Below are 203,883 nucleotides of genomic sequence, written 5' to 3' on the forward strand. Positions count from 1 at the left end.
AAACAACAGAAAGAGATATCAAAAATCAATCCCATTCACAATTGCACCAAGAACCATAAAATACCTAGGAATAAACCTAACCAAAGAGGTAAAAGGTCTGTATGCTGGGGCGCCTGGGTGGCTCAGTCGGTTAAGCATCTGACTTCAGCTCAGGTCATGATCTCATGGTTTACAAGTTCAAGCCCCACGTCGGGCTCTGTGCTGACAGTGCAGAGCCTGGAACCTGCTTTGGATTCTGTGTCTCCCTCTCTCCCTGCCCCTCCCCATTTGTGCTCTGTCTCTGTCTCTCTCTGTCTCTCAAAATTAAATAAACATTAAAAATTTTAAAAAAGATTTGTATGCTGAAAACTATAAAAAATTTATGAAAGAAATTGAAGAAGACACAAGGAAATGGAAAAATATCCCATGCATATGGATTGGAAGAATAAATATTGTTAAAATGCCAATACCACCCAAAGTAAACTACACATTCAATACAATCCCTATCAAAATTGCACCAGCATTCTTCTCAGAGCTAGAACAAACAATCCTGAAATTTGTATGGAACCACAAGACCCTGAATAGCCAAAGTAATGCTGAAAAAGAAAACCAAAGCAGGAGGCGTCACAATCCCAGACTTTAGCCTCTACTACAAAGCTGTCATCATCAAGACAGCATGGTATTGGCACAAAAACAGACACATAGACCAATGGAATAGAGAACCCAGAATTAGACCCACAAATGAATGGCCAACTAATCTTTGACAAAGCAGGAAAGAGTATCCAATGGAAAAAAGACAGTCAATTTAGCAAAGGGTACTGGGAGAACTGGACAGCAACATGCAGAAGAATGAACCTGGACCACTTTCTTACACCATTCACAAAAATAAACTCAAAATGGATGAAAGACCTAAATGACAGGAAACCATCAAAACCCTAAAGGAGAAAAGAAGCAACAACCTCTGACCTCAGCCACAGCAACTTCTTGCTTGACACGTCTCTGAAGGCAAGAGAAATAAAAGCAAAAATGACCTACTAGGACCTCATCAAGAGAAAAAGCTTCTGCACAGCGAAGGAAACAATCAACAAAACTAAAAAGCAACTGACAGAACGGGAGAAGATATTTGCAAGTGACATATCAGGTAAAGGATTAGTATCCAAAATCGATAACCTCAACACCTGAAATACAAATAGTCCAGTGAAGAAATGGGCAGAAGGCATGAATAGACACTTTTCTAAAGAAGACATCCAGATGGCCAACAGGCACATAAACAGATGCTCAACATCAGTCCTCATCAGGGAAATACAAATCAAAACCACACTGAGATACCACCTCACGCCGGTCAGAGTGGCTAAAATGAACAAATCAGGAGATTAGATGCTGGCGAGGATGTGGAGAAACGGGAACCCTCTTGCCCTGTTGGTGGGAATGCAAACGGTGCAGCCACTCTGGAAAACAGTGTGAAGATTCCTCAAAAAATTAAAAATTGAATTACCCTGTGACCCAGCAATAGCACTACTAGGAATTTATCTAAAGGTTACTGGAGTGCTGATTCATAGGGACACATGTACCCCAATGTTTATAGCAGTGCTTTTGACAACAGCCAAATTATGGAAAGAGCCTAAATGTACACCAACTGATGAATGGATAAAGAAGATGTGGTTTATATATACAGTCTTTTGATAAAATTTGTGCCACAGTTTAATGTATCCAATTTTATCAATATTTTTCCTTTTGGCTAATGGCTTTTGCATCTTTCTCTGCAAATTTTCCCTGTGCCCCAGGTCATAAAGATTCTCTCTTAAGACTGTCTCCCAAATGTCTTTGTTTGCTTTTTACATTTAGGTCTTTAACGTATCCAGGATTGATTTTTGTGTGTAATGTAAGGTCCATTTGAATATCTAATTGTCCCAGTGTCATTTACTAAAAAGCCTTTCCTCACTGCTCTGTAGTACTTTCTTGTATATCATGTCAACATGTGCCTTGGTCTCTTTTTAGAGCTCTCTGTTATGAATTTTTAGTCTAAGTCTCCTCTACACCAGCATCTCTCTGATTACTTTACCTTTATAATGTCCTCATACCTGGTAGGACTAGTAATCCCATCTCCTCTGATTCTCTGAGGGTGTCTTGGTTGTTCTTGGTCTTTTGCATTTCCATATAAATCTTAGAATCATCCTCTCAGGATTTTTTAATGTTCTGTTATATTTTGTTAGAATTATACAGGCTCAGGGGCACCTGGGTGGCTGGGTCGGCTAAGCATCCGACTTCGGCTCAGGTCATGATCTCACAGTTCGTAGGTGCAAGCCTCGCGTCGGGCTCTGTGCTGATGGCTCAGAGTCTGGAGCCTGGAGTCTGTGTCTCCCTCTCTCTCTGCCCCTCCCCTGTTCACGCTCTGTCTCTGTCTCAAGAATAAATAAACAGTTTAAAAAGTTTAGAATTATACAAGCTCAATATATCAATATTTTCTAATCCTTTGCTATAGCATGTCTCTCCATTGATTTAAGTCAATGCAAATCATATTATGGAGTCTTCTGCATAGAGGTGTCCCATCATTTGCTATTTTGATTCCTAGATTCTTCACACTCTTTTGATGCCTTTGATTTTTCTAATTCTTTAATTTGGTATAAAGAAAAACAATTGGGGGGCGCCTGGGTGGCTCAGTCGGTTAAGGGTCCGACTTCAGCTCAGGTCACGATCTCGCAGTCCATGAGTTTGAGCCCTGCGTCGGGCTCTGGGCTGATGGCTCAGAGCCTGGAGCCTGCTTCCGATTCTGTGTCTCCCTCTCTCTCTGCCCCTCCCCCGTTCATGCTCTGTCTCTCTCTGTCTCAAAAATAAATAAACATTTAAAAAATTTTTAAAAAAAGAAAAACAATTGGTTTTTGTAAGTTGATTTAATGCACCAGGAAACCTCAGAACCCCTTTTTTTATTTTAATGCCTTATTAAGTAAAATTATTTCTTATTAAAAAATCCTAGATTTCAACAAATGTGTATGAATGGCTATATGTGTAATTTGTTGTTAATACTGATGGGATGGGATAGTTATAACTAATAAATAGCCTAATGGTCTCACTGTATGTGAGGGTTAATATGCTACAATGAGAAGTATTTTCACAAAATGTCAGGTGAGTTACACAAACATATTACATACCATACAAATTAATTTTTACTTACAAGAATGTTGCCTGCAGTCATAGACTCTGGGTCTGGAGTTCCCTCTTGTCCAGCAAGAGAGCGGACGCAGAATTAAAATGTGAGAGCAGCTGATGTCCGGGAGGAGACAAGAGCCCTGGGTAAGGGTCCTTGCTCCGTTTTTATTAGGATCAGGAGGCTTACAAGTGTGATGGAAGTGCACAAAGAGACAACGAAACCGTGAACATTAAGTCATGTGTGTGAGAGAAAAGGGGGTTTCAAAGATATGCGGTGTTAGGGGTTTGGATCAATACAAAACAAAATCCCAGTGCCGGGCAGATGGTTGTTTACGGCAGGCACGAGGCCCACGTCTGTCTATCTTGCTTGCCTAGAGGATAAGACAGACGGAGCATGCTACCTCAGGGTCAACAAGACACCCTTTTTTTGCTAATCACCTTGTTCCTGGCAACTTGGCCCCATTGCGGTCTATAGCCCTGTTTACCTGTTCACCTATTCTGGTCCTTCCCTCCTGTGAAAGCAGCTTTCTGCTATTGTACTAAGTTGGGGAGCACTCCCGCCCTAAATACCTAATCTCGGAGGCTTTTATCCTGTGGCTTCCTATTCCTTTATGCCTTTGTTCTACACTGGGGGCCCTTTTGCCTTATTTACCTAATCTTGGATGTTTTTATCCTAAGCCATGTTAACCCATTGGTGCAAGCTCAGGGAATTCCTAAACTTATTCCCCGCGGTCTGCTCATCAGCTTTCTATAATTTTACAACATTTCACTCTTTCCCCTGGAGACCACGGTTCATCCTGGGGATCCGCGGAACAAGCATGGATTGAAATCCTATCGTGTAGCAGGAACATTGCACGCCTCCCTTCATTTAATTTTTATAATAACCTGAGGAAGCAATTATCTGCATTTATAGGTGAAGAAATGAAAGCTGTAGGTTAGTACATAATTTGCCTGAGATCCCATAACTAATGAGTGACCAAGTTGGGATTTCAGTCCTTAGAGTCCCCTCCACTGCCTGTGCCTTGGAGGAGAGGGTCACCCACCAGCTGCTCAGCAGACCTGGGAGAACCCCGAGGTCCAGACCCACTGCCCACCCCTCTGCATACCCCACCACATGCGACTGGTCTTTGGCCTGTGGCCTTTAAGGGCTTGCGAGCTTTGAATACTATTTCACCATTCTACCCCTTGTTATGGTTGAAAGATGATATAGAAAGACATATACATGTCGATATGTAGGGACATATAGAGGCAGAGACAGAGATCACGTTGGCCCTTGTCCAGTAAACAGTGAAGGCCTGACTGCTGCCCTTTGAAAGCCAAACTTACGAGGCTCAAGACCCTCAACTGCTTCCTGGGAACTTGTATTTCAGGAGTGTTCCCATCACCCCAATGATAAGGGTGGCTCATTGCGCCTAAACCGTTTGTACCGTAATGTGGTTTATGCGGAACACCCGCTCTCCTCCGTAGGGGCTGGAATTTGGACACTCGCGAGGCAGTCCCCCGTAAATCTCTGGCTTTGCACCTCTAATGAACTTTCCCTCCAGACGTTTTGTATGTGCGGTCACATCTCCCTCCTGCAGGAATTAAGTGCGCGCTGCGGGACTCCACAAGGAAAGGGTCCTCGCACCTGGTTCCTCTGGACTTTGCCCCATGAGCCTTTCCTTTTGTCGATCTTGCTTTGTATCCTTTCACTGTAATAAATCTCAGCCATGAGTATCACTGTGGATCCCGTGGTTCTTTCTTCCCAGTGAATCCGTGAAACCGGGGGTGGTCTTCAAGACCCCAACACAGCTCACCCCTCCATCCAGTGAATGTTAAGCCTCAATACATTTGTTGGTCCTTTGTTTCTCAACAATAGGGTTTTTTTTTTAAGTTTATTTAATTATTTTTGAAAGAGAGAGCGCACACACAAGCAGGGAAGGGGCACAGAGAGGGAGAGAGAACCCCAAGCAGGGTCTGTACCATCAGCACAGAGCGCCATGCAGGGCTTGAACCCAAGAAGTGTGAGATCATGACCGGAGGCAAAATCAAGAGTCTGACGCTTAACCAACTGAGCCACCCAGGCAGCACCCCTAAACAATAGGGCTTTTTATTTATTTTTTTTAATATGAAATGTATTGGCGAAATGGTTTCCATACAACACCCAGTGCTTCTCCCAACAGGTGCCCTCCTCAATGCCCATCACCCACCCACCCCCCCTCCCATTCCCCATCAACCCTCAGTTTGTTCTCAGTCTTTAAGAGTCTCTTATGGGTTGACTCGCTCCCTCTCTAACTTTTTTTTCCCCTTCCTCTCCCCCATGGTCTTCTGTTAAGTTTCTCAGGATCCACATGAGAGTGAAAACATATGGTATCTGTCTTTCTCTGTATGACTAATTTCACTTAGCATCACACTCTCCAGTTCCATCCACGTTGCTATAAAAGGCCAGATTTCATTCTTTCTCATTGCCACGTAGTATTCCATCGTGTATATAAACCACAATTTCTTTATCCATTTATCAGTTGATGGACATTTAGGCTCTTTCCATAATTTGGCTATTGTTGAGAGTGCTGCTATAAACATTGGGGTACAAGTGCCCAACAATCGGGCTTTTTAAAACAACATTAGGCAGATTCAAGTTTTTGACACACTGAATAAAAATTACTCTGCCAATGGGCTTAACCTGGGGTTCTGACAGGCTTTTTCCTGGTCAAGTTATTCCCCAGATCTCTGAAGACCTACCTTTGATCCTCTGTTCAGCAATAAGGATGTTTCCTCTATGCCTTCCCCTCATGGTTCCTTTCTCCTCCCAACATCTTTTTTAGAGAATATGTTTGTACACGGTTTTAAGAGATAACACAGCAGTGCCCCTGTAACCTTTATCCAGCTTCCTCTGTCATAACATTTTACAAGGCTACAGTACAATATCACAACCAATATCTTCACACTGATGGAATCTACTGATCTCATTCAGATTTCCCCAGTCGTATTTACACATTGTGTGTGCCTTAAGTTGTATACAGTTGTAACATCAGTTTAGGTTAATGTACCCACAACGACAGTCACGCTACGGCAAAAGTTCTCACTGCACAAGGACCCCTCATGATGTCCTTTATAACCACATCCAATTTCCTCTTCCCCTGATGACCACTAACCTGTTCTCCACTTCTAAAATTCTAAATATGCTGTATAAATGTACTCATACAGTATGTAACTTTTGGGGCCACAATTCCGTGGAGATTCATCCAGGCGGTGCATATCTCTACTTTGCTCTTTTTCATTGCTGAGTAGTATTCTGTGATAGGACTGTATCGCAGTTTTTTTTTTTTTATCCATTCACCTGTTGAAGGATACCCAGGCTGGATCCAGTTGGGGCACTTAAAAGGCAGCTATAAACATTTGTGTACAGGCTGTTGAGTAAAAATAAGTTTTCACTTCTCTAGAATAAAAGCCCAGGTGTGCAACGGCTGGATCAAATGGGTAGCTGCATGCTTAGTTTGTCAAGAAGCTGGCAAATCGTTTTCCAGAATGCTGTATGATCTTCCATTCCCACCAGCGATGTGTGAGCGACCCAGATTCTCCTGCCATTGATTTATTCTTACCCCAGATTCCCATTTTGACCATAGATGTAGTTACAAGACACTTATAAACCATGTTACACATCTTGAAAACCTGCCTAAGTAGTTAGAAGTCTGCCTTTAAATGAATTAAAATATATAAAGAAAATATATAGGGAATACAATACACCACTGCTCCTCCCTTACCCAGTGCAAATCCCATCTGTCCATTTCCTTATCTGTCCATTTTCCATTACCCCCACAAAGCTTCAACCATTGCTTCCAACAGGGAGATATCCACAAACACACGCCCACCCCTGACTGGGTGGAATGCTTCGACTGTAGCTGCACCTGTCCTCCCATAACATTTCTACCTCTATTAGAATTGCTAGATTAAGTGTCCTCCTTGCTTGGCTATCAATTCTCAGACGGCAAGAACTGGGACGGTCTCGTTCACCATCCCATCCCTCATATCGACCACTGCCTGCACCTAATAGGTGCTCAACTCAGTTTTTGGTGGTTGAATGGGCAGTCCCAACTTCAAAAGCCCAAAGCCCGTTCAGTAAAGTATTCCAGGCAGTCTTCACCAACCAACGAAAGGCAACACGGGAATTAAAAATCTCTACCGCCAGGCAATTGGTAAACCTAAATTAATGAGAAGGCAACACTCACCCACTGTGTTTCGACGTGAATTTTGTGTCTTATAAGTATTTCCAAATAATATATGTGCTGATGAATTAACAGTTCCTTCCAGAAGAGCAATGGCTTATTGTCCACCTCATTTTCTTGCCATGAGGACACCAACTCTTTATTAGAGTTAGGGATGCAGGGACAATGTAAATATAGTCACAGGTTCACCTGCAAAAGTTAGATCTCCACACACACATTAACAACTTAATAATAGTCCCTAGAGTTAGTGATTTCTTTCTGTTTTTAATTTTGTTTAATGTTTATTTATTTTTGAGAGAAAGAGAGACAGAGTGCGAGCCGGGGAGGGGCAGAGAGAGAGGGGGAGACAGAGAATCTGAAGCAGGCTCCAGGCTCTGAACTGTCAACAGAGAGCCCGACATGGGGCTCCAACCCACAGACTGCGAGCTCATGACCTGAGCCGAAGTCGGACGCCCAACCGACTGAGCCACCCAGGCACCCCGAGTTAGTGATTTCTGACACAATTGTTGCCTGGACTTCCAAATCGTCTTTTATGTTATTAAACTTCTTTTCATGTTAGGAGACATTTTCATATTTCCAAAGGGAAGAATTCACTATCACCCTAGAAATGGAGAGATGTACACTTTAAAATGGTTAAAATGGTAAATTTTATATTACATGTCTTTGCCACAAGAAAAGAAAAGTAGGGGCCACCTGGACGGCTCAGTCAGTTAAGCGTCTTGATTTTGGCTCAGATCATGATCTCACAGTTCATGGGTTCGAGCCCCACATCTGGCTCTGTGCTCATAGCACGGAGCCTGCTTGAGATTCTCTCCCTCTCTCTGTCCCTTCCCTGCTCATGCTCTTTCTCTCTCAAAATACATAAATAATCTTTAAAAAAAAAAAAAAAAGGAAAGAAAAGTAGAAGCATGGCGGGAAAGATGTGTGCAAAGGGTGGTTAAGTCTATCTTTTGCCTAAACCAGAATTTATCCATGTTAAAACTTTGAGCCTTGGTTTCTTTATGCATAAACTGTTAATCATAGTGACAGATTCCCAGTTGTTTGGGGGCTGGGGGGGGGGGGCGGGAGATGTATATCATTCGATGCACAATCTAATTCCTGCCCAGGGCCTTGGAGACTTCTAATCAATCTGAGGGCCTAAACATATAAGGCCAGAATCAGACCAAAATGCTGCTAGCTCCTTCCAAGGAGGCCTGTGTCCTCTGTCACCCCTGATTCCAGAAGGTTTCATATCCTTAGGAAAGAAAGATGAGTTAACAGATGAAAAGCACTTAGAAAAATGACTGGAAAATAGTAAGCATGTGTATTAGGGTTTTCCAGAGAAACAGAACCAACAGGGGGCAGGGGGGGCAGGGAAGAGGTTTTAAAGAATTGTCTCAGACAATCATGGAGTCTAAGTCTGAAATCTGCAGGATTGATCAGCAAGCTGGAAACCAGAGAGGAATTGACGTTGCACCTTGAGTCCAAAGGCAGCCTGGGGACAGAATTCCCACTTCCTTGGGAACCTTGGTCTTTCTACCTAAGGCCTTCCACTGCTTGGATGACACCCACCCACATTATGGAGGGCAATCTGCTATACACAAAATCTACTGGTTTAAATGTCAATTTATCCAGGGGCCCCTGGGTGGCTCAGTCGGTTGGGCGTCCAACTTCAGCTCAGGTCACGATCTCACGGTTCGTGAGCTTGAGCCCCGTGTCTGGCTCTATCCTGACAGCTCGGAGCCTGGAGCCTGCTTTGGATTCTGTGTCTCCCTCTTTCTCTGCCCCTCCCCTGCTCACGCTCTGTCTCTCTCTGTCTCAAAAACGAATAAAACATTAAACGTTAATTTATCCAAAAAGGACGTTCACAGTAACATCTAAGCTGATGTTTGACCAGAACTGGGTGCCATAGCCTAGCTAAGCTAACATAAAATTCACCACCACCACATGATATAGGTGGGATTTACTGAGCATAGGATTTGCCACAGGTCTCAGAATTCCTGACTTTTATACTCTTAATTCAAACTCCCCCCGCTCCCCTTCTCCAAGATCTTTTAACTGAGCCCCTGCTCCAGGCAAACAAACTCCAATAAATCTGTCCTCCAAATTCTCCTATCCACTCCTGATCCCTATGGAGACTCAATCTTCCTAAGCTTCACGCCCGCTAGAAGCTTCTTGAATCATTCCTGCTACTACTCCGCTGTCCCATGAGCCTCCGGTCAGGGGCATGCCTGGCTCCTTCCTGCCCCCAGTCCTATTCCAGTTCTACCTCCCCAGCCTCAAGTGAAAGGCCTCATTCCTTTCAGGTTCCTGCCGTTAATCTACACCACCTTCTGGTCCCACCGACCTCCACCCAACGAGCTGGCTTCTCGGTACCCTGGTTCCCTACTTCCATGCCCTTTGCCCTTTCCCTCTTTCCTCATCGTGTCCATGAAGATGCCTAACAACTGTCACCACGTAGGACTGTTCCACCTTGAGGCCGTAAGTTGGCACATACCTCCCTCTGACCGGGTCGACTTCACCTGCGGTGTTTTCTCCATTATTTCCACTACACCTGCTTTATTACTCATTACAACTTCCAGGCTGCGAGCCCTTTGACCTAATCCAGGCTATGAAACCCTGCCCAACTCTGCCTCCTTCTTTGCCCAGCAATGTCCATATCCCAACCCTTCTGCTAGAATGCATCCCACTCCCTCCCTCCTAGTCCTTTCCTTACCACTTTTTGATAAAACCACTGCTGCCTGCCTGCCCTTACCCGCATAGATGAGGCCACCACAGCGGCACCCCCTCACCTCACCGGACCCAAAATGCCGGTAGGGCTGTTCTACTACTGTCCCTGTTTTCAGAGTGACAGACCCAAATGGTTTCCTCTGGGCCCATTACCCATTTGCAAAGATTCCTTGCTGAGATATTGTCTTTAAGTGCTATTTTTCTCATTTGTCAAAGTTTGATTTATCTGGCCATCACCGTTTATTTTTTTCGTGAGACATAGTGTGTCCAACAGAAACAACCTATATTCTTCTTAGGCCAATATCAGTTCTGAGTTCAGGGTCAACATGTTTTCATTTAAATGCATTACTATTGAGTGTACCATCATGTAGGCTTGGACATCTGGCACTTTCTGTCACTGGTGCCTTCACAGGTGAAAAATAAAGTCTTCTGCAGAAAATGGGGGAGGGGGGGAATCAGGTAAAATGTTTTTGCAAAGCTACACGCAAATAAACACAAAGAGCAGAGTCATTGAAAGCATTACAATTATTCTTTGCCTCCCATTGTCCTCTCTGTGGCATCTGAAGAAAGAATCAACCTTGCAAACTCCAATAAACTCACAAAAGATGGAAAAGGTCATAGTGCATCAGGGCCACCTGAGTATTTGAAGATCAGGAGAAAGCATAATCTTCTTTGCCTCAAGGGCAATGAAAATACCCAGTTAACCTATTTTAAAGGAGTTCTCTCTCTCACTGGATTCTTCAGCCCAAAATGGCATTTGTGTTGGGCAGGTGCCATATGCTGGAATTTCCTTTTCCCTCTTCCTGCTGAAATGGGTGCAAAGCTTATACTCAGTGTAGGAGGCAGTCTGTCCCGAATCAAGAGGACATATAATTTTCATGTGTTAGGCTAAGCACAGATTAGACCCCGCCTTTATATTTCACTCATAAATCAGTCCTCATTGCCTGGGCTCTCTGCCCCATGGTGTCATTCAGCCCCTCTGCACAGCTCCCCCCAGCTGCACCTCCATCAGTCCACCCTTGTTCTGTCTCTATGTACACGTTCTTGCCCCACCCCAGAGATGCCTCCCTTTTCTGGTGCCTCGGATTCCCAAAGAAGCAAGTTCCATACATCATGAACAATTGTCAGGCTCACTGTCTTATGACCTCCTGAATGAGTTGGAAATGATAGAAATGAACTTTGACTAATATGGAAGGAATTTAACGAATGATATGAGTGGTTCAAAGTATCTCTTGGGGGCTAGAGAACCAGTGGCTGAAGTGACACAGCCAAGCAAACAGCCCAAAAGTTATACCACAAACTGTCCCTGTGGAGACCTCCCCACTGCCACTGCCTTCCCAGTTGCCATCCCCAACACCAGGCTCTGGACCTCTGCTGGATTTCCCACTGCCATTCTCGGGAGTGGGCATTTCCCATGTTGCTGTCCTCACCAAGAAAAAACCCCAATGGCCCCTGCTTCTTTGGGTCACCAGATCTTGAGCCAAACCCACTTGTGATAGAAAGCACCAAGGTCATTGTGATGGTTAATTGGATGTGTCAACTTGGCCAGGCTAGAGTGCCCAGCTGTTTTGTCAAATACCAACCTAGCTGTTGCTCTAAAGGTGATTAACATTTAAATCAGTAGATGTTAAGTAAAGCAGATTACCCTCCATAATGTGAGTGGGTCTTATCTAATCAGTTGAAGGTTTTAAGAGAAAAGACTGGGATTCCCCAAGGAAAAGAAACTTCTATCTCCAGACTTCAGCATAGAAATTCCATCTGAGTTTCTAGCCTTTGGACTCACCACTGTAACAGTGACTCTTACCTGAATCTCTAGCCAGCCTATGGATTTTGAACTTGCCAGCCCCCACAGTCATATGAGCCAATTCCTTAAAATAGTAACTGCCTCCCACTTTTCCTCTCTCTTTCTGTGTGTGTGTGTGTGTGTGTGTGTGTGTGTGTGTGTGTGTGTATTCTTCCTCAAGGATTCTAAGAACATGCTAAGTGGCCAGAGAAAGTAGCAAATTATACTACTTTTATTCTCATGTAAATTTTATATGCAAAAAAAACCACCCACTAACAATCTTCCACTTTACAAGGTTTGTAGCTGTAACTACTAACACAATTTCTTGTGTATCCAAAAACATAGAATTGTCATCTTTCTTGAAGCATGGATTTACATTGCCATGAGGCAGTAGGATTCACTCCGCGGGTGGGGAGCGTGGACTGGACCGATAAGTACACCTCAATGTTGGCCCATTTGTCTTCGCAACCACAGATTTAGCAACTTTTGTGATGAGAGATTTGGTTTCCTTAAGAAATAGCCTCTGGGGCGCCTGGGTGGCTCAGTCGGTTAAGCATCCAACTCTCGATTTAAGGGTTCATGGGTTCGAGCCCTGCGTTCCTGCTTCAGATTCTGTGTCTCCCTCTCTCTCTGCCCCTCCCCCACTCTCACTCTGTCTGTGTGTGTGTGTGTGTGTCTCTCTCTCTTAAAAATAAATAAAGATTTTTAAAAAAAGAAGAAGAAAAGAAAAGAAATAGCCTCCAAAAGAAAGTCAACTTTCTTATGAGGTCTAGTAGTGAGATGATTCATAGTTTAAAGCAAGAAAATAGAGGCTTTAGATAAACAGATAAAATAGGATTGGCATTGACCTTGGCTTACATTCCTCCCCTAAACAAAGTCACCACGTGTCCCGTAAAGACAAGGAAACAGAATTATTGAAAGTGGCTCAAGAAGTCATCAAGTCAAGGAAAAACTCGCTTATCAAATGAAAGATTAACACTTTGGTTAAATTTGCAAAGCTTTGGTGATATAAAGAAGCACATGGCTTTCAACTGAAATGTATTCCCAAAGGAATTCAAGGACCAGATGTTCCGAAATGTGGGATTAACAAGTCTCCAGATGCATTATGATAAGAGCTACATACCAGGTGCTGTGCTATAGGCTTTCCTTAGACGATCTCATTTCAGCCGCCCAACAGACATGAGACAGATATTGTCGTCGTCATCATCATCATCATCATTTTCTGATGAAGGATCTGAAGTTCAGAGAAATTAAATCAATTTTCCAAACTTGTGAAGTTAATCAGTGGTAGAGTCTGGATTTAAACCCAGCCACTCTACGCTCTTACCACCACATATTAAAATAATAACATGTGAAGTGTTTCTAATGAATGTCAACTGTACCTGGCTTTCTGATCCATATCTTGTGTGTTTGTTGTAATTGTTAAATCATTACTACCCTACACCTGAAATTGATATAATATTTTATGCCCATTACAGCGCAATTTAAAAAAATCTAAAACATTAAGAAAAAAAATCTGTTTTCTCCATCTCGACTCTGAGCTGAGCTCATGACTTTGGGGCAATAGAAGGAGTGACATTGTGTCAGTTCTGGCCTAAGTTTTAAGAGTCCTTGAATGTTTCCACCTCCTCTCTGGGGAGCCTGCCCAGCCATCAGGTGAACAAACCCAGGTTGGTGAGCTAAGTGATAGGACATATCCCCCACCCTGCCAACTGACAGCCTGACAATGTCAGACCTGTAAGTGGGGCCATCCCAAGTCATCCAAGATTGGCCATGATCCCAACCCACTGGCTGATGCAGGTACATGAGTAGGCACAACTGAGATCGGCCAGGCCTGGGCCAGATCAGCAGAACTTCCAAACTAACCCACAGACCCACGAGCAATATGTGGTTGTTGTTTTCAGCCACTTCATTTTGGAGTGATTTGTCACACAGCAATGGGTAATATGATATAAAAATATAATCAGAACTATTGAAACTGGCTCAAGAATAAGAATTCTGCTGGCGCTACCTCCTTCCTTCCTCCCTTTCCATTTTTGGTTTTTCCCCCCGGGGGTGTGGGTAGAGACTTCCAGCCACCTTCAACCATAAGACAACACAATTGGGAATGCATGAGAAGGCGTTGGGGGCAGGAGACCAAGGGGAGTTTGAGTCCTCTCACCTGCCCTGGACTGCACCTCTGAACTTTATGTGAGACAAATAAAACCTTTTATTTATTCCAAAAAAAAAAAAAAAATGAATGGATAAAGAAGATGTGATGTCCATAGATACAATGGAATGTTACTCTGCCATAAAAGAGAATCAGAACCTGCCACTTGTGAAAATGTGGATAGACCTGGAGGGCATTATGCTCAGACAGAGAAGGACAAATACCATATGATGTACTTATATGTGGAATCTAAAACCAAAGACAAAATAGAAATAGATCAATAAATAGAACTAACTGTTGGTTGCCAGAGGGAAGACTGTTGGAGGGACGGACACAATGGGTGAAGGGGAGTGAGAGGGACAGGCTTCCAGTTATGGAATTAATCATGGGGATGAAAGGTTCAGCACAGGGAATAGAGTCAATGGCGTTAAAATAATGATGTATGTTTGGGGCACCTGCGGGGCTCAGCAAGTTAAGTGATTGACTTCGGCCCAGGTCATGATCTCATGGTTCGTAAGTTCAACCCCACATCAGGCTCTGGGCCGGTAGCACGGAGCCTGCTTGGGCTTCTCTCTCTCTCTCCCTCTCTCTCTCTCTGCCCCACCCCTGCTTGCACTTTCTCTCTCTCAAAATAAATAAGTGAACATTAAAAAAAAATTGTTTTTTAAATAGTGATGTATCGTGTAGACGGTGAGCATACCATCACACATAGAGATGTCGAATCGTTATGTTGTACACCTGAAACTAACGTAACATAGTGCCTCGTTTATGCTTCAATTAAAAAAATCAAATCATATCAAAATCATTACTGTAGCAGGATTCTCATACAGAGTCGTGACACCGAGGCTTTTTATCCAGGAAGCAACTTTATTTGTGCTGCCACAGCTCAGTTGTGTTTGTACTGGAAGAACTGAGCACCAAACGTCCCGTGGCATAGCTTTTTTATACATTTTCTATTTCTTTGTCTCCCATAACACATGTAACACACACAAACATGTAGTCTGATTAAGTGGTCTTAGTTTACAAGGTCATGAGGGTCGTTGTCATGTAGGAGCATAGCCAGGTTACCCTGACGTTTTTTGTTGTTTTCTCTTTTTTCTCTCCTTAGGGAGAGGACCCTACCACATTCTCCCCCCTTTGATGCTCGCACCCCTCTATTTTGGGTCAAAGAGCACCATCTCGGTTTAGAGGTTTATATTTTTATAACATTATTATGTGAGTGGCCATCCTTTTTTTTTTAATTTTTAATGTTTATTTATTTTTTGACAGAGAGAGACAGAGCATGAGGGGGGAGGGACAGAGAGAGAGGGAGAGACACAGAATCTGAAACAGGCTCTGGGCTCTGAGCTATCAGCACAGAGCCTGACGCGGGGCTCGAACTCACAAACCACGAGATCATGACCTGAGCCATGACACTCAACCAACTGAGCCACCCAGACACCCCCGTCCTTTTTAACTCATGGCCTCAGTGAGACTAGAGACAAACCGTATAACCAAGGGAGCAAAGCAGGGTAAGATTAAGCACCCTCCCAAAATCAGGAGAATACTTCCCTTGAGGGTTTTTTTTTTAAATATGAAATTTATTGTCAAATTGGTTTCCATAAAGCACCCAGTGCTCATCCGAACAGGTGCCCTCCTCAATGCCCATCACCCACCCCCCATAAACCATCAGTTTGTTCTCAGTTTTTAGGAGTCTCTTATGTTTTGGCTCCCTCCCTCTCTAGCCTTTTCTTTTTTTCTTTCCCTCCCACATGGTCTTCTGTTAAGTTTCTCAGGATCCGCATAGGAGTGAAAACATATGGAATCTGTCTTTCTCTGTATGACTTATTTCACTTAGCATCACACTCTCCAGTTCCATCCACGTTGCTACAAAAGGCCAGATTTCATTCTTTCTCATTACCACGTAGTATTCCATTGTGTATATAAACCACAATTTCTTTATCCATTTGTCAGTTGATGGACATTTAGGCTCTTTCCATAATTTAGCTATTGTTGAGAGTGCTGCTATAAACATTGGGGTACAAGTGCCCCCATGCATCAGTATTCCTGTATCCCTTGGGTAAATTCCTAGGAGTGCTACTGCTGGGTCATAGGGTAGGTCTATTTTTAATTTTCTGAGGAACCTCCACACTGTTTTCCAGAGCGGCTGCACCAATTTGCATTCCCACCAACAGTGCAAGAGGGTTCCCGTCTCTCCACATCCCCTCCAGCATCTATAGTCTCCTGATTTCTTCATTTTGGCCACTCTGACTGGCGTGAGGTGGTATCTGAGTGTGGTTTTGATTTGTATTTCCCTGATGAGGAGCGACGTTGAACATCTTTTCATGTGCCTGTTGGCCATCCGGATGTCTTCTTTAGAGAAGTGTCTATTCATGTTTTCTGCCCATTTCTTCACTGGATTATTTGTTTTTCAGGTGTGGAGTTTAGTGAGTTCTTTCTAGATTTTGGATACTAGCCCTTTGTCTGATATGTCATTTGCAAATATCTTTTCCCATTCCATTCGTTGCCTTTTAGTTTTGTTGATTGTTTCCTTTGCAGTGCAGAAGCTTTTTATCTTCATAAGGTCCCAGTAGTTCATTTTTGCTTTTAATTCCCTTGCCTTTGGGGATGTGTCAAGTAAGAAATTGCTGTGGCTGAGGTCAGAGAGGTTTTTCCCTGCTTTTTCCCTTAGGGTTTTGATGGTTTCTTGTCTCACATTCAGGTCCTTTATCCATTTTGAGTTTATTTTCGTGAATGGTGTGAGAAAGTGGTCTAGTTTCAACCTTCTGCATGTTGCTGTCCAGTTCTCCCAGCACCATTTGTTAAAGAGACTGTCTTTTTTCCATTGGATGTTCTTTCCTGCTTTGTTAAAGATTAGTTGGCCATACATTTGTGGGTCTAGTTCTGGGGTTTCTATTCTATTCCATTGGTCTATGTGTCTGTTTTTGTGCCAATACCATGCTGTCTTGATGATGACAGATTTGTAGTAGAGGCTAAAGTCTGGGATTGTGATACCTCCTGCTTTGGTCTTCTTCTTCAAAATTACTTTGGCTATTCGGGGTCTTTTGTGGTTCCATAGAAATTTTAGGATTGCTTGTTCTAGCTTCGAGAAAAATGCTGGTGCAATTTTGATTGGGATTGCATTGAATGTGTAGATAGCTTTGGGCATTTTAACTATATTTATTCTTCCAACCCATGAGCACGGAATGTTGCTCCATTTCTTTATATCTTCTTCAATTTCCTTCATAAGCTTTCTATAGTTTTCAGCATACAGATCTTTTACATCTTTGGTTAGGTTTATTCCTAGGTATTTTATGCTTCTTGGTGCAGTCGTGAATGGTGTCAGTTTCTTTATTTGTCTTTCTGTTGCTTCATTGTTAGTGTATAAGAATGCAACTGATTTCTGTACATTGATTTTGTATCCTGCGACTTTGCTGAATTCATGTATCACCTCTAGCAGATTTTTGGTGGAGCTATTGGGTTTTCCATGTATAATATCATGTCATCTGCAAACAGTGAAAGCTTAACTTCATCTTTGCCAATTTTGATGCCTTTGATTTCATTTTGTTGTCTGATTGCTGATGCTAGAACTTCCAACACTGTGTTAAACAACAGCGGTGAGAGTGGACATCCCTGTCGTGTTCCTGATCTCAGGGAGAAAGCTCTCAGTTTTTCCCCATTGAGGATGATATTAACTGTGGGCTTTTCATAAATGGCTTTTATGATGTTTAACTATGTTCCTTCTATCCCGACTTTCTCGAGGGTTTTTATTAAGAAACGTTGATGGATTTTGTCAAATGCCTTTTCTGCATCGATTGACAGGATCATATGGTTCTTATCTTTTCTTTTATTAATGTGATGTATCACGTTGATTGATTTGCGAATGTTGAACCAGCCCTGCAGCCCAGGAATGAATCCCACTTGATCATAGTGAATAATTCTTTTTATACGCTGTTGAATTCAATTTGCTAGTATCTTATTGAGAATTTTTGCATCCATATTCATCAGGGATATTGGCCTGTAGTTCTCTTTTTTTACTGGGTCTCTGTCTAGTTTAAGAATCAAAGTAATGCTGGCTTCATAGAATGAGTCTGGAAGTTTTCCTTCCCTTTCTATTTTTTGGAATAGCTTGAGAAGGATAAGTATTATCTCTGCTTTAAATGTCTGGTAGAATTCCCCAGGGAAGCCATCTGGTCCTGGACTCTTATTTGTTGGGAGATTTTTGATGACTGATTCAATTTCTGTTCAAGCTTTCTATTTCTTCCTGTTTGAGTTCTGGAAGTGTGTGGGTGTTTAGGAATTTGTCCATTTCTTCCAGGTTGTCCAGTTTTTGGCATATAATTTTTCATAGTATTCCCTGAGAATTGCTTGTATCTCTGAGGGATTGGTTGTAATAATTCCATTTTCATTCATGATTTTATCTATTTGGGTCATCTCCCTTTTCTTTTTGAGAAGCCTGGCTAGAGGTTTATCAATTTTGTTTATTTTTTCAAAAAACCAACTCTTGGTTTCATTGATCTGTTCTACAGTTTTTTTTAATTCTATATTGTTTATTTCTGCTCTGATCTTTATTATTTCTCTTCTTCTGCTGGGTTTGGGGTGTCTTTGCTGCTCTGCTTCTCTTTCCTTTAGGTGTGCTGTTAGATTTTGTATTTGGGGTTTTTCTTGTTTCTTGAGGTAGGCCTGGACTGCAACGTATTTTCCTCTCAGGACTGCCTTCGCTGCATCCCAAAGCGTTTGGATTGTTGTATTTTCATTTTCATTTGTTTCCATGTATTTTTTAATTTCTTCTCTAATTGCCTGGTTGACCCATTCATGCTTTAGTAGGGTGTTCTTTAACCTCCATGCTTTTGGAGGTTTTCCAGACTTTTTCCTGTGGTTATTTTCAAGCTTCATAGGATTGTGGTCTGAAAGTATGCATGGTATGATCTCAATTCTTGTATACTTATGAAGGGCTGTTTTGTGACCCAGTATGTGGTCTATCTTGGAGAAGGTTCCATGTGCACTCGAGAAGAAATTATACTCTGTTGCTTTGAGATGCAGAGTTCTAAATATATCTGTCAAGTCCCTCTGATCCAGTGTATCATTCAGGGCCCTTGTTTCTTTATTGATCCTGTGTCTAGATGATCTATCCAATGTTGTAAGTGGAGTATTAAAGTCCCCTGCAATTACCACATTCTTATCAATAAGGTTGCTTATGTTTATGAGTAATTGTTTTATATATTTGGGGGCTCCGGTATTCGGCGCATAGACATTTATAATTGTTAGCTCTTCCTGATGGATAGACCCTGTGATTATTATATAATGCCCTTCTTCATCTCTTGTTACAGCCTTTAATTTAAAGTCTAGTTTGTCTGATATAAGTATGGCTACTCCAGCTTTCTTTTGACTTCTAGTAGCATGATAGATAGTTCTCCATCCCCTCACTTTCAATCTGAAGTGTCCTCAGGTCTAAGATGAGTCTCTTGTAGACAGCAAATAGATGGGTCTTGTTTTTTTGTCCATTCTGATACCCTATGTCTTTTGGTTGGCGCATTTAGTCCATTTGCATTCAGTGTTATTATAGAAAGATATGGGTTTAGAGTCATTGTGATGTCCGTAGGTTTCATGCTTGTAGCGATGTCTCTGGTACTTTGTCTCACAGGATCCCCCTTGGATCTCTTGTAGGGCTGGTTTAGTGGTGATGAATTCCTTCAGGTTTTGTTTATTTGGGAAGACCCTTATCTCTCCTTCTATTCTAAATGACAGACTTGCTGGATAAAGGATTCTCAGTTGCAATTTTTTTTTCTGTTCATCACATTGAAGATTTCCTGCCATTCTTTTCTGGCCTGCCAAGTTTCAGTAGACAGATTCGTCATGAGTCTTATCATCGGTCTCCCTTTATATGTTAGAGTATGTTTATCCCTAGCTGCTTTCAGAATTCTCTCTTTATCCTTGTATTTTGCCAGTTTCACTATGATATGTCGTGCAGAAGATCGATTCAAGTTACGTCTGAAGGGAGTTCTCTGTGCCTCTTGGATTTCAATGCCCTTTTCCTTCCCCAGTTCAGGGAAGTTCTCAGTTATGATTTCTTCAAGTACGTCTTCATCACCTTTCCCTCTCTCTTCCTCCTCTGGAATCCCAATTATGCGTATATAATTTCGTTTAATTATGTCACTTAGTTCTCTCAGTCTCCCCTCATACTCCTGGATTTTTTAATCTCTCTTTTTCTCAGCTTCTTCTTTTTCCATAATTTTATCTTCTAATTCACCTATTCTCTCCTCTGCCTCTTCAATCCAAACTGTGGTCGCCTCCATTTAATTTTGCAGCTCATTTATAGCCTTTTTTAGCTCCTCCTGACTGTTTCTTAGTCCCTTGATCTCTGTAGTAATAGATTCTCTACTGTCCTCTATACTTTTTTCAAGCTCAGCGATTAATTTTATGACTATTATTTTAAATTCATTTTCTGCTATATTGCTTAAATCGTTTTTGATCAGTTTGTTAGCTGTCGCTACTTCCTGGAGTTTCTTTTGAGGAGAATTCTTCCGTTTTGTCATTTTGGATAGTCCCTGGAGAGGCGCGGGACTGCGGGGCACTTACTCCGTGCTGTCTGGAGTAACTTGGGTTGGTGGGCGGGGCCGCAGTCAGACCCGATGTCTGCCCCCAGCCCACCACTGGGGCCACAGTCAGACTGGTGTGTGCCTTCTCTTCCCCTCTCCCAGGGGCAGGACTCACTGTGGTGTGGCCCCTGTCTGGGCTACTAGCACACTGCCAGGCTTGTGGTGCTGCTTCGATGGGATCTGGCGTATTAGCCGGGGTGGATCCGCAAGGTGCACAGGGGCGGGAGGGGCAGCCTCAGCTCGCTTTGCCTTCTGTGATCCCCTTCGGGAGGGGCCCTGCGGCACCAGGAAGAGGCAGACCCGTCGGAGGGATGGATCCGCAGAAGCACAGCGTTGGGTGTTTGCACGGTGCAAGCAAGTTCCGTGAGGGGGACTGGTTCCCTTTGGGATTTCCACTGGGGGATGGGCAAGGGAGATGGCCCTTCCCAGCGCCTTTGTTCCCTGCCAAGCTGAGCTCTGTCCTCCAGGGCTCAACAACTCTCCCTCCCTCTGGCCCTCTTGCTTTCTGAACAGAGCTGTTGACTTATAACCTTCCAGATGTTCAGTCCCGCTGGCTGTCAGGACACACTCCGTCTGGCCCCTCCACTTTTGCAAGCCAGACTCGGGGGCTCTGCCTTGTCAGGTGGGCTGGCCGCCCCTCCACCGCCCTGGGTCCCTCCCGCCAGTCCGTGGAGCGCGCACCGCCTCTCCGCCCTTCCTACCCTCTTCCGTGGGCCTCTCATCTGCGTCTGGCTCCCGAGAGTCCATTCTGCTAGTCTTCTGGCGGTTTTCTGTGTAAATTAGGCAAATGTGGGTGGAATCTAAGCGACCGTCAGGACGCGGTGAGCCCAGCGTCCTCCTACGTCGCCACCTTCCTCCAGGAATTCTCCCTTGAGGGTTTTGAATCCCCCGAGAGCTGAAAACCATCCTTCAAATAACTCCCCAGGGTTCCAACCGGCCCAGGTCTGGACGGGGACACAAGCAACCTTCCTCATTCCATCTGTCATCTCCTCTACGGCTTTCCCCTCATCATCTGTCTGTGGGCACCAGTTTCTCAGGTTAAATTTTCCACAAACACCTCCCTCAGAAGCAAGCAGGTAATCTAAGTCCAAGCCATTTTGATAGATGGCATTGTGCACATTGGTTTGTCCCTTGGCTAGTAAGTTAAGAACTCTGGCAGTTTTATTGGTTGTAATGTTTACAACTGCTTGTGGTCTGATGATGCACTTTAGCATGTAAATGGGGGTGCGGTGACCCCAGGACCTGTCCTCTGCCCGGGTGGCAGGGCCATAATATTGGATTATATGCTCGGGGGCCATTTATCATCTTTTTAATTGCCAATTTGTAAGGCATGCTGCTTTCTTTGCATCTCCCTCTCCCCATATACTTGGACTTCCAAATGTTTCCCTCTGGCAAGTGGGAGCAGGAAGAAAGATGGACGAAGAGTTCCCAGCACACATGACCGTGACCAGACCAAGGAAAGTACTGTAGACCTGTCCTTCCACATATCTAGTACAGTCCACATGGCGGGCCTGCCATTTGATGGCTGTGTTGACACTGTCCCAGGCCTCTCAGAGATGAGAAAAGTTAGAAAATGGATGGGGATCTGGCTCAAGGTGATCTGGGGTCCCCCACCATTGGGTTTTCCTGGCACTTGAGTTATAGAATCTTTGGCCTAGGTATGCTAAGTTTTTAGCAGAGACAACGATGAACTTTTCCCCCACTAGGTAAGAAAGTTCTTCCCAATTATTTGAGCTTTTGAGAAGCCAAACCCCGGTAGTAGGACTGGGGTAGTTTGTTTTACTCTAAGGTTTGTGGGGATCTAATTTTCTAGTCTCCTATGGCCGTTGTTTTCCCACGTTGGCACCAACGAAGTATCCTGTCCACAAGAGGAAGGTGCGTGTTCACAGAAACATCTCCCCACATTTGCAGCCGGCCGGGGTGGCCTAGGCCAATCCTGTGACAAAGAGTAGAGCAAGAATCACAGTGATAGTGAGAAACAAGGGTGACAGTGCATCACAAGTAAGGAAACATATAGAAAATAAGACGGTCATCTGCCTCACCAGACTGTCGGTTCCTCAACCTTCTGCCGTGCGTAGATCAGTCAGCTTCCGGAGTGACTAAAGCAGGGCTGCAGTCTCCCGGAGCCTCTGGAGTTGCAGAATCTTCCGTGTGATCAGCTTACACAGCGTCAACGAGTCAGGAATGCACTCCCAGTGTCGAGATGCCGGCTTCACTCTGCAGTGGTGAATTCAGGGACCCACTTTGGCTACCTTTACGGCAGGAGGGGTGGACAAAATGACAGTGAACGGGCCCCTCCAAAGGGGTTTTAGAGGTTGGACATTTCACTCCTTTAGCCCAGGGCCCGCATCTGTTGTCTTAGGGTTAGGTTGTCTATTGCATTTAGATCCCCCCGCCTTATGCCCTTGACAATGGGGAGAGGGTGCCCATCAAGGATCCTGTAAGGGGACAAGCCCATCTGCTTCTTCAGCCTCCTGCCTGCAGCTGCGGTCAGCCTTCCAGAAGGTCCCTTATCTCTCCCTGCCTCATGTTAACCCTTTCCCTGTTTATTCCTCCCCAGGAACAGGGCCTATAACTGCCGTCAGGGAACAGGGACGATGACCGTTGTGGCTTCTTCAAGCTGACAAGGGGCGGTGTAGGGGTACGGCAGTTAGAGTCTACCCACGGGTCGGTCGAGTGGCCCGCAGCATGTTTCTACAGGAAGGCTGGCAGCAGGCAGGAGGTGGCATAAACATCAGCAGACACACAGAGAAAAACACAAAGTAAAGATTATACTGACCAACAAGATGGCATCTTAAGATAATATCCACAGTTTTCAAACCTGTCAAACAATCTAGGAGAGACGTTGACTTTTTTTTTTTTTAATTTTTTTTTTAATGTTTATTTTTGAGACAGAGAGAGACAGAGCATGAACAGAGGAGGGGCAGAGAGAGAGGGAGACACAGAATCGGAAGCAGGCTCCAGGCTCTGAGCCATCAGCCCGGAGCCCGACGCGGGGCTCGAACTCACGGACCGCGAGATTGTGACCTGAGCTGAAGTCGGCCGCTCAACCGACTGAGCCACCCAGGCGCCTCGAGAGACGTTGACTTTGTAAACAACACGTGTCAGGGAATCTCTCATAACCCAGGTGATGGAGAAGCAGGAGAGCAGTAAGTAATCAATGGTGGCTCTATTTCCAAGAGTTTGGCCCTAAATTAATTTTTAAAAAAAAGTCTTAGGCATCTAATGCTTGTGCGGTGTTATTTGGAGTTTTGCCAAGTATAAGCAGACAATCTGCTTTATTTGGAGGTGTAAAACTTTTCCAAGAGCCATGCACCATTATTCATTTGCAACTTTTTAGGTAAGCCAAATCTGGGCATTATTTTATAAAGCAGACTTTTTATTACTTTTTGTGCCTCTTCTGTTTTGTAGGGGAAGGCTTTCCCCCAATTAGTACAAGTACTGACTCATACCAATAGACGCTGGAATTTCTTTGACCTTGGCATATGAGTGACACCTAGTTGTCAGTCTTTCTGGGACAGCCTCCAGTTCCCTGATGGCCTGGGAGAGCAAGTCTGTGGTTGAAAGGATTGTTTCTAAGACGTGCTTCACAGGCTGACACTACTCGCAGAACCGTCCTTGACAAAATCTTTGTCTCGTAAACATCCTTCGGGCCATTTGGTAAGTTTTGTCGCTCCCTAAATGAGAAAGGCCTGATGCTGTGTTTTAATGATCTTTTAGCTCTGTGAGCTTGGTAATAGTAACTGCCCTGCTCTGTTTGTAACCATTCCAAGGGCTGAAGACAGTGTTTAAAAGCCCGATTATTTTGGGGGGGTAGGGGCGTAGGGGGTAGTAAGTGGGATTGAGTCTCCTTTAACAACCGATATAGCAGGCAAACTATTTTCCTGAACGCTGGTACCTACAGCCTACAATATCTAGGAATTTTTAAAAACTCACATAATTGTTTATCTGTCCTGGAGTTAGCAGCACCATGGCCTCCAATTTAGTTACTATGTCCCTTTCTAGCAAGGGAGTAGGGCTCTCTGGCATTATCAGGAAAGAATGAGAAAAAATTAGGTTTCCTTATATACAGCCCAGGGGCTGAGAGAAAACTTTAGTTAGTTTTCCGGAGATGCCTCTGATCATCATGCTGTGTTTGGATACTTGGCCTGGAGTGGAAAGGAGGACAGAAAAGGTAGCTCTGGTCTCAAGAGAAAACCTTATCTCCTACGCTATGCGACTGGCAGTCAAAAGCCCTGTCAGTCTCTCGAGGTGCTGGGAGTAGTCATTCTCACCCAAGCTTGACCCGACCTCTGAGAGCTGGCCTGGTCTTTCCTGTTTTTTCCTACTCCTCCGTTTCCCACCTTGAGGACCTTGGGGGAATGGACTATGACCAAGCAAGATCCCCCTGGGTGTCATAGAACACACTAATTTTATTTTGGCCCAACAGTAACTTACATATTGATCATTGGCCATTGAGGGAGGGGGATAAAGGGCCAAAGTCAAGGTCTATTCCCCTGCCTTTTTCAACAAGGCCCACATAAATATGTCCCGGCCATGTAGACATCCATGTTCGGCACATAGTGGGCTAAGTTTAGTAAAATGGCTCCCATGTATCTTAGTAAAAGCCCTTCATATATCCTCCCTCCCTCAGTGGCAGAGGCATTCGTTCCTCTGCTGAACAGGAACAACGCAGGAGGATTTGGCGGCCGGCACCAAGGGTATTGCCATCATGTTCCCAGGCTTTGGATCAAAGGAGGAGGAATTCAGTGTACTTTTAAAATCCATTTATTTTAACCTTAACCCGTCTTGACCACACGTAAAATTTCTTTTTAAACATTTTCCTGGGGCGCCTGGGTGGCGCAGTCAGTTAAGCGTCTGACTTCAGCCAGGTCACGATCTCGAGGTCCGTGAGTTCGAGCCCCGCGTCAGGCTCTGGGCTGATGGCTCGGAGCCTGGAGCCTGTTTCCGATTCTGTGTCTCCCTCTCTCTCTGCCCCTCCCCCATTCATGCTCTGTCTCTCTCTGTCCCAAAAATAAATAAAAAACGTTGAAAAAAAAATTTTTAAACATTTTCCTTCACAAACCTTCTACAACTTTTCTTTGCATTTAGATTTTTGTCCCAGGCCCTTTCTTTCCAAATAACCGGTCTCATTTAGGACAAAATTACTTTCTTTTACCTTCAGAAAAAAAAAAATCCATTTCTTATGTATTTTTTTAGATCTCCTACTTTTCTACATACAGAGTTGCTTTTCTTATTTTTATCCGTCTGAGCTACATTTAGCCGAATTTTAACTCTTAGAAACATTGGTCTCCAGTGAAAAGTAAGTAGTAACCAATGTTACATCAGAATTTTTTTTCTCTCGTCTTGCATGATATCCAATACATTCCATCTCAATTTATCATGCAAGCAAAACTTTAACGTTTTAGGTTACCGAGGACTTTGAAAGCTATCTTAACAACTACCCAGGAAAACTATGAGACAAAGTTAACCATCACTTTAAGTCATCTTTTTGTTAACAAATTGGAACAGAGATGACATGAACTTATTTGACGTTCAGCAAATCTAGGTAGAATTTTTTTTTTTTTTTAATGTTGATAAACATTGCCTGTCTCAAACCAGCAAACTTAAATTAGCTTAAACACCGAATACGTTTTACTTGGGTCCACGGAAGACACTTTGCTCCCCGTGGTTAATTTTTACCTGGAACGTTGGTGGGGAAATCTGACATCGGGGGTCTTCGCTCCTCGACATCTAGGGTGGGAGGAGGAGCTGACGGTGCCTGAGGCATTGGGAAGCCAGTTGTGTAGGCCGCCCCCCAAGTGGGGCAGAAACAGGATACGGGGAAGGGCAGGCAGAAAAGGCGAGGTGCCAGCAGAAGGCAGAGAAAGAGAATTCCTTGTTTTAAATCTTACCAGGTCAGATAGAGGAGCAGACTCCAGGTTTCCTTTGTTCTGTTTTGTTTTGTACCCCGCCCCCCCCCCCCCCCCCCGCCTCCAGTCCGTGTCAGTCCGGAGAAGACAGGGAGCTTCCCCGAAACGAAAGGAGTTTCAGCAGCTGCTTGGGAATACTCCTTAAAGTCCCCATTCTGAGGTAGACCAACCAGAGACAGTTGGCGCTAATGATCATAGTCATTGACCCAGGAAATGAACAAGAGACAAGTCCCCACACACAGTCACACGGCGACTCCAACCCGCGGCCCAGCACCCAGCGCCTTAGAGTTGCGGCTTCGTTCCTCGTCCCTAGTGGACCTATTAGGGCAACTCTGGGAGGTGATCAGGCTTCCCTCTGCCTCTTAGGGGCAGGTCGGCCAAAACAAACCCGGGTTCTTACCAGTCTGACAGGGCGCTCCCTGAGCCAGCCGGTTCCTGGGCCTCATGGGTTCCATTGGCACACAAGGGTTCCTCACCCTGGCTCCAGGAGGGCTGGTCTCCTGCGGATCAAGGGGTCCACTGGTGCCAGGTGAGCCACCTCTCCTGGCGGTTCACAGCCCCAGTGGCAAAGGAGGTGGAAACGCACCGTCCCCGCATCCCAGACGTGAGCCCCCAAATAACGTAGCAGGATTCTCCCACGGAGTAGTCACACCGAGGCTTTTTGTTCCAGAAAACAATTTTATTCCTGCTGGCACTGCTCAGTGGGTTCCTACTGGAAGAACGGAGCCCCGAACGTCCCATGATGTAGTTTTTTTAGACGTTCTATTTCTTTGTCTCCCGTATATGGTAACATGCACAAACATGTAGTCTAATTAAGTGGTCTTAGTTTACAAGGTCATGAGGGATGTTGTCACGTGGGCCCATAGCCAGGTTACCTTGAAGGGGTTTTTTTTTCCCCCTCTTTTTCTTCTCTCCTTAAGGAGGGGACCCTACCACATTACTATCCGAGTTAACTTCAGTGTTAACTATTTATCCTTTGATAAATGTGTGCCGTTTTCAAAACTCCAGTCATTCATGCATTCAGGCCAATAGCTGAAATCTATCCATCGGAAGACTTTATCTTTATCCTTGGAGGGACTACTTTTACGATCAATTTTGCTGGTACAGGTATAAGCGAATCTTAAAGTTTGGCGAAGTAATCCAAAAGCACCCGCTTCCAATTATGTTCATTAAATATGGAAGAAGTTAAATCTGCTTAAATATGGGAAGAAGTTAAATCTGCTTAAATATGGAAGAAGTTAACCTCTCTCGTGGAGGAATTCATCTCTGTAGGGATGAATGGTGGGGTTCCCACTGACAGGTGTTATCAGGTAGCTGGCCTCCCCATGTTCTGTGGGGAGGGAAGGCATGATTAGGAAACACACTACCCTGAGGAGGCATTTGAGGGGGCAATGGCGGAGGGATAGGGAAGGATTCTGAGGGTGTGGGCCATGACTACGAGGACAGAGAGTTATAAACCATCTCCCGCTCTGGATTGAACTCCCGCTGTGCCAACTCTCAGCTTCCACACCAGCCTGGTTCTCACTCGCTCTGTTTTGTGGACTAAGGGGGATGGGACCAGTTCAGCACTTGGAGCGAGGATTAAATGGATGGAGAGAGTCACAGAGATAGTGACATCGTGTGTGGCCAGATATGGACGGCAAGCAGCTAGAAGTCACTGGAAATAAGAGAGAAGAGGTAACAACCGGGGAAAAACCCTCACCACAACGCGGGACCTTCAGAGACACTCTTCAGGATGGGACCAAACTTGCTGTAGTCATAGAAGATAAAGACTCAATTATTTTGTTTAGAAATTAAAGACAAAAGTGACTCCCAAGGGCTGTGGAGTTCAGGGACGGAAACACCAAAGTATATATGTAGCACAAGTATATCAAGAAGGCTAGTGACGGTAATAATTAAAAGTTGATAGCCAAATTTGAGAATAAAAGTAATAAGTCTAAACATATTTTCAGATGTGTGAATGGGAAATAAGATTGAATTTTCTCTGAAGCAATAATGCTATGCCAAAATTCACTGCAGCAACAAAATTCTCCTACGTTATTGCTTTATTAAAGTGTAATGTATATCCCTGAGGAACTCTGCAATGGCATTATGGCTAATATCTCCATTTAGTCTCATTTTCACTTGGCATTAATGACTACAGCTGAGAGACATATAATTTATATCTCAAAAATATTATGATTAGTCATTCTGGATTGTTTTATTAATGCGTCAAGACACTACGTGAAAATAAGAAATTGACGTTTTGTCTTATTTCCTCCGAAAATGGAATCACTGAAGGCACGGGACTTTGCCATGGAAAGGATGATTTAAATAATGGGCAGTTTGGGGCGCCTGGGTGGCGCAGTCGGTTAAGCGTCCGACTTCAGCCAGGTCACTATCTCGCGGTCCGTGAGTTTGAGCCCCGCGTCAGGCTCTGGGCTGATGGCTCGGAGCCTGGAGCCTGTTTCCGATTCTGTTCTCCCTCTCTCTCTGCCCCTCCCCCGTTCCTGCTCTGTCTCTCTCTGTCCCAAAAATAAATAAAAAATGTTGAAAAAAAAAATTTTAAATAATGGGCAGTTCACCAGATGTCTTTTTTTTTTTTTTTTTTTAAATTTATTTATTTATTTTTGGGACAGAGAGAGACAGAGCATGAACAGGGGAGGGGCAGAGAGAGAGGGAGACACAGACTCGGAAACAGGCTCCAGGCTCTGAGCCGTCAGCCCAGAGCCTGACGCGGGGCTCGAACTCACGGACCGCGAGATCGTGACCTGGCTGAAGTCGGACGCTTAACCGACTGCGCCACCCAGGCGCCCCCACCAGATGTCTTTTTAAAGTGGGAGGCTGAGAGTGTGAAAGCACACCAAAAAAAAAAAAAAAAAAAAAAAGGAGAGAAAAAGAGAAACAGTTAGAAACAAAACCGTTGGTTTTCAAACAGCAACATGAAGGACCGCGTAACTAGACAAATGTCCACTTCACTGTTCCTGCACCATGGCTTGGAACACTTCACATGGCTTTTAGACCCTGACAAATCTTCCTCTGGAAAGGTCTTGGAAATGAGAACAGGACAGGGGATTGGAGGATGTGATCTCAAGTTTCAAATGTAAGAAGACGACTATACAATTTTTCCCATTTGCTGTTGAACACGTTTCCATGTCTCTGAGGCTCCCTCGTTTCTCTGGTTCCGTGTCTGCCCCATTTAAGGCAAACATGGGCAGGACCCCTCCTTGCTTAAAGCAGTCCCGCAAGTCAATATTTCCTGATATTCCGCTTCCTCGACGGGACAGCCAAGATTTGCGATGAGGGAAGAGGGGCTCTTGGACGATGTCGGGTCTCAGGAGCATGTAGACGGTTTCCATTAGGGACCATTTGATCCGCCCTGGGACACATTCATTGACTGGGCACACAGGTGATGATTTAACTTCCGCTCCTACTCACTTGCTGGGAGCTCTCAAGGGGACTGAAGGCACAAGCTCTAAGCTACAAGTGGTGAAAATGGTGTCTTCACTCTGGACAGGCTTTTTTCTTTATTGAAGCATAATTGACACGTAATATATTAGTTTCATGTGTTCAACACAGTGCTTCAAGCTTTGTACACTTTGCGATCACCTCAATAAGTGTAGTTACTATACAGAATTAATACCATATTGTTCACTACGAACAGGCGTTTTGTACAAGAGGGTTTATGTAGCTTTCATATGATTTCTTTAAGTCTTAGGAAACAAAAAAGCCTTACAGCTGGATATCATCTATGAGGTCAGCTTAATGAGTATATTGTGAGCTTCTGAAGCCTATAATTCCTTTAATGAACATAAACATGCACTTCTCCCTTGTCCTTTTTTTTTTTTTTAACGTTTATTTATCATTGAGAGACAGAGCATGAGAGGGGCAGAGAGAGGGGGAGACACAGAATCGGAAGCAGGCTCCAGGCTCTGAGCCATCAGCCCAGAGCCCGACGCGGGGCTCGAACTCACGGACCACGAGATCGTGACCTGAGCTGAAGTCGGACGCTTAACTGACTGAGCCACCCAGGCGCCCCTCCCCTGTCCTTTCTTAAGGAATCACTGTAAGTAATCGGGACAAGGTAGCCCTGAAATTTCAAAGCCAGGCTGAAAGCATCCAAATGGCTGGTCTACCACCAGCTCTGTCCTGGACCACTGCATTCTTTCACATCACGAGACCTTGAGCAAGTGTCTTCACTTCACTAAGCTTCAGTTCTTGGCTATGAAATGGAAGCAAAGGTAGTAACTACCTCATAAAATTGTTGAGAAGATTAAATAATAGAATTTGCATAAACTTCTGACCCTTCCAGCAGGCGTTATTCCTACACAAGAACGCAAGTAGGCAATCAACATGTTACCTCCATTAGCCGAAGGCTTCTTTAACACATTTCAATCAAGTTTTAACATGTTATCACTACACAGTAAATCCATACAAATTTATTCCTCAGTATAGACTCACTAGAATGGCACAAATTCAAGAAGAGAAATCTATGACTGTATCAAGTTTAGGGAGGGATTAAACAAACCAGGATTCGGACGCCGCTGGTGAAAGCTTACACTGCCACATCCGTTCTGGAAAACAATTTGGCTCTGGTTCTGAAGTTGAGCGTAAACACACCATACAGTCCAGCGATTCCAATTCTGTTTGTGCCTAGAGCTGTGGTTCTCCAAGTGCGCTCTGGCAGACGCTGGGGTCCCTAAAGACACGTTCAAGGGGTCCTCCGGGTCAGAATTATTTTTGTAATCATTTTAAGACATGGATTTGCCTTTTTCACTGCGTTGACATTTGCACTGAGGCAACGGCGGGGTAAAGACCGGTGCTTAGCCCAAGTCAAGGTGATGGCCCCAACCACACTCGTGGTCATTGCGCCCTTGCTCATCATCACCGAGTGCTTGCCCCTAACAAGTCACGAGTCTGTTTCACAAGCGTTTCGCCTCACTGACGGAGGGGTAAAAGCTACTCATTTTACTACCTCTAAGCCTTGCAGTGCATGTCTTTGTAATAGTCTGTGTGACTAACCGGGAAGCATAAACCACTTGTGCTGCGTGTGATGGTTTCATTAAGGAAAATTCTTTTTTTTTAATTCTTTTTTCCTTTTAAAAAAAAGGAAAATTCTTTGAAGAATGAGCTTTGTTTTTCAGGGGATACCAATTTTACTTAAAAGCACGTTGGCATCTTTTTGAAAATCACCCGGTGAGCCTGTCACTTAAAAAATAAAAGGAACTGACAATATTTTTTACAAATAATCAAATTTGAGCTTTCAAGCAAAAATTAGAACTGTAGAAATTTGTTTCTGCTACCATGAGCCCCAATATTTGAAGACTTTTCTAATGAGGTTAGGAGTGATATAAATTAATTTTTTTGGTATTGTTAATGAAATGTGTCAACATTCGAAGATCTGCATAACTCGGTGAACTAATATTTTCCAAATGACCAATTCATGAAAATCATGGGTATAAGATCCACATAAATACAATGTACTTTGATGTAACAGAATGCAAAAGGTTCCTTTTAAAAACGACCTCTTACGGGGCGCCTGGGTGGCTCAGTCAGTTGAGCGTCAGACTCAATTTTGGCTCAGGTCATGATCTCATGGTTCGTGGGATGGAACCCCACATTGGGCTCAGAGCTGGGCAGGGAGCCTGCTTGGGATTCTCTCTCTCTCCCTCTCTCTCTGCCCCTCCCTTGCTTGTGCTCTGTTTCTCTCTCTCTCAAAAATAAATAAACATTAAAATTAAAAAAAATTTTTTTAAGAAAGATGTGGGGTGCCTGGGTGGCTTGGTCGGTTAAGAAACTGTCTCTTGATTTCAGCTCAGGACATGATCTCAGGGTTATGAGATCAAGTCCTGCATTGGGCTCTGCATTGACAGCACAGAGCCTGCTTGGGATTCTCTCTGTCTCTCTCTCTCTCTCTCTCTCTGCCCCTCCCCCACTCACACTCTGTTTCCCTCTGTCTCAAAAATAAACATTAAAAAATTTTTTTAATAAAATAAATAGTAACCTGGGGTCCCAAGACACCACTTTTCACCAGAGGGCTACCTGATCGGCCCCCGAAAAAAGCATGCAGTTACTCTTACCTTGCATGGAGTATGCCTAGATCAAGTCTATAGGTTCCTAAGTGGATAAAGTCTAAATAAAAGATTTCTCAATGCAAAAAAAAAAAAAAAAAAAAAAAAAAGCATAAAGTGGTCCTGGCACAGAAAGAGTTGAAGAACTGGCACCCTAGAGAAACCATTCTCTGTGCCCAGGAGTTCCGGAAGTGTGTCCATGGTCACACTGGAGGCAGACAAGAAAATGGAGCCAAACTCAATAACCATCCACCAGAAAAAAGTTCAGTAAATTACCTGTCCAGTGGCTCATCACATGGTAGAGGTTAAGAAAAAAGGAACTCAGCGAAAATCGTCAGTGTGGCTGGATCTTTGGAAAATAATCTTGATATTTGAAATATATGTTGCCGATGAATGCTTACGATGTGATTCCACTTATAGAAACTGTAAAAGCATGCCCAACTGAATATATTGATTAGGGAAGCATCTGGAGGAAACCATAAAGAAAAGCAAGGTCTGCTAAACACAAAATTCAAGGTGGTGGCTACCTCGAAGGCTAGGGAGGAGGCGGGGTTACAGAGAGGCCCAGGGATCTCTGAAGGGCTTGGTAATGAACTTTTCCTTAAGCTGATGGATGGGGCGGGGAGGAGGTAGGTAGCCATGTGTTCTTCTTATTATTATTATTTATGTTTTTAAAATATATATAAATATATGTTTGTGGATATCCAGTTTTGAAAAACAAAAGCATTTATGGTTCAAAAACAGAGAGACACAGGACCGCATGCAGGTAAGGGGTTGTGTTGGTTCCCAGCACGGTAGCTACATTATTAGGAAGGCTGAAAACGCCAGTGCCTTCTGCTTGGCTGCCTTGACAGTGGACTCCTCAAGGTCTCTTGTTTCACAGGCGAGTGAGGTAGGTCAGGTGATCCTCCAGGAACAAGGTTAGCAAACCCACCTGACCAATTACCGAAAACACGTTGAGGGAGCACCTCTTGGTGGTTCCTGATATCGGCCTCCTCTATGCTTTCGAGAAAATAAATATTAGAACAGTTATGACCTCAAAGCAGCATCTCTCCACAGAGAAAGCGGTCCCATCGATGCTCTGGAAGGAGGTGCTGTGCCAAGGCGAGCCCGACTTGGCCCACCTGCCGGCTGGAGTACTGCACAGCGAGCACAGCCTTCCGGTGGCTCCCTCGGAGTCTGGACGGAACCAAAGTAAAATAAAATGATTGCCTTGACCTTGCAGCATTTGTCCGAGGTGAGGCCACAACCGTTCCTGGGCTGAAAAGCTTTTCTACAAACTCATCAAATGACCTTTACCTCACATTCTACCAGGCAAATTCCAGAGACTTCCAGGCTAGGAGCCTCACCAACAAGGTGCCAGCCCTCCCCATCCCTCCTCCTCACATCAAGGCGGGGGACGGGAGAGGAGACGTGCCGAGATGGGGTGAGAGGCTAAGGCAGTCCTCAGCGTGGCCAAAGTGACAGTATGGCACATCATGGGCTGGGCCTGCACGTCGGGGCACCTGCCAAGCCTCCTCTCTGCAGAAACAACACTGCCGTCCAGATCCTCACTCAGCAGGCTCCACTTGGACCCTCAGGGCTTCCCAAAGTGAAGGGGGGGGACCATTTCACCTCTCGGCCACTCGCTCATGCACTTCTGTCATGTGCCTTTGTGAACTGCCCTGCCTGGTCCCAAAGGGGCTCCTTGAACTGAGCCGGATAGGAAGAAGAACAAAAAAGGGCGAGAAAGTTCAGTGCTACCGAGCAGAGCAGTGGGGAATCCAAACAAGCCAGCGTGATTAGAATAAACTATCCCAGGAGGGATCCCTCCTGGAGATCATGGAGACCAATTCCCAATTCCAGATGGCTTAGCAGCAGACAGGCTTGGAAGCAGGGGCTGGAATCAAACGGCTGATGGAAATTCTGGGTGAACAAAGGGCAAAACTTCATCTCCTGGTGAAAGTCCTCAGAGTTTCAGCAGGGGACTCTGACGCACCCTGCGAGCCGGCGGTCTCCGCTGTTACTGATGTTGTGTGTGTTTGGTTACAAAGAATCCCAAACACCCTGCAGGGCTTTCAAGCACTGACGGCCGGGGATTATTGAACACTTCTACAAGCTCTGTCTGAAGGTCACGTAAATATTATCGCATGTATTCCTCACGACAGCCCTGGGAGGTGGGGTACTCGTTATCACCGTTTTATGGAAGCGGAAACCGCAGCACAGAGACGTTAAGCCATTTGCCCTGGGTCACAGAGCTAGGAATGACAGAGCCAGGCTTGTGCCCCCGCTGACCGGCTCCACCACCCAGGCTCCTACCGCACCACTTGGGCAAAGGACAGGAAGTGTGAGGATGTCCCGTGAGGGTGCGGGTGGGGGGAAGCGGTTCCCGGATGCGAAGTCGGATGCTAGCCACCGCAGGGCCATGAGTCACTGGGTGTCGGGGCACCTGGTTGGTGCCCACAAATGCTCCTGAATGTGCCCCCCCCCCCAGATGGTAAACGGTGAGGAAATTGTAGCACAAAGCAACAGGAGCATATCTACTCAGCTGGACACAAAGACCTGAATCCTGAGCATGTGGACATTTTGCCTTCCAGCTACCGTGACCTGGAAGGACCCTTGACCTCCACCCTGGCCTTTTGAGCACAGTCATCCCACTTACCCGCCCCTGCCGGGGGCCCATAGCAAACCCCAGAGGTGATGCCTGACCCGAGTACCCTGTCTCCTTCCTGATTCTCTCTTTGGGCTCCCAAAGCTGAATTTTCTATACATGTTTCCCTGGTTTTTTTGAAGGTCCATTTAGACTCCATTGCCTGCCCCCCTATCTCATCATCCACGCACCCCAACTTTACCTAGCCTGTTAATTACAGTGACACCTGCAGAACACCTCCAACCTTCTCCCCTGTTGGCCCGGGGTCTCCAAGCACCTTTACGGGAGCAGGTGAGATGGCTGTAATGTTCCTGGGGACGCCCCAGGTGCCAAGCCTGGGCACAGTATGCTCTATTTTACGTTCATGCTAGAAATTATCACTAAAATGTAATGCATATTCACTGACTCATCTTAATTTATCTCTATCATTTACCAGCATAAATAATTGGTCTTTCTGAGCTGGTTGCTTATTTGCGAAACTGACGAACAAGGAGCTGTCAGAGCATTTCCAAGAATCTCAAGCCAGAGCCAAAGGCTTCGGCCAAGACCCTGTCGTCTTCTCCCCCTACTTTCACCTGTCCTTGGGTCTCTCCCCTGAAAATCAGAAGGAGGCAGGGACACGACCCAGCCACCCCACACTCTTCTGTTTGCCGCCCTTTTCCTTCTGTGCTGCTCCCAGGTTTCTTCCTACATCGTGACGACTGGCTTGACAATTCAGATGATGTCAATCATCGATGCGCCTTTGACAGTCCAAGGAGGTGCCGCTTTCCGCTCTGCTTTCAATTTGTCCAGCTGTGCACATGAACGCCAGCAAGAGTACAAACTGTCACTTTCATTGTCTCCTTCCCTGAAAGGAAGAGCAAGGACTCCGCTTGAGGGTCGAAAGTTCTAGAAAAAAACAAACCTGCTACTGGAAATGACATTTCATGACGTCCACCCGCAAATCAGTGACCAAACCAAGGCCATGACCTTCAACTCCAGAAACCCGTTTGCACCGATGGAAATTTTTAAGAGAATCCATCTGTGTTTTACTCACCTAAATTAGCGAGGCGACAGGAATTGCTGAGTGGCGTTGAAAAAGCGGACGTTGGCAGGTGACTGGAAAACAAGCGCTCAGCTTGAAAACTTAGGTCATGAGAAAGTCTAGCATAGACAATCACAGACCAGTGAGTGCTTCCAGACAATGGCCCCCAAATGTGATTCGAAACCGAATTATGCTTGATAGTGGCAGAGGGCCGTCCAATCTCGAAATCCTCTCTCTTGTGAGGCACTGACCCCACCCACTTGTTGCCCAATTACTGAAGTAAGCAATTGGGCACAAACCATGTGTCAGGACCTGTTGCGTTAAGCCCTTGACTCAAATGCATGATCTCATTTTGTCTTCATAGCAAGGTCATCAAATAGGCATTCATTCACACCGTCTTCTGCATGGAAAACTCAGCTGGAGAAAGGGTTTTGCCCCACGAACCACAACGTAAATCATCATCCTTTATAGGAGGCATCCTACTAACCCAGCTCACGCCTGCCGGACCACCTGCCTGAAGAAGGAAGAAAGTAACTCATTCCCTCCCTCTTGACTACTTAAAAAAGAGGCCGATTCAACCCCAGAGTGTCCCGTCTTTTCCACGGCTCGCCTGTCTGCCTCCCATTCTGTGGGTGAGCACCGCCTGTCCTGTTCAAGCCCAAGGGTCCTCGGGGCCATAGCAGCATCCCGGCGCGGCGCCCCCCTTCCATGCCTCACGGACACCCTGAAGCACCCCCCTGCTTCAGGGACCCCCCCCCGCTAAGATTTTCCCGAGGTTCAGCAGGGATTGGGGCCCCGGAATCCCTCTCCCTTCTACTGACACTTCAGCGGTGGATGCCCTTTCTTGGTTGGCTTTCCTTTTTTTAATTACAAGAGTGATTAATTCTCATTACAGAAAAATTGGATAGGACATCGATATTTACACAGGAAATGAAAACCACCCATAATCCAACCTGTCAGAGATAAAGGCTGCTGAACCATACTATCATCTCTTCCTTGATAGGCTTCTTCCTACGGTGCATTATTCCATTTGTCGTATAGATGGTTCACGCACAAACTAAGCAACTACTGTTTACCAAGTGCTGTGTGGGGGCTGGGTGCAGGGCAGTGAGCTCCCAGCCTTGGGGAGAGGCAAGCAAAATGCCCAAAACAAAAACATGGTTATAAATTGTCGTCAAGTCACGGAGGGAAAGTGGAGACAGCTGCGAGCGAGAACAGAGGGGAATGTGTTCCCCTATTTAGACTGGGGACCGGGAAGGCACCTCTGAGGAAATCAGTCGGCTCTGAGGAATCTAATACCAAGACCAGGATAATGAGCAGTTGTCAACAGGAGAGGAACAAGAGGCCCCGGGAGGAAGCTCTGGGGGCTGGGCTGGGAGAGGAGGCCGATCTCCAGCCACATCAGCTTCGGGACTGGACCCCAGTGGAGCGGGGGCCCCAGGAGAGCCTAAGCCAGGACTGGCATGCCCAGAACCACCCTCTGGAAACTAAACTGGAGAAGGAGCCAAGCAGGGCGGAGGGATAGGCGTGGATTCGAGAGAAGTCCCTGATCCAGAAAATTGGGAGGAAATGTAGAAACACATAAAGAGCAGATGGTGTGGCATTCTTGTTCAGCCTTAGTTAAAATCATCATTAAAACCTGTTCAAATGGGGGGAGGGGCGCCTGGGTGGCTCAGTCGTTTAAGCGACCGACTCCGGCTCAGGTCACGATCTCGCAGTTTGTGAGTTCGAGCCCCGCGTCGGGCTCTGTGCTGACCGCTCGGAGCCTGGAGCCCGCTTCGGATTCTGTGTCTCCCCCTCTCTCTACCCCTCCCCTGCTCACGCTCCGTGTCTCTCTGTCTCTCAATAATAAATAAATGTTAAAAAACAAAACAAAACAAAGCAAAAAAACCCTGTTCAAATGGTTAAACCAGGAGGCCCTTAGGCTGAGGTGGTTCTCCAGAACCTAAGCCTGTAAATGCTTCCAGGTTACAAAGTCAAAACCCCAGGACGGCCGGTCACAACCAGCTAGGCTTTCAGCGGCAGCCAGTCAATAACATCCTTTCTTTGCTCCTTCTCTACAGAAGTCTTTCCCCTGCACCTGTTGATGGAGCCCTCCTAACCACTCCTGGCTTGGTTCTGCCTGATGCCAGTAGATTTTTGCTCAAATAAACACTTTTTTTTTTTTAGTGTTTTATTTATTTTTGAGAGAGCCCAAGCAGGGGAGGGGCGGAGAGGGGGGGCGGACAGAGGATCCAAAGAAAACTCTCGTGCTGTTAGTGGCGAGCCCCGTGAGGGGCTTGAACTCACGGACCGTGACATCGTGACCTGAGCTGAAGTCTAGCCTTCAGCTGACTGAGCCACCCAGGCGCCCCTCAAATAAATTTGTATTATGTCTGATATGACTCAGTTTACCTTTTAACAAACCAAAGGCCACAAGTTCCAAAAACAATTAAGGTGGAGGTTCTATAACCTTGAGGATGCCCTGACCTCAGAGACCATACACCTGTTGTACTTGTTTGTGAGAAATTGTATTTATCTACAGGCGTTATGAACACGGACAGCTACTTATCCGACATGTGGTAGCTAATTCAACTTTGACATTATTGGCCTTGTTTTAATTGGCCCAAATAACTGGATAATAATTGGACAGAATGGATAGATTTTCTTAGAGTTATGAAAAAAATGTATAGATCTTCTTAGAGTTAGACAAAAATTTGGAAGGTGTCTTTCTCCCTCCTTTTCGGTTGTAGAAGTAAAAGTACATTGTGATCACAGCAGCTCCAAATTTCAAATCTGGACCTTTTTTTTCTATAAATCCATGTATATAGGCATATATAAATAAATTCACACACTTGACATTATAATGTGTATATTTCAATGTGAAATTACAGGGTCTGTATATACTTATATGTGTATATATTTATATATTACATACATATATGTATATACATATACATGTATGTATACAATATATATGTATTTCTTTTTTTCCCCTTAAAGTGTCATCAAACGTTGCTTTATATCATTAAGAATTCTTCAGCAAATTCCCAGTGACTGTGTAGTATCCTGGCATAGAGATGTCTCTTAAACGACATATTAATTTTCCTATTATTTGATTTTTTTCAATATATGCGAAGAGCTAGTCCATGAATAGCTATGATGAATCTCTGTGAGCATCACTTTTGATTTCCTTAAAATAGACTATAAACGGAATGACAGTCAAAGGGCGTAAGTATTTTTCAGGATCTGGAAACTTACTGCTGTGTTGCCCTTCTGAGACAGGATCACTAATTACCGCCCCCCCCCCCCCCCCCGCCTGAGTCGTGAGTGTCGGTCCCCTCTTCTCTTGCCTTCTCCTCCTTCCTGCACGGGGCCTGTACCTCCCGTAGAAGAAGTACATTCCTGAGAAGGCAGAGGCAGGTTCTTCATCCTGTGTTGTATGACCTCGTTTTAATCAGACTGAACCCCGAACGGCATCGTCTCTTCCTGAAATGGCCAGTCTGCCCTGGTCACCCGTCTTCAGGGGCTCCCCACTGATAGCCGCCCTCAAACACATAAAGTCTAGCCACCACTTTTTCCTACCTCCTCCAGCTTCTTTCCTGAGGTGACAGCCACCATCTCACCTTCTCCGGAACAACTTATTATGTGTCCTGAGGCAGGAATCAGGGATGGTTTCTGAGGCTGTTGAGGGCGCCCACCGTGTGGTCCAAGCACACCCCTCCAAGATGGCAGCCGTTTTGAGGAGGCCGGAGTAACTTAACCCAAGACAGAGACTGCTTGCTGGAATTAGCACATGACATCGCCACCCCCTGGGGACCAGGTCAGGTCCCACAACCACCCTGACTACGACAGAAGCCGGGGCCTTCCCCACCCCATTCCTTTTGTAATTTTCCACACGGAACTGGGTAGGAGAGGTTTCTGATGCTGACTGGTCTGTGGGCCTTGACTTGTCCTCAGATGGTCCAGAGATTCTGACACCAAACCCCTTCGGGCGCCCCACCTCACAGCTCAGCGGCAAATATGAGGAGATTGGCCAACTTCTACAAAGAAATGCTTGTTCCCTGGGGGCAGTGGCTGATCCTGGGCCCTGGAGGGACCCAAGCTCTCCCCACAGACATGTTCCAACGTCTCTTGCCTGGCTGTGACTACAACGGCCAGGGAAAGCACCCCAAGCCTGGGAAGGACCGTGTCCCCCAGGGAAGCCTCTGGACCATGTACCCAGGCCCACAGCTGAGGCCTGGCGGCCCCTGAGTGCAGGGAGCACCTAGGACGCGTAACAGAGGAGGAAGGCGAGCACTGGCAACCGTGCTCCAAGGCCACCCGCAGCCATAGGGGCTCTCGTCTGTCCGACTCATTTACCTCTTCGGTTTCCCCTCAGCAAGAGAGGCCTCTGGGGTTGTGGTACCCAAGGCCCAGGCCTCTGGGGCGCTGCTCACTCCGGCCGCCCGGTGGGGAGGCAGGACTGTGAGGGGCCTTCACAGCTCACCTTCCGTCACCGCCCAGGCGGCCTCCCCCCCCTTCCTTTCAGAGCTGCGGCTCCGTGACAACTGTCTTTCACCCCAAATTCGGTCTCAGGGACTGCTCCTGGACGGTCTCACCGACAACGGTGGGAAATGGCCCCAAACCCGGAATTACATTCCGCTTATGGAGAACTAACTGAACGAAGGAAAGAAAGAAAAAGGAAAGCAGGAAAGCGAGAGAGAAAGAGGCAACGAAAGGGAGAGAAACCGAAAGGAATCAAGAAAACAAAAAAGCAAGCAAGAAAAAGAAAGGGAAGGAAGGAAAGGGGAGGGAAGGAGGAGGGGAGAGGAAACAGAAAGAAAACAGAAAAAGAGAAAGACAGAAAGAAGGGAGGAGGGGAGGGAGGGAGGAAAAGAAAGAGTTCTGGTCCTAAAACCAATGACTTAAGCAGGTGAGTCTGAGCGACCTAGTTTGTGACAGGGAGCGCCAGGCCTTCCAGCCCGGACAGTGCTGTGCCGCCCAAATGGCACCTTCGGCACATGGGACTCATAACAGGAGCTGGAGCACAGCGTCCTTCCCCTGCACCTCACTGACGTCCCCGGAAAGTCTTCTATTCGCTTTGGGTCTCGGTTTCTTTACCACTGAAAAATAGGCGTCTGGGGGCGCCTGGGTGGCTCCGTCAGGTAAGCATCTGACTCTTGACTTCAACTCAGATCACGATCTCACGGTTTGTGGGTTCGAGCCCCACATCAGGCTCTGTGCTGACCGTGTGAAGCCTGCTTGGGATTCTGTTCCCCTCTCTCTCTGCCCCTCCCCTGCTTGTGTGTGCGCTCTCTCTCTCTCTCTCTCTCTCTCAAAATAAATTAAAAAAAAAAAAAAAGAAATGAAGGCATCTAGAAGTCTTTCCTGTTACTTTCTGCTCAGTGATTCTAATGTATTGCAGTTTTTAGTACATTCTATTTTTAAAATAATTTTTTATTAACCTTTATTTTTTGAGAGTCAGAGAGAGACAGAGCACAAGCAGGGGAGGCGCAGAGAGAGGGAGACGCAGGATCGGAAGCAGGCTCCAGGCTCTGAGCTGTCGGCGCCGAGCCCGACACGGGGCTCGAACCCATGAACTGTGAGATCATGAACCAAGCCGAAGTCGGTCGCTTCACCGACTGAGCCACGCAGGTGCTCGGAAATTCATGATACTCTTAACGGGGTCTATGAAACCACAAAACACTGAGGATCCCTGATTCAGATCCACAAATTCTACATCTCCACCACATGGGGTGAATTGCCTTAAAAAGATGGGGCCCAGGAACAGACGTGGGCTGCACAGACTTACTGAAGCTCCCACGAGGTGAGAGTGAAGAATCGGAGAGGAACGGAACAGCGGAGGCCAGAGAGGTCCCTATCCTCACGGCCAAGGTCCCAGAGTGACGGGAAATCACCCAAGCTTCTCACGAACCCCTCTCTGACGCCCTAGAGGGAAGGTTCATTTATCCAACAGGTACTTCTCGACGCGTGCTGTGTGCCAAGCGATGAAGAAAAAAAATGAACACCAGAAATGAGACTCCATCACAGTGACTTAGCGAGGGTGGCTGCCAAGGCGGCCCTCTCATCAGGACAAAGGGGACACGGAGTGACTGGGTGAGGTGTGCAGGCTCGTTTTAGCAGACGGCAGCACAGGTAGGAAGAGACGTCTAAGTGCCAGCAGCTCCAGGAGGAGAGGAAACCCTGAACTGACCCAGAAAAGCGTCAAGCTACTGGTTCGACCCGAATTCAACTTTCTGCCGTCAGTAGGTCTCGAAACAGAACAGAGTCAAGTCCTTCTATTATTGTTATTTTCTAAAGTTTATTTATTTATTCTAAGAGGGGGGGGAGGGGCAGAGAGAGAAGGAGAGAGAGAATCCCAAGCAGGCTCCACCGTCGGCTCAGACCCTGATGTGGGGCTCGAGCTCACGCGCCGCGAGGCCGTGACCTGAGCCAGAATCAGGAGTCAGATGCTCAACCGACTGAGCCACCCAGGCGCCCCCAGAATCAAGTTCTTTTAAAAATGCAGAATCTAGGGGCGCGTGGGTGGCTCAGTCGGTTAAGTGTCCGACTTCAGCTCAGGTCACGATCTCGCGTCTGTGAGTTTGAGCCCCGTGTCGGGCTCTGGGCTGATGGCTCAGAGCCTGGAGCCTGTTTCCGATTCTGTGTCTCCCTCTCTCTCTGCCCCTCCCCCGTTCATGCTCTGTCTCTCTCTGTCTCAAAAATAAATAAACATTAAAAAAAAAAATGCAGAATCTGCACCCTGCATTTGTGGCAAATGGCCGAAATGGTGCAGACCTTCACCCTGCTCCCCGTTCTGTCCTCACAGAGCTCAACTGTCAGCAACGCAAATCTAAACCAAAGATTCTCGTTGGAGAAAGGTGAGTCCTGGGAATGTCAAATGATTTGCCCAGGGTACTTCTAATGACACAGCAAGAACCCTTCAGTCCAAGAAGGACTGTCTAATGCATGGTATCGGCAAGACAACTCATACCTTCCCCCGGAGCACACCCAACGTATCCTACCTCCTAATTCAGAGATGTACCTCGTACTGGGCTTCCCTCAGCGTGGTTAAACAAGACCGAACCGTAACAACAGAGTTCCCTCTTCAGATTGTGATTCGATCGTCTCTCCAAGTCTGACATGTTAGCGGGCGTTCAATAACTGTGTTCATGAATGAGTGAATGAATGTCATACAATAGTATTGCAAATGTTCCCTCTTTTCAGACCTTTAGTCCATCCACAGCACTGATATCTGAGTGTCAGTCTACACTACAAGCTGACTGATTTCCAAATCAGCTGATTTTTCTGCCTCGCTTTGCGATATATCCGCGTTCAGAGCGTCCCAGTTTTGACCAAGGTACTGTTTCTGATGTCACCTGCACTCCTAACGGAAACGTATGTAAGGCAGGGAACGCCAGAAAACCCCCACGTGAGTTTACGGAACTCTGATGAGAAGAGCTTGGCCACCACCACCATTTCAGATTGTTCCTATGACGGGGGAGAGGGGCAGTGAGAAAGAACAATCAATGGCTCCCGCGCTGTGGCCCACGTGAAGGGAGCTGTGTACAGCTGCAAATGGAGGCTGAGACCACAGTTTGCTAACTCGTCACCACGCACTGATGATGGCCTCCCCTCTGTTGTTGTGCCGGCCCTGTCTGGAGTGTCTTCTGTGGGCTCCAGGGGGCCCCAGCCCAGTAAGTCAGGCCTACTCTTCTCTGGAATGCCCATCTCTAAGTGATGCATTTTGTGGAGGTGCCATTTTTAACAGTTGTGTCCCAAGATGATCCCAAGAGTGGTTGTACAAGGTGACGATGCTAGCTTCTGCACCCGAGCACAGTGGCTCCCTCTCTCCTGAGCAGGTGGGCACGGTCTCATCCTGCTGGGATGAGAGTTAAAACTGAAAATGGGGGCACCTGGCTGGCTCAGTCAATTAAGCGTCGGACTCTTGACTTTGGCTCGGGTCATGATCTCACGGTTCGTGGGATTGAGCCCCATTCTGGGCTCTGTGCTGACAGCATAGAACCTGCTTGGGATTCTCTCTCTCTCCCTCTCTCTCTACCCCTTCCTTGCTCACTCTCTCTCTCTCTCTCAAAATAAGTAAGTAAACTTAAAAAAATAAAATAAAATCATTTTTTTTAAAGCTGAAAATGGATCATCTTCAAAGAAAGCAGGGAAGGTAAGAACCACAAGTGGTGTGAATTTTGTTTACATAAGGACAAGTACCTGTTCCATTTAGCAACAAGGGTGTCATTGGTAAAGTCATTGCGAGCAGTTACGTTTGGAGGAGTGCAGTAGGAAACCGGGTGACAATGAGCTGAGGTCTTAGAAAAAGTCTACAGACTTCAAATCTCATCATTCTCTCTGTAATGCTTTTCCCAGCTTCTTCAAACCAACGTAGTATATCATTTCTGGCACCCACATGAAACAGTTTCAATTTTTCTTATAGTATTCATCACATTTGCCTTAGATTAAAGCATGGCTCCTCTCTCTTTCTATATCATAAGCTCTTTGAAGACAGAAAGTAGCATCTCTCACACATTCTTTTATTCACCCCCTAACACACACACACACACACACACACACACACACACATCCCTATGCACAACAACTGCTTAGGCAGTCTTGCCCATAGTAGTTTTTAATAATTGTTAGTGAGGAGGAGTTCCGGAAGATGGCGGCGTAGGAGGACGCTGGGCTCACCGCGCGTCCTGCTGATCACTTAGATTCCACCTACACCTGCCTAAAGAACCCAGAAAACCGCCAGAGGATTAGCAGAACGGAGTCTCCGGAGCCAAGCGCAGACGAGAGGCCCACGGAAGAGGGTAGGAAGGGCGGCGAGGCGGTGCGCGCTCCACGGACTGGCGGGAGGGAGCCGGGGCGGAGGGGCGGCTCGCCGGCCAAGCAGAGCCCCCGAGTCGGGCTGGCAAAAGCGGAGGGGCCGGACGGACTGTGTTCCGACAGCAAGCGCGACTTAGCGTCTGGGAGGTCAGAAGTTAACAGCTCTGCTCAGAAAGCGGGAAGGCTGGAGGACAAAGGGAGGGAGAGCTGCTGAGCCCCCGGACGGCAGAGCTCAGCTTGGCGGGGAACAAAGGCGCTCGCCAGCGCCATCTCCCCCGCCCATCCCCCAGCCAAAATCCCAAAGAGAACCAGTTCCTGCCAGGGAACTTGCTCGCTCCGCGCAAACACCCAACTCTGTGCTTCTGCGGAGCCAAACCTCCGGCAGCGGATCTGACTCCCTCCCACTGCCACAGGGCCCCTCCTGAAGTGGATCACCTAAGGAGAAGCGAGCTAAGCCTGCCCCTCCCGCCCCCGTGCACCTTGCCTACCCACCCCAGCTAATACGCCAGCTCCCCAGCACCACAAGGCTGGCAGTGTGCAAGTAGACCAGACGGGCCACACCACCCCACAGTGAATCCCGCCCCTAGGAGAGGGGAAGAGAAGGCACACACCAGTCTGACTGTGGCCCCAGCGGTGGGCTGGGGGCAGACATCAGGTCGGACTGCGGCCCCGCCCACCAACTCCAGTTATACACCACAGCACGGGGGAAGTGCCCTGCGGGTCCTCACCACTCCAGGGACTGTCCAAAATGACCAAACGGAAGAATTCCCCTCAGAAGAATCTCCAGGAAATAACAACAGCTAATGAACTGATCAAAAAGGATTTAAATAATATAACAGAAAGTGAATTTAGAATAATAGTCATAAAATTAATCGCTGGGCTTGAAAACGGTATACAGGACAGCAGAGAATCTCTTGCTACAGAGATCAAGGGACTAAGGAACAGTCACGAGGACCTGAAAAACGCTTTAAACGAAATGCAAAACAAAATGGAAACCACGACGGCTCGGATTGAAGAGGCAGAGGAGAGAATAGGTGAACTAGAAGATAAAGTTATGGAGAAAGAGGAAGCTGAAAGAAAGAGAGATAAAAAAATCCAGGAGTATGAGGGGAAAATTAGAGAACTAAGTGATACACTAAAAAGAAATAATATACGCATAATTGGTATCCCAGAGGAGGAAGAGAGAGGGAAAGGTGCTGAAGGGGTACTTGAAGAAATTATAGCTGAGAACTTCCCTGAACTGGGGAAGGAAAAAGGCATTGAAATCCAAGAGGCACAGAGAACTCCCTTCAGACGTAACTTGAATCGATCTTCTGCACGACATATCATAGTGAAACTGGCAAAATACAAGGATAAAGAGAAAATTCTGAAAGCAGCAAGGGATAAACGTGCCCTCACATATAAAGGGAGACCTATAAGACTCGTGACTGATCTCTCCTTTGAAACTTGGCAGGCCAGAAAGGCTTGGCACGATATCTTCAGTGTGCTAAACAGAAAAAATATGCAGCCGAGAATCCTTTATCCAGCAAGTCTGTCATTTAGAATAGAAGGAGAGATAAAGGTCTTCCCAAACAAACAAAAACTGAAGGAATTTGTCACCACGAAACCAGCCCTACAAGAGATCCTAAGGGGGATCCTGTGAGACAAAGTACCAGAGACATCACTACAAGCATAAAACATACAGACATCACAATGACTCTAAACCCGTATCTTTCTATAATAACACTGAATGTAAATGGATTAAATGCGCCAACCAAAAGACATAGGGTATCAGAATGGATAAAAAAACAAGACCCATCTATTTGCTGTCTACAAGAGACTCATTTTAGATCTGAGGACACCTTTAGATTGAGAGTGAGGGGATGGAGAACTATTTATCATGCTACTGGAAGCCAAAAGAAAGCTGGAGTAGCCATACTTATATCAGACAAACTAGACTTTAAATTAAAGGCTGTAACAAGAGATGAAGAAGGGCATTATATAATAATTACAGGGTCTATCCATCAGGAAGAGCTAACAATTATAAATGTCTATGCGCCAAATACCGGAGCCCCCAGATATATAAAACAGTTACTCATAAACATAAGCAACCTTATTGATAAGAATGTGGTCATTGCAGGGGACTTTAACACCCCACTTACAGAAATGGATAGATCATCTAGACACACAGTCAATAAAGAAACAAGGGCCCTGAATGATACATTGGATCAGATGGACTTGACAGATATATTTAGAACTCTGCATCCCAAAGCAACAGAATATACTTTCTTCTCGAGTGCACATGGAACATTCTCCAAGATAGATCATATACTGGGTCACAAAACAGCCCTTCATAAGTTTACAAGAATTGAAATTATACCATGCATACTTTCAGACCACAATGCTATGAAGCTTGAAATCAACCACAGGAAAAAGTCTGGAAAACCTCCAAAAGCATGGAGGTTAAAGAACACCCTACTAACGAATGAGTGGGTCAACCAGGCAATTAGAGAAGAAATTAAAAAATATATGGAAACAAACGAAAACGAAAATACAACAATCCAAACTCTTTGGGACGCAGCGAAGGCAGTCCTGAGAGGAAAATACATTGCAATCCAGGCCTATCTCAAGAAACAAGAAAAATCCCAAATACAAAATCTAACAGCACACCTAAAGGAAATAGAAGCAGAACAGCAAAGGCAGCCTAAACCCAGCAGAAGAAGAGAAATCATAAAGATCAGAGCAGAAATAAACAATATAGAATCTAAAAAAACTGTAGAGCAGATCAACGAAACCAAGAGTTGGTTTTTTGAAAAAATAAACAAAATTGACAAACCTCTAGCCAGGCTTCTCAAAAAGAAAAGGGAGATGACCCAAATAGATAAAATCATGAATGAAAATGGAATGATTACAACCAATCCCTCAGAGATACAAACAATTATCAGGGAATACTATGAAAAATTATATGCCAACAAATTGGACAACCTTGAAGAAATGGACAAATTCCTAAACACCCATACTCTTCCAAAACTCAATCAGGAGGAAATAGAAAGCTTGAACAGACCCATAACCAGCGAAGAAATTGAATCGGTTATCAAAAATCTCCCAACAAATAAGAGTCCAGGACCAGATGGCTTCCCAGGGGAGTTCTACCAGACGTTTAAAGCAGAGATAATACCTATCCTTCTCAAGCTATTCCAAGAAATAGAAAGGGAAGGAAAACTTCCAGACTCATTCTATGAAGCCAGTATTACTTTGATTCCTAAACCAGACAGAGACCCAGTAAAAAAAGAGAACTACAGGCCAATATCCCTGATGAATATGGATGCAAAAATTCTCAATAAGATACTAGCAAATCGAATTCAACAGCATATAAAAAGAATTATTCACCATGATCAAGTGGGATTCATTCCTGGGATGCAGGGCTGGTTCAACATTCGCAAATCGATCAATGTGATACATCACATTAACAAAAAAAAAGAGAAGAACCATATGATCCTGTCAATCGATGCAGAAAAGGCCTTTGACAAAATCCAGCACCCTTTCTTAATAAAAACCCTTGAGAAAGTCGGGATAGAAGGAACATACTTAAAGATCATAAAAGCCATTTATGAAAAGCCCACAGCTAACATCATCCTCAATGGGGAAAAACTGAGAGCTTTTTCCCTGAGATCAGGAACACGACAGGGATGCCCACTCTCACCGCTGCTGTTTAATATAGTGCTGGAAGTTCTAGCATCAGCAATCAGACAACAAAAGGAAATCAAAGGCATCCAAATTGGCAAAGATGAAGTCAAGCTTTCGCTTTTTGCAGATGACATGATATTATACATGGAAAATCCGATAGACTCCACCAAAAGTCTGCTAGAACTGATACATGAATTCAGCAAAGTTGCAGGATACAAAATCAATGTACAGAAATCAGTTGCATTCTTATACACTAACAATGAAGCAACAGAAAGACAAATAAAGAAGCTGATCCCATTCACAATTGCACCAAGAAGCATAAAATACCTAGGAATAAATCTAACCAAAGATGTAAAAGATCTGTATGCTGAAAACTATAGAAAGCTTATGCAGGTAATTGAAGAAGATATAAAGAAATGGAAAGACATTCCCTGCTCATGGATTGGAAGAATAAATATTGTCAAAATGTCAATACTACCCAAAGCTATCTACACATTCAATGCAATCCCAATCAAAATTGCACCAGCATTCTTCTCGAAACTAGAACAAGCAATCCTAAAATTCATATGGAACCACAAAAGGCCCCGAATAGCCAAAGTAATTTTGAAGAAGAAGACCAAAGCAGGAGGCATCACAATCCCAGACTTTAGCCTCTACTACAAAGCTGTCATCATCAAGACAGCATGGTATTGGCATAAAAACAGACACATAGACCAATGGAATAGAATAGAAACCCCAGAACTAGACCCACAAACGTATGGCCAACTCATTTTTGACAAAGCAGGAAAGAACATCCAATGGAAAAAAGACAGTCTCTTTAACAAATGGTGCTGGGAGAAATGGACAGCAACATGCAGAAGGTTGAAACTAGACCACTTTCTCACACCATTCACAAAAATAAACTCAAAATGGATAAAGGACCTGAATGTGAGACAGGAAACCATCAAAACCTTAGAGGAGAAAGCAGGAAAAGACCTCTCTGACCTCAGCCGTAGCAATCTCTTACTCGGCACATCCCCAAAGGCAAGGGAATTAAAAGCAAAAGTGAATTACTGGGACCTTATGAAGATAAAAAGCTTCTGCACAGCAAAGGAAACAACCAACAAAACTAAAAGGCAACCAACGGAATGGGAAAAGATATTTGCAAATGACACATCGGACAAAGGGCTAGTATCCAAAATCTATAAAGAGCTCATCAAACTCCACACCCGAAAAACAAATAACCCAGTGAAGAAATGGGCAGAAAACATGAATAGACACTTCTCTAAAGAAGACATCCGGATGGCCAACAGGCACATGAAAAGATGTTCAACGTCGCTCCTCATCAGGGAAATACAAATCAAAACCACACTCAGATACCACCTCACGCCAGTCAGAGTGGCCAAAATGAAGAAATCAGGAGACTATAGATGCTGGAGAGGATGTGGAGAGACGGGAACCCTCTTGCACTGTTGGTGGGAATGCAAATTGGTGCAGCCGCTCTGGAAAGCAGTGTGGAGGTTCCTCAGAAAATTAAAAATAGACCTACCCTATGACCCAGCAATAGCACTGCTAGGAATTTATCCAAGGGATACAGGAGTACTGATGCATAGGGGCACTTGTACCCCAATGTTTATAGCAGCACTCTCAACAATCGCCAAATTATGGAAAGAGCCTAAATGTCCATCAACTGATGAATGGATAAAGAAATTGTGGTTTATATACACAATGGAATACTACGTGGCAATGAGAAAGAATGAAATATGGCCTTTTGTAGCAACGTGGATGGAACTGGAGAGTGTGATGCTAAGTGAAATAAGCCATACAGAGAAAGACAGATACCATATGGTTTCACTCTTATGTGGATCCTGAGAAACGTAACAGAAACCCATGGGGGAGGGGAAGGGAAAAAAAAAAAAAAAAGAGGTTAGAGTGGGAGAGAGCCAAAGCATAAGAGACTGTTAAAAACTGAGAACAAACTGAGGGTTGATGGGGGGTGGGAGGGAGGGCAGGGTGGGTGATGGGTATTGAGGAGGGCACCTTTTGGGATGAGCACTGGGTGTTGTATGGAAACCAATTTGACAGTAAATTTCATATATTAAAAAATAAATAAATAAATAAATAAATAAAAATAAAAATCAAAAAAAAAAAAATAAAAAAAAAAAAAAAAAAAAAAAAAAATAATTGTTAGTGAATGCGAATTGAATTAATATATAACACCTCAAAAATCTGACTCACATTTTTTCCTCAACGTTTTTTTTTTTTTTTTTTTTTTTAATTTATTCTTGGGACAGAGAGAGACAGAGCATGAACGGGGGAGGGGCAGAGAGAGAGGGAGACACAGAATCGGAAACAGGCTCCCGGCTCCGAGCCATCAGCCCAGAGCCTGACGCGGGGCTCGAACTCACAGACCGCGAGATTGTGACCTGGCTGAAGTCGGACGCTCAACCGACTGCGCCACCCAGGCGCCCCTTAAAAAAATTTTTTTAATGTTTATTTTTTGGGAGGGAGAGAGACAGAGTATGAGTGGGGGAGGGGCAGAGAGAGAAGGAGATACAGAATCCGAAGCAGGTTCCAGGCTCTGAGCCGTCAGCACAGAGCCCGATGCGGGGCTCGAACTCACGGACCGCGAGAACATGACCTGGCTGAAGTCGGACGCTTAACCGACTGCGCCACCCAGGCGCCCCTGACTCACATTTTTTCAAATAAATATTCTGTTCCACTGATTTATTGCCAGATTATGTGGTGATAACAGCAACTCTGTTCTTAATTATTTGATTTATTTCCATCTCAGTGTCATGTTTTCACCTCAAAATAAAACTTAACTTGAGTAAATCTTCACCAGACATTAATCATATGCCTATTAAATATACCTCTGAGGCTTAGCTATGCCTGACATGTCTCTCAGAGCTCAATGCTTGGGTTAGTTTGCACTTGGAATGTCAAGTGAATTTTAATATGCTTGGAAATAAGGGCTACGGATATAATGTGAAGGTTTATCACACCTGTCTCAGCTTTACGTGATGCTTATCAAGGCAGATGGGGCTCTCATAGGTGCACCTCTCTTGGGTACCAATGTTCCAAGATCCACTCCTCAACTTTTCAGACCATGATTTTACCAAAATACTGAAAGCCAATCAGTCTTTGGATGCTTGGCTTAACAGAGAGTAGCGTGTAAGCAAAATGGCAAGTCACCAATTTAGAAAGCTGAGTATCCAGGACTCAGACATCCAAGATACTGAACTAGCACGCTTTCTTCTCTACACTGTAGTATAACTCAATAATTTTTCCATGACCTGCGCAGAATTTATCATCCTGGCATGGAACTGGGAGGGAGTGAGGAAAACCTAGCAGCAAGCGCTCCCTGAGATTGGAATGTGCAGTATTTCCGTCGGCAGACTGAAAACACGGGCTGGTGTCTGGTCAGCTGGTGGAGCCACTCTCCGCTGGACGGTGTTGAGTGAGGCATCCTGCTCCCGTTCGTAAAGTCTGCTCGTTTGTTCTCTCTGGAGATGCGTTCAGACCAGTGCGATGCAGAGAACAACCTCAATGTCGGCCAAGACTACACCTTGAACTCTTGAGTGTAGGACCCCGTTATGTGTTATTTTCAAAATGTGAGGCTCTTTGTTTCTCTTCTTGTTCCCTATAGGAGTTAAAAAAATTCGTAAAAGAATAATTAGAAATTACATATTAATTAGCACATAATATATAAAGATATAATTGGTGATAACCTAAAGGTGAGGCAGATGAAGCCGTAGAAGGGAAGATTCTTTTTTTTACTATTAAAGATAAGTTGGTATCAATGCAAACGAGATTGCTATAAATTGAAGATATTACTTGTAATCCCCAGAGCAACTACTGAAAACAAACTTAAGATATACAATCAAGCAAACGAGGAGGGAATCAAAAGGGTATGGTATTAAAAAATTAATTCAACACAAAAGGCCATATGGAGAAATTGAAGAACATAAAAGATATAAGACATACAGGGCGCCTGGGTGGCTCAGTCGGTTGAGCGTCCGACTTCGGCTCAGGTCACGATCTCACGGTCCGTGAGTTCGAGCCCCGCGTCGGGCTCTGTGCTGACGGCTCAGAGCCTGGAGCCTGTTTCAGATTCTGTGTCTCCCTCTCTCTCTGCCCCTCCCCTGTTCATGCTCTGTCTCTCTCTGTCTCAAAAAAATAAATAAACATTTTAAAAAAAATTTAAAAAAAAGATATAAGACACACAGGAAACAAACCACATGGGCGCCTGGGCGGTTCAGTCAGTTAAGCATCCTACTCTTGATTTCAGTTCAGGTCATGATCTCACTATTTGTGGGATTGAGCCCCATATCAGGCTCTGTGCTGACAGCATGGAGCCTGCTTGGGATTCTCTCTCTCCCTCTCTCTCTCTGCCCCTCACCCACGCTCTCTCTCTCTCTCTACCTCTCTCTCAAAATAAATAAATAAACTTAAAAAAGAAAAAGAAAACAAACCACACAATGTCAGAATTAAGTCCTTCCTTATCAATAACTCCTTTAAATGTAAATGATTTGAACTCTGCAGTTAGAAGAAAGATATTGGCAGGATGGATAAAAAATCATAATCCATATTTATGCCATCTAATAGAGATTTACTTTAGATCCAAAGACACAAACAGGTTGAAAGTCAAAAGATGGGGAACTTTTTCCCATGCAAATAGTACTATTTTTTACCATGTAAACAGAAACCAAAAGGCAGCTGAGGTAGCTGTACGTAATATCAGACAAAATAGACTTTTAATCAAAAACTGTGGGGAAAAGTGACAAAGAACATTATATATTGATAATGTTAAATATATACACCTCAATCGGCATGGCCCCAAAATACATGAAGGAAACATTGACAGAATTGATAGGAGAAATAGATAACTCTAAAATAACTGTGGAAGACTTTAATACCCCACGTCAATAAATGTATAGAACATCTAAATAGAAGGTCAATAAGGCTATTGAGTACTTAAACAACACTATAAATCAATAAGATGTAACAGACAGTTTTAAAACGGCCCATCAGCAGGATAAACATTCTTTTCCAGTGCACATGGAACGTTCTCCAGGATAAACCATATACTAACCCACAAAACAAATCTCAATAAGTTTTTAAAGATTGCAGTCATACAAAGTATGTTCTCCAACCACAATGGAATAAGCCTAGAAATCAATAACTATAGGAAAACTGGAAATTTCACAAATATGTAGATATTTAACAACACACTCCTAATCAATAGCTCAAAGACGAAATCACAACGGAAATAAGAAAATAGTTAGAGATGATTGACAATGAAAACACTACATAAACACCATGGGATGCAGAAAAAGAAATGCTCACAGGCAAAATTATAGCTGTAAACCTACACATTAAAAGGAAGAAAGATCAGGACACCTGGGTGGCTCAGTCAGTTAAGTGTCCGACTTCAGCTTCAGGTCATGATCTCACGGTTTGTGGGTTCAAGCTCTGCATTGGGCTCTGTGCAGACAGCTCAGAGCCTGGAGCCTGCTTCAGATTCTCTGAAGTGTCTCCCTCTCTCTCTGCCCCTCTCCTTCTCACACTCTGTCTCTCTAAAATAAATGTTAAAAAATACTTTTTAATTAAAGAAGAAGAAGAAGAAAGATCTTGGACTATAACCTAACTTTACACCTTAAGGTACCTAGGCAAACAGAGAAAACTAAAAGCAGAGCCAGAAGAAAGAAACAAATCATGAAGATGAGAGCAGTAATCAATGACATACAGTATTGATGAAACCAAGAGTTGGTTCATCGAGAGGACCAACAAACTGACAAACCTTTAGCTAAACTGACTAAGAAAAAAGAGAAGACACATATTACTAAAATCAGAAATTAAAGGCATTATTGCTGACATTACAGGTATAAAAAGGATTATTAAAGAATACTATGAACAATAGTACATAGTACTGTGTACTATGGTACATCAACAAATGGAATAACCAGATGAAAGGAACAAATTCCTAGAAATACATAAATTACCAAAACTGACACAAGAAGAAATAAAAACTCTTAGTAGACCTACAACAAGTAAAGAGGATGAATTAGTCAAAAACTTCTCAACAAAGTATAGGATCAAATGGCTTCACTTGTAAATTCTACAAAACCTTTAAAGGAGAATTCTCACTAATCCCCAAACTCTTCTAAAAAACAGAATAGGAAGGAACATGTCTTCACCTACTCTATGAAGCCAGTACCACTTTTATATCAAAGGCAAAGACACCACAAGAAAACTCAAGACCAATTCCTCCTACGAATATGGATGTAACAATCCACAATGCAACACTAGCAAACTAAATCCAGCACTGTATTTAAAGGATTATACAACATGACTAAGTGAGATTTATCCCCAGAATGCAAGGGTGGTTCAACACATGAAAATCAGTAAATGTAATATACCACATTAATGGAATGAAGGGGAAGAAAACACATGATCAGAGAAAAGAATCTGATTAATTCAACAGCCTTTGCTAATAATAAAAGCTCTAGAAAACTAGCAATAGGAAAGATGATTTAAGTCAAATCCACAGTTAACATCATATTCAATGGTGAAGACTGAAAGCTTTCCTCTTAAGGTCAGGAACAGGACAAGGATGTTCCCTTTCACCACTTCTATTCAACATTGTAGTAGAAGTTCTAGCCAGAGCAATTAGGCAAGAAAAAGAAATGTAAGGTATCCAGAGTGGAAAGAAAGAAGTAAAACCATCTTTATTCATAGATGAAATGATCTTGTATATAAAAAATACTTTAGAATACATAAAAAATTATTAGAGCTAATAAATGAATTCAGTGAAGTTATGGATTACAAAATCAACACATGAAAATAAGTTGTCTTTCTACATATGTGCAGTGAACAATCCAAAAGGAAAATTAAGAAAGTAATTGTATTTATAGTATCATCAAAAAGAAGAAAATACCTAGGAATAAATTTAACAAAAAAAAAAATGCAAAACTCATACACTGAAAAACTACTGAAAGAAATTGAAGAAAATCTAAATAAATGGAAAGACAGCTCATGTTCATGAGTTGAAAGAATAAATATTGTTAAAATGGCAATATTCCCCAAAATAGATCTGCAGATTCAATACAATCTCTATTAAAACCCCAAAGACATTTTTTTTGTAAAAATGGAAAAGCTGATCCTAAAATTCATACAAGATTATGAAGAACCCAAATAATCAAAAGAATCTTGAGAAAAGAACACTGGACTTCTCACACTTCCCGTTTTCAAAATTTATTACATACCAATAAAAATCAAAACAGTGTGGAATTGACATATGAATAAACATATAGATCCGTGGGATAGAATTGAGAGTCCAAAAATAAAAACATACATCTATGATCAACTGATTTTAAACAAGAGTGCAAAGACCATTCAATGGGAAAAGAATAGTCTTTTCCACAAATAGTGATGAGACAACTGGATATCCACATACCAAAGAATAAAATGGGACCTAGGTCGCATCATGTATAAAAATTAACTCAAAATGGACCAAAGATCTAAATATAAGAGTTAAAATCATGACAGTCTTAGGAGAAAGCCTCAAGGTAACTCTTCACAACCTTGGATTTGGCAATGGTTTTTTAGATAGAATACCAAAAGTGCAAGCAATGAATGACAAAATAGATAAATTGGACTTCACTAAAATTAAAAACTGTTTTGTATCAAATGATTCTTTGAAAAATTATCAGAGAAGATGAGGCTCCCGGTGGCTCAGTCAGTTGAGCATCCAACTCTCGGTTTTGGCTCACATCATGATCCCAGAGTCATGGGATCGAGCCCCACATGGAGCTCCATGCTGAGCATGGAACCTGCTTAAGATTCCCTCTCTCCCTCTCTCTCTCTTTCTCTCTCTCTCTCTCCCTCCTTCTGACCCTCTCCCCCGCTCATGTGTTCTCTCCCTACCTCAAAAAGTAAAATAAACAAAAATAAAATAAAATAATTTTTTAAAATTTATCAAAGAAAACAATTTAGGTGACACAAAAAACTGTAACACTTCATGAAGTGAACTAAGATTCTCCCTCTCCTTCTCTTTCTCTCTCTCTCTCCCTCCTTCTGCCCCTTTCCCCCACTCATGTGCTCTTTATCTCAAAAAAATAAAATAAGATAAAATATTTTTTAAAATTTATCAAAGAAGACAATTTAGGTGACGCAAAAAACTGTAACGCTTCACGAAAGTTAACAGTCTCCTTTTGGAGAACTGTAAACGGGGTGGAAGGCAGAAAGCTTTTATAGGATAAAGATTAAAGAACAAGAAAGAAGACAATAGAAAAATTCGATTAGCTGGGGCCACAGAGTCAACTTTGTTTGGGGTGAGAAGTAACAAGGAAATGAGTATAAAGTCCAGAGTTGGCTTGGTGTTTGGGGATTGACTGACTGGATGTACAGAAAATTGTGGTGAGTGGAAAAAGCCAAGTTTGACAGATTACCTACTATATGATTCCATTTATACAACATTCTTGAAATGCAAAATAATAGGAATGGAGGGCAGATTCATGGCTGCCAGGAATTAAGGAGGGAGTGGATAGAAATGGGTATGGGTATTAAAGGAGATTAAAGATTAATGGAGATTCTTTCATGACAGAAATGTTCTTGATCAATGTCAATCTCCTGGTTTTGATTTTTAACTGCAAATTTGCAAGACGTTGCCCGTGGAGAGAATTGGGCAAAAGATACATAGGGTCTCTCTATAGTCTTTCTTACAATTGCATATGAATTCACAATTACCTAAAAGCCAAATTTTTGATTTAAAACAGCAGCCTTCCCCAGCATGAGCTATTGGGTCTGACCGAGGCACCTGCTTTCCAGCTTTATTATGCCTGAGCCCCACCACACTACTTGTCATCCCCTGACCACAGGATCATTCAAAATCATCTCATCCAAAAGCTTTTCAATCTGCCTATGGAGTCCCAAGAAATTTTGAAGTTGCAGGAGATTCAGCCAGCTTGGGTGGTCCAGGGAAGAAGTTGTACCGATACATCTCTACTTTAATACAGAGCAAATCCACTTTTGTCTGTGATAAATACTGGGATTCCACTCATTTCATTATTTTTTAACTTTTATTTTAGAGGGGTGGGGAGAGAGATAGAGAGAGAGAGAGAGAGAGAGAGAGAGAGAGAGAGAGAGAACCTCAAGCAGACTCCATGCTCAGTGTGGAGCCCTATACCAGGCTCGATCCCAGAACCCTGGGATCATGACCTGAGCCTAAATCTAGAGTCTGACACTCAACGAACTGAGCCACCCAAGTACCCCTCCACTCATTTTAGATAGGGTTCTACTGCATTATAATATTGGAAAGTTGCTCATCTGATAAAATCAGAGGCTTGTTTTGACTTCAGAACATCTTTGAGATGTGGCCAGCCCTGATTTTCTTGGCTTCAACCAAGCCATTGTTAAAGCTGAGTTCAAATCCCATTAGTTTTGGGAAGTCACTTAACTGCACTCAGTGCCACTTCCTCATCCCTGAAAGGAAGGTGACAATCATATCGTCACAATAGGGCTGTTCTAAGCTTTAAATGAGATGAAGCATTTAAAGCACTTAGCCCAGTGCCTCCTGCAAAGTAGGACTCATTGCATAATAGCTAATTTTAGAATTTCTACCTCTCAACAACCTTTTATTCTCTACAATTCTAATAGGAAGTTCCTGCTTGATAAGGAGACAAAAATCCATCACTTGACAACACAGGATGGGGCCAACTTACCCGTCTCCTTGATGTCTTTTCACATGACCTACTTTTAGGTGCTGCTCACACATCACTAGATGTTCTCTGCTTTTCCATTGTTTCTCGATATGACCATGCCAATATCACACGGGCTGGCTACATCACCTTTCTCATTGTGCAGCCTCTCAGCACTAATGTAACTCAGACAGCCCTATAGTTACAGCCACATGGCCTGTTGACTGAGGGTGGGAATGTTTGTGACAGTCCTCAAGCCTGTTTCACACATCTTACTGTCAACACATATCTATCCAGTTATTTAAGCCATTGGGATTTGGGAGACCGTGAGTCTCAAATGGTGGCAACAGTTGCATTGGAAAACAAATCCCACTCCACGTCATGTGGCCTCAGTCACACGTCTCCCTGTCCCACCCCACTCTCTAGAGACCTTGCATTGTTTGTTTGTCACACAAACAATGCTGCTTCTTGACCCCAGGCTTCTACCCAATAACGCCGTCTCAGACCACGGTCTTCACACACTCTCCTTTCTTGTTGGCCAATGAACTAACTATTCAACAGTTTGCTGGGCCACTTCCTTCTCAAAGTCTTCCCCAGACCCCCAGGCTAGGTTAGGGGCCTCATCTCTGTACACCCATTCGATCTGTTCTTACTGTAAATTATCTTTGAGGACTCTGATGAATGATGCCTCTTGTTCCCTACTTGATCCTGAACCCACTGAGAATAAGGCCAAGTGACATTTTTATCACTAATACAGCTGCTGTTGGAGGGCAAAGCAAGTCAGTTTCACAACACCAAACCCCAAATCTTGGTAAACTCACTCACCATCCGTGGCGCTGATGGGCACCCAACAGAGGCAGACTTTCCTGCAGGTAGCTTAAATGGGGAGGAAGGATCTGAGATCCACCGGCTAGGTTTCTCCTCTTAAATTCACCATTAGCTAAATCACTACCTCTCCTGGACGAAGTGAGTGAGGGATCTGGGACAGATGCTTTACACTGCTAAGGCTCTCTTTACACACATGGGCACATCAGGAAATGTGGACACATCAGGAGAAGTGTGAGGGAAGGCCCCTCTCCGCTCTCCTCCAGCACTTAGCAAAATGGGTAAGCTTCACCTAATGCCCATTCTCATCTCACTGAACTCTAAGCTACTTAAAGATGGTGTACCCATTGTCTAGAGTGGTACACACACAGGGAAGTTGCTCTCTAAAGATATCTTGAGCTTACCAAAGCTGGATTCACTCCCTTGAGATCAGTCTCCATCCCTCGACTCAACAGATACCAACTGACTGGGGCTCCTCTGGGCAAACCCACCCAAGGATAGAAGGCTCTTCGGCTTAATAGATCCCCTCTTGGAGGGGCTTGTGCCCACTGTTTCTCTGGGAAAAAAAAGAAAAAAGAAAAAAATATATATATATATATGAATTAAAATATCTGGTGATAAATGACATTAATCATGATTGTAGGGTCAACAAATAATGTCAAAATGGGATTCTATATGCATGAAAATGCCAATGGCCATTGAGATATTACTTATTTTAATCCACTCAGACAGAAAAATAAACATCATTTAATCCAATGTCTATAAATGTGTTCATTGTTCTCCATATCAATGGGAAAAATAATCAGATTTCCTCTTACAGTTACAATAAGATAAAACATCTATGTGAAAGATAGAACCACAAGTTCAAGAAAAGCTTAATGTTAAATGTTAAAGCTCAAATACACCATAAAGGAAAAGATAAAACAGTATTTGTAGAAATGGGAAAAATTAATTTTTGGCAAATTAGATTACATTAAATTAGCACAGAATTTTAGAATCATGAATTGACCTCAATATTTAATGATGACATTAATAAATTTCCTTTGCAATATTCTGCATTCGAGGATGGAAAAAATATTGATTACGACACTATGTGGGGCCAAGACCACATCGAGACCATACGTATCAGTGTGCTTCTCAGCCATGTCTCCTTCTCATGCCAAGATTCTGGATGTTAAGGGTCCTTCTTTTTCTACTCATTAACCACCTTCTAAGGCTCCAGGGGGAAAGCTAGGAACCAATTCAGATACTTGGGCTCTGGGTCTAGCTCCCTTTGAACTACTGTGAGAAGCAGCAAGGAATACAAATGAGGAACCCACAGTGTCCACTGTCAGAGAAAACCCAGATTTTAAATATTCATTTAGAAATTTGTTGGTTTTAGGTTTTCTTCTTTAGTTATATGATCCAGTGTGGGTTCATACTTTTTCATAGTACAAGGTAGAAATGGAAGTTTATTTATTTGCATATGGATATTCAGTTGCTCTGGTAACATTTGTTGGAAAGTCTATCCTTTCTCCACTGAAGTGCCTTGGCACTTTGACAAGACAACTGTTCTATATTTGGGGTCTATTTCTGGGCTTTCGCTAAGAAGAGAGATTTCTAATCCCATTGATTTTTATGTTTATGCTTATGCCACTCCCACCCTGACTTGGTCGCTCTACAGTTAAGTCTTTAACTCAGGTACTGTAAGTCTCCAAATTTGTGTTCCTTCACAAAATTATTTTGGCCGCTCTTTGCATTTCCATGTAAGTTTTAGAATCAGATAGTCATGAGTTTAGTCTGATTTTTTCTCCTAACTCAACTTATTTTGTTTCCGAGCCCTTCCTTCTGTATGCAGTTTCATTGAGGGCTAAGATGTTCATTGAGGGCTAAGACATCAATCATGTGATTGATGTCAAGGAGATGATGAACTCTGAGGCCATGTGTCACCATCCAAGATGCCGTGAGCACAGTATTTCTCTTTTAAATGCCCCGTATTAAAAATCCAATTCACCCAGCACGTATTGAGTATCTATTCTATGCCGGGCGTTTTGCATCTTCTATTTTCTCTGATCCTCAGAACCACCTTGAGCAGCTAGCACGCTTCATTGCTCGCTCAAAGGTCATGCTACAAACCCACCCGCAGTACGTCTGTGTGGGTACAGAGCTGGCCCCGTTAGCAGACTTTATATACACAATGGAATACTACTCAGCGATGAAAAAGAATGAAATCTTGCCATTTGCAACAACATGGATGGAACCGGAGGGTATTATACTAAGTGAAATAAATCAGTCAGGAAAAGACATCACACGTTTTCACTCATATGTGGAATTTGAGAAACTTAACAGAAGACCATGGGGGAAGGGAAGGGGAAAAACAAAACAAAACAGTGACAAACAGAGAGGGAGGGAGGCAAACCATAAGAGACTCTTAAATACAGAGAACAAACTGAGAGTTGATCGGGGTAGGTATTGGGGGTGGTGGTGATGGGCATCGAGGAGGGCACTCGTTGGGATGAGCACTGGGTGTTGTACAGAAGTGAGGAATCACAGGAATCTACTCCCAAAGCCAAGACTGCACTGCATACACTGTATGTTAACTAACTTGACAATAAATTATTTAAAAAAAAAAAAAAAGTGGAAGTGAATTTGTTCAGAGCCAGTGATTGGCTGTCGGTTGCGATCCTCATGCCCCACAGCGAGAGTCAGGCTTCCCTCTGTGGTTGTGTTCTAGAGCCTGCTGGCAGGTCATACTCACCTAGGAACCCCAAAAAACAACTACAAAACAAAAACAAAACAAACAAACAAACAAGCCTCACAGTTTCCTGGGCTCGAAACCAAATCTATTAACTCTTGCGTTTCGGAGGATAGTGTCTAGGACCCTATATTTTAAAGTCCATCAAGCCCTTTAGAAACGACTGTTCTGACCACCAGAGGGAACAACTCTCCTCAGCGTTTCTCCATCACCTACAAACTTGTTTCCTTGTATTCCAATCCTTTCTTATGCCAAGACAGCAAATTTTAGACACAACTCTCTGCCCCAAATCTCTGAGGATCATGGATTCAACTTTCAAATCAAAAAAAAAAAAAAAAAAAAAAAAGTAGTCATCCAGTTCTCGCCATAGTTGTTGTTGTTGTTGTTGTTGTTGTTGTGTGTTTTTTATTACAAATTGACATGACCATGAAATTCAATTTCTGACTCTAATCAAGATCTGGGACTAAAGGGAAAAAGCTATTATAAAGGACATTAAGTCAACCAAAACTGCTGAAATATGGATGGTAAATCAGATAAAAGTAAATGCACACTTAGCTGATAATTGTACTGTGGTTATATAAGAAAAAAAACCCTCTTCTTAGAAAATATGCATTTTCATATTTACAGCAAATGAGTCATGTCTGTAACTTGCCATTAAATGGTTCAGAAAAATAAATGTGTAAGCTCGTGTTTGTGTGTGTGTGTGTGTGTGTGTGTGTGCATTTGCAAATAGAGACAAAGCACAAGCAAATAATGATAAAGCAAATGGGATAAAATATTAGCTAAAGGTGAAGCTATCTATAAAGTTGTTTACATCAGTTTTGTTCCTGCGACTTTTTGTAAACATGAAATTATTTCCCAACAAAACTTAAAGAAAACAAGGTTTCATTATATGTTGATTTTTAAACAATCTTGTGCATCACTCAGGCTCTTCACTGAATAAACTCAGAATCCCAGCGACTTTTCTGCATCCTAAAGGCACTGTAGGTCCCACATGGTCCCTGTGCCGTGTGCTGTATACATAGAACGGTGTGAGGTGACTAGGCAACTCAAGGCACCTCGCACCGCCTCTATTTAAAGACTAGTCAGATTTTCCTTTTTAAAACCTATTTAAATAGAAACCAACTGCCTGGTGCACCTCACTTTTGTTTTCTTCTTCTTTTCAAATCCTTGAAAATCCTGAGAGAGGATTGATTTACAGAGAAGCACAGCCCGCGGTATTTATCAAGCCACTACCACGTGGAGGAGACATTTAGGCGCTGGGAATGGAACGTAGCAATGCTACTACTTCATGGGGAACGGGTGCAGTTTGGGGCCTGCCAGATGCGACAGACCCACCGGAGGAACAGGAAAGCGAGCGCATGTCACACACACACACACACACACACACACACACACACACACCCTGCGACAGTAACCTCCACAAGGCTGGGAGAACCAGCGCGCTGATTTCATCTACCAAAGAATCCCGAGCACCCTGGTAACTCAGAAAGCAGCTTTGGGCCTGTGTAGAGAGATCTCCAGCTAAAACCAGGAAACTGGCTGGAGGACCATCATTTCCTGGGCACTGAGCGTGAGCCAGGTTCTGGGCTGAACCCTCCCCACTGGTTGGTCTCACTGAGCCCCTTCCACGATGCGATGGGCATCATGACACGCGTGGACACTAAGTCACAAAACTTCTGCGTGGCGGAGGCGGGGTTTCAGCTTATTTCCCTCTCACCTCTACAGCCATGGCTTGGGTTTATTTTTAAGAGTTCCCCTAATATTTCACCAGGAATATTTAACTTCTAAAACCCAAAAGCTAAGCAGTATCCTTCTCCTCCTCCCAAGTGAAGCAAGGACCTTAGAAGGCAAATTCACCTCACGATTCTCGCATACCATGTTCTATCACACGCGATATTTTTTGTCGCATCTTGTTTTTGTTTTAAACCTCCCCAGTTAGGCCTCATTTGTTCGGCTTATCTTAAAAATAAAACCGTCTGGGGCGCCTGGGTGGCTTGGTCGGTTAAGCATCTGACTTCGGCTCAGGTCATGATCTCACAGTCTGTGAGTTCGAGCCCCGCGTCGGGCTCTGTGCTGACAGCTCAGAGCCTGGAGCCTGTTTCAGATTCTGTGTCTCCCTCTCTCTCTGACCCTCCCCTGTTCATGCTCTGTCTCTCTCTGTCTCAAAAATAAATAAACGTTAAAAAAAATTTTTAAAAAAATAATAAATAAATAAATAAAACCGTCTGTTATTTCACCAACAAAAATGAGTTTAATCAAGAACAGCAGAGAATCGCAATCTGGAACCCGCAAGCTACAGCAAAACCAGGGGCAAGTCCAACAAAGGAGAGGGACATTATTTTAACAGAGAAGGAGAGGGTTGGGAAGGCTTGTTCTGAAAGAAAATCCCTTAGGGTGATGACCGTTTCTCATTGGCTGAGTTACTGGGGTAGTTGATTCGTTGTAGGAGTTGCGGTGTGCATGTTCCCCTGTTGGGACCTATAATTGGCGATTCTTTCCCGTTGACTATTCTCTTGGAGTCTGTAACTGACCATTCTTCCCATCGTTGATATTAGGTGATATGGCTCCCCCTTCTAGGCTCCTCCTTTTGGCCTCCCAGCTCCATTTTAGAGAGGGTTCCGTTTATTGTGCCCAAAGTCGTATTTAGTCAGGCTCTATTTCTGGACTTTATTCCGTCCTACCGGTTTGGATGGTGATTTTCATGCCCATACAACACTGACTCGGTTACTGTGTTTAAATCAATTACTGTCAAGTCTTCCAACTTGGTTCTTTCTTTCAAAACTGTTCCAGCTCTTCCAGGTCCTTTACATGCGCATGTTAAAGTCAGCTTGCCAATGTCTACAACAAAGCTTGATGGCACTTCTGTTGGGATTGTATTGAAATTTCACATCAGTTAGGGAGAACTGATCTCCGTCTCCCTCTCCATGATCATGGTGACTCATTAATTTCATTAATTTTGTCTTCTTTCATTTGTCTTTGCAGTGTTTTTTAATTTCCAGCATACAATATTACACACATTTTGTTGAGTTTTTAATGTATTTTTATACTATTTTCAATTTCAATTTTCTGTTGTTGGTTGCTAGCATAGAAAAATGCATTTCTACATTGACCTTGCATTCTGCAATTTTACCTGTCTATTGATTAATTCTAGGGTTTTTTTATACATTTCTTCACATTTTCTACACAATGATGATGTCATCTGTGAATAAATAAGGTTTTACATTGTGCTTTCCAATCTACATACTTTCTTTTTCCTTGTCATATTGTGTGGACGGGGACTGTTACAATGTTGAATAGAACAGACATCGTTACCTTCTTCGGAATCTTAAGGGAAAAGCACTCAGTTTGTCATCATTTAGTATAATGGCCATGGTGTTTAACAAGTACTTCTTACCAAATTGAGGAAGTTTCCATTTATGCCTAGTTCACCAGGAATTTTTATGTGTATGGGCACTGAATTTTGTCAAATTCTTTCTTGGCATATATTGAAATGGGGTTTTTTTGCATACAATGAAAATATGGTTTTTAAAAAAATTTTTTTTAACATTTATTTATTTTTGAGACAGAGAGAGACAGAGCATGAACAGGGGAGGGTCAGAGAGAGAGGGAGACACAGAATCTGAAACAGGCTCCAGGCTCCGAGCTGTCAGCACAGAGCCCGACACGGGGCTCGAACTCACAGACCGCGAGATCATGACCTGAGCCGAAGTCGGCCCGTTAACCGACTGAGCCACCCAGGCGCCCTGAAAATAGGGTTTTTCATTCATGTATTTCCTCTTTTAATCTTTTAGGCTATAAATTGGATGAAATCCACTGATTGATTTTTGAATGTTAAATCCACTTTGAATTTCTGCAATAAACCCCACTTGAATGTGACATAATATCCTTTTTATATACTGTTGGATTCACTTTGCTAAAATTTTGTTAAGATTTTTACATCCATGTATATGAAGGATATTAGGCTATAGGTATCTTTTCTTTTTCCTTGTAATTTCTTTTCTGGTTGTGGTATCATGGTCATTCTGGCCTCTGAAAATGAGTTGGCAAATATTCCCTCCTCTTGTTTTGTCTGGAGGAATTGGTATGAAGATGATTTTTTTTCCCCCTTAAATGTTGGTATATTTCACCAGTGAAGGCAGCTGAAGGTGCCTTCACTGGAGTGGAGTTTTCTGTTCTCTGTTGGAATGTTTTCACCTACAAATTCAATTTCTGTAGTAGATTTACGGCGATTTGTGTTTTTAAATATTTTTTTCTGTCGAGGACCATTGAGCTTCTTAGGTCTATGGTTTATGGTTTTCATCAAGTGTGGAAAACGCGTAGCCATTATTTCTTATCTGATGGTCCTTCTCCTATTTTAACTGCATGTATGTTGGAACACTTGATATTATCCCACAACTCCCCCAGACTTTTTTCCGTTTTTTCTCTCTGTGTGTTTCATTTTGGAGAGTTTCCATTGCTGTGTACTCAGGACCCTTGTGATTTTCTTCTGAGGTGTCTAGCATGTTGTTAATCCAATCAAGTGTGTCTTCTATTTCTGATATTATCTTTTTTTCTCCAGAAGTTCCTTTTGTGTCTTTCTTTTTTTTCCCCCCAATGTTTATTTATTTTTGTGTGAGAGAGAGACAGAGCATGAGCAGGGGAGGGGCAGAGGGAGAAGGAGACACAGAATCCAAAGCAGGCTCCCGACTCCGAGCCGTCAGCACAGAGCCCGACGCGGGGCTCGAACCCACGAACTGCGAGATCATGACTTGAGCCAAAGTTGGATGCTCAGCCGACCGAGTCACCCAGGAGCCCCTTTTAGGTCTTTCTTAACACCTTTGATTTCTCTCCTCGTCACATTCATGTCTTCGTCTACATTCTTGAGCCTTAGAACATATTGCAATCGCTGTTTTCACATCCTTATCTGCTAATACTCTCATTTTATCATTTCTGGGTTTGTTTCCATTGAATGGGTTTTTTTTCCCCTTGATTGTGGGTCATAGTTTTTGTCTTTGCAGGTTTTGTGATTTTTTTAATCGGATGCCAGATGTTGTGACTTTCATGTTGCTGTATGCTGAATTTCACTGCATTCTTTTAAAAGAAGTTGGCACACAGGTTCCTGAGGAAGTTTGAAAGCTTGCTTTTAAGCCTTGTTAGGGCTAGCTAGAGCAGCCTTTAGTCTAGAGCTAATTTATCCCCACAGCTAATTTGTCACACTGCTGAAGATCCTGATTGTTCATGTATCAGAGCTCTCTCCCCCCTGCAAGAGGGAACACGGACTCTCCCTGCGTGAGCTCTGGGAACTGCTGGACTTCTTGTTTTTCAGCCCTATGGAGAGGGACCCTGTGCCCGTACAAACCAGTATCCACCAAAGACTCGAAGGAATCCCTCTTTAGATCCTCAGAGTTTGCTCTATGTAAGTCCCTCCTCTCCAGCAGTTTGCCCACAAATCCTAGCCGCTTTGGTCCCTGCAGATGCTGACCTTTGCCTTCAGCTGAGCAGAATCACTAGTCTACCTGCTGGGTCCCGGCAACAGCCTCCAGGCAGTACCTTGTTTCTTTATCCCAGGGATCATACGCCTGCACTGGGTGTCGCCCACCGCCTGAAAGAGCCGTTTCTTATGTTTTGTCCGCTTTTTTAGTTGCCTGTGGTGGGAAAGCAAGGCTCCAGGGTGGCCTCCCTGACTCCCACGTCCTGGTGGTGCTCATACTCTTGAGTGTAGATAGCACCTGTGACTTCCTTCTAACCAACAGAATGTGGCAAAGGTGACAGGGTGTGTATGATTACATGTATGTGATTGTGTTACGTAGGATTGTAATGCTCATCTCCAGAAGAAACCTTGATGGCTTTGCAGAAACAAGCTGTCCTATTGTGTACGATCAGTTGGAGAGGGCCCCCTGTCAAGGAGCTGAGGGTGGCCTCCGGCCAAAAGGCAGTGAAAAACTGAAGCACTCAAGCCAGCAGCATGCAAGGAACTGGACTTTTCCCAAAACCATGTGAGTTTGAAAGTGGATACTGCCCCAGACTTCAGACGAGACCACCACCCTGACCAACACCTAACTGCAGCTTTGTAAAACTCTAAAGCAGAAGTCCCAGCTAAGCCGTGCCCAGACTCCTGACCCACAGAAACTGTCATGTAATAAATGTGTTATTTCAGCCTGCTGCCTTCGCGGTAATATTGCTGCAGCAAGAGGTAATTAATATGAAAGTTAATTCCCACGGCAGTTAGCATTTCAGGGGAAGAAGTAGAAATCTTACTCTACTTTTAAGAGGAAAAGGAGTATATTTGATTTTCTACTTCATCTAAAATAATCCAAAAGTCTGTAAACATAAAAATGTTTTCCACGGAAAACGTAATGAGTCTGATTAAAATAAAAACAACACGTATGAGAAAGTGATTGATATATACTCCAGATGCAAAGATCCTTTACAGGGTAAGTGTTAAGAACCCACTGACTGGAGTTTAAATTGTGGCTTTGTCCTTGTGACTTGCTACATCCTTACCTCTCTTAGCTATGGTTTTCTTGTCTGTAAAGTAAGATTAACACTTGCCTCGGCATTCTTGTGGGATACAGGCAGACCACTTCACATAAAACACCTATCGCAGTGCCCAGCACAGGGGAGTGCGATACGTTTTAGTTTCCATTTTTGTTATTTCCAGCGAGGTTAGCAAAACTACTTACCTATTTTCACAGTTTGTAGTAATCAAAAGTAGGGACAGGAAAGATCCAGAGGAGAATTCCGTAACATTTATACAGCAAATATTTATCAAGTTTCACCTAGTACAGGTACCGGCTGAGATTTAGATATATTGTAGTGAATAAAACAGACTTGGTCTTTAATCTCAGGATGCTTACAGTCTAGTGTGGAGAACAGTGGATAGATAGGTGGGATGGATGGATGGATGGATGGATAGATAGATAGATAAAACAAGTAACTGGTTTGATGAACGAATCCCACCAAAATGCATATATAGATGACATTTTTCCAGAAACTATTCTTCTATTAATTTGTTCCATCAAATTCCCCCTGTCTCTCTAATCAGCTCCTTTACTGGGATTTCAGTATGATTCTTTGCTTTTCCGTCATTTTTAACTATTGAAACAAGCTGGTCAACACGTCAGTCTCAGAGTCCATTAAAACGGCCCTCTCTGCCCCCTCTCCCCCGCCCCCCCACCCGCGCTGCCCTGCTGAACACACAGCTGTGGATGCTGGAGGGGCAGGGAGGCAGTTTCTGCTGCATCACACACACTCACCCCTGCATGAGGAGGTGAATGAGGAGGACGAGCATGAAAAATGACGTCTCCTTACATGACTCTGCTCATGTTGAGTGTGCCGAGTTCGTTCTAACAGCTGATCCGTTATATAAGCAAGAACATGGTGAGGAAGAGACACCTGCTGTGTTTTTATGGATTACAATTGCCTGAAATTAGCTCATTTTCCATAGACGTGATAAGGATGGGTCCCCAACAAGATCTACTGACAGCTGAATCCTGAGCAGCTCCCATATGTATAAAGTGGTCGCTGGCGAGAGATGATGTGTCTTTCAGCTGTCCCTGCCTGGTGGCACCACGCAAAAAAAGTTCCACCTACTTTTTGATCTACCTACTTTTCCAACGCTGAGGCAATCACCAACAAACCTGCGATTTCTATCTCACCTGCCTCCCTTACCTCTTCCTACCGAGCTAAACTGTCCCCCCATCTCTCATGGAGCCCTCTTCTCAGGTCCAGTAGCAAAGGGGCAAATCAGTAAGTGCAGCAGTTCAGGGAGTATCCAAACGGGAAATAAAATGGTTCTCCCAGCACACACAACTTTTGGAACTTCATCTAACTTGGCTTTAAGAAAGGGAACCAGTTGAGGGACCCTCTCACTGGCCCTATGGGACAGCGTCTTTTCATACACATGGCAATCTCCCTGAGGGTCACCTGTCCCCCTGTGTCCTTTTCCAGACTCCTATTTTTCTCTCTTATTTCTAAAGGCTGGAACATGTGGCCTTCTTGGTTGCCAAGATAAGGGAAGCCAGACTAGAGAATCCACTAGGGGCTTTGTATAGCCTCAGCCTGCCCTCAGCCCATTTCACTTATTCTCTTCAAACGAGGAAGGGGTTGGAAGAATAGTGTCTACCTCTGAAAGGAACAGAAGGTGAGATTTTCATGTTAAAGGCCCTGGGTCAGTCTTTCTGATTTAGGTTAACACTGACTGATATCCCTAAACGCTAACAACTGATTTCTGACCTTTTAGAATATATTTCCAGACCTCTTCCTGGGATTCCAGAAATAGATACTTACATACTTTACTTTCCCAGAGTTCAATCCTCTTCAGAGGGACAGATGGCTGACTTTTCTCTGTGGGTAATTTCCCCTGATATATACAGGTTCACAACATCCTAACAGCTAAGCCTCATCCATCCACTGTTAGGGAAGATGCCCAGGTGTCCATCAGCACTGGGACTCAGCATGATGGGCAGGCCCTAAGATACAAAAAAGTCCAGAATGTGAGATGCAGAGAAATGGGTGGGAAAAGGTGAGCTTGACATACGCAAAGGGCTCTTAGTGTCAAAGAGGTAGGTCTCCAAAGGTCTCCTGAGACAATGATCCAGGTTTTTTAAAAGCTCTGGTCCATAACCTTTTATTTTCTTTAACCCATGGCTTTTCCACACTACCAGTTCTGGAAAACCACGGATTTGAAGTGCACGCACACTCTCATTGCTTCCCAAGCACCTCACAGCTTTGAAATGGAGTTGGGCATAAGCCTTCTGACGACGCCCTAGACTCTGGTCCGGCCATCTACATATCACGCCTAGACTTCTCAGCTGCCTCCCCACTGTTCTCTTCAGCAACAAGGTGCCAGACAAAAACCTGTAATTCTGGGCCACAGTCCCCGCTACGGGGCCACATTTGAAATGCATCCCATTTCCCCATGTGCCGCTTCCCCCTCCCACCCTCACACCACTGATTTTTCCAAGGATCCCAACCCTCTGCCAGCCGATTCTACACAATCTCGTGCGTTTCTAGCAGCACCCGCAGCCCTGGGCGAGAGCCACACCCTCCGCTACCACCATCCTGCCGGAATGGCCTAACAATTCTGCCCTGACGGGTCTTCCGGGTGGGTCCCAGCACAGATGTAACCCCTACAGAGGTGCGGGTTTCCTCTTCCTTACAGTTTAAACGCTTTTACAGGTTTTCTATTGCTGCTCCCTTCAATGTCACTGAAACTCTACATCCCCTGAAAATGTGCCCCCCCCCCCACTCATTAAGGAGATGACCTCACTGAGGAAGCTGCAACTTTTTACCCCAGATCCTGATGGGTTGCTTTCATCTCAAATGTCTATGGAGCCCCAAAGGAGCCCACTCTGTAGATGCTTTCGTGGCTGTCTGTCCACATTCGGGGGAAATGCTTGAAAGGAGAAACTTGGAGGAGAGCAATGACAGTGGCAATGGTTGGAGAGGGAAGGAGAAAAATGAGTGCACAGCTGTGATCAATGACAACTGAAACAGGTAGGATTGCGGCTTGTAGAATGGTGAGGACATAGAGGAGAAAAGGGATATGCCCTGTCAGTGAGGGCTGCGGAATAGCTCCCAAGTTAAGTGGAAGAAAACCCATGGCCTGGGATGAGAACAGGAAGTACCCTCTGGGACGAGAACAGGAAGTACACTCCGGGACGAGAACAGGAAGTACACTCTGAGATGTGAACAGGAAGTACACCCTGGGACGAGAATAGGAAGTACACTGAGATGCGAACAGGAAGTACACTCTGGAACAGGAACAGGAAGTACACTCCGGGATGAGAACAGGAAGTACACTCTGAAACAGGAAGAGGAAGTACACTCTGGGATGCAAAGGAGGCAGAAGCCCAGCCAGCAAGCCAGTGGGCCAGCTCGCAGGGAGGGCCTGGCCGGCGCAGCGCCGCGGGTCCCCAGGACGCCGGTTTTCTACCGGGATGACGACTGGCCCCGTCCTCCTCCCTGCTGCTCCCACCCAGCTGTCACCCAACTCACCTGTCTGCTCTTCTTCTCCTTTCTATCTCTAGCTGACTCTTCTGTCCGAATCATCTCGCTGCCTGTTACTTCTATCCATCCTGCAGCCCATCGTCTCAAAAGACAGGTCTGGGTCAGCCAGGACGGTCCTGCTGGACCCCAGGACTGGGCTGCCCACCCCCCACCGCCATCTCCCTATTTGCTGCCTGTGGGTTCAGTCAGTCAGCTGTGCCTGTGCAGAGGGTCCCGGAGCATCACCAAGGCAACATCCCTGCAGAGCCCCAGTCAAGACCATCCCATATGCAGTGACTAAGGGCACGACCGCTCTCTCTGTAAGGCAGGCCCTCGGAGGGCCAGCTCTAACACCTGCAAATGCCTTGTTTTCAAGTGGTTCTGTGACACTTCCTTCTGCAACCTTTCTCCAGGCAGCTCCTCCTGATGAGGAGGCTGCCTGGGGGGAGGGTCAGACGACACGACGCGTTTGCTTCACCTTTCTAGGTCAGAATGGGATCTAAAATGTTTAGTATTCGAACAGAACTGTTTTTTAGATGACAAGGAATTACTGTTTTAGAATAAATGTTTTTAAAAGTAAGTTGAACCCAAAGGACCAACTCCTGTTATCCCAAATACTTGGCTCAAATGTTGAAAATTACTACAAACTGATACTGGCTCAGAGGGAGAAAACATTCTAACTGGAGCGTCTTCCAATAAAGCAGGTTGCCGGCCACTGGTGTTAATCAAGAAGAGGCAGGATATCCATCTGCCTATGGTGCCAGCCAAAATAATCCCATATAATGATTACAGTCTGTTTTCAATCCTTTACACTAATACAAATTTGAATTCTCACCACTTCAGATGGGAAGTGTTGTTGTAACAGACTCTTAAATCCTTCCAGCTCTGAGTCCATACACCCCAGCATATCTGCTCTTACTCCCCAGTTTAATCTCAGCCTAAGATGCACTTTTTTTTTTTTTTAACATTTTTTTTTTAATTTTTATTTTTGGGACAGAGAGAGACAGAGCATGAACGGGGGAGGGGCAGAGAGAGAGGGAGACACAGAATCGGAAACAGGCTCCAGGCCCCGAGCCATCAGCCCAGAGCCTGACGCGGGGCTCGAACTCACGGACCGCGAGATCGTGACCTGGCTGAAGTCGGACGCTTAACCGACTGCGCCACCCAGGCGCCCCTAAGATGCTCTTTACATGTCAACTTTGATTAAAAATACCACCTTTGGGGGGCACCTGGGTGGCTCAGTAAGTTAAGCATCAGACTTCGGCTCAGGTCATAATCTCATGGTTCATGGGTTGGAGCCCCACGACGGGCTCTGTGCTGACAGCTCAGGGCCTGGAGCCTGCTTCGGATTCTATGTCCCCCTCTCTCTCTCTCTGCGCCTTCCCCGCTTATGCTGTCCCTCTCTCAAAAACAAATGAACATTAAAAGAATTTTTAAATAAAACATTGAAAACAAGTGCCACCTTTGGGACTTTAGGTTGAACATAGTGAATATCTTAAACACACACATTTAGCTCTGCTTCCCTCCCAAGCTTACACTCGAAAGGCTACAAAGAATTTAAAAAGGAATAAAACAAAAAAAACAAAAGGAATAAACCCACAAAGAGAACAAAAGAGATCATAGCCAACACTTTCAAGAAAATTTCGGAAGCTGGACAAATAGTAATTGACTTCAATTTCTGCTTTCCTACTCCAGTAACAGCCTGCAAAGGGGTAGATGAGAGGAGGGGATAGAATTCAACCCCTGGCAAGAACGCTCCTTCTTCCCAAATCTTGGCAACTGGAAGCAATGGGTTTCCTGATAGCACTGAACAGTTAAAATTCTAGATGTATATAGAAGTGGGGGGGGGGGGGGGGGGTGGCCCAGAATGGGAGAACAGTCCAGACCCCTTGTGTGAATGTAGCTATTGTTACTGTTAAGACTATTCTCTTGCTATTTACTTTCTGTGCCCCCTTGTTGTTCCTCTTCTCCCGCCCTCTTTTGGGTTAATCAAGTATTTTGAGTATTTCATTTTATCTTCACTAATGGCTCTCCAGTTATACCTCTTAGCTTATGGTTTTCGTGGTTGCTCTAGAGAATTATATATGCACCCTTAATTCATCAGAGCCTGTGTTAATGTTACACCACCTCACGTATAATGTAAGAACCTTCCAAGAGTGTAATTCCATGTCCACCCCCTTAGACCTTTGTGCTATTCTTGAAAATATTTTTCTACCTGCTACACTGTTATTCCTTAATCTTTGTACATTGTTTCTTTCAACCAAGTTCCCCGATACTTTCTTCCTTTGGGAGGGGTTAAAGACAACAGCTTAGACCATTACTGGAAGGTAACTTTTATTCTATTTTTGGAAGAGCAGCCAACACCCTCTTTTAAAAACAGAAAGAGAATGTGCACTCGGCCTCAGATTTGCATAAATGAAGTAACATATTATTAGTTCATTCGTCTTTCGTTAGAACCTTGTTCAGAAAGTTGAAATGACTTTTCCATTGGAACCTTGTTCAGAAAGTTGAAGGAGCCACATCTGTGAATCAGAACAGAACATTTTGTACAGCAAAATAAGAGAGAAATTTCAAACTAAAAAGTGATTTCATCATAAGGTTCAGATTTAGAAAATAACTTTGACACCTACTTACTATCTTTGAGTAGTTTCAAAATTTAGTCTCAAAAATTCTCTATTCTCAAAGACAAAGAATGAGAACAGAGAACCTTTTAAGTAACCATCAAATAAATCAAAAACATCAAAACTTGGCTCTGAGCTTTCCAAGATCTGAGAGGTTACAAAATTATTTAAATTTTAATAATATGAAAATTAACCTCAATTACTCTGATGTCCCTTAATAGGAAGGGAAGGAGATTTTTTTTTTAATTGGATATATTCTATTAAATCTGATATTTGTGACTGGCCTGGTGTAATGTGTGGGAACAAGCTTCACCTGCCAACATATTTCCCACACATCTTTTAAAATATGAGGGTCAACGAGATCCCCAAAAGGAGTTTTCCAAACAAGCAAGCTATTATTGCACTCCCCCCCACCTTTTTTTTTTTAATTTTTAAACATTTATTTATTTTTGAGAGACAGAGAGAGACAGAGACGAGCAGGGGAGGGGCAGAGAGAGAGAGAGGGAGACACAGAATTTGAGGCAGCCTCCAGGCCTTGAGTTGTCAGCACAGAGCCCGACATGGGGCTTGAACCCATGAACTGGGAGATCATGACCTGAGCCAAAGTCGGACGCTCGACCGATGCAGCCACCCAGGCACCCCAATTTCATTCTCCCTTTAATGTGAATATCTGTGTGCCTCTCAAGATCTGAAAATCAGAAGGTTTTTCTGGTGGTTGTTTTTTGGTTTGTTTTTGATAAAATACCGTGCATATCTACTCAGGTTAATTTTATTACAAATGATTAATGGATGATATTTTAGAAATTGGTTTATTTAGTTGAGTTTCCCATCAAATATTGTAGAACCTACTGTGCCCTCAACATGAAATCCAGTAATAGCTGGGGGCACCTGGGTGACTCAGTCGGTTAAGTGTCCGACTTCAGCTCAGGTCATGATCTCACGGTTCGTGAGTTCAAGCCCCGCGTCAGGCTCTGTGCTGACAGCTCGGAGCCTGGAGCCAGCTTTAGATTCTGTGTCTCCTCTGCCCCTCCCCCACTCACACTCTGTCTCTCTCTCTCTCAAAAATAAACATTAAAAAAAGTTTTTAAAAAATCCAATACCTGAATTCTACACCAATTTTTTTCTAAAATATTCAACTTTTAGTGAAATTATTTCTCACAAATTGAGAACAGACTAATAGTCAATGAGACACGAAAGTATTTTAAAAGATTAATACGTAAAAATAAGTACAAAGAAAATGATGAAATGATTCAATCCTGTAACTGACATTGTGTAAATAGTGTTTATTTAGATGCAGTAACAAATTTTGTAGTCACTGTGCTCTTTGTTTAGGCTATTTTTAAAGATGTTTAAAAATTCTTAACAAAACTTGCTCCACTAAATGTACGCCTGGTTAGACTTATAAGCATTAACTACTAAGATTTATTTGTCAGATATGTAAGTCTAGTCTGTCAGGTGCTGGCAGTGTAGTTGAACACACACATGGTATTAAATTTTTAGGCAGATTTAATCATCGGATATTAATCAAAATCATTAAGCAAAAAGAAAGTGATTGTTTTCACAATTCTTAGAAATAACTTCTATGAGCTGAATGTAAAAATTTGAAGGAGAAAAAGATGCTTAGAGATCATCTTAACATACGGGATAATAATTCAAACACAAGGACATGTGAGTAATGCCTCCCATGTCCAAAAGCATTTCTTGGGAATTAAAGCATTAACAATTTCCATCTGAATGACTGTCACTGAATCTACTTTAGAACCACAGACCTATGCAAAATGAAGCTAAAATCCGAATGTATGACATCAATCAATGTATTCTTTAAAAAATTTTTTTTTACATTTATTCATTTTTAAGAGACAGAGAAAGAGCACAAGCAGGGGAGGGGCAGAGAGAGAGGGAGACACAGAATCCGAAGCAGGCTCCAGGCTCCGAGCTGTCAGCACAGAGCCTGACGTGGGGCTTGAACTCACAAACCGTGAGATCACGACCTGAGCCGAAGTCAGACGCTTAACCGACTGAGCCACCCAGGCGGCCCACAATCAACGTATTCTTAAGAAATTAAGAAAACTGCAACGTCTCATTACCAGAATTTCAGGAAACTGAATGTCTTAAAAAACCTAATAGCTTTATAGACCACTGTGTTAATAATGTTATTAACACAAAAACTGATCCTTTGCTAATGCAGAATCTGTAATTACCACCAGAGAGAAGTTCTGTCTCTGGTTTTTCCATACTTGGGGAAGTAAAAATATCTAGGTGTGAGCAATTTGAAAAACTTTCAGTCAAGGGGTGCCTGGGTGGCTCATTTGGTTAAGCATCTGACTCTTGATTTTGGCTCAGGTCATGATCTCGAGGCTCGTAGGATCAAGCCCTGCATTGGGCTCCACTGGGCTCCGGGCTGACAGCACAGAGCCTGCTTGGGATTCTCTCTCTCCTCCTCTCTCTGCCCCTCCCCCACATGCATTCATTCTCTCTCTTTCTCTGTCTCTCTCGAGAGATGAATAAACTTTAAAAAAAAAGTTACAAAAAAAACTTTCAGTCAAGAAAAAATTGGTTTTCTTGGAAATATTTACCTATTTTCTTGGAAATATGAGGTCAAGTCACATGAACTCACTAACCAGGAAAGACATCCATTATCTTAACTAACTTTTTCGATAGGACCTCTATGCTGAAAATAAAATAATATTCAATCTTCACACAGGAGATGGGTCCTATGAGTATCTTTCCTCAAGAGGAAAAAGCTATCAAAATAGTTTATTAGCCTTCCTACATTTACCAAACACCTTGGCATTCAGAGAACTGCTGCGAATACACAATTGAAATGAATGAAAAATGAGATGCAGAGAGAGATTTAAAGACAAAAGTCTCAGGTTTAGAGGAGGGAGGGCTGCTGAAGGCCTGCAGTTCCAGGGTAAAGAGAGAGGGGAACAGAAATAAGTATCTACTGGCAACATTTAAGCCAAAAAGTATTAAAACAAAACAGACTTGTGGTGCTAAAACCCAAGAATGAAGGTTACAGGAAATCAATGAAATATTCTAAAACTAAAAGCCAAAAGCTAAAACTCTTCACTGAGCTCCACAGGCAAATCTTTTGGACCACAGCATTATGTTAAAAAATGTGTTTAAAATTGTAAAGTTCTTTAAATATTAGCAGAGGACTGCTGCAATGTGTGTGTGTGCACGGATGGACGGAGAGATGTATGGATGGGTGGCTGGAGGGACGGATGGATGATTAGGTAGGAAGGTGGATGGGTGGACGGATGGACAGACAAATACATAGAAGTTCAAAACATTTACTTACCATTCACTACTTTGCAACAACAATTCTCTCAATTTGGCTGGGACAACAGGTGATTTTTGTTCAAGTCCAAGTAAGGAACAAGAGGAAAATATTTTTGAAGCGAGAGTCCTTTAATAACTATACTCATTTCCAGAAAACAATAAATACAGAAATTACAAGCAGTACGGGTAACGGTAATCTTTTCCTTAGCTACAGAAAACACCTACTTTTATACAGCTTCATGGGCAAACATGTCTAACGAAAATCAGCATTGGGAAAAGCTACACAACAGAAGAAAATCGCAAGTAAAATGAAAAATTATTTGTTCCTGCCCCTAACTACTGAGATTCATACCCCAGGTAGAGCGGGAAGGCAGGAGATTCTGAGGCAGGAGGGCATGCTCAGCTCCGGGCAGCAGCGGTCTGAGGTTGCTCGGATTGGAGCTGTTTACCAAGATATTCCCTAAAACAGCAGGAATAAAAGGACAAGGTCAATTAGAATTTAAATGACGGAGAATCTCTTTCAAAATCGAAGCATAGTATACAATCTCATCTATACTTCCTTTAATAACTACAAATTAGTAAAAGAGCTCCCAAAAACGAATCCTTTCCAGATTTGAAAAGTGCCCGTACTGTATGAATTTTAAGCGCTCTGTTTACCATGCACAAGTCGTCACGCACGCCCAGTGGCTGTGCACACACTTACAAGGCGGTGCCTCCTTCCCCGTCTGGGTACGAGGCCTGTTTCCGAGCTCGGCCACATTCGCAATCTGCAAAGCTCAAAACCCACTGAAGTATGACTCCATGTAAGTGTACCGATACACCAACAACAGATGTCCTCGTATTGCTGAATACAAGTATCGACACCCAGGGGTGAAAAGAACGTCAAGATTCACAACTTGTAACACAGCTACTGTCTCTGCACCAACATAGTCTAGAACCTTCACAGCGATGGTCACGCTGGGTCCTCAGAGTCGCCACGGGAACAGAGAAGGAGTATTCTCATTTTACAGGGGGGCACTGCGGCTTAGAGCAGTGGTGGCTGAACTATTTAGATCACATTCTCCTTCAGGAAATGAGCTGAATCCACACCCACAGCAGGTGTATATTTAGCTCTTCGTTACATACAGGCATCACTGTTAATTCCAGGACAGAAACAATTTCTTTCCCACTTTCCTGTGAACGACGTGCCCAAACTGTTGTTTTTGAACAGAAGACATTTTGTAAAGAACATTTAAAAGAGTCCCTGCCATGAAAAGGAAACAGCGTGACTTTTGGATAGAGGCCTGGGCCTACGTTCCGGCTGCACCCCCTCAGGGACGTGCTGGTTCCAGAGGCTGTGGGATGCGGGCACCTGCCGGGGACGAGCCGCGGGCACACACAGGCCTAGTGTCATCTCCTCATCCCATCGGCTGGCACCCAACGTCTCCCTGTCCAAGCACCTCCGGGAAACGACCTACGGGGGCCACCAGCGTCTCCCAGCAAATGTGAGCCTGCCTTTCTCCACAGAGCTAGAGAGAGGGGAGAGAGCGGGGTTTGCACAGTCACAGCCTCAGGCCACAGGCCGCTGTCACGGCCTTAGCCCAAAGCTAGCGGAGCTGTGAAGCAGGACTGAGAACAAGCAGCAGCATTCAGGGCATGGACCAGCGCGAGTTCTGCGGACCGGTGCAGGGGAGGTGTCAGGGACCCCCAGAAGTCTCACCAAGGTGAAGGAGGATTGAAAATACTACGGGGCAGACTGAAACTTCCTACGGTGTCAAGACGGTTTATGTGCTTTTCTTATCCTTACGTGGAAGTTCTCATCACTGACTTATCAATTATGCGTGTCATATTAAGGCATATAACCTATTCCTGTGTCCACCAAGAGCTACCCTGACATAACGTGGACAATGGGGATCTTATGCTCAACCAACCATCAAGTCGGTAGTTCCAACTCATGCAAGGGAAAAAAGGGAAACCACCTATACATTTCACTAGACAGGAAACAAAGCAGGAGTTTATGGTCACTATCAATGGTGCCATTCTGGGCAGGCCTGTAACTAGGAGCCACGTATGACTGCATAAGTGGGCTGGGTTGTGTTGTGGGGGGAGGGAGAGATGAGGGGTACAATATAATATTTATTACAAGATGTCCAGATCTTATGTATTTTCCTGCATGTACCTAAGGAATTAAGCCTAAAATGAGGCATGCTTCATTGGGCCTTCAAATATTCCAATTCTAAAAGTGAGACTGTTTAGCGCAAAGGGTCAGCAGACTATGCCACCCCCAAATACACCCCTTTGGGGTACTGATGATTTTGAGCTGTAGACACTTGAAAACAGCAAGTGCAGGGAGAGGCTTTCTCTGACCTCCCCTTATCTCCTTAAACACAGGTCCTCCAGAAGGAACTCAATTCTTCAGTCCCCTCCCCTGGAGTTTCAGCAACCAGGGAGGACGGACTCTTATCACAAGAGAACAGAAGTCCATATCACACCCAGACAGACCCTGTCACAATCTATGATACTTTGCACTAATTCTTTCGACGGTCCATCCATCAATCACTTACTCTCCCTAACAGGCCTAACCGCCCCCACACACACTCCTTTTTCCCTATTAAGATGGAATTTAATCCTAAATTTTAAAGCTACATCTTTAAGTTGCCCATTTTTCCTGGGTGTCCCCCATGTGTACATGAGATATATATGTTAATCGACTGTTTTTCTCGTGTTAATCTGTTATTTATTACAGGGTCTCAGCTAAGAACTCAGAAAGGTAGAAGGGAAATTTTTCCTCCCCTCTGAGAGTGATTTCTTAGAAAACATTTTAAAAGTATACCTAAAGACACCATGCCAATTATAGTAAGCTGTGGTTCCTTCAGTAAAGGACCAATGTGAAGGACCACGTTCTAAATGTAAGTTTCCAAGAGAAATGACACGAGGTCACATAGCAAAGCCTTCCAGAGTTCAGTGCTCTGAACTGCCAAGTGGCCGAAAGGGTCTGGCTGGATCTGGTCACACACGGAGGCTCCCGTCCGCTCCACCCCTTTCAGAGACATGAAGGGTGCTCCATTCCCATATCAGATTTAAATGATATTCAGGGGACAAGAGTGAACACTTGGAGGTGAAAAAGATAACTGATTTCTTCATAAAAAAGACATCACTGCATTAAGGGTCAGAGTCAGATAGTAAAACCAGCAAAGATGCGTTTTTTCTGGCAGAGAATTTAGAATCACGTCTGGGGCGCCTGGGCGACCCTGTAAGTCGAGCGTCGGAGGCTTGACTCCAGCTCCCGGTTCGTGGGACGGAGCCCCGTGCGGAGCCTGCTCGTCCTCTCTCTCTACCCCTCCCCTGCTCGCAGCCTTGTGCTGTCTGGCTTTCTCCCAAACTAAATAAACTTAAAAACCACATACAAATAAATAAAAGCATGTCCAACCATGGCTCCACCCCAACGGTCTTCTGCTGCCTGGTTTCTCCTGGTCGAAGGTCTCTATTATATGGATGGCATGCTCCACAGTACTCTCATTTTTGTCACATCCAAAGCGGCCCCGAGGCCGTCCACCTTAGTGCCTGGAATGCAGAGGACTCAGGGCCTCCTTTGTGTCTGCTCACAAGGATTTATGCAATTTAAGACTTAGATGCAGGACAAGAACACATAAAGGGTTCAACTGAGAGCGTGCACATCAAAAACCCAGATGGAACTCTGAAAGCCTGAATTATAGGTCACAAAATGCCAAAAGTCTAGCCGGAGAAGAGCCCAGATGGGACCCATGGAAAGAAGAATTAAATCTCCCCCTGGGGCTTTCTTGAAATTGCGATGTTTGCAGTGTGGCACGTGAGTTGTGAAAATACCAGAGAGAGCCGAACTGAGGCTCAACTGAAAAAGATACTAACTGCAGACAAAGGACCTAACGTGCACAAAGCTTCGGAGAACATCTGTGGCTTGTAAAACGATACAGTCTATTTCCCTATGGCTAATGGGAACACGTAGCCAATTAAAATCTTCCCAAGATTCACCCAAGCCTGCCTCTGAACTCCATGTGGCCCCAGCCGTAGCCCAGTCCAGGCACCAAGCGCCTGGGGCTGGAAACACGGAGCTGGTGGCTACACTCCACACGTTGTTACCAGCCAACAGGGAAACCTGCTTGCCGTGTGCCCACGCTATTCTCCTAGTTCACTGCACCCCTGCAAGGTGAGTTGCCTCCATTGACGGGGGAGGGAAAGGAGCCTCAGAAAACTTCCAATAACGTGCTTAGGCACAAAGTGGGCAAACGGCCTGGCCAGGGCTCAGATCCCTTTCTCTTCATGCTGTGAAGCTGACTGACGCCCAACCCAGTAAGAGCCCTAAAAAGTACAAAAAGCAGCCACTGTTCCTAATTTTACAGATTAGAAAGTACTAAGAGGATATACGTAATTTCTTCAGATTCAGGTGCCATTACCGTCAGGCAAAAGGAAAAACAATTACAGATTTTACTTCAAGGGCTTGCAGTGTATCTATAACAAAAGATTCAAGAAGAATTATTGTAAATGAATTAATCTAAGTATTGAGTCATTCTGTACGTGAAGATCGATACAAGAATAAAAATTCCACTTCTAATTCATTGAGAAAGTGCCCAGTGTGCACCAGAAATCCACAGGACTTTGACGTTAAATCTTTGCTTTTACTACCTAGGAAGCAAAATCTGAGCAGTGTGATATTTTCTCCTCTTTAACTTCATCCACAACTTAAACCATTCGGGAGTCCAAATCTCTGAAACGGACAAAAGAAATGGTCTCAAGACGCACGCCCCTTTTTAAAAATCCAAGTACAAAACAGCTCACAAAAGAGACCGTGTCGCAGGCTGACACGTGGTTAAGAGAGACCTGTTTCATCCTCTATGTCAATGACCATAAAAGGTCTGCACTTCGGCATCCGTCGTAACACTGAAAAACTGTTTGCCGGTTCCTGAGAAGGAACCCGCCTGCAAGAGGCAGTCTGGAGAGGGCATTCGTGTCTGGGCTCCCAGCTATCGGCAGCCGGGCACCGGGGGGCATCCCCTGGCATACATGAACCCTTAGAAGAGAACGCCCTTCACCGTATCACAGTGGAGTGTCAGACCTTCCCTACATTTAGGGCTTTTTAAGCCAACATTTTCATTCTTTCTCTAAAACCGTAGTTACAAAGAAGAAAAAAAAAACAACAACATAGTTGAAGACACTGTGATATTCAACATGCTTTGCCTATATAATTTAAACACATGGAAGGGGCGCCTGGGTGGCTCAGTCGGTTAGGTGTCCGACTTCGGCTCAGGTCACGATCTCGCGGTCCGTGAGTTCGAGCCCTGTGTCGACCTCTGTGCTGACCGCTCAGAGCCTGGAGCCTGTTTCCGATTCTGTGTCTCCCTCTCTCTCTGCCCCTCCCCCGTTTATGCTCTGTCTCTCTCTGTCTCAAAAATAAATAAACGTTTAAAAAAAATTAAAAAAAAATAAACACATGGCAGCTTCATCTATATAATTTAGCGCCAGGAAAAAAGTGAATTTTCTCCTGACAAACATCTTAATCTACGAAAACTACAGTCACCCTTATTTTCCTTTTTCCCTTGGCTGCCAAAAAGCTTCGTAGAAAATCCACTGTTACTATCATTTGTGTATTATTTTCTTTAGTCTCCTTTGGTGTATAAATTTTCATAATTAAAATGATAAAGGACCGGGGCGCCTGGGTGGCGCAGTCGGTTAAGCGTCCGACTTCAGCCAGGTCACGATCTCGCGGTCCGTGAGTTCGAGCCCCGCGTCAGGCTCTGGGCTGATGGCTCGGAGCCTGGAGCCTGTTTCCGATTCTGTGTCTCCCTCTCTCTCTGCCCCTCCCCCGTTCATGCTCTGTCTCTCTCTGTCCCAAAAATAAATAAAAAAATGTTGAAAAAAAAAAATTAAAAAAAAAAAATAAAATGATAAAGGACCTAGAATTCTATATATCACATCTTTCTGTGAGTTTATTAGAATAATTATGAAACGTACAACTGAGTCATAATTGTATTTCTCTTAACTTTTGCCTATCCTGTCGGAAAACTAGCGGGTATGATATAAATCATAAATGAAATATCCTTCTCTGAACGTATGAAAACGTTTTTTGGTTTTTTGTTTTTTTTTTTTGAAAATGCGAACTTTATACTGGCTTGCAACACAGATTTCTATTTGGTAAAGAGAAAAAATAAAATCTGAGTATTCTGTACCAGCCCGTTGTAATTATTTTTTTAATGCCAGCTCACTACAGTTCTAAGTTATTCATTCTCCCAGCTTTTATCGTGATCGCACACAAAGCAAATCCCGTTTTTATGAACTGGTTTTCCTATGTAACTTCAGAACTATGTAAAGCTCACCGTGCCCTCTGCAGTCTACATCGAATTTACACTTAGAAACACAGAAACATGGTCAAATTCCAAACTTAAGAATATACAAACTGTTCCCACAATACTTTAAAAACCTCAACCCGGGAGCAGTGATCTCCACAACACGTAGCATGTTCCCAGTGCCTGCTGTTTAGTACTAAGCACGGCCCTCACCGCTTGACATACATTTTCTTATTTATTCTCCACGATAAGATTCATAAAAGCTACAGATGAGCCCAATGTTTATAGAAAAGGAGCTGGAGTTTAGCGATGAAAATGACATACTGTAATGTCAGGCTAACCAGTGATTGGCAGGAGGGTGTTTGTACACAAGTCCGTCTGATTTAAAAACTCAAGAGTCTTTTTTTTTTTTTTTAATTTTTTCAACGTTTTTTATTTATTTTGGGGACAGAGAGAGACAGAGCATGAACGGGGGAGGGGCAGAGAGAGAGGGAGACACAGAATCCGAAACAGGCTCCAGGCTCTGAGCTGTCAGCACAGAGCCCGACGCGGGGCTCGAACTCACGGACCGCGAGATCGTGACCTGGCTGAAGTCGGACGCTTAACCGACTGCGCCACCCAGGCGCCCCAAAAACTCAAGAGTCTTCATCGCTATATAATACCGCCTCACGGTACACTATCCGACCTCCCACTAGCTGAGGACATGTTACTGTGTAGACGTGAGAATAAAAAGCTTAAGGACATCACAATGCCAGTCCTCAGCTTATTTCTCAAATGTATTTTCATGACCACTCGCCACTTCATCTTCTAATAGCATCTAAATTCAAAGATCAATAGATTCGCAGTATCTCTAAAGAGGTCAGTGATTCTAAGAGTAGAATCTATTTATGTGAGTTCTGGCCCTAAGAAACAAAAATGTGCATTTTAAAAGCAACTGCCTTCGAGTCTATTATAAAAGCAATTTAGGCAAAATTTGCAGTAACAAAGGTATTTTTCACACAGGAATTCCAACAATCAAATCATTTAAACCAGCTATAAAATCTAAATATCCAGAGTTTCTTTATCTCTAGCTTATTTTCAAGAATAGTCCCTCTTTACCTATTACCAGCAGCTTGCTTTATCATTAGATCAGCAGTGTCTTACACACTTTCTCATTTTTCTAACAAATGGTCATGATATGCAATGCAGTGAGCTCTCAAAACATCAGCAGTGGCAGCAGACACACCTTTCATCTTTTTTTTTTTTTTTTTACGTTTACTTGTTTGTTTGTTTTTAATTTTTTTTCAACGTTTTTAATTTATTTTTGGGACAGAGAGAGACAGAGCATGAACGGGGGAGGGGCAGAGAGAGAGGGAGACACAGAATCGGAAACAGGCTCCAGGCTCCGAGCCATCAGCCCAGAGCCTGACGCGGGGCTCGAACTCACGGACCGCGAGATCGCGACCTGGTTGAAGTCGGACGCTTAACCGACTGCGCCACCCAGGCGCCCCTACGTTTACTTATTTTTGAGAGCAAGCATGCGCAGGCGAGCAGGGGAGAGGCAGAGAGGGAAGGGGACAAGGGACCCTGAGAGGGCTTCGTGCTGAGAGTACAGAGAGCCCGATGCGGGCTCGAACTCAGAAACCGTGAGATCGTGACCTGAAAATCATGACCTTGTATCTTTTTTTTTTAAGGTTTGTTTTTCTAGGGGCGCCTGGGTGGCTCAGTTGGTTGAGTGTCCGACTTTGGCTCAGGTCATGATCTCACAGTTCGTGGGTTCGAGCCCTGCGTCGGGCTCTGTGCCGACAGCTCGGAGCCTGGAGCTTGCTTCGTATTCTGTGTCCCCCTCTCTCTCTGCCCCTTGCCTGCTCACACTCTGTCTCCGTCTCTCTTAAAAATAAACATGAAAAAATTAAAAAATCTTATGTATAAAGCTGCTATAACTCTCCCTGTGCAGGTCTTTGTAAGGACATGAGTTTTCAACCCCTTTGGGTAAATACCAAGAGGTACAATTGCTGGATCATATGGTAAGACTATATTTAGTTTTATAAGAAACCATCAAACAGTCTTCCAAAGCGGCTGCGCTGTTTTGCATCCCCACCAACACCACATGGGGGTTCCTGTCACTGCACACCCTGGCCAGCATTTGGTGTTGCCAATGTTCCAGATTTTGACTAATCTAATAGGTGTGTAGTGGCATCTCATTTTTGTTTTAATTTGCATTTCCCTGATGACATAGGATGTGTAGCATCTTTTCATAGATTTATTTACCATCAGTGTATTTCCTTTGGTGAGGTGTCTATTAAGATCTTTGGCTCATTTATTTCTCAGGTTGTTTTCTTATTGTTGAGTTTTAAGAGTTCTTTGTACATTTCAGGTAATAGATGTGTCTTTTGCAAATATCTTCTCCCAGTCTGAGTCTCATCTTCTACTTCTCTTGACGTTTTTCACAGAGCCTAAATTTTTAACTTACGTCCAACTTCTCAGTTATTTCTTTCATTGTATCTGCAAAGGCATCACCGTGCCCAAGGTCATCTAGGTTTCCTCCTGTATTATCTTCAAGGAGTTTTATAGTTTTGCGTTTTACATTCAGGTCTATGATTCATGTTGAGTTCATTTTTGTGAAGGGTGTAAGGTCTATGCCGGATTCATTCTGCATGTGGATGTCTAGTTGGCCCGGTACCATATGCTGAAGAGACTATCTTTGCTCCACTGTATTGCCTTTGCTCCTTTGTCAAAGATCAGTTGACTATAGTTGTGGGGGTCTATGTCTAGATTCTCTACTCCGTTCCATTGCCCTATTTGTCTATTCTTTCACCAATACCACACTGTCTTGAATACTGTAGCTTTGTAGTTACGTCCTAAAGTCAAGTAACGTCAGTCCTCTTGTCCTTCTCCTTCACTACTGTGTTGGCTATTCTAGGTCTTTTGTTCTGCATATAAACTTTGGTATACGTTTGTTGATAGCCACAAGATAACTTGTTGGGATTTTAATTTGGGTTGCATTGACTCTACAGATCAAGTTGATTCTATTGATCAATCTATAGATCAAACCTTTCGTAGAAGTCCCACAGTCCTTGGTTATTCTGGGTTTTTCAGTCTTTGTTCTCTTTGCTTTTAGGCATTGGAGGTTTCTATTGATATTTCTTTGAGCTCAGAGATTCTCTCCTCAGCCACATCCAGTCTATCAATAAACCCATCAAAGGCATTCTTCATTTCTATCATAGTGTTTCTCAACTCCAGCATTTCTTTGAGGTTCTTTCTTAGGATTCCTATCTCTCTGCTTACATTATTCACCTGTTCTGGCATGCTATTGTATCCATTACAGTCCTTAGCATAATAATCATAGCTGTTTAAAATTCCCAGTCTGATCATCTCAACATCACTGCCAGGCCGATCCTGATGCTTACTTTGTCTCTTCGAACTGTGCCTTTCGCCTTTTGGTATGCCTTGTCATATTTTCTTCAAAGTTGGACATGATGTACTAGGTGAAAAGAGCTCCTGTAAATAAGCCTTTGGTAACGTGGTGGTAAGGTGCAGGAAGGGGAAGCATTCTATCATCCTGTGATTAGATCTCGGTCTTTTAGTGAGCTATGGCCTCTGGACTGTGAACTTCACAAGCGTTTCTCAAGGTTTCTTCTACCCCCTTGGGTGGGACAGGATGGCCAGAGTGAGCTACACAGAGCTGGTTACCTCCCTTCCCCAGGCCAGCTAGACACTGATAATATCCCAGCAGGTAAAGTTAGCCAGTTTCCCTTGAGGGTAGGCCTTATTAAGTACAAAGTGCTCTGGCATATTTTGAGATGGTTCCCTTTCCTCTGCCCCTGCCAAAAGCCTGAGGGGACTTTTCTCAGATATTTACTGTGGGATCCTGGTCTAGCTTTTGAAGATAAACCTCACTGTATGGTAAGGACTCACTATGACTGGGTCTCCCTGGGGTTTTTAACTCTCAGACTTGTCCACATTGAGCCTCCTGAAATTCAGCAGAGTCCAGGTTTTCCTACCCAGGTGCTGGCTCTCTCACTGGTTTCTGCTTACGGGTCTGCCCCAGGATGCCTAAACTCCCTGTGCGTGCCTCTCTGTCTCTCCAATCTTGGGAGCTGCCGTTAGCCCTATGTCCTTCCCTCTCCTATGGATCCGAAAAGAGTTGTTGATTTTTCAGTCTGTTGAGCTCTTTACTTGTTGTCAGGATGCAGTGGGACCTTCCAAGCTCCTTCATGCAGAAACCACAAACCAGAAGTCATCCTAAATGACCACATCACATACAAATCTAGTTATGCACCACGCAGTGTGGGAGAAAGGTCTGTGTTGTTACAAGGACTTTTAAGAAGAAAATTTATTTTATAATAGTTATGAATAGTATATAAGCCAAGTCCATATTTAAGGCTTATTACAGACTCCTTTGTCTTGAATTATATTTGGAATATTAAGACTTTTAAGTGCATGAGAGTAGACAGAATGTCAATTTACCTTCTTCAAGTACTAGGTCAGTGCCTGGCATATTCTAAGATGTCAGTAATTGCTGAATGAAAAGTAGCTGGAGAATCCTACACTACAGGAAAGTTAGACCCCGAAAGAGAATGCCTTTTTCTCCTAACAAGAAATGTTCTGAAACACCAGATGAGACAAAGAGGCCAGCAATTAAACCTACCAAATACTTCATAATCTAAACCAGTTCATTACTAGCAGCATGCTCAAAATTTAAAATTATTTTAAATTTCAAATTAGAGTCTCCTTATAACACAAGAAGGCTCAACTAAATCCACAGTAAAGAAACAATATTTTAGAAGGCAAATTCAACATTTTAATGATATGTAGTGGAAAGTGTATTAAATTAGCTTTATAATTAAGCTTAAAAGATCTCCTAAGCCTACGGAATTATTCTTTAGAGAACCATTTCTCCGTAACATATGCAGAGACTAAAATAAACCAAAACATGTGGGCCAGTTGTTCCTCCAATGTGAATTTATAATCACCGGAAATGGATCTTAGAGCTATGTAGAACATCAAGTAGATGATGGAAATTTGGAATACAGCATGCAAGGACATAAGAGGTTTTTGGTTTGCTTGTCTTGTTCTGTTTTGTAACTAAGACCATCAACCATAAACCTTGGGGGGGGGGGGGTCACTGGCCTCCTCCCTCTTATATTCCCCTCACATCCAACTTATCTCCAGGTTTTACAGATTCTCTTCTCTCCAACCCCTGACCCTGCCTCTCTAAATGGACATCCTCATAACCTACCGCCTGGCTTGAATCTGCAGTCTCCTCACTGGTGTTTTTCCCTCCAGCCTCCAAATCCACCAGCCCCCATTGTCTCTAAAATGGTCTTCCTGGGGCGCCTGGGTGGCGCAGTCGGTTAAGCGTCCGACTTCAGCCAGGTCACGATCTCGCGGTCCGTGAGTTCGAGCCCCGCGTCAGGCTCCGGGCCGATGGCTCGGAGCCTGGAGCCTGTTTCCGATTCTGTGTCTCCCTCTCTCTCTGCCCCTCCCCCGTTCATGCTCTGTCTCTCTCTGTCCCAAAAATAAATAAAAAACGTTGAAAAAAAAAATTAAAAAATAAATAAATAAATAAATAAATAAATAAATAAATAAAATGGTCTTCCTAAAATGACACTGCGATTATTTTTACTAATCTCTGTAGTTTTCCACAGTCTTCAGGAAGGAGTTCAAACCTAGCACAGCAAAGACGGTTGTCATGACCCGGCCACTATGATGTCTCCAACCGTATTTTCAGCTTCGTAACCAGACTCCCGCTGTCCGGAACCAGTGGTAATTCCCCCAATGGGTCGGGATCTCTCTGACCTCAATATATGTGCATACATAACTCTCTCACTGGAATCTTCCCACCCTCTCCCCACTCTCCCCCTCCCCTTCTCTGGTTACTGTCTCCTAATCTGCCAAGAGCTCCTATATCCCTTCCCAGGCCTGGACTGGGCCCACTCTCCACAAGGCCATATAGCCCTTCCCCACAGTGTTACAGTGAAGCATGTGCTTGTCACACTCTGCTACAGGAGTGGCACTAAATTACTTCCTGTTCGATGAACAGTCTAGCTTTCCTCACAAAAAGTAACCAGTAAAGTTAGCTTTGTTCAAATTTGCAAGTCCAATATACATCTTTTAAGTACATGATGAATGGAGTTGACAATTATCATCATCAACCTTCACTGCCAAAAATTAGTTTTGAAATTAAGATACATTTCATTTAAATAAAATCTATAATTGGCTATTTGTTCAGCTAATAAACCAGTTAACAGTAGTATAACTATTTTACTGGTTTTAGTTGATAAACATTTCAAACCTCAAAACATCAAAAGCACTGGCAATTCCTGTGCCATAAGAATTACCAAATATCAGCTTTCAAGGGATTACAAATAATTTTTCTAAAACTCTTAAAAGGAAGAAGGGATTTTAAGAGAACATGAACCCCAAACATAATCACAGCCTCCTCAATTATCTATGCCAGTGGAGGTAGGTCATACGGGTCCCAAAACAACAATCAAAATCAATGCAAATACTGATAATTTTAAGACATAAGATTATATAGCAGATTTAACTTCTACTCAGTCTCCAGTATCCTTTTTCTCTCCTTCTTCCTCAATAATAGAACCGCTGAACTTTATAGTAGGACACGTGATTTTAGTCAAGCCTTCATTTTCCAGTTCCTTTGCAGCCGCATAACAGTACTGGCCAACAGGGAGTTGTTGCTGTTGGAGAAGTTGTTGTATGGAGAAGTGCTGGGGGGCACATTCCAGGAGGCTTTCAGTTGCTTGGTCCATCCACCACCACCCACAGTCATGAGGACGAGGGCTACACCCTAGGAATGGCAGCATCCTGAGCTGGAAGAAGACTGGATCCCTTGGTACTTAACGGTTCAGGACTGCCTACCCCCATCCTTTCACGAGACACTGTTCAGAACAAACATCTGTTGTGTCTCGACCACTGTTATTTTGGGTATGTTACATCATTAGCAGAACCTATCCTTCCATTGTGTCTCCTCTTGAAAAAAACCCTCAGTATCTATACTAGATAGGAGATATACACTGGCTTTAACACAAGGGTATGTGACTGGCTCAATTAGCCCAGCATGTAAAATATGCTAACAGTTAACCTACAAACTTAAATAAATCCAGACAGAGGGCAGAACAGAACTCAAATTTTTTCCAAATACTGAAATGCTGAAACCTTCCTCAATGTCTTGCTTCAATATGTGGCAGTCTCTGTCACCATCTCAACCTGACAGCTCAGCAGGTTTCTGCCTTTTCTAATTCTCACCCATGCAGAGAGGAGCAGAAAGGCTGACTGAGATGTCAAGCCAGAACTAACACAATCAGGTTTAACAACCAACAAGACAGAAAACCTTGAGCACCTCGGAAAACAGCAAATTGTGACCATGTAACACTATCATCTATTCCAACCGAGAAACTAGCACATTATTCAAGACTAGTTAAGCAAAGAGACAGGAGAGCAGAAAACAAAAACAGCTGGGAAGCATGATATTGTGAACAATCTGGTCTGAAGAGCATTAACCACTGATAAGAAATCATGTAGCGGAGAAAACACAAGGTGAAATTTTCCATTAGCAAAATGCAGAGTAAATCAAAATTCTGTTTTAAACATTTCGGCCCACTACTTATACTCAAAACTATGCCAAAAATCATCCAAGAAAAAAAAAAAAGAGTACTCTGATAGCTGTCTATTTTCTAGTGTTATGCTGCAAACACAAACACTTTGGATAGTAAATATTCTATACATTTGCTTTTATATTTAATAATCCATCTATATGCCTATAATTTATCATATTTGCTAAATACGATCATTTATGTCACATGATAATAAGGTAAAATAATTTCTCCTAGTAATTTTCTCCAAGTTGGGTGTGCCATGTTTTTGTCCTAAAGCTTCAAATGAACAATTGATTTCAGGAAACTGGTCTCTATTTGTCACAATATAAAAAGTCTATTCTTACAGCTCCCATTTTTTTAAGTATATATTTAATATTATACATCCAAGGTACTTAATTTTTTTTTATTTCTACAGAGACAACAAATCAATAAGGTTATAGTAAACCGTGACTACCAAATTGTGAATAGATATTATTCTACCATGCTGCCCAGAGGAACTTCAGAATATTATTTGGAGAACAAAGGCCCAAACAACGAACATATTCTGCTATCATCCAACAAATAACTGCTGTCTACTTGAAATCCTAAAGCCCCAAAACCAATAATGAGAAGTATGAGAAACATTACTTCAAAGCGACCATAAATGAAAAAAAGGTATTTTAAAAATGTATGCTGATAAATGATAAAATACAAAACATATATAGTTACTTGGGGGAATTAAAAACAGGTCTTGAAATGGACAGGTTAAAAATAATTACTTGTAAAAATACTTTTTTAGTTTTTTTAACGTTTATTATTTATTTTTGAGAGAGAGAAAGAGAGAGTGAGAGAGTGAGAGCTAGAGCGGGAGAGGACTGGAAAGAGGGACACAGAGAATCCCAAGTAGGCTCTGCACAGCGAGCACAGAGCCCAACACGGGGCTCGAACTCAGGAACTGTGAGATCATGACATGTGCTGAAATCAAGAGTTGGACGCTCAACTGACTGAGCCACTCAGGCACCCCAACTATTTGTAAAAAACTTTTAATGGATATTTAATATAGGTTTTTAAACTACCCTATTTAATGTAAGTTATATAATTCATTTTCTTGACTTTGCCATTAAATGGGCACAACAAACAAAATGGTTAACCAAAAGAGGAAATCACCCACGTGACTTAAGAAGCCAAGATACCCCAAAAGCAGCAAACAGTGTTAATTTAGTCTTTAAAATTTGAAGGCTGTGATGAGAGCTATATTTACCTTATTAAAATATTTATAACCCTCGGAGCACCTGGGTGGCTCAGTCGCTTAAGCGACCGACTTCGGCTCAGGTCATGATCTCACAGTCCGTGAGTTCAAGCCCCGCGTCGGGCTCTGTGCTGACAGCTCGGAGCTTGGAGCCTGCTTCGGATTCTGTGTCTCCCTCTCTCTCTCTGCCCCTCCCCTGCTTGCGCTCTGTCTCCCTCTCTTTCTCAAAAATAAACAAGCATTAAAAAAATTTAAAAAAAAATACTTATAGCCCATATCCAGGCTACTACTATAAAGATCTGGGAAGATGCCCTTTCAGTAGCAACAGAATCATCACCCTAAAATCACATCAAGTCGGGAAATGAGGATGAAAAGGAGTCTCTTTTCACCATCAAAGAGCCAGAGGCAGCAGACAGAGATCAAATGAAGCAAGAAAAAGGCGAAGGCCAGGCAATCAACCTCCTGGGACCGATCCACAAGTTCCTGTGTGTACGAAAGGAACATCTGATTGCTGGGTAAGATCTACATACTACCAACCTTCCTGCACAAAAGCCAGGGTGTGGAAGGAACGAAAGGAAAGAAAATTGCTTTAATTAATTCAGTCAGCAAACATAACTCGTCCCCAAGCATTGAGGAAGCAAGAGACAAAACAGCAAGGAGCTGGAGGGGGCGGGCAGTGATCGATACTGACACTGACAATGAAAACAGGCGGAGAGGAGACAGAAGGCGAGCTAGTGGTACGGCAGTGTCCCCTGAACACCAAAGCAAAGCGCTACCAGATGTCTGGTTAGGAGGTGCCCTATTGTGCAGGTGTAATGGGAGAGAACACACTCATGGGGCCCCCAAGGACGCTCTACTCAGTAGCACGACAGAGTGACAACAAACTTGGAATCTGGAGTTACACAGACGCATATTCAAATCGAACTCCCATAAATGGGAAAACTTGGGCAGTCACGTAACCATCCTTATGCTCCGGACTGTATGTCTATAAAACCAAGAACAGTAATGTCCATCTTGCAGAGAGATGTGTGAAGACTTAAAAGATAATGTCCTTCCGGCTACTGCTTCAAAAAATGTTAATTCTCCTCCATCTGTTATCTATACAGCACACCCAATAACTGATAACAGTGTGGAATACTTTGAACGCTTTTAAAGACTTGCATTGCTTCCAGGGGTGGGGTGGGAGGCGTGCACCCGGGTGGCTCAGTTGGTTGAGCACCCGACTTTTGATTTAGGCTCAGGTCATGATCCAGAGTCATGGAACAGAGCCCCACGTCAGGCTCCGTGCTGGGTGTGGAGCCTGCTTAAGATTCTCTCTCTCTCTCTCTCTCTCTCTCTCTCTCTCTCTCTCACACACACACACACACACACACACACACACACACAGCACCTGGGTGGCTCAGTCGGTGAAACATCCGACTTCGGCTCAGGTCATGATCTCATGGTTTATGAGTTTGAGCCTCGCAACAGGCTCTCCGCTGCCAGCACAGAGCCCGCTTTAGATCTTCAGTCCTCCCGCTCTGTATGCCCCTCCCCCTCTGTATGCCCCTCCCCCATTTGCACACTCACTCGCTCTCTCATATAAACATTAAAAAGTATACATTTCTCTCTCTCTCTCTCCCCCTCCGCCCCTCTGCCCTGCTCACGCACTCTGTCTCTAAAACAAAAAGTAAAAAGAGTGGCACTGCTTCCTAACCAGCACCTCGCCACACCCTCAAATTCAAGTCTGGAAATAAAAAGTTAAATCTTTAGCAATGGGGAAAACATGCATTCGGCACAAACTGGATACCTACACTCCCCAATTAACAATTCAATAAAGATTTATTTGCTAAACAGGCTCCGAGGAGAGTTTTAATCTCATCATGAGAGGGGCTATTGGAAGGGAGGTCTGACAATGCCCACCAAGTTACCTTTCCAAGTAACGACTCCACCCTGCCTCTTCAGGCCCCTCCCTTCATCACTTTCTCCCACTCGAACTCCCTTCTGACTGCATTTAAAACGTTTTTAGGCTAAAGCAAATGATGACAACAAACAGCCGATGTCCACCTCAGGCCCCCACTAAGCACTGTCCTCCCGCCTCCCTCTCCTAAAGAACCCTCTAGAGGGAACAACCACCGTGACTTTCTTTACTTCTTCACCATCCCTGGGGCAATCTGCCTATTGGAGGCCACCAAGAGCCCCAGCCCTGGGCTCCAGAGGTCTTCCTGCAGCCACATCCAAGGGAACTATCTGCTCCTCCTCTTCCTGGTCCCCTCGGCCGTGTTTTACACCGCCCACCCCTGACTCAATCCTGCTTGAAATACACTCTTCCATTTGCTTCCCTAACGTATGTGTTTCTGGTTTTCTCCTAATCCTGTAGCCATTTCTCCTTAGAATCTTTCACCCACCCCCACCCTCGTGTAAAATTCTACTCCTCTTCTGTCGATCCCTTATTGTTTTCGTCTCATTCTCTAACAGTGGTTCTTACCCTCCTCTTTATCACAGACCCCTTTGCAGATTTGACGAACAGTGTGGACTCTCCCCACAGACAATACTTCTACATGTTTTGGCATCCAATTGCAGAGAGCTAACCGAAACACCTTCTAGGTGAAGAGGTCCGGCTCTACACATGCTTTCGGGGGGGGGGGGGGGGGGGTGGGTAATCTCATCTACTGCCGCGACTCAATCCCTTGTCTCCTGATGACTCAGCTCTATCACTGTAGCTCCCATCTTGCTCTGGAACTCCAAACCTGCATTTCTACCTTTTGGACTCCTTCTTGGATGCAACGCAGAGACATCAAGCTCACGGATCCACAAAAAAGAACTCCTCGCTGCCATTCGAACCCTGTTCTTTCTTCGTCAGGTGAGGAAGAGACAAGTGGCCAAGGAACACGCCCAGCAGGAAGCAAGGGATTCGGCAGAGGCACCCTGCGCCAGCTCGCTGTAGAAAACTCAACTGGAGGGTTAGCTGGCAACCGAGGGGCAACCCCGACAGGACCTTGGGCGGAAAAGCCAGTCTACAGAAAATAACGAAGCAGGCAGCTGCAGCCGGGAGAAACCGTGTGGCCACAAGGAAAGGGAGGTGGAAAATGTTGTGGCCTTGCTTCCTGCCAGCTTTCTGGATCCCGGTTTCGGTGAAACTGTGTGACTTCCCCCATCGTGGGGTTCTGTGAGCTACGCTGACATCCTTCTAAGAGAGTTTCTTAGATTTAAGCTGGCTTAAGTAGGTTTTTATTGACTGCAAACAAACCATGTCTGGTGAAGTAAAGCAGGCACAGAAGTTCAGATCTTAGTGTATGAAGATCTTTCACTAGGATACTAGAACCAATCACGTTCCTGTTATGCTCTGGCAGAACCTTCTAGTGGCTTATTTGTTTCTACAATTTTATCACTGATACTATTTCTTGGGCAGCTTCTATTTGAACATGCGGCTTCTACTGATAATCTACAAAAACACTGCAAAGATTTTTTATTGTCATCTAAGTATAAAGGTTTACCACCCTTCAATTTTATCAAAAATATAAGTTAACAATAATTAGGACACATATTCTTACCTAAAATAACTTATAGTTGAAGGAAAAATAGCAAAATTGTCGTAGGTTGTCAGAACATGATAAACTGGATATATTTGATTCTGAACACGCAGCATATGCAAAACGTATCTTAGAAGATAGGTACACACACACGTAGACACACATATTCACACATACATAAACATGAGATTCTCTTACGTGGGCAACAAAAATTAGGCGAATGGAAAAGTAGTCTCAAAATTATACTTTCCTGACATTACGAACACACTAACCATGAGCACATAACCACTCACCAAATTAAGACATCTCATTCATTTATATGAAAACAGATATCTGTTTTCTAAGTACCTTATGAGTAGACCTTCTTAAAACTATTAATGGTGGAGAACATTCACTCTTGGTGTGCGCCACATAAAACCTCTATTACTAATGTCTGATGAAAGGCGTGGTTTGGAGATATTGTTTTAATGGCTGTATAGTGCTATCATAAAAACACTCAAGAAGAGATCAAAGATATGTCATTTTCAGAAAATAATAACTGAGATAGGAAGCTGATACCAAGCCACAATCCTCTGAAGCTCGCTACCTGCAATGAAACTTATCAAACAGTAGCTAGATGCTAGAAGGAAAGAAGCACTGGATGTAAGACAAAATCCTCCTGGCTCAGGAGTTCGGGCACGTCAAGTGCCTGGCCCTTCCCTCCTCCTCCTCCTCCTCCAGTGGCCGGTACAACCCACGTAAGATCCTTCACTGATTGTCAGGTTATTTCTTCTGCAGATTCAGTTTCCTACACACTGGTGAGTACAGACTGCTGCCTCCAAAGGCATTACACCTATGACAACTAGAATCCCAGGGGCCCCTGGGTGGCTCGGTTGGTTAAGCGTCTGACTTCGCTCAGGTCATGATCTCGTGTTTCGCGAGTTCGAGACCTGCACTGGGCTCTGTGCTCACGGCTCGGAGCCTGGAGCCTGCTTCAAGTTCTGCATCTCCCTCTCTCTCTACCCTTCCCCTGCTCATGCTCTGTCTCTCTCTCTCTCTCTTTCTCAAAAATAAACATTAAAAAAATAAAATAAAATCCCAAAAGGTATTTTGCAATCATTTACAGTAATAATTGATTCTTGCAAGAAACACCACTGGATGCTAAAAATGAGTGAAAGTTTGTTGGTAAACACAACCAGTGCTTACCGTCTCCAAGTACCTCCGCACAGATTACTTACTAATTACTAAGGGGAAGGAAAAGAAGTTCATTACAGCAGAGAACCCTACTACCACTTTAGGTGAAAACTGCCACCGCTAATAATAGGGTTATTATTAAACCCACTCAAGAGCTTCCTGATAAAGACCCTAAGAAGAACATGACATCACCTCTGTGGCGTTCCTGCCAAAATGCATACCCTAAAGCTAATCGGGAAGCAAACGAAGACAGACTGAAAGCGAGGAACATTCTACAAAGCAACTGGCCTGTAGGCTTTAAAAATACCGCTGCTAAAGAAAAGACAAAGAAACACCAAAGCACTGTTCTATTTAAATGAGACGAAAGAGACTCAGTAACAAAATGCAGTGTATGGTCCTGGACTGGACACAACGTATTTGCTACAGACACCAGTGTAAACAGTGGACGGGGCAGTGTGAGCTGTGGGACAGCAGCGTGTCACTGTGCTATGGTGACAGGAGGAAGCCAGTTCCTGGGAGTCAGGTGCTAAAGTATTTAGGGCCACAGTGTAATGTCTGCCCCTTACTCTCAAACAGTTTAAAGAGAGAGAGGCAGAGGCAGAGGCAGAGGCAGAGGCAGAGGGAGAGGGAGAGAGGGAGGGAGGGAGAAACACACCAATGCAGCAAAATGTCAACAAGTGGCAAAACCGGGTGAAACACGCAGAGGTTCGTTGTTCTGCTCCTGCAACCTTTCACTACATTCTTTCCAATTAAGAAGTCACAAAAAAGAAAGACAAGAAAGCGTTGGTTCCTTTCCTACCTGCCTTCTCCTCTGCCACCAGAAGGGTGGGAACCACATCCCAAAGCCACAGAGCAGGAAGCTGAGCGCTGCCAGGTCCGTTGGGACCTCGTGAGCCGCTGTACCAGCTCGGGACTTGCCAACAAGTACGGTTCACGGCACGTGAGGCTAAGCCCCTTGCGCCATAAAGAGAAGCCGAGAAGGAATAACACCGGTGTTCACATGACCGTGGCTGTGTTGAGTCTCCCTGAAATGCTAAGGCCAGGCGCGCGACTTCAGAGGTGGCCTTGAGCCATAGGTCAGGCCCTCCAGGCCCCCGATTTCCGTCCCGGGGACCCCGCTGGGGCCTCCCACGCCAGGGTGTCTCTTTACGAGTCCTCCCTACACTGCAGCCTCAGCTTCGCCAACTGACTCCTTCGTCACCCTCAGGCTTACCCCAGGCGTCGCCTCCTCAGGAGACGTCCCCTGCGAAGGCCCGGGAGGATGAGGCACGGTCCCCAGGCTCCTGTGACACGCGCTCACGCCTCCGTCACAGCCCTCGTGGCACCGCACTGAACCCGTGTGCGGTGCCAGGGTTTTCTACTTCGTATCTATCCTAGCGCATATTCGCTCATCTAACAGGCATCTCGTCCACGCCTAAGTTAGAGACGAGAGTAATGGTTACAGGGATACCAGCAAAGACCCCCTCCACCGGACAACGAACGGCACGGTGTAACCAAATGCTAAAATGTTTCCTCGCAAGATATCTCTGGGCTGTGTGGCAAGGTAGGGAACACCGTCCTCCAAAACACCATTTTCGCTCAGGCATCTGCCAATACCCGCCCTTAAGGAAAGTGGGGCAAGAATCTTCTGAAGGTACAGAGAAATCCAGGGACACGTGCTAGAGCTTTGATGGTGTGTAGGTGTAAGAAACCTGATCTTTTGGGACCACCTCTGAGCCCTGTACTGACACCTTGGTAGCTTTTCACTGAACTCGCTTTTAAAAATACAAGTAAGGACTGGTGATGAACATTATTTAATTCATATGAGGGTTGGATATATTAGTAGGGACCCAATGCATCACTGCGTAATTCTTTTAAAATGCAAATTTAGGGGCGCCTGGGTGGCTCAGTCGGTTGAGCGTCCGATTTCACCTCAGGTCATGATCTCACAGCTGTGAGTTCGAGCCCTGCGTAGGGCTCTGTGCTGACAGCTCAGAGCCCGGAGCCTGCTTCTGCTTCTGTGTCTCCCAACCTCTCTGCCCCTAACCCACTCACATTCTGTCTCTGTCTCTGTCAAAAATAAATAAACATTAAAAAAAAATTTTTTTTAAAAATAAAAAAATAAAATAAGTAAATAAATAAATAAAATGCAAATTTAATAAAATGTAGGGCGCCCGGGGTGGCTCAGCGGGTTAAGAGTCCGACTTCAACTCAGGTCATGATATCATGGTTTGTAAGTTCAAGCCCCGCGTCTGGCTCTGTGCTGACAGCTCGGAGCCTGGGGCCTGCTTCGGATTCTGTGTCTCCCTCTCTCTCTGCCCCTCCCCCACTCATGCTCTGTCTCTATCTCAAAAATAAATAAAACATCAAAATTTCTTTGAATTAAAAAAAAATGTAATTGGGGAGAGTGGGTGATGGGTATTGAGGAGGGCACCTTTTGGGATGAGCACTGGGTGTTGTATGGAAACCAATTTGACAATAAATTTCATATATTGAAAAAAATAAATAAATAAAAATTAAAAAATTAAAAAATGTAATTAAAGGATATTTACATCTAAATCTGTCTTTGTTAAGATGACAGGCTTATCATCATTTTTTTAAGTCAATTCCTCAAAATTTCAGTGGTAAGAAAACCTATCAATTCATTTCTGTTATCCATGAGATTCCCAACCTCCCCCCCATCAAGATGCAACATCTGGATAACATACTTAAAAGGAAACCAATAAAATAATTCAAAAAAGTAATTAAATCTCTTAGATGAGTAAATAGAAAGTTTGCTTAATCTTTCTTTTTTTTTTTCTTTTTTTAATTAAAAGAGGGGCAGAGAGAGAGAGAGAGAGAGAGACAGACAGACAGAATCCAAAGTAGGCTCCAGGCTCTGAGCTGTCCGCACGGAACCCACCATGGGGCTCGAACCTACGAACCACGATCATGACCTGAGCCAAAGTCAGATGCTTAACCGACTGAGCCACCCAGCCACCCCTATTATTTAATTAGTTTTTAGCACAATTTATTCTATTGAGCTTTATTGATTATTTCACATACACACACACAGCCCATGAAATGAAATATTCATGTGACCACAAAAGTAACTGTCCCACCCACTGAAAAGAGAAAAAGCACTTGAAGCAAAGCAAGTTAGTTCATTTTTCTCTGCCTTCCCTTCCAAGACTTTTCTTTCGTTCATGTTTAACTGACCCTTCAAAACCCCAACCAGCTGTTTGTCTGTTTTAATCCTAATCAAATAAAACCACAACATGAATTTGATCCACAGAGACTTACACTAGTCACATGCATTTATGTGTGAAATCTGCATTTGATTTTATACTTAATTATAAAGTACACAGACTCCATTATCCATCAGTGTTTTTATATTCTTTACTGTCTAAATGCTTACTATTGACCTTCCCAAATGTTTATTTGGGCTGGTACTTTGCAACAATTTCAGATTTATGTCCTGCTAGCATCTCCAAATCAATTGCAATTAAGTGGTACATAGTGTCCAGACAAATTGATACAGCCTCAAAATAGCTCCATCTAACTAGCAAAGTAGAAGCAACGTTACCTGGCAGACTGGGAGCTATTCGATCTGATGGTGAGATAATTGGCTATAAAGAATTCCTCTTTTCTTAGAACTGATTTTGATATACTTTTTAATTGAGTTATATTTCTTTCCAAAAAATACACAAAACATATGATGCCAAAGACATTTTCAAAGGTTCTTCCACCAAAAATGTAAGAATAATATGGAAAATTCCGGGCACCCAATGAGTGACCACAAATTTCTAAATTAAACCTGGAAAATGTTAAACCTGGAAATGTTGTATGTTTATTAAAAATCACATGGAATGTTTTAGTAACATGACAATTAATGCTAAAAGGCTAATGCACATAAGGGTTTTTTCCTTCAGTTCACTTCATAAGTAGCTATTTTAATCACCGTATTTATGGCTATATACTTACCGAATAACTAAAATATTCTAAGCAGACATAAACATCAGAGAACAAAGTAGTATCAGTCATACACTTGGCTTGGTGAGTCCTCTGTAACATTGTTTACCTATACATAAAGTATCTGGGGAGAACACCACTTATAACTTATTACTCTGCTTTAAAAAAAATTTTGAAAAATAACCTAGGAACAATAGAAAATTCTACACAAGATCCTCTACCTACAAAATTCAGTGTTTCTTTCCTGAAGTCCTGAGCTGTCCATATGCACATACTGTGGCTTCTGAATTAGAGGCTGATTACATTTAAGATCATTCTGTAGGAGAAAAATGATGATATTTTATGATGTTAAGTTATAAAGTAGAACCCGAGGATACGTATAAAAGTTCTGTAGAGTACATTGTCACTGTTTATATATATTTTGGCAAGTTTGTTAACATACGAGTCCAGCGCTGCTCAAAGAACAGGAGCACACCACGAATACACAGCGGGTACGGGAAGGTCAGAGAGCTGCCCGCCATTTGGGAGCAGGGCTGTAAGTGCGACTGACCAGCTCCAGCCCCCCTGAACTGAGGAGACGCCAGGGTGCGCCAAGCGTCCCCTCCCTCCCTGGCAGCTCCACTCCAGCCCCCCAACATTCCGCTCCCCATCCGCATTGAGGAGGATTTTCCATACCCATTCCATACCCATTCCCATACCCATTCCATACCCATTCCCATACCCATTCCCATACCCATTTCCATACTCATTCCATACCCACCCATTCCATACCCATTCCCATCCCCATCCCCATCCCAATACCCATCCCATACCCATCCCATACCCATTCCCATACCCATCCCATACCCATCCCCATACCCATTCCATACCCATTCCCATACCCATCCCATACCCATTCCCATACCCATCCCATACCCATTCCCATACCCATCCCAATACCCATCCCATACCCATCCCATACCCATTCCCATACCCATCCCATACCCATCCCCATACCCATTCCATACCCATTCCCATACCCATCCCATACCCATCCCATACCCATTCCCATACCCATCCCATACCCATTCCATACCCATCCCATACCCATTCCCATACCCATCCCATACCCATCCCATACCCATTCCCATACCCATCCCATACCCATTCCCATACCCATCCCATACCCATCCCCATCCCCATCCCATACCCATTCCCATACCCATTCCCATACCCATTCCATACCCATTCCCATACCCATCCCATACCCATCCCATACCCATCCCATACCCATTCCCATACCCATCCCCATACCCATCCCATACCCATCCCATACCCATTCCCATACCCATCCCATACCCATCCCATACCCATTCCCATACCCATCCCATACCCATTCCCATACCCATTCCCATACCCATTCCATACCCATCCCATACCCATCCCATACCCATTCCCATACCCATTCCCATACCCATTACATACCCGTTCCCATACCCATTCCATACCCATTCCCATACCCATTCCCATACCCATTCCCATACCCATCCCCATACCCATCCCCATCCCCATACCCATCCCCATACCCATCCCCATTCCATACCCATTCCATACCCATTCCCATACCCATTCCCATACCCATTTCCATACTACATTTTCCATGTAAATGCAGGTGTCAAGTGGAAGGGGAGAAACCCCAGCCATTCTAAGACCTGCAAAATTCATGATGCGACTGAGAAATCAACCACACAATCGTGGAAAAGAATTGAGTATTTTCACACGATACACAACTCTATACTCCTTCGTTACATAAGCTCAAACCCACCTCTACATTATCAAAAACTTAACATGTAACTCCCTAAAACAGAATCAAAATCAAGATCCACTGACAGCCCAGTTCTATCATTTCACGAGTATCCGATTTATACTTAAATGTAATTTTAAACTTATGTTTAAAACAAAAAAATAGTAAAATATTAACTTTACTGTATCCAAAATTATGACTTAGACTCATAAACAGAAGCTTTACAGAGTAATGCAGTATTTAAGAAATCTAAAAATCATTTCGGGTAGACGAGTACAAGAAAATCCAGAGTGTGCTGGAAATCTCAAAGTGTGGCCCAGGAACAAAACAACAAGTCCAGATAAGCATGCGAAAATGGCATGAGAGGCTGCTGCTGTTACCATTGAGGCAGACTTTTCTCCCACTTTTAAATCTATGATTATATTTTAAATATTTTCAGCTAGTTTATTTCACTATATAGTACCAACATAATCATTTACAGAAATTCATTTTAAGTAAAACCAACAAAATGCTAAGAGGAAACAAAGTCAATTGTTTTCATGTTTGTCTTTGATGTGAGAATAAACAATTCCAAGAAAATTTTGTAAGATTCAATCAGCAGACATCTTTAGCACACGAGTACCATATGGGGGAGGGGGGGGAGGGGGGGGGAGGGGGCGGGGAGCGTCTACTTTAGGCAAGTTGAAAGGCAGTCTCTGCCAGCACGACTTAATAAGACAAACTGGAGGGGCGCCTGGGTGGCACAGTCGGTTAAGCGTCCGACTTCAGCCAGGTCACGATCTCGCGGTCCGTGAGTTCGAGCCCCGCGTCAGGCTCTGGGCTGATGGCTCGGAGCCTGGAGCCTGTTTCCGATTCTGTGTCTCCCTCTCTCTCTGCCCCTCCCCCGTTCATGCTCTGTCTCTCTCTGTCCCAAAAATAAATTAAAAAAAAAAAAAAAACGTTGAAAAAAAAAAAAAAAAGACAAACTGGATATACCCGCATAAAGATACAGATTCAAAATCCTTTTCACATTTGAAGGCACCCCCTGCAGAAGATTTACTTTCCAAATTGCATTCTATCTCACGTTAATCTGATATTCTAAATAAACTGCTATTTACTTGAGCAATTTTCATTCTCTAGCACAAAGAGACATGGAGATACACATGTCACAACAAAATTGCTTTTCATATGGAAATTTCTTTAAAGAGAAAAGTGTAAGAAAATATTGACATTAAGCTTCTCCGTTCAAGGAGGTTTACCATAATTAAAACAAAGTTACAAGAGCTTAGCACATAATTACGGGGGGGGGAAAGGGTATCTGCTCATCAGCTAGTCAGAGAGCTAAGAAACCAGTGTCTAACGATAAAGATGTTTACTTTTTCTTTTTAATCATGTGTTGAAAATGTAACAAGAAACTAAATCAAGTTCCTAAACTCAAGGAAATATTCCAATTGCAAACGAATCACCTTCAATGCATGAACACTGAAACAACAAAAATTCTCAACCAAAAAATTTCCTCCACTGGCAAAGAAAAAAGGTCATTTTATCTCACAACCCTCTTTTCTCCTACATCAGAAATACACATTAAAAAAAAAAAAAAAAAAAAAAAGCTAAACCCAACAATAAATACTTCATCAGGAAGAACTATTACAACGAAATTCTTTTAGGGGCGCCTGGTGGCTTATTCAGTTAAGCGTCCAACTTCGGCTCAGGTCATGATCTTGCAGTTTGTGTGAGCCCCGCATCAGGCTCTGTGCTGATGGCTCGGAGCCTGGAGCCTGCTTCGGATTCCATGTCTCCCTCTCTCTGTACCCCTCCCCCGCTCATGCTCTGTCTCTCTCTCTCTCAAAAATGAAGAAACATTAAAAAAAAATTTTAATGAATTTTTTTTATTAACAAAACAGGAATTATACTTCAGCAACCCTAATATCAACAAAAAGGGAAAATGAAAGTGTGTTTCACACAAGACAAATGTAAGTGTGCTGGATGCAACAGCCTCGAACTCTACTGAACGCCAACATGCTTCAATTTCGAGAAAGAGGTGCCAACCAAGAGATACAAAGCTACTAAGTAATTCATTTGCGTTGAAAATGGGGCTCATGGTAAAGTGAAACAAGGAGAGAAAATCAGTCTAATATTCTGTTTTTTACTGACAGACTTGAAAAGTGTTTTCCTCCTGCTAAATATTAGATAAAAACCATTTCTGGGGGCGCCTGGGTGGCGCAGTCGGTTAAGCGTCCGACTTCAGCCAGGTCACGATCTCGCGGTCCGTGAGTTCGAGCCCCGCGTCAGGCTCTGGGCTGATGGCTCGGAGCCTGGAGCCTGTTTCCGATTCTGTGTCTCCCTCTCTCTCTGCCCCTCCCCCGTTCATGCTCTGTCTCTCTCTGTCCCAAAAATAAATAAAAAATGTTGAAAAAAAAAAAAAAAAAAAAAAACATTTCTGATTGCCCTCTGCTTTGATCCCTTTCTTCTTGAGCCGAGGATATAAAAACAAGTAAAAATGCTTCCAGTCCATCAAGCGCTCTGACATCTATCCAAGGTCATCTACTACTCGTCATCTCAACTTTCAGTGCTCCGATCCAAGCCACCGGCCATCTCTACTCTCCACCGCGGTGAGAACCACTAAAACGGTTCTTTGCTTTCAACACTTACCCCTCCACAATCCATTCACTAGAGAGTAGCCTCAGAGATCTTTTTAAAACATAAATCCAATACTGTCATCAATGGCTTTCAACTCGTCTTATGAAAGAGTCAAATGGCGGCCTACAGGCCCCTACATGACCGGTTCCCTGGCAATGTCGCCTTGCCCGTCTTTTTCCCATGCCGGCCCTCATACCACTCCCAGTTACAGTCTCTCCAGCTTGGCGCTGTTAACACGGCAGGCAGGACGCTTCTTGGCTGCGGGGGCCTGTCCGTGCATCACAGGACGTTTAGCGGCACGGCTGGCCTCTAGCAACTTGTACAAGTGGCATCAGTACCCCTGTTTTGTCTCCAGACAACCAAGGACGTCTCCAGGCACTGCTTTTAAAGAAGCCGAGGGCTGGTTCCCCTCTCATTCCCTCTACCTGAAGTGCTTACCCCTAATAACTTGGCTTGCACGGCTGGTTCCTTGTCACGACGGTGTCAGCCTGGCTGTTCTGGCCTACTCCCAGAGGCCTTCTCTATCCATCCTATGTAAACTTGCACCTACCTCCATCATATCTGTAGCCTGGCATTTAACGTAACAGGGTACAAAGTAAGTGCTCAAAAGAATCGTTGAAAGAATGCATACATGTGTTGTCAGTATTTATGAGAAAAGTGCTTCAGTGGCGAGATCATAGTATGTAAAATAAGATGCCACAGCAGCGCTCCCGGATGGTCCCCTATACTGTGTTTCCCTGCATCTCTCAAATGCACACCTACCAATGTACCTTTCATGCTTTCCTTTGAACGTACTCATAGCATTACCGTCAGTAACAGGGAACGTGTATTTGTTCACAACGCCTTAACAGAACAGTCCACCACCAGAGCATCCTTCCAAATGGTGGAGAACAGAGAGGTATGCGAACTGTTCAGTAGAGCATTGAAGGCACTAAACACCCAACCCGCAGCTAAAATTAGCCATGGCAAAGGGAATTCTGGTAGGTTCCATCACGGACACAAATGGCTCACCGTTCTATCTTAACAGTCACTCTTCGGTCTATCTTAAGTGGGTACAAAAACGTCAACAATTTTTATTTGAAAAGTAAAAACTAATGAGAGAAAAACATGACTGTGTTTATTTCAAAAGCAAAAGGCTATAATGAATGAAATGTGAGAGCTGAATCTTAGTGTTTTCACGTGAATGTAAAACTGTTCAGGTTAACCATATTCTAAAGAGTTAAGCCATGTGAAATTGTAAAGCCTCTGATCAGTAATCCAACCGGATTCCCCTCAACTCCAAAAAAGACTGATTCCCTCAAGCCGCGAATGTCCTTTTAGTTGCTTCTGCAAGTGTTTTTGATATTAGTACTTTGAATACTCATTTTTTGAGAACATCAACGCAGTTGCTCTCTTAAAAATGACGTCGTTGCCCTCGATGGCCGAAACATATTTCTAGGTATTTGATCAAAACTGCTGATTTAAAAAGCCATCATTCATCAGAGCGTTCGCATAAGAACTTTTGCAAGGTGCAAGCGAGACGTTGCAGCTCGGTGGGGGAGGGGGAAGAAAAGCCAGCACGTACCAGTTGTGCACCATGAGTTTCTGCACGGCCAGAAGAGCATTGTAGCGAACCTGCTGGTCCTCATGGTGCATGTGGTTCATTACCAGCTGCTTCCCGCCAAGCTGCTCAATAACCCTGCGGAACAGAAGGCACTTTGTGAAGATGCGGCAATTACTTCCCAGCTCCCGCTGTCAGCCAGCAGAAGGCCCGTGAAGCAAAGTGACATGGGACTTGAAAGACGAAAGTTACAATGTGGTAAGTAAACCAACACGCGTCTTTAAAACGTTTTTTTTTTTTTTTTTCCTGAATCACAGATTTAACGTATTCCAAGATATTCTCTCTTAAACCCCACTGGTGAATCCGGCTGTCAGTCTCGTTGCCTAACCCAGGCACATCTCATCTACCTGGGTATCTCACAGTCTGCTGCAGTCTTCTGGATCCTGTTCTCGATCACCGTTTTCTAAGCTGCCGAGTGTTACAACTTCTTCATTGCCGGTATTCGTGGCTTGCTTAAAACCGGTATACTAAACACCATCTAATGTCTGCACCCGTATCAGATCAGTATCCAGTCCACCGGCTGCCGTGCTGGGAGACAGCTCAGACGCAGACAGCAGGGGACACAGGGTTAAAAAGCACCTGGTGGAAGCCATGTTAATTTCCTGAGAAAGACTCGATCTTTAAGACAGCCGCCCTCTCTTACAATGATGCGATATGCCACGTGATGTCCTGGCCAGTGAAACAGAGGAGGAAATTCCGACTGTCTAGGGCACCCAGATGATTGCCAGCCGACACCGCTTTCTGTCGCTGTGTCCCCTACCACCAGGAAAACCCCCGTCACCACAGATGCACAAATGAAGTGAAGATGCGATTCGCTTCGCGAACAGAAAGAGGTTCTGTGTGCTGTTGCGAGGGTGTGGCTGCGGCGACAGCTGTGGGGGCTCCTACGTCCACACGGCAACGCGGAGCCCGCAGCCTCACCGTCGGTGGAGAGCAGCACCTCCACACACAGTCGGCGATAAGGCACTAGGAACTCTGGCAGAGGAAGACGGTCCCGAGGATGGGCAGATGGGGCAAGCGTGAGAGAGCGGCTTTTATCTGTATACCTTTTTATACTTCCTTTTCAAAACACCTCTTTTGAAAAATGTACTGACATCGAGGGGGAAAGAACAGTATAATTATAACCGAACATTAATCGCTTGCCATGTGTCAGGTCCTCTGCTTTAACACATCACTTTAACATCAGCTCTGCCCTTTCTCAGATATGTTCCACTGAGTCATTTAATCTAGTCAATCCCTTCCTGGCAAATGAAGGGAGCCCGGACACTTCCTTCACGGTATGGTATTAAGCCCAAAGGCCGTAGAGCCCAGGTCCCCGCAATACGGTAAGCCCATGTCTGCTGCTATGATGATGATGAGAGTGATCACGGTGAGGGTGATGAGGACACAGGGGCTGTTCCCCTTCAACCTATTCTCCTCACTGTGGTCAAAGTGACCTTGCCAAAAATCTAAATTGTCACTTGCCCTGACTAAAAACAAAACAATGGCTGACTGGGTTCTTCACAGCCTGGGCTGGACTTCCTGTCCAAGCGCCTCACAGAGCACGGTCGCCTACCTGTGCTCTCTGCGCGGACTCCCTTGACCTTCTTTCAGGTCCTTCAGCCACAGGGCCTTAGCACATGCTGCTTTCTCTCCCAGAAGTCTTCCCACTTCATATGACACATAACTTCTATTCATCTTTCAGATCTTGCCTCAACTGTTCCTTCCTCAAAGAAGCCTTCTCTTTCTCCACTTCAATCCCCCAAATACGCCCTTTTCGTGGCACTTTGTATCTTCCTTTCATTGTATTCATGAGCTGCAATTTTGTACCTGAATGACTTTTTAAAATATTACATGTGTCTCCCTCATTATACAAGAAGATCCATGAAAGGCAAATCTATGCGTGGTTTTGCTTACCCTCTGTTCCAAAGGGCTCAAGACAGAAGGCCCTCGTCAAACATCTATTAGCCATATTATTACATTTTATTAATATGTACATTAATAACAATGTCTATTATCACCCAGTTTATTTTTCTCCAAATGACATCACTGAAGGACTGGTAAGCCTTCAAAAAACAGAGGCCTTTACTGCAGCCAAAGTGCCTGAAGATAACCCTCCCTCAACTGCTCTAGCACACTATTACTAGAATTCCAAATAACCGTGATAGCAAACATTTACACAGCACTCACTACCTGCCGGCCTGCCATCTCTGCACCTCCCATGATGAACTCTTCCAAGAGCTGTGAGGGGTCTAGGCTGGCCATCAGGATAAACAATAGAGAATGATGATTTAAAAGAGAAATACGCAAGTCCAGGGTAACACTGAAGAAGAAGAGAGTCACAAGGCCCAACGTGCCTTCTTCTCACATATGCGCAAGACTCCCCCACTGCCGCGCTGCAAAATACGGACCTGCCTACTCTTAACTGGGCATCAGTTTACCCAGCGTCTGTGTAACCAGGCTGATTTTTTGGAACTGCTGAAACTGATACGTATACATGTATGAGATGACAATAATAATATGAGCTCCTCTGCCTCAGTACCTACTGAAATGCCAAATCCACAGATATGAGACACTAACGGGAAACCGTGAGAGCACGTCACATACAGAATTTATAAAGAACTCTAGTGATTTTTAATCCCCTTAGGGATTAAATTCTCTTTCCAACATTAAAGGATCCAAGGAGGGGAAGGACGGTTTCTGAGTGCTCTGTAGAACGTGACGGGCCCCGAGGTAGGTCCCTGCCCTGCAGAAAAGAAAAAGGTGCTGACGGCTTCCGACCCGACGCCAAGCAAACCACACACAGAGGCAGGGAGGACAGTGGCCTGGTGCCCAACAGCGGCACGAGCCTGAGAGGTCACAGTAACCCACAGCAGCAAAGAAGAGGGGGCTGTGTCAGGATGGGCCGACGTTCCCAGAGCCTGGGGTGTCAAGAAGTTTGAGTGGCACCATGAGCCGGAGGAAGCACACAGCGGCTCGGCCCGACCACAGGGGCTGCGGCGGGTGGCCCAGAAAAGGGGCCTCCAACGAACCCAGAAAAGTGCTCCCAAGAGAAATTACCAGCTTCAGACACCCAGCAGGGGGGAGAACACAAAGCAGCCATCAATAACAGCAAGCAAGAAACCCCCCCCACCGCTCCTCCCCGTCGCCTCCACCTTCTCCGCTCACCGGCCTCAGGAAGACTGAGGCAACGGCAGGTAAGCTCAGGGAAACAGAGCCAGGAAGAGGAGGGACCGTGGGCCTGTACCTGCTGAGGGCATCGCAAAGAGAGACGTCCTTCCTGTGAGTACGCAGCGAGAAGGACTGCTAAATGTCTTCAACCAAACGCTTTCCGTGATTTAAAACGATCACGGGGCTGTCATCTCGGCCTGAGGGGGAAAGGACTGCAACCCACCTAGGCTTTCATCCAAAGGCGTGGAAAGATTATCATCACAGAATAAGTTTCAAAGGGGTTTGGGGGTCAGATCCAAAGCCATTCTTACTTCACTGCAAACTGCCTACTCAGCTGCCCGATCTGTGTGGGTACGGATGAGCCACTTTGGGGGGGGGCTGGCAGGGCCGGCTTCTGTGTCCTGCTGTTTAACCCAACAGCCCCGTCTCACCCTGCCCTTGCCTACCCCTCTCAGAGGGACTTCCGTGCTTCGAGAGTTTGGAAGCAGGACTCTGAGACACTCATCCGCTCCCTCTTTTCTCTTCCACGCTGTCCACTGCCCCCCGGGGTTAATGGGTTCGGTACCAGGAAGGCACAGCACATTCCCCAAAAGTGACTTTATCGGTGAAGATTCTAGTTTGGCTTCTATCTGTTATCTCCGTTGTCAAGTATTTCAAATAGCTTGGAATTCAGGCAAGTAGGAAAGGAATTCTTTACCGGGCCCCCTCTGGATACCTCCAACACAGAAAATACAGCCGACTCTCATTATTTATGGTAGTTGTGTTCTCTTAAAGTCACCATGAACCCTGATTTAGTGAATACTGAGACTCCTAGGGGAAATACAGGATTACGTTCCTGCAAGCCTCTGGTCACGACATTCTTATCAACCTGTCGATACAAAGCCTTGTTTTACATGTTTCTGTTTGAAGACAACTGATTTAACCTACGTTGTTGACTCATTAACATTGAACTCACGGCCAACAGCGCTAGAACTCCTGCCTGAATGAAGCTTATCTAACGTATGTACTTCCTCCATAAGGCACATCACAGCCTTCTTGTACTTAGCAACACTGAACAGCACGTCAGCACGATGCTCGGGGGCCATTTCACACAGTGAAATCACCAACAAAAAGCACGAAAATGCAAAATACATGACACTAAACGAATCCCAAGAAGGACACCGGCTTACAGCACAAGAGCTAAGACAAGAAGGCAGGGTATCGCCTTGTTTGCCTAGCTGTGCGTCCAGCAACTCAAACGTTCGTTCCTCTGCTCTGCACACGTCCACAGATGATCTCGAAAGCATGAGTATTTGGGGATTATCAATAAATTTTAACCAATAGGCAAATTCACAAATATAGAATGCATAAAAAACGAGGATCAACTGTATGTGAGTAAATATAATCTCAGAAAGCTGCCATATCGTATGTGAAATATGATGGATTTAAAAAACAGAGATCAGGGGCGCCTGGGTGGCGCAGTCGGTTAAGCGTCCGACTTCAGCCAGGTCACGATCTCGCGGTCCGTGAGTTCGAGCCCCGCGTCGGGCTCTGGGCTGACGGCTCAGAGCCTGGAGCCTGTTTCCGATTCTGTGTCTCCCTCTCTCTCTGCCCCTCCCCCGTTCATGCTCTGTCTCTCTCTGTCCCAAAAATAAATAAAAAACGTTGAAAAAAAAAATTAAAAAACAGAGATCATATACCATTTATAACAACAACGGTAACATTTTTATAGGTGTCAGCTATGGTTTTTACATATAACATATGTTATACATATAACATATAGCTTCATAGTTTTTACTTCATGTAATCCTCACAGCAAATGTGCTGCCTATTCCTCTATAAAGTGGTTTTTTGGCATTTTAAACCCTTGCCCCTTTATACTATCTTCTCATTTACCAGTAGCAAGTAAATTTTGAAGACTTTGGCTTTTAATAATGTACATTATTACATTTATTATATTATTTCATAGTATTCATATTATATTATTAAGCATATATATTAAGTATTCGTATTAAATTATTATATTATATCATTTTCAAACCATAAACATTACTGCCCTCCACTCCAGAAATTCCAACAGGTCTCACGGAGTGGACAGACGACCTCCACTCCACTGAAACTCACTGCTATAAAAGAGACAGACATTTCCCATCTTCTAAATTTAATTGAAACACCAATTCATTTCAGATTATACAGGATGTCCAAAATCACTGATGTGTGAAAAAATGGTGAGAAAAGAGGATTTCCAGTTAATATATTAACACAAGACATCATTAAAAAGACAGGGTATTTAAATGATTTGATTTAGAACTAGATCCGAGCACTTTGTTTATAAGCTATTGCCTAATAGGGAAAAACTTGCTAACTGTATTTTTTTTTTTTTTAATTTTTTTTTTCAACATTTTTTTATTTATTTTTGGGACAGAGAGAGACAGAGCATGAACGGGGGAGGGGCAGAGAGAGAGGGAGACACAGAATCGGAAACAGGCTCCAGGCTCCGAGCCATCAGCCCAGAGCCTGACGCGGGGCTCGAACCCACGGACCGCGAGATCGTGACCTGGCTGAAGTCGGACGCTTAACCGACTGCGCCACCCAGGCGCCCCGCTAACTGTATTTCAAAACAAGTTGAGTTGGTAGCATGTTAGGCTTTAAAGACCTAGAATACATGGTTAACAAGCTCAGTACTGGTTAAGAACTTTTAAGGAATGTACCAGCCGGTGAAACACAGAAACGCAATTTTAGAGTAAGCTTTAAAAATCCTAAAAAGCACAGAACCATTTTTGTTTGTTGTAAAGGTCTTTGTCCTCTCAATGTAATCCTGTAATATATAACATAGTCACATAAAAGACCCTGGTAAGGATTCTACTGTTTAGCATTCAATTTGTGGCTAATGAAATCATATCACACTGTAACACATTATAACATATTATGATTCCACAACATATTGCTAAAAATGGTTAAGTTGCATGTATGATTTCATTTTTTCATTTACACGCAAGTAGGTACCCTCACGTCCATGTAACAATACACCCTCTAGAGTCTACAAGTTTAATGGCACAGAAATCACTATTCTGTTCACTGTTTTGTATTATTCTAGTTTGTTCCCCTTAACATTTTTAAAAACAAAAATAATACAGGAAAATATTTACCAGACTTCTGAATGGGCAAGTTCTTTCTAAGCATAAAAGTAGTGAGAGAAACCACAAAGGTTTTCACTGGAATGTAAAACATTAATGCCTAGTGAATTAATGAATTTCAATATATGGTAACTGAAACGTACATGATAAAAATCTTATGAATAGAATAATACTGTAGACAGCAAACTTTTAAAATGTCTGCCTTAAATGTGGCAACTAAATTCCCTATAAATCACATAAGCAATCAAAATACAAATTGAAAAGCACCAGGTACCAGTTTCCCCTGTGAGAGTTTAAAGAGAAATGAATACATTCATTGCTGCTGAGAGGGTGGTAAAGACACTATTCTCACATGTGGCTGCTTGGAGCCTGAATTGCCCTACATTTAACAATGTTTTTAAGATCTCAGAAGTACTTATATACTTTCTCTCATGGAATGTATTTAAGGGACCAGAAAAAAAGGAAATAATCAGAAATGTTTGCAAAGACATTCGCTGTGTTTTTGTAATAATGAAAAGTGGGAAACATAACAAATAGCCACTAGTAAGATTTGAGCAAATTGGAATACTTTTATCTATAGGTAGCATTACTTATATTTTTAAAAATTTGTCGATGGGAAATACGAAAAAATGAACAAAAATAGGTCACAAGAGATATTATAATCAACATTTTGGGAGAAAAATGTATGCATAGAGGGAAAAAAAAGCAAAAATAAATAAACCATTATTTTTACCTCAGGGCTGCAGTACTGTGTTTTCTTTATTATTCTTTTCTGTCTTTTTCAAGTTTCCTATAGGAAGAATGTTACTTTTCGTGATAATTCTCATTTAGAAGAGAAAAATTAATTGGGTTTTACTGGCAAAAAGTTAATGCCACCCTCAGAACAAGTTACTAATTTTTATTCGTATGTGCCATGTTAGGCATTGTACGAAGAAAAATACTTACCTCATACAGAAGTGTGCATTTTAAAAGAATAAGGAATGCTTTTGGTAGCTCTTTCTCTCAAATTTATTATGCCCTACTGCGTGGTGAACGATATGCCTCGTCGGACACAGTTTCTCTTTTTCCGAGTTCACAGCCCGGTGGGGCGGGGGGACACAACCAGGTCATCTCTATGCACACACTGGAAGATGCCACAGAATGAGTACACGTGTGGGACACTGGTCCGTGCACAGAAAATCGGACACGTTTTTGTGTTCTTTTTTTTTTTTTTTTTTTTTTTTTTTTTTTTTTTTTTTTGGGGGGGACAGAGAGAGACAGAGCATGAACGGGGGAGGGGCAGAGAGAGAGGGAGACACAGAATCGGAAACAGGCTCCAGGCTCCGAGCCATCAGCCCAGAGCCTGACGCGGGGCTCGAACTCACGGACCGCGAGATCGTGACCTGGCTGAAGTCGGACGCTTAACCGACTGCGCCACCCAGGCGCCCCTTGTGTTCTGTTTTAATGGCAGTGTACTGGTTTGCCAGATTAAAAAAAGAACTCCTCCATCAGTCAGTATTTTTACCTGCAGACACAGAAAGTTGACTACCTAGTTAAAACGGTGAAAGAATTCCCTGAGAGGCAGCCACGGCTCGGAAGGCTGGGGAGCCAAGCGTGAAGGCTGGTCCACACTGAATCGCAATCAGGCTACCAAAGCAGCAGCCCGGCAAGTGTGCTACCGGGCGAGGCGCAGGAGCCTACGTTCACACCGCGGGCGCCCAGACACCGGGTGCTGCTGCCTCGCTCCTCGTGGCGCCTGGCCACGGCGGCTGCCTGGAGGCGATGCCTGCTTCTCCCCACTGCCCTCCAGCCCTCACTCCTGCCGGAAGTCCGGGGCAGGGGGATCGGGTCGGCTGAGCTAGGCCGGAAGCATGTGGCCGGAAGCAAAGGAGTTTAGGAGAGCACATGCTGGCACCTTTATCCTCTACAGTGAAGGGGAGCACGTGCCTTGGACGGCGGGAACTTCCTAGGATATAAGAAGACTGTTTATTTATTTATTTATTTATTTTTTAACGTTTATTTATTTTTGACAGAGGGAGAGAGACAGAGTACGAGCGGGGGAGGGGCAGAGAGAGAGGGAGACACAGAATCGGAAGCAGGCTCCAGGCTCCTAGCCGGCAGCCCAGAGCCGAACGCGGGGCTCGAACCCACGGACCGCGAGATCGTGACCTGAGCCGAAGTCGGACGCCCAACCGACTGAGCCACCCAGGCGCCCCTAGGAAGACCGTTCAGATGCCGCACTCCTTAAAGGAAAAGAAAGAGACGTGTTCGCTTCGGCATGCCAGGTGGGGGGGGGGGGGGCGGGGGGGGGCGGGGGGTGCGCTGGCACAAGCCCTAGGAGGGCGTCCCGTGCGACGTTCTGCTGGTCGGAGCAATCGCACTAGCCCCCACTCGTGCCACCGAGTTCTGCAGGCAAAGGGGCACGCTGTCCCGGGAGCAACTCTCAGGCTCTAGTCATCGAAGTGTGGTTTCTGGGCGTCTGTCAGGGCCACCGGTGGTCTGGTGCCCTCTGAGGACAAAGCACTGGAACAGTTTTACTCGCACCCCATCATACACATTTGAAAAATAAGGTTAAGAAGCTGTGTTTGTTTCTGTGGACCCTTTACAAGAACTGAACTGGCAGGCACAGTTGACAGGGCAAATTCATTTGGGCCCTTACTTTTCATGCTATTTCCATTTATCGACAACAATTATTAACTTTGCAGCTGGGGAGGGGAATTGCTGTTACGTTGTGCTCTCCACCCAAATTCACAAAAACAAGCTATCGAATCAAAAGGGTTTCTTTAGACTACAAAAAGGAGTCGTGAAAATAACAACAAATATGTAAAACAACAGCGAACAGGACCCCGTTTTGAATATCGTCTGTAAATGTGCTTGGAAAGACAAATCTGAGTGTGATGAAAGAAAACGACAGGCAGGAAATAGGGTATTTAGTACCGAAATACTTATCACTGGACCAGCAGTACATTCACCTGTCGCCTCCAAAACATTTCCAATATGAAACCTTGTCAACTGACTGATTTTACCGTGTGAGATGGAGAAAGGGACAAAGTTCCAAATGAGACAACATTCTGACATTCCTGCTGTGTGATGAAGGGCACAAATCATTCCTAAGAAACCCGCCAAAGGAAAAAAGTCCACCACAAAGAACATCCTGTTCTTAGAGAAAGCCACATTTCCTTTCTTTGTAATGTTTAAAATCACATGATGTCAAAAACATATAGTGGAGAAGAGTACAGCTGAGCCTTGAAACACGGGGCCGGGGGAGGTTTGCACACCAACGCCCCACACAGTTAAAAATCAACCTATCACTTTTGATTCCCCATAACGTAACTACTCATAGCCTATGGTTGACTGGAAGTCTTACTTATAACAGTCAATGAGCACATATTTTGTATGTTATATCATATGCTGTATTCTTACAACAAAGTTAAAGAAAAGGAAATGTCAAGAAAATCATAAGATAAAATACATTTAAGCGGACCCACAGAATTCAAACCGGTGTTGTTCAAGAGTCAGTTGAAACTGCTATCATGCAGGACAGCAGATGCTTTTAACAACTGGACAAAATTACCCATTTCACTACTTTATCAGACACCTGAACAGTACTTATTGCTATGTGCTGAGTGCTGTTCTAAGTGCATTACATATGTACTCATTTGGTCTTCACATTTACAGATAAGGAAACTGAGGCACACGGAGGCCATATGACATGCCACAGTTGCAGAGTTATCACGTGGCAGAGCTGGGACTTGAACCTAAGCACACAGGTTTAGTCTGTGCACTTAACCACTGTGTAATTCTGTGCTGATGTCTGTGGTGCCCGTTAGCTCAGCACGGGTACCGTGCACGTACGGAGGAGATACTCCAAAGATACCTTTGGAGGGCATAATCGGGACACGAAGTTCATGGGCTCACCACTGACAGAGGACTAGTTATGTGCAGCAGGGAGAGTTATTGCTGCATGGAGAAAGAGATTTGACTACTGACTTGGAACAACAACGTGCCTACTGATCTTGTTAGTGTCAAAAAGAACAAGTGTGAATTTGATCAAGCTACAACCACTGAGTGAAGAAAAACACGGGGCGCTTAAGACTGCCTTTCTAAACGCAAGCATGTCTTTTGTATTTTGGAAAGAACTTATTCAATTTCCTTGCTGGCATGATTTTTCCTTACGTAGTAGGGAATGATCACCGTTGGTTTCCTCAGTATGTGACGCATAAGACAGCATTTTTAGCGATGACACCAGTAAAGATCCTTTCCCATTATTCTAAGTAACTTAGCAATGCAGCCGTCATCTTGAATAGGTTAAAAACGCGAATAAAAATATCAACGTCAAATCTGAGATACCAATGTAATTTTTCAGGGTGACTGCATTGTGGTAAAAATGGATACATCCCTGAAAGTTTGAATTTTTTCCAAATCTTAATGTTTTTATTTTATTCATGGAGGAAAACAATGAGAACTACAGTTAAAAACCACATCCACAAGCTGCAACTGAGTTTAAAGTAATACTTTTATATGGCCAAATGCAGCCACAAAGTTGTTTTGTCTCTGTCTCACACATAGCAACATTCCATTTCCCTGCTTTTACACGGGATGGGCCGGTCAACTTGGTACACGAACTATTAAAGCAGACTTCAGGGAGAAGTCTGAATCCACATACGATCTGAATATCCAGAACTATCTTCAAGAGACTTCAAACTGTTGAAGCCATTCCTGCCAACTTACTGCAGTGAGTTAAGTTTTTCAAATTTAGTAGCAATAAAAAATAAGAAAGTGCATAGAGAAAGTGTGTATGATTCAAGCATTGTTATCGATACCTCAGTAAAAAGATCACACACAAAATAATGTCTATAACTGGCACCAAAGAGTTATCAGTAATTTAAACGTGAATTAGATTTTTTGAGTAATGATTAATTTTTAAAATATTTGTTTCAAATTATGGGTCTGCTAACCCACTATTTATTAAGTTTGAGAAACACTCCCATGTAGGAAGATGTGGGAATGACTTCACAGAGAGAGAATGCTACATTTTTTCAAGCAGATTCAAAGAGAATGAGAGTCTTCAGGAGCTATGTGATAAGAAGAAAATACTTTGAAAATATATCTCAAAGAAGAGGGAGCAGAAAACCGTACAGAAGTGAAGTTACTCTGAGATATACTGGTGAGGGGCTTCAAAAAAGAATATACTAGTCCATGGGTCCATGTAAGCCACTGGAAGGATAGAGAAAAACAGCAGCATGCCAGAGTTTCAGGCAAAAAAAAAAAAAAAAGACACTTAGGTAGCGTTTCAGCACCGAGGATGGATACAGTGGATACCACCAGCAATAACGCAGCCTGAAGAAGGTAAAGCCTGGAGTGCGAGATAATCCCTCAGCAGAAAGACAGTAGGAAAGGGAGAAAAGAAGGGATATGGCAGCGATGGATTATGTGAAGGCATAACAGGCTTGTGAGCAGCAGTAGATGTTGTGTAAAAACAGTGTATCCATAAGACACATTTGAAACACTAGCTGGTGGTAATAACTTGCTACTGTAAGAAGGTTAAGTTCTTAAGTTTTTCACCACCTTTATGATTTTAGAATGAGGATATAGCTAGATTTGCTTTTTAGCTTCCCTTTCCAAGAGTACTATAAATAAGCCCAGTTACATATCTAGGAAGGATCCATCTATCATCTGTTTTTCATATAAAACATATCTTAGATGGGCTAGGGACCTTGGCTATTAGCTATATATTCATATATATGTATATGTACATATACATATGCACATGTATATGCACATATATATGTATATGTACATATATGTGTATAAGTATATGTACATATATGTATATGTGTGTATATATGTGTGTATATATGTGTGTATATATGTATATATGTGTGTATATATGAGTAAAATTTGTCTTTATCTTAAGATCCTCAATTTTTTCATAATAGGCTATTTTTAAATGGTATTAATGTTAAATAGTTCTTAATATCACAGTGTTAAGAACTACAAAAGGTCTTGGCTTTCATCCCACTTGCAAGCAAGTAAAGCTGCCACAGTTTCATAAATGCGGGTAGAAGACATGAGACTCCTGGGTCAGAGACTGATAGTTTGTTACTCAAGGTAACAGCAGCAGTAAGAATATTAGCACTTTGTGCTGGTTCCCCAAGCCACAATTTCCGTAGGAAAACCTGAAGAGAGCTAAATGAGCCTGCACACACCAGTGTAAAGAAGAGGAACCTTGAACTTAGGGAACCCACAACTCTCATAATGGACAGTAAGCATCCTTTGTTCCTAGGAAGACATCTATTTGAAAAGGGCATTCAGTGCCTCGATATGCAAGAAGGGCAGAAAGGTGAGATAAATATCTCCCCGCAAATACCCTTATTTCTACATTATCTTGTTTTCTGGCAAGTTTACCTGAATACGTCACTCCACTGGTCACTGTGAATAATCCGGCTGATGCAAGCAGAGATCAAATAGCACCAGAAAAAAGCCAACCTTGCAGTCCTGATCTTATCCATGTCCCCCAAGGTCCTAGGCCTAACCAGCTGAAAAAATACCATAAAGCACCAAGGTCTACTTAAAATTCAATGGCTTTCCCCCTTAAGTTTCTGTATTGACCTTTATACTTGGCATTAAACCAGGTACAAATGGATACATTAAAAATGTGCAGATTCTTCTTTGGCTCAAGAAGGAAGTCTAGAGCAATTCTGTCACCTAACTTGGCCAGTGAGTTGAAGGTAACCTGAGTGTCTTCCAGTGTTAAGGCATACGGTATCACTGATCACTTCTTTTTGGGAAACTCCACTGAATCAGCAAAGGTAGCTCCTTTTAATAGAAATCTCCACATTCATATAAGGACCACAGGATCAACTGGTAGTGTTTCCTTAAATAAAAGGCTCCTTATGACTACCCCTAATGTGTAAGTTTTAGGAAGGGAAGCAAGTTAATGCCTGGCCTTCATACAGGAAGTATAACACCAGGGGTTGATACTCATGGCCTCTGCAAAGAAAGTGTTTACAATTGTTGGGCCACCCAAATGAGATCTTCATCAGCGGTGGTGGTGAGGCGGGGACCAGGTGAAGGCAGAAGTTGATGGGGCCCTCGGGTGGCTTCCCAGATGGATGATAAACCTTAGGGGTCTCAGTTCAAGTCAAATGACTGAGTCTACTCCTGGTTTTAGGAAAGACTGACCTACTTATCTCTGGTAGCAGATGGGTGACATTTATCTGCCCCTTGGAATGGCTGAGGGAGGCTGAGGGATAAAGAGCTACTGACAGGTATTTTGCTTGGGAGGTGCAAAACCTCTTATTATGCCTTTCGTTTCCAATAGGTTTCTCAATAAGGTTAAAGGGAATGGCCATCAAATCATCACAGCGCTCCCTGGAGGCAGATGACAGACGCAGCAGTCAATTAAAATAAAGTGTGCACGGGGCGCCTGGGTGGCGCAGTCGGTTAAGCGTCCGACTTCAGCCAGGTCACGATCTCACGGTCCGTGAGTTGGAGCCCCGCGTCAGGCTCTGGGCCGATGGCTCGGAGCCTGGAGCCTGTTTCCGATTCTGTGCCTCCCTCTCTCTCTGCCCCTCCCCCGTTCATGCTCTGTCTCTTTCTGTCCCAAAAATAAATTAAAAACGTTGAAAAAAAAAAAAAAATAAATAAAATAAAATAAAATAAAATAAAATAAAATAAAAGTGTGCAACGGTTCATAGATCTTCAGGAGGAAAGCCCTAGGGAAAATTCACTGAAAAATAAAGATTAATATTCTCCCTCCCCTGTGTCTCTGGGGAATGAGGTATTTTTCTGTTTGCAGGTGCTAAGGTTGTCACCCTTCCACTGCTACCAAATCCATGTGTCCCAGTCCAGCAGCTATAACTTCACCACTTTCCAATCAGTGACTAAATGCACACAAAGCTTTGGTCTAGAAGGGTCAAGTGACAAGAAGGACAAGAGCACTGCTGTAAAACTTGCAGAGATGGGCTATAGGAATGACGTCTGCAAGATGACTGAATAAAAGACATCCTTCAAATGCATCTCCCCTCTTCAACAGCAATAATTTGGCATCCGACCACGGAAAAAGCACCTTCACGGGAACTTCGGGATGCTATCTGGTGCACTCTCCAACTCAGGAAAGACATTCTGAGAAGGCAGGCTCACACCCAGGCAGCTCACTCACTGACTGTGGTCCTAGCCACAGGCTCAGAAACAGCTGTGTACCCTGAAAATTCTGCTACGGTCCCACTGGCTTTGGTTCTGCCACCAACAAAATACGCCAAGGGACCCTGGAGGACTCACACGTACCCGTCCGTCAGCTAACAGGCACACAAACCTCAGTCCCACTTGTGTGGATCTGAAATAGCTCTTCAACAGGCTTCAGCCCCTCTCTGCTGAGGTCTGGGACCCGCTGGAGGTAAGCCCAACAGATTCTGTCGAATTCTGAAAGGGCACGGTAACTGGTCTCCAGCCCATCCTGGCCAGTCCCCAAACATCCGTGCTGGCACACAGACCCAGCAGGAGACTGCAGGCTGCACCCCTAAAGATTCTGAAGGGTCCTATAGGTGGCTTTATCCCTATCACAGAAGTAGTCTACCAGCAGGCCAGCCAGTCTCAGGGACCCAGCAGGAGACGTCTGACAGTGCTCCCAGAGGTCCTGAAAAGGCCTAGACTCAGCTCCAGCCCTTCCCAGCCAGTCTGTGAGCAGTAACCCACCTGCATCCCCGAGATCCTGAAAAGGTCCTAAACTAGGTTCGATTCCCTCCAAGCTGCAGTCACAAGCAGTCCTGCCGACATAGGGACCTGGTGGGGGGACACTCACATCTGTGCCTCAGGAGATCCTGAAACGGTCCTAAACTCGGCCCCAGTTCCTCCAGCCAAAGTCAGGGAGTAGTCCAACCCACCCGAGGGACCTGGTGGCACAAATGCCCGTCCGTGCCTCCGACGCCAAGTACGCAGACTTCAGTCGCAGCCAGGAGACCGGAAATAGCCCTGGAGCTTGGTTCTAGCCCCTCTCAGCCACGGCCCCGGGTCTACCCTGCCCACCCAGGGACCCACCAGTGACCAGGGACTGGTCCCCTCCTGGGACCTGGCAGGAGGTACACCCATCCACACACCTGGTGAGAGGACAGCTGACTACGGACGCAGCCACGGAGGCTGAAGTGGACCTTGTCCCAGCACTACCCAACTGAACAAGGGACTGGAGACAGTCCCAGACACCTGAAGACCAACCAACCTGCCAACCGTGGACCCTGCTGCAGACCCATCAACCGCGCATAACCCGCTCTGACCCAGCACGAATGGATTCCGGAGGTAATCCCATCCGTTAACCCAGACGACAGAGAGGAGGCCATTAACTGCTGAAAATGGTCTTTAAAGACTGGAAGAGGTATTAGCTCCTTCAAATGCACAGACATCAATGCAAGGCTACACAGACCACGAAGAATTAGGTAAGTCTAACACTACCAAAGGCAACGAACAGTTTCTAGTCCCATAGAAAGATATATCTAAAATTTGCCTGACAAAGGATCAAAATAATCATCTTACAAAAGCTGAATGAAATGAAAGAGAACACAGACAACGGAACAAGACTAGGAAAATAACAGATGAACGGAAGGACAATAAAGAAACAGAACTTATAAACGGAACCAAGCAGCGACCCTGGAGCCGAAGAATACAATCACACAACTGACAAATGCAACGGACAGCTCTACTGCACAGACTTCTGCACCTATGCCGTCTGCCTCTGAAGTCCGCCTGAAATCAAGTCCTACGCAAGACCAGTCACAAGGGTTTGCTGGGTCACAAGGAAAACATTCTGCAGTTCAAACGCCGAGTACTCCAGGAGCTACACTAAATAATGTCCCACTTTCCCTAGAGTAAGTACCAATATCCCGAGGCGTTGCCACACACACGCCTAATTCTTCTCTCATTTACCTTCCAGAAGAGCTTGGGGTTCTCTCTCTCCCCCTCGCTCTCTGCCCCTCCCCCACTCTGTCTCTCTCAAAACGTATAAACTTAAAAAAATTATTTTAGAAAAAAGATTTAAATATTTATGCACGACAAGGAAAAAGAGGAAGCTGGGAAGTAATTGCGGAATGTTAAGGTATGCAATCGCATCTGTGGCTCCTGTCAATTTCTGCTCCCATTCTAAGATGTTCTGGGCTCACAGGACACTGTTTTGTGATAAATAAGATAAGTACTGTTCTATGTCTCATTATAGATAGCTTTGAGGAATGTAAAATGCTAACATTAACAGTAATGAAAGTAGCTAATACTGAGTACTGACCATGTAGCTACTGGCACTACTCATCTCTGTACTGGGTTAACTCATTCAGTCCTCACATCAGCCTCATGAGAAAGAAAAATGACCACCACCCCAATTTTATAGATTAGGATACCAATTCGCAAGCAAAAGAGCAATAATTCAAACCAAGGCCTACGCATTTCTGCTTTTCCAAATAACATCAAACAGCCCTCGTATATCGTTTAAAGTTTTCTCCCTTGATATAATATTGGTACCTTAATTTCTCACATTCCCCCCGAAAGCCTGTCTTTTCTTTGTTAATGTGTCTAAGTGATCTTAAATTATGCAGCCAGCATCATCTCCTCTGTAAAGCCTTATCTGTCTCCTCCCACATGAATTCCTCTCTTTTCAATACTCTGGAAAACATACTTCTATAACATCTATTATAACTTTTCTTTACGGCTCGTATATTTTCTTCAACACTGTGAATCCGACAAGTTCAATAATAATGTCTCATCAGCTCTGCAGCTACTGGTAGTAGTCGAAAAAAAACCAGCAGACACAAAATGGCTATTGAATTAAAATTAGACACACCGGGGGCGCCCGGGCGGCTCAGTTGGTCGAGCGGCCGACTTCGGCTCAGGTCACGATCTCGCGGTCCGTGGGTTCCGGCCCCGCGTCGGGCTCTGGGCTGACGGCTCGGAGCCCGGAGCCTGCTTCGGATTCTGTGTCTCCCTCTCTCTCTGCCCCTCCCCTGCTCATGCTCTGTGTCTCTCGGTCTCTCGATAATAAATAAACGTAAAAATATTTTTTAATTACAAAAACCAAAGAAAATCCTGAACATAAAATTTCTAATGTGACCTCTGCTGGCCACTACACAGTAGTATTACAGTTGTACGGATACTTTTATACTACCCGCTTTTAACAAGGTTTATCACGATGCCCCATATTATGGCCATCTTGATTTCCCTTACTCCATTAGCACCTCTGCTAAACTAGTCTACTTTAAGGTAAGCACATTAGGTAGGATTTTAAGCTGAATGTTGCAGGAAACACTAGTTAACGGCTTTTCCCTTACCGTTTGCCTCGTGGATAATGCCGCACATATTCTCCAACATCATGAGCAGCGACAGCTAAGACTTGTGGATCATCGGACACCTCCAGAAGTTTTGTCAAAATTCTGAAATACATGTAATCCAAAGAGAGATTGACTTCTAGCTGTTCCATACAGCACAACAGAGCACAGGTATAATGCAAGTATATCCTGAAAACAGGCATTTATAAATATAGTCGTATTTTCTACAGATCTTACTATTATGCATAATGCACTACACATAATAAATCACATGTAAGTTTGCAGTTTCAGCTTTTATACATATGTAACAGGTTACTTTCAGATTCACGATGTATACCTCACCCAATTCCTAAAATATCAGGAACTCCCTCCCCTGCTCTCTCAAGAGAGACAACTACACTGAGTTAATGGTGAGTTAATACACGACAACCACTGAATCCTTGACAATTATATTTTGAAAGTTAAACATCTGTAAGCCTTTTGTCGGTATGAAGAAGTTACTCGAAGCTGCGATCAAGACGGAACGTGCGGGGCGCCTGGGTGGCGCAGTCGGTTAAGCGTTCGACTTCAGCCAGGTCACGATCTCGCGGTCCGTGAGTTCGAGCCCCGCGTCGGGCTCTGGGCTGATGGCTCGGAGCCTGGAGCCTGTTTCCGATTCTGTGCCTCCCTCTCTCTCTGCCCCTCCCCCGTTCATGCTCTGTCTCTCTCTGTCCCAAAAATAAATAAAAAACGTTGAAAAAAAAAAATTAAAAAAAAAAAAAAAAAGACGGAACGTGCGCCCTGAGCACACACATCCCCTCTCTCCCTCTCTCTCCAAGTCCCACGAAGGATCTGAACCTGAACTTCACAGGTAAAACTAAATGCAAAATAGCAAGCAAACATCTTCGGAGAAGACGGCAGCCCAGATTCACACTCCCAGCTCCCTTGCCGTCCTCCTACTTTCTCCACAGCAACCACACGGGCAGAGTGTCACCACTGCCAGAGCCCGACAGTGCTTGTGACAACGGGAGCCAACCAGACACACAGAAGGCTCCCCTCTGCCGGGAGCTGGAGCAGATTTCTGCCTCCTCGAGGACCTGCAGGGAGGACTCATCGCCCCCAGGGGCGCATGTGTCCTCCGCAATGAAGCGGGGGGTGCACCCCCCCCCAGAATCCAATCCACTGGGAGAGACCTCCTTCATCTACTTCGGAGCGAACGTGAGGGGAGACCATTCAAGGAACAGGTGGCTTGTGTTACTGACACTGCTCAAGGGCACAGAAATAGGAAGAAAACTTCTCAACTCATTCCACAAACAGAGCATAACTGGGACAACCAATCGGAATGAGTACTTTTCTTTAAAGGTTTATTTATTTATTTTGAGAGAGAGAGAGAGAGAGAGCACCGCCGAACTGTGAGATCAAAACCTGAGCCTAAATCAAAGTCAGACGCACAAACAGCTGAGCCGTACATGAAGCACTCTTAAAATTCAACAATAATAAAAACAACTCAATTTAAAAATGGTTAAAAGACCTGAACAGACATCTCACCAAAGAAAACAGCTGGCGAATAAGCAAACGAAAAGATGACCAACATCACGCATCACTGGAAAACAAGGAGATAACACTATCCACCTTCATTGTGAAAATGGCAAAACCCTGAACACTGGCACCACCAGATGCCGGCAAGGACGTACAGCAACAGGTATGCTGATTCACCGCTCACGGGGATGCCGAAAAGTCCAGCCACCCTGAAAGGCAGTTTGGCACTTTCTTATAAAACCAAACCTGAGTCTTACCATGCCATCCATACTCCCTTCAGATTCACCCCAGTGAGTTGAAAGCTTATGTCCACATAAGATCCTGCACGTGGACCTTTAGAGCAACTTTATCTACAGTGATTGCCAAAACCGTGAAGCAACCAAGACGTCCTTTGATGCAGAAACCATGGTACAGCCGTACAATGGGACAGTCAGCAATAAAAAGAAAAGAAAAAATAAAAAGCAATGAGCTACCGAGCCACAAAAAAAGATGAAGGAACTCTCAATGTGCATGGCTAAGGGAAAGAAGCCGGTCTGAAAAGGTTATATACTATCTAATTCCAACTCTAGGACATTGTGGAAAAGGAGAAACTACAGGATAGAAATAAGACCAGTGGTTGCCAGAGGTTCAGGGAGAGGGAGGAAGAGCAGAGCGAGTAGGTGGAACGTGGGAAATTTTTAGGGCAGTGAAACTATTCTGCGTGACACGGTAATAGGGGACATGTGGTATCAGTCAAAACCTACAGAGCATATAACCAGAGTGAACTAGACAACAGAAAAAAGTGAGCCCTAATGTAACTTACAGACTTCAGTGAAAAGTAATGTATAAATATTGGTTCATCAGTTATAACAAACGTACCACACTATTGCAAGATGTTAATAATAGGGGAAGAGAGAATATATGAAAACTCTCTGTACATTCCCCTCAATCTTTCTGTAAACCTAACATTATTCTAAAAACTTAAATCTATTCATTTTAAAAGTTACAGTACGGTGTGTGTGTGTGTGTGTGTGTGTGTGTGTGTGTGTGTAGGGGAGAGAGAGTAATTCTTGCATTGTTTCTAACAGCAAAATCTGGCAATAGTATTAAATATCCATCAATGGGAGACTGATTAAACACAATACAGAAAAAAGAAGAAGGCAAAAGACTCACATTTCTGAATTTCAAAACACACTACAAAGTAAAAGTAATCAAGACAGTAGGATACTGGTATCAGAATAGTCATGTAGATCAACAGAACAAAACCGAACGTCCAAAAATAAACCCATGTGTCCACAGGCCAACTGAATTTCAATAAGGATACCAAGACAATGCAATGGGGAAAAATAGTCTTTTCAACAAACTGGGATAACTGGATAGCTACATGCAAAAGAATGAAGTTGGACCCTTACTTCACATCATGTACAATAAAATTCGAAAGGATCAAAGACTTAGATGTGGGGTGCCTGGGTGGCTCAGTCAGTTAAGCGTCCAACCTCAGGTCATGATCTCACGGTTCGTGAGTTCGAGCCCCGCATCGGGCTCTGTGCTGACAGCTCAGAGCCTGGCGTCTGCTTCGGATTCGGGTCTCCCTCTCTCTCTGCCCCTCCCCCACTCATTCTCTCTCTCTCTTTCTCTCTCTCTCTCTCTCTCTCTCTCTCTCTCTCAAAAATAAACATAAAGGGGCGCCTGGGTGGCGCAGTCGGTTAAGCGTCCGACTTCAGCCAGGTCACGATCTCGTGGTCCGTGAGTTCGAGCCCCGCGTCAGGCTCTGGGCTGATGGCTCGGAGCCTGGAGCCTGCTTCCGATTCTGTGTCTCCCTCTCTCTCTGCCCCTCCCCCATTCATGCTCTCTCTCTGTCCCAAAAATAAATTTAAAAAATAAATAAATAAAATAAAATAAATAAACATTAAAAAAAAATTTTTTTAAGACTTAAATGTACGTGCTAAAACTATAAAAATATTACAGAATACAGAGGAGTAAATCTTCAAAACCTTGGTTTTGGCAATGGATTCTTCAGTAGGACACCAAGAGCATGAGAAACAAAAAAATAAATAAACTGGACTTTATCAAAATTTTTAAATGTGCTTCCAAGGACTCTATCAAGAAAGTGATAAGATAACCCAAAAAATGGGGCACCTGGGTGCCTTAGTATGTTGAGCATCTGACTCTTGATTTCAGCTCAGGTCATGATACGAGGGTCGTGGGTTCGAGCCCCAAGTTGGGCTCTGTGCTGACAGCTCAGGGCCCGGAGCCTGCTTCAGATTCTGTGTCTCCCTCTCTCTCTGCCCCTCCCCCACTTGTGCTCGCTCTCTCTCTCTCTCTCTCTCTCTCAAAAATAAATAAACATTTAAAAAATTTTTATTAAAAATGGTGTTGGTTCAATTAGACATCTACATAATGAAAATAACTGCATCTTGACCCCTACTTTGTACCTTACCCAAAACCAATTCTAGATGGAATAGAGATCTAGTTGTGAAAGGTTCAAACAGTAAATCTTCCAGCAGATGACCTGGAAATACATCTTCATGACCCCATATGGGGAAAAACTTCTTAACCAGGACACACAAAAAAAATACTAGCCATAAAGGAAAAAATTAATCAATGGAGCCACACTAAAACCAAAGAGTGAAATGGTATGTGAAAGAGTAGAAGAAAACAGTTGAGATAAACAGATATAAGACCTCTCGTTCAGAATACATACAGATCTCCTATTAAAAAATTTTTTTAAATGCCTGAACAACCCATTCTGGAAAAATAGATATCCAAATGACTGATAAGCAGATGAAAAGGTATTCAACCACATAAGGAAGGAAGAAAATACAAATTAAAATCATGAAATAACTAAAATTTTTTACTATTTTTTAAAATTTATTATCACTAGTGACAAAAGTACATTGGCAAGGAGGTGGAACAACAGGTATTAAGAGTGTGAAGTGAAATTTAAAACTTACTTTAAGAGCTCATAATTCTTCTCATTTAATCTCACAGCATTTTCTCTCCAAAATTTCTCAGATTTGTGCACAGGACTCCACTCCAGTCTTCCAGATTTAAGCTCTGAGCTATATTCATCAAATGAGCTACAAAAAAAATTTTAAGGATCTCAAAGTTAAGAAAAATCTAAGAGTTGCTCCAAAATTAAGCAAAACATTTTTTACCATGTTAATCATACCTCAAGAGAAGAAAAAATTCTTCACCGATGATTTAACTGCAAAGACTGACCATCCTTTGTACATTAGCAAACTACCACTAAACGAAGTTTAAACAGCTTAAATAATCTTTAATAAACCATGTGAAATTTATTCAAGGTCCTAAGGTCCAATACTCCTGCCAAATTGGAGTGCTCAAAATGAGGTTTACTGAAAGGAGCATTTGCTTTCAAAATCTTCGTCCTAATAAATAAAGTATAATCAGTATAATATCTGATAATCTAGCAGAGTTTCCACCATCCCACTTAAAATACTGTATTTGCCAGACCACTAGATGCGTTAATGTGAATCTATATAAAAGTATGCTACTTAAATAGCATGTTCTAATACTATATATGTCATAAACCACTATACTGTATTATGCAATGAAAAATACACATACGGGTATAATATTGCACAACATGATTACAAACACTGCAAAGGTAATTCACCAACTAAGTTAACATTATAAATCAAAAACAAAAACCTCTGCATAAAACAAACTGCAATGCAATGCAATTAAAAAAATCATTCACTATGTATCAAGTAACTTAATTATTCAAAGCTTCATTCTATAAAAAGTGTTTAGTGTTGTCAGCCAATGGTTTTCCTTCTAAGTGAAAAGTGAAAACTTAAAAGGACATGGCTGGACATCCTTCCAAGTGAAAAGTTGAAAAAGATTTAGCCATTTAAATACTGACTGGTAATTCAATATAACCAGAATTTTACTGGTTAAGTTGAATAGAGTGTTCTATTAAATAAAGTACTAATTTACTTTAATGTAAGGCCAATCAGTGTAAGAAGTAAACTAATGCTGTTTAACATGAATATCCTAAACCTTTAACAGCAAAAACAGAGACAAAGCTCTTTTACCTATACCCATCACCTGACTGGCTTTAATGTAAAGAGCAGGATTTTTCAAATTACCAAACTCAACATGAAAAATCAATACATAATAATAATTGGCTAACATGGATTAAATAATTTAGAAAGCTAAGTATCACTAATCTTATTCATTTTTAAGAGATCTCAAATCATTATTAGAGAAGAACTGATAACAGATTTATAAAAATGAACTTAGTAAAATTTGTAAAAACTTCAAGTCTACTGCTGGCCAGGCTGGTTTATTACAATCCAGTTAGTCACATTTGAAATTACAGAAGGACGAAACTCATTTGCCTCCCTCTACAACGCCCATGATAGACCACTGATCTCGGTGACACATCCCATCTCTATAGCAGCACTTGGGCCTTGGGATTAAGGGCTGCACTGAATTATCTGGTAAATGCATTTCTGGAACACATACTACACCGAAGGCATTTGCTGGATAGTTGAAACCTCACAACAAATCCTACCAGGTTAGACTTTTTATTGCTATGTTAGCAAAAGGAAAACTGAGGCTTCACAAAGTCAAGAAGCTTGTCAAGGCCAAGTGTGGACAAAGTGGCCAGACAATTCAAACTGGGTTCAGCCTGGCTCCCAAACCCAAACCACCTACACAGAAAGATGTACTTCTACACAGTAATTCCCTTTTAAAAATGTATCAGTAGTTTAAAAACAAAGGATATATACGTTATGGGAAAGATCATCAATACATTAGTAAACAAAAATGAACAGTTCCAGAAGAATATGCAGAACCCCATCTGTATATGCGTTTGTGTGTGTGCATGGACACACGTGTCAGGGGAGCAGGGCTAGGAAGGTTTTTCTGGAAGCAAACACAAAAGTGGGGGCGGGATGACTAGGTGGAAGAGGTATGGAGTCCCTTCTAGAACTATGTAAGGATTCTTTTTTCTCTTACTGCATTGTACACCATTTGTGTAATTTTTAATATCAAAAATAAAGAACACAATAGGAACTTCAAAAAAGCAGGGAGAAAAATACTCTTTCCGTTTATGGCCAAACATCCTTCAAAAATTAACGAGTACTGTTTAAAAAGATTCTAAACCAGGGGGAGATTCTTAAGGGGTTCCAGAGTGACACCAACATCCTGTGGGATTAAGTCAGATTTCAGACAAGAGAAGGATGGGAAAACCCCAAAAGAGAAGACGTAACACAAAGCTCTGGCCAACTGTTACCATGGTGATGAGCCAGTTGTCCCCCACCCCCCATATCCCCAATTCTTAACAGAAGACATAATGTTTTAGTGAAATCTTTTGAGTTTATAGTTAGTAACAAATTTAGACTTTCTGAAAATACTGGCAAAGTCCAACAAGGCCCAATATATCCAGCCTGTGAGAGTTTTTTAAAATAACATACCTAAGGTCTTGGACACTCTCACCAAGTTTTTCCAAAAGAAATTTTATATCTTCACTGATATCTTCATCATCGTACTTCTGCTGTTCCAAGTTCTCCAACTGTTTCAGAACTTTGCACTGGATCATAGCCAGGGCATATTCTTGGCGAGTTTCTCTTTCAGTCGATTTCTCCAAAAAGTTCTGAGTTAGACAAACACGTGAGAAAACCATATAATTTCTTTATGTGATATTCTTAGACCCCTGCACTACCTCCTGCGCCCTCTCTCCTCCTCTATTCTCAGGTTAAGCGAATACTATATCACAAATCCTTATCTCTTTCCTGAGCACCTGTCCCATATCAAAAGCGTATTTCTTATTCCTCGCTTACTTACTGGCTTAACCACACATTTAAAATCATTGAACCAGACGGGCCTCAAAACACTGGACATGTTTACAATTAAGTCCATCAAATCCTTTCTCACAGCCCTGCTTCTGAGCATACCCAGTGAACTTCTCATCTGTTAGCCACCTAGTACTTGGGATGCTAAGGAACAATGTTTCTTCAAGTATCTCTAGGGTTTCTCAGTCAGTCACCCTTTCCCCTCTCATCAACCTGCAAATGCACAAAGGACATTGCCTGAACAATTACCAAAAAAGTTTTGTGACATTCTGGCAAATTCTCTAGTTTTCTTCTGTAATTTTTCTACTTAGAAGAATACTTATGAAAAGAGCAAAGGAATCCTAAATATACTGGACCCTTAATACGGATTTGAACTGTGCAGGTTCACTCTTCTGCAGATTTTTTTTGATAATTATGGTACAGTACTGGAAATGCATTTTTATTCCTTAGGATTTTCTTAAAAATTTTTTTTCTAGCTTACTTTATTGTAAGAATACAGCATAAGATACATGACATACAAAACATGTGTTAATCGTCTGTTTATCAGTAAGGCTTCTAGTCAACAGTATGCTACTCATAATTAAGTTTTGGGGGAGTCCAAAGATATACATGGATTTCGGACAGCACAGGGGGTCAGCTCTCCTAACCCCTACACTGTTCAACTCTATTTATAAAAATAAACTGTTCGTTGAATGAACCAGTATTTCTAAGCAAAGACTATGCTCAGCCTTAGGGACAGAAACAGACAAGCTCTCAAGAAAGCTACCTTCACCAAGATGGTAAAGGCGGCCTGTCAAATGCCTCCCCTCCACACACACACCCACCCCCACACACACAAATCCTGTAATGACAATTCCAAGTCAACTGTACCAAAATATGAAATTTTTAAATTTATTTTTGCAAGCAAACTATATTCCTAATAATTATGCTAAACAAACACATTAAGAGTTAGCTTAGCATATGTAAATGAGAGATCGATCCCCATCAAAATTCCAATGGCATTTTTCACAGGAGTAGAAAAAACAACCCTAAACTTTGTATGGAACCATAAAAGACCCTGAGTAGCCAAAGGAATCCTGAGAAAGAAGAACAAGGCTGGAAGAAGAACAAACACATTTCCTGGTTTAACTACACTACAAAGCTTTATTACTCAAAACAGTATGGCACTGGCATAAACTACACCCACACACAAATGGAACAAAATAGAGAGCCCAGATATAAAACCCCACATATACAATCAACTCATATTTGACAAAGGAGCCAAGAATACTCAATGGAGGGGCTGTCTGGGTGGCTCAGTCGGTTAAGTGTCCAACTCTTGATTTCAGCCCAGGTCATAATATCACAGGTCATGAGATCAAGCCCCACGTGGGGCTCCTCACTGACAGTGCTGGAGCCTTAGAATTCTCTCTCCCCCTCTCTCTCTGCCCCTCCCCTGCTCATGCACATGTGCGCTCTCTCTCTCCCTCGCTTGCTCTCTCTCTACCTCTTTCTCTCTCTCTCAAAAATATATACATACATAAAAGAGTACTCAATACAGAAAGGATAGTCTTTTCAATATATGACATTAGGAAAACTGTATAATCACATTCAGAAAAATGAAACTGGAGCCCTATCTTACACCACTCACAAAAATTAGCTCAAAATGGATTGAAGACTTACACATACTGAAGCTGTCAACCTCCTAAAAAAAAAAAAAAAAAAAAAATAGGGAAAAAGTTCCCTGACCTTGATCTTGGCAATGATCTTTTGTATATGACACCAAAGTACAAGGAAGAAAAGCAGAAACTTGCAAGTGGGGTGACATCAAACTAAAAAGCTTCTGCACAGCAAAAATAACTAAAATAAAATAAGATAAATAAAATAAAATAAATTAAATTAAAAAATGAAAGGGATCTTGTTGGATGAAAGAATATATTTGCAAAGCATGTATCTGATAAGGGGTTAATATCCAAAATATATGAAGAACTCATACAACTCAATAACAACCACAACAAAATGATTTAAAAATGGGCAGAGGATCTCAACTGACATTTTTCCAAAGACATACAAACGACTAACAGGTACATAAAAATATCACGACTCATCAGAGAAATACAAATCAAAACCACAATGGAATATCACCTCAAAAAACAAAAGATAACAAGTGGTTTCAAGGTTATGGAGAAAAGTGCACACTTGTTCACTACTGATGAGAACATAAATTGGTACAGTCAGTATGGAAAACACTCTGAAGGTTCCTCAAAAAATTAAAAATAGAACTTCCATATGATTCAGCCGTTCCACTTCTAGGTATTTATCCAAAGGAAATGAAAACAGAGTATCAATGAGATTATCTGCACTCCCATATTTATTGCAGCATTATTCACAACAGCCAAGACATAGGAATAATCTAAGTGTCCAACAAAGGATAAATGGATAAGGAAAATGGGGCAGAGGGGTGCCTGGGCGGCTCAGTCAGTCAAGCGACCAACTCCGGCTCAGGTCATGATCTCATGCCTCAGGAGTTCGAGCCCTGCGTTGGGTTCTGTGTTGACAGCTCAGAGCCTGGAGCCTGCTTTGGATTCTGTGTCTCCCTCTCTCTCTGCCCCTCCCCCATTTGCGCTCTCTCTCTCTCTCTCTCTCTCTCTCTCTCAAAAATAAATACACATTAAAAATATTTAAAAAAAAAAAAAAGAAAAAAATGGGAGTATATATACACAATGGAATATTATTCAGCCATTTAAAAAAAAGGAAATCTTGCCATTTGTGACAACACAGATAGACTTTCAGGGCATTATGCTAAGTGAAATGGTAGAGAAAAACAAATGCTGTATGAACGCACTTATATGCGGAACCTCTAAAAAACTGAAATTAAAAAAAAAAACACACTCATAAATATAGAGAACAGATTGGTGGTTGTCAGATGCAGTGGACGAGGGGTGGGCAAAATGGGTGAAGGGGACCAAAAGGTACAAGTTTCCAGTTATAAGATAAGTGAGTCCTAGGGATACAATGTACAGCATGATGACTACAGTTAATAGCACTATATGTATATCTGAAAGGTGCTAAGAAAGTAGATCTTACAAGTTGTAATCACAAGACAAAATTCGTAACTATGTGTGGTGATGGATGTTAATTAGACATACTGGGGTGATTATTTCACAATATATACAAATATCAAAGTGTTATGCTGTATACCTGAAACTAACAAAACGTCGTATGTCAATTATATCTCGATTGTTTTAATAAAGGTAAACAACCAATTTTCAGATACTGAAATTAATTGGTCACCACCAGACCTGTGGTAGAAGGCATGCGAAAGCATGGATGGGCAAACTTTCTAAAAAGGGCCAAATAATGAATACTTTAGGCTTTGAGGGTTCCATCATAGCTATTCAATTCTGCCATTATAATGCAAAAGCTGGCATACAAAATACAGAAGAAAAAAAAAAAAAAGCACAGCAGTGTTCCAATAAAGCTTTATTTACAAAAACTGATGGTGGGCCAGAACTGGCCCATGAGCTACTACAGACTGATGAGCCCTGAGCTAAAGGGAATTCTGCAGGTGACAGAAGTGAGACTGCCAAATGGAAAGCTGAACCTTCAGGACACAAGGAAAAACAACAGATATGGTAAATAGTTGAATGAATACAAAAGACTATTTTTCCCTCTTCACGTCTGTAATACAAATAAGACTGCTTAAAGGAAAAGTTAAAGACTGTAATACAGGTGTTTTTTTTTTTTTACCTATGTAAATAAATTTATATGTCAACTATAGAATAAAAAAGAGAGAATAGACCTGTATGATTTCAAGTTCTTACATTTTACATAAAAGAGTACAATGTTAACTTTAATGGGAAAAGTTAAGGATGCATATACTGTGCTACCAAAACAAGCTCTAAGAAATAAACACTACAGGGGCACCTGGGTGGCTCGGTCAGTTAAGGGTCCGACTTCAACTCAGGTCATGATCTCACAGTTTGTGGGTTCGAGCCCCGCGTCAGGCTCTGTGCTGACAGCTCGGAGCCTGGAGCCTGCTTCAGATTCTGTGTCTCCCTCTCTCTCTGTCCCTCCCCTACTTGCGCGCTCTCTCTCTCTCTGTCTCTCTCTCTCAAAAATAAAAATATTTTAAAATTTTTTAATAAAAAAATTTAATTAAAAAAAGGAAACACTACAAAGAACATTTAAAGGTCAACAGAGGGGCGCCTGGGTGGCGCAGTCGGTTAAGCGTCCGACTTCAGCCAGGTCACGATCTCGCGGTCCGTGAGTTCGAGCCCCGCGTCAGGCTCTGGGCTGATGGCTCAGAGCCTGGAGCCTGCTTCCAATTCTGTGTCTCCCTCTCTCTCTGCCCCTCCCCCGTTCATGCTCTGTCTCTCTCTGTCCCAAAAATAAATAAAAAACGTTGAAAAGGTCAACAGAAAAATTAAAATGAAATTCTAAAAGGGATTCAGTTACCTCAAGAGAAGGCAAGAATGAAAGAAGAACAAAAAACAGATTAAGACCAACAGAAATAGTACAATGGTAGGCCTAAATTCAACTGTACCAATAATTATTTTAAATGCCAGTGAACTGAATGCTCCAGTTAAGAGGCAGAGGATTTGGGGATTAAAATTCAAGACTCAAGTATATGTGGTCTAAAAGAGACAAACTTTAAATATAAGACGTAGATAGGCTGAAATCAAAAGATGGAAAACCATAAGCATAAGAAAGCTGGCACGTCAAAAAGAAAGAAAAGAAACTGAAAGAAAAGACAAGAAAGCTGGCCTGTCTATATTAATTCCAAATAAAGTAGTTATCAAGAGAAAAAGCATCACCAATAATAAAGGACATTTCACAACGATTCAAGGAAATTTTCCTGTTACATCAGGAAAATGTAACATACACAGATGTATTAATAACAGAGCTTCAAAATACATAAAGCAAAAATTGGCAAAACTGAAGGGAAAAACAGACAAATCCATAAATAATAGCTGGAGATTTTAACAACTCCCACTCTTGGCAATTGATAGAACCACTAAACAAAACATCAGTGCATAGAGGAGCTGAAAAACACTCTTAACCACCCTGCTTTAATTTACATTTTACAGAACACTATACATCTGCAAAATATACATTCTTTTAAAGCACACGTGGCACATTCACCATGACAGACCATAAGTCTTGTTTAAAACAAGTCTCAAATTTCAAAGAATTGAAACTTATTAGAATATGTTCCCTGACCATAATGAAATTCAGTTAAAGACCTTAAGCTCTGGGGAGACCTAAGTTCTGATAACCTCTTCCTTTATGATACTCTTCCCTTCTTCCTCTGCTTTTTAAAGACTTCATCTATTATTTTACAAAGTTTTCTGTTGCTTTTTCTAGTTATTTTTCTTACTATCTCTTCTAACTTCAGAAACACATCAAAACACGGGACTTAAGCATCCAACTTCGTTCGGCTCAGGTCATGATCTCGCCGTTCGTGAGTTCAAGCCTCGCATCGTGCTCTTTGCCCTGAGCTCCGAGCCCACTTCGGATCCTCGGTCTCCCCCTCTCTCTGCCCCTCCCTCACACATGCGTGCTCTCTCTCTCTCTCTTTTCAAAAATAAAAATAAATCTTAAAAATAATTTTAAAAAAAGAAACATATCAAAACACTTTTGCTCATATGATCCTTTGTTATTTCACTGTATATTTGCTGACTAAAGAATTAAGCTTCCTAATGAAGGTATTATCGTAACTCGCGATTTCAACAATAACTTCAACACAATCAATATAATAACTAACAGCAGCACTACTGTGTTCTTCTAATACCACCTTTCCTCTCAGTTCTCCAAGATAACAGAACTTTGGAACTTAGGTCATAGTTGATTCTCCCCTTTTCTTCAATCCTGAGTCAAATCAATGAGCCTGATCATTTTCCCTTCAAAACATGGTTTAATTTCATTTCATTAATAAAGAATGAAAAAGAACGAATGGATCATGAAATAAGAAACTGACTTTGTGGGGCACCTCGGTGGCTCAGTCGGTTGAGCGTCCAACTCTTGATTTCAGCTTGGGTTGTGGTCTCAAGGTTCAAGAGATTGAGCCCCATGTTGGGCTCTGCACTGACAGTGCAGAGCCTGCTTGGGATTCCCTCTCTCTCTCTCTCTCTTCCCCCCCTCTGCCCCTCCCTGGCTCTTGTTCTCTCTCTCTCAAAATAAATTAACACTAAAAAAAAAAACAAAAAAGCAAAAACGAATTTTCCCAAACAAACCTAGACAATCTGGCAGCAGCTTATTCTTTAAAGGCCCCAAAACTCAGGGCGCCTGGGTGGCTCAGTCAGTTAAGCAGCCGACTCTTGACTTCAGCTCAGGTCATGATCTCACAGTTGTGAGACTGAGCCCCGTGTCAGGGATTCTCTCTCTCCCTCAAGCATGCAGGCATGCGTGTTCTCTCTCTCTCTCTCTCAAAATAAACATTTTTTTAAAAAGCCCTAAAATTCAATGGCATCTTCACCTCCACAAAATCAAAAGCACAAATGTAATTTCTGCCATTGTCCAAGCAACGGTGCAGAAATCTCGACCTCACTAAGAGTGCAGTGGAATCACGTGACAACTCAGATCTTTCCTTCACCACAACCGCTAGCCTTGTGAAATTATATGTTAAAGCAGGGTTTCTCAAACCATCTCAAACTGGGGAAGGCCAGTTAGGTTTGCTTTTGACCTTCCAGCCATGGAAGTGCAAATACTTTTATAAAACACAAAAATGAATCTCCAGAAAAATGAATTTAAAAAGACATGCACAACGTAATCTCAAATTTTGTATTATTAAATTCGACAGGTATGCAACTATTCCGTCAAGGTACTGTAAGTTTCTGCCTGCTTACTCTTCCTTTCTATATGCAGCTAACCAACGGTTCACACGCACACCATATTTGAAGTATCACTGTATAAAGACTCAGCCCAAGATGAAAAAATGATTCAATCTTACTATACCTCACCAGACCTGGTATCTATTGAGTAATGCGTAAGTTCCTGAGACAGGGAATGAGGTACAGACTTGGGAATAAGATTTCTTTTTTTTTTTTTTTTTTCATTTTTTTTTTTTAACGTTTTATTTATTTTTGAGACAGGGAGAGACAGAGCATGAACAGAGGAGGGTCAGAGAGAGGGGGACACAGAATCCGAAACAGGCTCCAGGCTCTGAGCTGTCAGCACAGAGCCCGACGCGGGGCTCGAACTCACGGACCGTGAGATCATGACCTGAGCCGAAGTCGGCTGCTTAACCGACTGAGCCACCCAGGCGCCCCAAGGGAATAAGATTTCTTGATAGCAATACCTCCATGCCAAAGCTGTGGGCGAAACAGCACCCCACACACTCAAACTAGGGTGGACCTCCCCGAAAGGGTTCCAACTATGAACCGCCTGCACAGGAAGATAAGTAAATATATAAATTCTCTTATTATCTGACACACTACGTAGACTCTTGACTAAGCAGAGCCAAAAAGAGAAATAAAAGTCACAATATATGTAGAACTCTAGACCACAAATATGATCTTCGGTGTCTTTTCAGTTACTAGCTCAAAACATACTGATTTATTTTAGGAACTAAAGATTGACAAATCAACTTAACCAATAGAATAACATTTGCAGAGACCTGAAGTCCAGCACCTACTATGAATAAGTGAGACTGACATTTTCAAAAATAAAATCCACCGAGCCAAATGGGAAACAAAATAATTAGCAGCTGCTAGACTTTTTCAGCTCACAGCAGCTCGGCAAGCTTCCTAAAGCCTTCAGCACAAAAATTTCCTGCCTGGGTTTCAAGATGTGGGAAAAAATACATGACTAAAGGTTTTATGAATTTGAGAATGATAAAGAAAAAAGGACACGTCATTTTTTCACCTGCTGATGGTCTAAGTCAAATGGGTTTACTATGTCCTTTCTAATGACTTAATTTTAACTCAGTTGTGTACATTAAAGTTCTGGATATCTAAAGACATTCTTCTGATTTCCAGCCCTCTGCATATTCTCCTAATGACTGTACCGTCCCAAATTTAGCACAGCAGGGTCTAAAAATCTAATAGTCCTGTGCTCGCTTCGGCAGCACATATACTAAAAATCTAATAGTCCTGCCAACAGATTGGGTCTAGTTTACATAATCTGAAACTAAAATTAGACAGAGCCCCGAAATCACCCTTGTAATTAGTTCCATGTGCTGTGGGTACAAAATTGAAACTGTAAATATAATTTAAATAAAATTTTTAAATCGTGTTACATATCAATAAAATATTCATGCCGCTTTTTTTAAATGTTTGTTTATTTTTGAGAGAGAGAGAAAGAGAGACAGAGCATGAGCAGGGGAGGGGCAGAGAGAGAGGGAGACACAGAATCCAAAGTAGGCTCCAGGCTCCGGGCTGTCAGCACAAAGCCCGACGTGGGGCTCAAATTCACGAACTGTGAGATCGCGACCTGAGCCGAAGCTGGACACTTACCCGACTGAGCCACCCAGGTGCCCCCATGCCGCTTCTTCTAAATCAAACAGGTCAGCACTGGATCTTTGCCCACGGTCAACACTAACTTAGCAAGAATGCAATTTATAGAGGTAGATGATTTAAACAGGCAAACTGCTATCACTCTATGTTTTCCTCGGCAGAAAAGGCAGGGAAAAAAATACAAAACTTTATGCTTACTACTGCCGGGCTCCTGTTATCTCACTGAATCCTTACCTAATCTTGAAGTGAGTTAAGTATTACTCTTTCACAGATGGAGAAATCCGCTCGAAGAGTTCAAGCCACTCTCCCAACAGCGTAGTGCCAAATTCATGCCTACATCCATCCACCCCAGAGCATACACTCTTCCTAATACACCATACTGAAAGGAAAATCAGAAAAAGGACTACACTATTGTACTTCTCAAATTTCCATAAAAAGCAGATAATCTACCGAAGTCCCAAATTAGGTTTAAAACACACACACACACACACACACACACACACACACACACACACACACACAAACAAAACAAAACAAAACAAAACTGAGAACCTCAGTCTGGCTCTCTAGTTCTCTGGGACTTTTTGAGCTTTTTATGTTGTAAACATTCTTCATGGTGACTTCATGAAGTCACTCCATAAAGATGAGCGTTTAAATACAAAACGAAATCATGAGAAAACGCATCTTACGTTACTCATCCTTCTATACACCCAGTAACTAACAACACACTGCCTATTACATAATCGCCTTTAGTAAACATTTGATAGGTGAATAAATAATTCATGGAAGAGACAGGAGAGCAGGTGGGAGAAGGAGAGGGACAAGGAGACAGAGGGAGGATCTCAAAGGTAGGATTCAACTAACGTCAACTAACACCTCTATTCTAAGACATAACAATATTAACGGTTGCTGCTTCCAATGACCCTTTTATCTTACACAATAATGGTCTAAAATGAAAATCAATATAGAAATCTATTCTGTGGAACAGAGCAGCTAAAATAAGACCCTGACCTCTACAGCAGCTCTCTCTCCCACACCTGTATTTTACCTTAAAGAGACAAGCACCCTTATCACCAAATGATCAGAAGAAATAATTTAGGATAAATGTTTACGATCATCAACATTTGGAACAGTAAATATTTTAACTTAAGACAATATACAAAAAAGGATAGGTAGATATAAACTGAAAAATACTATTCACTTCCATGTTAATTACTTAGCCAGCTGTTGACCCATTTCACAGAAAAGAAAGTCACACAAAGAAAAATAATAATGATAATAATTCAAGACATCTTTCTGACAATGTAATTGCAAAGACATTCAGTCAGGGTACTAACTTTCCTAACAATCTAGCAACACCAAATATATCTTCCTTTCTAAAAAGACTTTTTTCATGACAAGCTTAGGAACAGCTTCCAATTTAGAAAAAAGCCCATGCACTAACAGAAAATTGGGACTCTCTCCCTGTAGTCTTGCTTCCCACAGTGTTTTGTTAAGCGGATTATTGAAATGAAATCCTAATATAAGCAGTAATCTTAACACACTCATGAAGACGAAATGTAGGACAGTCTAGGGTGAGTTCATTGTCAAGGCAGAATTAGCTGCAAGCAGATACTCTCTTGTAGAATTTTACTGTTATACTTTTAAATACAGGAACCAAGCAAAGCAGCCAAAACCTTTAAAAGGAATTTCTCAGTCCATAAAGAAACCCATAAAAAGATCACTGAATTCAATACCACCCATCTACTCCTATCGAAGGCTCTTCTTTTTTTTTTTTTTTTTTTTTTATTTATTTTTGGGACAGAGAGAGACAGAGCATGAACGGGGGAGGGGCAGAGAGAGAGGGAGACACAGAAGCGGAAACAGGCTCCAGGCCCCGAGCAGTCAGCCCAGAGCCCGACGCGGGGCTCGAACTCGCGGACTCAACCGACGGCGCCGCCCGGGCGCCCCTCGAAGGCTCTTCTACTTCTACCTCAGTGTTTTGTTCGGTCCGTCGTATAGTCACGATACTTACTGAGGGCCTGCTCTTTAGCCCGCATTTACTTTTCCAAAGGGCATTATCATATGAGCATAAAGCCCGAGGAGAGACTGGAGACAGATGGTTTCACTCTCACCAGACACACGAACAAAGCGGAAGCATGGAGACGCGAAGCGAACTTCCCAAAGGCAGAGAGGCCGGCCCGACGGCCCAGCAAACTCGGCCTCCACTGTGCATGCTGGGCACACACACGACCACCAACCTGAGTGCACGCACTCTCTGCAGAAATTGGTGCCAAGCGCGATCGGCCCAAACCGTGAAGAGAGGAGAATCCCGGCCCCTCCAACCATTCGGGTTTTCGGTGCCCACTGCAATGCATCCAGGGTTGCTCCCCGATGTGGGAAGGGAACAAAGGTCGTAAGTTACGGGTATTACCAAGAGGCTTCCATATCTGAGAGTGAAACTATGTTTAATTTACACTTTTTTCTTAATATTTTTCCGTAGCATCTTTTTTAACCATAACACCGTATTATTTTTATAAACAGGAAGAAGATCAAATTTTTTCCATTTGCTTAGTACATGGCAGGTGCTTAATTTGGAATAGGGAAGTTTAATAAAACAAAGATTCCTGTAACTACAGCAGAACTAGAAGAAGGAAAAACGAGGGAGAAGATCAAAACAGACAAATCAAATAGGAGGAGCTTTAAGCTTTCCAAAAAATAAATATATTGAGTTGAAAGGATGTAATTCATATTCGACCAAAATGAACAGAATTTAAAAGAGCAGCCAGCCCTGCCGCACGTCCATCCAAGGAGGCACAGCGCACAATAAAGTAGCACAAGCAGATCTCAAGGAGCCTCGTTCAGAGGCCCTGGGCTTTGGTGGCTGACGCCCCCAGAGTATGAACACACGTTAGGGTGAGTCAGTGACAGGGGCCGAAGGGTCTGTGCTGGCCCCACCAGGCCAGTGCCTAGAAGGGTACTACAGAGCAGCAGAGCAAACGCTCCGTTTTACAGAGCAGGTCTGTCCTTTCGGAGAGCCGGTGGCCACAAACCAGGATCGTATCTTCGAGAGCCAGACTGTGAGAGCCTGCGTGGCTCAGGAGGTCAAGCCACCGACTCTTGATTTCGGCTCAGGTCATGATCTCACTCACACTTGTGAGATCGAGCCCAGCGTGGGGCTCCACACTGGGCATGAAGCCTGCTTAAGATGCTTCCTTTCCCTCTCCCTCTGCCCCTCCCCAGCTTAAGCACACTCTCTCACACAGGAAAAGAAAAAAGAAAAAGAAAAAAAAAAAAAGAGCCAGACTTACGTACTCCATTTATTCCTTTAACATTCACTTCAGGGTGGGAGCAGGGGGCAATAATCAACCTACAAGAACAAATTACTGACAATTCCAGAAGTCAGTTTCTTTATTTGTTAACATTGATCAACCTCTTTCCAGCTCTGTACTAAAACACTCCTAGGCATCCTTCCAAAATCTCTTCAAGCCTTCTCCTCTCTGAAGCTTCTCCTAAAACCTCCTGTTCTCACCCTCCACCTCCAACAGAAGACTGTTGGAAGATCCTAATTCTAGAATTTTTCATCTTTACTAAAGAAATAAGAATATGGATGATGAAACACTCAAGCAGCAGAAAAGGTACATTCAACTCAGCTACTAAAACACCTCAAAGTAGAGTCTCATTAATACAACCTGCTCTGACTGAAGAATTGATTATTACCATATCTGGACGTGACCACTCACATAAACAGTTTGCTAGAAAACTTAATGGCACAGCCAATGTGAGGCACCACATTCCCCTGTTTCTTAAGAGTAAATTCTCAAGGGCCACAGAACAGTTCCTACATTAAAAAGAATGTATTCTGGGGGCGCCTGGGTGGCTCAGTCGGTTAAGCGTTCGACTTCGGCTCAGGTCACGATCTCACAGTTCGTAAGTTCGAGCCCCGCGTCGGGCTCTGTGCTGACAGCTCGGAGCCTGAAACCTGCTTCGGATTCTGTGTCTCCCCCACCCTCTGCCCCTCCCCTGCTCATGCTCTGTCAAAAATAAATAAATGTTAAAAAAAAAAAATTTTTTTTTTTTAAAGAATGTATTTTCAAATAGGGAAACAATTCCTCTCTCATGGGACCCACAGTTCTCCTTTTTGTGGTTTCCCTTTCTTTTAATGCTAAAGATTCCTGAGAAAATGTGCCAAGAAAGAGAAAAAGGAGATGACAGAGTGGTTAGTGACTCTGGAGCCAGACAGCACTCGCTGGAATTCCAATCGTAATGCTTACTAACTGAGGCTTACTTACTTGCTAAGCCTTGGTTTCCTCACATGTAATAAAATAATTGGATAATAATGAAGATTAAATAAGTCAACGCATGCAAATCACCCAATAACTTGTAACATTTATTATCCTCAGCATTGAAGACAGGTTAGCACGACGGTTAAGACCATGAGTCCTACTGCCTGAGACTGAAGTCCCGCTCTGCCGCTTCCTAGCTTTTCTGGCAAATTCCTTAACCACTTGTGGCCTAACGCCCACTGCATGGAGTTCTTGGGAGATTAAATGAGCAACACACTGAAAGCAATTAGAACAGCCCCTGATACAAAATAAGCTCTCAATAAACATTAGTTATTATTATCATTAACTACGAACACCTAGAGAAGGGTTACTACACATCAGGTTTAAAAATTTTAAAGGTGACCAATGCTATCAGTAAGCAATTTATAGGAGGAATATCCATGACTAATAAAAAGTATTAAACAATGCTCAGCTTCATTGTTAACAAAATACAAACTTTAAATGATTTCACTTTTCACCTCATCTTTGGTAACAATGAAAAGAAAGATCATATTAAATGCCAGTGGAAGAATGGAAAAACAGGCACCCTCAAGATATAGTTGATGGAAATGTAAACTTGCAAATTTATGAAAGGTGATTTGATGTTACCTATCAAGACTGTAAACGTTTATTATTAGATTCAGTAATTCCACCCATAGAGCTACATCCAACAGAGGGACTTCTGGGTGACTCATGACTCAGTTGGTTCAACGTCTGACTCTTGATTTCAGCTCCGGTCATGATCTCACATGACCTGGGTTTGTGGGGTCAAGCCCTGTGCCAGACTCTGTACTGGCCGTGCGGAGTCTGCTTGGGATTCTCTCTCTCTGCCCCTCGCTGTTTCTCAAAAATAAACGTTTAAAAAAAAAAAAATGAACTATATCCAACAGAAGTGGACAGACATGTAAAAGAAACTGGAAGCACCTCAAATGCCTGTCGATAGGACACTGGTTAAAGAAACCACTTTACATCAACACAGTAGAATACAGACATTAAAAGTTACTGGAGAACCATGTGTATGAAAATGAACACATATTCATCACAGATTGTCAAGAATAAAGTCACGGAACAATATTTATAATACGATGCCATTTTATTTTTAAATATAAAACAAAATTACACACCTAACTATGTATTTCTCTCTGTGTGCTTAGAAAAATCTGAAAGATGTTAGTAACTATGTTTGGCAAATGTAATGTGTATGCTATTTTTAAGTGTATGTAATACATCTGTACTCCTTTTTTATTTTTGGTTTGTTGTTGTTTATTTAAGGAAAACATAAGAGCAAATACTAGTTAAAAGCAGATCGCGAAGCTAATTTGGATTTGCATGTCCACCAGCAATGTGCCTTCTCTGTCTCAGTATCCCCATTTGTAAAATGAGAAGACCAACATACTAACAATAAAAACTATAATCGCCATGTTCCAGGGCAGTAGTAAGCACTAAATGAGCTAACAAATGGAAAGTCTTAGAATGATGCATGGCACAGAGTAAGCAGTCTCTGAACAGCCCATTATTATTACTCTCCAGTGGCATCCTTAAAAGACGCTAGGGCTGGCCAAGCTATCCCTCAGAAGCCCAACAAATCCTAAGGTGACCAACAAAATAATCAACACACAACTACGACAGCAAATGCACTGGGTCTGGGCAAGCAATTAACAATATGTTATTTCAGTGTTAAGTTGCCTGGCAGCCAGAAGACCTAGCTTTCAGAGTCTGGCTCAGCTCCCCATCTCGTTCTCAACTCCCTCATCTGTTCAAGGGAGTTTTATATACATATATATATAATTATATCCAGAATCTGAACTACAACTCTATACTAAAATAAGGGCCCTTTAAGAGAAAAAACTTCCTCAACGGTCTCTTGGAACACACTGCAACCAAAGAGGATTTCGTCCACATGAACATCATACAATTACATTTCCCACGAGCTTTTTATAACACATATATTGTATCCATTTAAATGGCTTCTCCCCAACCCCATCTTATTATATGGCTTTGCCTCAATCCCACAATATATATACATTAGTGAGGTTTGCCTCTATGTTCACCAACACCCATAGTTTGATAACTACACGGAGAACAATCAGTTTTTTCCCACCTGCTAAAAGCCCTCAAATATATACTCCACAGGGAAAATGCCACACACACACACACACACACACACACACACACACACCATAAAAAAAAAAAAACCACAAAACACTTACACGGAATGCTGCGAGAATGATTCTTGTCACCTTCTCTTTGACAGATTCTTGAAGGATATCAGACAGGACAGGAATGATATTATAGCGCCGCAGGTGTTCACACATTTGGGGACTGAATGCCAGGAGCCATATTGAAAAAATCATTTGATACTGGAGTTGAAAGCCACACTTGTTACTCAAAACTCCCATTATGCTGAAAAGGAACACATATTAAGAAAACATTTACTACAACAGTGCAACAAGAGAGAAAAAATAATTGCCTATTCTCTTTTTTGCACTAATGGAACAAGTCCTTCTGAATTATGGCCTCGTTTTCTTTTCTGCCAGAAATAACAAGCAAGTTAGGCGCCTACTTATAGACGGCCACTTCCAGCACAGCCTCACTTGAGTCTTCCCTAAGGTCACGAGATTTCCGGAGCACCTGAGTGGTTCAGTCAGTTGAGTGTCCAACTCTTGATTTCGGCTCAGGTAACAACCCCCGGGTTGCAGGATCATGCCCCACATCAGGCTCGTGCTGGGATTGGATCCTGCTTGGGATCCTCTCTCTCTCTCTCTCTCTCTCTCTCTCTGTTCCTCTCCCCTGCTTGCACACACTCACTCTCTCTAAAATTTAAAAAAAAAAAATTTTTTTTTTCTGAAGATTTCAGCATTCAGCAGCACTCACTGCTGGAAAGCAATAAGAAATGAAACATAAATTTGCAATAATACAGCAGAGGAAACGGTAAGACTGACGGACAGACATTAAAGAAGTTAAAATCAAAAGGACTTGGTAACACAAATAGCTGTACATCTTGGTGAAGTCATAAGGTATACCAAGATTTTGAGTCTGGATAACCAAGAGGTTCATTTTTAGCTTTAAAAATATTTAGGAGACTCATACAGAGAAAACAGGATGATTTTGGAAAAAAAAAACGGTCATGAGCCTGAATAGGACACAGCCAATTGGGGGTAAAACTTCAGAAGCTTCTTTTTTTTTTTTTCTTAAGTTTATTTATTTTGAGAGTGAGGTGTGAATAGGGGAGGGGTGAAGAGAAAGGGAGAGAACGAGAATCCCAAGCAGGCTCCACACTGTCACCACAGAGCCCAATGAGGGGCTCAAATTCACAAACCATGAGATCATGACCTGAGCCGAAATCAAGAGTCTGATAAGCTTAACCAACTGAGCCATCCAGGTGCCCCAAACCTCAGAAGCTCCTAATTCAACCTCCCATTTTACTGATAAGGAAATTGGGAAAGTATATGGAAATGAAAGAGATTACATCGAGGAAAACAACTAAGGAAATTTCCACAGGAAATGCCTACATTTAAACAAGAAAGAAGAGAAACTACCAGATTAGATCATTAAAAAATGACCAGAGGGGTTAAGGGGAACTCCTTAAGGGGTGAAGAGGAAAACCTACCGAACGTACAGCACAAAGACTGAACCGTAATGTAAACAGGGACCTTAGTTAGTAAGAGTATATTAATATCGGCTCGTCAACTGAAGGAAACGTACCATACTAACGTAAGACGTTCTTAACAGTGAAAACTATGGGGCAGATAGATAAGAAAATTCTGCACTTTCAATTTTTCTGTAAACATAAAAGTGCTCCAAAAAGTCAATTAAAGTAAATAAATAAATGTTTAAAATCTGACTTTACAATCTACAACCGCTAGCTTAGTGGAAGGCTTGTTATTTGTGCCATTTTCCCATCTTTATGATTCCTTCCTATACAGTTAGAAATTCGCTGAACTGCCCTTCATTTTCTCATGTGTGATTTCTCCCTCACATCTTTTCTACTTTGAGTTGTTATTTAAGACTTGCTTTTGTTTAATACTGATGTCAGTGGTATACGTCACGTAAAATATCTTACGTAAAATAAGTCATTTTATCCCATCAGTACCCCAGTACCCAGCTTCCTTTTGCCCTCTGATTATTCCACTGATGAAAGGAAGCCTTCCACACTTTGCTCCGTGACGCTGTGGCTGGAACCTGAAGCCACAGTTCTGCTTTGCCAGCTGGGTCTGCCAGCAAGAGCCGCTAGGGGCTGACCGCCAGGACAGAGGAAGAAGAGGCTTTGTCCTGTTGGCTCCCTGCTCCCGGGGGTGGGTAACACTCCAGCTACATTTCTTCACCGGGGCAGCGGCAGCCGTTTTCTTTCCGTGGCACCGGCTGAATTCCTTTTGCAACAGCGCTGGCCGCACAGACTCACTGCACACCCTCAGCGATACCAACACCAGCCATTTAGGTCCCTGACCTATGAGGCCCTTCCTCTGTGCTCAGGGACATAAGCCCTGGTTTAAACTTCAGTTTACACAGACTCATTGAAGCGTATGAATTTTAGTAATTCCCATCTCTTATCTGTTCCCCAACTTTAGGGGTTGTGTCTGTACCTTCCACTCTCTCTGACACTTGAGAGTTCTTTTATTTGTTTTCAGAAACCTAGTTAACAAGTTTGTAATTAACAAGTTCTTGATATTAAATTATCTCTAAAAAAAAAAAAAAATTGTAAGTGACCAGAGGGCTTAAAAACAGCTCGCATTGTCGCTGAAATAAAGACAGAAAGCTTTCAAAGGAAGGAGCAATCAACAATGATGAACGCTGTAGAGAAATTTCAGAGTTCAATATGTGTCTACACTGTATATGACTGTGTTGAAAAAGTAAGTCTTCTGGGGCGCCTGGGTGGCTCAGTCGGTTAAGCAGCCGACTTCGGCTCAGGTCACGATCTCGCACTCTGTGAGTTCGAGCCCCGCGTCGGGCTCTGTGCTGACAGCTCGGAGCCTGGAGCCTGTTTCAGATTCTGTGTCTCCCTCTCTCTCTGACCCTCCCCTGTTCATGCTCTGTCTCTCTCTGTCTCAAAAATAAATAAACGTTAAAAAAAAAAAAAAGAAAGAAAAAGTAAGTCTTCTACATCCAAATAGTAACCACCAAAAGAACTCTAATGAAGCAAAATAAAGTTCCTATTTACCAGAGTAAAGAAGGGTTTCCCTTAGGGGCAGGGAACCCTAACTCCAAAGACAACGGAGGTCCAAGAGCATGCTAAGGGGACTCCAAGGACACAAAGGCCCAAGATAAACCTGAATACAGTAATTTCACAAACATCTGTTGAAAATCTACGTGGCAGGTACAGTGCAAGGCATGGGAGACATAATGGGGGGCAAAAACAGACCCTACCCATGCTTTCAAGGAGCTCAGAGTCCAGTGGGGAGGCAGGATTCCCAGAGTGGATTCAAGGGAAGGATTCTCCCTTGAGCAGAGGCCTGAAGAATGGATAAGTACAAATCCCCATCTCTCAACTACCCCTCCCAAACCGAGGAGCTTAATATTTTTAAAGTCACTGAAAAAGTTACTCAATGATGCTATAGGATCCTAAACGCTACCTTGGTTTGCTATTTAATATTTTCCAACTAGATTATAATTTTTTTTAAAGGAAAGAGACCACATACGTTTCTTTGTATTCCCTATAATATACAGTGCACCATTACGCAGAGTCCAAAAAATACAAATTACTGTCAAATCCAAAATAGAAGGCCAAGGTCCATGAGGCCAAAATTATTATTTAGTATCCTGTGTTTTCAATTAAGGCTTAAAAAACAAATCAAGCCAGTGCAGGGCTAGGGAGACCGAACAGCTGATTTACTGGCTGACTAGTACACTTTTAGCTGGCTGATGCTCTTTACTCCCACGAGCACCTCACACCTTATCACACAGCATCACCTAATAATGTTCTGATGTTTAAAAAAAAAAAATCTTAGGGGTGCCTAGGTGGCTCAGTCAGCTGAGCGTCCGACTTCAGCTCATGATCTCTCGGTCCGTGAGTTCGAGCCCCGCATTGGGCTCTGTGCTGACAGCTCGGAGGCTGGAACCTGCTTCAGATTCTGTGTCTCCCTCTCTCTCTGCCCCTCCCCCGCTCACGCTCTGTCTCTATCTCTCAAAAATAAATGTTAAAAAAATTTTTTTTAATCCTAAAAAAGTAAAAAAAAAATAAAAATTACCTTCCTTTATGTCATTCTTTCTTATATACTACTTTACACTTACAAAATACTTCAACTCCAGTGGAATCTGTGGAGGCAATTGTCCTAGAAAAGCCCTCTTTTAGCTCCAGTATTTAAAAAATCAATAGTAACCTTCAGACTTTCTAGTGAAGTCAATATGCAAGATAATGCAAAGTATATTTTTGGTCTTACATAGGAATATAAACAGCCAGAAATAGTGTTGTATCATTCACATAATAGGCTTTTTAACAAAAAAATAAAAAAATTTATATAGAAAAAAATGTTCTGGAGTTCTGTTTTGTTTCAACTTTTTATTTAAATAGTCAGTTAACATATAGAGTAATACTGGTTTCAGAAGTAAAATGTAATGATTTATCAATTATAGGTAACACACAGCGCCCAGCACAAGTGCCCTCCTGAACCCCCACCCACCTCCCCTCCAGCAACCCTCAGTTTGTCCCCTATAATTAAGAGTCTCTTATGGTTCGTTCTTCCAGAAAGGCTATACTTGAGGTTTTCTCCTCACGTGACTCCTAATTGTGATCTGAGGAATTCCAAAAACAAGAAAAGAAACAAAGAAACCTTTCAATTCTAAACAAAAGAAATGGACAAGTAGAAAGTACATGGTTTGTTTCTTTAAAGGTGAAAAGATTAAATGACTTTTTTAGATTGCTACACTATCAGCAAGTTAACATGTTATACCTTGATTAATGCCCGCTCTCAACCTAAAGGTCTCTATTATTTTTGATTACTTTAAATCTAATTAGCAGTCATTAGTATGTCAAAATGGACATGCTGAACACAGAGTATTCTACACTGTATGTGTCCCTGTGCTTGTTGCTAACTGAAACAGTTAATAATACTGCTTACTGTCCTCCAAAATACTGCAGTAATTAAAACAGCCACATTTGGTTAACTTCGGTATTTGGGTTTATTTTCTGAGCAATTCTAACTATGTGTAGAAATTGCTGTTTCACGACTTTTATTCTGTTTTCCAGATCTTCCAGGGAACAAAAAAAAATCTATTTTGTATGTAACAGAATGAAGTTCAATTTATTCTTCAATCACTATACAGGTCTATTAGATCCATTCATAAACCTAAGATGTGCTTACGGGATCTCAGTGCTTTTATGTTGCCCATAATTTGAACAATTACAGTATTTTATTATCCCAAATATTTATTGCATCATTATACATTCATTATTCCCAACTATGCTTAAAAATAAATTAAAGACTAAAATATAAGAAAATTGGAGAGGGGCGCCTGGGTGGCTCAGTAGGTTGAGCGTCCGACTTCAGCTTGGGTCGTGATCTCACAGTCTGTGAGTTCGAGCCCCGCATCGGGCTCTGTGCTGACGGCTCGGAGCCTGGAGCCTGCTTCGGATTCTGTGTCTCCCTCTCTCTCTGACCCTCCCCCGTTCATGCTCTGTCTCTCTCTGTCTCAAAAATAAATAAACGTTAAAAAAAATTAAAAAAAAAAAAAAAGAAAGAAAATCGGGAGAATGATGCAATCACCTAGGAAGATGATATAGTAATAATGAAATAATTATCCTTTCTACTGCATTGCCCCGAATATTGCATCCTTCTTCCAACTTTAAATGTCATCCTTGCACAGGGGACAAGCTGATCTCTGTGTCGCTCCTATGTTAGTATGTGTGCTGCTGAGGCGAGCACTGCATCATTCGGAACGAAGGTAAAAAGGCTGGAAACACCGCCTCCGTAGTCTACCTTTAGGTTTCTGCGCAATAAAAAAAGCAACATCGTAGTCCTGAAACTGCCATTCTTAGGAAAGTCTGCGTCCACAGTCAGCCTTCGGCTGGCTTCCAGGAACTTTAGTGGTAAACAACTTCCTACACTGATACAAAACTCTCCCTAAATGACAGAGATGGCTCACTGCACCTAAACAATATATTCTGGAGTCTGGAATTTTGCTGCGTGGTAGGCAGAGGGCGTCTGATAAACCTCCAATAAAAGCCATGGGTGCTTGGGGTGCCTGGGTGGCTCAGTCCGGTAAGTGTCCAACTTCGGCTCAGGTCATGATCTCGTGGTTTGTGGGCTGGAGCCCCGCGTCTATGTGCTGACAGCTCAGAGCTTGGTGCCTGCTTCGGATTCTGTGTCTCCCTCTCTCTCTGACCACCCCCCCCCCCCAAAGGCTCATGCTCTGTTGTGTGCGCGTACTCTCTCTCTCTCTCTCATAAACATTAAAAAAAAAAAATTGAAAACCACAGGTGTTTACTCTCTACAGGGATTCCTGGGCAGAAACATCACACAAATGTTGCTACATTTTCACCACTGGGGAAAAAGTAGGCCGTGCGACCCCCCACTACTGTGGGGAGAGAACATACGGAAGCCTAACATGGATTCCTCCAGACGCGGCCTGATCCACTGTGTCTCTAAAAATAAATCCCAGCCGTGAGAATGACTACATGCTGGGTCCCTTGAGTCCTTCCGCTGAGTCTCCTGACACTGTGTGAACACTGCAAATTCAAAGAATTCAGAACTTTTTATTTTCCATCCATAATGACAATTACCTGAGGAAGGTGTCTCGTAATTATTAGATGAATCAGAAGTTGAAAGCGGAGACAGACGGCATTCTATTAACAATGATGATAAAATTGGTCACGTATGTGAAACCTCAAACTGTGAGTTCTCAGCTGACTGTACCATAAATGCATTTTCTCAAACTCAAGAGGCAATAAGTGAAAATATGTTTCTAAGGACAAAGAAAGGAAATAGGGTATTCTCACCTATTTAGCTGTTCAACGTGAAAGCCTCCAACGATATTTTGCAAAAAGAGCCTCCACCATTCCATTTTGCTAAAAGGATATGTGATGGTTTTCTTTCATCTTTTATGATGTTGGTGCACCAAAACTCACTTACTACAAAAAGACTTACCATGAAAAAATTCTTACAGAATTTCTAATGGTTGTTTTTCACTATTGCTTTATTCATAAGTCTATCAATTATCCATAAAATGACCAAATATATATATTTTTGAAAATTGTCCACATGGCAAATTGTGATGACTGTTTTTCCTGACATACTGAAGGCTAAATAAGTCTAAAAAGATTGAAGTTTTACATGTTATTATAAGATTACTAATTTGTTAGGGCACCAGGTGGCTCAGGCAGTTAAGTGTCCCCCTCTTGATTTCCACTCAAGTCATGATCCCACAGTTCGTGAGACTGAGGCCCGCATCGAGCTCCATGCTGAGAATGGAGCCTGCGTGGGATTCTCTCTCTCTCTCTCTCTCTCTGCCCCTCCCGCACTGTGCTCGGTCTCTCTCAAAATAAACAAACTTTTTTTAAAAAAGGATTATTAATTTACTGACTCGATGATAACTGAGTAGTTGATGACAATTCTAGGCAATTCATAAGGAAAGCCGTCTGAGAAGGTCACCCAGCGAAGGAAGCGTCATGCAAACACCGGCTGGAAGATCGCTCTGGTAGGTGCATGCCCACACTGGAAATGGAGGCACCAGCCTAGTCGTGTGACAGCGCGGCAGCAGGAGATCAATCGGGTCCTCTTTCTCACCAGCGAACCTCTGGGGACAAACTAGCTTCCTGAAGCGTTTTCCAACAGGTAAACAACATCTTCAGCAACCCAAAAGAGCGTCTAATTGAAGAGCATGAGATCTCCGGGCGCCTGGGTGGCTCAGTCAGTGAAGCGTCTGACTTCAGCTCAGGTCATGATCTCACAGCTCATGAGTTCAAGCCCCACATCGGGATCTGTGCGGACAGCTCAGAGCTTAGAACCTGCTTCAGATTCCGTGTCTCCCTCTCTCTCTGCCCCTCCCCTGCTCACACTCTGTCTCTCTCTCTCTCTCTCTCTCTCTCTAAGAATAAACGAACGTTAAAGAAAAAAAAAAGCATGAGGGGCGCCTGGGTGGCGCAGTCGGTTAAGCGTCCGACTTCAGCCAGGTCACGATCTCGCGGTCCGTGAGTTCGAGCCCCGCGTCAGGCTCTGGGCTGATGGCTCGGAGCCTGGAGCCTGTTTCCGATTCTGTGTCTCCCTCTCTCTCTGCCCCTCCCCCGTTCATGCTCTGTCTCTCTCTGTCCCAAAAATAAATAAAAAACGTTGAAAAAAATTAAAAAAAAAAAAAAAAGCATGAGATCTCCCATAATGAATAAATAAATTGACTTTCTGGTAGTAAAAGAGCATTGTTTGTTTTGGTGTTGGGGGGAGTTCTCATATAAGTACATTTGCTAACCTGAGAGGGCAGCCCCTCCAGGTTTCTGAGCCTGCAAATTAGGACCCCACAGAGAATGGGCTAATTACACAGCATTACAAAGAATGGGTCACATTCATTTTTCTGGATAAGACCTTTTCTTGCTGATTTTTGCCTGCATTTACCACAAGATATTTTATAATTGGTTTTTTTTTGTTTTTGTTTTTTTTTTTCCTATTCTGAGTACCTAGAATTTGTTCTGTCAAGCATCAGGCTTTTAAGAGTCCTTAACCTCTTACAAATAGCACAGACCAAGTGAGGGAGAGGGGAAACATTTCATTTAGGAGTTACGGACTTCCATGAAGGTTAGCATAATCCACTGCTAAACAGCCTTAAAAAAAAAAAACCCAAAAAACTCCCTTTAGATGATTCAGTGCATTAATTTCTTTGCAAATGTCAAGGAGGGAAGCTTTTAAATGTTACTCGACGTTAAAAGCGAAAGGGCACTCACCAGCTCACCCCATCCGCTTCTACCCAGGCAAAGCGGTACTCATTGACCCGAAGCATCAGCTGCAGACACCCGGCGACACACTGCACGTACTGAGAACTCTACACAAGCAGAAGGACAAGGTTTCAGGTTGACAAGCACTTAAAGGCGTGGATCGTGCATACACAGAAAGTCTGGATTTTTTTTTTTTTTAGCTAGAGGTTCTTATCATCAGAACATCCAAATGTCCCTAACATATCTTCAAAAACCAACCTTCGTTTTTGCTTTTCTCTCTACCTCCTAGAGATGAGGCTGTTTTTCTCTGCCAGGTTAAACCTACATAGCTCAAGATTACTCAGCACACAGGGAAATCAAGGAAAGAAGTAACCCTTTCCTTGTTAGGGTTTGGTAAGTGTTATCTCGCAATGTCTCACTCAGCCCTCAACGGGGCACCGTAGAGACGATACTGCTCTTCATAACCATAGAAATGTTGAATAAGATTAAAAAGATAAAACTCTACACTTGGAGATGGGCCTGTACTTAAACGGACGTAAGTCACTGAACCTTCCCAATACTCAATACCTTTGTCCTTAATGAGGATGACAGCCCACACATCCCGAAGGAGTGTTGTTAGGACTAAGTAATGCCTTTAGCATAGAGCCAGGCATTGCACAGAAATGCAATAAATGGGGACTTAAAAAAACAACCACCATACAGCACATAAGAAGTCTAAACATTTGAAAAAGGTGCTCTATCATTTTTAACAGCTATCAGTTCCACAGCACTGTTCTAGAAAAACTGAGGTTAAATCTGGAACTTGAAACAGACAGGAATAATACCCCCAGGAACAATGCAGGCACCTCCATTTTAGTAAAGCTAATAGCAACACCCGGCCTGGGTTCTTGTCCAAACTTTTACCATGAACCTCCCGCCCCCCATCTAGAAGAACAGAGAGAGCAGAGGAAGCTTCAGACTCTAGCCTTAAAGAACATGCTAATAAAAGAAAACGCAGAGAATCACGGATGTTATAGAAATTTACAAAACCTAATATACACGCTGCTACTAGGCTCTGTGTTTTCAAACAAAGTTCGTTAAAACCTAACACTTCAAAGAAATTCCAGGCATTCCATCACAAAAACACAACGATATAAGTACATTTGGCGGAAGTATCAAAGGATATCAAGAAAATGTTATCTTAGATTTTAAAAGTAGTGAACAGTTTCCCAAAAGCACAATATATCCATTAATACAATTTGCCTGAAAACTCAAAATATTAACAGAAATGACAAAAAAAAAAAAAAAAAAAGAAATGTGAATTTTGAGTTCTAAAATAATCTTCCATAATTGGAAAAAAATGTTATTTTTCCAATTTAGTCAGCAGGTAGTAATCCTTTTTGAAAGATGAACTCCATTTTTCTTGTTTAGAGGAATAGCCTAAGCAAGGTTTCCGCATATAATGAATAAAAATGCAACCTAGGGCACTCTCTCCTCTTCCATTTATCATCAACTTCCTCTCAATACAAAAATTTCTTTTTTTTTTAATGTTTTTTTTTGGTTTTTGGTTTTTGTTTTTTTTGAGAGAGAAAGAGAGAGACAGAGAGACAGAGCATGAGTAGGGGAGGGTCAGAGAGAGGGAGACACAGAATCTGAAGCAGGCTCCAGGCTCTGAGCTGTCAGCACAGAGCCCGACGCAGGGCCCGAATTTGTGAAGCCCGAATTTGTGAACCGTGACATCATGACCTGAGCCGAAGCTGGACGCTTAATCAGCTGAGCCACCCGGGCACCCCTCAACACAAAAATTTCTTGGTTCACTGTAAGCCTATTTTCCTGTCCATTTTACTATGCTACATTGAAATACATGATACATTTCAAATATGGATTCTTCATTGTCATACAGCTTCCGGATTCACATTATAAATGCGCATATTAAAGACCCTGGCTCTAAAACTGTACTCACGCCTATTATACATAATGAGGGAGTCCAAATGCCAGTCCCAAAATCACTTTCAAAGTATACAGTCAAGGCAACATTGGCAGATGATTGAATTATTGCCTTCAATTAAACAAAGTAAATTATATCACTTCCTTATCTGTCACTTACACTGTCCTATTACTCTCATGTATAAAAATTACTCAACCATTTTTTTTCTAAATAAGGCTTCGATCAAGCCAACAAATCACCGTCTCTAGTCCCAGACAAAGGTAATTCAATACTGCTAAAGAAAATCATACAATCCTGCAAAGCCGTCATGCAATTCTAGACTGTTCTCTCTGCCACTCACATACTCACCGCTATCCTGTCCCACTCTCTTCCCTCACTCTCAGCATTATGAGAAAATATATGGACCATTACTTAGAGATTCACCAGCTGCCAACATCTCACCCCAAAAACTGAACTATACTTACAGCCATTCTTGCCCCTCTCTCGCCTAGGAGACGGGAAAACTTCCTGTCCATGACCCTCAGCCCCAGCCAACATGTACATCCCATTCCTCCCACGTGATGTGTCGTCCATCAGATCCCCCTCTCCCACACCTTCGGTCTCTCGGATTGGTTTCCTCTCCTCAGCCTCTAAATATACTCAATCCTTTCCCACCTTAAAGTCCCTAAACTTTGTACCAACCTCTGCATCTATCTCCCAATACAGAAACGTTTCTTAAAAGAATCGTCACCAAATTTTCACTTTCGTATCTTATCACCCACTAATAATGACACTAATAATGCTCGGATCACCAGTGACCTTAAGAGTTTCAACAGTTACTTTCACCTGAGAACCAGACCTCTCCCTCCGACTACTGACTGCACAGCTCTCTCCCCATTCTCTTCTCTGTCTGGATTGGTCACCTGCTGCCAAGTCTCAGACCAACTGAGACTAACTCCTCTGCCCTGAACGGAAGGCGGTAACACACAGCGTGAGCGTTAGGAACAAAGGCTCTCGCGCCAGCTCATCACACTCAGCCACTTACAAGCCACGTGACCTTGAATAAGCTTCCTACCTATAAAATGGTGATAATAGGACAAATCCCGTGGAATGTGGTTATAATTTCATTAGTTCATGTACAGAAGAGTTTTCGGTGGTATCTGTCATTCAATATTCAATACGTGTCTGCTTCTGCATCTACTACTGTATTCTAATTTCTCCAGATGGAATTAATTGCTTCCTTGTGCCACACATAAAACTCTATTCTTGCCCTTTGTGTGAGTATGGGGGGGGGGGGGCGCACATGCACGCCATTTGGCTTTAAGAGGAAAAAAGTAGAACGTGAAGTTTAAAAAAATTTTTTTTCTTCAATGTTTATTTATTTTTGAGAGACAGAGAGACAGAACGCGAGCTGGGGAGGGGCAGAGAGAGGGAGACACAGCATCCAAAGCAGGCTCCAGGCTCTGAGCTGTCAGCACAGAGCCTGACGCGGGGTCGAACCCATGAACTACGAGATCATGACCTGAGCCGAAGTCGGACGCTTAACCGACTGAGCCACCCAGGCACCCAAGAACCTGAAGTTTTAACATATATTTTGTCCAAGTGAAGTGATTTTAGTTTTCTGCCTACCAAGATACTGTTTCTTTAAAAAAGGACAAAATATAGAAGCCCCCAAATTCCATACTGTCATTTCCCTCAAGCTGATTTCTGTGATAATTATAGAAATGTACTACTGTCCTCCATATGGTTCAATGTGAACACAATCTTGATATTCCTGCTGTATATATTTTTCTTTCTGCTAGCATTTCCTATTCTATCAGGACTTTAAAAAGTATTCTCAGGGCACCTGAGTGGCTCAGTAATTAAACATCTGACTCCTGATTCCAGCTCAGATCATGATCGATCTCATGGTTCGTGGGATCAAGTCCCACATCAGGCTCCATGCTAACAGTGCAGAACCTGCTTGGGATTCATTCTCTCCTCCCCCTCCTCTCTCTCTGCTCCTCCCTGCCTCTCAAAATAAATAAGTAAACTTAAAAATAAATAAATAAAAAGTATTCTTGAAAAGGCTGCAGTTGCTAATTAGAAAACCCTGAAATGTCAAAGATTTCAAACAAAGACAAACTGAACAAGAAGCGAAAGGCAGAGAAACAGTCTATCTCACAGGATGATATCACAAACCACCATCACAAACGCTGATGAAGCAGTGTTTGAGGTACTCAAAGATTGCTCCTTCCACACAGAAATGCCACAAGAGAGAATCAAACGAGGAAGAGATCTCCGTGCCGTCCCTTGGAGCAGTACCAGAGCCTCGCTTTTCCAGCTGACCTTCCCTGACCCCATGCCTGGAACACCCAAGGGTTACAGGCACCATCACTATGTGAGCTGCTTCCGGGTACTAGGTACAGCTATAAACTAGACAAATGGTACAGAATCTCATTAATATTTGTGTATTAATATGACTTGTATCGACCTGAATTTTACATGAAATTCTTTGTACATATTTATGATTAAAAATTCAATCAATACAGAATAAGCATGAAATAAAACATCCCTCTTCTCACCCCTCAGTACCATTCCTACGATGTAATCAGTTAGTAGATATTCTGTGTAATACTGTAGAAAGTTTCTATGCATTATACATTCTTTTTTGAAAAAAAAAATAAGATTATACTATAACTTTCACTTGTAATTTTCTTTTTCCATTTAATCTTATAGAGATCTACTGCATTTTTAACCATTTACATAAAGATTTTAACCCCCCTGTGCTCTCCCAACTTTGAAGAAGTATTCCCTAATTCAACAGCGTCTATTTGGTTGCTTATATTATCTGATAAGCAGAAGGGATTCCACTTTATTTTCACATGTATTTGTCCTTAGAATCCAACCAAAGACAAAGAAGCCCATTTGCCCTTGCAGCTGTAGAAAAACTGCTCGACAGCTACAACCTCAGATTGCCTGCACGCTCAGAAACCAGTAAGGGACATAAGGCCTCCATCTTTCTAAGTTCTCAACTATTCCCCAGAAAGACTCCACAGGTCTATACTCAATATTCATTCAACAGATATTTACTGAGTGCCTTCTATGTGCAAGACACTGTTCTTGCATTGGACACACGACCATGAACAAACAGACTGCAATCCCTTCCATCAGGGAGTTTACAGTCCAATGCAGAAAGAGGAAAAGTACACACACACACACACACACACACACACACACACACAGAGTAAATTACAGAGCGCACTGGAATCTGACAAATCCAATGCAACAAAAATACTGTTCAGAAAAGGAAACAGGAAATGCAGAGAGGGAGACGTGGAAATGCTCATACTTTGTTGATCGATCTGTACATTGACTTAACACTGACTGGCGACATCTACTAAATTTACACACACCTTACAACCCAGCAATTCCATTCTGTTACACAGGATCTCTGGAGGCACCCAATGCTGAGGAGACAAGTGACAGAAGCCCAGGAAAGTAAACAAGCAAGGCGCGCAGCCATCGAGGGAGCAGTGCTGACACTCTCGTAAGCACTGCTTACCAGGTCCGGTGCCACGCTGGCCTCCTTCCCATGGCTGCTCTGTGCCATGTGACTTCTCCTCTTAATATGCTTCCATGGCTTCTTTCCCCTGCCAAGGAGAAGTTCTAAAGCCCTCTGTGATCCCTAAGGCCCTGAATGTCCTGGACCTGCCTTATCTCCCCGCCTGCTCTCCCTCCCCTGCGATGTTCTCCACATGCTTCCCTCCGCTGGAGGCGCAGGCCTATCCCCTGCTTCCTCAGGAAGCCTGAGCAAACTGGCCCCAGATGAGACCACCACCACCCCCCCCCCCGCCCCCGCCCCACCGCACCCTCGTGGACCCGTGCTCCTTTCCTACAAGCCTTGCCGCAAGGGTACTAAAATAATCAAAGAGCCTAATTAACTTGTCTAATGCTGTCCTCCCTGAGTAAAACGAAGGCCTGTGAAGTCAGGAGTCCTGCCCATCCTGTTCAGTGCTACTCTTTCAGAACCATGCACTGTACGTGTTGGCACTCAATACATGGTTCTTTAAGTTTATTTATTTTCAGAGAGAGAGAGAGAGAGAGAGAGAGCAAGCAAGCAGAAGAGAGAGGGAGAGAGAGAATCCCAAGCAGGCTCCACACGGTCAGCACAAAGCCTAACACGGGGCTCGAGCTCAGAAACCATGAGATCATGACCTGAGCCGAAATCAAGAGTCAGATGCTTAACCGACTGAGCCACCCAGGTACCTCAATACCTATTGCTGGATTGAACGAACAAACGGGAAATATAAACAAACGTCCTATCTTGCACAAATTCCAAATGAATGGGGCTCTAACAGAGATGGTTCAGTAACTGCAAGTTTGGCCAAAATCTTACGCTGATAACAATCAATACTGCAGAAATACATACAACATAGCACTATTATTCTATTTCCTTTTGGAGCCAAAACTGAATCTGTTTGGTAGTATGGATCTTATGAAATTGTCTAGCATTTTCTTTTATCTCAATTTAAGAACTAATATGAATTGCTAGTCAATTCTGGCTGCACCTTATATCATCCTATTTTACTAGAAAATATTTATGATAAAAGCACTCACTTAGGCAGATAATAGTTGCCATTTAAATTGCTAAGGTAGGGGCGCCTGGGTGGCTTAGTCAGTTAAGCCAGGTAATTTTGGCTCAGGTCATGGTGTCACAGTTCATGGGATTGAGCCCCATGTCGGGTTTTGCTAGCCCTCCCCTGTACTGTCTCTCTTTCTTTCTCAAAATAAATAACTAAACTTTAAAAAAAAAAACTGTCAAAAAAGAAATGAAGAATTTTTAATAAAAACAATTTATTAACCCATGTATTTTTCAAAGCCCTTTCAAATAAAAATTAAAATTAAAAATAAAAGGGAAATACTATGATACCAATTTTTCAAGATGAGGCTTAAAAAGGTGATATAATTTGTTGAAATTAAAATAGTGAGTTAATCTTGGATTGGCACTAGGAGTCCACTCTCTTATGCTTAAGCTAGAGTTCTCTGTGCTACACCAGACATCCCGGGCTGAGAATTGGCCACAACAAGCCCTCTCACTGCAACAAACCTCACTGGTATAGAGAAATAGGTTTACTTCTCAACACATTTAAGAGAATATCACTTGGGTAAATTTTCCAATGTCGCTGAAATGCAAACTCTCCTACATCGTGGTGGAATAATCACAGCAAAGGGAAAACAGCAACTGATAAAATTCACCTTCCTGGCAAATATGGTCTCAGGGATCCATACTCTGCAGATTTACAAGCTAATTTGAAAACTGAGGAATTACAAAGTAAATTGGCAACAAAAGATAAACATAAAAACTACGGTGAGATTGTACCAAGTAAAACTAATGTTATAAAATGTTTATAGATACATTTTCAATATTCATCTTCATAATGCTGGGATTTAATTTTTATTTTTTTTTACGTTTATTTATTTTTGAGAGACAGAGAGAGACAGAGCACAAGTGGGGGAGGGGCAGAGAGAGAAGGAGACACAGAATCCGAAGCAGGCTCCAGGATCTGAGCTGTCAGTACAGAGCCTGATGCAGGGCTCAAACCTACAAACCGCGATATCATGACCTGAGCCAATGTCGGACACTCAACCGACTGAGCCACCCAGGTGCCCCGCTACAATGCTGGGATTTAAGTACAGACTAAATGAGAAAGAGCAAAGATAATATTCACTTAAATCCTGGAATCATGGGCACTTGAAATAATACGTCTGTATTGCAGTAAAAGGCATCTGTCCCACAGACAGTGAAACGTACACCAGAGCAGACCTGGTGAAGCACTAAGTTGAACTTTTCAAACACAAAATTGACTGAAATAAATTCCAGAAGCCAGTTTTACATGAAATGGAGGACTGCCCATTTCAACAGTCTGAAAAGTATTTAATGCTTCATAACAATTACATGAATCCTTCCTCATAGAACTAAAAACGAGTACGTGCACCTATGTGTGTGATTTTTAACTCTATCACAGACGTTCGCTTTAAGAAATAACACAACACAATGTCAAATGTCAGTAAGGAAATGGAACAACTGGAATTCTCATTCTCTGTTGACAGATACGTAAATTGATTTAGAACACGGATTGGCAGTATCTTTTTTTTTTTTTTTAATTTTTTTTTTAACGTTTTTATTTATTTTTGAGACAGAGAGAGACAGAGCATGAACGGGGGAGGGTCAGAGAGAGAGGGAGACACAGAATCGGAAGCAGGCTCCAGGCTCTGAGCCATCAGCCCAGAGCCCGACGCAGGGCTCGAACTCACAGACTGTGAGATCGTGACCTGAGCCGAAGTCGGACGCTTAACCGACTGAGCCACCCAGGCGCCCCAACGGATTGGCAGTATCTACTAAATTTATATATCCTTTACAACCCAGCAATTCCATCCTAGAATTAAGTGTTCCAGACATAAGTGATTACAGTGATTACATCTACCAAAAGACATGTACAAGAATGTTCACAGCAAGATTACTCACAACAGCCCAAAACTAGAAATAACCCAAATATCCATTAACAAGAGAATAGAAAACATTCATTTAATACATTCCTACACAGCAATAAAAAGAGTGAATCACTGCTAGGGGCACCTAGGTGGCTCAGTCTGTTAAGCATCCAACTCTTGATTTCAGCTCAGGTAACGATCTCAGGGTCGTGGGATCGAGCCCTACATCAGGCTCAGTATGGAGCACAGAGCTTGCTTGGGATTCTCTCTCTCTCCCACTTTCTCTGCCCCTCCTCTGCTCATTCTCTCTCTTCCTTTCTCCCTCTCCCTCTTCCTCTCAAAATAAAGAAACTTAAAAAAAAAAAAAAAAAAAAGAATGAATCACTGCTAAATGCAATGTGAATGAATTTCATTGGCACAATATTGGCAAGAGAATTCAGATACGTAAGAGTTCGTACTGAATACAATTCCATTACAACAGAGTTCAAGATTAGGCAAAATTAATCTATGGTACTAGGTTCCATGATAACCACAACCTTGGTAAGAGTTGAGCCAAACGGAAGTGCTGAGTACGAGGACATGTGACATTTCAATTCTTTTAGCTGAACATTTAAAATCTGTGTATTTCAGGGGCACCTGGGTGGCTCAGTCGGTTAAGCGGCCGATTTCAGCTCAGGTCATGATCTCACGGTCCGTGGGTTCGAGCCCCGCGTCGGGCTCTGTGCTGACATCTCAGAGCCTGGAGCCTGCTTCAGATTCTGTGTCTCCCTCTCTCTGACCCTCCCCAGTTCATGCTCTGTCTCTGTCTCAAAAATAAATAAACGTTAAAAAAAAAAAAAAATTTCAAATCTGTGTATTTCACTTTGTGTAAGTTAAGACACAATTTAAAAAAAAAAAAGAAAGAAAGAAAAGAAAAAAGACAAAGGAAGGAAAGGAAAAGGGGAGAGGCTTTGCCTATCAAGAATTTTGCCAAATTATCTTTGGCAAATCACTTAAGCTCTTCAAAACTGATTTATCATCAATAAAGGGAAATATCAGCCCTAACAAATTAAAAGGAAAACATCTGCTACTCAAATCTGAACTCACATCAGTTCTGCAAGGCACAAAACAATGGTAAGGTATATTTTTATTACCTCATATGCAGGAACTAAAATACAGAAGGGCAAAAATTCTCTTGAAGTTGGCTTACGCAAAAAGATCTTCTAGTCAATACTCATAAAATACCTAGATTAAATTAATGCCCAAATTGAGATAATTTAGTCTTAGACTTAAGTTTTACCAAAAAAACACAATTCACTATTAATTTACAAGTTTCTCAACCTCCTTCAAGCATTGCTTTCAACCTAATTTGCTTAGGCATCCAATGAGATTCCTTACTATGCAGAAAAATCATTATGAACTTGAGAAAATATTACTTTATACATTATTGCTTTGTATACAACTTCCAAGAACACATCTAACGTACAAGTTTGGATTACTTATTGTTATAATCATTGCTATGCTTTGACAATGATTTGTACAAGGAAGTCTTGTACTGAAATACCTCACCACTCAATTTTCTTCTGTACTGCCAGAATATACCTCTGGATAATCCTTCCAAAAATATGATCAGAGAAACAAAACGCACAGATTCTTATCTTCCCTCCTTAACGTTCATTCTGTGCATACATTTTAACGGTCCCCAGTGTGTAATAAGATGTATTAATTTGGTGGCAGGAAGATAAAAGGCAATTGAACAGTGAAAATCCTCCAAGATCCGCTTCAGGTCAAACTTACACAGACGTCCTTTGTGAATTACTTTGGGTCCTCACAGACCTCACGACTCACCAGCTAGAGCAGACCGCAGTTAAATAAGAGGCCCAAACTGTACGAACTCGTGACACGGGAATTCCTGACTCATTTCAGCTACTCGGGGATACTCTTGATGTGCTCAACAACGAAGCGGTGAAGAACTGAACCGAGTACTCTACCTCTTGCGGAAGACTGAAAAGTGTCACATGGGCACAGCATTAAATTACAAGAGCAAAACGAATTTCATATTAATGAGGATATTAGAACCGCCACCGAAGACAATTTAAGAAATCTTGCCAAAAGCCGGGAAAAAAAAACCCTAAATTTCGTTTCTCTCACTCTCAAATATTATAAATATGTGTTAAAACATGCATGAGTCTTGAAAACATTGCACTAAGTGAAAGAAGACAGTCACAGACAACCGCGGGCTGTACGCTCTAATTTTATGAAACGGCCAGAAGAGGAAGAGAGAGGCAGAAAGTAGACTGGTGTTTGCTAGAGGGTAGGAGCAAGGAACAGGAATGAAGAATGACTGTTAACGTGTACAGGGTTTCTTTCTGAGGGGTTGAAATGTTGTAAAATAAGGTTGTGGTAACGGCTGCACAACTCTGTAAATATACTAAAACCTCCTGAACTGCGCAGATGGGTGGATTTTATGGTATGTGACAGATACTTCGATAAAAAAGTTAACAAACTAAATAAAATTGAAAATTTACTTTCTTACTCGCGCTTGCCGCATTTCCGAGTGCTCGAGAGCCACACGGTGGCTCCCACAATGGCCAGTTCCATCATCATGGAGAGTTCGGGTGGACAGAGTGGATCCAGAACATTAAAAGGCAAGATGAAATAAGGAATAAGGAGAACACATCAACTTCCTGCAGCTACTTACTCCTATCAGTGAAACAATGTTCATCTAGCAGTAACTAATGCTAAACTGGATCCACCACAAAACAGCCAGAGATCAGAACCAAATGAGGAGTCACCCTGCTCCCTCACACACGGGTGCAAAAGAAAACGAGCAAACAAACACGAAATTCCCAGACTCCTTCCAAGTCTTGCCGTTCGTGACAGATCACAGGATGTGCCTTTTTATCAGGACATCGGCACCAACCAACTTCCATGGCTTGTGTGGCTCCCTCAGAAGGACAGAAGACTGAGTTCTCACTTTCAAGAGCCAGTAAAGAACCGAACAGTTTAAGGTGAGTGTGTAAGATCGGATGTTGGTTAACATTTTCATATTTGGGCAAAAACAACGTAATGCATTCTAAGGCAAGCCCACTTATGTGATGTCATTTAAACAAAAATGTTTGTAATAATCCACTTATGACTCAAGATGAGGCTTCCGTGGCCATTTTAAGAGAGAAGACTATTAGATCATTCGTAGTTCACATTTTGAAGTGTAAAACTTGTGTTTTATACTGACATCAAGTGGCAATATCATGTAATGCAATTTCCCAAACCTTTTCTATGCTGAGAAAACCTAAAGGGATTTTAAGATACACTACCCATATTTTTACAAGTCTGAGCAGGCTCTGCAACGTGGAGAATGCCCCCAGACCCAATTCCCCTTCCACTGCCTCAAAAGGAATTCCCTCGGCAAGCAATTCCTTTCTTCGGGGTTTCTGTCACTCATTAGCTGAATGACTTGGGGCAAGATCGTGCTGCCATTCCGTGCGGCCTCGCTGTTCACATCTATACAGTGTGGCTTACGGTAAGACCTACATCCGAGAGGGAGCGTGAATATCAAAGAGATGTAAATGCCCAATGAGCAAAGCAGTACTGAACACATAGTAAGAGCTCAATAAACATTAGTTACCAACCCAGATTCCCCTATTAAAATGCAAGTAGCAGACGAAAGGTTAACACCTTATGCTCAACTTAGTAAAGTCTGCCTTCCAAGCGGATAGCCATCTGAAAAAGTAGGAACTTTCAGGAAGAGACAGCAAGTGTGCTCAAGTCTGAAGGGTATGAAAGGGAAAAAGGTCAAAAGCAAAGGCCTTCTTCTCCCCACTCACAATTACCCGATGCTAATTCTGTTAGGGAGGGATGGAGAGGAGTCTACCAGGTAAACCACTTTGACTAATATGCTGCCAACTGAGTTAATTAGTTCTTTTCCCCCAATACACTGGACAGAAAAGAACAAAATGAGAATGCCATGTCACCGGAGCCTGCAACTCATTGTGTAAGCTTTAATAAGTTACGAACACATTAACAAGCAAGCAAGTTTGTAAGATACGTGATTCTGAAAACACCTTTAAAAAAACTTACCAGTAAGTCTAACACATGAATTAAATAACTTTTCAAAAGCTCAAACTGGTAGAAATTCAAGTCATAAAGACTCTCAATTTAAACATGCGCTTATGGCGGACTATCTGGACTTCTAACCTAGCACCTGCTTACCCCACTCTGACCACAAGATTGCTCACCTTGTTCTGATTCCATTTCAGAAGGCTAACAGCGATTTTCTGGCCTAACATGCTACTTGTCACATCCTTCAACCCATGGCCCAAGAGGAGCCCTGCTCTCGGCTTTGAAGAGGGGTTCTGCTACCATGGACAGTCTCAGGGCACACAAACACATCCCAAGCAGATTATGGGCGTATTGGTAATCAGTAGGAACATTAGATGGCTTCCACAGAGCTTCACTTAGGTACTATAGGCAGGCTGTAGACACTGTCCTCTAAAGACTTTTCCCAATTCCCCAGATACATTTCCAACAGATGAAGACAGACGCACCTCACCTACATTCCTAAGTTTCTTTGTCCCTTGGTCTCAACCGGCTCTCCTCGGGCCGGCCCTTACTTGTCCAAACTCACTGCCTGTTCTTGAGCTATTCTGAGTACAACAAAGATAAGCTGTTCCCAAGTGGGGAAGATAATTCTAATCAAGAAGGAAACTTGGGGAGACGGGATTCATTTTAACCTCTAACCTTTTGGCTCTACAAAAATGTGGGGAGAGTTTGGCCAAAAAAAAACAAGGGGGCGGGTGGGGGTTCTGGCCACCATGTAGCCCTACATAAAGCCTTGAGAAACACAGTGTAAGTAACGAGTTTCAAAGCCATCACTGAACTGTTTTCCACTGCTTGACATGCTGTTCACGTATCCGTTAGACAGATATTGGAGAGGTTATCAGACAACTGAAGCTCGACGTCAGCAACTTTACAATTATTCACTCCAGTTGTGGATCTGAATTCAGACTCTTGCTTTCATTCTCGGGTCTGAGATGAAGCGACCCGAAAAGAAGAGCAACAAGGAAGAACAAGTCTCCAGTCTCCCAAGAGACCATAAATATTTATAAATGGTGTGCGTGTGCCTATGTACACACACACATACGATTTTTACAATGCTACTACCCTAACCGGAGGTGGTATCAAATCCACAGATGTACATTTGCGGAGCTAGAAAACACCGTTAAAATTTTAAATGACTCAGAATAACTTATGTTCATGGTGTTAGGAGGCCAGTGAATTAAGAAGGAATATACTTACATCACTTGAAGAGACTGTTCCTGTTTCAACAGCGACACCGCTACCACGCAGTTTCTATTACGAAATAAATAACTTATTACTTAGTTTTGTTTTTAATTTTTATCTGAATTTATCAGCTTATAAAAGGGAGCTAAGCAAATTTCATAATTCTTAACCCTACTTAAATTCATAGTTTTTCTTAACCCTACTTAATGGAATATCATCAGCTAATAAAAAGCATGGGGGCGACATGAAATACTCTAAATATTACACTCTCCCAGATAACTTAATAATTAAAAAAGGAACAATAATAAACTGAATACTAGGCTCCAGCTAAATTTCATTAGTGAAGCTGGTGCAAATTTCCAAGTCTCAGGATTTACTTATTGAACTGGTCTTCAGGTAAGATGATTGTCTTAAGCTGAACTACCTACACTCTTTTCTGTGGCAATGCTTTCAAAACAGGTGCCTAATTAATGGGAAGATACTACACAGAACTTAAAATTAGATTATCCATAGCAATGCTAATACGTTTATAATGACAATCAGAAATTCACACGTTACATAATGTCTAAATGACTTACAGAAATGACTAAAGGAAAGGTAGAAAGTCAAAGGCTAAATGTGCAAGAGAAAAGTGGTAATGAATTTCTGAAAGGATATTTTTATTCAGTTTTATTCAAACTAATTTTATTTATTATGTACTAAACGCCAGGCATGAAGCCCTCCAACCTACATACGATGCTTAAACTACCAAAAAAGAAAAAGTTCCTAAATGTCACTATGAAGTCAACCAAAAACCCAAACTTGCAACTATTTTGGACTTTTGAAAATGTATTTCTATTAAAATTATGAAGCTGTGGTCCTTTTTATGAGAGAGAAAACACTGACGATGGTAGGAAAGAAGAGACCTTCCAGATACAGTGCCATCACATGACATTTAAGCAAAGTAGCAAACAGAATCCCAAATAATCCTGTTTCATTCTTTAAACAAGAAGTCGGTAATTGGACCCTGATAGAAGGCTGTGGAAGAAGTGTCTGCCCGTGGCAAGAAAGACAATGCAGTTCAGATCCTAGCAGAAGGAGTGACCAGACTCTGAGAAGCAAAGCCAGACGGGGCCTGGCACTCTGAAGAGTCACCTCGTAGCAGGACGTGCAAAGCAGAAACGCGATACCATAACCAAAGAAAGCCAAAGACTAGGTGATAAAAAAGAATGCACCAGAAAGATAAAGAAAAGCATTCATCTAATACCAAGAAGCTTAGTTCTAATGAAAACTGTTCTAGACACTGAAATATTTTGCTTCCACTAGCGATGATAAGGACATTTCCTGGACGCAGTTGTAACCGTAATCATTCCAGAAGCGACAAATCATCTGCGAGGCACGGTATAAATGTGATTCCTGCGAGGAAAAATCTAGCATGAAGCAACCCAAAATGTTAGTGGCAAACTGCAGTATACATTCTTCCTACCAATTTTCATCTTATGAATCCAGTTACAATAGAGCCTCACTATCATCACCATAAAGCTAACGCTAAAACAAATAAAGTTTGTTCAAAGGAAGGACTAATTTCAAAAAAGAAAAAAAAAAGGGAGGGGAGAGGGGAAGCTTAAGCGTTCGGATCCCAAATGCCATACGCTTAGAAATTTAAAATCTCATCCTTGCACACCTATTTTTCGTGTTCTAAGTGTGTTTTTTAAATACCTCACAAATTCAGTAAAATCCGCCAATCTGTGGCTCTTAGAAAAAATACTTTTAAAAATTAAGCCAAGGGGCGCCTGGGTGGCGCAGTCGGTTAAGCGTCCGACTTCAGCCAGGTCACGATCTCGCGGTCCGTGAGTTCGAGCCCCGCGTCAGGCTCTGGGCTGATGGCTCGGAGCCTGGAGCCTGTTTCCGATTCTGTGTCTCCCTCTCTCTCTGCCCCTCCCCCATTCATGCTCTGTCTCTCTCTGTCCCAAAAATAAATAAAAAACGTTGAAAAAAAAAAATTTAAAAAAAAATAAAAATTAAGCCAAAAAGACTTAAAATTTATGCTACTGATATAAAAAGTACTTAATCGTGTTCAAGACACTCCAAAATATCCCTGTCCAAATATAAAAGGCAATTAATTAGACTTCCCCAAAAAGGCAAACAACGATAAGACAAAAAATAAACCCAAGGAAAATGTCATCGTGTCTCTCTCTTATGCCTCAAATTAGAATCTATTAAAATGTCACCTGAAATCTGAATTACAACTTTCCAAAACTTCATTTCAAATAGACCTTTATTTCTAACACAGACAATACACTGCCAGTATTGCTTTGCTGGTCCCATTCTTCACGGGAGCCATCCCCACGCCAAAATCTCGTTCTCTTCTACCCTTTCTTCCCCACAGTACTCCTCCCCCACCCACCTTCGCTTCACCCCTCTTCTGCGAACCATTCCCGGTCTCCCTCTTATCACTGCTATCAGTCACTGAAGCCTAAAGGAAAGAACCACTGAGCCACCGTAAGTGTCCTATCTTTTGCCTGTTCTAGGGAACCATGACGACAAAAACAGAAAACCTGTCCTTTTTCCCGTCACTCAACCAGCAAGCTGTTTTCTTCCGTGGGGAAGTAGAGCTAGAAAGGTCTGAGAGCAACCAAGATGGCCACAAGCAGGCTTCACGTCTCACCTCAGGCCCAAATGTTCAATCCCACGATGATACGGTGCATCTGGGAAGGTGCCACAGTAACGGTTACCCCGCAGCTAGAGCCGGCAGCTCCAGGCTTACCCGGGGGGTGCCTGGCAGCCTTGTATGGACTCTTGGGCAAGACTAGAATAACTGGATTGACCCCTGATCTGCAACGGGTTGTCTGCACTTTGAAAGTCCCTGGCGGCACCCGGTGCCATTCTGTTTATTGGTGTAGCTCGTCGACAGCTTGCCCTGACCCTGTGACCAGAAGGACATAAACGATCCCAGCTACAAGCTAACGAAGGGCTCTCCCCAAATCCAAGATTTCCCGCACAAATCTCGGAGGTCTGGGGTCCCACGGCAGACGTGGGAGCTGCACCTGAAGTGTCTTAGCCTCGGGGCCTGCACCCCGTCTCCTGCTACACTGTTTCCTTCCACTTGCTGCAAGCCTTACACGAGTCCCCCCTCTGGAGCCGCGCAAGTCCTTTCCGGTCCCCCGCCTGTGTGATGGTGGTTAGCCCCCAGGAAGGAAGATCCTCCTCATCCACTGAAAAGCATGAATGGAAAACCCCAAGTGGCAGAAAAGACAGAAAAGTTTGAGCTGAAGGTGGTCAAAGAAAGAAAAAGTGAAGCATACTACCATACCTAAGAGTAGTTCAAAATGGCATTATTTTAATATAACGTTTTTTTTATTTACCATTTATACAATTACCGTAAGAATCTGTATATGGGCGTCACATGCCTTTCAAAGATACTAGAAAAAGTATCTTTTACCTGTGAACTCAGCTGAGTTTTTATCCAATTGAAATAGTAATTTAAGTCACTGCCTTCCATCAGTTCTTTCCCCCAAGCTGCTAACTTTGCGATAATTCTTGCTGCCTGAAAAATAAGAAATGTACTTGAATGCCACGTTGATTCTAAAAATCACACCATATACCTTAAAAAGTAGGACTCTTATAACCATTCTGCTGCAAGATTTTTTTTTTAATACCCAACTCCTCCAAAATAAGTTTGTATTTCACTTGTGAAAATATATTTTGGGGGGCACCTCAGTGACTCAGTCAGTTGAGGGTCCAGCTCTTGATTTCAGATCAGGTCACGATCCCAGGGTCGTGGGATCAAGCCCCTCGTCACGCTCCGTGCTGAGCGTGGAGCCTGCTTAAGATATTAAAAAATAATAATAATAAAAAAATAAAGATATCCTCTCTCTCTCTCTCTCTCTCTCAAAAATAAACATTAAAACAAACAACTAAACAAAATTTAATTTCTGTAGTAAAATGTGGTTAATCCTGTCACAGACAATCAAAAGCTCTTTGCTCACGCAATTACCAAAGGCTTTCATGCTCATGAGCTCGACAAATACTCTACGAAACTTTAACTCTCTCAGAGCAACCCCATCTCCTCTGTCTTCCCGATACCCCCAGATTACTAAACATCAATGGAAACACTGCTTTGAAAAATTAACATCACAGCCGTTATTCCTCGGGGGAACTGGGAGGTTACTAAGTCATAAATAGCCCAAGAGTGTTTCTTCCCCAGATCAGAAATTTAATCAATTCAAAATTTACCATATGAACAGTAAAGAGATCCTGGCGGTTCAGCATGGGCAGAAAGTAGGACCAGGCGGTGTTCTTGCTGCGCTTAGCATAGTCAAAGAAGATGCTGACCCGCTGGTGATTTTCCTGAAACAAGAAAAGAAATGATATCACTCATCAGAATGCATCTCTCTATTGTGCACTGTTTCTCAACTTTTCGTTCTGGTCCCAACAGTGTGTCTTCTTCTGCCAGTTGCTATTACGGGTCGGAGGTGGTGACAGGGCAGGCACAGATACTTCAAAATACCTTTAATTATCATGATTAGCTTTAAGTCAAGTGAGCCAAGCTAGCAGACCGCACCCATGCGGGGAAAAGCAATTTAAGTTACACTTCTGAGCCTGAACCTCTGACCTGCGCTTCCCAACGTTGTCTCCACACCAATAAAATAGGGTTACGCCTGACAATCACGACAGAAAAGCAGGGCGGATAAAGACAGCAAAACACAGCATGGAACACTAGGCAGATAGACAGGATCTGAGGAACAATTAATTCTTAGTTCAAATCATGCAAACGCTACCTCTCACCTAAGTTTTCTGTACGTTTCACTGGCCGAAATACACTTTCTGATTCACTAAATGAATATGGTTGCCAAGTAGCAATACTTGATAAAATCACAAAAAAACAAACAATTTTCAGATCATTTAGTTCTTTTTAAACACACTGGTTTAAATTTTGGTCTGTGCTTACAGTTACCTACCTATTTGGGGAGCAGACTAATATCTCCTTAAGTAATGAGTCATCAGAGTTTGGAATAACAATTGCAAGGTACGATAATGATTTTATCAAGGGATTCAAAATTTGCAGAAGTCATCATTTACTCCATTAGTGGATTATTTCTCAAGTTAAAACAGTAATTATCGTTGGCACACAAATAAACCAAGGACCCTACATACAGAAAGAAGAGACACTATTTTTTACATTTTAAGTAAGTTTAAAACCCATCTCCCTTGACTAGTCCTTTGTGGTTTCAATTCCTGCTTAAAAATGCATCTTCCATTCATCACTGTTCCAGGTACTCAAGTTACAAACCTTTAAGAGAATATGGGAAAAGCCCTTCTTCTCAAAGGCATTTAACAATTCCTGTTGATAGCTGAGCACAGAAAACAACGTCATCTTCAAAATTATGTGCCCAACACTAAACACATGAGGAAAAGCAAGCAATTCTGTCCGAAAGTATTCTACCCAGAAATATTAAAGAATGAAATGACCGGTTAAAAATAGGATAACATTTATAATTACAGTATTTTTTAAACAGCACAAGAAATCAAACGATAGGGGTCATGTGCAAATTTCTCAAGGTTACTAAAATTGTACCAATAAAATCAATTTATAAAATATGCTTAATCAATAGCCGAGGATAATGTCAGCTACCTAAGTCTCATCCCTCCACATACACTTCATAAAAACAGGCCAACAAGGAGAAGAAATAAAACCATACATCTGAAGGTGTTCAACTTTAGATCCATCTTGACTGGCAAAAATGTGAAAGTCTGACTATGCCCTCTGTTGGCAAGGCTATAGAGACACAGGTGTTCTCGTACGTAGGTGGGACTGCAAAATGGAATTATACGGCAATATCTTAACAAAACTACGTATGTAGTTCTCTTCTACCCAGCAATCCTATTTCTAGCCATTTACCATGAAGTACATTCCTGACCATCTGAAAATACATTTGCACAAGGTTATTCTGGGCCTCATTATTTCTAATTACAAAACGTTGGAACCACTTTTCATCCAACATCTTAGCGAGGGTGCTCCCCCCAGCTCTGTGATACCACCCAAGGACAATGAGAAGAAGAAGATACCATAAAGTTAGCCAAGAAAGACAAAGACCCAGTGAACAAATCTGAAGGCAAAGCCAAAAAGACGTGGTCCAAAGGCAAAGTTCGGGACATGCCCAATAACCTTGTCTCGTCTGACACATGACAGACCCCAAACAACTTCCCAACTATAAAGGTTATAAACCCTAGTTGTTACCTGAGACTGAAATTCGTGGTTCCCTGGCCAGGGAAGTCCTTCAAGGGCTCCTTATAAAGCACTTCTTAACTGGTTTCAAAACAGAGCCCAAGTAATTTACACCAGAAACACCAAAGTCAGAGATGTCCCAGCTGCTGGTGAAGATTCATGAGGTGGCCCAAACCAATGGACATTTTGAAAAGTAAAACTTTAGGGGCGCCTGAGTGGCTCAGTCAGTTGAGCATCTGATTCTCGCTTTTGGCTCAGGTCACCATCCCAGGGATGTGGGATCAAGCTGTGCGTCGGGCTCCACACTGAGAGTGGAGTCTGCTTGGGATTATCTTTCTCTCCCTCTGCCCCCTCCCCTGCTCACTTGCTCTCTCTTTCTTAAAAAAATAAAAATGAAAAAAATAATAAAAACTTTATTAAACCAAAATAAATATGTATATGAGCCAACCTCAATGTCCATCACATCAGAGACTATTAAGTAAACCACGGTACATCCACTAAAAGAGTCCTTCGTTGCAGGGCACCTGGCTGGCCGTCAGCGTGTGACACTTGGTCTTGGGGTTGGAAATTTGAGCCCCACACACGGGGTGTGGAGATTACTTAAAAATAAAATCTTAAAAGAAAAAAAAAACAAAACAGTACTCTGTTGCTACCAAAAGGCAATATGGGAAATATCTATGAATTGACATGGAATGATTTCTGGCATATTCTGTTAGGTGAGACGAGCAAAATACAAGAGATTATATTTACTACATGTTTTCTGTAAGAAAGAGACACAAATATGGGGCGCCTGGGTGGCTCAGTCATTAAGCGTCCGAATTCTGCTCAGGCCACGACCTTAACAGTTCCTGGGCTTGAGCCCCGCGCAGGCTCTGTGCAGACAGCTCAGAGCCTGGAGCCTGCTTCAGATTCTGTGTCTCCCTCTCTCTCTCTGCCCCTCCACTGCTCATGCTCTGTCTCTTGAAAATAAACATTTGAAAGAAAAAAAAAAAAAAAAAGAAAGAAAGAGAAGGAAATAAAAACGTATTACATGTATCTGACTATTTCTGCAGGGGGAGAAAAGAACCAGGAAGGATAAAACCAGAAATCTATGAGACCGGTTACCTAACAAGAGATAGGTGGGAATGCAGGGATGGGGAGTTAGGGTTTGGTGACATTTCTCTGATTGCATCTTTTCTGTATAGTTTTGACTTCTGGAAGCATGTTGGTGTTTTACATAATCAAAAATAATAAAAATCAACAAGAATGAGAAAAAGATAAGTAGAATACCAAAAAACACAAGTGAATCTAACTGTATTTCAAGAAAAATAATATAACTATTCTGAGTACAATACTCTGACTACATATTCTCAGCTTAAAGAAAAAGTACTGCAAACAAATACTGAACTCTAGTTAAAGGGCTCATTTTTCACAGTTGTATGGGTCAGCAATTCTGAAACTCCTTTCCTTGTGCTATAGGGCGGAACAGACAAGTAAATACACAAAGGATAAGAAGGGCTCACGATCTCACTGTCACAGAAGAAAGTTACGAACGTGGAAAGGGCAGACTCGAATGAACTCTGGTGTTGAGCTGAAATCAAACTGGAGAGAGTGTGAACTCCTGGTTTCTAATTTACAGATAATATGCATTAAAAAATGAGGATATCTGTGTGTGCACGCATGTGTGTGTTGTACATACTTATACACATATAAATAAAAGCAAAGCCTGCACGCAAACTCAAGCCTGCTCATTCTAGGTGCAATCCTATCCTGTAAGCAGGATAACCAAGGAAGACCACATCATTCCCCATTTTTCTTAACTTTATGGAAGAAAAAAGCGCTGAGAGAGACCGAAGTCATTCTCAGACAGGCCTGCATCGGCCCAGGCTGGACACTGATCCTTGCCCGCATTATAAAATCACTACATTCCTATAAATGAGGGCCCTAGGTAGACAGCACCATTCTTCTTAACTTTTGTACCTTCACTAACAATTCGTACAGCGCCTGGCACATAGCAGGCCATCAGTAAGTGTTTCTTTGTAAACTGACAGAACAATGCTCCACACAAGCAACCACACTGGCACCGTTCCTCAAGTCCCGAAGAAGTGGTCAGGCACTGGATTTAGCGGCCCAGGTGGCCTTTCTCGAAAAGAACTGCTCTGTACACCAACAATTTCAATCTAGACTATACTCTGGTGGAACATACAAAACAGTGAATAAGGGAGGCCCCTCTGTGTTCGGGGACAGTAAAACAGTAAATAGGAACTTTACGCAACTGGAAAAGTCTCAGATGATAAGCAAAATGTTCTCCAAAGAGACAAGATCTTTGAGAAGAAGCACCTTGCCTACATTCAGCGCTGAACCCTAGCGCTTGGCACTGGCCTGGAGGACGGCAGGGGCACCGAAATCTGCTGAATGGCTGAAAGAGAAGAAGCCACATTGCCTGGAAGGACACAGAGCACCCAGAGAGTCTCAAATGATTTACCCAATATCACTGGTGTTGAACAAAGAACTCCGAGGTATTATGAAAAAAATACAAATTAATTACCGGACATCCTGAAAAACAACAAAAAGAGCCTGTGTGGAGGCATTCCCATCTTTAACACTACTAGCAATTCCAAGTCAGAAGAAATCCATGGTATAAGTGAAACCGTACAAAAATGTTACCGCGCAGGATATAAAACAACGAAGTCACCAAATGGATTAAATAAAGAATATACCTACCTGCAGCATATCATCCACCATAGTTAGTATATACTGAACTGTCTGTTCTTTGGAGATGTGAGTCATCAAATTTATAAATGTTTTAGCACACTGGAAAAAAAATGAAAGTAATGTGAACTCTCATTTTCAACTACAAACACAGCATTTTAATGGAATTTCAGTAAAATATTTCTCTTGCACAAATTATAACACAAATGCTATTAACTAAAAGATTTCAATTATAGAAAATGTACATGCTTTACGAATATTGTGATGAAGTAGGGGAGGAACATACTATGACTTGCATCAGAGTTGTGATCATTTTTAGTGATAAATTTCCAAACGTTTACTACTTTTAAATAGACCTAGCAACGATAACTCGATTGCCCATGATAACATAAACATGAAGCTATGAAGACAACCAAAAATTATCATTGATTTTGGCTTTTATTTTTGTTTTGTTTTTGCATTTACTGGGAAGCAGAAGGCTCCAGCGACAAGAGTACTAGGGATTAGAATCAGAAGGCTATGACCTGTCCCCATCCTACATCTTACCAACTGTGTGACAATCTCTGGAATTCAACAAAAAACGTAGCCATCAGTATGTCTCCTCACAGATTTCCCAGGATTGTTGTGAGAATCGGGCTGAGTTGTGTATAAGCTCCTTCAGTCATCAGTAGCCCCCCCACCCAATATCAGAAAATCTGAGGGACAGCAGAATTGCATCATATTCTAGTAAGAATACAAAGTGGAAAATTTTTTCTAAAAAAAACCCAAAAAAACAGTTAAGCAACTTTAAAAATAATACTTACTTTGAAACTTAATTGCCCTTCTAGGAATCTATTCTAAAAAATGTTTCGGAAATGCAGACAAAGTCTGAAATAGAATTTGAAACCACAATTATGGGAGCCTGGGTGCCTCAGTCGGTTAAGCATCTGACTGGCTCAGGTCATGACCTCACAGTTCCTGAGTTCTAGTCCTGAATCAGATAAGCTCAAGCCCCACTTTGGATGAGCCCTGCTTCTCTCTCTGTCTCTCTGTCTCTGTCTCTGTCTCTCTCTCCCCCCCTCACTCACTTGTACCCCCTCTTTCAAAAAATAAAAATAAACTAAAAATAAAGCCACAATTGTAAGAATACTAGCTGGGGTTGAAAAAAAATAGAAGACACCAGAGAATCCCTTTCTACAGAGGAAAGAACTAAAATCTAGTCAGGCTAAAATTAAAAATGCTATAACAGAGATGCATCTCGAATGGATGCCATGACGGCGAGGATGGACAAGGCAGATCAGCAGATGAGTGATACAGAAGACAAAATTATGGAAAATAGTGAAGCTGAAGAGAGGAGGGATACAGAGGCCAAAGATCACGATACAAGACTTAGAGAACTCAGTGACTTATTAAAGAGGAATAACATTTGTATCATAGAAGTCTCAGAAGATGAAGACAGAGAAAAAGGGGCAGAATGTTTACGTGAGCAAAACTCCCTAATCTGGGGAAGGACACAGACATCAAAATCCAAGAAGCACAGAGAACTCCCAATTAAATTCAACAAGTAGACCACAGCCAAGACATATCAAATCCACAAAATACACAGAATCCTCAATGCAGCAAGGGAAAAAAAGTCCTTAACCTACAGGGAAGACAGATCAGGTTTGCAGCAAACCTGTCCACAGAAGCGTGGTCAGAAAAGAGTGGCAGGATATATTCAACGTGCTGAATGGGAAAACCATGCAGCCAAGAATCCTTTACCCAGCGAGGCTGTCATTCAGAATAGAAGGAGAAATAAAGAGTTTCTCAGCCAAAGAAAAACTAAAGAAGTCTGTGACCACTAAACCAGCCCTGCAAGAAATTCTAAGGGGGACTCTTTGAATAGAGAAAAAACAAAACAAAACAAAACAGACCAAAAGCAACAAAGACTAGAAATGAACAGAGAACATCATCAAAAAACACCAACTCTACAGGCAACACAATGGCTCTAAGTTCATATTTTTCAATAATTACTCTGAATTTTAATAAACTGCTCCAATCAAAACACATATGGTATCAGAATGGGTAAAAAAAAAAAAAAAAAAACAAAAAAAAAAAACCCTCTATATGCTGCCTACAAGACACTCATTTTAGACCTAAAGACTCCCACAGATTGAAAGTAAAGGGACAGAGAACCATCCATCATGCTAATGGACATCAAAGGAAAGCCGGATTAGCCATACTTGTATCAGACAAACTAAACTTCAAAATAAAGACTGGAACAAGAGATGAAGAAGGGCGTTATATCGTAATTAAGGGGTCTATCCATCAAGAAGATCAAACAATTGTAAATATTTTTTGCCCCCCAACTTGAGAGCACCCAAATATACAAATCAATTAATCACAAACATAAACAAACTCATTATTAATAATACAATAATACTAGGGGACTTTAACACCCTGCTTGCAGCAATGGGCAGATCATCTAAGCAGAAAAACCGACAAGGAAACAATGGCTTTGAATGACACACTGGACCGGATGGACTTAACAGGTATATTCAAAACATTTCATCCTATAGCAACAGAATACACATTCTTCCCAAGTACATATGGAACATTCTTTTTTTTTTTTAATTTTAAGAAAATATTTATTTATCTTTGAGAGGGAGACAGAGCATGAGCGAGGGAGAAACAGAGAGAGAGGGAAACACAGAATCTGAAGCAGGCTCCAGGCTCTGAGCTGTCATCACAGAGCCTGATGCAGGGCTCAAACTCATGAACCATGAGATCATGACCCAAGCTGAAGTCATACACTTAACCAACTGAGCCACCCAGGCACTCCTGGAACATTCTTGAGAATAGATCACATACTGGGTCACAAATCAGCCCTCAGCAGCACAAAAAGATTGAGCTCATACCATCCATATTTTCAGACCACAACACTATGTAACTTGAAATCAACCACAAGAAAAAATTGGGAAAACCCTCAAATAGATGGAGGTTAAAGACATCCTACTAAAAAATGAATGGGTTAACCAGCAAATTAACGAAGAAATTAAAATATACATGGAAGCCAATGGAAATGAAAACAACACTCCAAACCCTTTGGAATGCAGCAAAGGCGGTCCTCAGAGGAAAGTATACTGCAATTCAGGCCTATCTCAGGAAGCAGAATACACAACCTAACCTTACACCTAAAGGAGCCAGAAAAGGAACAGCAAATAAAGCTTAAAACCAGCAGAAGAAGGGTAATTTATAAGGATCAGAGTAGAAACAAATGATATAGAAACAAAAATAAAACCAGTACAAAAGATCAAGGAAACTAAGAGCTAGTTCCTTGAAAGAATAAACAAAATTGATAAACCCCTAGCCAGACTTATCAAGAAAAAAAGACCCCAAATGGATAAAATCATGAAATCAAAGAGGAGACATCACAAACACCACCACAGAAATACAAACAATTCTAAGACAATACTATGAAAAATTATGTGCCAACAAACTAGGCAATCTGGAAGAAATGGACAAATTCCTAGAAACTCACAAACTACCAAAACTGAAACAGAAAGAAATAGAAAGTTTGAACAGACCCATAACCAGCAAGAAATTGAATCAGTAACTAAAAATCTCCCAACAAGCAAGATTCCTGGGCCAGATGGCTTTCCAGGGGAATTCAATCAGACATTTAAAGGAGAGTTAATACTTATTTTTCTCAAACCACTCCAAAAAACAAATAGAAGGAAAACTTCAAACCCATTCTATGAAGCCAGCATTACCTTGATTCCAAAACCAAAGACCCCACTAAAAAGGAGAACTTTATACCAATTTCCCTGATGATCCCATTTACAACTGCACCAAAAATAATAAGATATGTAGGAATAAACCTAACTAAAGGGGTGAAAAATCCATACTCTGAAAACTATAGAAAACTTCTGAAAGATATTGAAAAGGACACAAAGACATGGAGAAGCATTCCATATGCTCATGGATTGGAAAAACAAATATTGTTAAAATGTCTATCCTACCCAAAGCAATTTACACATTTAAATGTAATCCCTATTAAAATATGACCGGCATTCTTCGCAGAGCTAGAACAATCAATCATAAAATTTGTATGGAACTACAAAAGACCCCGAGTAGCCAAAGCAATCCTGAAGAAGAAAAACAAAACTGGAGGCATCACAATTCTGGATTTCAAGCTACATTAGATAGCTGTTGTCACCAGGACAGTATGGTACCGGCACAACAACAGACACGTAGATCAACAGAACAGAATAGAAAACCCAGAAATGGACCCACAACTATGCGGTCAATTCATCTTTGACAAAATGAGAAAAAGAATATCCAATGGAAAGAAGACAGTCTCTTCAACAAATGGTGTTGGGCAAACTGGCCAGCATCATGGAGAATGAACCTGGACCATTTGCTTATACCATACAGACAAAGAAATTCAGAATGGATGCAAGACCTAAATGTGAGACAGGAAACCATCAAAATCCTAGAAAACAGGCAGCAACCTCTTTGACCTCAGCCACAGCAACTTCTTACTAGACACATCACCAAAGGCAAGGAAAACAAAAGCAAACACGAACTGTTAAGACTTCATCAAGATAAAAAACTCTGCACAGCAAAGGAAACAATCAGCAAAACTAAAAGGCAACTGACAGAATGGGAGAAGACATTTGCAAATGACATATCAGATAAAGGGTTAGTATCCAGTATCTATCCACTTATCAAACTCAACACCCAAAAAACAAACAACCCAGTCAAGAAATGGGCAGAAGACGTGAACACTTTTCCAAAGACAGCCAGACGGCCAACAGACACATGAAAAGATGCTCCACATCACTCATCATCAGGGAAATACAAATCAAAACACAATGAGACACCACCTCAGGGCACAGAGCCTGCTTGGGATTCTCTCTCTCTGCCCCTCCCCCACTCACACGCGCAGTGTGTGTGTGTGTGTGTGTGTGTGTGTGTGTGTGCGCGCGTGCAGGCGCGCTCTCTCTCTCTCTCTCTCTCTCACAATAAACTTTTTTTATTTTTTTTTTTTTATTTTTTTTTTTTAAATTTTTTTTTTTTCAACGTTTTTTATTTATTTTTGGGACAGAGAGAGACAGAGCATGAACGGGGGAGGGGCAGAGAGAGAGGGAGACACAGAATCGGAAACAGGCTCCAGGCTCCGAGCCATCAGCCCAGAGCCTGACGCGGGGCTCGAACTCACGGACCGCGAGATCGTGACCTGGCTGAAGTCGGACGCTTAACCGACTGCGCCACCCAGGCGCCCCTCTCTCACAATAAACTTTAAAAAAAAGAAAAAGAGGGGCACCTGGGTGGCTCAGTCGGTTAAGCGGCCGACTTCAGCTCAGGTCATGATCTCGCAATCTGTGAGTTTGAGCCCCGCGTCGGGCTCTGTGCTGACAGCTAGAGCCTGGAGCCCGCTTCGGATTCTGTGTCTCCCTCTCTCTGACCCTCCCCCGTTCATGCTCTGTCTCTCTCTGTCTCAAAAATAAATAAACATTAAAAAAAAAAAAAAAAAAATTTTTTTAAAGAAAAAGAAACTAAAAATAGAATTACCCTATAATCCAACAATTGCACTATTAGGTATTTACCCAAAGGATACAAAACACAGATTCAAAGGGGTACATGAACCCTAATGTTTACAGCAGCACTACTGACAACAGCCAAATTATGGAGACGGCCCTAATGTCCATCCACTGATGAATGGATAAGGAAGATGTGATATATATACACAATGGAATATTACTCAGCCATCAAAAAAGAAGGAAATCTTGCCATTTGCAATGATGTGGATGGACCTAGAATGTATTATGCTGAATGAAATAAGTCAATCAAAGAAAGACAAATACCACAGGATTTCAGTCATATGTGAAATTAATGAACACATGGGAAAAAGGGAAAAAAAGAGAAGAGGGCGGAAAACAAACCACAAGAGACTGTTAACAATAGAGACTTGACGGTTAACGGTGGGAGGTGGGTAGGAAATGGGCCAGATGGGTATTAAAAATTTTTTTTTAATGTTTATTTATTTTTGAGACAGAGAGAGAGCATGAATGGGGAAGGGTCAGAGAGAGAGGGAGACACAGAATCCGAAGCGGGCTCCAGGCTCTGAGCTGTCAGCACAGAGCCCGATGCGGGGCTCGAACTCACGGATCATGAGATCATGACCTGAGCTGAAGTCGGACGCTTAACCAAAGGAGCCACCCAGGCGCCCCGGGTGGTGAGTATTAAAAAGGGCACTCGTTGGGATGAGCACTGGGTGTTGTACGTAAGTGATGAATCACTGAATTCTACTCCTGAAGCCAATACTGCACTGTATGTTAACTAAATTTAAAGAAAAATTGAAAAGAAAAACCCTATGTGTGGAACCATAAGGAAAGTGCCATGAAAAACATGTAAAAAAGGGTGGAGGAATAAACTGAATAAACACACTCAACATAACATTTTCCCAAAATGAACAAACAAAACTGGAAAGTATTTAAATGTCTTCCAAAAAAGAGGATTTGGAAAGTATTTAAACGTCTTCCAATAAAAAAGGATTTTTAGATAAATCATGACGCACACCTACAAGGAAATATCACCAAGTCATTAAAATTTTGTTCTCGAATTTTCAGTGACACAGGAAGGTGTTCGTAATATGTTCATATGCATCACCTGACTGCCTTCAGTTTGGAGCACCTCTTGCTTCTCTTCAAGACTTCTTTTCATCTCAAACCTTTGAATGAATTCACAGTCTTCAGCAGAAATCATCTGCCCCCTAGGAAGTAAGAGGAAGTTGGGTTTTTTCAATAAGAGTTGAGTTGACACTGCGACGAAGGGACACAGGAATTCCCCATCTTTCTCCTCTCTCCTCGGTGGTTAACCACCGGGGTCGGCGCACAGGCCCCCGCATCACACAGACCCGGGTGCAAGCTTAGCTCCACCAGGTATGGAACATGCAACCTCTCTGGACCTGAGTGAATTCATTTGCAAAATGGAAACAACGTCCACATTGCCAGTAGGGGTTGATCTGAGGATGAGATTAAATAACCCACATAAGGTGGTTAGAGCGGCGCCTGGCCCGTAGGAAGCAATGAATAACTGACGCCTCTTAGCACCGTCCGAAGTCTCACCCTACCCCCCTCCCAGCCACACAATTCACTCGGCTTTCCACTCCATCAAGACCAAAGCCACTTTACACGAACTTCTACGATCACTGCCTCCGGCATTTTCTCACGTTCCCTCCAGACTCGGAAAAATGAGCTCCTCCCCCCTCTCAAAAAATCACCTCTCCCTCCTGACACGCTGTCCTAACAGCAATCACCCCACACTATCCGGTTTTCCTCCCACTTCTTTCAGGGGTTCCTTCCTCAGTGGCTCCTCGCAGCACAAGACTTCTCTCCAAGCTCAGTCCTTGGAATCTTCCTTTTCTCTCCCAACTTCTTTCCTTCAGTGAGATTCCAATCAAGAGAGTCATACTGAGATACACTCAGTATCATCACCACGGAGCCATCGTCACCTTCCCTTCCAACCCAGCCTCGCCACAGACACACTCGTCAACGACACAAACGTGCCACAGCAAACCGCCGTCTGACCCTTCCTTGTGAAAAGATCTGTCAGCAAAACATCCTTGTTAGTCTCTGACACGGGGCACTTCGGGACACACGCCGACCTTGTCGGACCATCAGTCTGGTGGGGAAAGTGTGGAATTTGTGCCAGTCTGAGGAAGAGTTCCAACTGCACTTGTGAAACTTCGGCAGGTCGCTATCCCTCTGACCAATGTTTGCCACACCGATAAAATGGCCATTATCATGGTACCTGCCCGACTCCACTGAGCGGTTATGAAAGCAAGAAGCACCACGTGACGTATGTAAGCACGACAGAAATGCAAATTTAACATTAAAAAAATGTAATACGCTTTGCCGTTCAAATAGCATCAATAGATGTCTTTCAACTGAGTGGTTTAAAAAACCGCCCTTCCCCACCCCCTGCCCCGGAGTATGTTGAGAGGCTACTGTTCCACAAAAGGCCAACCGAGGAACACTGAATTTGAGGCAGGTTTCACCATATGCACAGTTACAGAAATGGGAGTCCTTTTTCAGAAGTCTTGGGCCAGCTTCCTGGTGGCAGGTCTCGACACGGAGACTGGGGTGCAGGAGATTAATGGAGGCAGCGCTCCCAGGGGAGACCAGGGATGGGGCGGGGGGGGGGGGGGGGCACAGGATTCGAAAGGTTAGGAGCCCAGCCCAGACTCAGGCAAAGTCCTAAAGAGAACGGGTTTCTGAGCACACAGGGGAGTCTGGGAAGGTGAGGTCCTCAGAGCCAGGCCCTCCCCGAGACAAGGGAGCTGAGCTTTCACACTTCCTGACACCCCTCCCCACAAGCCGACCCTCCTCCAAAGAAGATCTCGACTTTTGAGTATTCAAAATCTCAGCGTTTTACTTTATCCCTTCTCGGTTTTATATATACTATTACTAAACATATTTTATATACTTTTCACTTGCTTCTGGACTTTGGAATCTACTGCCCCTCAGCTCTTCAGCTGCAAGCACTGTAACTTTGTTTTCACATGTGCTCTGTGTGTGTGTGTGTGTGTGTGTGTGTGTGTGCGTGAACTATTCTCACCTGCTGGATTTTTCCAACAATCCCTTCCTTACCAACCCAAAGGGGAATTTCCAGTCCTTATCTTTCCAGATCTCTGAGGCAGGTGGCAATGTGGCCATTTCTTGACCCTCTCGTCCTGAGCTTCCAGATTCTTCTTGCCCTTCTCAGGCCACTTCTCATCAGTGCTCTTCACAGATTCCTTGTCTCCTACCCTGTGCTTCAGGCTCTGTGGGGGGCTGTCTTCATTTGCGCTCCCTGAATCCTCCCTGAGTGCTCCCCGCTACCCTCCGTGCCGCTGAGTTCAGGCCCAGTCTGAGCTGTGCCAGTCTGAGCTGCAGCCCAGGCCGACCTCCCACAGTCCCCACTTACACATGGGGACCTCTCCTCCCACAGAGCAAGCACACAAGCACCCTAGACCCTGAGGGGCACAGCAGAGATCACTAACATATATCCCTACCCACATTCCATCCCAGCCTGGCTAATGGGATAATGAAATTAAAAAAAAAAAAAAAAGACACTTTGCTCTGTTTCCCCTGTGGCTAAGCACTTCATATACCAGGCAGGAAAAAAGGCACTCTGTACCCTGGGGTAGACCAAGATAACAAGGTCCAGTTCTGGCCCCAAAATACATACGGTCTTTTTCATAAGCCTGAACTTCCCGGCTAAAACAGTTTCACCCCCAGATTTTGCCATGCTAACGAATTAAAGCATATAACCTTTGTATATGCATATATAAAGCATATAACCTTTGTATATAGGATAATCATGAGAAAAAGTTGTGGTGTTCTACCATGACAAAACTGTACAATGAAGGTTACCTTTGGTGACCTTATCATTTCACAGCTTTCTTTGCCACTTAAATAATTGTAGTTTTCTGCAGTAAGCCACTTCTTCCGAGGTCTGAATTTCTTTCCTTTTTGTAAGTAACCTTTTTCTTTTCTTGCTTAAATTCTTTTGTCTCTGAATCTTCTTTTGACAGTCCCATAACCTAGCAAGTTAGGAACGGGGGTCTCTTTCCTAATGACCTACAACCACTCAGACACCAGTCCTAACGATCCTCCCACCTAATACCACTCTCCTCTCAACTTCTCTGCCTCTGGAATAGCTCAGCCTTAAGGTAACAACCCACCAAAGGTTTCCCTGCTTCCAATCCACCCCTCCTCCACACCCCTCTTACTAGTGCCAGCCAGCTTTCTCAAGCACACATCTGACCACATTACTCCTTTCATATCAGTCACTGCAAATTTGAATGGCAGTTCTACCTGGCACCAAGGTAGAGGCATTCAAGAAAAATCATTTTAGGGGCACCTGGGTGGCTCAGTCAGTTGAGCACCCAACTCTTGATTTCATCTCAGGTCAAGATCCCAGGGTTGTGGGATGGAGCCCTGCACTGGGCTCCTCACTGAGTGTGGAGTCTGCTTAAGATTCTCTCTCTCTCTCTCTCTCTCTCTCTCTCTCTCTCTCTCCCTCTCTCTCCCTATGCCCCTCTCCCCTGCTCACACTCTCTTTCTCTAAAAAAAAAAAAAAAAAAAAAAAAAAAGAAAGAAAGAAAGAAAAATCATTTTAATCAACTAGTTAAACCCTACATCAGTATGTACATGTTATTTAACCTATCTGAATAGCTATCTACTCTTCCGTAAGACAGGGATAGAAAACCTTAGGTCACAGTGCTGCCATGAAAGTAACATGACACAGTATGTGACTTAGCCAAGTAAGGTACTCCTTTCCCAAACACTTGTCTCCACCACTGCCCAACATTTACTCTGCTCACTCATGATGTAACCAGCCAAGATCAACAGGCAGCCTACTGTGTGTCAGGCACCTGTGAGAACAGGTGACACAGCAGTGAATTAAACATCCCTCTTTGAGCCTGGACTGCAGTGGGGAAAACAAAAAACACACAAACACAAAAATAAGTAATTTTTTAACACACACACACACACACACACGCACACGCACGCACACAATGCCAGGACGCTAAATGCTATGAAAAAAACTTTAGCTGGGTAAGGAGCTAGAAAGTGACAACAGAGGAAAGGATAGCTTTTGGGTAGATTACAGTGAAGTCCTTTCTGAGGCCACCCGGGCAGACACCCACTTGAAGGGAGTTAATGAGCCACGTGATCTAGGGAGGAACTTGCAGACGGAAGTGTATGTCTCAGGGCGGTGGGGCTCAACAGCAGGCACACAGTTAACACTTGGTGAACCTTTGTGCACAGACGTACAAAGTAGAAGGGTTTTATAAAAGAAACACATGAGACGGACAGCAGAATACAGGACAGAAAAAAGAATGAGAGAGACTACAACTTAGTAGTACAGAGGTCTTTGAAAAGGAGGAACAGAGAGAAAGCAATTAAATATCCCCCTGGAACTAAAAATGTTCCAGATACCAATGCTAGGGAACCTCTGCCAGTCAGCCAGTGCTTTCTGATTAATAACAATACCATTCTATTTAGGTTATAAACAGGGACAAGCTTTATAAACATGAAACCCCTTGTTCTCTAGTCCAAACACACTCTGGACTAAAACTAGGAAACAGCTCAAAATCCTAATTTCACAGGGGATTTAAATTAAATTTAAATTATAAAGATATAGATGAACAGAGAGAATATCAGAAAGTCCCTCCTCCTCCTGCCCCACAATAATCTAGTCCCTTAAAGTGGGAATCCAGAATCATCCTAGATTCTTTTTCACCCTCATAGATTAAATCGATCGCAAAGACTTTCTCAAATCTATCCAATCCTATCCATCCCAACAGCCTGGATACGGCTACAGCCTCATCATAGCTCTAGGTTTGTTTCCACAAACCCACCCTCTACGTTTTGTCAGTAGAACAATCCAATCAAAAGGCAACCTGACATCCAACTCCCGCTTACAAACATCGGTCATCCCCAATTTCTACAACAGGGATTTTAAAACTGTGCTCCTTGGGGAGCCTCCACAATTGGCTCCCGGCTGCCTCTCCGGCCTCAGCCCACCCCACTGCCTGCCTCCAAAACGTGTATTATTCCCCACCCAGCACGCTGCTTTTAATTCCCTACGTTGGAACATTCCCTCCAGAAAAACTTCCTGGAGGGAGGATTAGCTGTCCTTTTTCTGTGCACCCATCATTCCCGGTGCACCTTTCTACTCTCTCAGTTAACATACCAAATGATCTGTTTCTATAACTGACTTCCCTACCAGACTATAAGTTTATCTTTTTGAAGCCTCAAAGCCTCGAAATAGGCCTCAAACTTGAAAGGTGGACGATAAATGTTTAATGAGTGACTAAATTAACCGAAATAAGTGCATCATCGTTGTATGCCGTATGTCCCTCTTACAGCAGACTCCTAAATATAAAACTAAAGATTCCTCGATTTGTTTTTCAAAACGTATCTGAAAATCTGAACTGAATTTCCTTAATAAATCACTGTTATAAATATACCAAAACAGATATGAAGTCAATACGATAAAACATGGTCAAGAAAAAACGAACCCTTACTTTACAGATAAATACGGAACACCAGCATGCTAAATCTTAATACGTATAAGAAAGAAGGGAAGTGGATAGAACTAGAGGGTATCATGCTAAGCGAAATTAGTCAGAGAAAGACAAATATCACATGACTTCACTCATATGAGGACTTTAAGACACAGAACAGATGAACACAAGGGAAGGGAAGCAAAAATAATATAAAAACAGGGAGGGGGACAAAACATAAGAGACTCTTAAATATGGAAAACAGAGGGTACTGGAGGGGTGGAGGGAGGGGGGATGGGCTAAATGGGTAAGGGGCATTAAGGAATCTACTCCTGAAATCATTGTGGCACTATATTTGGATGCTAATTTGGATGTAAATTAAAAACAATTTTTTTAATTAAATTTTTAAAAAAAGAAAGAAGGGAAAAGAACTAAAATTTATGGAGAGTGCATTCAACACACTATTGTATATATTCAACTGTGCAAATCTTTTAAATATGCTATTTCAGCAACAACTCTGCAAGATCCGTATTCCCCATTTCATTTTTACTTCAATGAACCGCAAAGAAGTTAAACGATTCCCCTAAGATTACCAAACTAGTAGAAGAACCAGACTTCAAACCCAGGTCTTGGAATTCAAACATCTACACCTTTTACTAGTTGTATGAGCCACGCTGCAACACCTTCTTCCCCACGTTGATCACCCAGGCACAACGTGCCAGTCTGGCAGGCTTTGCCCGCTATCCCCTTCCCCCCTCCAAATCCCATGAACACGCCTCCCACCTCTCCCACTCATTCAAAAGGTACAACTTTCCAGACACGGAAGATCAAAATGGCTCTGAGGGGCTCTGCTCCCCTGCTAGAGCCTCTAGCTCCTTCCACCACACTATCCTGTCTCCCTACGGCAGGTAAGACTTCTAAGGAGGAAGTGTTTCCTTCCATGTCTGGTAGTATTTTTCCATCATGTCTCTCATTGAGGCATGATCACGAAAAAGTCCGATGCAAAAGCACATGATTATCCCTGATTCACAGCAAATCCGTACTTACTGAAGATAGGACTGCCAGTTCACTTTGTTTGCCCGAACCTCCGCAGCCTTGGCAGCAATAATGTTCGTCGGAACCGCAGCATCTACGGCACCTCGGATATCCATTTTGGTCATCTAAATGTTATGATCTTGGATGTTTTTTCAATAGATCTGCAATTTTGAGGCAAAGTAACATGAGAATAGTAGGTGTTACCATTTTTTAACAACTACTGCTATCATTATTATTGTTATTAACATCATCGTTATCGCCTTATTCTCCCCATTCAACTCAAACATTAAATATATTAGATGTCCTAAGTATGAAAATCATTAGATTTCAAAACTTGTCCAATTATGCCCTGCTCCATAAAAGTGTTCTCTAAAGATTTTTACTTTTCCAGGAAAAGTTTTTTAATTACTGGCACTAATCTTGCAGTAAGGTTTTTCAAAGTAACTTAAGTTCTTCAAACTAACATCAGAAGTCTGGCTTCCATAAAATAGGAATACAGATTAAACGTATACAACTGGGAACAAGTTTCTCCTGACACGGAAAAAAATAACCTGTACAGTAGAGAGAAGACCATTTATTTTTACATTTACCACCATCATTTTGAAGCATCATTATTAAAAAACAAAAAAAAACAAAAAAAAACAAAAACTACTACAAGTGCCTTCTAAAATTACTCATTCAAATTAAAAACCCTAAGGTGGAGGGCGCCTGGGTGGCTCAGTCGGTTAAGCGTCCGACTTCAGCTCAGGTCACGATCTCGTGGTCCGTGAGTTCAAGCCCCGCTTCGGGCTCTGGGCTGATGGCTCAGAGCCTGGAGCCTGCTTCCGATTCTGTGCCTCCCTCTCTCTCTGCCCCTCCCCCATTCATGCTGTGTGTCTCTCTGTGTCTCAAAAATAAATAAACTTAAAAAAAAAATTAATAAAAAAAAATAAAAATAAAAACCCTAAGGTGGGAATGTAATTTTCTTTCTTCAACCAAAGTTCAGAGTATTTTCAAAATCAATTTGGGGAGGAAGTTTTGGAACAAATACCAATTACAATTTAGGTACAAGCAACAATGGGATTCTGGTCTGGTGACAACCACCTACAATAATGAGCTTTCACGTAATTCTCACTGCCAAATTTACGCGTAAATGCTCAGGCCCGATTTTCTCTCGATACGAAATATACAGGTTTTGGTTCACAAAACAGACGTTCGCTGCCACGGCCACAAAGAAGCTAAAACCATACCCAAAATTCTATTCTGCAATCCCAATGACCTTAGTCAGTTTGGAACTTAATCTCTACATCTGAGGGTTTGCTGCCTAAACAACCCAAGCAATACACACAGGTAGGGCGGAGGGAAAACTGGCTCTGGCCGGGTCAGGCTGGAACCCTGAACACCGAGCGGACTCAGGCGCAGCGGCCTCCCCCGGGGTAGGTGAAGGTGCTTCCGGATGGCCCTCTGGGTCCCCGAACAACTCGAACCTGCAGCAGGCCGAGGCCGAGGCCCAATCCTGGGGAAAGTATACAGTATACCCGTCCTCACCCCCCCCCCTTTCCTGCCCCCGCGGGTTAGGAGCTCCAGTTCCGTAAACCTAGCTGAGGCCTGGAAGGACAGAAATCTGGAAGCCCGGGGCCGCAAGAGGGCTGGACGGGCCTGCGCGGCGAGAAAGCAGCAGGCGCCAGAGAAGCTGGGGAAAGCGCAGGGGGTCGCCTCCCTCCGGCCGGGGCGGGAGACGAAACGGCGCGACTGCGGGCTTACTTCGCGAATCCAGGGGACCCGACACCGCACGCGAAGGCGGCAGGGAGGAGGACGCGGCGGTGTGGGCCGTCGGGGGCGCCGCCCGGCTGGGGGCGCCAGCCGAGTCGGAGCCGAGCGGGGTTTCCAGCCGGAGCGGCCCCGGCAAGGGCAGACGTCCCCGCACCCAGCAGACGTTGAGGACGGCCCAGGTGGAAAGAAGCCGGAGCGGCAGCGGAATGACAGCAGGGCCGGTCACGTGAGCGGAGGCACGTGACAGCCCGGAAGGCGGAAGCCGGAAGCCCGGAGGATCCAAAACAGTTCAGGGAGCCGCACTGCGCTTAGCGGGGGGCCTCGCTCAAGGTGGGCTGGCGGAGTCCGCGCGACCGGCGACACAGGCCCCCGAGGGACGCAGAGCTTGTGCCCAGGCTGGCCCCTCCAGAGGGAGGGGAGCAGGTGGGCACGTGGGGACCACCGCCCGGAAACCCCGAGCCCCGTTTGGGGGCGGTCGAGGCCCCCAGCCCAAGGCAGAGAATCAGGCCGAAACTTAATCTTAACCGCCGTTCTTTTGAAATATTTCCTTTAATGCTTTTAAATAGATGGACTTCCACGTGGATTTAACAGCTCCATGAAGCAGGCATTCTTATTCGGATTTTTTTTTTTTAATTTTTTTTTCAACGTTTTTAATTTATTTTTGGGACAGAGAGAGACAGAGCATGAACGGGGGAGGGGCAGAGAGAGAGGGAGACACAGAATCGGAAACAGGCTCCAGGCTCCGAGCCATCAGCCCAGAGCCTGACGCGGGGCTCGAACTCACGGACCGCGAGATCGTGACCTGGCTGAAGTCGGACGCTTAACCGACGGCGCCACCCAGGCGCCCCTCTTATTCGGATTTTAAATATGAAACTGATGCTGAGACGTGGGTCACAAAAGTTACTTTGCCCTCGGGTTGCAGATTGAGCAAATAATATTTCACGTAGTATTTGCAATTATACTAAAAACTTTGTGTTTACTTAAAATGCAAATTTGCCAATCCTGACTTGAGCAAGATTGCCCCAGTCCGGGCCTCAACTACCCTGTTTGTCTTAAGATAATGAGTAATACTACTCAGTACTGCAAAGAGTGAGTTATATGTAATTAGCACTCAGAGGGATGTATAACCAAGACATTTTACTAAAAATGTTAAATTTCGGCCAAGTTTTAAAGCACTGTGAATAAACACATAGTAACAGGATATAATGTATTATTTTTCTATTGCTGCTTTAACAAATTATCACAAATTTGCTGGCTTACACCAACACAAATTTAGTCTTTTACAGTTCTCCAGGTCAGAAGCCTGACGTGGGTTTCAATCCATTTCCCGGTGTTCTCCAGTTTCTAGAATCTGCCTGCATTTCTTGGCCCATGTCCTCCTCCCTCCACCTTCAAAGTCAGCAAGGTCACAGCGCCTTCTGAGACTCAGTCAACACAGCTGATAGGGGTTCTCTGGTTTTACGGGTTCATGGGATTAGATTGGGCCCACCTGGCTAATGCAAGCAACTCTCCCCATCTCGAGGTCCTTAACTTGAATCACATATGTCACCATGTTTCCCTTTTGCCATGTAAGCTAATGTATTGACAGGTTCCAGAGATTAGAAAGTAGAATCTTTAGGGGGCCATTGTTCTGCCTATCACAAACATAGAGTAAAGGATAAACACTAGTATAATTGGTGGAATAAATGTTCAGAGGGGCCCTACGTCGTATCTATGTTGTATTTCTAAAGTAAAATATTTTTTTTAAGTTTTATTTTATTTTGAGAGAGAGAGCAGGGGAGGGGCAGAGAGAAGGCGAGAGAGAATCCCAAGCAGGCTCCATGCTGTCAGCACAGAGCCAGACACAGGGCTCAAACCCACACACCATGAAATCATGGCCTGAGCCGAGATCAAGAGTCAGACACTCAACCGACCGAGCCACCCAGGCGCCCCTAAAGTTTTTTTTTAAAACTCTATGTAATACTGCAAAGTGTTTGTTAAACTTTTTCAATCTGAATAACGTACATGGATACTCCTTGTGTTTGTTCTTCTTACTTGAAGTTTTCTTTCAATAAATTTGATGCTATAGATTGAGTCCGTTTATATGCGAACTTCTAGCCGAAATTAATCAAAGACTTGCTTACTAAGAAAATTGTGGAATTGGAATCAAAGAAAGATTGCAGATACTAACCACAATAATAGCTTAGTAAAAAATTTCGTTGGTAACAAAGCTCTAAGTCCCAAAACTATTTCTTTATAGTATTTTTTTTTTTTTACTTTTTACATTTTTTAATTTAAATTTTAGTTACCATGCAGTGCAATATTGGTCTCAGGAGTACAAGTCAGTGATTCATCACTTACATACAACATTAATTATAATATTTTAAATTTGATACATGTTTCAGAGCTTCTGAGAGTGGAGAAAGGTAACCCCCTCAGGGGTCTTTGAAATTCTGTGGGACTTTTGGGCTTACTGCAATGATTAGGAATGGAGTTCTTCTGGCATTTGATGCCCAGGGACTACGGATGATGAATGTTGGGGAGGGATACCAGCACGGTACCACACACAAGGCATTTTCTAGCCAAAAATGTCAGTGGTGCTCCTATGGAGAAAGCAGAAGAATGCCTATCTGTATCTGATTGATCTGTCATTCCACATATGAAGGCACATTCTAGGCTGTGGCGGGAATACATGGCCTTCCCATTACAGAAGGACATCATTGTGGCGCATTTGAACACAAAGAGGCCCTGCCAGAAAGAATAGCATAAGTATTGGGGCGCCTGGGTGGCGCAGTCGGTTAAGCGTCCGACTTCAGCCAGGTCACGATCTCACGGTCTGTGAGTTCGAGCCCCGCGTCAGGCTCTGGGCTGATGGCTCAGAGCCTGGAGCCTGTTTCCGATTCTGTGTCTCCCTCTCTCTCTGTCCCTCCCCCGTTCATGCTCTGTCTCTCTCTGTCCCAAAAAATAAAAAAATAAAAAAAAAATAAAAAAAAAAGAATAGCATAAGTATCTACTCCAGTGTTACGGGAGCACATGCCATAAACAAGCCATCAAACTTCCAGGAACGTCTGCTGCGAAACTATCAGTATGAGCGTGCAAAGATAAATGTGCAAGGATTTTTCGTGCAATATTTTTTTAAATAGCAAAAAAAAAGAAAACTCTATTTGTCAGCTAACGTTGCCAAAATGAAATACAACAGACCAAGTGGCTTAAACGGCAGGGCTTTATTTCTCACAGTTCTGGAGGCTGGAAGTCCAAGAACACGTGCTGGCCATTCAGTTAGTGGTGAGGTGTCTCCTGGCTGGGAGGTACCCACCTTCTCACTGTGTCCACACACGGTGCAGGGAGAGAGAGAATGTGCACACTTACAATTTACAAGGTATTGGTTATTTTGTATTAAATGCCAGAACTGGTGGATTTTACTTACTTGGGTGCCAGGGTATTTTTTTATTTCTATCATTATTCTTGAGTTTTGTTCCAGAACATACTTACATTACCCACAGTTTAATCCTTTTGGGCCTTGCTTTTAAGCACACCTGAAACTAATATAACCCTGTATGTTCCCTATAGTGGAATTTAAGATGAGATAGATAGAAAAAAATTTTTTTAATGTCTATTCATTTTTGAGAGACAGAACATGAGCAGAGGAGGGACAGAGAGAGAGGGAGACACAGAATCGGAAGCAGGCTCCAGGCTCTGAGCTGTCAGCACAGAGCCCGACGTGGGGCTCGAACCCACAAGCCGTGAGATCGTGACCTGAGCTGAAGTCAGATGTTTAACCAACTGAGCCACCCAGGCACCCCTTAACTTCTCTTGCATATCTCGAGGAGCTAATATCCGGACTATAACCTCCCTAAAATTTCATAAGGATGACTTCTCACTACCATCAATTGAATGTATTTATTCACTGGCCAGATTTCAAAGTAAACCAAGTGGAGAAATCAAGAAATTTTTCACTTTATTCATGCAGAATTATTTTTTTTTTTTCCTGAGGCACTCAGATAAACAGGGCTTTCACCGACCCACATCAACACACATCTCATTATCCTATTAGGTCTGATAGTGAAAAGGGGTCCAGGGCTTCATTTTCAAGATAGTTTTTAAATATCATACTTTTTTTTTTTTTTTTAATTTTTTTTCAACGTTTTTTATTTATTTTTGGGACAGAGAGAGACAGAGCATGAACGGGGGAGGGGCAGAGAGAGAGGGAGACACAGAATCGGAAACAGGCTCCAGGCTCCGAGCCATCAGCCCAGAGCCTGACGCGGGGCTCGAACTCACGGACCGCGAGATCGTGACCTGGCTGAAGTCGGACGCTTAACCGACTGCGCCACCCAGGCGCCCCTTAAATATCATACTTTAAGATATCATAAAAATGAATGCTTAATGTCATTCCACAGAAAGGAATTGAATGTCATTGGTAGATCTAGAAATTATTCAAACTGCAGCATATTCTGTACATATATTTTTGGTCGGACTAGAGAAAATCATAAACCAGAACAGGTGACAATTCCATGGGTAATTTTCATACGTCAATGAATTAACTAAAAATTAAACTCGATCAAAATCAAGGAATTCAATGTAGGTTATTTTCATTATAATAAAATACCTTTGATTAACACATATGAACAAAGGATACATTAAGCTGACGTTTTTACAAATAGTTGAAAACACTAATTTTATTAATTTATTTAACTTATTTATTATTCTATTATTTTGTTATGTAATAACAATATTACCTATATAAAATATATATTTTGTTATGTAATTATGTATTAATGTATTAATTAATTAACATTAATTTCATTAATTATTAATTGTAAAGCTTAGAGGAGAGAGTAAGAAATTTTATTCTATCATCAGTTTCTTGTACGTTGAGTCTGAAAATATCTAAGTTTCATATCAATGTGTCAAGAGTACAGATAGAGGAAGAAAATCAAAAGATTAAAAGATTGAATTTGTATTTATTCCTGGGGGAAATACACTGAAAACGCAGATGTAAGAAGTTAAACCACTGCCATAAAATTGACTTATGTTACTATTGCTCTGGGCCAAATTGTGTCTTTCCCCCCAAAATTCGGATGACGAAGTGCCAATCCCCAGTACCTCAGAATGTGACTGTATTTGGAGGTAGGGTCTTTAAAGAGGTGATTAAGTTAAAATGAGGTCCTTAGGGTGGGCCCTAATCCAATATAACTGGCGTCCTTATAAAAAGAAGAGATTAGGACATAAACATTGATGAAGAGTATGTACTGCCTCCCTATTTCCCGTGTAACAAAATCTAGACTTCCTGGTCTAGCATTCAATGCTCCCTGCAATGTGGACCCAACACCATTACTTCCCTTGGGAAGTCCAACTGTTATATCACAAGCTTAAGAGACCTGATAGGTTTCGTGTCCTCTCCTTCACTCCACCTCTCTCCTTATACCAGGAGTGCCCTCTTGGCTCTCCTCTGCTAGTCACCCCAACTATCAATCAAGCCCCAGTCCAGAACCTACCTATAACACTATCTATATCATTCAGTCACTGTTTAATCTAAACTTAAACATTTCTCTATATTCTTCTATTACACTGCTATCAAAGTTTGCCTGCAATATAATGTTCTTTTTAATAACTATTATTCTCAGGAAACTTTTGGAAGTTGACCAAGAGGTCACAAACTGACTTTTTAATAGCTTTTTCTCCAAATATACCTTTTTTAAAACAAAAGATTAGTCGTGGTTAGGTGTCCAACTCTTGACTTCAGCTCAGGTCTTGATCTCACGGGGTTCGTGGGATTGAGCCCCCCATTGGCTCCGTGCTGTCAACGTGGGGCATGCTTGGGATTCTCTCTCTCTTTCTCTGCTCCTCCCCCACTTGTGCGCACAGGTTCTCTCTCTCTCTCTCTCTCAAAATGAATAAGGAAGAAAAAAAAAGATTAGTCGGCCTAAATTTCCACTGATTTCTGTCTACAGTGTCAACGCTTCCCTCCCCAGTAATTTTCTCCTTTTTAGTCATTTCCTATATTTTTAGACCTTGTACTTTCAGTGGAAACTGGGGACATAATATTGTCTTCAAGGTAGCAAAATGGTCCTTGAGGTTGAGAAAAAACATGGACATTCCAATGTTCTGAGACCCATACTGACTCAACCCTGTCTACCAAAATTTTCTCAGTATTTAACTTCTTTTGTTAGGGAGAAACTAAATTCACTTTAAATTGTAGCTTCATTTTTGGTCTCTCTTGGATGGGGCAAAAATGAAGGAAAGAGTTGAGAAACACGGCTTCGGACTGAGAAAAGGACTTCTGACGGTATTCGTTTCCTCGGGCCACTGTACCAAATTGTCACAAATTTGGAGGCTAATAAACCCCAGAAGTTCCAGAAGTGTATTCTTTCTCCGTTCTGCAGGCTAGAAGTCTCAAATCAAGGTGTCAGCAGGACTATGCTCCCTCCCGAGGCTCTGGGGGGACAATCCAGTCCCTGCCTCTTCCAGCTTCTGGTGGCTGCAGTGTTCCGATCTCGACCTCCCTGGTCACACTGCTGCTTCCACCTCTGTGCCTTGTGGGGACCCTGTCATCGGATTTAGGGCCCACCTGAAGATGATCTCAAGAGCCTTCGCCTAATTACTTATCTGCCAGAGACCCTTTTCTGAATAAGGAAACATCCACAGATTCCCCGGGTTTGAGGTGGGCCTGTCTTCCAAGGACCGCCATTGAGTCGCTACCCTTAGAAATACAGATCCTAATTAGAAGGAGGCAAAGGGTAGGAAACAGAGCATGGCCAAGCGTTGCCTGGACTGCTGCCTGACTCCCCGATTTGTTTCGAGGGCACGTGTCAGCCAGTTGATCCTCCACAGTTTGTAACCTTAATAGCCATTGTTAAAGGAGGCCATTAGGCCCAGATGGCTATCGTGCGTCGGTAGCCTACGTGAGCAAACCGAAACCTAAGCCAGAGTCAATTCCCCTAAATGCACTTGTATCCTTCCAGGCAACAAAATTTGAGAGCAAGGAATCAACACAGCCAACTAGGTTTTCTTAAATGAGGCCACGGCTTAAGCCGTGGCCAAGCAAATAATTCCCTTGCTTCACCTCTGCCTCCGCTCTATGAAAGCCTTTCCCCCAACCCCTGTTCCTGGGGCACCCCTAACCACGTTTGATTTGGCACTCCCTGGATTCGAATCCACATCTACTCAGATAAACTCCTCAAAATGTTAGTATGCCTCCGTTTGTCTTTTTAGAGTTCCGGTATCAGAAACAGGATCCAAAGGAGACCTTTGGTGGCCCTCGGGGAGCAATCAGGCACGGATACCTGCAGAGTCTACCGTGACCACTTCTTTCCTTGAGGGTGCAGAAAGTTCCTCCCAGATCTGAGCTCTGCCGCTTTTGCACTGTGAGCTCTCCAGCTTTATTTGAGCATTCTTTTTTCCAGACTCGGTCCACAGTAAAACAAAATGGGTTCCTCCCAGCCCAAAGAGTCTGGGGCTCCTCCATCTAGAACTCTGGCTGAGAACGTGTAGGAAAATTACGATCCCAGAACATACGTTTGTCTGAAGGGGTGGGTGAACCTTACCAAAGATAATCTTGAATTACAGTGGCCACAGTCGAGAACTTTTAACCTAGATAACCTCATCCATTTGCAAGGTGCCCTAGAGAAAAAGGACACTTCCCCAAAATAATGGGATACATCTTTTGATTGGTATGCAGAAGCTTCTAAGAGACTAAATGAATTAAAAATTGCCTCTTCAAAAAGTTATTTACAGAAAGCAACTGGAAGTATCATAAATCCTCTCCACAAACACTAGTAAGAAGTTTTAGTCACCAGAGCAAGTAATCTTGATTTACTCCAACTGCCAGAAACACAATTTGGATCCAACAGTTCTTTTGGAAACTAGCGAGTTTTGTGTTATTAGACTTGTCTCATAGCTAAAATTTAAAAAGTGTCTGCTAGGGGCGCCTGGGTGGCGCAGTCGGTTAAGCGTCCGACTTCAGCCAGGTCACGATCTCGCGGTCCGTGAGTTCGAGCCCCGCGTCAGGCTCCGGGCTGATGGCTCGGAGCCTGGAGCCTGTTTCCGATTCTGTGTCTCCCTCTCTCTCTGCCCCTCCCCTGTTCATGCTCTGTCTCTCTCTGTCCCAAAAATAAATTAAAAACGTTGAAAAAAAAAATAAAAATAAAAAAAAAATAAAATAAAAAGTGTCTGCTATATGTTTATTTATGTCTCCCTCTCTGTGTGTGTGTGCATGTGTGTGTGTGTTATATGTGTGATTTTTCTACTCCAGATGGTATTGGCAAAATTAATTTGTAAAGACACTCTATTTAACTGGCTTAAAGAAAAATAAATTAAGTATTTACATAAAAATTAAGTATCATCTCGGAAATATAGACACTAACCCAAATGTTTCTCAAGTTCACACGATCTGGGATCATCTTTGGTATATAAAAGCTAGTCTAAGTTTGGTTGGTTTAATGAAAACATTCATGTCTTCAGAGTTATCAACATTAAATATAAGGCAAACATAGAACTTTAGTTCTACCTAGGTTTACTAGTTGGGTATAGAGATTACTCAAAAATAAAACGTAAAAGAAATCTTTTTAAAAAATGAACAAATGGGGCACCTGGGTGGCTCAGCTGGTTGAGCTTCCAACTTCAGCTCAGGTCATGATCTCATGGTCCATGGGTTTGAGCCCCACGTCCGGCTCTGTGCTGACAGCTTGGAGCCTGGAGCCTGCTACAGATTCTGTGTCTCCCTCTCTCTCTGACCCTCCCCCATTCATGCTCTGTGTCTCTCTTGGTCTCAAAAAGAAATAAACATTAAAAAAAATTTTTTTTAAATGAACAAATGCATTGGATAGCTGTAAGTAAAAGTTGATACGTGGACTTTTCAACAATAATTATGTTTATGTTAGGTCTGCTTAAAAGTAGTATCCCTCAGGGGCGCCTGGATAGCTCAGTCAATTGAGCGTCGGACTTTGGCTCAGGTCATGATCTCATGGTTCATGAGTTCGAGCCCCGAGTCGAACTCTGTGCAGCTCAGCGCCTGGAGCCTGCTCCAGATTCTGTGTCTCCCTCTCTCTCTGCCCCTCCCCAGCTTGCACTCTGTCTTTCCCTCTCTCAAAAATAAATAAACATTTGAAAAAATTTTTAAAAAAGAATAAACACTAAAAAAAAAATTTTTTTTAAGTAGTAACTCTCAAAAGCCTTAAACACATGCTTGTAGCCATCAACAGTACATCAGATGGTCTCACTGAGCTGGGAGGACAGAAATGAGATGAACAAGGAAATGAATAGCAAAAATTTCCATAAAACTGACATGATAACCTAGTAGTTTCACAGCGAAAACCTCAACCCTGACAGTGACCGGGGAAGGGGTCCTTAATAGAAAGCTTTTTTATCAATCCATCACGTATGAGAAGATGGCCAAAAGGGGGAATTGTGAAAGTAATTAATTAACCAAGGAGGCCATTAGACTAAGCTGCCTCTAATGCCTTGGTAGCCCGTGTAACCCAGGGTGAATTCCTATAAACGCACTCGTACCATAGACAATGACGCTCAACAATCACAAATAGCCAACAAGGTTTCCCAAATTAGTCACCTGCCTAAGCTGTAGCCAATCACATGATTTCCTTGCTCTGCTGCCACATCTGTTCTATAAAAGCCTTTTTCCCAAGCTCTTGTCAAGCACTTTCAAAATTTTTTAAAACTTTTAAAATTTTTTTAATTTTTTTAAATATATTTACTCATTCTTAGAGCACCTGGGTGGCTCAGTTGGTTGAATGTCTGACTCTTGATTTCAGCTCAGGACATAATCTCAGTCGTGAGATCAAGCCCCGTGCTGGGCTCTACACCGACAGCACAGTGCCTGCTTGGGATTCTCTCACTCTCCCTCTCTTCTACTCATGTGTGCCTATGCCCTCTCTGTCTCTCTCTCTCTGAGATATATAGGTGAGAGAGAAAGAGAGAGAGAGAGAGAGAGAGAGAGAGAGAGAGAGAGAATGTATTCACTCATTCTAAACGAACAACCCACAATCTTTTCCAGTTATTGCATCTGGCTGAAAGTCAAGGGTCATTTAGTGATTTGCATGCCTTTCCATCTGGACCATGTGTGGATCCTTAAGGCTATCGATCCACGGTTAAGTGAGTCCTCTACCACTCTTTTAACACACAGTAATGGAGGAAAAACAAGGTCACTGTTTGGATCCATGACATACAGCAAAGACTGCAGATCCTCCTACCAGTAGAGCAAATGCCGGGATCCACATCCTGAGCTATGACCACTCGGGCAGTCTTGGAAGGTTCCCTGTCTGGGTCTTCCAGGACTGTCTGGAATTGAAGATGGACCCCAGTAAGGATTTCCTTCCCCGGACCCGCCTATCATCAGTCTCATTTGCATGAGGGAAGAGTGTTGGCTGGGCTCCTCCGGGCTTAGGGTTTATCTGTTCATCTCCATTAACATTTACTCAATCGGCTGTCAATCCACCAGCTTTCTGCCTCTCTCAGGAGCTAACGACCAAGTTGGAGTCGAATAGATTAATGGTCCACTAATCTCCCTCCTCTCGCCACTCTCTCAGCTGTTTATGCTTCCCAGACACAGGTCTCTCGGTTACATTGACCCTTTAGGA

At 43.0% G+C, this 203,883-nt stretch overlaps 1 protein-coding gene and 1 non-coding gene across 4 annotated transcripts; both read right to left on the reverse strand.

Annotated features, from left to right (window-relative positions):
* Positions 1-77,859: 77,859 nt before the first annotated feature.
* On the reverse strand, positions 77,860-193,434 carry ATP6V1H (ATPase H+ transporting V1 subunit H). 3 transcript variants are annotated; one of them, XM_058699566.1, is made up of 14 exons: positions 193,301-193,434; positions 191,570-191,718; positions 185,134-185,236; positions 178,513-178,602; positions 173,817-173,930; positions 173,023-173,127; positions 169,617-169,670; positions 155,969-156,066; positions 147,315-147,507; positions 131,988-132,166; positions 129,495-129,620; positions 125,047-125,148; positions 107,460-107,573; positions 77,860-78,210 (listed from the first exon to the last, which is right to left on the reverse strand). In XM_058699566.1, exons 2-14 carry the CDS (start codon positions 191,680-191,682, stop codon positions 78,150-78,152), a joined length of 1,452 nt encoding a protein of 483 aa, XP_058555549.1. In that variant the 5' UTR covers positions 191,683-191,718; positions 193,301-193,434; the 3' UTR covers positions 77,860-78,149. The 3 variants fall into 3 exon arrangements, with proteins under 3 accessions (XP_058555549.1, XP_058555550.1, XP_058555551.1); XM_058699567.1 differs by lacking the exon at positions 169,617-169,670; XM_058699568.1 differs by lacking the exon at positions 107,460-107,573.
* On the reverse strand, positions 152,860-152,963 carry LOC131495211 (U6 spliceosomal RNA). Its single transcript, XR_009253838.1, has one exon. It is a non-coding gene; the product is annotated as a U6 spliceosomal RNA (small nuclear RNA).
* Positions 193,435-203,883: the final 10,449 nt, after the last annotated feature.

Source organism: Neofelis nebulosa, chromosome 14 (assembly GCF_028018385.1).
Source record: "Neofelis nebulosa isolate mNeoNeb1 chromosome 14, mNeoNeb1.pri, whole genome shotgun sequence".
NCBI classification, from domain to species: Eukaryota; Metazoa; Chordata; class Mammalia; order Carnivora; family Felidae; genus Neofelis; species Neofelis nebulosa.

Excerpts from the sequence above, each read along its gene's own strand:
- ATP6V1H (XM_058699566.1), bottom strand. The coding sequence starts at position 191,682 with ATGACCAAAATGGATATCCGAGGTGCCGTAGATGCTGCGGTTCCGACG. Across the intron at positions 147,508-155,968 it reads GAAGCGGATGGGGTGAGCTG|CATAATGGGAGTTTTGAGTA; the intron begins GTGAGTGCCCTT and ends GTTCCTTTTCAG. Across the intron at positions 125,149-129,494 it reads AAGAATTATGAGCTCTTAAA|AATTTTGACAAAACTTCTGG; the intron begins GTAAGTTTTAAA and ends CATGTATTTCAG.